Consider the following 286,731-nt stretch of genomic DNA (forward strand, 5'->3'; position numbering starts at 1 on the left):
TTGTGGCAAAACCAATTTAAAACTGTGCTCTGCAGGGAGAGGGGGAAGAGCTTGCGTGGACACTCGTATGTTCACCGAGACGCTTCTATTGACAGCACAAAACCAGGCTTCATATTTTGCTAAACAGTTAAAATTATCACGCTGAGTGGATTTGAAATGCTTAAGGAAATACTAAAGTAGTATCTTAATTACTTTCAGGTGAGAATGTGTCAGGTTTTTTTTTCAAAATGCAGAAAAAAGCAAATAGGAAAGGTGCAGTGAGTGCTCTCCAAAGAGAGCACTGGTCGGTGCTGCCTTCTGCTCCCTTGTAGCTCAAATTCAATAGATTTATTGAATTATTAAAACTCATTGCAAATTAAATAAAACTTTAACCACACGAGTCAAAGAAGTTTCAAAGAGGAACAATGCGATTTGAAAAAAAAATAACAATGAAAAAAACCCCCAAAACCAACAAACTAGTCAAGTTTGGTTTTTTCCTGTTAAATTTGCTTTTTTAAAGGAATGTTGTTAAAATTTAAAAATTAAAGTTAATCGGTATTTCTTCTATGAAAATATCCTACAAGAGCATTTGCACTGAATTAACAAGGTTAATTATTTTAATTAAAATAATAATTATATTAATTATTTAATATTAACCTTATTTTGTCAAGGGTTTTAGCAGGTCTCTACTCTGCAAAATTGAGGGGGAACTAATTCATGACTGTAGCTCTACTTCTGTGTCTGTGCATAACAGATAGAAGGGAATGCTAAAGATAAAAGTGTCGACTGAAACTGGGAAAATTCTTCAGTTTTCAGTGAATTGGGGTTTTATTTCCGTGCACAAAAGAAAGAGAACATTTTCCTTAGTTAAATTCCCTCTCTGTCATCATTTGTGTATTTTTGCATTTGGACTAGAATGCTTTGAAAACTTTCTGAGCCTGATTCAGTGGGGAGAAAATAATTATTCTGTGAAGGGGGAGATGCAGCGGGAAGTGGAACTTTGATATTTGGAAAGGCAAACAAGAGAAAAAAAAGAAACGAAGTAACAAGCGACGACAACAAAAAAAGCAAAAAACCCCAAAACAACCAAAAAACCAAAGCCAATGAGCTAACAAAAAGAAAGCTGAAAACCACTTCCAAGACTAAATGACAAATATCCCCCTCAAACCCAAATAAGCATGAAAAGATTTTTTAAAGAGAGATTGATTAAACTGCCCAAAATGTAGACGGGAGAGACTTCAAACTATTCAAATAAAAGGCATGGAATTCTGCACGGGGAGGAGGGGGACAGACCCTACAGTGCAATAACAGCCCTGAGGACATTTCCTGTCTTGGTCAGAGCATTTGGGATCATTAATGAGATGCCCAGAAACTGCAAAATTGCTGCCTGACTCCAAAAGGCCCTTCAGCACACAATGAACTTTGCTTTGCTTTCATCATGTGCCTGAAAGGCACGAGAAAGAGAGACCTGTAAAGTACAGACAGAGAAATAAAGCAAGGGTAAAGTGGATAAAAAAATCTTGAAAACAGGAAGAAATGAACCCATTTAGGAAAATAACAAACATAATAAAATGAACAATAAAAGTGTTTGTTCTCCAGTGGCTGCAGGTGCTATAAAATTGATACAAGTGCAGTGTGTAAAGCAGCTGTTGCTTGCTGAACTTGCACAGATTTATATAATATTAAGAATACTAGTGGAAGATCAGACAATTGGATGTGTGTAGTGTAGCATTATTTCTGTGATGTGCTATAGAGAGAAATCGCAGGGAGAGTTAGAAAAATATTTACAGTCTGATGTTCAAAAAGAGATATTATCACTCCTAAAATAAATAAAATCTAATATCTTTTAATCTTTTTGGAGTGATGAAAGCTTCAGGAAAATGAAGATTTGTTTCAATATTGTATCATGATTTTATTTACTGCACTTACGGGAATAAAATAATGTAGCTGTGGATTGGAACACTGCAAAAATACAGCTTAGGAAATATATGTTGTTAATGTTAAAATCACGTAATAAAGAGAGTGTAGGGATAATATAACATCTAAAATAATTTCAGGGAAAAGCTTGCATACAAGTAGGCTAAACGAAAAAGCAAAATTTGCAACAAGAAAAAACCCGAAGGGGCAGAAACACCAAACGGAATCGAAACAACTGAATCGCAGCCAGTGCTGCAAAACAAGGGTTTGAAATCAAACAGAAAACTGGAGCAAATAAATGCAGAAGAGCAAAAAGGTAAAAACATCAAAGTTCAGAGAGTTTTAAAATTTTACTGCTTCCCAGACCAGAAGAGGATCTGCGGGACCATTGGAGGTAAAGGAGGACAAATCTCTGCGGTGCTGCAGCAGGAAAGCGTGGTCGCTCCGGCGCAGGCAGCAGTGGGGAAGGTAAATGCCCTGGGAAGAGTTTAAAGGTTTGGGTCCTACCGAAGCAGAAGGCTGTTGTCCTGTTCATCAGGCCCTAAGGCCAACCAGGGCTCCCTTGTCCTGCTGATCCACAGAGGTCTGGGCAGAGCTCGGAGCGGGCTGTGCTCCTGCTGGACCGCGGCGCTCCTGCCTTTGTCTGAGCACAGGCACAGGCATCTACCAAAGTCTAACGAGGATGGACAGTCTATTCTACTTTGATTTCTGCTTTTTCTCAGTTCTTTTTTTTTTTTTCCTTCTCTCTTCACTGTCTCGTGGAAAAAAAAATCTAGTGGAAAGTTGACCCTCAGCCCCTCCTTTTTCCTCCCATTTGAAACCCGCCAGGACAGATCTGGTTGCGCCGTCTTCAGGCAGAGGTGATTTCAGCTGAGGTTTTCCTGCCACTCAGGTAGAACAAGATGGATAACAGGGGAGTGACTGAAATGACTTCGTGATAAAAACCCATCTGTTGTTCTCTTTGGGGCTCATTCCTGCACGTTTCCGTGTCTGACAGGGAAGATCACTATGAGTGCTGGGCATCTGCACAAGCAGCTCCTCAGCTGTTACCCAGGCAGGAGGACTGGGAGTTTTTCATTGATTAAATCCACTCCAATGAGAGAGTTTTGTGGAGTCAGCAGAGATAAAAAGCCAAAACATTGTGGAGGAGAGGCTTTTTTTTCTTGCTCTTGATAAAGGCACGTACAAGGACCGGCTGAGTTTACCAGAACGGGGCCATGATGACTGAAAATGTATCAAATGTCCCTTTAAAATTCCAAGGGTTTAATTATACATCATCAAGGTATATTAATACTTTTTGCTGGCCATTTTACAGCCATGTGTGTGTCGTGTGTGTCATGAGGGGGGTTTTTTATGTCTACTTGGGTAAGTTCTCTGTGAGGGGACAGATAAAAATCAGGAGTCATTAAGCTCTTTAGCCACTGACAGGACTGCTGGTGTTTGCAGCCTGGGGCACCAAAAGCTTCAGATTGGAAGAAAGAACAAATCAGCAATGGGTTTTTCAGAAGCTGAATGATCAAATTTGATTTAACAGACTCAGGAGTATTTTTATGATAAAAATTGATGGAGGCGTTGAGGCTCTGATGTGAAATAAAACTGCAGCCCCCTTGCATTTCTCTGTGTTAGTAATAAATCTATATTTTAATGCTGAGGGTCTCATTAGGACTATTCTAGGGTTGGAAAAATACCTCTTTTAAAGGTCTTTTTAATAACTTCCCCCCCCCCCCCCTCAGTCAGCCTCCAAACTGTGGCAGTTTAGTGAGAAAGATGATACTAAGGTAACACGAGCTGACTTTACAGGACTTGAAACACTGGTAAAAAACCTGGGGCCATGCCAATCGCTGCCTTGGAGCTGGAGTCACTCCTCATAACCCACAGATCAGAGAATTTTATAAATATCAAAAGTTGTTCATTTGGATTTTACTGCTTGAGGTTGAAGGCACTAACAGTTTATGACGTGCAGTATTTCTGAGTGCAGAACATCTGGAGATTTTTGTTCCTGCTAAAGGAAGTGCTTTTTCCAAAAAGCATCCAAAGTGTTAGCTTGGATCCTGGGACACAGAGTTCCTGCAGGAAGAAAATATGTGTCCAGCCACCAGAAATGTGGGGGGCAAAACGGGGCTTCTGTGAGTCACCTGAACATGCTTGAGGGGCAACGTTTGAGGGACCAGGTGGACATGAGGAAAAATACCCAAGTGATGCTCAGAGTAGCTCCTCAGAGAAGCTCTGAGAAAACACCCAGAGCAGCAGGAGGGACACAGGCTTGCCTGAACATAAGGAATTTCTGAGGCTCTTGGGAAATCAGATGTTTTCCCCTCGTTCTCTGCTTGTGCTGCTGCACTTTTGTTGGGTGACGGATATGAAGTATGGTAGAACTGCTTGAATTTTTAGGGAATTGGAATGTTAGTTGTTAAAATTGATATCTGTCCCATGAAAAACTTTAACAGCAACCAAAGTATCCATTTGAAAGAGTTTCAAGGACAAAATTTTATGTGCTGATATCTGCAGGGGAATCTACAGCATCAGGAATGCCCTTTCTTTTGAAAATGCTGTTCTCATTCCATTCCCAAAGTTCAAGTTCAAAATGTTACGATTTTTTAACATTTAAAATAAAAACTTAGTCTAAATTTCTAAAGTTCCCATAAAAGAAAAGCTATTTTTCAGACTATGCTGTTATCTGAATTAGGGCCAGATTCTACTTTTGCTTCTCTTCTAGCCTTGGGGCCCTGAATCTACATCTTGTTTTACTGCAGACATTTATGGGATGTAATTAATTTTCTCATTTAAAAAAGAAGGAAATCCTAGGGATTTTTTCTGTGCTGCTTTGAAAGGAAACTCAGCTGTCACTGTGGAGCATGGTTTGGGCTGTCAGACATGATGCAGGGAGCCTGGTTTGCACTCACTGTACCAGTCTTGTGAAAAATATGGGGTGGGAGCATGTTTGTGTCTCTCTTCTGGCTTTATCACAGCCAGTGTTTCATTTGCTCCCTGTTTGGCTCTTTTTATTTTCTATTCTCATGAACTTACAACAAAATCAATGGATTTTGCCTTTCCTTATTCACCCTCTTCTACAGTTGGCACATCTCAGATTTTCTTCCTCTTCTTCTGTACATGAACACATTCTTCTATGACATTTGCTTTCCCATATTTTTCAGTCTGTTTCCTTTCCTCTCTGATATGTTTTCAGACTCTTTCATTTATCCACCTATCTTTATCTGCCTTTCCTTTATCCACCTCATTTTTCTTAGTATCCCTACTTTTTGATCTCTCTCAATTCCCCCTGTTTTGCCAACCCCTTCATCTCCTCATAATTTTTCCTGGTTCCCTCACCATACTCTTCATCACTCTTTGTTCTCTGACTCTTTCCTGCCACCTCCTTCCTCAGCCTCCTCGGAATATATGGGGTCTGTTTGCATTCAGACAAGGATCAGTGTGTACCCATCATCTGCAAAGACCACTTGATAGTCTGTGGATTGTTACAGATCATGTTTTTTAATGGCCTTGTACCACTTTATAGAAAGATTTGGTGTCTTCTCTGTATATTTGAGACCTGACTCCTCTCAGCAACATCTCTTTGATTTTGAAGTCACGTTCATGTGACAGAAAGCAGCTGATCCATCCTTGTTTTGCTGCATTTGTTCAGTGAAAGAATGTAATTTATTAATATTGTATTAGTCATATTAATGAATTTATTAATTTTAATCTCTGTTGCAAATGCTTTTATCAGGAAACCATCGCTATTCTGAAAACTTTCCCAGCTTGGCTTAAGGTGTTTTTTCTAACATATAAATAGGAAAGTTAGAAACCCAGCTTAAACAGAAGTTGCTGTTATTTACAAGTCTGCCACAGGTTTTAGTAGGCAGGAGGTTCTCTCCCTCTGTGATGTGCCAATATTGGCAGGTGACCTCAATGTGTTCGCTGGAAGGGTGATCTGAAGGGACAGTTACAGATTTCACATGGTTGTGCTGCTCACTCCTAAGAGGAGAAATAACATCTGTCTTTGGGCAGCAAAACCAGTGTAATGGGAAACCCTCACAGAGCAAAATCAAATTTTCACATTTCCATGCTTTGAGGCTTGTTTATTTGTTTGTTTTTTGTTTAGTTTTGTTTTTGAATCCAGGCTGCTTCTCTCAGAAGAAAAAGCTCCAAAACCTCTGTACTTATCAATAGCTTGCTTTAATATTAAATGACAGCACTGTGCAATACTAAGTTATTAAGCATCTAGTCCTGAGCCATCCAATTATTCTGTGATGTAAATAAAACAAAACCAACATTAACTCAAAAGTAAAATTCACTGCAGTTGAGACAAGCAAAGCCAAAGAACTAGATGAAATTCATATCCACAATGGTAATTAGCTTGAAGTATCTTGGCATTATCTGAGGAGGATGTGGATAATGGGCTTCAATATCCCTAAAGATCTTTTGTTTCTTGAGACAATAAACCATTTATGCTTTAAAGCTGCTTCCAGTTTTCTCAATTAACCTCATCTGAGAAGGGCTATTGATCTGATAATTTACTTCTCAAAACATGTTAGTCAAGGCAGGATAAAAGCAACAAGGCCAAGGCGTGGAGGTAATCCAAGAGATGGATTTGTCCCAATGGCTTTCAGGAGTTACAGCCATTGTAGTGGAGATCAAACACACATCTGAAACAATTTAGTCTAAGCCAGGCATCATAAGGTACAAAACAAGCAGGCCAAAAATTGTTAATTTATGCAAGGTGGCTAGAGAAAGATAAAACCAAGGTATGTCCTCACACAGCAAAGCACCTGGTCACTTCGCTTGGGACCCAGGAGCAGTGCAGTCCTTATTTAAAGTACTTGTGTACAGAACAACAGAGTAGAAACACAGAATGTGCTGAGTTTGAAAAGACCCACAAGGATCACTAAGTCCAGCTCCTGGCCCTGCACAGGCCCATCCCCAAGAGTCACACCATGTCCCTGAGAGTATCATGCAAACACTCCTGGAGCTCTGGCAGCCTTGGGGCTGTGCCCACTGTCCTGGGGAGCCTGGTCAGTGCCCAACCAGCCTCTGGGGGAAGAACCTCTTTCTTTGTAACACCCAGCCTAATGCCCCCTGACACAGCTCCAGCCATTCCCTGGCTGCTGTCCCTGGTCCCCCCAGAGCAGAGCTCAGTCCCTGCCCCTCCTCTGCCCCTGCCCAGGAAGGTGGAACTGCAGTGAGGTCTCCCCTCAGTCCCTTCTCCAGCTGAACACACCAAGTGCCCTCAGTGTCCTCGCATGGCTTCAAATCAAGGCCCTTCCCATTTCCCTGTCCCTCCTTTGGACACTCTCTGATGGCTGAACATCTTCCTTATATTGTGGTGACCAAATCTGGCACTTCCCCTTGTTGAACTTCCCATGGCTGGTGATTCCCAGCCCTTGGATCTGTCCAGGTCTCTCTGCAGGCCCTCCCTGCCCTCGAAGAACTCAACAGCCCCTCCCAGTTTTGGGTCATCTGCAAACTTGCTCAGTGTCTCTTCCAGTGCTGTGTCCAAGTCATTGATGGAGATGTTGGAGAGCACAGGGCCCAGATGGAGCCCTGGGGAACCCCAGTAGTGACAGGTGCCAGCCTGATGTCACCCCAGTCACTGTCACCCTCTGTGCCCAACCCCTGAGCCAATTGCTCAGCCAGCACAGGGTGTGTTTATCCAGCTCTGGGCTGGACAATTTGTCCAGAAGGATCCTGGGAGAGACAGTAACAAAAGCTTTACTGAAATCCCAAAAGATCACATCAGCTGGCTTCCCTTGATCAACCAGGTGGGTCACCTTGTCATAGAAGAAAAGCAGGCTGGATAAGCAGGACTTTCCCCTCTTGAAGCCCTGCTGCCTGTGACCAATGACTGCCTTGTCTTTCAGGTGTTTTTCAATCCCTCCCAGAATAATCTTCTCCATAACTTTACCAGGCACTGAAGTGGCACTGGCAGGCCTGGAATATCTGGGGTCCCCCTTCTTGCCCTTCTTGAAAACTGGGACAGCATTCACCAGCTCCCAGTCAGCTGGGACCTCCTTGGATTCCCAAGACCACTCAAAAATCACCCAGAGAGGTTGTGCAATGACATCAGCAGCTCTTTGATGAATCCCACCAGGCCCCACGGATTTGTAGGATCCAACTTGAGCAGCTGGTCCCACAAAATTTGAGGGTCAACTGGGAGTTAATCATTCTCACAGTCATGGTCCTCCAGCTCAGGACACTGAGACTTTCTTGATCTGTCATGTGTGCTGAAGACAGAGGCAAGAATGGATGATGGACCAAGGGGGTCTCAGTGCCCTGAGAATCACCTCAAGTGCCCTGAATCAACTTAAGTCAGTGCCATGTCAGATCAGACATTTTCTTCATCAGAAACCTGGGAAAGCAAATATGGAACAGCTGGCAAAAAACAAAGACTTTGCAATAGAAGGAACCATCAGAATGGAAATTCACAGTTTTTACACCTAGTGTTTTAAAAAGGGAACAAATTAACTGTGTCAAGCAAGTTCTTATCTGTACATGAGCAAATGGATAATGGTAAACAAAAATAGAGTAAATGAGTGCCTGAAGCATCATGAGAGGATGAGGTTTGAACAGTACAATGAACCATGAAAGTTCCTTTGCAGAAAGGCTACCACCACTCACTGAGGTCTCTCATTCTCCTAACTATGAGATCCTGATCCCTCCTGAAAACAGATAACTTGGTTAAACAGGTTATAGCTGATCTAGTTCTTGCTTTTGCATAGGAGTAAATGTTGCAAATGTCCCAGAAATACCAGGTTGTGCACATCTGACTTTGCAAAAGTCAATGGAAGGCAGTTTAAGACCTTTACTATTTCAGTGGCACATCACTCACTGCTAGTTCTGGGGAGTTGCACTGCTATAAAATTAGCTTTTTTCTGTAATAGGTAATGGAGAAGATGGGCAGGTTTGGAGACCATTGAGAGAAACCTTAGCACTGAGAGAAGTGACACATGAGTGATTTAACTGAAACCAACCCAATTTATGCTTTTGAGTAAAACAAAGTGAATAGTTGCATTGAATTTTGGTATAATAATGCTACATCAGTTCAGGAGAATGTCTTACCTTTAGGCTCGAGAGATCTGGTGTTCAGTGGTTTCTCCTCAGATCTGTGAAATCAAAGCAATCTGTTTCACTGGAAGAAGTCAAAAGGAGTAAAATCCACATATGGTTGGTGCTGGGTTTACTTCTGGGTTTATGCAACATAAGAAAAACCCAACCTCTGACCCCCTGGTTGATATTCTACAGTCACTGTTACCACAGCTTCTCTCCTTACTTCCAATTGCTTGGAAATACATAATGTGAGTTGTCTTTCATTCTCATGATGATCTAAACTATTTTAGCCAGATTTGATCTTGTTTCTTTACCCACTGCCCTAATTTTGAGAACCTCGTGGCCAATATGAGACAGGACTTTGCTTTGCATTTTAAATGCTTTATATCTCAGAGAAGAGAAATAGAGAAAATATATTGATGATAGAGACCACAGAAAATGGCAGAGCTTTTGGAATGGAACAATACCAGGCAAAATATTTATTGAAAAAGTTAATCCAGAGCATCTCATGATGTTAATTTAATAATGGCAACCGCCCAGAAACTGTCAATCCCACCTTCTTTCTCTTCATGCTTAATCAGAAAGAGGTTAGCAGAAGGCTGAATGTTTCAAATTTGTGTAACAAGCTTATCTGACTTGATTCTGCTTTCATAGAAAAAAGTGGTAAAATTTTAAGGAATGTGTTCTTAGTTAAAAGCTTTTTCACTTGCTTGGGGAATAAAGACAGCAAGAGCAGAGCTTTAGGAATAATGAAGGGAAGAGAGAAGCAATAGGAACAGGAACTGAAAGGTGGCAGATGTACAATAATCATTGTCAGTAATGTTTTCAGGATTTCAAATTGTAAACGTTTTTAGGGAAGGAATTTCTTTACTCTGTGAATACCTGCTGTATTTCTGATCACTGCAAAACTAATCCATGGTGCATCATTATGGCTCAAAATTTCAAATATATGCACTATGTACATATGTATTCTCATATAAAATGAGGTTTTCTAAGTGCTTCAATACTTTATATTAAATTCTTATATCCTTTGAATTTAAATTACAAGCTCTAATGATAGTCATGATCAGCTCATTAAAAGAAAAATAACATTTCAATTAAATAACTAATTTACATCCGACATTCATAGTTTTTGTTAATTCCTGTTAAGGTCATAACATTTTTCACACCTTAGTGATTTACTGCACTGCGAGGGATGGATCTGAACATTAAACCTGAACATTAAACCAGGCTGTGCTGTTGGTATCTCAGAATCTCTGAAATCAATTTAGTTGATCTATTACACCTACTTTCTAACTAATCCCAGAAAAGAGTTTTAAGGACCCCACAATATTCAGTAATGCTTGCCATATTATTCAGTATTAGACAGATCTCAGTAGTGCTGATAGATGACTGGAGATAAATCTGTACATTTTTTTGTTGCAAAGCAGTTTGAAATGGAGGGGAAAAGGAATCCCCCACGAATTTTCATTTTTACTTTTCTACCATTTAAAAATTAGGCTCCAGGAAATGAAGATTAACCATCTGATTGCCCTACAAAAGTTATCAGAGACTGCCATCCTCCTTCAACAAATGGAGTGAAAGTTGTCAGAAACTTTTGGTAGAATTAAAGTGTAAAACTCGTTCAGTGTCCGTGCAAGAGCCGCAAAGCTGCGCGGCCGTGAAATGAGGCAGCACCGTTCAAAGAAAGAGTCGTTAAATCCTTCAAATACTCACAACTTCCACCTTCTTATTTTCTGTACAGGAAAGGCAGGGGCATCTGATCTCTGTTAATGCCATCGGCGTTTTCACAGTTTTCAGAATTTTATGTGTATCATAAAAACATCTCGTATAAATCTGAACACGTGATGACGGATGATGTTTATAAATAAGAGTTGCTGCTACAACAACAAAAAATTCTGGTAATGGTTTAAAATAACCCAATCTAACATCCAGTGAAATCTCTCAAGTAGAAACCCACATTTAACTCTCTACAATGAAAAAAACTACTTATTCTTCCCCTGTAATATAAGGAATTTGAGGCCAGTATGAGACAAAACTCTATAAGAAGTAAAAGTAGGTTTCATACAAAAAGATGTTTCTAAGCATTAACTGTCCAATTTCTAAAGGCAAATTTATAATTTAAAATGCAGAAAGGAATACTATCCTGCCCATAAGGAGATTTGCAGAAATTAATATTTCAATTTAATTTAAAATCATCTCCTTTTTAATATATTCAGGTTTTATTTCACAAAAACTGGTAAGTAGTTATTACCTTCATATTTCAACCACAGAGTGCTGCTATTTTTAAAGTAAATTATGTATATCTATTTAGGCCTACATATCAGCAGAATATTTAAACTATGGATTTCTCTGGCCCCTACATTTTCATTTTAACTTGCTAAACAATCCATATCCATATACAGTTCTCACTGGGGCTGCACCTTCCTAAATATTTAATTCTAATTTAGAACAACAGTGAAAAATATACATTTATTAATAACTTACGAATAACAGCAAAACATCCACTTAAATCACAAATAATTTACTCACTCCAGGCATGTTGCTGAGGAAACTCTACTTCCAGACAGACCTGCAAGTCACAGCTGAAGTGCTGTGCACTCAGTGGCAGTTCTGGCTTCTCTCATTGCCAGAAATCCCACTGCAAGCCAGGTGAAACTAATCCTACTAAATCCTTTCATTTATCTAGAGCTTCTTAGGTAACTCAGCTCTTCAGGTCTTTACATAGATTCATTTTTTCTTAAAACAAGCCACCGCAGCGAAGGAGGGACCCGAAGGGCTGCGGTGGCTCCTGGTCCTGCGGTGTGAGCCCAGGGGCAGAGGCACAGCAGGACGTGCTCATGTGTCTGGTTTAACTGCCTCAGAAATGAACCTCCAAATGCATTCACCACATACCTCTCTCACGGGCCTTCTGCTGGCTGTGCTTGGAATGTTCTGGTCCTGCTTCCTCGTCCCAGAAATAGGGGGGGAACCCTCAGTCAGTGAACGAGGGACATATGTGGTCTTGCTTATATTGAGCGTACAGGATGCGTTGGCAGGGGCTGTACTTTGGAAGGGTTATAATTTTTTCCTCCCTCGGTAATTTGAGGCCAAATGGGAATTATTCTGTCGGTTCATATGGGCCTTTATTACACAATAAAATTTATACATCAGGTAGGCAGGGCGTGGGAGACCTTCAGGCACACTGTGCATTTCTGGAGGGGGAAGCAACTTATAATTTAATTTTTCTCTGCGTGTTGTGTGTCTGTGTCTGTGACCTGTTGGCTCCTTGTTTTGTGCCTTTGGTAGTGGCAGCTACTAAAGGCTGAAAGCAAAGGCCCATCACACAGGAAGTCTATTGGTTCAGTACTTTCCTTTCATGGGTTATACATGGCCTGAGTTGGAAGGCACCTTAAAGATCATTTAGTTCCAAACCCTTGCCATGGGCTGGGACAACTATCCCAGGTTGCTCCAAGTCCCTTCCAACCTGGCCTTGGACATTTGCAGGGATGGAGCAGCCACAGCTTCTCTGGGCAACCTGTGCCAGGGCCTCCCCACCCTCACAGGGAAGGATTCCTTCCTGATCTCTAATCCAGCTCTACTCTCTGTCAGTTTGAAGCTGTTCCCCCTTGTCCTGTCACTCCAGGTCCTTGTAAATACCCTTTCTCCATCTTCTTGTTTGTTCCCCTCAGGCCCTGGTTAGGTCACCCCAAAGCCTCCTCAAAGGAGGTACCTTCTTCCTTGAAGGGCCAGAATATTTGGTCTAACGGGGGTTTTGGGTTTTAAGGAAACAAATAAAAAAAAAATCCCCCCAAAATAAATTAGGTTTCGCTAATCAGGCATTTCACCTCCTCCAGGGGCATGAGGCCTCGGGGCCTCCAGATCCACAGTCCTATTTCCACACCAGTAATGGTGGCAACAGTACCTCTGAGCATCCAAAATCAAGTCACTGTGTGCTTGTAGGACTGTAGAGAAAGCAAATACCTCTTGCTGGCTTCTTTGTCCTGCTGCCTCATTCAACCCTTGTCAGGAGGTTCTGACTTAGACCCCAGGCTCTTCTGCCAAGGAAGGTGTTGGCTTGTAGTAAAATGTGCAACTGAGGATTTGGGGCTGCTTCTCTTTTGACCCTTTCTACAGTTGGAACCTCCTCCTCTCCCAACAGAAGAGCATTTCCTTCCCTCCCAGCCCCAGGACACTCTCTGATCCTACAGGTGCCACAGCTCTGGTCCAGCAACTTGCTCAGGAAAGAGAGGAGAATGAATGGCTGGGGAAGGGGAGGAACAGGCTGGCACTGGCTCCTCTCTTCCCACTCCTGAGGTAGAGAAGGGACACACTGTGGGACTGTCATGGCCTGGAGACAGGAGACAGGGCAAGGACACAGCAGGGTCAGTATCGCAAAAGAGGATCTGACTTGGCCATACAGGGCCAGAGGGTGAGGCCTGAAGCTGCCCTAATGAATATTGTGGGGTTTGGTGCCCCGGTTGTAATGCATTGCTGCTGCTGGGGGTTGGTGTGTCATCCACCCTGACACTGTGTTGTGGGCTGGATGCTGCACAGTACCTGTGTCCTGAGTCAACACTGTGCCCGGGCATTTCTGACTTCAGGGACATGGCCAAAAGCCTCTCGTGTTGGGCAGCACGTGGAAGAGTTCACAGCATTTTGTGCAGTCTGACTCATACAATCACAGACTGGTTTGAATTGGAAGGGACCTTAACACCATCTCATTCCACCCCCTGCCACGGGCAGGGACACTTTCCACTAGCCCAGGTTGCTCCAAGCCCCGTCCAACCTGGCCTTGGACACTTCCAGGGATGGGACAGCCACAGCTTCTCTGGGCAACCTGTGCCAGGGCCTCCCCACCCTCCCAGGGAAGGATTTCTTCCCAATATCCATCTAACCCTGCTCTCAGTTTGAAGCCATTCTCCCTTGTCCTGTCACACCAAGCCCTTGTCCCAAGTCCCTCTCCAGCTCTCTTGGAGCCCATGCAGCACCAGAAGCCTGCAATAAAATCTCTCCAAAGCCTTTTCTTCTCCAGGCTGAAAAATCTCAATTCTCTCAGCATTTCCTCACAGGAGAGGTGCTCCAGCCCTCTGATCATGGTGTTCCACTCGTACAAACCATACTTACAGAAAAGAAAGGTGCAGATAACACTGCAAGAATTGTACTTTTCTTTGCCTCTGTCTTCTCCCTGGTCCTCATCCTCCATTGTGTGAGTCAAGGCCTGGGAGGAGAGGCTGCTTTTCACAGGGACCAAACGGGTCTTTATTGGTGAGCATCAAGGGGATGACACCAGGACAAGGAGAGAGGAAGAAGCCTTGAATTACAGGATCCAAACCATTTCCTGCTTCCCTGCTGCTTGGGGAGGACACTTTGGTGAAGTGAGTCCTGCTTCTGCAACACCTGCTTGACTGATGGTCCACCCACCTCTACTAATAGGGATATTTTTTAATTTCATCCTAATATTTCCTTCATTAAATCCTCTACATCAATGCAAAGCAAATAAAAGATCATTTATATATCTGACACAGAAAGCTGTTTAGGGAATTTGACAGTCACAACAAGAACTAAATACATTGCTTAAACTTGAAAATGGGCCAAATCAGGGCAGCTTTGATTGTTCAGAAGTGTTATCCTAAATCCAAATGAGCAGCCAGCTGACCAAGGCTAACATCTGTATATATATATATATTGATATCTATCTCAAAATTTTACTGTGTTTCCCACTTTCCAGCTCTAAATGTCCCCTGCTCAGTGTGTCACACTCTTGCCATGTTACCTCCTCCCATTATACATTTTAAATTCCACGATTCTTTAGAATATATGAATTTATAGCCCTCCCTTTTGTCCCCAAACCACTACATTTTGATGAATGAGCTATTCAGCTGTCTGATGAGTACCATATGATGAAATATTTATCACCTTCTCATGGTCATTGCATGAGATGCCAATAATTTGTTTTCTCTCAGCACTGGTATTTTGTGGTGCTTGTAGTAAATTATACATGGCAAGCTCCTGTCCCTTGCTCTATTTCTATTTACCTATCTAGTCTGAGATCTCAGGCCTGGGGTAGGTTCTTCTCTTGCACTTTCCTCTCTCAGCTCTGCCTTTCTCAAGCCTAAGGGTGTTTATTTGAATGGAATTTTTTATTAAGCAATGACTAAGCCTGAATAAGCATTGTACAGCTTTAAAAACCTTCTCCTTGTTTCCCCTGTCTGCAAAACTTGTGTGGATTTTCCCTTTTGCTGGGCTGGCAGCACTGCACAAGGACAGCTGTGCTTCTGCACAGCCCCAAACGTGCCACCCAGGGGCTGCCAGAGCCTGCTGGTGGATGCTGAGGATGGGGAGTGCAGCTCCATGTGTGAGCAATCTACTCCTGCCAGCTTTCCCGGGAAGGAAGAAAACAGAACAACTTAAAGCAGGCAAAATCATAAAGGTTGGAACCTTGGAAAGGGTGGTGAAAAGATGTTTGGGCATTATTTCAGTGAGAAGAAAGTTTTGGGGCAGTGCAGGCTCTCCTTGGATGAATGATCTTCAATAGCTGGAAGTGAGGCTTTCAGTAGATAAAAATATTCTTTATTACCTAGTTATGAAATTGTTTGGTAAGAACTTCTGTTGTAAGCTGCCAAGATGGAGAACCAAGGACCATTAATATTGATAATTTAAGGGTAATTCGTTTGGAAATGTACCCACAGAAAAGCATAATTTCATTTTAAAGGGAAACAATGTAATTTGTCTTTCTTTTCAGTATTTTCCCTGCTTCTTGTTCTCGTTTCAGTTTGTTTGGTTTGCTTCAGCCTGAGCCTGGCCTAACATATGGCTGACATACAGCCTTGCCAGAACCAACTGGAGCCATCCTCCCAAAACCTCTGATTATTCCAGCTTCCTATGACAGTGATTACACAGGAAATCTCCCCTAGGGAACTTTTTGTGTATTTACCAAACATCCCTCTTCAGTTGTATGGTAGAAGAAGATTAAGCTGAGAAAGGCAACGACATGTTTTTGTCACTGAGGCTGCTTTAAGCAATATATTTTTCCTAAAATATTATAATTCTGACTAAAGATAAGATAATATTATATATGATAGTCTCTCCTCTCTCTCAAGCTATATATTTTTCTACCATATCCTTTCATACAACACAGTTATGTTATCATTATTAGATTAATACTATTATTACTACTATATAATTACCGTATTATGACAAGAAGTAATAAAATTTAGCCCTGAGCACATGGGCATGTGAGACCAACTCTGAAACAAAAGATTAATTTGAATCAAGGAAAAAACATGTATTTTGCTCAGGATGGCCCAGTTAACTCCACATTCCCATTGAGATCTGCAAGAAGACTCTTACCTTTGAGTTTACTTCAAGAGTAAATAATCACATCTTTATGGACAGGAATCTGGAATTATGGCAAAGCCCAGTATTTCCTATCCTTTTTGAACAGTTTTTTCTTGTAGTATTTACCACCTTTGCCTTATTTTCTTCTTAAGTAGAGTGGTACCACTTAAATAAAAAATAATATCCTAATAAAATATATATCAGAAGAATTGTGCACCCTGTGAAGGCAGAGAAAACTTCAGTGTCTTGTCACATCCGTGATTTGTTTCAGGACCCAACATAGCCCCTGTTGTGGGTAGATAATTCTCCTCAATGCTGTAGAGAATAAATCTTATTGTCTGAATAATTTCTGCTCCCACAAGCCTGTGGTGTCAGGGTGTCAGTCCCAGTTGAGTTATCCTACTCTGCAATTGGGTACTGGACACTCAAAATGAGTTCTGCAAGGTGGAAGGGCATTGTCTGGGTGAAGACACAAGTGCACTCCTTTAAACAAGATGTTTGATGGGGACATGTGTGTTTGTGGAATCCATGCTCCAGAGTGCTCATTCAGGCTCTAATGGAATGTGTTATCAAGGAAGTTCCCCCATCCCTGGAAACATTCAAGGCCAGGTTGGACAGGGCTCTGAGCAACCTGGTCTGGTGAAGGTGTCTCTGCCCACAGCAGACAGTGGGACTGGATGAGCTTTGAAGGTGCTTTCCACCCAAAGCATTCCATGATTCCATGGTACTGCACATCAAGGCAGGATAATGCTGTGTGCAGAGGTGGCTTCTGCTGTTCTCCCTGCCCCGCCCCGCCCCAGCTGCTGAACATTTCCTTTGTCCAGATGAACACACTCCCAGCAGTCTCACGTGATCCTGGTGGAGACTGGGCCAGGAGGACTCCAGGGTCTTTCAGCTCAGCATCAGGAGTTAAGGTGTGTGTGTGAGGCACAGACCTGGCTGTGCGAGTCATGGTTCCAAACATCACACAGCACCATCAGAACCGAGGCAAATTCAATAACTGCTTAGCCCACAGCCTGCTCTAAGACAAAGGAACATGGATTGTTTCATCAGCTTAAGGAAGACTTAGAAGTTAGATGAGCATGTGGAAAGTCAGATGAGAAACTGATGTCCCGCAGTTCTGATTTTCCCTAAAACTGCTTTGCAGACACTGCTGCGCTCGTTCCAGCAGAGCCTGCTGAAGTTGAATGGAAGCACGACACTGCCAGATGGACAAACCAGCTGCATCTTGGAACAGGACAGTGTGTGAAGCACTGCAAAAGAGTTGTGTAGGGATGTAAATACTCCAAGCAGAGCGGCTGCACAGCCATCCTGCACCTTGCAGCCCTCTCCTCCCAGTGAAGCAAAGGCTTAGTGCTTACAGCTCCTCTCTCTTTACTGACCATATTCTCCTTTGCTTTATCCTGGGGGTGAAGAGCTTTTTTTTAAACTTTCCAACCATGTAGTAATTGTGCTTGCATCAGTATTCTCTCAATAATAACATATCCCATTCCTCTAGTCCAAGAGATGCCCTGCTAGTGGCTAAGAAACCTTTTTTCCTACAATCTTCCTGCCCCTGTGATAGCTTTGTCAGGGTGCTGAGGGATCCCCAGCCCCAGTGGCCCTGGGTAGTGGCTCTGGCTCATGCTCCCAGGTCTTCTCCAGCCCTGGAACTGGGGATGGACTGGGGGTCCTGTGACAGCTCTGTCCTGCCTGTCTCCCTGTCCTGTGTAGGTGTGGAAATGGTGGGGACACTGAAGACAGAAGCAGAAGAGCCCCAGTTTGGGGGAGCCCCACTCCAGTGGGGCTGTGGGTGTGCTGGGCCCAGGTGTGACTGTTGGGGTGCTCTCAGAGGGTGGCAGAGGATGCTGGTGTTACCTTGGCTGTTTGTACATCACCTGCATCACACGGTGCTGACACACCCTTTTTACCTCTGCAGGACACTAAATAAATGTGTCTCCCAGAAAAAGCAGGTACGAAATGCTCTCCTGAAATGTTCCCATATTTATGTCTCTTATTTGCCATCCAACTCTTCCAAACACCAGGGAGGCCAACATAAATGCCTTGTCTGGGCTTTAGCTAAACATCTTTCTCTCTGCCTCCTGAGTAAAAGACAACCAAGCCAGGGCTCTTTGAATGGGATGTGCTACCCCGACTTCCAGATGATTCCTAGGGTTGAAAATCTTATTTATAACTACTATCAGCTGCAAACTCTTATTTATAACCATGTCAGCTGTAAAGTCAACTTCATTGAATGAGAAGTTTTACATAAGAGAAATGGATGCTCGGTTTCTTTTGTGACTATGGAAAAAATGTTACTCATTGTCAAGATGATGCTTATATGGCTGGTGGCAGGTCCTCCCTCAGTGCTTTTTTGGGAACTGGGAAGAACAAAAGCGTCTGTAGATGCCACTCAGCTGTGGAGCACATTGTTTCCCTTTCTGTAAATAAATAGAAAAACTAAAATTAATATGCAGGGAGGCTTCACTGTTTTGCCGAGTGGATGAATTTAAAGCTACTGTTCTCCTCTTTTTGTTTAGGACAGGGTGCCTGTATTCCTGTCCAGAAAGTCTTGGACAGAATCTGGGAGTAACACAGAGGGAGTAGGAGTGAGTTGGAGTGATCAGAGGTGGGTTGGTGTGGGCAGGGCTGTGCCTGGTGTTGGGCATCTGAGCCACACTGCTGCTCCTGCTCCTGCTCCAGCAGGGCTGCTGGAGCCTCAGATATCCTGTTCCTGCCAGAGCTCCACAACAAACACACATGGGCAACACACAACCTCCTCATCCTGCTGGTGGGGCATGGCACAGGCCAGCTGCCTCCCTGGCTGCAGGCAGCCAGATGGAACCACAGCTACTGCGCCGAGGGGATTGCCAGCTCTGGGAGATCCCTGGAATTCCCTATTTCTCCAACATCTTTTCCTTATCTTCCCCCTGAATGAAATTGCTGTGCAAATACAGCCCCAAAGATCTGGAAAAAAGGAGAATTCATTACTTAGCAGAAGTTTCACTGGACCTGGTATTTTCACCAGAAGCTCTGATTTGTCTAGGTGGGGTTTTAACAGCACGAACTTAGTGTTCCCAGCTGGAATGCTCAGTCTGTTACATGCTTAGAAAATGCTGCAGCATTTTTATAATGCGCTAATCACTTACCTGCCTAAGAGACTCAGGTATTTTGGTTGTCTCATCCTGCTCAGAGAATAGACATATTTTACTACTCTTCCAGTTAGAGCAATTATGTTTAATTTTATACTTCAGTCAAACTGTTTGCTAAATAGCAAAGAAGTGAAAAAAGTAGGAAAAAAAGCTAAAAAAATATATGCCTTCTTAGGAATATGACTTGTATCAGGGTTATTTTTCTGTTGCCCAGAGAAGCTGTGGCTGCCCATCCCTGGAATTGCTCAAGCCACGTTGGACAGGGATTGGAGCAACAGGGTCTAGTGGAAGGTGCCCCACAAGCCTGATGGGGAACAGGATGTTTTATCTCGTGCTTCAGCAGCAGGGTTTGATATGGTACATTGTGCTCACCATCACCAAATCCTGTTTAAAGGCAAGGGTGAGAATTTTATTGCTCTGAAGACGAGAGATCAACCTCACAGTTTTCAGGTGAAGTTCCCTTCCTTTGACAAAGTGTCACAACTGAGTTGCAGGGACTGCCTTCTTATCTGGAGCTTTTAAAGCAGTAGGTGAAACATTTAGTGTCCAGTCTGAAGCTGCAGTCCTGATGGATGAATTCATATAACTAAATGCAGATGTCAACAACTAAGCTAATGAGCCCACTTTCACTGTCACAAGACAGAGAACTATGCATTTAGAGTGTCTTTTCCTCAAAGGAACTTGTGATACAGGTTGGATGATTCACCCCCTGGAATGTCTGTCTTTCTCCACGGGATAAAAAGATGCATTTGCAGGTGTCTAGGCTGATTTGCAAATAGAAAATAATATTGCAGAGACTCCTTGCAATGAATAATCAAGCAATTAACGGATGCAGAAAGTTTGGTTCTGACCAGCAAACATTTGGGGAAGGCTAAGTGAGTGTGTGTTCACTAGTGAAGCAACAGGGAACAAGACTAAGAGGAATTTTCTTTAGGTAGATATTGAACAATAAGAAGTTTTATTATAACATCTTATTCTCCAGGACACATCCAGTACAGATCCATTGTGTGCGTGGGCAGCTGGGCTTCTGGTCTTTCTGTGAAAATGATGAAACTTATAATAACTCAAACTTTGAACGTCTGACAATGCAGATAGTGAGTGAAGGGCAAAAACACTTGAAGATTGAGTCTCCAGATACAGAATAGTAGGTTTGTTGGAACACATTTAGTGAGCACACAGAAAGTGGAATTACCATGTTATTTCTTGATTCTGCAGGTTTCTAAGATCCAGAATAACATTTTCCATGATTTTTTAACTCTTCAAATGAAAACAATATTCATGTCTTTGGACCAAGGTTTAATTTGTCTTGGGTGATTAAAGATCTGAGTGCTTGAAAAGGGCAATGGAAGGAAAATACTTACCACGACTTCAGGCTGACTGTCTGTAGCAGCATCTGGTCTTGATATTCCCTCAGAACCAGGGTGGATAGATTCTGGTGTTTGAAATCCCTGCAGTAGGAAGGTCACATTCTCCTCCAGATGTTGCATCAAGGTCTTCTTTCAGTTCCTTTGCAGCTGGGAGGTGGCATCTCCTTTAAAAACTCATCACTTCGAAATGATGCAGTTTTTGAGTCTGAGGGAAGAGTTTCACAGTGAAAGTCTGATGAGTCCCTGAGCAATAATTAAGAATGGTCTTTGTTTTGGCACTTGTTTTTTTGAAAAGAGGTCAATGCTTTATTGTTGTTCACTTAAGAAGTGACACATTTTTTTTCTCATTTATCCTCCCTTAAAGGCTTGATTTTGTGAAACATTGCAGTGTTTTGTTCCCTCTGTTGGCCCATGAGGGTGTAGGTTTTCTTAAGGATGGGCAGAAGAACTGAGGCAAATACTGACTTACCATAAAAGGCATATAAAGCCCAGCACTATTTCTGTGCTCTGTATGTCCTAACTTGGACACAAGGATGTCGTGTAGTTGGTGTTCTCTGCTCTTCCCTCATCCACTAAAGTCAACTTCCACAACTCTGCTTAACAAACCTGAGTTTCTCTTAATAATTTAAGTGTGGCTATCAGAAATTATCCCAACAAAATTAGTATTAAATAGATCAAATTGTTACCATGATCTGGTGGCCAGCAGGTGAAACAGCAGTGAATGGGCAGGGAAGACAACCCCTGCTGACAGTGCAAGGTTCTGCTCCTGCCAGTTTTGGCTATTTAAAGGCGTCAGCAGTGGTGGATATGAAATCCTTCCCTGGGAGGGTGGGGAGGCCCTGGCACAGGCTGCCCAGAGAAGCTGTGGCTGCCCCTGGATCCCTGGAAGTGTCCAAGGCCAGGTTGGACGGGGCTTGGAGCAACCTGAGCTAGTGGAAGGTGTCCCTGCTCCTGGCAGGGGTGGAATGAGATGGGCTTTAAAATCCCTTCCAAACCAAACCATTCCATGACTTTGTGATTTTATATGTCACTGCTTTTGCTAGAGTTTTTGAGTTTTATATTGAGTTTTGCAGCTTTTTCCTCTGTCTCTTGTAAAAGGTAAAGACCACAGACCAACACTCAATTTTGGTTTTAGAATCTAGACAATGTTTATGCTGGCTGAAGGAGCATCACTGACACGCAGATCTTGTATGATTTGCTAGTGTAGCCTTATGTGGGGAGAGAAAGATGCTTACAAATTCCTATTCCAGCTCGAGTGTATTGATTTGGCAAGAACAGATAGCATTTTCAGACTCAGAAACATTATTTTAAATGGAAAAGAAAAACAGGAGGAGGACAGAAATGCCTTCCAGTGAGGCTGTTGGCACAGATCCCAGTGAGATGCCTACACAGGGCAGGCTGCACAACACTTCAAAGAACTTAAAAAACCTAACAACCAATTAGAGCAGCATCTGGACTAACTAGATTTCCAAATCACTGTGTTTGTCCTGCAGGAGTCCTCTCTTTCACTCCTCTCTCTAGATGGAGCTTGGTGTAAAACAGTCCAGGAAACCGATTAAAATATGTTTTCAGTTTGTTCTGGTCAATTATTCCGATTATTGAATTTTAATTGCATGCATATTGCCCCAGACTTCATGCCTTTGAGTTGCTGAGGTTCATAACTTTGGGATCGAGGAGTTCAACCTCCACCAAAGACCCTTAGAGGAAAGAAGAGAAGTAAATCTGTTGCTCAGCCCCACACAGGGTGAAGCCCTTGGAGCTCCAGCAGAGCCTTGGATGTGCACATGGAGCAGGCTTGGGAGCTGCCCTGCCCTGCCACCTCCTCCTGAGCCTCAGGTGCCCTCTGACAGCTCCTTTGTGCTTGGAGAAAATCATGCTGCTGGGACATATCCAAGCAGGACAGTGTTGCAGGAGCAAACTGGCTTTGCTGTTCGTGGTCTCTACCTCAAGGCAAACTGAACATATTTGTGCACAGTGTAATAAAGAAGGTGGAAATCAGGAGGATAACTGAAATTTGTGATGAAGGATGTCAGAGAGGAAAATTGCTCTAATCTCTTGGATAAACTTTGCTCAGATCTCTAAGGAATGAGCAGTACAGGGGAAATCCATCCTCTTACAAGTGTGGGAAGAGTTTAGGTACTCCCGGGACATAAATCCCAATAATTCTTGGAAAGAGATCAAAGGGTCCAAAGGAAAACAGGGACTAAAGAACACCTGAGCTTTGGCACAGGATTCAAGCTGGCTGTGTTTGTGTGGATTTAAATGGTGGAAAAAGAAAAAGCAAAGTTGGGCTCTGAATTTTTATAAGATCCGTAACAGAGATGGGATTTCAAGGTGGTCCCACAAAAGCCAGCATTCGTTTTTGTCACTTTGACCAGTTAGTAACACTTCTTTTCCTCAATGGCCTGCAGACAGACTATGATTTCCTCAGGCAGTCACTTCTCTGACTCCTGACTGACTTGCTGTGGTCCCATGTTTCAGTGCAACACGTTGTGTCTGGTAAATATTGGAAATATTAACTATTTGGAGAGGAAAAGGGGTTTTGACTTTTCTCTCAGTGCATGAAACCAACTCTCTTCAGATCCCAAAGCAAGAGCAGTGACAACAAAAGTGAATATCTGGAGACATTTGCCTGTGTTTGATTCAGAGACTGCCCAGAGGGACTGGGAGCTGCTGGTTGTGTATTCCTGCACTGCTGCAGCACTCAGCACACTTCCAGTATTTGCAGAATTTTCTTCTTCTTTGCACGGACACACCTTGATTATATGAAATAACAACTTGGGTTTAAGCCTAAACATTGAGAATTATCATTTTGCAAACTGACAGTTTGACAGGTTTCCCTGAATATAGAACAACCAGCTGAATATTTAAGAACAGTAAACATTGTCATTTAGAAATAACACCAAATTCACTCTATTGTGGCTCTTCTTTAAGTATTTATTGTGTAGATTTGTCTGAGAAGAAATAGCAAAATAATACACACACAAAAAAAGAAAGAATGAAAACGTTTCAGACCATTTAGACTTCTGGTGAAACAAAACCTATTGTTTTCTGCAGGAAATTATTGCTGAATTTAAGAAATTTAACTTCATAAATAATAAACATAGCAGGGGTGGAATAAATTAAATTCTAATAAGTTAAACTTATTAGAAGTTTAATTATTTAGTTAATTTAGTTTATTTATTTCTCTCCTTCTATTCCACTTATTTCTGAATAATAACTTTTAATATTAATAACTTATTAGAAATGTAATAACATTGGAAATTTAATAAGTTATTAAGCTTCTAATAAGTTATTAGAAGGTTTAAAATAAAGAATAATTATTAATTAATTAATAATAAAGCAAGATTGATAAACTTCAGGAGTAATGGAATAGCAGGGGAAATAAGCTTCTATGAGTTTAATAATATCTGACTACTAATATCTTCACTAAAGACTTGATTTTAATCAAATTTGAAACAATTATTTTCTTGCCAATGGAAAACCTTATAAAGTGGTTTGTGGGATCAAGACAGAACACAACGAAAGAATAATCCTGGATTGTTTATCCTGAGCTTGGGTTCACTAAGAGTCCCCTACTGTTTTGTGTGCTCAATGAAAGAGAAGCTCAAGGTTTTTTAAATATGCACTTTTAAAAACTGATATTTGGTTACGATTTCAAAGAGTGAAAATTTAACCTCTCAATCAGTTTTGTGGTAAATTCCAGGCTGGGTTGACTGATAAATAGAGGCTTGTCTGTGACACAGGAACCGAAAGAGAGAGAATTACAGTTCTCTGCTTCTCCTCACAGAGGGGAACCACAGGACTGATAAAGAAATGAAGCAGTTCTTTGAACTTCAAAAATGCTGCTGAAGTGAATTGCTGCTGAAGGCAAAATGTTTATAGACTGTTACATGAAGAGAAACGTGCTGGTGGATGGCAGCCAGGAACTGAGCACGGACCACAGTAGGACAACACCTGGAAATAACACAGTGCGGGGTCTCCCTGTGGAAGAAGGAGATTTTACTGTGTCTGTGCAAGGAATGTATCATTTGAAAACTGTATTCAGCAGCGTGGATGCTTTTGTTGACCGTTTTTCCACTGGCACATTTCCACGTCAACAAGCAAACCCCAAAATCCGTTGGGTTTTTTTTATTTGCCAGCGGCTTCTCCACTGCAAATTCTCAACTGCTGGGGATGAGCAAAGCTCATATAATTTATGAAGCCTTCTGTCTTAAAAACAAAACCTGAAAGGCTTTCTGGGTGGTTTATCTCTACAGAAAGAGCTCTCTCTTGGCTTTTGTGTTGTACACTTAGATGAGGCTCAGCAAAGGGGTTGAAATGAAATACTGGGAGCTGAAATGTGTGGGACTCGCCCAGCAACACCCCCCCACCCAAGGGACTGTGGGAGCTGTGATCTGGAGCACAGGTTGGATCTCAGGGAAAGGGTTCTTCCCCCAGAGGGTGGTTGGCACTGAACAGGCTCCCCAGGGCAGTGGAATTGTTGGGGTGTCTGTGCAGGGCTTGGGGGTGGGACTGGATGATCCTTGGGGGTCCCTCCCAACCCAGGAGATCCTATGGTTCTATAAAACTATGGTGTGGTGCAGATTTTTGGTTTACTGGGGTTTTGAGTAATTTTTTTGTTTCCCATCTTGAGTTGAAGTCTGACACACATTTTGCTAGAATAGGAATAGCCATTTACAAAAACATGCTTGCCAGGAGGAAAACTGCTCTGTGGTCCCACAGAGACACCCCTTCTGGTGCTGAGTAGTATGTGCTGAAATGTTCTCAGTCAAAAGAACCGGGAATTAAGTCATGAGTGTCAAAGGGAGCCCCTTTCATCCATTTGGCTTGTTTTCAGGTAATATATATGGTATATCCAAGGGATCTCTACTGACTGACACACCCAGTTCATCCATCTATATCCAGATAAGCCCCATAGTTTAATATCCTGAGTTAGACACACAACAGGGATTATATTCCAGCTGCCGATCTGAACTTCCCCTCTGTCATGGAGGGAATGAATGGGTGACAGGGGACAACTGGCCTGTGAAGGTTTGTGCATCTAGAAAAGAACTAATAAGAGGAAAAAAGCAGAAGTTCTGTTGGAAATAACACTGAGTCTTGAAACAAAGTCCTGGTGCTGGTAGCAGTTCACCCAGCACATCCTGGAGAGTTAAACCTGTGCCAGTGCTGGACAACTGCAGTTCAGGGATGTCTGTGCCTCTCCAGAGCTGCCCTGCTGGCTCTGACTGCTGGGGGTCCTCAAAGGAGCAGGAGAAAAGGGAAGGATCCATGAATGGATCCCAGGAATGGCATTCAGCATTCCTGTTGGGCTACACCATGAACTGGCAAGGAAGTTCAAACTGGAATCTGCCTCCTTTGTCCTCTGCCAATAACCACAGAACCTGTGCTTGCTTTTAATACAACCAGAGAGTCATTAATGTTGGAAAAGACCTCTAAGACCATTGAATCCAACTGTTAACAATATTGGCTCAATAGTATGTGGCTGGGGGATAAAAAGTTGTATTGCTTTAAAAATTTGCTAATTTGCTGAATTCAAATAAAAGTGGGATTTAGTGAAGCAAGCTGAGGGTTTGTGTCTGAACATCTGGCTGTAGATGTGACCACTATTGTGTCAGGGATCTGCAGGACTCTGTTCCACCCCTGTTGAAAATACCATGCCAGCAGAGGTCTGGTTTGTGTCAAAACAAACACTGGATATGCTGCTTCATATGAAACAGAGTTCAGCAAGAACAGTAATGAAATAGTTGGCTACAAAACCCCTTCTGTTCTCAGAACTAAAATGTGATGCACTTATAACAGAAAGGGCACTTTTTGTAAGGCATTGAAGTCTTATTTATATGTTTTAATATATTTTACTAAATCAGTTGCCTGGAAAAGGAGTTTAATTCTGGAATTCAATGAACGTTGAACAGTTGTTTCCTCTCTGCAATGTTGGTTGTTTTATAGGTACTTCACATGCACCTTCTTCAGTCATGTCTTCTGAGAACCAGTGTTACATGGATTTATTTGGATGGGAAATGGTTCCTCAGTTGGGATTATCCTTTTGTCTCTCTCTGGATTATTTTATCATTCACAACTGCAGGTAGAATTGCAAACACAGATGCATCACTGGTTAATGCAGTGGTGTCTGTCCTCTGCCTCCCTCTCCAGTATCTCCCTCAGTGTGTTAACTGCATTTTTTCCATGATAAGAATTGATTTGGAAAATCACTCTGACAACTCCTCTGCAAAGTGCTCATCAAGGAGTCATCAAGGAGTCATCAAGGACTCGGGCTTTTGCCTTCTGCATGTCTTTGCATTGTCGAAATTTATTGTCCAGGTTTTGTTGCAGGACCTCCTGATGCTTTCTGCATGGTTGGTCTGAATAACTGTGTCAAAAACTCTGTATTAAGGATCCTGGAAAAGAACTGGATACCATCTGGCAACTATGAGCATCCTGTGAGTCCTTTTGGACTTTTCTTTCTGGAAAACATCCATTCTTTCCTAGCCTTTAAGCAACTGTTGGTGCAAAACTAGCCTTGGACTTAATTCTTGTCCTGTGACAGCTCAATATGTTTAAGTGCCTTCATAAAGGCACTGCTGAAAGATGCATTTAAATAAAATAATAAATCTGTGGTGTATCAACAACAGATCTTATCTCTCCTGTTGATGCCTTAACATTTTTAGATCTCCAGGGCAAGAGCTCTCTCTGCTCTTATCTCAGTATTTGAGACTTTAATAACTTTATTATATTTTAATAAGTTATGTAAGACATTTAGTAAGTTTTTTTTTTCAGTGCAGTGCTGTGATGGGGTTTTTTGCTCCATAATCATTCCTCCTGTGTTTTGCTCCACAGGAATCCCGAGGGAAGTCACACATCCAGCTGCTCTGTAACTGAACTGTCTGACCAGCTGCTCCAGGGCAACATCCAGAGCTCCATGTCTCTGCCCCAAGAAGCTGTTCCTGGTGTCTAAAAATGATACCTCTGCCCTGTGTCCTGTGTGTGCCCCACTGCACACGGCAGACACGTCACCTCCGTTCCCATCCAAGCAAGAAATCTGGGCTCCCATCCTCAGAAATCGCCCTCTGTGGCTTTTTCGGTCAAAAGGTTTGTTTTAAGCAGTGCTCAGAAGCGGTTTCTCACAGGCTGTGAGACAGTTTATCATGTTACACTGACCCTTTTTTGTTCTGTTTCAACAGCTAAAATCAGGGGTGATTTCTGTGGTGTTGCTAAGGATGCATCTCACTGAGTTTGTCTTACACTCTAAACATTCAGACTATGGCCCATATGGACAGTCTTCTTCACTGCCAGTGGGAGGAAAACCAGCTTCTGAGCAGCTCACAGCCTGTTCAGAACAATCTCTTCTCTGCAAGTGCCTGGCCTGTGACAGCCAGAGGAGGATGCATTTCCTCAAGCAGAAATATCAAGACTAGGGACAAAACAGCAAACCTTTCTGTCTGTTCAGAGTGGGTATTTGCATCCTCATGTGCCCTTCTACCAGCGTCATGCACAGAAAATGTCCAGGACAAACAAACCGCGACTGCACTCCCCTTGTTCATGGCTGGGCACATTCCTGTGACCAGGATTGATCCAACAAGCAGTGGTGGAGCAGAGCTGGCTGTAGAGCTCAGCCACCAGCTAAAATCTGCTGAGTGTGTTTGAGTCTTTGTCTAGAGCATAGAATTAGCTTAGAATGGGAGAGGACTCCTGGACAGCTCAGGATAATCAGCCCTTTTCCGTGGTATGGATGCATTGAGGTCATCATGGTTGATCCTTGGTTTCACAGTGGTGTCAATGTGGACCAATTTAATTTAGGTAAAGATGCCAAACTACACCATGGCTAAACCAAAGGCCATTTTGTTACTCTGGCTTTGCTGTTTGGGGCAGATAAACTGTCAGTATTTAGAACTGAGAGGATTCCTCGTAGCAAAGCCCGGGAGGGACTCAAGGTGTGGTTTGAGCTGTTTGAATTTCTCTGCTGGATTAAACTGGGCACCTCTAAAGGTCTTCTTTAAAAATAAAGAAGAGAAAGCTCCTGTTTAACATCCTGGAGGCTCATCAAACCCCACAGCTGTCACTGTGCCCAAGATCTAATTTTAAATGGGCCAGGAGCAAAGTTGGGGGTTAGTGCAGACACTTTTAACTGTGTCCTTTGGGTACCTAATTTTTGTGAGGTGTAATGTTCTTGTCCTGCCAGCCCAGAATCACAGAATATTCTGAGCTGGAAGGGTCCCACAGTGATCATCCAGTCCAGCTCTTAAGTGAATGGCCCCTACACGGGATTGAACCCACGACCTTGGCATTTTTAGCACCAAGTTTTAACCAACTGAACTAAACTCAGGGTCATCAGTCACCAGCACATCTTCATTTTACTGAATAACAGCCCCCCAAATCATGAGTCTTGGAAGTTTTACTGGTGCACAAAACTGGGTTTGTGTTTTTAGCCACTGTCTTTCCTTCTCAAAAGGAGCTGCAGGCAGACCCTGTCCCTCAGTAACTGCTGGGATCAAGGCTTTGTGACCAGGTTAGCAGCAAACCCTTTTTGCAAGAATGCCTGTTTAAACTCATGAGAAAAGCAGACCGCAGTAGACATTCGAGAGAAACTTGTAATTCCTGTTGAACACCAAAACAAAAACCTAAAATTTTTCAGTGTCTTTGTCCCACAAATCCTTTCCTAGAATTATGAGAAATATAGGATTTATATTTCTCTGGGTAAAAAATGGAAAAAAAATCAATAATGTGGTAAGGCAAATTGCAGGAGGAATTTTGGCTCAATGAATCCATCCAGGCTTCCTTTTCTGCCTCAACTCTTCAACACTTCTGTTTAAGGTACACACAGAGTGAAAGAGCCAATGCAGAGCATTAAAGAAATGTTGAAAAGCACCATTTTCCCCAGCAGTGTGATGCTGGGATTTTGACATTGCCATCCCCTTCTTTTTTTCCAAGCCTGCCAGGGAATTTAGTCTCCACAAAATATAGTTTTCAGTGAATTTGAGTATTTGTTAAAGATGTTGCTGCAATATTTCCCCCCTAGTTCTTTCCCCAAAGCTTTAGACTGAAAAGTTTTAATGTCATATTTAAATAGAAGCACAGCTATTAATTTCCATGGGTTCCCAGATTCTGAGTCTGACAATTAATACATTTCTGTCTTCTTTTTTTTGGTCTTTTATTTTCACAGTTGGCAAACTTTACAGGCTTATTCTGCAGGTCTGCAAAAAATCTTGCTCCTGTTTTCAACGAATGCTATAGTGGATTCTTGGATAAAATAATTTGAACAGATTTTGCTCATTGGACTGTACTGGCAAAACCTTAAGCTTGTTCTTAAGTGTTCATCTGAAACAAGGACAAAATCCCAACTCTAGGTCAAACATTTGCCCTGCCTGATGGGATGGGGACAGGCCAAGTCAGGATGGGCTCGTGCCCACAAACAGGCTGGAAGCAAACCTAGATCAGGAAAAAATGTTTTCACTTGTTTCAACAATGAAATAATTAAAATGGCTTACAAATAATTTTTAGATTTATAACAACTGCTATATTTTACTAATTATGAATAAAAATCCTCGTTGAAGTGTCACACAACAGATTATTGCAGCCAATTATCCCCCTGGAGGATGCAAGGGCAAGCACACGAGTCAGGTTGTGCAGGACACGGACTGTGATTCACTCCTTGGATTTCCTGAGCTGAGCTCCCACGTGGAAAGCTCCGGCCACAACCCCCCTGGGGAGGACTGGCAGCACTGCAGCGAGAAGTCAAGGGAGTTGTGGGCTCAGAGTCTTAGAAAAAGGGATCTGGGAGATTCCAAAATGAAGCTCTTGCAGCACGTGGCCATTTGAAACACAAACCCCGTTACTGTAACAGAGGTGACTGTGCTAAACAGGTAAGGATTCATTTTTGAGTTATTAAAAACCAGTAGTATTTATTTAAGATTCTTTCTGAAGGAAATACATTTAAAGTTTCCATTTGGACAGGGAAGTGAGAATCCTTTCTGTCAGTACTTAGTTAAATGTCGGATTGGGGAGGTTTGTGACTTTGGTAAAATCTGTCCTGGAGGTTTTTTATGCATCAAGACTTTCTTTAATATGCTTTTTCTTTTTTTATCTAGTGACTGAAACATTTCTCTGCCAGCAAGGGCTTTATTTCTTCGGACTCACCGAAAATCTAAAATCCAACATTGCTAATCAGGCAAGGACAACTTGAATTGTAATTTGGTTGTTTTGGTTTTGAGTTTTTCCCCCCCAAGATGTATTATTCAACACACACACGTATTTTTATTTTGTTCACAAATCAATTTGATGTTTCAAACTTTGGCCAGATTTTCTAAAAAATAACAAAACCCAAGCAAAAATATGAGACGCTTTCAACAGCCACATAAAGCTCAGGTTTTTTTCTGCCCACAGAACACGGAAGGAGGAGGGACAATTTAATCTGAAAAAGCTCTCCTTTTAAGTGTAGCTTGTGTCTTTTCAGCATGAGGAATGTTGAAATGCACTGTGAAAAATCAATTTCATATATTAAAGGAAAATAAGGCATTTGAAACAGGAAACTAACAGCGTAAAACTTCTCTGGCATTTTGGAAACTGAAAGCAAGATTGAATAAGGAAAAAATTATTAGGTATATGGGAGTCAGAAAAGTAGATTAAAACAGTAGTAGATTAAACCAGTAGTAGATTAAAACAACTCAGTGGACTTTACATGAAACCTAAATTATACTTTAATTCTTTGGGGAAAAACTCTTCAACAAATCTTTAAATCAGAATGTTAAAAGTGTTATTTTAATAACTCAAAACTTCCTGTAAACAGCCAGTTGGCAGAGATCTGTATGTGTGTGCATACACTTTATGTGTATATATAATATGGGTATACATAAATAAATATATATATAAAAGTATATATACTTTGTGGATTATTACATTTTTAAGGATAAAGAGAACCATAATCACAATTTTCATGAGTGTGGTACTCGCTGAGTTTGGATTCTTTAAATAATCTCCTAGAACCAGACATTTTGGTCATGAAACAACATCAGCAGAGAACTGCTGTTTTCACGAGAGCTGGAATGGGTTTTGCATCAGATGTTTGTGGTAGTTATAGAGAAAACAGTCACTGAAACACTCCCAAAACTCATTCAGTGGATTTTCCCCCAAATATTAAAAACACCTGCTGTTATGGGGAGGATGTTTTGTTGATTGGGGGTTTGTATGGTTATTTTTTGATTTTGATATTTTTATCTTCTTGTAAATAAATCCTGAGGGCTTCAAATGCATTCCTGCACTTACCCTCCCAGGAAAAGCCCAATTTCTTAGCAGTAGGCTTGAAGGGAGTTCAGTTGGTGAACCCCAGTCACTTTTAAAAACAAGCTGTTATCTCCTGTTTTGTCATGTTCTAATTAAGTATCATTGAGAAAATGAAAAAAAAAAGGGAAGTCCGAAAAACCCCAAATACCTTTTTTATTAGAGCTTTAAAGAGGTGCGTTTTTGTATTTCGGGTTGCATTAGAGCTTGACTTTATTACCATCCCCTCCTGACATGAAATAAATAAAACTGGTGGTCCGTATATGTTCCATGTTGGAAACACTCCAGTCTCAGTGAGCACAAGATAAAACAGCAGATCATTTTTCCTTTAAAACTGGGAGTTAAACAGTGATTATAAATACTGGTAGGAAACCATCATTTTAAATTTGTTTCTACTTTGGCAGTTTAAGCAATGCCCATCAATCCAAGGGTCTTGGCAAATCAGCTCCTTGTATTTTAAACATATAAAAAATTCTACTCGGAAATTTTATGACTGAATAAAAGTTTAACTGAGAATGGCTCAGAAGGTAAAAAGCTACTACAAAAAAGGAAATATTCTACAAAAAACCAGCATGGATTTTAAATTAAAATATTCTGAGCATCGGTGCAGCATCAACCTGAGCTTTGTGTGACTTTGTATGGATAACAGAAATATATTTCTCCTCTTATTTGTGTGTATAATAATCACACACAATTTGGTGCATCATCTAAAACAAGTCAGGTTGTTATTTGGGAAAAAAAAATCCTACAAAAGATAAATTCCTGCAAACAGGAAATGTCACATCGAGATCTGTGGGTACAAACCTGTATCTGTGAAGACCTATTAAATATATTTTTAAAAGATGAGATTCCTTTTATACAGAGTGATTTCCAGGTATTGCAAGAAGAAATCCTTGGTGTTTCCAGCACCAATTCAAGATATAAGATATATATTGAGATATATGAACACCTCTCTTTATAGATGTCTCTAAATTATAAGTAATGACAGATATTTTCTGCAGCTTGTTCAGAGATGATTTAGCCATTAAAATAGTCAGCTTTCCTCCGAATATTGACTTCGAAATATGGCACACATGAATCATGTTCCTTCTAATCACACAATAACTTTGAGCCTTCACCAAAATCTCCTCTATGCTGGCAGCTGAAAAGGAAAATATAAAATCCAGAGCAAGACGAATTCTGGAATAACCAAGAAATGGGATCTTTTTTACAACCTGCAGCATCACTAAAGGATTGGGGAAAAAGAGGCAGGAATGGAAAGGAAGTGGGCAGGATTTGACCTGAAGAACAGACTCAGCTCTGTCCTACCTGAGCAGAGAGCAACTCCAAATCCCCCCTAATGCAGCTGGAGCAGCTGCTGCCTTTAAGAGCTACAGCCTCTCAGGAAATAAGAAATCTGGCAGCAGGTCCCCAAAAATGACACACGAGTGTAACATAAAAAGGAGGTGGAAAAAATCAAGACCAAAATAGTAAAGGTCAAATCCACACTGCCTCCCCCCAACCCACCAATCTTCCATCCCATTTCAGAAGCTTTTATTGCTGGTTTCCAAATGGAACCCACCTGAAAAGAAATGCACTGGGGTATAATCAGCTTGATTGTGTTCTCCTCCAGAGGTGGCATCGACTGCAGGGCTGTTCAGGTCTTCTTCCTGGTTGTAATTTGTGGGGAAATTCATGGGACACCTTGATTACTTTGTGGCCCAGTGAAAATCTAAGTAGAGACTTACTCTTCACAAAAACATCCAGGTGTTGCGCTGGGAGCAGTGGCATTCCTGGTGGTACCTGAACACAACCTGGCCCAGGCTCCTTCAGAGCTTTCCCTCCTTTGGGCTTTTGCCCAATTCTGTGATCATCAGGATCATCAGATCTGTTGGATTCTGATTCAGTCACGATGGATTCTCCCGTTCAGTCGCTCCAGCTGTGCCGGTCCCGCTCCAATGGGATCTGGGTTTGTAAAGCCATGGGAAGGCTGGAGCTGCTGTCACTGGGGGTCCCAATTCCTGCAGCCCTTCCCTTCCAGTCCTCAGCTCCAGCTCATGGCTGGTGTGGCTTGCCATTTCCCAGCCTCTGGCCCAGCTCTGCTCACCAGGACTGGACCAGCTGGTGCAAATCAAAGCTTGTCCTAATAGAGTCTTGGGCAAAGAATAAGAGAAATGTTATGGTTTCAGGCTATTTCTATCCATTCCAATTAGTCTGGCAATCAGAAGAGAATCATCCTCTAGCAAATATTTCTCACTGGTACTGGAAAGTTCCGCAACTGGACCAACTCAGCTTTCTCTTCCTTGCATTGACCACACAGCTCTTGTGTAAATGTTTAATATTAATGTGATTTCTTTGACATTCAGTATTTTTTTCCTGGCTACATTGTGTGATTTCAGACACCCTTGAAAGCTCTAGTCCCTTCTGCCCATCTTATTTTGGGAACAGTCTTTGCAAATTCTAATTTATCTGATACTGGACAGGTATAATCTAGGGGAGGGATACAGGTAAATATGTCAGAACAATTATAGGCAAAATTATTTAAAGAATTCACCTTTTGAGAGTAGGCTGCATAAGAATTTAATCTACAAACCTTTTCATTAACCAGCTCACTTAATCTGCTGATCCAGACTATTGTACAAAGCAATCTCTATTTTCTCTCATCTTTGTGAAGTCATGTTATGGCATAAACAACCTCCAATTCATCCGTGGGGAAACAATAGCTTAATCCCAGAATAAAAGGGGAGCACATCACGGATAAGACATGTGGAAATGGAATGTGAAATGCCATCTCAGGAGGTTTTCTAGGACCAGGGGAAGTAGCTAGTTTACTGACTGGCATACAGAAAGAAGAATTAACTCAAACCCACAAGGATGCAGCCTCCAGCTTTTCCTCCCTGCATCACTGCTTCCTCCAGGTTTGGAATGGAAAATCCACCATGGATTTTCTTTACTCATGGAACTCGTTCTGCTGCAGTCGATGCACGACACAAACCAATGGATATTCCCAGAATAATTTGGACATTTGCAAGGAACTGATTTGGTCTTAAGACAAACATCTCCTCCATGGATGTCAACGACAAGAAGTGGAGTTGTTGCAGTTGTTGTAAGGGATGGGAGCTCAGAATAAGGAACTATGCTGGGAAGGCTGTACACTGGAGGAGCTGTGGGTTGTACTGGTGACCCACCAGCAGCCTCACCTAAGAAGTTCCCTGCTCCTGTGCTGGGCAGTTCAAACAAAAGAGAACATAAATTTTAGCCCTTGACTAGCCTGATGCACCCCAGGACATTGGGAACCCAAGCAGGATGTGCTCTTCGAGGTCGTGCCCAGTTTTAATTTCCCCCTAAGTGGCATTTAAATCTTTCTTCCTGTGCCCCACCCTTCCTCTCTGCGTGTCACCAAGTCTCAACATTTTCCCCTGCAGTGCCATTGTCAGGAGGGTTTTTTGCACTTCTTTCTCTTCTGCTTTTCTTTATTAAAAAAAAAAAAAAAAGTCAGTAACATTTTCTGTGGACAAATCTGTGCTCTCTTCCTTGCCTCTCCAAGAAATTAAGAACCCTCCTAAAAACTGCTAAAATCCTGGCTCTGCTTGCACAGTCTGGCTGGGAACTGGATCATAGTGAGTCTCATCCCTGGTCTCCCGCTGGAGGTGGGCAGTTCCTGCTGACCTCTTACAGGGAGCGGTGATATTCCCACTGGGAGGACAAATGATGGAGGGGTTCTGCAGATCCAGCCTTGGTTATGGAAATCTGCACGAGTAGAGTCCTTTCTCACCACTATTTTAAGAGCCCTGGAGCTCACTGACCCCACAGTCTTTGCCAACCAAAGGTAGAGCAGAGGACCCTGGAGCTCGTGGTTGTGCTAAAGGAGGTGTTTGCAGCAGTGAAAAGGGCCTGTGGCCTCCACACCTTGAGCACAGTTGTGTGAAGGTGAGGCCCTGAGGGCGCTGCGGGGGTGGGCGGCGCTGTGTGACAGCCCTGGGCAGGCTCAGCTGGCACTCCAGGGGGTCAAAAACCAAGCAACCCAGTGGGGTATAAACTGGAACACTTTATTGAACGTGAGAGCACAATTTAAGGGTCTTGGGGGCAGGACACGTTAATGAGGAGGACGAGCTATGTTAATTAGGGAATTACACAAGTTTTCACTACTGTTGCCCAATGGGTTAGTATTTCTCTCAACCAAGGTTCCATAGGGAGGAAGAGGATTAAAGGGCTTAGACATGGTCTGCTACAATTATCTCAAGAGTCCTTTCTTGTTTCTGCTGCAGGAGCCAGGCCAAATCCACAAGGCTGAACTTTTGCAGGTCTTGTGAGAAGGGTCCAGCTCCTTCAGATCACGGGATTTTTGTCAGCCCTTGTTGCCCAAGGTTTATAGCTCAAGCTGATCAAATTCCTTTTTGCTGACAGCCGGGTCTGGGCCCCTTCACACTCCCACCCACGTGTCCTGACGTGGGGTTCTGGTGCCCCATTTAAGCTCAAGGCTGGTGGCTCCCTCCCTCCCTGAGCTGTGGGAGCACCGTCCTCCTGGATTGACCCTGGATGTTGCTGTGAGCAGCTGCTCTCCTGGATGGACCTTCTTGGAGGCAGGGCCCATCTCCTGCCTGGGCTTCAGGTGTGTTATAGTCCTTCTGCTCCCTGCTGGACTCCCCCTGAGTGGACCCTGGAGCTGGTTTGTTGCTCTCCTTGCCCAGCACTGATCCTGCCAGCAGCACCCAGCCCTGGCTGCCCTGTTTGCACCCAGTGGGACTGGGCCTTGCTGGTGAGGGCACAGCTTGAACTGGGGCCCCCCTTGGCCTCCGGCTTGTCCCCCTCCTGGGGAAGCCCCACTCTTACTGCTTCCTGATAGATCCTGTGGCAACCCCCTCATTTTGGTGTTCCAATGAATCCTTGCTGGCTTCCCAGTTCCAGGGTGTTACAGCTGCCCCCTGGCCCGTGTTTGGAGGGAGTGTGAGCCCCTGACAGCTGTGCTGGGACAGAGAACGAAAAGCAGGGATAAGATGGATGTTTTCTGAACAGTCACTGATCCTTGCCTTGGGACAGAGTCCCTGTGACGTGGAGCTGAAGGCCAAGGTGGCAGCCACAGCAGATGTTTTGTGCTGGTTTGAAGCTCATTCTCTCTAAGGGTTGCCCAGTTCATCTTTAGGTCATGCTGCTGTAAATGGAGCCAGAATTCCAACTGAGTGTCTCCTCAGACATGATAACATGATCAGAAGAGTCAGTTGGTCAGACTGTCCCTGCAAAAGGTCTCTAAGGTCCCTGTCACTGATCCCTTGCTGGATAAACACCCTCTCCCAGAGCTGAGCGTGCAGGAGAAGACACTCAGTCACAAATGAGTTGCTGAGTTAGTCCAGACCATTTCCCACAGTGGTTTCAAGCAGTTTGATTGTCTGGCCCATGGAGAGGTTTTGGCAGAGTCACAAGGACCCCCTGCCTCCAGGGAGGAAGAGAAGGAAGTCTGGGATGATCCTGCCTCAAGCTCTCCACGTCTGTATTGAGTGTGTAGATGCAGCATTTGCCTGAAGCTGATAAAGTAAAACTTAGGAAGGACACTTTTTCAAATAATGAAAGATGACTTGATTACATGACCTGAAAGAGGTGAAGGAAGGATATTGAAGAAATATGGGAGGTATCTAAGATATGGCCTGAGAACTGGATACTTGGAATTTTAGCAAAGGTAAGTACGATAAAGGGACTAAAGCATGAAAAAAACTTTAAAAACTCACAGCAAACAAACCCCAAGGCTTAAAACCCCCACCAAACACAGGAAGAAAACAAAGCTGACTGGCAAGAGAAGCACTACTCAACCCTAGACTATAGAGTAGAATTGCAGCCCCGACAGAAAGGCATTGTAAATACAGAGACAGTGTCCCCAGGCAGATAACAGTCAATGGGTCTGACTTAAAAATTATGATGGGAAACAACTGTCAGAATTAAAAATCCATAGGACAAAGCACAGATTAAATCTTAGAAAAAATAGTCTTTTCATAAAATGACTCTTGGCAGTGCAATGATTGATTAAGCTCAATGATTTATGTAGCTCTGCCCAGCTACATTTATGGTCCCAAGGCAATCTTTAGCTGTGCTGTTTTGGAGTTGTGTGCATCCCTAATTACATGGCAAACATTGTCCCACTCAGCTTTTAAAGATGGATATTTTATACATTCTGTACACTTTCAACATCCATCTCTTCCCGGCGCTCCGAACGTGACTTCAGCATCCTCGGAGGCTCCCCAGTGCTCAGCCCTGCTGCTGGGCCCCTCCCAGCACAGGCAAATTTGGCAATCACTCGTATCTTCTGTCCCACATGCCAGGAACTCAAAACCACACTAGGGGTGATGTCCTCGGGGAGTCTCGTATTCCTACAGCAGTGCAAGGGAGGAAAATATCGAGTCTCTTTGTCAGGCTTCTTATTTTCCTCATTTTGGCAAATTTTAAAAGCAATGGAGGTTTTTCTGTGAGAAAGCCAACGAGAATATGTCTCCACTCAACACAAATGTTATTTTATAACACTCACCACACACAAACAATTCCAATGCAAATCCCAGAGTTGTTGGTTCTCGCCTTTGGCCTCTCGGTGGCGCAGTCAAAAAGAAGCAGCAAATTTAGAGGCCTCATCTGAAAGACCCCCAAGTCTCCTCTATAGGAAGTCTTGTGAAAGGAAGAGGCTCTTCCAAAACGCTCTTTTAATCTCGTGCACTTTGGAGATCAACAGGTCAAAGCAGTGGTGGTTTTCCTTTTCCAAGCTGCTTTGGCCACACTATTTTATTTTGTTTATCCTGTGGGGAACACAAGAACAACTGGGAAATTCAGTGAAGGAAGAAGACTTGAATGACCTGCAGTTGCCTGTGGATGCCTGTAACTGATGCAGGAGTGAGGAGCTGAGAGGTATCTGGGCAATCTCCAGCAGATGAATTTGTTAACACAGGAATAACTCTACCCAGAATGAAAAGGTTAAGATAACTCTAAGAAGCTTCAGACTTTTCAAGATTACCTGCCCAAATTCCAGTCTAAAATTAATAACCAAAAAGAGACCGTGACTACTGAAAAACAGGTATTTTGACTTTGTGGAATGATGAGTTAAACTTCTTAATACTGAGGAAGAATGGTGAAAGAAGTGTAAAAGAATTTAATAAAAGAAAGCTTTGATTTGATTCTTATTTTTTGTCTGTTCCTGGTGGCTTGTTTTTCTGAATCAGAGCATCCATGGAGGGAAAAGTCCTCATAGGAAAGTGTTACCCAATGGGATTGTTAATGACCTAATGAATAGTTAATAGTAAAAATTACAAGAACAATCTGTAGACCTGACGGGAATCTGGTTTTACACTTTCAGATGAGTTAATGATAAGCTCTAATCCTTTTCTCTGCAGTAAAGATTCTTAATCTATCATCAAAATTGTTTGTCTTTTTAACATTTCACTCTAAGCCCAGGAGCTTTGCTGCTGCCCATTTTGAAGGAATGTGTGTTGATGTGAGCAGGGAACTGTTCTCAGACATTTTTACCTATAGTTAAAGCAGGGTAAAGGAAGATGAAGCAGAGTTACTACAGGCCAGTAAAAAACATCCACTCTTTTCAAAACAGCATTTGATACATTCAGCTGGGAGGAACTTGTTTTCAAAGTTGTCTGAAGAACTTAAACCTAAAGCTCTGAGACCTGATGAGACATCTTAGACACTTCTAAGTAGAAATGAGGTGCCTTGAGATGCCCATTTTCCTGAGAGATGTTTGAAAGATCTGTGATTTATTTCAGCATGAGAAGAAACATTCTAAATTTGTTAGGAATTTTAGTTCAATTACCTGGCTGGTGCTCCTAGAGGGTTTTTACCTGTGCTCTTGGCAGCATGATGAGGGGCAAGGCAATCCATGTGCCTGCCTGGAGGGAGGGGAGCAGTCCTGCCTCTGGAACAGTACAGCTTTTCCTGGTTCCAGTTTTAAATATTATAAGAACTGGAGCAGAATGCCAGGTTTTGTGGCAAAGTATTGAGCTGCAGGTGCAGGTGCACAGGTTTCCAGAGTGTTTCATAACTGAAGGTGTGACTGTCTAAGGCAAAAAAACAGTAAATGGGATAAATTGTACAGAAAGCATCCTGTGGAAAAGATGGTGAGTTCCCACTTTAGCAGAGCCAGGATTTCATTCTGAGCCTGACTTTGTACTTGTATTTAATTCACTTTTACTGTAGCATAAAGTGATGGTAACATTAAAAAAAAAACAAACAAACCTTGCATGATTCGAGACTTGTGTGTTCACTCTGTTCTTCCAAGCAGCACAAGAGAAGCTCTCTTGGGAAGGGAAGCAGGTTGTTTTCCAAGGATTCAAGACTGCACACAGTGCAAGGATGAGATATCAGAACCAACTGCTCTTCAGCCACAGCCCCTCTCTGTGTCTCTGCCATGATCACAGAACCACACGATGGTTTGGGTTGGAAGGGACCTTAAATCCCATCTTGTTCCACCTCTTGCCATGGGAAGGGAGAATTTTAATGTTCCTGATCTCATATTGCCTTTTGGGATCATGGCTATAGTGCCTGGGTAAATATTGTTGCATGAACAAGACTGATATTATTTTTTTTATAGTTAAAGCAATGAGACCCAGAGAAGCAGCAGGTCCTGATGGGAGGTGACAGCACGTGTGTTCAAACCAGGCAATCAGTGAGGAGTTTTTCAGTATTTTCAGTGTTTTTCAGTAAAGAAGCTCCTAATTGTGTGGAATCCCTGCCAACAGCTCCCTGTCAAAGAGGAAGGATGCCTGGAGGGTACTAAATGTGGAGCAGGAATCATGAATTTCTTAAAGATGGCTCAGGGGACCAATGGCCATGTGAGAGGTGTGGAGGACAAACCTGCTGTGGGCTCAGAGCCATCCCAGCCCCTGAGCCCACTGCATCCTGCTCCAGGGGAAAGGCAGGAATTCCACTGCAAAGAGGGAGCAGCTGGATGGTGTAGAACAAACGTGGGATAGACCTTCCTCTCCATGCAGTGCTCAGACCTTAGTGCAGTGACAGATCCAAAGCTGGACACTGAAGGGAGAAGAGCAGGGTGTGTGTCAAAGGGTGCAGGAGAGATTAGTGGGAGCTCTTTAAAACAGGAGATGGGGACCTAAAGAGCTGCACTCCTGTCTTTGGGGAGCTGGAAGCATTCAAAGGAATGAATCCTGGACCCCTGGTTATTATTGGGCTGCTGTAAAAGCAGAAAGGGTGGAACAACAGATAGAAATGTGAAAATACCACCTATAGCTGGTATTTCCCAGTCTATGAAAATATCAACTCTTCAGACTTTCAGAGAAGGGACAAGTTACTGTTGAGCTGATGCCAAAACAATTAAAAGCTCTGGCTCAGCAGTTAAGTCCTTTAAGCAAAAACATACGTATTACATCCTGCTAGGTGAGAAAGGAGCTTAACTGAGTGACCCAGAGAGCTCTGCCAAGGCAGCGCTGCTGCTTCTCACCCAGCAGCTTTAAAAACTCAATTAAATGCAGCTCCTGTGGTATCAAATGGCCAGAATGCCATGTAAGCTTCAAAAGCAAGAGCAGAAATAGGAATGAAAGGGGGAAAAATCATCTAGAGGAGCCCAAGTCCAGTGAAAGCACTGAAATATATTTAGGGTTGAAAGCTTCTGTTTGTGGTCTTTAAGAGCTGGAACAGGCTCCAAATTATAACCAGGTGGCATTTAAAACAACTTTAGTGGATGGCCTGGCCCCAGAAATTTGTCCATGTGTCTACCCTGAAGGTGTGCAGACGTAGGAACAGCATGGGGTGTGTTAGAAGGTCTGGGGCAGGCAGGAATAAATGGAAATAATGAACACAGCTAAAAAAAAAGGGAACTGTAAGGAAAAGGAATGGCCTTTGCTGCTATAACTCCCTGACACATTCCCCTGGGGAAGGATAGAAAAGGAGGGTGACAAAGAAGGGACAAAATAATGTAACCCTTTGGGGAGCATCAGATAAATAGCACAGGAATGGATCTGCAACAGGAGAAACACGAGCTCAGCGTGGAAATGGCCTGGGGGGGGTGGGGAGGATGAGACAAGTGTTCAGGAAATGTCCCACTTGATCCCTTGGTAGGGATCAGGATGAAAAATAGGGCAGGTGAGCCCAAGGCCTCCATCTCCTCAGCTCTGGAGTAGGGGTGTCCATCACCTGCTTTAGCAGAGCCTGTGGAGCAGAGAGTGCCCTGCAGGGACAGGGATTTCCAAGGTGACAGGGCAATGAAGAGCATCCTGGGCTAGGTCCTGCTGCCCTGAGACTACTGTGCCACCAGGACAATGCTGGGACCTGCCCACCCACCTCCAGATGTGGGGCTGCAGGAACAACTACAGAGCTTCAATCTTTTACCAGATGCTCAGCAAAATGCAAAGAAATTGGACCTACTGAAGTCCATATTGGCTTCAGGAGAGGAATTGGAACATTTTGTGCACAGCCTAATGCTGGGAGCGAGAGCAAGTCCTTCTGCCTCCAGCCTTTTGGGAGAAAATGAATTAATACTGGATTGTAGGAAATAAACATCCTGATCCTCTGTCCCAGAGAAAGTCAAAACATCTTTGGCCACAGTGGGAAGTGGGGAGCCCACCCCAGGGGCTTCTTAGGGCAAGGAATAGTTGTACAATGCCTGTAGGGATCCTGTTTGGCATGTCCTGGAAGCACCAGACAACCTCTTTTTGTGTATTAATAACTCCAATTACTTTTAATATAGGATTTGTATCAATGACTATTAATGAATTTTTAGGATTAAATGCTATTGTGCACCAAACAATAACAGTTGGAGCAAAAATAGAATAAATTGCCAGCAGTTCCTGACTGTCACAGAGGCTCAGTGGAGAAAACTCAGCAAAGGTTTTACTTGCCCTGCTCCTAAGTGGTGTTGCTACAGGTTTGTCTTTGCAAAGACAGCAGTAGGGCTTTACTGAGCTTCAGCAAGGGGCTCACAGTGCCCAACTGTGTTATCCCTGCATCATCTGGATGCAGGAAAAATCCTCAGCTGACTAAATCCATGTTTCATGTGTGGTTGAGGTTTCAGTTGTTCAAACAGAAGTTAAAAAGTGAATTAACCCAGTGTTAGCTACAGTTCTGGAAACAGGATTTGAAGTAAATTGGGAAAACATCTACCTGCTACAGACCAAAGTTTAATCCCTGGGTTAGATCTGGCTTTGCAGGGGCTCTTCTGGAAGCACCTCAGTACCTCAGAGCAGCCACGGGGTGTGAGCCCTGCCCGCTCAAAATGGGGTTTTCAGTACTGGTCTCTAAGCCCAGGGGCTTTGCTGCTTCCACTTTGAAGGCAAATGGGTCGATGGGGGCAGGGAACTGTTCTCAGACACTTTTAGCTGACACTGTAGTTAAAGCAGCATAAAGGAAGATGAAGCGGAGTTATTACGGGCCGGGAAAAAACACCCAAACTCTTTTCAAAAGAACGTTTGATACATTCAGCTGGGAGGAACTTGTTTTCAAATTTGTCTGAAGAATTCAAAGTCAAAAGCTTTCAGGTCTGATGAGGTGTCTTAGACACTTCTAAGTAGAAATGAGATGCCTTGAAATGTTCATTTTTCTGAAGGATATTGGAAAAATCTGTGATTTATTTCAGCATGAGAAGAAACATTCTAAATCTGTTAGGAATTTTATTTCAATTACCTGGCCAGTGCTCTTGGTCTGCACAAATCTTTAAACACCCAAACCTGGAATTCTTTGCAGAAACATCCCCACTGGCATCACAATATGATTCCTGGGAGGATCCCCAGGAGGCAGCACCGGCTGTGCTGGTGCAGACAGTGCTTGTGCCAACATGGGGTGAAGGTTTTGTGCCAGCCAGAAGGCCATGACTGAGGTCAGGTCTTGGGGTGCTGTTACTCAGATGCCTAGGGGAAGAGCAGCAGTAAAAATGAATTATTTGGGATGTGCTTTGCTTTGTTACAGCACCCAGACCCCTCAGAGAAGGGTGACATTCAAAGCCATGAATTGCAGCATGAATAGAAATGATGGGGCAGTATCTATATGTAGGTTGTGCCATACCTTAAGTTTATGGTATTTGTTTCTCCTTCCACTAGTTCTCAGCTTCTTTAAAAAAAAAAAACAAAACAAAGAAAACCCCCACAACTCTAAAACCCCCCACAAAGCCACAGTCCCATGCTGGCAAATAGTCCCACCTGTTTCCTGGCACAGTCCGAGCTGTTGACCTTTAACCCCTGTCCCAGAACCCCCCTTTGGTAACTGGTCTGTGGCTTGTTTCTGTGGGCTGCAGGATTAAGCAGAATTACACTGATGAAAAGGAACTGGGAATATGAAATGAAAGCCTTCCTGTTTCAAACTGCACAACGAGGTCCTCAGAAGAGCAAATAGTCCTGTCAATCTCAGGAGTCATCTGAGTAAGAACTAAGGTCATAATTTAAAACAGGGTGGCTGAACTACATCAGATCTAAACTTAAATGGCTTAAATTCAGTTTTGCTGCACGAATTCTCCCAGGATGGACTAGAAAGCTATGTACACAATTTTTATTTCCTCCCTCTTCTCAAGTTCTTACATGTGTAATTGGAGGCACATTTGCTAGATTTAAAACAATTTTTTGTTTCTGTTTGGCACATCAGGAAATTCTTAGCTAAAATTTCAACAAAAGCTGCCAAAAATTTACCCAGTTTCTTATTTAAATTAAACTGTTAGACCATACAGGCCATATGAGGCAGAACCACAACCTCAATGTCTAAATAGCCACAGACCTACGAGCCCTTGAGCATCCATGGATGGTTCCTCTCCTGCTTGTGGTGCTCCAGTGGTGTCCTGCCTCTCGAAGTCCGTTCCATCCACGTTAAAATGTGATAAGGAAAGTGATTATTTCTACTACAGGCCTTTGGAATCTGCCCTGGCTCAGTCCTGGATGAAGCACGTGGGAGGCAGGACCGACACGGCAGTGCTGCAGAGCCAACACACTTTGATTAAACCTTAACGAGCTCACTGGTCATTTTGGAGGTTGATTGTTTTCAGATTTGTAATGGGGCCACAAATCAGGTGGGAAGTAATGGAAATTGGGAACAGAAATGTCATTTCCATTACATCTCTCTCAGAAGAAGTGGCTGAGGCAGCAGAGGTACCTGATGGAAGGCTTGGAAAATGAGGTTGGAGATGCAGAGAGCAGGGGGGAGTAGGGGAAAGAAAAACCTTTGCAGCTGGGTTTCTCTCTCCCATCTTTGTTTCTAGGGACTCAGAAACTGTCTCTTCCCCTTCCTGGATGAGAATTCCTTAAGTTCTCTAATCTGCTGGGGTTTAAATTCTTTACAGAAAAAAAGGTATCTGGTCTTTCCTCATCATTTCTGTTTCCTTATTTCTTTCTCTTTTACACCATCCATTTTTCTTCTTTTTTCTTTCCTGTATAGACTTGGATTTCAAAAATCTGCACTTGCCAGAAGCAATAGAGCTGTGCAGAGATAATATATCAGTACACCTTGTTGTGGGCTCTCTGCCTTCCACAGAGGTTTTTGTGACTGGGGTCATTTCCAGGATTAGTTATTTTTCATCTATGATTGTTGTGATTGCAGAAGGTTTTGCTGTAGATCCATCTTGTCCCACAGCTAAAGATGGAAGAAACTCTTCCCTCTGAGGCCCTGGCACAGGTTGCCCACAGAAGCTGTGGCTGCCCCATCCCTGGAAGTGTCCAAGGCCAGGTTGGACGGGGCTTGGAGCAACCTGGGCTAGTGGGAGGTGTCCCTGCATTGTGTAGGGGGTTTGGAACTAGATGATCTTTAAGGTCCTTTCCAAAGCAAACCATTTTATGTGTTTCCAAGTGTTATATTCCAGCAAATAAGAATGAACTCTACTGCAGAGTTACTGCTGATCACTTAATTTTCATGTTTTTCCCCCATACACTGCAAGAATCAAAATGTGAGTGTTCTTGGTGCAGCCTTTCTCAAGCCATGGCAATTGCATTAAGAAAAGAGCAACTGGGAGGGATATTACATCATAAAGTATTTAATAAACGTGGAGGTAAGGTTGCTACATCCTTTGTTGATAAATCCAAGGTGTACAATATGCTGATTTAATTCTTTGCTAAGCTATAAACCTCACTGTTTTCATTCTTTTGTAATACAAAATTTAAAGGCCACACTGTGGGCAAATGTGTCTGCTTTGAAGAATGAGTGGGCAGTTAACAGCAAACCACTTCCATGTTTTGTTTGGGGGAACTTCAGGTGGTGCACAAGTCTTGCCTTTTTGATTTAGGTGCATGTTATTTTTGTTACATGCTCCTGTTCTCAATTCTCTGCATCAGGAACAGAAAATTCACTCTTTTCTCTGCAATACAGAGAACAAATTTACCTGAGTTGTTTTATGTCACCCATCTGAACAACCTGAGTGTGTTCAGTGCAGCATCTCTTCTGAAAAACTATCTGATCTACAGGATCTCCTGTGAAAATTCCAGACCACACATCAGCACCGGTGCAGCTGCAAAACCAGTCACCCAGGAGACACTGTGCACGGGGAGGTGAGGCCTTGTCCTTATCTGAAGAAATGGAAAAGGACAGAAGGGTCATCAGTAATTTGTAAATCCATAAAACAGGCTGCCCTGCCCTGGGCCAGGGCTTCAGCCAGCCCAGGCTTCATCACCATGGGGTCAGAGGAGCTCCATCCTGGCACCTGGAGAGGGCTCAGCTCCCAGAGCAGAATTACTCATCTTCTCAGTGTCTGTCCTCTTTCTGATAAATACGAATATTCTTGGTAGACTTGTGGCTCTCTGGCCTTTTTCTGGGCTGAAGCTCTCAACACAGTTTTATTTCATGTCTATGAATTCAAATCTCTATCATCAAGGTAAGGAAACACTGTCGGTTTGAAACCTGCTGCCTTCACTTGGTTGTACCTTCCCTTGATCTTCAATTAAATTGAACAGAATCATAGAATCACTAAGGTTGGAAAAGATCTCCAAGATCCTCACATTCAACGATTAACCCAGCTCTGTTTTCACCAAGTGCCACATCCATGTTTTTTGGACACCTCCACAGTTTCCCTTGGCAATGCCTGACCAGCTCCAACGGGACAGTTCCAGTGCCTGACCACCCCTTCAGGGAAGAAATTTTCCTTAATATCCAGCCTGAACCCCCCGGCTCCCCCTCCTGTCAGGGGGTTGCAGAGCCAGAATGTCCCCTGAGCCTCCTTTTCTCCAGGCTGAGTCCCCCCAGCTCCCTCAGCTGCTCCTGCTGCTCCAGCCCTTCCCAGCTCCATTCCCTTCCCTGGACATGTTCCACATACCTTGATTTTACCCAATAATAGGCAAAATCCTATGTAAGTCTGTCGTATTTTCACCTGTTCTCTAGTTTCTTCCTGGCATTAATTCATTAGCTGATCTTATCTTCACCTTTGCAGCTTTTATAACAAACATGTGAAGGACATTTCCACTAAGGAATTCTGGAAACTTCACTGTTTTCATCTTTTTCATGATTTGTTGGGCTACACATTCATATTTCTTTGAACACAAGGGAGTATTTTAGTCTGACGTATTGTTTTTGCAGATGGTTCTATTTTCAGGAAATCTCAATAAACAAGGCTTTGTTTAGGATTGCACCGAAGCAGGGAGTGTGGTTGGAACTGAAGAGAATAGAATGCAATTAAAGGAGGAACGAAAACTGAAGCTGTTTAGCTTTGTTTGAATCAAGTTTCATGTTTGGAACCATTTTGTCAAATCAGAACTTTTTAAATTGTTACAGAAACCTCACACAGACTTTTTGATTCCCTTATAAAGCATGTCTGGTAGAAGCAGAGATGGCACTGTCTGGAGAACCATCTTTCAACTACAAAGACATTTTATCTATTTTCAAAACTCAAAGCATGATCTGAGCATACTTCTGATCATAAGGGAAAAATTGTCCAGACATTCAATAGTTTTCTGTGATTTTTACAGAGTAGGTACCCAAATTTATAGCCCCTAATGGCACATGAAACTGTGGGATGGGCAGTTTTTTGTTGTAGTATTTGTGATCAATGATACAATTCTATTTGCAGTCCTAAATATTGAGAGGGAATGTGCTGAGTCCCACTTGTTTCTTTCCTCCATGAGAGATGATTAGGAACCTCAGGAGTTTCCCAAGTGTACCAATCTCAAGATGATGATCTTGTTTCCAGCCCAGTGTGTCAGACAGTGGTTTCTTTGCCCTTTGCTTTGGAGAGCCATTGACAAGCATTTGAACAACAGCACAGAGTAAATAGTGGGATGAAACCTCACAAGAAATAATGACATAATCCCAAGAATGGAGCTTTGCATGAGTGCTTGCAGGTGGGATAAACTATATCAAACAGCTCCAGGCAGAAGGGCTGTGCCTCACCTGCTCCTTGTGCTCTCCAAAACATGCCATCCCTCTTTCTGGCTTCCCCTCACTATATTTAGAGTTTCCATAAGAATGTGGGTTTCCATCTCCAAGATCTCCTTTTCAAGGTTGCATTTTTGGCAAAGAAAACCAATGCTGTTTGTCCAGGACAGATGTGTCTTCTTGTCCCATCTCCTGCCCTACACAAGGAGGTGTTGCCCTCATTCCTGTGCTTTAAAGCAATGCTGGGCCTTTCACTGCAACCTGGGATCCTCCTCAGTGCTGCAGATTATCATAAACATCATTTATATTGGTTTAAGTTATACAAAAGCTAAAAGAGGAGCAGAAAAAGAAAAAAAACCATGAAGCAAAAAGATAAACATGGAAGAATATAAGTCAAATCAGGCATATAAAAAATGGCTGAGGAAGATGTGACCTGACTGCATTTAGAAAAACTTCTTGTTGGGTAAAGGAGTGATATTTCTCCTAAATCCTTTTGGGATTGCTGAGTCTGCACAGCACAGACCAGCATTGCCATATCCAGGCACTTTCTCCCAGCATTCCCAAGAGATCCCCACAACTGGCCTGAAAAGGAAGGGACTTTCAAAGCCTTCTGTCCATTTTATGCACATTTTGTGTGTTGATCTTGAAGAGAAGCCCCTCAAATTTCCCTGGAGGTGCAGGGTGTGGGCTCAGGGGCTGCTCAGCCTGGGCAGCACAGCCCTGCCCTGGCTGTTTGTCTGAAATGCAGCAGCCTCCTACTAAATCACCTTCATGGCTCAAGGAAGCAACAAACCAGAGGAGAGATTTGGAACAGCACATTTTGTTTCCCTGATCACCGTGTTGCTCCCTCAGAGCGTGCTGCTCCCAAAATCCTTGTCCAGGTCCATTTGGCTGTGCTGATCCATTACATAAGCACATGACTCAGGTGTTTGATTTGCAGGAGGCTGCCAGGCATCTCCTCAAGGCTGCTGGGAATCCAGTCCTAACCCACTTGGACAGCCTCCCAGAGAGAGTCAACAGCAACGTGTACTTCAGGAATCCCAACCCAATGCCTAATCCCAGACCTCTGCAAAACTCAGCTGTTCTTTAATGAAGAAATAACTTTGGCAAGGTGAGCAAAAATAACTTTGGCAAGGTGAGCAAACTGCCACGGGGATGTCCAGCTGAGTGGCTTACCAGCTGCAGCTGTATGAACGTAGCTCCTGGGGCAGGAGTCATAGCTTGTCGCTGCTGATATTGTTGAACTGCTTTCAGTGTAATCTTGTCATCTCCCTTTCAGGACTGGTTCTCCCTGAAGCATTATTTTAAGCATCTGACTCTGGCTGGCAGGATATCCCATGCTGTGACACAGAGGTGCAGGGACTGCGTGTTCGCCTTCTTTACCCATCACAGCTCCTGCCTTTCTTTGTCCCTCATGAGAGTCCTCAGTCAAAGTCTGTCACTCTGCACGTACCACTGGCCAAACTGAAACACAGGATTTCTGCAGTTTAGTGGGTGTGCTCTAGTGAACAGGAGCTCAGCAGATGCAGCAACTTGCTGCCATCCCTAAAATGACTGGCGTGGAGTTTCCTGATTTCAGTGGATGTCTTTGTTATTCACAAAAGCACCTTCTGAAACTTCTCTCTATTGCAGAAGTGATAAAGGTGACAGAAAGATAAGGTGTTGAGGCAAAAGTAGGTAATGCTCCATTCCAGATCACACAGTGGGTGAGGTTGGAAGGGACTCCGGAGGAGCATCTGGTCCCATCCCCCTGGTCAAGCACATCCCAGAGCACGTGGCACAGGATTGTGTCCAGAGGGTTCTGGATATCTCCAGTGAGGAGACTCCACAGCCTCTCTGGGCAATCTGCCCCAGTGCACCATCACCTGCACAGCACAGACATTTTTCCTCTTTCAGGTGAAACTTCCTGGGCACCAGTTTTTGCCCGTGGCCTCTTGTCCCATTGCTGAGCACCATGAGGTCCATCCTCTGCCCCTTCCCTGCAGACCCTGACACACCCTGGGGAGGTTCCCTCTCAGTGTCTGCTCTGGAGGCTGAACAGCCCCAGCTCCCTCAGCCTTTCCTGCTCCCAGAGCTGCCATCCCTTCGGCATCTCCGCAGCCTGTGCCGGACCCGCTCCAGGAGCTCCGTGTGTGTCCTGTGCTGAGGAGCCCAGAGCTGGACACAGCCCCCAGATGTACCTCCCAGGGCTGAGCAGAGGGGCAGGATGCCCTCCCTGACCTTCTGGCAATGCCCTTCCTAATGCACCCCCAGATCCCTTTGGCTCCTTGGCACCGAGGGTACAATTTTGAGCACGCTGGCTCAAGATGAGCAGCCAAGGCCGATGTGGAGGGTTATTGCTCTTTGTGGTTCGCTGCTGTGATGGTTGTTACAGAACAAAAGAACCTGCTATTGCAGGTACCCTGTTTGAACTGATCCATTTACAACCAAACCTACACCAGGGAGCCTTGTGCTGATATGATCCAGCTGCTGGCAGAAACAGTGCTCTGGAAATAAGCCAATGTCTGCCTTTCAGTATTTCCAGTTTTCCTTGAACAGTTACATTTCCTTGTTTTCTGTAACGACTCCGAGTTGCACATAAACCTCATTAAAAGTACATAACAGATGTACCAAAGCTACAGCAAGAAGTTGTATTGTGAGGCCAAAGATGACGACAAAAGGAGTGAAAATGTTCCTCTGAAAAACACTTGATTTCATTACCAGCTAATGAATACCACTTGCTGGGAATTCTCAGATCTCCTGGAAAACGACACTGAGCTGCAATTTTTCATAGTGAGGTTTAAAAATGGATATTGGTGGCAAGTGTGTGGAAAGGAGCTACATTTTTCAGAAAACTTGCTATTGGTTTAAATTGTAGAAAGTGTTTGCTTCCTGCCTGCAAGTTAAAGTTCACTAGGGAAGTATATGATCAGGGTGTTATTTCTACTTTCAGGTTCGAGTTTCTCGCAACAAATGGCTTCAATCATCACTCTAAAAGAGGATTCTTGTTTTCTGATATTGAGAGACTTCGTTCTAGATTTTCCAGGGAGAATCCTTCGTTTTTGCCTGTTCAGAAAGAATATAACTGTTGGTGTGGATTTTCTTAATTTCACTGTTTAGTACAAAATCACAGCAATCACCTGAACTCTTTTAATGCCACTTTAAGTAGAACAGGCAGATAAATTGCCCCACTCTGGGATTTCTGCCTGTGGATCAGACCTGAATGAAACATAGGGATGAAAGCACAGGATGCATCCCCAAAGAGAAAATGGTTGGAATGACTTTACAGATTTGTTCCTACATCTCTTAGGGTAGGAATTGTCTTCCTACGTGCTTACAAAGCCATGAACATGAGGGAATCTATCTAATGAACTACCTTCTGGGTCACTCCACATGGATGCCACGTCAGGCACTTCCAAGTGGCCTGGTGGGCATCTGGTGTCCAGCAGGGTCAACCCTGTTCATCTCCATGTGGAGGAAAAGCTCCAGACTGTGCGTAAAAGAGAAAGATATGCAAGGGAAAGGCAGGAGTCAGGGACAAAAGAAATACAATTCTCGAAATTACCAGTGAGCCGATGAGCTAAACGTGACTTTAAGTGGGCTCTATTTATCTTTGCCCTGGTTTACTAATCCTTGCTGTTCACTGTGGTTTGCTTTAGTTGCTGCTGTGGCAATAATAAAGTCATAAATTTGGTCATGAAACAGAAGACGTCTTTTTCTCCCAGAAAAAGGGAGTGGTAACAATAGACGGGTGAACTGGATTTTCTCCCCTCATGGCAACAAAGTTAAGTAACTCTGGCACAACAGACAAGAGACTCGAAACAATTATTGCTGAAACCTTTCAACAAACAAGGGATTCCCAGCTCAGCCTGCACAGAAGGCACAGCAGGAGCTTCTGCCCCCTCAGAACCTCTTTCTGAGTGGGTCCTTGCTGGGTTGCCTGTTACCTTCTGCCCAGTGCTGGTGTTCCTGAGTTCCAGCACAAACCCACATTCACCTCGCCCATGAGAACTGTGGCATCAAGCCCAGAAAGTCACCAAGTTGTCTCCTCAAGGGGGGAAATTCAAACAGCAGGGAAGTGTCCAACATCAGGATCCCTGGGTTCTCCAGGCTGTGCTTTGGGAGCAGTGTGTAATCCAGAGCAGAACAACAGCCACAATGCCAGTGCTGGTGGTGGCAAAGCTGGGGAATGTGTGTTCCAAAGGCAATGGAACCCAAGTGAAATGGTCCAAGATGCTTTAGTGCACGGGGCTCCCAACTCTGGGCAGAGTTTTTCAGTGGAAAGAGGGTTGTGGAAAGGGATTTTATTTCTTCTGCACTGCTGCTCACAGGTCAGGGAGAAAAAGGCTAACAGCCATATGGACACCCCTCCTGGAATTCCTGAAAGCCAGGCTGGCCCTGAAGGGGCTTCTCTGGAGAAGAATCATCCATCATAGAATGAACAGCCTCTCCACTGGGCCAAAATGTGTCCCTTCACCAGGGGTGATTCAAACCAGTGTCCTGGACCAATTCATTTGAGTGTTTCAAGCAAAGGCCCTCTTCCTGCAGGGCTCTGGTTTGGCCTTGGCCATGGCTATTGCACCCTAATTTGGGAACTCAGCAAAAATGGAAGGTGCTCTCAAGGGGCACAGAGGCCTTTGAGTAGAGCAAACCTCCCAGGCTCTGAGAACAGCTTTTAGTAACTAAACAAAACTTGATCATTTTTAAGATGGAGACGGGGATGGATAAATATTCCCAGTGCTCGTATTCTTATGCTAAAACCTGACTGAAAGTTAAAGTCTATTGTGTGCAGTGGAAAATGCAGCCAAATCAGAGCATGATGTGGAGAGAAACAAAGCATTTGGATGTGAGTCAAAGATCCATAAATCTCCAGGCATGTTTCAGCTGCTTTCCCTATGTCTTTGGACGACTAGAAGTCAAGGTATTTGGAGAAAAGATGTGGTTGTCACTTCTGAAACTTGGGCTCTTAATTTCTGTTTTCTTTCTCACTCGGCTCAATGTAAACAAAAGTATCCTATACCATTGCAGATATTTACTTGTTAACAATTTCATGGCTTTTTTACTGTGAAAGAAATACTTGTGGAAAACCTCAAACAATTCTTTGGGAGTGCAGGATTTTCCAGACAGCTGCACTGGGAAGGCTGTGGTGCTCCTGGCAGACCAGGAGAAGGGTCCTTGGTTCCCCTTTCCACCATAAGCCTTATGTTCAAACCCAGAGCTGGGAAGCAATTTGTATTTAGTTTTGTGTTTGCAGTTCAAAGACAAACCCCACTAGATGGGTGGGCAGAAACCCTGGGCTATCTGAGCCTCTGCCCTTCCCTTTGCAGAGCACCCCATAGCACCAACAGGGCTGTCCTCTCCTCTGGTCCAGTTCCCACAAGGATATGACTGATTGATTGCTCTTTTTTTTCCTTTTTCTTTTTTTTTTTTTTTTTTTTTTTTAGAATGATCTCATTTGTGTTTTTCTCAATGGGTTTTTTTTTCCTTTGTGACTAGTAATCTGTTTTGTTTGGCTCGTTGTTGTAAGATAGAATATTTTCTCATCAACTGTCCATCACCTGCAGAGACTGAAGAGAGAAGAACCAGCCACTTGCCATGACCTTTGCTGGAAGGGGAGATCAGCTCCTGCTAGTCCAGGACCTGCCTACATCCCAGACAGTGCAGATGAGGGACAAGGATCATGGATGCTTGCTCTGTAGGGATTCAGGTTTCCCTCAAACATGGAACTGGGAACAATTTTGTGGTTTCCCTTCCATAAAACCCGCAGCCACAGAGCTGAGTGCACAGAACCTGCTGCTGTGAGAGCGTGTAAAGGTGAGAGAGGGAGGGAGACATGAGGCTGCCTTTGGCATTCCCACTCCCAGGAAGCTGCAGCTGGATCATACCCGCAATTACTGTGACCAGGATGTCATGCTCCCAGCTGCAGGGGCTGCCCACCACGAGCAGGGTGGAGATCCAGCACCTCCCAGGGCAAGCCAGATGCAGATGTGCTTATAAACCCTCACCACTCCCTGAGACAAAGCTCAACAGCTGCACTGGGGTGTTGGGTGCTAAGTTTGGTTCTGCCAGAGGTGCTCTTAGCAAAGCAAATACAGCCACGATCTCTCAGGAGATCTCAGGGGCTGGGATGAGATGAGCTTTAAGGTCCCTTCCACCCCAAACCACTCTGTGATTCCATGATCCTTCTTTGCTTTCATGCACAAGTACAGGCTGGGGTATAACCCCCCCAGATGTTTGGCTCCTGCAGGCTTTGTCTCTGTGGTGGCAACAGGCAATGGAATCACTGTCCATTCCCAAAGATCAGCTCGAGGTTCAGCAACTCTGCTGTGTCTGCATCAAATCGAGTGTTATTTCTCTTGTGCCAGATTTTAATGACAGCCATACCCTGCTGCAAACAGTCCTTGTGCCTTTGTTTTCATACTGCTCCTGAGAAACAGAAGCAGCATTCTGAGCCCAACATGTCTTTTTAAATTTCTTAGTATCTTGAAGACAGGTTGGCCTGAAATAAGGGCTTGGACAGCAATTTCATGAAGCTAACGAGCTAAAAATATTATTGTTTGTAGTGAAAGCCGAGTCTGATATTCATCTGAGACACATTTATCCTGTTTCACTGTGTAACTGAATCTTCTGGCTGTTCTACAAAGCTATTCTTCATATTTTCAGCACCTTCTCTGCCCCTCAGAATTCCTGGATAACTCAAAAAATTACGATTCATGTTTTGTTTAAACGACTGCCCGTTTGTCAGTTTGTTCTCAAGGAAGGCTGAGCACATGGTGAACCTGCTGTGGGGGCTGCACAGGAACAGACTCTGCTTAGGAACAGACTCTTCAACACATCAACTTCTACAGGGTTGAGGAAAGGGGATAAGGAAAAAAGAGAGAAGGAAAGGCCTGAGTGACCAGCGATATTCAAGTGAGAAATAATGGGAATTGGGCACTTAAGATCTTTACAGAGCCTGGGGCAAAATGAAATTTCAGTAGAACTGAGATCCTTCAATCCTGGCTTGAGCCCTGCCCAAGTTTTTCAGCAGTGAACTTCCCCAGTCACCCCTGTTGCTGCAGTCCAACCTCAGAGGGTCTCAGCATCCGCTGAGTCAGAGGGAATGAGAGAGATGGCCAGTGGGAAAAGCATTTTCCTTGGAGATCTGCAAACAACCACCTCTGCTTGGATGGTTTCAGTGTTTATGCAAGGCAGAGCAGCTTCAAAGGCAGCCAGAGAAGGCTCTGCTGTCCCTTTGCCCCATTGCTGGGGTGTGTGGGAGAAATGGGTGATGAGGATCAACTCTGTGCTCTGGGGAGAGAAATGAAATGGAGACCATTTGCTTTCCCACAGCCCAGAGCTCTGGCTTTGCAGGGGACAGAGCTGCTGTGTGGTCACACCATGCTGGGTGGTTCCAAGGCTCCTGCTCTGCTTCTGTGCTTTGTTGGGAGGCTGGACACATAACAGGGGGCTGAGGGTCCCACCAGATCCAGCCTGAGGTCATTTGCTTCATAAAAACATCACTGAATTCCAGAATGGTTTGGGTTGGAAGGGACCTTAAAAGGCCATCTAGTCCCAGCCCCTGCCATGGGCAGGGACGTCTTCCACCACACACAGGGCTCCAAGCCCTGTTCAGCCTGGCCTGGAACACTTCCAGGGGTGTTGTACAGAGAGTTGGCCAGGTTGGGATACAAAGCCCAGAAAGAAACGTGCTGCTCCTTTTCCATGAGGCACCTGAAGGCTTTTCAAGATGTTCTCAATGCCATCAACACCTCAGAGCCCCACTGTTTCCTTCTGGCTCCATGTCTCTAAAGGCCAAAGAGCCTTTGAGAGTCAGGATTTAGTCCCAGGAACTGTCACAGCTCTTGTGCAGCCCCAGCAAAAAGCTCTGATAAATCCTTTCCTTGCTTTCCATGGGCACCAACAGCCTCATAATGGCAGCATTCCTTGCTCCCAGGGCCAATTAGGGTGTTCTGTGAAGCAAAAGGTGTGTTTCCCCATGTGTTTGGGATGGTGCAGGCACACAGGGAGTCTGACAGTGATCAGCCATGACAGTGACTGCCAAAGCACTGGAACCTCACAAAACATGTGACTAATGAAAGAAACCATTTCTGTGTTACCCAAACCAGCTCCTTTGTAATTTACTGAATGGTTCTGATCTCACTCTGGGTTTTCTGCCATCATTAAGCCAAGATATTTGCTTTTAAATTTGCCAGATACACCAATCTTCATTGACTGAATGGTCTTCCCAAGGCTGTGAAGGGGGCACATCCAGCTTGCTTGTGTGATATCAGCATTTGAAAATAAGATCAAAGAATCAAACATTATTTTGGGCTATTTGATTCTTAAACAATTCACAGAATCTTAAACAATTCACAGTATCTTAAATAAATCAACATATAAACTATAGATTAATCTACATTATATTATTATATAATACATAAACATAATATAATTAATGTTACTATAATAAAAATAATAAATAATATATAATAAATAAATATAGTAATATATAATAAAATCATATCTATAAATTATATATAGATATATAAAGTAATATCCCAGTGGATCTTAAACAATTCACTGCCAGACTGATGAAAAAGTTCAGCAACTTGGGCCTAAAGTCCAGTGCTTAGAAATGTAGGTGATAGAAAGGTAAGAGAAACGTCTGCATTCACAGATCTGTGCCTGTGTGACAGGTTAGAAGTGGATCTGATTTTTACTTTTTCAATGACTTTGTTGGAATTCTGGAACCTTGATGCAATTTGGGTTTGTCAACACTAAAAACCTGCTGTTGATTCATATTTCCTATTATCCAACAGGTGTGTGTCAACTTCCAGTCAAGGGGCTGCAATTAGGAAATAATCCAAGTCATATGTCCACGTGTATCCACTTGCTTCCTGTATTTGCCTGATCACAACTTGTGACAGAAGGTGGCATTTCCACCAGATCTGGAAAAGGTTGTTTATGCTCTTGTATCATTCCTAGACTTACCTCTGACATTTTTATCCACATGCAACTTTCTGAAATATAGGCATGGAACAGAGTTTCCTGGAAACTAAGGCAGGATTTACTCTTTGTTTAAATAGATGCAATTAAAATGTTGTGTACACATGGTGGTGTTCTGGATCAAACCTATTGACAATGTTTCCAGAGTGAGATGTAATTAAAGAACTGCAACAATGCCTTAAATTCTTTTGATCTCAATTAACCTTCAAGAGCAGGAAAGTCTTAGGTGGAAAAAGTGATGTCTCTGAAAATGTGAGTCTTGCAGGTGGTTTCTGCACCTCTGTAACAGAAAAGGCTGATGGAGACAGGGAATGTTGATTATGTGAAAGGCAGAGTCCTGTGTGTGCAGGAGGAGCTGAACATGAACCACGTTCTTGACTTTCAGGACCAAACCTACTTTCACCTGCTCTTTCTCAGCCACATGTAGAGCTTGTCCAGGGTGTGTGTTCATTTTCCTGGCTTTTTTAACACACAAACATTTCCTCTCTTTCTCGTCTTCTTTTCCATCTGTATTGAAAATGATACTTTTCAAAGTTCTGTCTGCATATAACTCTATTCCCAAATGGATTTTTTCTGTGATTTTTGTCATGCAGTGCAATAGGAGGGACAGAGACAGCGACATTGTGTGTTTTAGGCCTCCAGGGAGCTCCCAGGTGTGTTTTAGGCCTCCAGGGAGCTCCCAGGTGGGCTCTGCACTGTGGCTGCCATAGCAGGGAGGCACAAATCTGGCTGTAAAAGCTACATGACAAGGGCTACAGTTCCTAACCCGAGCATTTCTCTCACCCTGGACAAAGTGTTCACCTTAAAGGACACTCTGTGGGGTTATCCAAGGAGAAAGTTCAGAACACTGAGCTGTGACAGAGGGAGTTGGGCTCTCTACACCCACAGGTTTTGGTGGATTTCGAGTACCTGGTTTGTTCAGTGACTGTTGAAAATGTCTGCAAACACCATGTTCAAAACAGGGAAGAGAGTGGGAGACAGCCAGGAGAAGAACAGGGTCCTGCCTTACCCCCTTCCTCTAAAACAGTGTTTGAACTTTCCTTTCCATGGAATGCACGTGCGGCTCCAACCCCAAACCTCTGCATCAGCTGTCGCTGGCAGATCCGAACGGAGAGCTGCCTAATCTCCCAGTGTTCCGGAAAAAACCCTGCTCTGAGCTCTACCACGAGCCCTGTGCCCCCTCTTATCCCCTTTCCAGAAGGGGTGCGGCAGAAGGGATATCCCCACCCCATCAGCCCTGCGGTTCTGTGCCCGTGCTGCGGGGAATCCGTGAGGAATGTCGGTCACGGTGGGTTTCCCTGGCGGGACCCTCGCTCCAGGTCCCGCGGGATGTCCTTTCCCGGGTCCCTTTCCCGGGATGTCCTGTCCCGAGATGTCCTTTCCCGGGGCCCTGTCCCGGGATGTCCTTCCCGGGATGTCCTTTCCCGGGATGTCCTTCCCGGATGTCCCTTCCCGGGATGTCCTTTCCGGGTCCCCTTTCCCGGGATCGGGGCCGTTCCCTCAGAATTCCTGAGCGCTCGCGCGCCCTCTGGCGGCGCTGGCGGGCACTGCGCGCCTTCCCTTGGGATTCCCCATGGAAGGGATGGATCGGGATCGGGAGCGCTCCGAGGGAGGACACCCGTCCCTCTGGCACTCCGGACTGTGCCCGTCTCTCCGCGGGCAGGGCCAGGGACCGTTGTGCTCGTGGCTCTTCCCATGCAGCCTCCTCACTGCACAATCCACAGGGATCACGGAATCCCGGAATGGTTTGGGCTGGAAGGGAACTCAAAGATCATTATCATTCCAACCCCCTGCCAGGGCAGGGAACACCTTCCACTAGCCCAGGTTGCTCCAAGCCCCGTCCAACCTGACCTTGGACACTTCCAGGATCCAGGGGCAGCCACAGCTTCTCTGGGCAACCTGTGCCAGGGCCTCACCACCTCATAGCCGAGAATTCCTTACCAATATCCCATCTAACCCTGCCCTGTGGCAGTGGGAAGCACTTCCCCTAGTCCTGTCCCTCCACCTCTTATCCCCAGTCCTTCTCCAGCTCTCTTGGAGCCCCTTTAGTCCCTGCAAGGGGCTCTCAGGTCTCTGGAGACCTTCTCTCTCCAGGTGAACCCCCCAGCTCTCCAGCCTGGCTCCAGAGCAGAGGGGCTCCAGCCCTTGGAGCATCTCCATGGCCTCCTTGGACTTGCTCCAGCAGCTCCATGTCTTACTCTGGGCCCCCAGAGCTGAAGGCAGCTCTGCATGGGGTCTCACAGGAGCAGAGTAGAGGGGGACAATCCCTCCCCTGTCCTGCTGCCCACTCTGCTCTGGAGCCAGCCTGGGACACCTGTGTTTTGGGGCTGTGGGTGCACATTGCCAGGTCATGTCCAGCTTTTGGTGCACCAGAATGGGAGTTTCGTGGGGACAGACTGGCAGATGAGCAGCACTTGAAGCAGCTCTGGAGATGGATTTGTGAGACAAGACTGCAGCTTGTGCTCCAGCATCTGTGCTCTGATTACTCAGGCCAACCAACCTTTCCATCCATAATAAATCTTGATATAACCATCCTTTTGTTAATCTCTGCATGGAGATCGTTGTCTGTGACACAAGGGGATGGATATTCGGTGGTTCAAGTGCAAGGGACATCCCAGCCCTCAGGACATGAAGTGGAGGGAAGAAAACAATCATTGTATTTCCTGATTTACAGTATTTGGGATTGGATCCAGAAGAGGTCAGAGAATAACCCAGTCCAGGAAGAAAACAGTATGAAGTGGGAGGGATGATCCCTTGTCTTGTTTCTCTTCCTGCAGACAGCCCACAGCCATGACTCCCAGGATCACCAACATGGGGAGGCGGCAAACAACCCTCAGGAGCTTAAAGAGATGCATCACTGCCAGTTGAGCAGTAGGGTTAGACCCCACTTAGGAGCAGAACCTTTTCTGCAGTAAAACACTTTCAGTAGCCCTTAAGAACTACGCTTTAGGACCAGTCCCCTCAGGACTATAGTTGGGAGAACCTCAGAAGCAGATTTATGGTTGATGACCAGAAATGCCGGCAAGGTGTGACCTAACATGTCCTTGCTCCAAGGAGGAAATACATCCCCAGCCACGGGGTGTGGCTCTCAGAGAAAGGGGCTTTATATACACACTATAGTGGCAGGTTTGGGGATTTAATCTCTGCTTGTGAAGAGGGCGAGTTCTCCTCCAGACCTGAGAAAGCATTGGGCAGAAATGCTTTGTGTGCAGGAACCAAAGGGAAAACAGGAACTACGAGATTTTGAGAGGGAAAAGCAAGGCAAGGATGGACTGGCAGGGGCTGTAGCCTCCCTAATTCCGGATTCCGAGAGCAGGAAGTAGATAACTGACTATAACTAGAGGTTTTCTCCTGTCAGGCCCCAGTCTTTGGCTTATTATTCTCTAGCTGTCAATTGTCATGAAGTTCAGCTTTGGGGCTCTAACTGTCACCCTTTTTTAGTGCTTCGTCTCTCTTTCTCCAAAACCCCCAAAGTGAGTATCTAATTTAAACCCATTTCTTGAAATGCATGAGGCTCAAACCTTCACTTGTGTGATTTTCATGTGACTGCAGCCCAGTGTAATATTCCCTTATTGTTTGGTTGTTGAGCGTGATTCTACTATTAATCTGGTTGGAGGAACAATGCAGGATCCTTTTAGTGCAAATGGATTTTGTATGTTAATTTGGGACTTCCAGTTCCTAATTAACACTTAATGCTGCTCTGGGGTTATTTCCATTTTTTTCTCTCAAAACACCTGGTGAACCTGCCTCCCGCCGAGTCGTGTAGATCTATTTTATCTTATTTTAATAACAGAAATCCAGAAATACAAAACCCAGCAGCATATGGAACAGCAGACAATGAGATGAATGGCGCACACCAGCATAAAGCACTGTGCTGTTTTTGTGAGTTGTGAAAAAGGAGTCAGGTTGGATTTGGAGGATGTGTTTGGAGTGATAAGGATTTCATCCTGGGGATAAAAGCACAGGGAAAGGCAGGAAGAAGAAAACTTGCTGAGCCTGCACGATGCTGGAGAACCTCAAAACCAGGCCTTTTGACCACGTGCTGCATCCCTTTGGGAAGAGCTTTCCCCACTGTAGGAACACGCTGATTAAAATGCAAATTTTGGATCTTTGAAAAGATGTGTTGTGGAAGCAAACCATGGGGAGGGTTTGAAACCCTTTCAGCTGTTCCTCTTCTGCACAGCCAGAGTTCCACCCCTCTGCCCCTCCCAGCTGGGCTCGGGCTGTGCAGGAGATGTCTGTCCTCACCCTGGGCTGTGCTGAGGTCCTGCAGGTCTGTCCAGTGCCTCCTCACAGGGCTCTTGCTTGTCTGGGCTGCTCTGCCAGAAAGTCTCCCTTTTCCAAACTACCATTTCTTCTCCAAACCTACTTCACCCATTCCCTGAGCTTCTCAGCAGCACAGATCGATTTGCTCAGTTTCCATCGTGGGTCCTCTTGCTGTTTCACTCTTTTTTGGTGGAAATGGGGCTACAATTCTCTCTTACAGATATTTAAACAGAGGGCGGTTAAATCTGTGTGAGGAGTTACACCCAGCTGTTGACACCTATTCTACAGCAATCTTTAGACTAAGCACTTTAAAATTAAATTATTCACTGAGAGCAGACTTCAGTGCTATGAATAGACTTAGCAAAAAACTAACTGATACAAAACTTAAAGCAAAATCTACTTTAAAACTCAATGTTTGTGCCTTGAAGAGTGAACCTCACTCTGAGCAGAAAGAGATGTTTGACCATCATCCAGCAGTGGTCAGAATGGAATCCTTCCTTTTGCTCCCAGAAAATCCTACAAACAGCAGAGAGGAACAGCCATGCACCATTCTATAACCTAATTTTGTGTATTAGCTACTTAAGATAGATGTGATGTCTTCAGGTTTTGGCACTGGGTGATGCTTCAGCACCACAGGGAGCTCTAGAACAGGGCTCAGAATTCAGCAAGGCAAATTCACCAGGTATTTGTCTGGAGGGCTGGGAATACTCAGAGGGAAGACACCACTCAAAGCCTCCACGGACTGTCTCCATGATTGTGATTTTTCCTGGGCCATTCCCCAAATTCAAGGTTGCATTTGAAGTTTATTTATCCAGGCTGTGATGCTCATCCCTGAACTTGGGTAACTGCACAGTCCTTCCAGTGCATCAAGCTTAAGGATTAGAGTTTAGTTACTGAAGCTAAAATCTGCTCGACATGCTGCTCATATGCCTCTGCCTTAATGTCACTTGTTGCTCACCAACATTGAAGAAGAGAAACCTTTTAATCTGGATGTTCTGCAAGCTCTTCAACCAGACTGGGCTTTCTCACAAAAACTCATGTAGGATTTTTTTTCCCAAATATCAAGTTTGGTCTCTGCCAAATGTAATTGGTAACAACTAATTATCAACTAATGCACCAGCACTCTTAATTTCTGGAATTCTTTAATTCACAAGGAGAGCACAGAAGAAAATAGAACAGGAAAGTTCTGCATCCTGAACAGTCTGTTAGCACAGGAGGGGGAAAAATTGATATAAGGTGATGCCCCAGGTGCCTTGATGTTGTGTGTCTGTAGCCAGGAGCTTCAAAGACAGTGTTTTGGTTCTATCTGGATCAGGTCATAAGTCCAGCACTTCTGGCAGCTCCCACCAGCTTTCCCTGAGGTTTTCCAAATATTGTGTATCATACAGACACTATGTTATGTGTTATTCACTGGGCAGCCCAGAGGGAGGGAATCTCAGGGGTTTGACCATGAATATCTCAGGGTATTGTCATCAGTAATACACATGGTCCCCAAGCATTACTGACAAAGAAAGGAGAGAAACTGCTCTGGAAGTGTTAACAGGATGGATGAGGCATTAGGGGAATTACCCAGCTCTGTTTGGTACTGCCAGGATCTGATGGGTCCAGAACTGGGCACCAAACTGCAGGACTATGGACATAAGGGACTGAGGTGCAGGAGACAGCAATGAAAATGAGAACAAAAGGTTGGAGGGGCTGGATTTGCAACTTTTGAAAAGAAAACTGTGGGGACAAGACAAAAAGGGCACAGTGGTATTCCAAAGGCCTGTGGGTTATCACACAGGGAACAGTGAGCTTGTGTGTCCTCAGGGACAACCACAACAGGCACTGGGTTAAGTCACAGCGAGAAAGGTGAAGAATTTTGTTGTCAGGCACTTGAAGAGGCTGCAGAGGGAATCTCTGTCCATGGTGTTTAAGAACAGTGCAGACACACAGAATTGGGGATGTACAAAAAAACCATTATAGTGTTTCAGGACAGGAGGTTGGGCTAAGTGAGCTCTGGGCAGTGAGGAGGGTGTTGGGGCAGTGCCACCACAGCCATCAGCAACCCCTGTGCTCTGGCTTCATGCCAAGGAAAAGTGTCCCAGTGTGAACAGTCTCATGTGACAGGGATAGCAAAGCAAACACCTGCAGCAAAAGAAGGAAGAAGAATTGGTGGGAGACCATTTTCAGTGTTACAGCAACACCCAACGTGTCTGCTCAGCTGATCAACAGCATCTGCTCTCTGCTGACAGTGACAGGACCCAGGGAATGGCTGGAGCTGTGTCAGGGCAGGGTCAGGGTGGATCTCAGGGAAAGGTTCTTCCCCAGAGGGTGGTTGGCACTGCAGGCTCCCCAGGGCAGTGGGCACAGCCCCAAGGCTGCCAGAGCTCCAGGAGGGTTTGGACAAGCTCTGAGGGACAGGGTGGGATTGTTGGGGTGTCTGTGCAGGGCCAGAGGCTGGATGGATAGTCCTTGTGGGTCCCTTCCAAGGAGAATTATTCTATAATTCTCTCTTTAAAGAGCAGCTGCCTGCAGTACCTGAAAATCCATGGAATCCCTGCAATATAACGGCAAGTGACAAAGGCACAAGAGGGGTAAATACCCAGGGAAAGGTGGTGGTAACGAGGCAAGAAAGAAAAGTAATCTCTTGAAGTTGGGCTTTGGGGGTTTAACAGAAAAATATTGTAGTAATCCTGGGAAAATTGTCCTGTCCTGGTGCCTGCTACGTCTCCAAACACGTGGCTTTGCTTGCGGAGTGTGCCCAGTGCCCTCATTACCAACTGAGGCAAGCGAGGAAAGTACATGAAAGGAAGGCCAAGGCTAGAAAAGATGGGCAGTTATTTCTTGTAGGGGAAGACAAAGGTAAATGATACAGTGTGCACAAACTCCCACAAGTTTACACCACGTAATGGGAAATGATGGCCTCCAAGAATCCAAATGGTTTGGAAATATTAAAATGTAAAACACCCTGTAACAATGTTTGGGCCGATGGCTCTGTCTGCTTTAACACTAAATCTTGCATGAAATGGATGACCTTTAAATTTCAGACTTGGTTGGGAGGCAGGATTTTAACACTTTGTGGTAAATAACTTTTGTTTTTAGTGCCGTATTTTTTTATCAGGAAGTGTTAGGGAAATGGAATGAGGAAGGTGTCCCTGCCCATGGCAGGGGGTTGAAACCAGATGATTTAAGGTGCCTTCCAACCCAAACCACTCTGTGATTCTGTAAGTAAGGGATTGGAGTATCTGACTGAGAAGCTGAGAGAGCCTGGGTTGCTAAACCTCGACAGAGGAGGCTCAAGGGATCATATCGATATGTACAGAGGGGCTAAACAAGACAGAGCCAGGCTCTTCTGGGTGACAGGAGAAGGGGTAGCAGACACAGGCTGAAATACAGGAAATTCTGCTTAAAAATAGAAAAACTTTTTATTGTGAAGATAGAAATCGCCCAAGGAGGTTGTGGTGTCCCCATCCTTGGAGATGCTCAAAACCCAGCAGAAGGTCCTGAGCAACCTGTTCCTGCTGCTCCTGTGAGCAAGGATGTTGGACCAGACACTTTCCAGAGTCCTTCCCTACACCCACAAGTCCTCAGGTCTGGGGAAAGAAGGAAGATCTGCTGTTGTAATGATGGACAAGGCAGTATTGCACTTCTCCCTTACTTTGATCAGAGCAACCACCCCTCCCCCCCTTGTGCCTCAGCCCTGCCGTTCTCTGGTACTTATTCCCCTTATCCCCTTCATGCCTTTTAGACAGCGCTGCAGAGAAAGTAGATCAAACAGTGAGAACTGCCAGGCCCAACAGGAAATGTTCACATGGGAACTCAAAATAGATTCAGCAACTGGATTGAAAACCATCGAGATGCATAAACCTCAAATACACCTGAAATTCCCACTGTAATTCACCTGCAGCCAAAAAGCACCAGCACCCTTTAAACAGCACTCCACCTCATCCTGGATTCACCAGGATTTATCCTGGGGAGCAGTAACAAAGCTAAACAAGGGATAAACACCTCCTGCCCTGTCCTTGGAACTGCTCACAGAGATCAGCCAGAGGCTGAGCAACCAACCTGTATCAGCCACAAGCTCATGCAGGTCACACTCTTTTCCAGCTGGTACCTGACATTGGAATGGGCTGCCCAGGGGGGGGTGGAGTCACTGTCCCTGGAGGTGTTTAAGGAAAGACTGGACATGGCACTCAGTGCCACGGTCTAGTTGACAAGGTGGTGTTGGGTCATAGGTGAACTTGATGATCTCAAAGGTCTTTCCAACATAATTCATTCTGTAATTCTGTGTTCAAGACTGGGGACAGGCTCCTTGCCCAGGAACTGACTGTGCCCCAGGAGCCACGATTTCACATTATTAGAAAGCAGAAGAATGCATGTCCTTATGTGCAAAAGAGCCCTTATGTTCTGAAAACAGGGCATTTACAATGGCACGTCCCATTAGAGACATCATGGGCTCACTTCAAGGATAAGGTGGAAATCTCTGCTCAGAACCAGGTCAGGAAAGCTCAGAAAGAGAGGGGAGACTTGCATGGGACCGACAACATCCAGCCCAAGTTGGTGAGAAAGAACAGTGGCACAGGGTCTAGTTGGAGGGCTGTCCCAGTGCTGTCCCCAGGGTTCAAGACTGGGCCCAGTACTGCTCATTAACTCGTTCAACAATGACTGGGATGAGGGGGTCGATGCCTCCTCAGCTGGTGACACAAGGCTGGAGGAGTGGTCGATCCCCCAGAGGGCTCAGCCCTTCAGAGGGACCTGGACAGGGGAGAGAGGGAGAAAGAACTGTCTGAAATTCAACCAGGGCAAATGCAGAGTCCTGCACCTGGGGAGGAACAACCCCAGACACCAGCACGGCCTGGGGTGACCTGGAGAGCAGCTGGGAGAAGGACCTTGGGGTCCTGGGGGACAACCAGCTGCTCCTGAGCCAGCAGTGAGCCCTGGGGCCAAGGAGCCAAAGGGATCTGGGGGTGCATTAGGAAGGGCATTCCAGGAAGGTCAGGGAGGGCATCCTGCCCTCTGCTCAGCCCTGGGAGGTACATCTGGAGGGCTGTGTCGCTCTGGGCTCCTCAGCACAGGACACACACGGAGCTCCTGGAGCGGGTCCGGCACAGGCTGCGGAGATGCCGAAGGGATGGAGCAGCTCTGGGAGCAGGAAAGGCTGAGGGAGCTGGGGCTGTTCAGCCTCCAGAGCAGACACTGAGAGGGAACCTCCCCAGGTGTGTCAGGGTCTGCAGGGAAGGGGCAGAGGATGGACCTCATGGTGCTCAGCAATGGGACAAGAGGCCACGGGCAAAAACTGGTGCCCAGGAAGTTTCACCTGAAGAGGAGGAAAAATGTCTGTGCTGTGCAGGTGATGGTGCACTGGGGCAGATTGCCCAAGAGGCTGTGGAGTCTCCTCACTGGAGATATTCCAGAACCCTCTGGACACAATCCTGTGCCACGTGCTCTGGGATGTGCTTGACCAGGGGGATGGGACCAGATGCTCCTCCGGAGTCCCTTCCAGCCTCACCCATTGTGTGATCTGGAATGGAGCATTACCTACTTTGCCTCAACACCTTATCTTTCTGTCACCTTTATCACTTCTGCAATAGAGAGAAGTTTCAGAAGGTGCTTTTGTGAATAACAAAGACATCCACTGAAATCAGGAAACTCCACACCAGTCATTTTGGGTACGGGAGCAAGTTGCTGCATCTGCTGAGCTCCTGTTCACTAGAGCACACCCACTAAACTGCAGAAATCCTGTGTTTCAGAGTTTGGCCAATGGTAAGTGCTTCCATCAGCGCTGCCTCCATACAATCCTAAACATCCACTGGACTGATTACATGACTAATGTGTCTGTTCTTGAATAGGCAGCAGTTACAAGCATTGAGGCCATGTTACGAGAACACAGCTGCTGGGCAGGGCACGTCTCCAGGATGGAGGACCAACCACCGCCTCCCTAAGATTGTGCTCCATGGCAAACCGGCCACTGGCTGCCACATGAAGAGGAGCCCCAAAGAGGAGATTACAAGAACCTCCATGAAACAACATCTCAACCTCGGCCACATTGATCATCATAACTGGTCTACTCTGGCCTCCAACCAGGAGACATGGAGACACACCATCTATAACGCTGCTGATTCTTTTAAGAACACAACAGGATCATTCTGATGAGGAAAAGACAATGCAGAAAAACTGTGTCTTTTCAATATTGCCTAAGGAAACTTTCCGCTGTGCCTTTTGCAACCGGACTTGTCTGCCTCGCATTGGTCTTTTCAGCCACCATCACGTTTGTAGCAAGCATGGATAGAATCCTTCTCAAAGCTTCGGTTCGCGAAGCCCAGCCATGATAACGAAGTGCAGAGTGACGCACTTTGGCTGAGGACTCTTCGATGAGGGACGACGAAAGGCAGGAGCTGTGATGGGTAAAGAAGGCGGAGCACGGCAGCCCCTGCGCCTCCGTGTCACAGCGTGGGATATCCTGCCGGCCACAGTCGCTCCCATTAACGCTCCGCGTTCCCTCCGAGCCTGACCCGCCCGGGGGCTCCGGGCCTGTTCGAGCGCGGCCCAAGGCCCCGACTCCGTCCCGCTCCGTCCCGCTCCGTCCCGCGTCCGTCACCCTCCGTCCCGCTCCGTCCCGCTCCGTCCCGCTCCGTCCCGCCTCCGTCCCGCTCGTACCCGCGCCCCTCAGCGCTCCGCCGATTTCCAGACCCAGCCCCGCGCCGTGCGCACGAGCGGGGCCCGCCCCGCACACACACACACTCACACTCGCGCACGCGCAGGCGCGGGCGGGGCGGGCGCGCGGCGCTGATGCAAGAGCGAGCACGGACTGACCCCCGCGGCCGACAGACAGACCGCCGACCGACAGACACACGACCGACCCAACCACCCCCGCCCTCCCTCACACCCCCCGGCCGCCGACATGTCCGGCGACGAGGTAAGAACCCGCCCGCACCGCCGGGGGAGCCGCGCCCGGGGCCTGCGCCGCGCCGGCGCCGCCGCCATGTGGGCGCCGGGCCTGAGGCCTGAGCGGGCGCGGCCTCCGCCCCGCGCGGGGCCGGGACGGGCCGGGGTCCCGCCGGGACGGGCGGAGGAACCGTGGCTGTGAGAAGGGGCCGCGGGTGCTGGGAAGGCCTGGAAGCTCCCCGGGTGCCGCCGGCGGCCGCCCCGTGCGGGGGGATGCCGGGGAGGGAGGCGGAGGGCCCCGCCAGCGCTTCCGTTGTGTGGGGGTGGTTCCGTGCCCTTCTGCCGGGTAGCCAGTTCACTTACCCCGGTCTGTGGAGCTTGAAAATCTTGGTCTATACCCAGGAGACACTAAATAGCCTCCCATCGTATAACGATAACTTCCGGCTTTCCGGGTCTGCTGGTGCTTGGCTCGGACACACTTCCAGGGAGCTGAGTTCGTTTGTCTTTGAAAATTCTTCAGGGTTGTAGGTGGCGTGCTGTTTGGCACCTTCATCGGCCGCATTTCCCTCGCTCATCGTGGGCGAAAAGACCCGTTTTACGTGTGTGAGGGTGATGGGTGACTGTGTGTCCTGGTGGTGCCCTGGCTGGACCCATGAGATGGATTCTCCATGAGATGGATTCTGCTCCTGGGTTTGTGTCATCTCTCTGGTGGTGTTCAGATACCTGCGTGCTTGTTTTCCTTCAGAGCAAAGTGAGCACCCAAGCCTTGGAGATAGGCAGGTCATAATTTGTCGTTTGTAATAAAGAAGAAAAATTACTAATACTTTAAAAGGAGCTGAGACTGGCTTACTCAGCTGCTTTAACTTCAGAATGAAAATGCTGCATTTCTGTGCCCCATGTGTCATTGGAGCTGCAGTTGTGATGGCTGGGCTGTACTACTGCACTCAGCATTCCTTGCATCAGGTGCTTCCTGACTCAGTGATCCCAGGACCATGGAGTTCATATGGAGTTTCCCTGCTTTGGGTTTAGTTTAAGTGCCAGCAAGACTATTTTTCTTGCCTAATGATTTTTTTTTTGCCATTGAGGTGATTCCTGCAATCTGTAGGACAGTGAAATTACCTCTGTGGGTTGCTTTATGTGTCAGAGTGACAGAAAGTAAAGATAATAGCAGGTAACACAGTTGAACCTGAAGAACTCAGTGACAATTCATGTACTCTGAGTGTGAGTCCATGTGCCCTCCCAACATCTGGTTGTTGGTAGCAGGATAGTTTGGTATTGATGGTAAGTTGGTGAAACTTTTTGAAGCCTGTAAAGTTAAGGAGAGTGAAGACACATCAAGACAAATTGGCACCTTGAGCTGGTGTAGATGGTACAAACTTTGTGGTATTGAACTGTAGCTTAACATTTTCAGAGCTGTGAACAAATGAAGCTCCCTGGTAGGAGCATCACTGGGTGCTGCCCAGAACTGTGGCACAGCAGGGGCAGCACAGGCCTGGTTTGTGAGGGAATCAGTCTGTTAACATCTGTTTTGGTTTATTAAAGATCTGCTATGTGTATAATCCCACTAGAGATCGGAAAGTTCTCTAGATCCTGTATTTTTGTGAAGCTCCAGGCAATAGTGTTAGAGATTGCTGTGTTTTGAGAAAATTTAGGTGCTGATTGGTCTTGATAATTTTGCATCTCATCATAGACATAAGTCAGTATAGTGTAAGGATTCCTGAGCTCACTTGATCAGGGCAGAGTTGCTGTTTGCTTCCCATGCCTGTGTTTTTTCAGATGAGGAAATGGGATTTATTCATGACTTCCATTAGAATCCCCAGCATTTGCCACTGTCACAGCAGTTCAGAGTAACCTTGGCTTCTGTCTTAACTGTTGCATTTGGACTACGACTCTTGATACTTTTTTTTCCCCTCTTTTCTTTCACTTGCTAATTTCTCTATGTTGGGGATTTTGACTGTAGGCATTTGAAATAAGGAGCAGGTACATGGAGCTGGATGTGAGAAGAACCATTTGGTCTGCAGAGGAGAAAACCCCATATGGGAATTCGGCTCTGAGAGCAGAAACAGGATGGGAACTTAAACCTTTTTGTACAGGAAGAGCACGGGTGTTTGGTGTGTTTGGACTGGGGGCTGCAGTTCCTTCAGTAAGAAACCTCTGACTTTCAACACTTAAATGGCATCATAACTAACAAAACATACTGAGTAGAGAAAGGAACAAAGAAAGTTCTGAAACATTCAGCTCAGAGAGCCCAGACATGGAGTGCCCTGGTTGTCAGGCCAGTTCATTTATATTGTGACTTGTTTAAGCCTGTGTGACCTAAGGCTCTGCTCTTGATGGACAAAACATTTCAGGCACAGGCCTCCTCTTCCTCCTCAGGTGGTGGGGTCTTACATCACTTTCCTGTGAGCAGGTGGCATGTTATGAGTAAGTCTTGGGTTTGCAGAAGCTTGGCTTGCCCTGGCTGGGGTGGCCCCTAGAGCAGTGCCCTGCCCAAGGCCAGTGCCTGTTTTTAGTGCTGGAAAGCCACTCTGCTGCATCCAGGAGTTGTCCTTGAGTGTTGACTGGAGTTAGTGTGGTTGAACTGTCGTCACAGCCTGCTCTCTGCACACAAGAGATCCTTTGGTGATTCAGAGTGAGAGGTGTCTTTCCCTTCACAAGGGAAGAGTGATTTGAGTTTCCTTCTAGAAACTCTTACATCTGATCTTATGTTTGCTTCACATGAGGAAATAAAACCTCTTCAGTCTTGCAAAGCATCTTCATGGAAATGAGTCAGGCATTGTGCCTGTTCCCAAAGCTGTGAACTCTGCTGCTGGAGCAGCTTTCCTTGTGTCCCAGCAGGCTGGGGAGGTTACAGACAGTGTAACCAGTTGGACATACTCTGTGATTTCTGTGCATTACAAGAGCATGATTCACAGCAGTGTCTGAGGAAGCATCAGAGGAAAGCCCTCTGGCAGAACTCTTAGAAGATCCTTCTAGCACAGTGTGTGCAACTAAAGACACACTTGAGCAGTGTGAAAGCCTCAGTGTGCCAAATATGTGGACACTTTTGGGATGCTGTGCTTCAGAAACCCCTGAGTGCAGTTTATTGCCTTTAACAGAGCCTTTATGAAACATGTACTTTGCAGAAAATTGGAAGAATATCACAAGAATGTCATGTGGAGGAGAATGAGAAGTGCAAGGAAAAAATGGTTTTGTGGGGAGAGGGAAGGCACCAGACTTACAGGGTGTACTGAAGTCAGAGACTGCTCTTTGGTGAAGTGCACCCTCACCTTCCTGAGTGAGGGTGTTCATGATGCTGAATTGTAACTGGGTGAGAACACTCTTCCATTACTAGATGAGAAGAACACTGGAGAAAGTCTCATTGAGTGTCTAAAATTGTTGTGTTAAATCCATACTCTGGTGTGACTGTATGGGCAGATGTGAGTAGCAGAACTGGCCAAAAGCTGATGTCACCTTGCACTGAGATGACAAAAGTAAGAAGCATTAATGTGTTACATTAATGTTTACATTAATTAATGGAAAACTGGAGAGCTGGTGTGTAACACACCTCAGGTTTGCAGATGATGAATAGGTTAAAAGTGAATCTCTGAGGTCAGTGCCTTCCTCACAGTCAGACAGGGGAATTAAGCTGCTTTGCTGGCTAAAGAGCTCATTAACAGCTTTTAATCCCTTGGTGTCTGAGGTTTCAGTCTCTCCCCCGGGGGGAGAGCTCAGACCTTTGCCATTTCATAGTGTTGGAGCTGAGGCAGGTCTGTGTCACCAGCCCCTTGTAGGTTGCCTCTAGTCCAGAGTGTCCTTGTCAGAGAGTTGTTGCCAGATCCTACCTTTAATAAATCTGGAAGTTATGTGTCTCCCAAGTGGAAGTGACTCCTGATCAGACTTGTGCTTCAGTCTTTTGTGATGCTGAGTGTGCACAGTCTTAGTGCAAACTGGAGTCCAGAATGGTATGAAATGGAGAAGGGGCTGGCAGCCGGGCTGTCAAAGAGTCACAGCTTTAATGGATTTCAGCTGAACTCAAAAGTAGATAACCCTGATAACTGGATGGCAGGAAACTTGGACTGCAGGAAAAGTAGCTGAAGCTGGAAACTGTCAAGCAGGTCTTCCCTTGCAACTGATAACAGTCGAGATTGAAGGCAAGGAACAGTTTGGGAAACTGAGGGGGTGGTGAGGGAAACTTCCAGGTGTTTCTAAATACGAAGTGACAGGTGATTATTGTGCAGCTAAGGAACTCTTTGACTTTTCCAGATGATTTTTGACCCTACTATGAGCAAGAAGAAGAAGAAAAAAGAAGAAGCCCTTATGCTGGATGAGGAAGGAGGAGGAGATACACAAACAGAGGAGACTCGCAATCAGAAACAAAGGAAGTTGACCAGAGCCAACAGAAGACAAAGACGTGGAAGCAGATGAAGAAGACAGCAGGAAGAAAGGTAAGATGAACTCTCCACGGTGGCATTTTGAGACTACAATCCCTGTCTCAAGAGTTTGGCATCCCAGGGTGTAATTCCAGAGCCCTGGTTTGTTCTCAGTGATCTCTGCTGCTGTTGGAGGGCACATTTCCCTCCTGCTTGAAGTCACATTCACAGGACATCCACCAGCTCCAGTGCTTATGTAATTTCCATTTTCCTGACTCAAACAGTCTTTTTGTGTGAGGCAATGAAAAGATTCTCTCCAAGAGAGTGAGGTGAAGTTTCACATGTTCCACATGCAGTAATTCCACAATTATGGTTCTTTTCATTGGAATGATTAAGCAATAGTGTGAATAAGAGAAACATGGTTTAAAAGGTTTCTAGTTTTTTTGATAAGTGTGAATGTGATAACTGGAGTGTTCTTTGGAATCTTTCAGGAAATAAGTGTGTGATTTTGTATATAAACTTACTTTTTAAATTGAGGCCAATGGCATTTCAAGATGACCTGATTGAGGGAATTCTGTTCACTTAAATCCAGTTTGTTGGTAAAATGGCTCCTGCTATAGACCAAAGAAACTATACCTTCCTCCTGCAGTTTTCTTATTTTTATCAAGCATCTGTAATGACAAAAGTGACTTAGTTTCTCCTTGTACAATAAAAAGAAAGATCAAACACTTAAAAATCAGAAGATGCGAGTTAGAAGATGCAGAAACTGAAACAGTACTGAGGTATTTGGGTCAGAGGGGAACAATCTCTTATAAACCTGGAGGATATCCATAGGGATCATTGCTCATGTCTTACTGAAATGTTTTAAAGATTCAGATATAAATCAGAAACTTTTAAGTTCTGAACTGTTTCTTCAGTTATACTGTTTTAATCAATCTTTGGGTTTTTTTAGATACAACAGATGACTTGGATGACTTAAACTTCTTCAATCAAAAGAAAAAGAAGAAAAAAACAAAAAAGATATTTGATATAGATGAAGCAGAAGAAGGTGTAAGGTTTGTTTACATAACTAGGCCATCCTGACTATGGTGAAAACTTTCTTGCTTTCTTTTCTTGGGCTTGGCAGTGCAGGAGTTGTTTCAAATCTGTTGTTGTGTTCATGCTGGAACTTTACATATCTTCACATGCAGCAGGTTCTGATGAACACGTTGCTCAAACCTGACTGCTCTGCACAATCAGCAGTAGTTCTGCAATCTGTAGTAAGGGCTGATTTGCCTCCAGGTTAATTGTCTTTTGGGGCTAGGGAAGTAAATGGATGTCAGAAGCCATGTACAGAACAGTTCTCTAAAGGCCAGCCCTGCAAATAAAGTGCACACACCTGCCAAGAGCTCTGTTTTCCCCTCTGGTGTTGTCTTTAGGAAGGATTGGCTCCTGTGCCATGTTCCAGAAGGTGTAGGAGATATTTTTACTCTTCTGGAGTTTTATTCCAAGGGGTGTTTTTGTATCACATGTCACTGGCAAGCCCAGAGAGGACAGAGAAATGTTATGCTACATGTAAACCTCCACTTCAGATTCTGCCCTTTGGGGAAGGAAATGTCCTTCTGATCTGCCCCAGACAGACAAAATACTTGCTCTGTGTTCTCCCCACGTGCAGAACTGTGGCAATAAGCTGGGCTAGCTGCAGGAAGCACAGCTTTGCCTGCTGGGGAGGGTGTTTAGTTGCCTTAAGCCCTCAAATGGCTGTTGCCTTTGAGTATAGCATGACCTTGTCCTTGAAGTCAGGCCAGAGGGTAAAATCTGGCCCTGCTTGTGGTAGGAGTGCAGGACTCTCTTCAACATCCTTAATTCCACTGTTCCCTGTTGAGCTCCAGGGCTGTGGTGGGTGTTACCAGTGTCCACCTCGAACAGGTGTGCCCCTCGTGGTGGTTGTGGTGCTGTGCAGTGGGGATGGGGTTAATGCTCTAACTGTAGTCCTGTTTCTTTGCAGGAATTGAAAATTGAAGGAGATGTGCCAGAGGCAGTAGAACCTGAAGATGACCTTGATATCATGCTGGGCAATAAAAAGAAGAAAAAGAAGAATGTGAAGTTTCCAGATGAAGATGAGACAATGGTAGAAGGATGAAGGTAGAAGTATAACCTAGCTCAGTGAGGTGCTGAAGGGAATGTAGTCCATCTGTAGGTGAATAAGTTCTGTTCAAGTGTCTTTTTTGTTCCAAAGTCACTTTATTACCTTTACTGTTATATTTATCAGAAAAACATCCTGTATGAATTTCCCATTAGTGCTGGTGGCCCTTGTAGACCAAACAGAGAAGACTTGAGTCCCCACCTTAGTGGAATCTTCTTGATGTCCCTTTTAGAAATGCTGTAAGCATGAAGTTAAACAATGTTTCTTTTTTTTTAATGAATCCCCAAAACCTTCCTTTACAGCATTTGAGGATGAAGACAGCAAAAAAGACGATGGAATTTCTTTTAGCCTTCAGTCAGGACCTGCATGGGCAGGCTCGGAAAGGGACTACACATATGATGAGGTAACGTTCCAAAGGCTTCTAAAAAACATTGTCCATGTTCATCTGTGTCAGTAGAGCCTTATTTTGCCTATTTTTAACCTAAAGGACTTGTATTCAGAGGGTCAGGAACAGAAAAAACAACAAAGCACGTGTTCTATCACAGTTAATTATCACATGGGGCAGTACTGGTGATAGCTCAGACACCTCTGCAGATGGGCTGGGGTGCTGGTAATTGTGAAGCAAACCCTGGGGGAAACAGTGCTTAGATTTTGCATTTATCAGAGCATTTGAAGTGTGTTAGTTCTGCATTTATCAGAGCATTTGAAGTGTGTTAGTTCTGCATTTATCAGAGCATTTGAAGTGTGTTAGTTCTGCATTATCAGAGCATTTGCAGCGTGTTCCAGAGCACGAGGAATGCTGGTGGACAAAGACAGCGTGATACTCACTGTGAATGCTGGTTCAGGTGTTTTTGGAAGTGAGGGGCTCACCTGAGAAATTCAAGCTGCTCATGGCTGTGAATCCCTTCTCTTGCAGCTGCTCAATAGAGTTTTTAACATCATGCGGGAAAAAAACCCGGACATGGTGGCTGGAGAAAAACGGAAATTTGTCATGAAGCCCCCCCCCAGGTTGTGAGAGTAGGGACCAAGAAAACATCTTTTGTCAACTTCACAGATATCTGCAAATTGTAAGTGTGCTCTTTGGATTTCCCAGGAATAGCAGATGGATTCTGTGCTCGTGGCTGGGGTGTTGAAGGGATGTTTTCTGGCAAATCAGAAATGAAGCTATTTTAGTCATTACCTCTGCATTTCTCTGGGAGAAGATATTTATGAAAATGATTTACTGAGATAATTTCTTATTTATACTTAAATTAGGACAGTGGCAGGGCTGCTACATGGGCCTCTTGGACTGAAACTTTGGGAGTTCATTGATCTTTATCAAGTCCAGTCACCAGTGATATTTATTTGCAAGTGTTGAGCGGGAGGGTGGGGAAAGTTCTTTCTAATTTGAGTTGACTACAAATACTGTTCTCTTGGTAAATGGTCTGCAGTCCAGTAATGTTTTCCCACTGTTTTCTGCAGTGCTTTCTATGTCTTAATTATGTCTTGTGAAGGCAATTCTGTTCTTTGTGAGCACTTCTGGGAATGCAGCTCTGATTGGTTCCATGTGTGTGCCAGAAAACAGTCCTGCTGAAATCCCACTGAGGATCTAGGCACTGTACTAAAGGGGATTTTTAATGGTAGCTACTAGCATTTTTTTCAGGGGATGGGAGAGTAAGAATGGAAAATCTCAAATAGAAAACTTATTTCAGTAGTTACTGTAATTGTGAGTTTGGTGTGGGGGGAATGGTGGAGGGTTTTTTTGTGTGGACTGGTCAGGTTTCTTGTGTCCTTGGCCACTGTCTTTGATGCAGACACTCTGGCACTGCCCCCTTTTAGACTTGAAAATTTTCCCCCTGTATAAATTCCAGATTTCTTGGAAGGGGGAAGGCTAAACATACTCTTCCTTTGTTTTTAGATTACATCGTCAGCCCAAACATCTCCTGGCATTTTGTTGGCAGAATTGGGTACAAGGTAAGGCTGCTGGGCTGTGTTTAGAGTGATACATAACAAATGCCCATTTGAATTGGGCTTTGGAGTCTCTTGTGCTCCAGATGACTTAAAAAATTAGAAACCAGAATGTGACAAAACATTCCATTACTACATTAGAATGTTTAGAAGATGATCTTATTACTCATATTACACCTTACTAGAGAGCTGTGTTAATTCTCAGCTCGAAGCTCTTCTGATTAGGAACCTTAACTGTGCTGAGGTTTGCTTTTGCTTGGGCAAAACTTCCTGCAGGATTTTAAATGCCTTCAGAATTCTGCATTTTTTTCCCCCAAAGCACCTCAGTCTTACTCTTCCCTTGAAGAACACACTGTTACCTCTCTCATGTTCATGACTTGTTTTAACACTTCACATCTTCTGCAAATCAACCCATTGATTTATTTTTTTTTCTTTTAAATTAGTGGCTCAATAGATGGTAACAACCAGCTTGTAATCAAAGGAAGATTCCAGCAAAAACAGATAGAAAATGTCTTGAGAAGATATATCAGTAAGTAGAACTCCCTTTGCCACTACAGATTTCTCTCAGGCCCGTGTGTGTGGGCACAGTGGACAGTCTGGGCTAAGCAACCACAACTTTGCTTTATGAAATATGGAATAATTTATGAAATAATTCAAATACTGGTGGCTCTGCCAGGGTTACAGTAACCACATATGTTATACCCTGTCATGCATTAAAGCATGCCAAGGAAAACAGTGAGAGCATTTGAGAACTGCTTGTTTTCATTTCTTGGCTGTGATGAGGACTATGGCAAACACCAGTAATTGTTAATTTTAAAGTCTGTTGTACACATTAATTAGCAGATGCAGTGTGTGTGTCACTGCTGGGCACAGGACTCATGTCCACATTGCATGTAACAAAATATTTAGTGCTGTGTCTGCCCCAGAGTTCCTGACACCTGGGAATGCTGCTTCAGCAGAGGAACTGAGGGAACAACAGTGGGAAGCTTTAACTGGTTATTATTTTGAAAATACCAGTGTCAGTGTGATGCCTTAGAACACATAAAGATTTTAGCACAGCTTTTTAGCACTTTAGAACTTTTAGCTAACCACCCTTTGTACCAAATTTTTGAAATATTGTTTAATATTTCTTGTCAAGGATTTCAATAGAGATTTTCAGCAGGGCAGAGAACGTCTTGTTTGTAGAGAATGTACCTAGAAAGGGCACATTGCTTGATATAACCCAGTCAAAACTACTCAGAGAGGACCCAGAGGCCTTGACATTGGTCCAAGCAGAGGATCATGATGAAGGTGGGAGGAAGGGGTGGTCTTTTTGAGACCCCTGACCCAACTCAGGAGGTGTTGCCTGAGGGAGGTCGCATGGGATGGACTGTTTGGGAACTGGCTGTAACCTGTGATGTGATGATTAAATATTATAAGCAACTAGTGTTCTAAAATTGTGAGGCCTCTGCTGTGTGGGGGGCAATATGTATGTTGTACCCTTAAAGAACTGCTCTTTAGCTTCCTATATTTAAAATTGTCCAGAGAATGGTTTCTTCAGTTTTAGGTAACAAGTGCATAATGTACCATATGAAACCTCATCTTTATTAACCTGGGAATGGGGGGGGCAATTTTTAGCTTTTCATTGTAAGCCCTTCTGAGTTAGCAGATGCATTTGAACAGTGTTTCAGGACAACTGTTTAAAGGCTGAAGAAGTGGTGACTTGTCTGCATTATCTTTTAAATGCTCTTTACCTTTCTATACTCAGAATTCCTTTAATTAAAGAACTGCTCTTTACCTTTCTATACTCAAAACTGTGCAGAGAATTTTTTCTTAGATTTTAGGTAACAAGTGCATAATGTGCCATATGAAACCTTGTCTTTATTAACCTGGGAACTGGGGGGCAACTTTTGGGTTTCCACAGTAAGCCCTTCTGAGTTAGCAGGTGCATTTTGACAGTGTTCTGGGCCTAAACTCTCAAGAAGTGATGACTTTATGAGCATGCTGTTTAACTGCCCCTGTGTTCCTCCCCTCAGAGGAGTATGTCACCTGCCACACGTGTCGCTCCCCGGACACCATCCTGCAGAAGGACACCAGGTTATACTTCCTGCAGTGCGAGACCTGCCACTCCCGCTGCTCCGTCGCCAGCATCAAAACAGGCTTCCAGGCTGTCACAGGCAAGAGAGCCCAGCTCCGTGCCAAAGCTAATTAGTCTGCTAATCACCACTGGATTGTGCACAGTGTTCTGGGGAGGTGGCACTGGACAGGTTTCCAGGAGCGGATTGACCGTTGCGATAAAACGAGATTGTAAAAACCGCGAGAAATTTGGCTTTTGGTTGGTTGGGCTGTGAAACCCTTGCAAGATGCAGATCCTCAAGCTGTTCACATACATTTGCTCATTGAATATATTTTACCAACTGTAAGGAACGTGATGGGAAAGGAGGTGCTTTTTAATCCGTTCAGACTTCTGTAAAAGACGAGATAAATTAAAGATACTATAACAGTGAGTGTCTTGGATTTGGATTCTTCCTTCAGTTTCCTCTCTCAACGCTGGTGGGAACGGTTGGTGTGTTGTTCTGCAGATCATGTCACTGAACTATGTCCAAGACCCAGAATGAAGATCAAGGTAGAGGTTATTTTGCTTTTCCCTAACAAGCTGATTTTTAGTTAGGCTGTCATTAAACAGAGAAACCAGTCCCAGAGTCACAGGGCTGTGCCAGCATGAGACCTGCTTGTGCTTTTACACCCTTGGGTGCACAGACAGGGACAGCAGGACTTGTTGGTACTGCTGCCTTAGGCAAAAAGTAGCTCTGAGAGACTTCAGACACCAGATTGATGCTGAATCTTAACACAGAATCAATAAACTGTACTGTAAGTTTTCATAGTGTCATAGTACTAAAGTTTGCAATTTCTAATAGAGAAATGTTTATATTTCTGAAGTCCTGCACTCTTCATCACTTTAAAATGAATCTAAATGCAGCAAAAAAAAGTAGGTCTAAATGTCATTGTGTGATGGCTGCAACCCAGTCTTCTATAAATCTTGAATTTACAGAAGATGCTGCCAAGTAATTTGAGTTCCAAATTAACACATTTTGCTTTGGGATCATCCTGAGCACTTCCCTCTGCTCACAGTCTGTCAGGAATCTCGAGGGGACACACTCAGTGCTGTCCCTGCTGGTCTTCCCAGTCAAGCACAAAGATGCACATGTGGAGTGAAGTCCCTCCTGGGGACCTCGAGGGGGCTCAGTTGTCACTTGATTGCCAAAGTGCCCCGGGGTGAGGGGAAGGTGTCACAGCACCCACCCTGCAGGTGAGCACAGCAGCCTCCTCCCCAGGGAAAGTGCTCATTCTGGATGCAATTCCTCCAAAATCAGGAACTTGAAAGGTTTGTACTAAGTTATAACCTTTGTTAATACAGAGCACAGCCTTGCTGGGAAGTCACTTGCTGTTGCAAACTTGACAGCACTGTAAGGCAAGAATCAAGGTTTTATGGTTGGTTTCTTAAAAAACATTTTGAATTTCAAATGAGCTATAACAATGTTGGATGTATCTTAAAGTGAATAAAGCCAGGATCAGTGCCTCTTGTAACATTATTGTTGTATTCTTGTTTCTTCCTCTTAGTTCTACTCCTGCTGGGAGTAACACTTTCTGGAGAAGTGCTAGTTGCCTTTTTGTTTTGGTGAATTGCTATTGGGACACACTAAAATAGCTGAAGAAAAATGATACTTTCTGTTTCTACTAACTGGGTCCTGGGTCAAATACCTTTAACATACTTAAAAACAAATACAGTGTGGCTGCTGTATTTTAGTGCATTAAATACAAAGTTTGATTTCAGTATGATTAGATCAACAAATCCAAGTTAATAAAGGAATAAATAATTGTTCAAACCTCTTACTTTTGAGCTCTTGCTTGCAAGGAGAGCTTTATAGGTGTATTTTATAGATGGATTTTGAGACTGTGTGAAATCCTGATGGCTAATGTTGGAGTGCAACATCTTGAGTGGAGGCTCTGGAATAACCTCAGTGATGCAGGAAAAGTCATTTCTAGGAGCAGATACCACTTGGGTTTCATTTTTTTTAGAAAAAACTTCTGTGTGTCCATTCCAAAAGTGGTGTATGAATACAAATGCATCTTGCTGCCTGTAAGGCTGATGTGAGCTTGGAGTGTGGAGGCAAAAAGATGAGTTTCTGCTTGGGTTGGCTCTGAGAAAGCAGCTTAAGGAGGGGGTTCTGAGGAGGGGGTGGCTGTGTTTGCCCCAGCTCTGCCTGCAGACATCTTTTGGGAGGCAGACAGAGCTGTGCTTCTCCATGGTTTTTTTTTCTCTGAGCTGGAAATTGGCTGTAAGGAGATGTGGGAGGCAGAATTTAGGTACTGGGGAGCAGGATGGAGTCCCTGTGTGAACAAAGGGCTGGGCTGGTTCTCTCCATGGCTTCTGCCCTGCCCAGCTCTCTTTCACCTTACCCAGTTAGTCTGAGCTCCTGTAGGTCTGTTCCAGCAGCAAAGGTGAAACACAGCTTCCAGCCAGGACAGAGAAATCTGAGTCTTGGCACTGGATTTCCTGGGAGAACTTAACAAAAGAAGTTGTGCTGTGGTCAGGCAGCCTGAAGTTTTGATACCCTTCAAAGAATAATCCCTTTATACCCCCCTTCTGCCAGTAAATGCTTTTGTCTCTGCTGTGGAGTCAGGGTTGTGACTCAGAGCATTGGGGGCCTTGCTCAGGGCACTGGAACAACCCAACCTCTCCTGGCCTGTTCAGCACAACCAGTGGGATCACCTGCCCTCATGTGCTTCTGTCCCGCTGAAATGACTGCTGGGTATCACCAGAATAAGGGAGAATGAGCTCTTTTGCTGGAAGCTTCTGGCCAGAGCAAGGATTTAAACAACTTCTATGACCAGAGCTGGTGTAAAGGAGGAGCAGTTTCTAAAATATTGCCATTGAGGGCGGGGCATTCCCGGTCATTCCCAGGCATTGTGTGTTGAGTCCTCCAGGCAGGGACACCACACCCCGAGATCCCTGGGTTGTGTCAGCCGGGGGGCAGCTTGTCAGGGAGGTTTGGGCACCTGGGAATGTGAGCAAGGAGAAGAAAAAGCAGATTTTCCAAGCTGCTGCAAACAGGACAGGGTTTGTCAGGAATTGCAGGGGGTGTTGTGCTGTAATCGGGTGAAAGTGCCTGTGCTGGTGTCTGGTGGGGGAGGGATAGAGATAGAAACAGCAGGAGAGCTCTGAAAGTCCAGAAAATAGGAAGTCGAGTGTGATTCTGACAGCTAAAGATCATTAGAATTTACCTGTTAATCTTTCCCATAACATTTCTCCAGCTCTCTGTTCTGCCCCTCTGCTCAGTTTTATCCTAGAGGTTTATTCCAGATCACTGGAAGAGCATCCAAGGAAGTGAGAGGCCAAGCTTTGAGACACAATTGAAAGCAGATGTTGAACAGAAAACAGCAGCTGCACAAGAACTACCAGTTCAGCTTCAGCCTGGACAGACAGCAAACTGCAAAGCCACATCAGCTTCCAAGAGAATTGTTTGCTTTTCTGTCTCTCAGTTGTTCTTGCCGTGGTGAAGGGCAGTGCTTGTTGTCTGTGGAGCAGATTACCTGGGTCAGAGACAGTGGGGAGGTATCAGGACAAGCCTGTCCCCCTGAAAGCCTTCCTTGCTTTTTCCAGCAGTGCCAAGGGGTCTGCAGAGGTTTGTATTCCCACAAAGTTTGTGGGGATCCAAACCTGGGCTTGGTTGGACCTGTCTGGCTCTGCCCTCATATACAGAGACATTTTGGCAGTTCCCCTGTGTCACAGCTCACTCTAGTTCCAGGGCTCTGTCCACCTTGGAAAGGCTCTTCTCGAGAGGCTCTAATTTGGGCTGAAAGGATTTTGGATGAACCATAAAATCCCATGGTAGGAAAGGGAGCACAGCTCCAGGTGTCCTTTCCCTCAGGTGCAGAGAGCTGAGGGAGCAGAAGGGTTGCTCTGAGCCTCATGATAGGAGGAAAGAAAAGGCTTTTTGAAAGAAGATATTACTTGAAATATCTTCCTCCTAAAGAGAAACATCTTTCCCCAAGACAAACAGTCTCAAGGGCTGTTGCTGATCTTTAACATGCACTATTCCATCTGTACAAGCCTTTGGATTGAAGGGACCTCACCCAGCTCCAGTTCCTTGGGTAAGAAATCTGGTGGGTTTAGCTTTTTGCTTATTTTAGCTGTTTTATTATTCATTATTATTAATTATTTCAGCTTTTTCATTATTTTAACTATTCCAAAGGTGAAGACAGGGAAGTGCCTCCAGAGGCAATTCAGCCAGTCTTAGTTTTTTCAGAAAGAGCTTGGGGAGACACTGCTTTTGCTGTAGGTGTGTAACCATAGATAAGCTCTATGCACATATTCACACAGGTGTCATACATATATACACTGTCCATTCTCATCTATTCTGTGTAAAACCATGGCTGAGCCTGTACTGTCAGTCTCTGTCCCTAGCCCGAGGGAGCAGCAGCAGTTCTTTATCCAGAAGGAGAAATTCCAGCTGGCCCTGGAAACAGGTTCTGATATACTGATAAAATCGGCTTTTCCTTGCAGGAAGAAAAATACTTTCTCCCTTCCCTTCTGCTTGTGTCTCTAAGACCAGACCCACTCCTTAATGTTCATCCTTTTTGCACACTGCAAACAAGGGCAGAATTCTGAGATAACACAGTCATCCCTTTCCATCTGGGTTAGGAGGCATTTTTCAGTGGAATACCCAGCAGAAATGTGTGGAACCTCCCTCCCTCTTCAGCCTCTTCATCGTCCTCAGTGGCTCTCTGGGCTCACAGAGGTTTTGGGGTTTGTAACAGGCAGCTTCCTTAATTCTCCATTCTACAGTAAAGCAAATTAGTTTTAAAACCTCTGTTTCTTCCCCCAGCCCTGCTTTGGGTAATTATCCCATTGTTTCCATGCATTTCTCTCTCCCATGTGGAAGCATTTCACTGGGGGTGGAGCAGGACCTTGTGATTGTCACCAGTGTCAGGTGACATGGCTGGATCACAGAATCCCAAAATGGTTTGGGTTGGAAAGGACCTTAAGGATCATCCAATTCCACCCCCTGCCATGGGCAGGGACACCTTCCACCAGCCCAGGTTGCTCCAAGCCCCATCCAACCTGGCCTTGGGCACTTCCAGGGATGGGGCAGCCACAGCTTCTCTGGGCAACCTGTGCCAGGGCCTCCCCACCCTCACAGGGAAGGATTTCTTCCCAGTATCCCATCTAACCCTGCCCTCTGGCAGTGGGAACCATTCCCCAGTGTCACAGAATCAGAGAATCAGCCGGGTTGGAAAAGACCTCTGAGATCATCAAGTCCAACCCTTGATCCAACCCCACTGTGGTTCCCAGCCCATGGCACTGATGCCACATCCAGTCTCACCTTAAACACCTCCAGGGATGGAGAATCCACCCCCTCCCTGGGCAGCCCATTCCAATGGCTGAGCACTCTCTCTGGAAAGAATTTCTTCCTAATGTCCAACCTAAACCTGCCCTGTGTCCTGTCACTCCAGGCCCACGTCCAAGGTAGGATCTCAGTGCTTCTAACATGGCTTTACAGTCCTCTGCTGATAATATTAATTTTCATTTTGAAAGGAAAAGGAAGATTTCTTGCCTTTGTTACAGGGAGAGCAGTCAGATGCGATCAGCTGTGAGAATTAGGCACAAAGGGCAAATAAAAAATTTCCAGTTACTTTTTGTTTTGTGGCCTGCCATGTCTCTGTCCTGCTCAGGGCCCTCACAGCCTGTTGCAGGCCTTGTGCCGTGTTTTTGTTTGGCACTAAAAGAACCTTTTTTTCCACCACACGTGTGAAAAAATTAAAATGGAGCTTGAAAACCACTTTTATTTGCTGCCTTGTCCCCGCACCTCCCAACACCCTCAGCCAGCAGAGGGAGGAGGAACTGCTTTCTCTGTTCTTCTGAAGGAGTGGGGTCCTCCTCTGGGGTCCTCCAGGGGTGCTGATTTAGGCTTTGGGCTGTGGGTGCTGTTGAGGTTTCCCTTTTGGTGAGAGGCTGTTTGGGGCTGGCTGGGGGGTCTCCAATGTGTTCTGTCCATGAGTGTTTATAATTCCAGGCCTTCTCCACTTTCCCAAATCCACTTCAGCTGTGTGCTGAAGGACATTGTTTCCCTCTCTGCTTTGTCCTGGCTGAGGGAGGTGCCCACCAAACCCTGCCCCTGACCAGCACAACCCTTGTGCCTGCACAGTGAGGAGTGTGCTGGGGCTTGGGAGCCTGTCTGCACCTCGGGGGGTGCTGAGGGCACACAGGTGCCTCCTGAGCTGGCCAAAAGCAAGGATGCTTTGGCCTTTGGGGATGAAACGGTTCTTCTGAGCAGCAGGAGGGGCCAAGCTGGAGCGCAGGGTGAGGGGAGGGGATGTCCCAGCTGAGCTGCCAGGCCTGTCCTCCTGACCCAGAATGGCTCGGGATCATCCAGCAGGAGGGAGCTCCAAGCAAACACTGGGAGTGTTGCACCACTGTGGCCCTGCCCCCCTCTCCTGCCCAGGCTGCCCCCCTGCATCCCGAGCCTGGCAGGGAAAATTATCCACCTGGAATGGCACCAAGGAGAAGGTGCTGAACCAGAGTGTTATAAAGGGTTTTCTTGCTGGACTGGAGCAGCACATCCACGGACTCCTGGCTGAGTCCTTTCAGCATCACTGCCCCTGCCCTGGGTGTGTTTTCCTGGTAGGGGATGGATGGACTCCACCAGGAGCCCTTGGGGTTCTCGACCACATATCCAAAGGTTTCTGAAACTTTCTTGAGAAGAAGAAAAAGATGGAACTAAATGTCCTGCAGATAACAGAAGGACAATGCAGGAGGGATATAACCACTGTCCCAGAGACAGCAACTGGCTCTTACAAATTCCCCAAAGAATGGTCCTGTTTCAGCTGCAGTAACTGAAGTGTTTCCAAAGCACTGATGGACTGGAACTGTGATGCTCATCACAGTTAATGGAAGTTATTAAGTCACTGGAGGCTTTTGTTGCATCTCTTGACTCAAACTGAACAATTACAGGCGTTCTGGCCCCACAGAGTGTTTTTCCATGTCCGGAAGCACATGAAAGGAGGATCTGGGAATGGGGTAACTCTGCTCTGTTGCTCTAATGAGTGCCCAGACCAGCATGTGAAAAACAGAGCACCAAAGCTTCCTGCACATCTGCTCATCCCAGCCAGAGCAGCACATCCAAGCCCAAAGTGTGTTGGCCACCCCAGACACTCCCTGTTTCCTTTGCTGAGGTGCAGGAATGGAAGTGGGGTTGGAGACTTTGGGTTTGTTTCCAACCAAGGCCATGCTGCTCTGGCCACAGGAGAGCAACAGTGGGACAACAAGCAGAGCAGCAAATGTGGGAAGCCCAGGAGAGGTCCAGGACACTTGGTAATGGGATCTTCCCTCTGTGGGGGGCTGGGGAAAGCCTTTAACAAAGGCTTTTTTTTTTCCCAGTTCACCCCATGGAAACTGTGTGTATGTTCAGTTCTGCTGCTCAGTTTATGTTGGTTGCTTTAATTCAGAATAGCCAGATGTTGAACTGACTGTTGCCTTGGGGGATGTTCTGGGGAGAATGGACTGGCCCAACCCTCGTCTTCCCACATCCCAGCAGGGCAGGGACGATTACAGGGAGTGACTCTGTGGGGACACTGCAGTGTCCCCTGTGCCCTGGCAGTGGGGACCTCTGTGCCACCCCTGCTCAGGGGAGGGGTGACACCTCCTGTCCCTCTCTTGAGGGACCAGTGGAGTCAGAAGGAAACTTTGCAGCTGATTCAAGGTCTGAAGGGGTGAAGGGGGCTGTGTGTGTCTCCCCTTTCCCACCCACTGCTGCACCCTCCCACCCCATGTGGATCACTGGCTGGTACAGAACCCAGTGAGCACCAAAACCCCAGGACTCATTTCACTGAGGCCTCACCTACAGCCAAGAGCAAAGTTAATGACCACACAGGGGGCTGCCTGGGAGCTTCCAAAGTCCCTTGCTCTCCCCTCAAAACAATTAGTAAAATCAAACCAGTTGTTCACTGGAGACCTCAGCCTTGCTCTAATGGCCTGGAGCTGGAGTGATCCAGCCCCAGCCTCCAGGCACTGCCCCACAGCCACTCTGACCTGGGTACTTGGCTCACAGAGCTAAGGTAGGGCTGATTTTCATCTTCTTTAGAGCCATTTTGACTTCCTTTTCTTGTTTGTTTGTTTGGGGTTTTTTTGTGTTTGTTTTTGTCTGTTTGGTTGGTTTTTTTGGGGTTTTTTGGGTTTTTTTTCTCCCTCCCCCATTTCCTCCTTCCCTGTTGCAAGGACATGCAACCACTAGTTGCTGCTGCTGCATTCCTCATCTTAAAGTGAACTGGTGACTGAGGCCAGGATGGATGGATGGATGGATGGATGGATGGATGGATGGATGGAACATCCTCAGACTCACCATGCTCTTGACCAGCTGCAGTAGCAGCTTTGCCCTCCAGTGCTGGGTGACAGCTCAGACCAGGCTCAGCAGAGAACCTTTTAGGACTCAAAATTAACTTTTCAAACGCACTGAAAGCCTGGCAGCACCTGGATTCCACCTGGGCTGGTGGAGGTGTCCCTGCCCATGGCAGGAGGTTGGAACAAGATGAGCTTTCAGGTCCCTTCCAACCCATTCTGGGATCCTCTGATTCTCCCCATGGTGGTCACTGGTCCCTGCTCTGGTGCCAACATTGTGCCTCAGGAGCAGTTATACTGTTGCCCTGTGCAAATGGGAACAGCAGCCAAATTTTTCCAGTCTGTTATGAGCTGGACCAGTGCAAAGTCCAGAGATTAAAGGCCTGGATTTGTCCCCTGCTCTCCTGCATCAAAGGAATTTCCAAGCCTCCAGGGGAAAAATCCCAGAGCCCTTGTGAACCCAGATGTTTTGCTCAGCCCAGTGGGATATACCTTGTGTAAGGGACAGCAAATCCTGTGGGCAGAGCTGAGGCTTAGAAAGGGAAAGACTTGTCTGAAGTAGAAGAAAACAGTGTGTGTGTGTGAGACAGAGAGAGAAGAGAGGGAAAGAAATTAGATTTCTTTCTTTTATTATACAGGATTGTATGTACAAGGTCACCTTTCTCCCAAACATCAGCATCACAGTCAGTTCATAGCAAAAACTGCAGCTCATCTCTCCAGGCCTAGAAAACAGCTCTACAAGGCTCAGCACAACAGTGGAGACTGGACAGGAACCGGCACAGGGAGGGGAAAGCTCTGTTATCCCTTTGATCCCTCACCAAACATTCCAAACTAAGAAATGCAAATCAAACCTTGTACTTCACTCCAGGGTGGCCCTGGGGGGGCTTGGAGTGTTGCCCCCAGGCCTGTTTTCCCCTTCCCCCTTCAGAGATGCCATGGATGAGGTTGGAGCACTTGGAAGGACCCGGAGCCATGCGTGGTGTGGGAGGGCCTGACCAAGGAGAGGGTGTGGACACCGGGCTGGAGTCAAAGCACTGGGGGGGGGGTGGGGGTGGTGTGTGTTTTGGAGGGCCAGGAGGTGGGCAGGACACGTCGGATCAGAATAAAGTGCTGCAGTGAGTTCCAGTCCCATCTAGCCCAGGAAAACCGGGTAAGCCCAGGAAGGAGGAAGGAGGAGGAGAAAGGCTGAGAGCTCTCGGGTGCTGTGGCATGAGGGGGTTCCCCTGAGGAGCCGCTGCAATGTGGGGAGCAGGGGAGGTGCCTGCACCCCCACGTGCACTGTGCTGGGAGCATTCCCTGTTCCCAGGGGCTGTCCCACTGCAGGGACCCCGCGGGCTGTGACGGAGCATGGCAGGAACAGGAGCTGCTGGAGCTCTCCTGACGTGCCAGGTCGGTGTGAGATGGGGCAGGAGGAGCTGTGGGCTCCCCAGGGAAGGGGCTGATGTCTCTGGCCCTGGGCTGCAGAAGTGGGTGCTCTCCATCCCTCGCAGGGAGCAGCTGGACCAAGCCAAGGGTCTCACCCTCAGCCCCCCTCACTCTGCAGACCCCTGCTCAGCCTTCACACGGTGCCTTCCCAGGGGACAACGAGGAGACCAAACCACTGAAGGTGACGTGGGCTTTGTTCCTCCTGCTTGGCATCACTTGCTTTCCTGCAGCTTCCTCTCCCCTTCCCTCTTCCAAGCAGCTTCCAGAGCACAGCACAAGCTCCAGCTCTGACTCCTTCCCACCTGGCAGTGCCTGTGGGCCCACGGCAGTTTGTGGGGCAGGAGAGCAGTGACAGGAGGTGACTGTTGTGGAGGGCAGCTCACCCCACACCCTCCTCCTCACCGGGATCCCCAGTGCAGGAACACAAACCATCCACACTGAGACAGTACTTTCCCCTCAGTCAGGAAATGCTCTGGCTCTCACCTCACATGGGGAAAAATGTCAGTGTTGGGCTGGGCTGAGTCCTCCCCACTCTCCTGCAAACCCCTCGGGCTCCCTGGGGACACCACTCTCCTGTTCTCCAGTCCGTGGTGGCTCTGGGCTGGGCAGGTTTGGCTCCTGCCTCCCCTGGCTGCAGAGCTCCCAATCCATTGCAGGGGCAGTGGGGATTCGCTGGGATGATGAGTTTTCCTTGTCTTTGCTTTACAGATGGATGGAAGATGTCGGGCGATGTTTCTCCTTTTGGATGCCAGGTAGAGATGACAGCAGCACTTCCATTCAGCTTGTCTTGCTCAATGTGCCAGGACGGGGTTTAGCCTCGTGCTTTCCTCACACAGTTGCTCACTGCTGTTCTGAGAGGGCTGCGAGGGGAGAAGGGGGAGGGACATCATTGTCCTTGAACCCCAGAGATTTGGCATTTAGGAAAGAGCATCTTCTGAAGCAGCAACCCCCCACCCCAGCGTGCCCAGAAGGAGAGCTCTTGCTCAGAATCAGCCTCCAAACAGCAGTGCAGGAGCTGTACCTGGTTACTGTAGTCTGGCATCCTCCACATCTGTGTAATGGCTGTTCTCCTGCAGGGAAAAGGGAACCAGAAACAGGAGATCACCACGTGGGTGTGTGTTTTGGAGGAGGAGAAGGTGGGCAGGACACATCAGATCTGAATAAAGTGCTGCCTGAGTTTCAGTCCTATCTGTCTCTGGAAAAACTGGATAAACCCAGGAAGGAGGAACAAAGAGGAGAAAGGCTGAGGGCTCTTGGGTCACACATCCCTCCTGCCCTGCCTGGGGTGCTGTGACACCTCTCATGTGGTGACCAGCTGGTGCCCTGGGGTGGGAGAGCAGTGCCAGGTTGCTCAGGGTGAGGGAGGAGCTACAAACCACATGTGCCATGGGCACCAGGTGCCATGGAGGTGGTTTCTGGCACACAGTAGTTCCAGGCAAAACCAAAAAATTTCCTCTGAGTCCTTATTTTGGGATGGCTCTGCCAAGCAGACCTGGGATGTGGGATTCCTTCCTGGGCTTTGAAGTGAGAGAATTCATAGAATCGTTTTGGTTGGAAAAGACTTCTAAGATCATCAAGTCCAACCATTAACCCAGCACCTCTGTGTTCACTTCCCTGGGCAGCTGTTCCAATGCCTGGCCACCCTTTCAAGGAAGAAATTTTCCCTGATATCCAATCTAAACCTCCCCCTGGTGTAGCCTCAGGCCGTTCCCTCTCCTCCTGTCCCTTGTTCCCTGGGAGCAGAGCCCGACCCCCCCCCCCCGGCTCCCCCCTCCTGTCAGGGGGTTGCAGAGCCAGAAGGTCCCCCCTGAGCCTCCTTTTCTCCAGGCTGAGCCCCCCCAGCTCCCTCAGCTGCCCCTCAGACTTGTGCTGATAAGCCAAAACTGCATTAACACAGCAGAAAATGTGACTATGAATCAACCACTTTATGCTGCACTTATCAAGTGTTTCCCACACCTAAATTCACTGCTCAGAGCTCAATATTTAACAAGTGCACTTGGATTGGTGGTCCAAAAAAATCCCTTTGGCTCTGAGGGGTGGGGGTGTTACAAGAGAAGAGTCAGAGGTCACTCACACAGATCTGATGGAGCAGAGCCAAAGGGGTTTTAGGGACCCGTGTGGGCACCATGTCCATGGACAGCAGATGGTGATGTGTGTGAGCCAAAGAGATGTGGGATAAAGGAGTCACTCCCCAGGAACTGGGAAGACTCCAGAGCTGTTCAGTGTTGTCAGGTCAGGAGCACACCCCAAAGGCTGGCTCTGGGGAGCTGCCTCTCAGTGCTTGAGACCCTCACACGACCTGCACACACTGACCTGCCCCAGGAGAGCACATGGGAGCCTGTCTGATGTTGGGAGGGAAATACTTCTGGTCTCAAAGCCACTTCAGGACCAGAGAGTTACAGAAAACAGAGATGGAAGGAAGCTGAAATAGTCATCCTGTTCATCTCTTAATGAAGACCAGCTCTTCCCAAACCAGTGCCAGCAGATGTCTGTTCACTGTTTTCTTATCCCAACATTGGCAGAGAAGTCCACATTTTTTGTTGACAGGCTGTGTGCTGCTTTATCATCATTAACATCAGCAAGTTACCACTTAATTCTCCCATCTGTTTCCCTTGATGTAATTCAAACCTGGCCTTCCTTATCCAACTGGCACAGAGCTTGTGCCTTTCTTCTTCCAGTACCTGCTATGATGTCTCCCCCTCATCAGCTCTCCCAGGATTTAGCAGCAGTGGAGGAAGACCCCGTTCAGCCCCCTCATCCATCCCGACTTAACAGGACAGAGCAGGACAGCACAAACCAGCTCTCCCAGGAAGTGTTTGGAGCTACAGGAGATCTTTGGCCATTAGGGGAATGCTGTGGGTGTGTTGTGAGGTCACCCCAGAGATGAGGGGTGAGGAATAAGAGAGGGATGCTGAGCTTCATCCTCACTTCTGCTGCCACCAGTGCCAGGGTGGGGAAGGAATGGACCTGTACCAGGGAACACTCAGGGCAGGTTCAGGGCCTGCCCCTGCCATGCCAGCCAATCCAGCTTCCCAGGGCTGTGGACAGCAGGGCAGTCCTTCCACCCCTATTGCCCTGACCTGGGTCTGGAGATGATCCTGTTCTCATAAAAGTCTTAATTTTGGATAAATGACAGTGCTGCCAGTGGTCACACAGTGCCCTGTATGGCACTGCCATACCCAAGCATGGAATGACAGCACAAGGGGCAATGGCTTCCCACTGCTAGAGGGCAGGGATAGATGGGCTATTGGGAAGAAATCCTTCCCTGGGAGGGTGGGGAGGCCCTGGCACAGGTTGCCCAGAGAAGCTGTGGCTGCCCCTGGATCCCTGGAAGTGTCCAAGGCCAGGTTGGACGGGGCTTGGAGCAACCTGGGCTGGTGGAAGGTGTCCCTGTCCGTGGCAGGGGGTGGAACTGGATGGGCTTTTAGGTCCTTCCAACTCCTGTGATTCCATGGATGTCTGGTCAGATGGAAGGGCACTGCAAATACACACAGTCAGGAAAGTGTAGTTAATTTACCACGGCCTGTCTTTGCCATGTGTTTAAATCTATCCAAGAATTACTTGGGAGCAGAGCAATTTGGTTTAAACAATTACTAGTTGTAAAATCAAAGAGAATGTGGTTTGAATTTCAAGAGCCAAGCATGTTTCTTCAGCATCTCCCCACGCATTTGCAAGGGCAGCAGAACAGTTGGGAGGAAAGAGCTGAGAACAATCGTGGGATTTAAAGACACCAATTTCCTTGGAGGAAGGGAAAACTACTCTTCCCGGGGATTTAGCAAGTTCCAGTAAAACTGTGGTCCACTATGAACTCCTTTGGCTGGGAGGAGGCATCATCCAAGCTCTCTTACCAGTTCATCTTCACACTCATCCCGTGCAAGACCTTCCTCCTCCCCCTCGTCCCCGTTGAGCGGCTCCTCCGTGTTGGCCTCGGCCTCCGACGCCGTGTCCTCCTGGGACACTTCACTTTTGCTGCTCTCAGCCTTCTTCCGAACCTCTGAGGGGGCAAAAGCACTGGGATCAGGGGCTGGGGGCACCACCAGAGCCTGGGCACACCAGTGCAGAGGGCTCCCAAATTCACTCGGTGGGTAAATAATGATCTCGGGGGTTTTCTGCAAAGGGAAGTTTTGCTGATTTTGAGGAAACTGTCCCAGAGACCTTGGAAAGAGCAGAGCAGGTTCTACATCACTCCAGGGAGTGTGGGAGCCAGATAGGATAGGATGGGATAGGCTGGGCTAGCCTAGGATAGGACAGAGAAGAGTAGAACAGAATAACAGAAAAAAAAAGCAAACTAAGAAAATACGAACCATATGACTAAAGAAAAAAAAAATCTCATCATTTTAAACCCCAAGTCCATAATTTGGGGAATTCTGATGTGTAATTATGGCTTGTGCTTCTACCCTGGATCCTGGGGGCTGACCCTTCACTGTTAGAGCCCAGAGGATGCTCTAAGTTGTGCTGCTCAGGGCTGGCCCTAAGACGCTCCCCCACAGCACTGACCTGCAGACAGCTTCTGTTCCTCTGCAATCTGCTCCAGCCGGCCCAGCAGAGCATCAATGTTGGACTTGATCTGTGTCAGCTCAGTTTTGATTGTTTGCAGCTCACTGCTCTTCACTTGGAGGGAGGAAGGGAGGAAAAAAAAAGGCCTTTAGTGCCCTGCAGAGCGCCCGCAGAGCCTGCCCTCACCCCCCAGCCCAAGGTTAAAGACATGGAGGAACCCCAACTGCTGAGCAGAGTGCAAACACAAGGAGGAACCCCACGCTGGAAACTGCTCCTCAGTCCCTACTGCCTGCTGGGGGCTGCAGGGGGCTGTATGCACCCAAAAAAGCCTGGGAATCTGCTGCCCAGGCAGCTTGTGAAGACTGACACCAGGCTTTGGCCCAAGCCTTCCCCAGCTGCTCAGGTTGTTGTTTCCAGATGTTTTGGGGTGCAGGCTTTCCCTGGGAGCACCCTGCCCATGGGTGGGTGCCTGGGGCCACGGGGTCCATGTGCACACCTATAGAATCTCAGAATCACAGAATCAACCAGGTTGGAAAAGACCTCCAAGATCATCAAGTCCAACCCTTGATCCAACCCCGCCGTGGTTCCCAGCCCATGGCACTGATGCCACATCCAGTCTCACCTTAAACACCTCCAGGGATGGTGAATCCACCCCCTCCCTGGGCAGCCCATTCCAATGGCTGAGCACTCTCTCTGGAAAGAATTTCTTCCTAATGTCCAACCTAAACCTCCCCTGGCACAGCTTAAGCTGTGCCCTCTTGTCCCACTGCTGGTTCCTGGCAGAAGAGCCCGACCCCCACCTGGCTCCCCCCTCCTGTCAGGGAGTTGCAGAGAGTCAGGAGGTCTCCCCTGAGCCTCCTCCTCTCCAGGCTGAGCCCCCCCAGCTCCCTCAGCCTCTCCTCACAGCGCTTGTGCTCCAGTCCCTTCCCCACCCTCGCTACTCTTCTCTGCACCTGCTCCAGCCCCTCCATGTCCTTCCTGAGCTGAGGGCCCAGAGCTGGACACAGCACTCCAGGGGTGGCCTCACCAGCGCTGAGTCCAGGGGCAGAATCCCTGCCCTGCTCCTGCTGCCACACTGTTCCTGAGCCAGGCCAGGATCCATTGGCCTTCTTGTCCCCCTGGGCACACTCTGGCTCCTGTTCAGCTCCCTGTCCATCCCCACTCCCAGCTCCCTTCCTGCCTGGCTGCTCTCCAGCCACTCTGTCCCCAGCCCGTGGGGCTGCCAGGGGTTGTTGTGGCCAAAGTGCAGGACCTGGCCCTTGGCATGGTTGATCCCCACCCCACTTGGGTACCATCCAGCCCCTCATCCCACACTCACACTTGAGCTTGGCCGAGCTGTTGGCGATGGCGGCCGACCTGGCAAAGAGTTTCACAGGCAGCGAGGCCTTCACGCGCCGCACCAAAGGGATGGTGACCCGGGGCCTCTTCACAGGGACCACCCTGGGCACTGGGGACACTCTGCCCCGGTACTCGAAGAGCCTGGAGTTGGGGGGAAGGATGGAGGGGGTGAAGCAGCCCTGCAGCACCCCTGGCCCTGCTCTGACACCCAGCTGGAGCCCAAGGGGTGCCGGTGAAGATCCCGGGCACAGCCCGGCCATCAGAGCCCACCCCGGGGCTGGGCTGGACCACTCTGCACCCACCTCCCTCCCCCACACTGCAGGGAAGGTCTTACCCCACAGAAACACCCCCGGGCTGACCCTGCCCCGCTCACCTGTCGTAGAAGTCGTCTCTGTAATAGTCGTAGTCGAAGTCGTAGCCACTGAGGAGACAGTGAGGGGAGCACAGGTTCAGTACTGCTGAGCATTCATTCCTACTGCTCCCCCACTGTCTGCTGAGCACCCCCAGGGCCATAAAGGATAAATAAATTGCTGCCTCTCCATAAGGACCCCTCTGTTCTTTCACCTGGCAGGACATGGACACTCGTCCTCCCAGCAGCAAGGGCTGCAGAGACCTGGACTGAGCCCAGGAGGAAGATTTGGGGGGGCTTATGGCACTGGAGAGAGGGGTGATGGCAGCAGAGTGTTAACCTGGTTCTCTCGAGATGGAGTGAGAAGATGTGCAGGGAAAGAAGTCAGGAAGAAGGGGATATTTATTAATTTAACATCTTTGCTTTCAAAGTTGTTTAAACCTCTCCTACCCCCAGCCAGACAATGCCCACAGCCTGTGCTCTTAAGCCTGAGCTGCATTTTAACCCGAAGTCAGAACCTTTCCCACTCCCTGGACACCCAGGAACTGGTTTTCCCTCCTGCTGCAGCTGTTTTTTCCCAAGGCAGCACAGACCAGGTGGTTTGAGCCACACTGGGAGCTGCCGTCCCACCTCCCCGCTGTGCTGAGGCTCAGTCAGCCTGGGCAGGTCAGGAGTGATGGTGACAGTCCCTTCTCTCTGCTCCCAACAAACAGAAGGGCTACTGCAGCCCCTGAAAACAAAGAGTCTGTCCTGCTTCCTGAAACTCCTTGAACTGGCTTATAAAATGGGATGGACAGAGGGAAGGATGAATACTCAGGTATGTAGCTGAGAGTAAATTTGGTGTCCAGCATCTAAAGCAGAAGTGACAAGAAGAATGTGTGGCTTGAAAGGCTGGTGGGAAGTGTGGTTTGGACCAGGAATTCCAGGCTGGACCCAAGAAGTCTGTCTTGTCTATGCTGGCACTGGGCTTCTCAGCCACTGCTGAGCTTCAGGTACTGGCTGATTTGTTAAATGTGATTTTTCCATGTTCCTTGGGTTCCCCAGACACCTGTGGCACATGTGGAGACTCACTCTGTGCCTCGGGGGGCCTTGAGCACAGTGTGGATGGTCGGAGGCACCGAGAGCTGGTGTGAGGGGTTAAGGACAAGGCATGTGCACCTACTGCCTCCTCTGGGCTTTGCTGCCAGCACCAGACCCTGCCAGGGACTTCTTATGGAACTGGACCTTCTCCCTGAGCAGCTGCTGCCCGTGGCATTCACGGCTGGGGGAGGGCAGACGTGACCATGGAGGTGTTATCACCACAACCCTTCCCAATCCAATTGAGTTTTTGAGGAAAACCAGACATTTTTGACAGCCTCATAGGTGAATTTCAAATTCTTTTCAATCTTGGTGCCCTCCCCTTCTGATCCAAGTCATAGCCAACATTTCTGCTGGGCTCAGAGGAATATCCTGCAGCCTCTGCCCCAACCACTGCACAATCTGTGTTTGTTTATTCCCTTTTCTGCATTGAAAGGGGAAGGTAATTCTCCTGCTGGAATAAACCAGATGGGCAGCATGGAACAAGATGGACCTTCATGAGGTTTCTGTGACTGGTAAACTGATTTTCTTTCTAATCTGGGATGAAACCTGGAGATACAGAAAATCTCCAAGAAAACAGCTCCCCTCAGCCTGCCAATCTATTCTGATCACCAAGGATGTTTGACTCCAGTCCTGCTTGAATCCAATAAACACAGAATACCATTAAAATAGGAAGTCATTTGAAAGGAAAATTGAACTAGGATGCTTCTACACTCTCAGATTCCCCCTCTTCAATTTTTTCCCCCTCAAATGAAATTTTTTCACTCAAATGAAATTGCTGCAATTTTGTAATATTTTCAATCCTGACAGTCTCTGGTGAGGTGTTTCTCCAGCAGTGCCTTGGAGCCAATGTTCTCTGTAGCCACAGGCAAGAGCAAACAGTGGCATCTCTCTGCAAGCAGTGTCTTTATTCCCAGCAAAAGCCCCTTCCACGGGGAGTGGCTCCTGTCAGGAAGTTCTCTGTGGCCTGGAGACCACAAGGCAGCTTTAGGGCATTAGTTCATAAACAGCACAAAGCTTGGGGATATTTGGCAAGATCCTGAAATGGCCACATTCCTTTCTCCTGACCCCATTCACGTTCCAGGGCTGAGCTTTTCCTCCAAGCCTTTGCTCCCCAGGGAAGCCCCATCCTGGTTGGGAAGCTCCAACCCCATCACAGGGGCACTGCCCCGCTGCAGCCAGCACTGTCCTGGGCACAGCCTGGCATCTGGGAACAAGGACTGAAGCCTTGAGCAGGGCAGACACCCTCCATCTCTCCATCACTTACCCTGCCCTGTGTTTGGGTACCTCCACCTCACTCCAGCACCAACAGGATAAATCCTGGCCTCAAATACCTGTAGATCCCACCTGGTGTGGATTGGAGAAGGATGGAGAAGCCTGAAAGCTCAGGTGAACTCCCCAGCCTTTTTCAAGACCAGTCAAACAGCAGTTTGCTGGATGAAGTGGCCAATGAACCCTGTAAATGTTATTCTGCTGTGTTATTCCCTTTTTCCATAGGGAATGTGTGACCAAAGAGGGCAGCCTTGCATTTTCCTGGTGGGAATCACTCCTGGCCCAGTTCTGCAGTGTGTTCACAGAGGCAGTGGAGGGGTCACCCCCTGCCTGGACTGCAAGGCAGGGCACCAAGAACATCTGTGGGTGCAAAGCACGAGGCTGGGAGGAACTGCTGTTCTGGCCCTGAATTTCTGTGGGACTGGAGACAATTCCACCTGCTTCAAAGGGAATTAGGGGCATAATTGTCCTGGGGAGCTGGTCCTGACTTCCCAAAACACTGATCCCAGCCTCTGGCAGTGATGCTTCAGTACCTGCTGAACATGGGACAGCCTTCAGGGAAGGCAGCAGGCTGGAACAAGGGAATAATAAGGGAATATGGGAATAATAAGGGAGTAATAAGGGAATAAGTCTGTGGCTGTCTGACCCTGCTATAACACCCCAGTCAGTCATGGCTCAACAGACAGTGCCAGGGAGGCAGTGCCTGGATGCTTTTAGCTGCACCTCTGGAATCAGGCTTTGAGCACAGGGCAGCTCTTCCAGTATCAACCCAGGAAAAAGGCTGGTAAAAGGGAGTGCTCTTGCACTGGTGATTTATGTGTGCCTGAAAATTCCACTGCACGTGGGATAAACCCTCCTGAGACTGACGGATCACTTCCCAGTGCCCTGCCAGGCCTGACTTTGTGCACAGGAACCATTTCTGCTGTTTTTCAATCCGTTGGTGACATTGCAGCCTTTAAAAATAAAGTTGGGACAACTGGAGGGAGAGGCTGGAAGGCTCCAAGTAACACCCTGCTTCCACCTCCTGCTGCATTGCTCCTGCTTTGTTTTCCTTTAGCAATTAAATAACATCTACTAACGACTCACAAAGGTTACAAATGCAACTGTTCAGAACAGGAGGGTGATTGTCTGTATGCGCTGCCCCTGTCCCACATTTGGGGGGCCAGCTCTGAGCAGGCAAATGTGCACTGGAGCATCTGGGCTTTAATTGCTGCCTGATGCCAATAATTATGAGGGACACATTCGTGCTCAGCTGCCACCCTCCCTGCCCATGGATGCACAGCCTCCATGAACACCTGCTGGATTTTCCTTGGAAAATCTGGTGTTGGCCAAAGAGTGAACCTGTGTAGCTGCTGTGAGATTCCTTCCTCCAGCAAACTGTGGGAAATTGGGGAGGAATGTGGCATTCCCAAGGTGCTGGGGCTGCTCTAAGCTGGGATGGCATGGACATCCCTTGCCAGTGCTGGCTCTGCTGGGCTGGGGCACCACTGCCCACTTCCCCTGTGCCCTGAGGCTGCTCTGAGCCCTGCCTGGGTGGATTTGGCCCTGAGGTGTCACTGCTCCCAGCACCACTGCCGGGACCTGGAGGAGTGTCTGGAGATGGGCTGACACCAGGGATTGCAGGGATTGTAACAGGGCCACGAGGGATTTAGATTCCAGTGAGCTGGAAGGGCACTGCCCACCTGCATCTGCTGCCTGTGACAATCAGTTTGTGCAAGTCACCACTTCAGAGACCCTTCCACGGGCCACTGAGCTGCTCCTGCAGTTCCTGGGTTGTCCTTGCTGTGCCTTTGGCTACAGAGCAGTGTCAGCACCAGCCCTGCAGGGTAGGGCAGGGATTTGAGCCCCCAAAGGGCACTGGCAGCCCCTGCTGCCTTGGGGCAGAGCCACCTTCCCTTCCCACCAGCTCACAGCAGGGTGGGTTCACTGGCACTACCCTGAACATGGCCCCAAATGCCCTGGGAGATCCTGTCCAGGTATTTGCTGTGCAGGCAAAAAAAAGTGTTTTTGCCAGAAGACAGATTTTGAGCCCCAGTGAGTGGCTCCCTGGGGACATGTCACACAGCTCATGTCCCAGCCATCCCCACGGGCTCAGGGCAGCACCTGCAGCCTGTGTTTGCTGGGGGTGGCCAGGGAGCCAGGCAGGAGCATCCAGGACACCTTCCATGTGCAAAAGGATGCTCTGGCAAGTGCCAGAGGCAGGGGGAGGGAGGCCCTGACATCCAAGAGAGTGGGGGAGAGCAGTGATGGCTTTATGGGAACTGAAGGTGCCTCTTGTGGAGAGACCTGAGAAAATTCTGATGGCAGGAGCCTGGGTTTATGTTTTACATCTTGGGTGTAGATGGGAGGCTACATCCCAAAGGATTTTTATTAAACACCTGGATACCCCTCTGGGCTGGTGCATCAGGTAAGACTGGCATTCCCTTTTTCCTTCCCCTTCCCCTTCCCCTTCCCCTTCCCTTCCCTTCCCTTCCCTTCCCCCCCTCTCACACAGACTTGGACTGAGGCAAAGCAAACTCCAACCTTTGGAAAACTCCCGTGCTGTGTTTAACCCAGCATTTCTATAAATTATGGTGCTGTGATTTTTTGAAGTCTAACATTTAGAAAAATGGACGGTGGTTCAGGAAGCTGTAATCACAGCCCTCTGCAAACCTGCATTCCCTGCTTTCTGGGAGACATTGGAAGCTCTGCTAGTCCAGATGGCAAAGTTTAAATCTGACAGCCAGTCTGGGATGAAATATTGCTGGTGCTCAGAGCAGTGCAGTTCTCTGGCCCATCTTTTAGCATATCCATATTTGTGGGAGGGAACAAATGTCTCTTGTTTGCTCTCTCTCTGCAGCCTGGAAATCTGAAATATTGGGCATTCCACAGACAGGGATTAGAGCTCCAGGCACGGATGAGCAGGGAATGAAATGCTCATTAGTGCAAGATGGATGGAGGGAGCTGATGTGTTATGGCCCAGCCCCACCTGAGCTGCACATGTGCTGTCCAAACAGCAGGATTTGTGTCATCTCTGTTTCCACCAGTGTGGGGAATGCACAGTCCCACTCCCCTCCAGTGGGAATCCAGAGGGCCACGTCCTGGTGAAGGTCCAAACTGGCCCAGGGTGAGAGGCAAAATCTGCCTGAAAGCTGCAGAGTCTCAGCTGTGACTTGTGGAAGGTCTCCATAGACCCCCCGGGGGGTGGTGGGAGGGCTCCAGGGGCTCAGGTGGGTCTGTCTGTGCCACAACAGTGTTGTCACCCCCACGGTTTGTCACTCCACAGCATGCCACACAGCTGAGTCTGAACTGTGGGTTCTCCTCAGCCCTCTCCCTTTTTTCTCCTTTTTGTAGAAAAATCTACAGTTCTCTCATGATTTCCATTTTTTACTACACCCCCCTATAATCCTGATACTCGTTTTAATCTTTCCTTCCCCACGTCACACCTTCTGCCTCCTGACTCAGCTCCCCAGTCTCCACACCACGGGACTGGCATCAAAACAACGAGAAGTTATAAATAAAACACATTTGGGGATCTTGTTACTTGGTTTTGGCTTCTTGAACCTGCAGGGTGCTCTTCAAACACCTTTTTAAGTTTCCCCTTCTGCAACCACAGAAGCAAAAACTTAATGGGCTTCTCCCCCACTCCCATGACTCCAGTCTGGGGCTTAAACAAAAATCTTCACTTCTTGTGAAAACTGTGGCGAAGTCTGTAGAGCTGAAGGCTCTTTTTGACATCTGTAACATGTTACATCCCTACAGACCTACTCCATGTCCCATCTGTCCCTTGCATTCCCTTGATCCCTTGGTCACTGTTCCTCAAACCAGGCTCCCTTGGGGCTTCCCCCGGACACCTCCTTGATTTGTCGCCTCAAGGGCTTCCAACTTTCTCCTTTTCTTCTCTTCCTTTCCCTGCCTTTTTTCTCTTGCCCATTTTTTGAGCATCTTTCCCTGAATTATCCCTGTTCCCTGCCCTCCCCCAACTCCCAGCACTGCTGTGCCTCCCTGGCTGGAGGCTCTGGGGCTGGAGGGGGGGGCTCCTCTTGGTGCCCCTCTTTCAAGGTCTCTGATGTGGTTAAAGCAGGTCCTGCCCACCCTTTCCAACCTGCATAGGTGGGACCCTGCCCAGGCAGAGTTGACCAACCCTGGGGCAGCCACTGCTGCCTCGTGCTGGTTCTCCTCCCTTCAGCCAAGCACTGAGGGCCCTGCAAAGGACCAGGAGCCCCGGGAGGAGACCTGGATGTCCCCAGGAGCTCGGGGTGGGGACCAGGGAGCTCAGGGCAGTGGTTGTGGGCAAAGACCAACCCGGAGACCTTGTTGAAGGGAGGTGATGCTGTGGAGACCTACCTGTACAAGGCAGAGGCTGCTCTCTTGAGCCCTTTGGGTCTGTTGGGTTTGGGTTCCCCGGCCATGTTGATATCTGCAAGGAAGGACACACAGCTGTGACACGGCCCTGCTCACCCTCACCCACCCCGACCACGGGGAGAGCCCCTGCCAGGGCTCCTCCACACCTCCCACCCCATCTCCACCTGCTTTTGGCACGGCTGGGGGCCTGCTGCACCTCCACAAGAAGGCAAATTCTTGCACTGGGAAAACCTCCTCCTTTCCTTTACAGAGCCAACGACCGGTCACTCTGAAGTCGAGGCCCTGCCCGTGCTCTAATCCACACACACGGATCCACAACAAGGTTCTGGGGAGAACTTGGTGCTGCTGTGACAAAGCACAGACAACATATAAACCTGCTGCCCATTGATAACTGCTGGCAATCCATCCCTGGCTCCTTCTGCAAGGACTAGGAAAGCTCAGCACGAGCCGGGAGGGCACTGCTGGGGGTTAGGCTGTGCTGAAAGCTGTGGGGGTGCAGCTCATCTCAGAGGAGCATCTGCCACCAGGGGAGGGGAGAATGAGCTCCTCTAATCCACTGAGGAAATTTCTCTCCTCGGCCTCAGAGCCAGACATTTTTGACATGAGAATAAACATGACAATAATTGGAGAGAGACATTTTACAAAGGTATGGAGTGATAGGACAAGGGGGGGTAGCTTCAAACTGAAAGAGGGCAGGTTCAGATTAGAGATTGGGAAGAAATTCTTTGCTGTGAGGGTAGTGAGGGACTTGGGTTGGAAGGGATCTTCTCTTAAAGCTCATCCAGTCCCACTCCCTGCCATGGGCAGAGACACCTTCCACTTGCTCCAAGCCCCGTCCAACCTGGCCTTGGACACTTCCAAGGATTCAGGGGCAGCCACAGCTTCTCTGGGCAACCTGTGCCAGGGCCTTCCCACCCTCCCAGAGAAGTGTTTCTTCAGTGATGCCTTGATTTCTGCCACCTGCAGCTTATGGGGCATCCAAACAGCTTTTAGCACATCAGGCCATTTAAACCTTTTTTTTTTTCTCCACTGTCTGGAGGCACTTTATGGAGAAATGTGGACAGGCTGGTCCACACACCATCAAATAAAGCACCTGCAAAGTGATCCAAAGGAACATTCTACTGACTTTGTTATTAACCAAGAAAATCACCTCCAGGAGCAGCAGGGAATTGCAGCACTGCTGGAATGGGCTGGGCAGGAGGAGCACAGTGGGACAGGGCTCTGGAGGAGCACAGACATGCTCCCACTGCCCAAATGCCTTGTGCAATTCCTCGGACTGCCTGTCAGGGTCTGCAAGAGCCCACTCCTGCTGGGGCTGGAGCTCAGTCTGTGTGTGAGGCTGTAGGACATGTTGAGGTGTCGCTCAGCTCTCACACCCAGTGTTCCTCTGGAACCTTCTCCTCACAGTGGGTGCTTTCCTTGCTGCGTCTGTCCCTCCATCCTCCCGTTCCCAGTGCTCAAGGGGGTGCAGGAGAGCTGAGCTGAATGCTGACAGGGCTGTCCATGGCCACAGGGCAGGGCCAGGGCCAACATCAGGCACACGATCCCCTTCCTGAGCCTGCAGAGCCACACAGTGCTGCTGGCAGGGCTGTTTGCTCTGAGGGAGAGAGGAATGAAGTCTTCCTTAGTGCATCCCAGAACCCTGCCCAGCCCCAGTTCCCTGGCTGTGACCCCTTTTTGCCGTCAGGGTGCATCCTGCCAGCTGCCCCTCGCTCCTCTGGTGAACTGGGGAGGTAATTCCAGCACAGGCTGATCAACACCTTCAGGGGAGAGGCAGTGAAAGCCCAGAGGTGGAGAAGGACAACAATTGCTGGTCCCCACTGCTGCAAAGAGCCCTGTGGAGCCTTCACAGCCACCTGCAACCAGAGCAGGGAAGTCATACTCTCAGCTCTGGTGGTGATGGGCACTCAGATCCCACAGGATTGCCCCGATAGTGAAAAAGGAGAGATAAGAGCTCAGCCTTCACATCACCCAGGACAGATTTTGCATCTCATTCCCTTTCTGGTTGCCTCCTCTGCCTCCCTGAATCCATCTACCCACCCAAAGGCAGTATGGATCCCTCCTGCTCATATCCAGGCACTTGTTCCCACAATAAATGGGGAGGTTGTGCTTTGTCCAGCCAGCATGGCAGGGTGAGGGGGTGGTGTGGGCCCAGCTTCCAGTGCAGAGCTCCCCACAGGAACGGCACCTGCCTCCTGCAGTGACTGGGGGGTCTGGGAGCATCTGGAGAAGGTACAGAGGTTGCCAGGACTTGCCTGGCAGAGCAGTCCATGTCCCAGCACAGGGGGGGCTGCAGCTGTGGTTTTGTGATGCTTTCAGTAACTTGTTGATCAATTAAAATGCAAGTTTGATTGCTTGCATATCTGGTGACAAAGGAAGAAGACTAAGGAAAACCAAAGAAGAAATGGCAGAACTGTTCCTAAGGCCCTCAGGCTGAGATGAGAGATGAGATGAGAGCCAGGAGGATCCTGCTTGCTCTGCTCATCCACCCTGGATGTGCTGGACATCGTCACCCCAGGGACACGAGCTGGCACTGGGGACAGGTGACCATGCACACCAACAAACTGCTGCCCCTGTGCAGGCTGGGGGTGCTTTGCCCCTACCCCAGGCCCTGGAGCCAGGCTGTCCCACTGTGTGGCCATGATCCCCCTGAGCTCCTGGCACACCAAAGGCAGCCTGGCAGGGCTGGGCTGCAGGTCTTCCACAGCTCATCCTGCTGAACTCACTGGCTGGGGCTGCCAGGGCACAAAGCTCATCCTCCTGCTGCCCACCTGGGCAGGGAAGTTTGACCATCACCTCAAAGGACCCCCAAATCCTGCCATGAACAGAAGCAGGGACAGTCTCTTCAGCCAGTCCCATCCTGTCCTCCACTCCATGTTCCTGCACGACCATCACTCCTCCTTTTAGGGGAAGACTTTCCACCTTGATTTTCAATCACATTGCTCAGCCCTTCTCTGCTGGGTTCCCCTGGAAGGGGAGTATCCTGGTGTTTACACTCCCCCAAGGACAGCAATGGGAAGCCTGCTGAGCTCTTTAGTGGCAAGAGTGGTCCATGAAGGGAAGGCAGATGAAAGGGAGCTGAATTTCCACCTTGTCCAGGACATGTACAGGACACCCAGCTCTAATACAGTCCCTTGCCTTGGAATGCCAGAGCTCTGGGACCAGCACTGAGAGGAGAAAGAGGTTCCTATCACGGAAAACTTTTCATCTCTCCAGCTAAACGGGCAAGTGCTGCCTGTCTCCTGTATCTCTGTGGAACATCACAAGGAGCTCCTTTTCTCCCCAAGGCCCTCTCCATCCTACCTACAGACTGCACATGTGGGCATCCCCTGGGCTGGGAGCATCCCTGGCACATGTGCTTGGTCTTGGCTGCAGCTCTGCTCTCTGGACCATTAGAGAAGTGAAAAGAAGTTTCTCCTCTCCAGATAAACCCCAGCTGGAGCAGCACATTGTTTCACAGATCAGCTCGAGCAGGAAGCTTCTCATTTCAGACTGCTGGGCCAGGAGCAGGGGGGGAATGGGCTGCAAATTGCTTTCCCTGGTGCCCAGTGCCCACTGCCTGCAGTAGCCTTGGAAATCACCATTTTTCATTAAAAATACTGTCTCCAGTTCCAATTCTCAGCTTGGAGCTGGTGACAAGAGCTTCTCAGCATGAGACACTTCAGAGCAATATGCAAACCAAGGCTGCAGCTGGGAGCAGCCCGGGGGGTTTGCTTGTTAGTTCTCATCCCACAACAGTGCAACGTGGGGGAAGTTCTCTCATTTAACATGGGCTGGCTAAAGTTAGGCTGAGCTGGGCTGAGTCAGACTATCACCTCCCCTGACAGGCTAAGGGTAAGGCCTGGTCCAGGAAGGGAATCATTGAATCATGGACTGGTTTGGGTTGGAAGGGACCTTAAAACTCATCCCATCCCACCCCCCTGCCATGGGCAGGCACACCTTCCACTAGCCCAGGTTGCTCCAAACCCCGTCCAACCTGGCCTTGGACACTTCCAGGGATCCAGGGGCAGCCACAGCTTCTCTGGGCAACCTGTGCCAGGGCCTCCCCACCCTCACAGGGAAGAATTTCTTCCTAATATCCCATCTAACCCTGCACTGTCAGTTTGAAGCCATTCCCCCTTGTCCTTTCTTTGATACCACACAATGTCTTTTCCCACCCATCAGTTCCAGGACAAGGACATGGGAAAATTCAGAACTGTGCTTTACTTTCTACAATCACAGTCCACACATCAGTTTTTGGGCCACAATGTCAAAGCCCTGAGGACACTGATGTGCCTGCTTGGCCATGAGCAGCTTCATTTCTGACCCCATTTCACATGGGAGCCTTTGGCCCCTGCCTGGGTGGTGGTGTTGGAGTGCTGGTCTCCAGCTCTGCCACAGCCATGGACCCTGCCGGCCCTGCCCCAGATCTGCCTTGTCACCACAGCCCTGCTCAGTCATGCCTGGGTCATCTGTGACCTGCTCACCATCACTGGACACCATCTGCACATCCATGTCCAAGCTTGGCCTGGGACTGGCCATCCCTTGACCACCCCCTGTGGAACTGTGCCACCACCGGTCTGGGTGAGTTACATCAAATCTCTACTGAATATTTATTTCCTTTTGCCAGCTTTAATATAATTGCCTCAGCAATTGCTTCAATATAGTGCACTGTCCTATCTTATCTTACTACTGGTAGTTTTAGCTTTTATATTGTGTAGTAAATGATTCCAATTAAGATCTTCTGTCTGTTCACTTGTAATGATAAATGATTCTTTTTATATAAATACTCTCATTTTGCCAATCATTAAAACCTGTGGGACAAAAGCGGTTCAGTCCCACCTCTATAATTCCTTAAATTCAAAATGTTGACATAACTCTGCAACTCCCTGACAGGAGGTTGTGGTCAGTGGGGGGTTGGTCTCTTCTCCCAGGAACCAGCAGTAGGACAAGAGGGCTCGTTCTGAAGCTGTGCCAGGGGAGGTTGGATATTAGGAAGAAATTTTTTACAGAGAGGGTAATCAGGCATCAGAATGGGCTGCCCAGGGAGGGGATGCAGTCAGCGTCCCTGGGGGTGTTGAAGGTGAGACTGGATGTGGCATCAGTGCCATGGTCTGGGTGACAATGTGGTGTTGGGTCAAAGGCTGGACTTGATGACCTCAGAGGTCTTTTCCCACGCAGTTGATTCTGTGCTAACCTGAGGCCGACACTGGATCCAGCCACACCCTGACTCCTCCCTGAGAAGCAGTTCAGAAAGCAGGGCAGTCCCTTCCGCCCCTCGTGGCTCAACAGCAGCCACAAAATGTTAACAAATTTTATCTACAGAACAACCAACCCACGCTGCCCCCAGGCACCCAAAGTGGTTTCAGGAGCTACTCACCCAGGGTCTGCCCGGCCAGGACGCGGCCGTTCTCGCCCAGCACGGCGGCGCGCGCGTGCCTCTCGTTGGAGTACTGCACGAAGGCGTAGCCCTTGTGCACGGAGCAGCCCACCACCCGCCCGTACTTGGAGAAGATGGTCTCCACATCCGACTTCTTCACCACGGCCGTGTTGAGGTTGCCGATGAACACCCGGGAGTTGATGGACTTGGGGTCATTCTTGTTCGTGATGTTGCTCGTCTGCACCTTCAATGACATCTTGGACGCCTGGAAGAAGGAATGGGGGGGTCAGGAGGGTGTGCCAAGGGCAGTGCCAGGGGCTCGCAGGAAGGGAGAGGGGACACATCTCTCAGTGAGCCTGGAGTGAGGGAACCAGCTCCTCGACTTTAGCTGGTCTTCAACTAGCAACAACTTCAACCAGCTCTTCAACTTCAACAACAGGAGGATCCCACCTCCAGGGGATCCCACCTTTGGGGGATCCCACCTCCAGGGGACCCCACCTCCAGGGAAACCCACCTTTGGGGGATCCCACCTCCAGGGGATCCCACCTCCAGGGGATCCCTCCTGCCAGGCAATCAGCACAGTCAGTTCTAAACTCTTGCTGGAAACCCACTGACGAGGCTGACACTTGGCTGATCCTGAGCAGGGCCAGGAATTGGACCCCAGTGGGTCCCTTCTGGCTCAGGGTAGTCTATGATTCTAAGGCTGTTTTTAGGGGAGAAAACAAGATTTAAATAAATTTTACATCTTTAATGGCGTTATACAAAAGCTTTTACCTCTCTATACCTGATTACCATTCAAAGAGCTGCTCTTTTTGAAGCAGTTTGCATTCAGCACCTTGGTTCATGCCCACTTTTCCAGCCTCTCTCTTCTGCCACCACCTCCCAGTACAGCCCAGCTCTCACCACACACAGGCATAGCCTTGTCCCCACAGGTCCCCTCCCCAGTACAGCCCAGCTCTCACCACACACAGGCACAGCCTTGTCCCCACAGGTCCCCTCTCACACCTGGAAGAGGACTCGAGTTTTCTGGATGCAAACAAAGAGATCTGAGCAGTGAAGCAGCCCCTGTGCTTCTGTGTGGCACCTGCACGGCACTGCCCGAGCTTTGAGCTGGGTTTTGTGCTTCAAACAGGAGGTGTCACTGTTAGCCTGGAAATCCCAGAGCCCTCAGCCAGATCGGCTGGGAGCCACTCCGACCCCCTCCCGTGGCTGCACAGCACTAGCCTCCAAGTTTCTTGCCTCCAGTGGCTCATGGGCAGCCCCTGAGAAGGGGCTTCCCCCCGAGGGCTGAGGACCAAGGGACACGACTGGAAGCTGTGTGAAATCAAAGCCAGGCTGGCTGCTCTAAGGCTGCCTGCTCCCCCTCCTGCAGCAAAACCCACAGCTGGCCAAAGAGATCAGCTTCATTTTCACCTTCCAGACACAGGGGGATGCTTTGGGAGCGCTGCTGTGCTGCAGATTTACTTGGGATCCAGGTAAGATGTTTTACGATGCATATTGAGGTGCTGCTCTTCCCCATTCCCTTCCAGCAGCACCCACAGGTGCTCCTACCACCAAGGGCAACACCACCAGGATGCCCACAACCTCTGGAGGTCCCCAAGCCTGGCACAGGGGATGCACTGCTACCACGGAGTGCCCTCCCTGGTGATCCCCAGCGTCTGCCCTGGCACTGGGGCAGAGCTACAGCCCTGCCTGGCTTTGGGGTTTTGGCTCTGTGGGCTCAAAGCCCAAGTCTGAGCAGCTTGGTCCGAGCTGGGGACAGTGGCAGCTGCCTGACTGGATGGGTGCAGCCCCTGTGGACTCTGTCACCCTGTGCCCAAGCCCTGGCAGGCTCTGCTTGCCCACAGCCCAGCCTGCCCGAGGCACTGACACCGAGCCAGTTAGTGCTGAGCCTAAACCAGAGTTACCTTTCCTACACTTCCCACCTGGCAGGTAGAGCCTGGGAAAAAGCCACAACATTCTGGGGTTGCATCCAAGACTTTCCAAAAACCCCTGTCCTCCTTCTTCCTTGTCCTCTCCTGCACAGACCTTCCCCACAGGATTTCTGTCTCCTCTTAAACCTGTCTGGGGGCAGAGCATCATCACACCCATTGCCAGGGCAGCCCCGTTTCGGCTCCTCGGGCGATGGATGTTGTTCCCCGGGATACCCAGCAGGGGCTGCTCCTGCCCACAGCCCCGTTTTGGCCGAGGGCAGCTGTACCCACACAGACAAGCAGCAGCGGGTCCGGGCTCAGCAGCACTTGCTCTGTATTCCCAGGATTTGAAACTTCAGCCCAGGACAGAGACGAGAGTCACCCACCCCACAGGCAGAGCCCACTTGGGGAGCCACAGGGTGCTGCAACAGCAACCCCACCACTGAGCTCTGCACAGCCCAGATCCATGAGCACACCTCCACCTTTTCCATCTGGGAGCGGGACACTCGATCCCTTTCATCCTTTAAAACCGTCCAGAGCACTGGAGACACTTGGCAAGTCTGAGCCTCTGTGTGAGGATGAGACTCCACAATAAATCTCATCTGGCTCCAACCCCTGAGACTCCATTAACCTGCCAGTGAGACTGGAAATAATCTTCCTGCTAAATCCAACCAGAAAAAGAGTTAGGCTTTGTCTGAGTTCTGGCTTGTTGCATCTTCCCTTTCATGCTTATGGATTAGAAGAGCCAGAGACTTTTGTTTTATTACTTTCAAAACAGTTCCTGGCAGACAGAGTGTTCCTAAAAACACTGGGAAAAAGAGCCAAAGGACAGGACTTTTAAATGAATTTAAGTGACTTCAACTCTCAGCCTTTGGCAAGTGGTGCCCAACTTCTTCAGGTTGCTCCAGCTTCCAAACCAGAAACTCGCCTTTTTTTAATGGTCTCTATTTTAATTTATTTTTGCAGCGCCATCTGGAAGAGATTCACAAAGGAAACCTCCCCATTCCTGGTGCAGATGGAGAGAAATGGAGGGGTTTTCCAGCAGTTTGGTCACTCTGGGTTGCCAGCTTGAGCCTCAAGGACAGAAATCCCAGCTGGAGGCTGCTCTGGCATGGCCAGTCCCCAGGGAATCTCCATCCTAGACATGATGGGACTGGCTGGGGCTGTGTGGGACCTTCAGAGAGCCTGCACACATGTGGGGCATCTGCAGCCAGGTAGCCTGGGTGGTCCTGCTACCCCAAGGACACACCAGACTTGCTGTGACCCCCTGGCTGTCCCTGCCCTGGGGATTCAGGGCTGTCACTCCACAGTGACCTCAGCACGTGGCTTTACACTTGGGCACTCCCAGAGCTTCCAGCTGTAGTTGCCTGTAACTTCTGTTTCAGAGCAAACCTGCCCTGGCACCTCTGTCACCCACCCCAGGCCATGCCCCATGGACACCCTTGGCCTCTCTTAGCTGCCTCCCCTCCAGATGATGCAGTCCCACTTTTCCATCCTTGCTTATCTGCCAGACTCTATGCCCGTCTCCCACCCATTTTGCTGTGTACCCATGGCCCTCCTTTCCCCCATTCCCAGTTCCTGGAGGAGCTGCCCTCACAACTGGCCTCTGGGCAGAGTATGAGCCCTTCTCCCTGCCCTTGGAGCCCACCATCCAGCTTGCACTGCTCTGGGAGCCACCCATCCAGGCTTGTATCCCATCTGGATGCCAGGATGCTGCAGGAGACCATGTCAAAAGCCTTCCTGAAGTTAGGGTAGTCACCAACCATGCCATGTCCTAGGCAAGTGTCAAGGCAACTTGCCATGTCAAGGCAACTAGGAATGCTACTTGGACACGAATAAATGAATGTATAAAGGGGTTCTTTACCTGTACCCCAGAAAACTTCAAGAACAGAGAACTGGGATTATCCCTGTTTTCTGCCAGGGAAACTGAGGCCCAGGCAGGAGAGGTCTGGGGTGGAGGGGTGTGTGCCACACACTTTGCCACTGAAAGCAAGGAGCTTGGTCAAATTTGGCCACACCATTTCCAGGTGTGGCCCAGCTGCAGGCAGGAGGAATGTTCTCTCTTCCTCAAAATTAAATCCAGTGTTCCAATCAAACACACCCCTGGGCTCTGCTTTCACACCCCACCACTGAAGAGCTTTACTGCTGCTCCCCCAAATCAGGGGACTTCCCAAGGACTGACCAGCCCAGGCAGGTGTTATCCACAACAGCCTGAAGCTCTGCCCAGCTGTTTGCAGCTGCACACTCCAGGTCCATCAGGGGCTGAGCTCCTGCAGCCTGTGTAGGAGGGTTGTGGGTCGAGCTGCCTCTGTGTGTGGGATAGAACAGGCTGGCTGGAGGATTCAGGTAGGATGGGGTAGGAAGGGGGGATAAAGGTGTGTTTCCCCCCAGATCTGGTGAGCTGTGTGTCCCCTCTCAGCGGGTGCAACATGAGCCAGCTCTGCAGCTGTCAATGGACAGGTTTGCTTTAAAAATTAAAGACCTGGGTGAAGCTGTTTCTCAGGGGGGCACGAAGGGACCAGATGGACCTTCAGCTGCAGAGGGATATCTCCTAAGGCATCTCCCAAGGCATCTCCCAGGTAAAACCTTGGCTGCCATGGAGGTGAGGGGGTGAAAGGGAACCTGCACCTCTCCAGGTTCCTGCTGTCCATCCCCACCTCCTTCTGGCTCCTGTGACCTTCCCACACGCTCCCTGCAGCTGGACCAGCAAGTGCTCTGCTTGTTCCCTGGGTGGTCTTGCTACCCCAGGGACACGCCAGCCCTGCTGTGACCCCCTGGCTGTCCCTGGGGGTTCAGGGATGTCACGTGGCAGTGACAGTGACTGTGCTGTCTCTCCTGTGCTGTCTCCTCTCCTCCCCACCTGGGATGCTCAGTCCCAACAATCCCATAAAGCCTTCGGCCCTAGAGGCTGCAGATGAGAGCAGTGACTCTCAGCCCTCATTGTAGGGAGGGGTGATGGGTTGGGTGCTCAGCACCCCCTCCCTGGGCACAGCCTTCCCTTGGAAGCCTCGGTGGCTCCGGGGCCGTGTCAGGACAGGGCAGGTCTGTGCAGGAGCTGTGCCTGGAGTTGCTGACGATGGGACGGGGCCACCAGATGGCAAAGCCAAGGTCAGGCAAGGTGAGGGCTGTGCTGCTGGGAAGGGCTTGGGAAGGAGCCAGTGGGAACCCGCCGCCTCTGCAGATGGGATGCTCTCCCAGGGCCATCTGCCCACACACTGCTGGCCCTGCACAGGCAGGGATTTGGCACGGAGGGCTGGGAAGGCCAAGGCTGGGGAGCTGAGGCTTCCAGCACAGCACTGCTCAGAGCTTTTGGGGTCTCCCAGCTAACAAGTGCTTGCCCAAGTCTCACTTTGCACCTTATAAACCCCTCAGTGCTCAAACACTCTGTGCAAAGGGCTCTTCTGCTGCTCGTGCAAGCCCAGCATTCCCTGGAGAAAACAGCCTCCCTTGTCTTCTCTGTCCCACTCATTTCTGGTTCCTCTCAGGCACAATAGTCATTTTACACCACTCCTTGGCCCCTGACTGTAAAAACTGGAGAAGGATATTTTAGTCATCACTGCTAACATTTCACACTCCCCCCCACTGCATTCCAGGGCACTCTGTGCTGTGTCCAGACTAAATCCAGCACAGCCACCACCATGGAGGCTCAGTGTCCCCTCCACAGCTCTCCAGCCATGGAACAGTGTCCTCCTGCAGCCACTAGAGCTTTGATATGCCATGCAAAAAGCAGAGAGCCTGAGCCAGAACATCTTGGTGATGTGTCTGGTTAAAACCACACACGGAGCAGAGACACCTATTCCTGGGTAGAGATGGACATTCTAACAACCATCACTGTCATCAGCTGGTGCATTTCCACAGCTGTCCTTTCACCTTTCAGCCCCCAACCCACAGCTGCAACGAGATGGATTGAGTTGGAAAAGAGAACAAGACAAAAGGCAACTAGGAATGGCACTTGAACATGAATAAATGAATGTACAAAGGGGTTCTTTCCCTGTAGGACCCCAGAGAACATCGAGGACAGAGTACTAGGATTATCCCTGTTTTCTGCAAGGGAAACTGAGGCTCAGACAGGAGAGGTCTGGGGTGGAGGGGTGTGTGCCACCAGCCTCACCAAGGGCCACAGACACATCACAGTTACACTTCCTGCTGCCAAATGCCCCCAAAGACATAAGGAGACTTAGGGATGAGATTGCCGGAAGTGAGCTGGTTGGTTCCTTCCTTCCTTCCTTCCTGGTTTGGTTTGGAAGGGACCCTAAAGCCCATCTCATTCCACCCCCTGCCATGGGCAGGGACACCTTCCACTAGCCCAGGTTGCTCCAAGCCCCGTCCAACCTGGCCTTGGACACTTCCAGGGATCCAGAGGCAGCCACAGCTTCTCTGGGCAACCTGTTTTCTGACTAAAACGGTCCCTTGAGCTGAAAAAAGGCAGTTTTAAAGAGAAACATGGCCAGCTGCAAGACAGAGAGACTCCCCTGATGGCACTGCACAGCCCCACCGAGAGCACAGAACTGCACATGAGCCCGGAATCACAGGCCCCAGCAGCTCCAGTGCCAATCATTTTCCCCCCAGAGAGCCCTGAGTAATTTGCTAGTGAGTCCCCAAACAGCAGAGCCAGGCTCTGAAGTGTTGGTTTAATAACCAACACAAACCCTGCAATCTTTCTAATAACATCTGAGTCCCCAAGTCCTGCACAGAAACCCGGAGGGCTCAGGAGAGCAGGAAGACCCTCTTCATTGCTGAGCTTCAATAAATAGAAGAAACTGGGAGGAAACCAGTTCTTGGCTTTTCTGGGGAGAACAGCTTCGATTCTACCAGAAAGAATTGTTAAAGGACCAGGAAGTTATTAAAAAAAGGGCACAGAGAAAGATGTCACAATTCTTAGACTGGTTCTGCAGCACCAGGGCTGTCTTTTGGGGAAATCTCTGCTATGCTGAGAGCTGCAGATGAGCTCAGCAAGAGCCAGACTAGCTGGGTCTGAAGCTGGGGGGTCCCTTTGCAAATCTTGTTCCCCCTGTAAAGTGCAACCAAGCACATCCCAGTGAGGGAGGATCCTCTCACTGCAGAGGGAGGGGGTCCTTGAGTGCTGTTTTGGGCTCTCCCCCCTCCCAGCAGACAAGGCTCTGGGAATTGTTCCAAACACTTCCCAGGGCTCCACCTTGCAGATCACAGAACTACCAGGGATGCAAAAGACCTCTAAGAACACCAAGTCCGACCATCAACCCAGCACCACCTCCATGCTCACCACTAAACCACATTCCAGGGGCTATTCCAACACTCCCAGTAATGGTGACTCCACCACTGCCCTGGGCAGCCTGTCCCAGTGCTCGACAACCCTTTCCAGGAGGAATTTTTTCCTAACATCCAATCTAAGCCTTTCCTGGCACTACTTGAGGCCATCAGGCTCCCATCTGGCTAAGCCCAGCCCTGCCCTGGTTCAGGTTCTGTCAGTGGCCATCACTCCCAGCCCCTGCAGAGGCTCCCCCTCTGAGCAGGCAGCTCAGGGAGCCCAGTTTCAGCCCGGCTTCCACCCCGTGTTTTCCTTGGAAGCATGAAATCCTGTTAACACCCGACCTGAAGGGAGACACCAGCACTGTCCCAGCTCTGGACAGCCCATAAGGACAGAGGTGGTGGTGCCCCTGCACCCCCTGGGAGAACATCCAGACATTCCTGCCTTTGTAAGCACCTGGAAACTCCTGGGACTGTTCCTGACTGCCCTCAATGCCTGCCCCACCGAGCACTCAGCTCCCAGTTTATGGGGTGAGTGAGGGGGGAGCTGCTCCCCACCCTGTTCCCTTCCCCTGCTCGGGTGGAGGCTGCACCATCCCACACACTCAGACTGTGTGTGAGCAGAATCAGCTCCCTCACAGACCTCCCTCAACTCTCCATCTTGCTGTGCAGAGTCTCCCTTTATTAATTTTTGACTAAAACAAGTCATTTTGAACTGGAGAAAACCTGCCAATCCTTTGAAAACCTGGCTCTGGTTTCAATTTCAGTGCAACTGAAATCCTTCATGAAGGAGCCATAAATAATCAATAGCTGTTGTAATAAGTATTTAATCAGCTGTTAAAGGTGCAATGGTCACAGAGTCTATCAGGTCAAGCACATAGTTTATAGCTGTGGCTCGTTACCATCTGTCCAACATATTATCCATGCCTGTAGAAGCTTAAAAATCTATTCATTAGAGCTTTAAATCCTTCCTAATAAGTGTGATAAAGGGATGACCTCAGCTGGACACTGAGATCCATCCAGGTAGCCCTTGGGGCAGCCCTGCTCCTCTCCCTGTGTGTCTCCACAGATCTGGGGCTCCCTCCAAATGCTGCACAGCTCATTGCTCAGGTGTGGGGTCCTGCTAGAGCTGCTCTCCTACACCACCTCTGCACGTAATGTGTTACCCCAAAGAGTTATGGAATGGTTTGTGTTGGAAGGGACCTTTAAAGATTGACTTGTTCCACCCCCTGCCATGGGCAGGGACACCTTCCACTAGCCCAAGTTGCTCCAAGCCCCATCCAACCTGGCCTTGGACACTTCCAGGGATGGGGAATCCACCATCTCCATCTGCTTGACAAGGCCAAAGCCTCTCTTTGGGCCACATCAGACCAACTGTGTCCCACCAGCAGAGCAATGGGACAGTGAGGAGCACCCCAAGTGCCCTGAGCCTCAGTCCTGCCCTGCAGCTCAGAGCAGAATTCCTTTGAAAACCAGAATGTCTGTCATCCTGATGAGGATGCTCATGCAGGTAGTAACCTTGGGGGGTTAAATTTGTGTCTCCACTCCCACACTAACAAAACTGCACCTAAAACATGGGAGTCCTGACAGGATACGAGGTCAAAAAAGAAATCCCACTGTCAGCACTGAGCTAGAAGCAAGAATTAAGGCATCTTCTGAGGCCTACAGGGATCAATCCCTGGGTTTCATCACCCTGTGAGAAGGAGCTCCTCAGCAGTTCCTTTACTGTCTACTTGAACATGGTCTCCCCATTCACACTGAACTCTTCTGCACTCTGCTTTTCCATGAAAACATATTTTAAATTAAGGCACTTTTCTCCTAAAAGCCCACCCCAACTAAGACTGTCCTCTGATTGCAGACTATGCAACAAGTAGAGTTTTCTGGAGTCTCTGCTTCTAATCACCCCAGAAATCTCTCGTGAATAGACCAACATTCTTTTTGACAGCAGCAAAATAAATTTTAAAGGTCAATTGAATCAGATAAGCCCAGTCTGGCAGCTCTTTCAGATGCAGAATTCCATGGATAACATTTAGGTTATGTTCGAGAACAGAAACAGAATTCTTTGGAGGAAAGAATATTTAAAAGAAAAAAAGAAAGGAAGAGAATGAAAAGGCAACAGCAATTAAATAGAATATCATCTGTATTCCCACTGGTGCAAAACCTGATGATTACCTACAGGGTGATGGACAATGCTACATGTATTAATCTAATTAAAAGCCTTTTTTACAGGCATCTGAAGCCAGCTCATTAGTGTGTTACTGAGATGCTCATTAATGGCTGGCCATGACTAATTTCTTGAGAATTATTCTTTAATTCTTTATCATTCCCAGCCTAACAGGAAAACGCAATGTTTCCATGCCCCCCCTCCCACTGGCACACAGTGGAGACAGGTTCTCATCAGCTGCCCATTGAGTTGATGTTCCTTAATGACCAACCTCCCCCTGCAGCCCAATTGTTGTTTTAGCAGCAAATGATTTATTTATGAGGAAAAACAAGTGAAGTTGCCGGGAACTTTCTTAGCTGTTAATGAACTGCCATTGTTCTGCTGCTTTCAGCATCCCCTGCTCACGGCAGGGAGGGGTGGGAGAGCAGGGCTCCCAGTCTGGCCACAGAGGAGCCTCGGGTCCCAGTCCATGAGCCCAGTGCTCTCCTCCTCATCCCAAACCTCTCTGGCCATGTCCAAGAGTCCTCCTGTGAGAAATACTCCTCTTTTAAATTTAGAAAGATCTCATAAACTCAGGGAACAAAGAAACAAAGAAGAATTTATTTGGTGCACCGGGTTTTTCCCTCACCGAGTTTCCAGGGAAAAGAACCTTTGGCCTTACATCTTATACATTTTATAGTTTCACAAAATCCCACTCTTTTTCAGATAAGTTTAATATATTCATTTTTGCCTAAAAAGGTTTCTTTTCTCTGAAAAGGGGCTTTCCTTTTATTCCGATTGGCTGCAAGGTGTCCCCTGTCAAAGATGATGGATCTTCCGTTGTTCTTAACCCAAAGAGAGAAAAGAACCCTTTTGTACAAAAATGGCCCCAAAAGATTTTTAAGAACTCTTGCATTTCCCTTATCTGGCCGAAAAAGACCCTGATACTCAAGTCCAGGTTTTTTTTGAACTTGGATATCTTACAACTTCATGATATGCCTATAAAAAACGTATTTTTATTTCTCATACTCCCAGGCTCCAGTGTTGGGCCATGTCCCACCTTACCTTGGGCACGACACAGGTTCCTGTGGGAAGGACACGTGGACCTCTTACCACGGGGCAACACTGAACTAGAGGGAAAACCTGGGCTCCAGGAGGGACCCCATTTCATGCTGCCAACCCACCACCAGTTGATTTAATCCCCTGCCAGGGCCACCCAGCTCCCAAAGAGGAGCTGCTGCAGGTGGAGCTCTGCTGACCCCATTCTGACTGAGCTCTGCTGGTGTCTCAAAGGATCACAGAATCACTGGGGTTGGACAGGACCTCTCAGAGCATGGAGTCCAACCACCAGCCTCATCTCCTAAGCTGAAGTCCTGCACTGTGATACCACGGCTTCTTTAACACCCCAGTGCTGCTGTTCCCAGCCAAACTGGTCCTGCTCCTCCCCCAGCCCTGCCTCTTCCAAGCCATGAGGGCTCTGCCTGGTTCTTCTGAGTAATGGAGCAGAAATCAGGATTTCTGTGTCACCACGTGCTTCCTGCCCCCGGGGATTTTAGCAAAGGCCCAACCACCAGGAGACTCAGTAAAGTCCTGAGCTGAGGATCCTGGGAGAGCACATCAAAGGGATCCCTGGGACCCAGACCAGACTGCTCCTCCAAAATGCTTGTCCATGTTTTCCAAACCACCTGACTGTCCTCTCACTTGCTAAAGGACTCCACATCATGGGTGTCACCAAAGCCAGACTTCCAGGGATTGGGCTGGTGGCAGCGGGAGCAGGACATGGGATGAGGAGCCTTAGGGAGCACAGGAAAGGGGAAGCTGCAGGTCCTTGGCATAGCAACCCTCAATTCTTCACCAGCTGAGGGGTTTGACATCCTCCTTTCCTCTCTCGGAGTTAATCATCAGCTGTTTGCCTCTCAAAATTATTTCAGACACATTCAGTAGGAGAATGACATCAATGATTAAGACACAAATCTCTGCAGAGCTGTTGGGATGTGGCTCCCACTTCACTTGAGGTGGGATTTTGCTGAATGCCACCTCTGAGGCTCCACCCTCTCCCCAAGGAAAGCACCTCAGATGGGGTGCAGCCTGCAGGGATGGGGGAGAGAGACCTGGAAAGCAGCTGAGCTGCTCCAGGTGCCAACTCAAGACCTATGCTGGCAGCCATTCCTTTTCCTTCTGGAAAACAACAAATCCTGCTCCCCATCTACTGCTCTGTGCCTCTCCAGCTCTCTGTGGATGCAGGGAGCAAAGAAAAGCCTGGCTTTGTGGAGGGCACAGCTGCTCCTGGGTGCTGTGCCACCCTCCAGACTGATGGTCTGGGGATTTCCCACCGATGTCAGCGGGCGCTGGGCCAAAGCCAGGGATGAAGGGGCGTCATCTGTGCTCTCATCCTCCATCAGTATCACCCTGTCAGTCGTGCATACCACGATGTGGGATGGCTCAGGACTGCCAGCACTCTTGGGACTCCTGTTTTCATCCCTTCACACCCTGGCAGGCCTTCTGGGGGACAGCATCACCCCTCCCTTCCCAGCGTTCAGCTCCCACGCCAGGGGCTAAAGACACAGGCCCCCTTTTTAACACAGTAAGATTAGTAGCCCATCACTGTTTGTTGATTATGGTCGTTCTTTTCTGTAAATGAAGTTTAAAAGTCATTAAAAGATTTGTCAGCTGTGACTTATGAACCCTTCTTGCCAGAGGGGAGTGAAGCAGTGACAAATCCCCTCCAGGGCCGTCTCATCTGTTATGTGTGAGGAGTTGCCACATTCCAATTGCCAGGGACCCTCTGAATTCCTAAATAAAAAGCAACTGAAATATCCCCACAGCTGCTGGAACCATCAGAGCTGGGGGGTCCCTGCCACGGCACCAGGCTGAGGGACTCAGGGACAACAGACACTTTGCATGTGGCTTTATCCATGTTCATTAAACCTTTGGGGAGGAGGAGCATCTCCTGCCTTCCCAAGCAGGAGACACAGCTGAAAGGGCTGCAGGAGCTGAGGGTGGGGTCAGGGGACATGACCAGCATCCTCCCTCCTGTGGAGGAGGAGGAGGAGGAGGATGAAGCCTGGAGAGCCCATTTGCCAGGAGAGCAGCTGGTGTTGTCCATGGCACCAGAGCCAGGGCCACCTCTGTCACCCCAGCCAGCAGCACTGCCACGGCCTGCTGGCTCTGCTCTGGGATGGGGGATGCTCCCCATGGATTATCCTGATGGAGGCATCCACTTAAAGTCAAATTATCCTGCCAGGGCAGGGGCCGGTGCTGGCCCCAAGCACTGCCTGGCTCCGTGAGGACCCTGCAACTCCTCACCCACACAGGCTGCCCGACCTCGCCCTTCCCATGGGATGCTGAACAGCTTCCCTGCACCAGGCAGGCACTCCTGCTGCTCCCACTCACACCAGGCTCCCAAACCCCACAGGGAAGCCAGGCTACCAGCCCTGAGCCGTGGCTGGGAGGTGGAAGCTCTGCAGGCCTCTGCAGCCCCCAGCCCCAGGGTGGGGGTCACAGCAGAGCGGGTGCCTGTCAGCAGCTCCCAGAGCTCTCCCAGCCCTGGGGAAGGGCACAGCCCACGTGTCAAACTGCCTGGGGGATGGCAGGGGACACTGGAGAGCTTCTTGTTAACACAACAGTTTATAAAATCAATTAGATCCCATTAAATGGCAATTTGGCCCTCATCACACAGCCTCCTCTGTGAGAGGGGTAATGGCCCATGGACATTTACTGCCTGTTTGGCCTTAATTTGTTGGGCCTGGTGGAGGGAGCACTCACAGTGGCAAACTTTGCTTTCCCAGACAACAAAATGTGTCACTTGAACCTTTGAGATGAGCTTCTCTCCAAACTTTCCCCTACCAGAGCCCACTGAGGTGCCCTGGAGGAGCCACACCACAGCAGGGCCGTGGCACTGCAGTCGTAGGGCTGCCACCATGGACCAGATGGCTGTGCCAGGAGCTCCCTGTGCTGCATCTGGCAGTGGCCAACACCCCACCACTGCCTGGAACACCAGCAGAGGTGACAAAGAACAGCCTTTGGGTCCCCTGTGTGTGCCTGACACCCTCATACCCAAAGGTGTATGATTATCCCTCACTGCCCATGCACAGGAAGCAGGGAGGCATTTATCCCATGTTCACCCTATTTTATCCTATTTAACCCCATCAAAACTGATCTTTTATCAGTAAAACTGGCTGCCTGGGACTGTGTCTCCCACCACTGATCCACAGACCTTTGAGTTCTCACCCAAGACGTTCAGCTCTGTTTGCTTTCCTGACTGCACAGGGTGTCTCTGACTGTCACCAGGAGCTGTGAGCAGGAACGGATCTGCCTGGAAACGGCTGCTCCACACTTATTCATTTTAACACTAGCAGTCATTGGAAAAGCAAAAGAAGAAGAATGATTTCATTTTCATAACCTTGAGTTCCCCCTGCCCTGCCTGGATGAGTTTGCCTCCGTTCTTTCCATCCCCCAGGAGGGCAGACACCAGGAAGGCTGCCCCTGCTCTAGAGCTCCATGCATGCTCAAAGCTTGGGCTCAGCTCTCAGATGGCCAGGGCTTGTTCCAGTGTGATGGATGATGATCCCCACAGGGAATCTCCTATTGACCCTCATGGATAAACCCTGAGCAGCCAACCCACACTGGCTCCCTCTGTGAGTGCTCATCTGCAGGTGCTAAATGAGCTGCCTGTGAACTGTGTCCTCCTGCTGCCCCTGGCCATAAATAACCAGGGGGCTCCTGGCATGGCTGTGCCCACAGCCCAGAGCCAGCACGGGCTCTCTGATGAGCTGGAACTGATGAAGTTAAATGGGGAATTTGAGGTGGTTTATGAAACTCTGTGGTTCACTGTGCTGGGGTTTCAGCTGTTCCCTCATCTTCCCCCTTGCCAGGGTGCTGGATGTGCATGGGAACACACAGTGATACACCCCCAGGTATGGCACCCACAAGCCCTTGTGACCCACTGAATGCTCTGGTGAGAGTCTGGCTCTGGAAGAGGCAAGGAGGCTTCATAATGTTAAGCATTTATATTTTATAAAGGAGTCTGAGACATGCCAACAGCTCCCTTCACCACGTGGTTATTGCTTAGGGACTCACTGCTGCACCACACCAACACTGGAGACAGAGAAAGCAAGGAAATTCCATTTTGAAGTGTTTTCCTAACCCCCCTTCACCCACAAGACTTCAATTTTGTTAGGTCACAGTGACAGCTCTTGGTTCTTTGCAGGTGGAGTCTGTAGTGGCAGCGGGGCAGCATTTGGCACTCCCATTTAATGACTGTACTGGGAACCCACTGGGGAGCGGGTGATGCTGTGAAACCTGTCTGGATTTTGCAAACCACAGCTCCCATGATGCCCGTGCAGTGGACAAGAGCAAAGGTCCCCCAACCACTTCAGAATCTTAAAAGCCCAGAATTATTTGGGTTGGGAAACCCCCTCTAAGATCACTGAGTCCAATCATTAACCCAACACTGCCAAGTGCACCACTAAACCACGTCCCTCAGACACGGTAGGAATAAAGAGAAAAGGGTGTTTATTTTAAAAATGCTCATTTTTTAAAAAACCAAACTCATGAAGAGTGCGAGGGAGGGAAAAAGCAGCTGCTGAGTTCATGGGTTGGCCAGAACTCTCTCCATCAGCTGCTGTGAGGCAGGGGATCTCCAGGAGCTTGGAGAAACCTCTGGATTTCTGGAAGAGGCCAGGTGGGTTCAGGAGAATCTTCACCACCTACTGAATATGTTGGCCCTCAGGGGTCTGCCTTGAGGGAACTGGTCCCCCACAGAGCCCCCCTGGCTGAGGATTCCCACCCATGGGAACATCCTGCAGCTCCACGAGCCCAGTGCCCTGTGGGAGCATTGGGATGGACCAGAGATGTGATGGGGAGAGAAGGATGCCTTGCTTTCTGCTACCTGCAGCTCATGGGGCACCACACCAGCTTTTAGCATATCAGGCCATCCAAAACATTTGTTTTCCAAAGGAAGAATTCCCAAAGTTGTGCTGATCTTCCTGGCTTTGCAGAGGTGTTTCCCACAGCACTCCTTGCCCAGAGGACCTCTGGCTCATGAGTGGGGAGGAATAAATATCCCTGCAGTCACTTCCTAAAAGTTATTTAATTTCTTGTCTCTGTGCCTCACGCGCATTTTGTCCCTGTGACTGGCTGCCAGTTTGGAAGCACAGCTGAAACTGGGAGGGCTCTCCATGAAAGGTGATGATCCTGGAAACCTCACCCTCTGGAGCACCTTACATGGGAACTCTGGGAGAAATCCTTCTTCTTTCACTATGATCTGCAACCCCCCTGTGCCACAGCCCACAGGAGCTGCTTTTTGGGTTCAAGACAAAGTCACGAAGATTTCATGGCTGTGAACCACCTGAAAAGCCACTGTAAATGCAAATGGTGCCAGTGGTACCTGCTGTAGACAAAATCTGTAAGACCACTAATGCCAGTCATCTCATGCACACCTTCAGTCAAGAGAGACCATTTCACAGTAAGATCCCAAGCTGGGTTTATAGAGATGGCAAGAATATCAATAATCTCAGACTCCTTTAAGATGTTTGACTTAGGGCACGTTTTCACTATGAAACCTGAACAGTAAAACATCAGCTTGGATGGAGACTTGGCTAAAGAGGGAGGTGTCCCTCCAGCAGCACCCAGACAGCCCCACCAGGGAGGCACCTGCTTTTGGGAAACAGAAGCTCTGGAAAAACCACCAGAACTTCTGAGCAGAAGCTCCATGACTGAGCCATGGATGAGACAATTCCTGCCCCCTTCACATTTCAGGTCTCCCCTTATGAGTTAGTTGTCCATCTGGGCAACACAACACCTCTGGAAGTTGCTCTGTTCTCTCTGCTGATCAGTTTAAGCCTCTGGGAAATGAAATGTGGCTGGAGGAGGAGGAGATGGGCAAAACCCAGCATTAAATAGGTCCAGATGTAGAAATTGCAGCCAAGCCCAAATTTGGTCATCTTGATGCTCCGCACAGATTGTGCCTCCAGTTTGTCACATGGAGTTTGTCACCTGCCAAGGGCAGCACAGCAGCATTGTCCCTGTCCCTGTCCCTGGTGCTGTGCAGTGAAGGAGGTGAATGGTCCATCCCAAATGTGCCGTGGTGAAAATGGGTAAAACTCCCAGAAGATGGGAGAGGAAAGGGTTTAGAAAGCTGGTTTGTTCTTAACCAGCTTTCAGTTCATGGAATCATTATCCCACCCTCTGGGAACTGCCCTGTTGTTGATCTCCCTCCCTCAGCTGGGTAAAGTGTCACCTCAGAGTCACCCAGAGCACGGAGCAGGAGGGCATTACACAGGAATTTGGTGAGATCCCCACACCTTTACAAAGCTCCCTGCTGCCTGAACCTCTCCTGACTAGGAAGATTAAAGGGATTAGAAGCTTATAAATGATGAGGCAGGAAAGTGAGGGGCTTTAGAAAATACCAAGGTCTTAATTTACAACGGGTGTTTAAAAACGAGGATTTTCTCCTACAGGAAAGTGGGAAAATTTTATCCTGAAGCAAGGTTATTTGACCAGTAAAATGCTTGGTCCATGCCATGTGAAAGTACTAATATATATTTTAGATGGTGCAGAGACAAAGCACCTCTCCTCTGCTCCTTTGTAAATGAGGTGAAGAGAGTGAATGGGGGTATCAGCGTGGCAGAGAACATGGTTTTATGAACACAACAAATAAAGCACTGCTAGAGTAAAGCTGGGAAGAACATTTCCAGATGAGTAGTTCATTGACTAAAAATTGTATTTTGGGGTAGGCTGAACACTACTCTCAAAGCATGCAAAAGGTCCCACTGGAGCTCCTGCAGAAGAAATAAAGTGCAGATATCTTATTTTCACAGACATATGGGCAGTGTTTTAGTTCAGCACTGGCAACTCCCTGCCAAGCTCTCTCCTTCCTTTCACCCTCACCCCCGTCCCTGGGAGGGTTCTGCTTTTCCCACATTAACTGGTATCTCGGGCCAGTTAAATATCCAGCCCTGGTTAAACCAAAATTTAACTGAGCCTGTAAAAAGCAGGTGGTAGAAAGAACTCTTGGAGACTTTCCAAAGTGGGGTTTACAAGTCAGGAATATGTTCTTCCCTCTCCATTCTCCCCAGGCACAGAGAAAGGAAGAGAAGGACTTGGTGGTGCTGCAGAGGCTGCAGGATCCTGGCCTTGGGGACCAGCTCCCAGAGATATCCCCCCTTGGTTCTGCAGGTTTCTCCTTGGCCCTGAGTGCAGCTCCTGCAGAGGGAGCAGCGATTCCCAGGGCAGCTGCTTTTCTATGCTGGCCATTTGCAGCCTGGATCTCTCCATCCTCAGTCCCTGCTGACTTGTGCAGCCCAAATAATCCTGTAAGCCCAGGAAGCACAGCAGTGTGTGTGTGCCTCCAGTGAAAGCTTCATCCTCACAGAATCTCCTGAGAGCTGGAGGAGACCCCCCAGGATCACCCAGCCCAACCCCTGGCCCTGCACAGACACCCCAACAATCCCACCCTGTCCCTCAGAGTGTTGTCCAAACACCCCTGGAGCTCTGGCAGCCTTGGGGCTGTGCCCACTGCCCTGGGGAGCCTGGTCAGTGCCAACCACCCTCTGGGGGAAGAACCTTTTCCTAAGATCCAACCTGACCCTGCTCTGACACAGCTCCAGCCATTCCCTGGGTCCTGTCCCTGCTCACAGGGAGCAGAGATCAGAGCTGCCCCTGATGAGCTCTGCCCTCAGTCTCCTCTTCTCCAGGCTGAACACATCAAGTGCCCTCAGCTGCTCCTCATACGGCCCCTCCAGACCCTTCACCATCTTTGTGGGTTTTGTAGAGACCATCTCCAAATGCCCCCCAACACTGCACACCCTGCAGCACTTCTGGAGACGCCCTCAGGCCCAGCACTAAAAGGGATTCACAGCAAGACCCCTCCCTGCAACCCTGCTGAGACAGTCTGGAACAGCCCCAACCCCTGGAGGCATCTGCTCTGCTTGTGCCTCATATGTCACAGAACCACAGAATGGGTTGGGTTGGAGGGGACCTTAAAGCCCATCCAGTTCCACCCCCTGCCATGGGCAGGGACACCTCCCACTAGCCCAGGTTGCTCCAAGCCCTGTCCAACCTGGCCTTGGACACTTCCAGGGATCCAGGGGCAGCCACAGCTTCTCTGGGCAACCTGTGCTATCCCTCACCACCCCACAGTGCAGAGGGTGGTCACTTCTGCCCAGGGTCCCAAGGGTGCTCCATTCAGCCCTGACACCTTCTGGAGGTGCAGAAGGGCTGCTTTGAGTTGCTGTGTCCACCATCCCCCATGAGCACCACCCCAGAGCACACCCAGCCTCCTTTGCACTGGACAGGACAAACCAAGATGGTCAGAGGGAGATTCCCACCCCCAGGGCTGAAGGGACTTTCCTACAGGTGACTCCTTGTCCCTCTCAGGTCACCAAGGCAGAGCAGCCACGTGCTGTTGGCACACACAGACAGGAGGATGCACTCCTGGGAGATGCCAAGTGCTTGGAAAGCAGGTTTGGGTGGATGAAGGGCTCTTCCCCTAACACAGGTACTTCCCTGAGCCATGGAACAGGTCGGTGCAACTGCACCTGGGCCAAGCCGGTGTCCCTGTGCCACAGGCAGAGCCCTGCAGTGATGGCACTGGGACCACCTACCACCCCTGGAGCTCCTCTGAATTACTGCAAGGGCTGGATCAGGAGGAGGAGGGGGGTGTAATGGCCAGGCAAAAAGCCATTTCAAGCGATCTTTGATGTGTCAGTCTGTAACCAACTTCTCTCTCACAGAGCAGAGCAGGACTGGGGTCACACTTCCCTTCTGCTCATAAAATCCACCCACAGCCCAGGTGCTTTGGTGCAGAGTGGGAAGCAAACATGAATCTAAAGGGAAAGAGCAAGTGAGAAGGGTCTCTATAATAAAAATGGTTGACAACCTGAGATGCACAAAAGTGTTTTTTAACTGATTCAGGAGTTTTGTTCCAATACAGACACAGCCAGATTTCCACCAGACAACATCAACATCCTCGACCTGGTCGATCCAATCTCTCCCTCCCCACACTGCTGACACAGCACTGAGTCTCCTGGGGCAATGGGCAGGTGTGTGATGTGCAATCCCACCAAGGAACACACCCCTGATGGTCCCTGACAGCTCCAACACCGGGAGCAGCAGCAGCAGCTAAAGCTCCCTCAGCACTCCAGAGCCCACAGTGGTGCTCCTGGCTCCAAGCTGGGACCAGCACAACCAGCCCACTGCAAACAGGTAACTCAGATTTTGTTTTAAAGTCTCCACAGGGGTGCAGAGAGGTGTAAATCCTGACAGACATGTTTATGGAGCTCAGCCTCCCCTGCAATGCCAGAAACCAGAACGAAAACAGGTCCATGCCAGAGGGTCTGAACTGGAGTATTAAACCTGTTAACCTACTTACACTTCAAAACCCCCATGCACAGTTAAATTAAGGCAGATTAGGGCTGTTAACGGAATTCAGTGGTTTCAGATGTTTCAATTAAATTCCAAAATCCCCCATGTAAAGCTGAGAAGGTGGCAGCAAGGATGCTCCACAGGGGTTTCCAGTTCCCAAAGCCTGACCATGATCAGAAGGTCTCTGGAGCCAAGACTGTCCCTTGGATCACTTGCACTGTGCCTTGCAGAGAGGGGCTGTACCTCCTAATGTGATCTGTGATTTACTCCTCCAGAAAAATCAATACTCACTGTAATCATTCCCTATCAGTGCTCCTGGTCTGGCTCTCCCTCATTACCCTCATTTTGGAGGTGGCAAGACTTTGCTGCTTTCTGTGAGTTGCTCCTGATTTATTCCTGAGGTTGTCACCAATTTATCAGCCATAATGTGCCCAGCAGGACCAGGGCAGTGACCAACTCCTGTGCTGGGCACTGATGAGGCCCCCCCTCAAATCCTGGGATCAGTTTTGGGCCCCTCATGACAAGAAAGACATTGAGGGGTTGGAGTGTCCAGGGAAGGGAATAGAGCTGGGAAGGGGCTGGAGCACCAGGAGCAGCTGAGGGAGCTGGGGGGGCTCAGCCTGGAGCAAAGGAGGCTCAGGGGGAACCTTCTGGCTCTGCAACCCCCTGACAGGAGGGGGGGGCTGGGGGGGTCGGGCTCTGCTGCCAGGGAACAAGGGACAGGAGGAGAGGACAGAGCCTCAAGCTGTGCCAGGGGAGGTTTAGGTCGGATTCAGGGGAAAATTTCTTGCCTGAACTGGTGGTCAGGCACTGGCACTGGCACAGCTGCCCAGGGCAGTGGTGGAGTCCCCATCTCTGGAGGTGTTCAGAAGACAAGTGGGGAAATGGTTTCAGGGTGGCATTGGCAGTGCTGGGGGAACAGTTGGACACGATAGTGTTAGAGGTCTTTTCCAAACTAAACAATTCTACCATTCTGCTGCTTTTCAAACACTCTCCAGCTGCCTCAGGAGCTGCTGGTGGCTCTGGGGAGCACGAGGGTTGAAGGCAGAGACCCTCCACCCTGGGTGCCAGAGGGGCAGCCCCTCCACCACACCACGAGTGACACCAACACGGGTGTCCCCATTCCAAGTGCTGGGTGGCACCCAGCACCCCTGGCTGAGCAGACAGAGTCCCCTGGGCCCTTGGGGGCAAGCACTGGGGGTGGCTCTTGTACCTCTCTGGTTCTAAACGTGCTCAGGGTTTGTGCACAGACTCCACTTGGGGTCAGCAGTGCTCAGCCTTGCCCAGCCTGGGGGAAGCTGGTGATTCAGAGAGGAGGCTGAAACCCTCCTGCTTTGGTTGCTCCCACAACCACGACAGAGTGACTTGACAGAGCACTTCTAAAACTTTCCAGGCTCTGGGTGAGATTTACAGAGCACTGGGAACAGGGGAGTATTTATTGTGGAGCAGTGACAGTGAGCCCAGAGCAGGCAGGACATGGGGAGGAAGCAGCACGATCCATCAGCGGGGAAGGGCAAGACAACTTATCTGTTTGCTGCATTTCCACTTACAGCCAAGAAAAATGAGCCATCATAACAGGAATTATGTGTGGCAGGGAAGGACAAACTGCTCTAATCAAATCAACAGCAGTTCAGATAACTCCTGGAAGAACCCTGTCAGGGGCACCCAGCTCCACTTGGAGGGTGACACTGGGCTGGGAGGATGCTCCTGGCAGGACAAGGAGGCACAGACACTGCACACCCTCCCCTCCTCCAGGATGGATAAATAAGTCCTCAGGAAGCAGGCAGTGCACCTCTGGAATACTGATTCCCTGGTGCTAATATTGTCTGGCTCCCTGCTACAAAGCCAAGGCAATTTGATTTAAGCCAAAACATAAATAAGACCTTCCCAACTGTGAGGTGAGGCAGAAGAGGATAGCGGGCAGGAATATGGAAGCAAGGAAAGCTAAAGCTAATAATGCAAGTAGCTGAGACTGACTGGCTCCCAGGAATGCCTGACATGACCCCTGAAGGCAGAGCTTTCATCTGGGTCTCCAGGGCTCTGTTATTTACCTGAGGTGTGAACCTCGGGGTCAGCAGCATCACCTTGAAGCTCCTCTCAAGTTTGCTGACTCCTGAGCAGCAAAGAAGTTCTTTCTGCTGCTGTGGTGGTACAGATCAAACTCCAGACCCAGAATGGTGTTTGCCCTCCAAATTCTGGGGCCTCCAAGATAAGAAGGACGTGGATCTGCTGGAGCAAGTCTAGAGGAGGCCACGAAGATGCTTTGAGAGCTGGAGCCCCTCTGCTCTGGGGACAGGTGGGAAAGTTTGGGTTGTTCAACATGGAGAAGAGAAGGCTCCAGGGAGACCTAAGAGCCCCAAGGAAAAAAAAAATACCCTCACTCCAGGAGAAACAGGGACATGAGAGCTTTAAAGTCCTGAGCAAGCACCTCTTTTCAGACCTTTGGCTGCAGGTCCTGCCCAAGGGAAGAACAAGCCTTGTTTTCCCCACAGAGGTCTTGCCAGAGCATCCCCTTCCCCAGCCAGGCAGCACTGGCTCTCCTCACAGCTCTCCCTGCTCCTGTGATGTATGACATCTGGGAACTCTCATATATCCACTGGGCAGGCTCATTTATACACTGTTTGAAAAATAGATGGTGTATGAAGTGCAATTTGGTGTTGTAGCAGAGCTCTGTCCCCCTTGGGGTGTCAGGGCATTTGATTAAAGCCCTTTTATGGGAAATCAATATTTTCCTCATTTTAACTTTCATTCTCAGACCTAAAAACTACTGAGATGGACTTGTAAGATGCTGCACTACATTCATGCACACACGGGTCTATTCATTAGGGGAGGAATCCCACAGCATTTCTTTTTCTTTCATAAGCACTGACAGAGGTAAAAAAGCAGTGAGGGGATCTCTCTCTAATGGGGCAGACACTGCCTGCAGCAGGGATGCTCTGTTTACTGCTGGATTAAAGAATCCCACTTAAAAAAACTGGCTCAGATCCTCCCAAGATCCCATCCAGAATCTTGGAGAAAACTATTCCAAGGCCAAAACAGACTAAAGCTTTGGATTATATGCAAGGGCAGCAGCTGCTCTGCTCAGGTGAGCCCCACCTGGAGCACTGTGTCCAGTCCTGGGGTCCTCAGCACAAGCAGGATGGGGACCTGTTGGAGTGAGTCCAGAGTAGCCCATGGAGATGCTCCAAGGGCTGGAGCCCCTCTGCTCTGGAGCCAGGCTGGGAGAGCTGGGGGGGTTCACCTGGAGAAGAGAAGGATCCAGGGAGACCTGAGAGCCCCTTCCAGAGCCTAAAGGGGCTCCAGGAGAGCTGGAGAGGGACTGGGGACAAGGGATGGAGGGACAGGACACAGGGAATGGCTTCCCACTGCCAGAGGGCAGGGATAGATGGGATATTGGGGAAGAAATTCTTGTCTGTGAGGGTGGGGAGGCCCTGGCACAGGTTGCCCAGAGAAGCTGTGGCTGCCCTGTCCCTGGAAGTGTCCAAGGCCAGGTTGGACAGGGCTTGGAGCAACCTGGGCTAGTGGGAGGTGTCCCTGCCCATGGCAGGGGTGGAACTGGATGAGCTTTAAGGTCCCTTCCAACCCAAATGATCCTGTGATTATCTGATCTGATTTCATACCTAGTGGAATGAAGTGAATAAAGCCCTCCCCTGAGACTCACAAGACACAGAACTGGCCCCCAGTGCCCTGGGAACCCCAGGGAGTCCCTCAGCAGCTCTGAGCTTTGGTTTGCCCACCTGTACAACGGGTTGGAGACACTGTTCTCCAGTGGGGTGGCCCCTGCAGACAGGCATCCCTCAGGTGCTGGAACAGCAGTGGGTTTGGGGCTTGGTTTTGGCACAGAGACCGTTCTCAGGCAGTGCTGGGCTCTCCCAAGGGCAGCACAACCTGCCTGTACCACCCTGGGCTGCTGCCCATCCCCACCCTGCAGCACCTACAGAGACCAAAGAGGCAGCAATAACAACAACAAAACAATATTTACCAATCCCTTCCCCCAATTCAGTTCTCCTGGAGGTTGCTTTGGCTCCTACGACCCGATCCATCAATGCTCAAACCACGGGAAGAGCCCGGGTGCTCCACACGGGAATGCACACACAGCCCCAGCACAGAGGGGAGATCCAGGGCCCACCCTCCACTGCACCACATCTCACAGCCACGTGGACTCCCCACAGGGCTTGGGTTGCTCCATGTGCTGGGATGTGTTTGACAGGACACCAAATCCAGCAGGGAAAAGCGAAGGTGGTAGTGAGAGTCTTTTTCCAGGACAAACTGAGGCCAGAAGAGACACTCTGACCAGAGCTGGACCATGTTTGAGTGTAATTACACAGTCACAGAATTACTTAGGTTGGAAAAGGCTTCTTAGATCATTGATTCCAACCATTCCCCAAGGCCACCACTAACCATGTCCCCAAGTGCCACATCCACATGTAAATTAGGATAAAATTAGGATAAAACCAATTTCCTTTCTACTTAACGCTGAGGAATGAGACGGACTTGTCCAGCACTGCTGCTTTTTGTAATTTTAAATTTAAAGTACCACATTCCAGCTGATTGTTGGTTATTGATTATGGTGCTTTTGGGAGCCACAATAAGGGATGTAAGGGCAAGGTGGCAAATGAGGCATAAGGAGAGGACAGATCCTGCCTCAGAGGGCTGAGTGTCCCCAGTCCAGCCCAGAGCTCCTCACTCTGTACCACCTCCACTGTGGACTCACTTGGTCCTGCTAAGACCAGAGTAAACTTTACTACCCTCTGTTCAAAGCAGTTCAGCCACCCAACCCACCAGCAGAGACAGCAATGGGACAACAGGACAAACTTCTCACCAAGCTGAAAGGAATAAAGTGACTGAGCTGGTAGAATGGACAGACAGAGTCCCAGCATCAGCTGGGGAGGGAAATTGTCCTGGTTGTTATTTTTTTTCTTTCTTTCTTTCAAAATAAAAAAAATTCATTAGCATTTAAATGAATCCATAAACATTTAATTAAAGGACTGAATATTTACTGCTTGCTCTCTGTGGGGTTAGGAAGCGGGAAGGGAAAGTTTGCAAACACTTCACAACTCTCCCATTGTTTATTCTTGGAAAAATGTCAGATGCTCAAAATATATCTGGAGTTCTGTGCCCAAGCACACATGGATAATGATGCTGCTTTGCAGTGGGATGTGCACGAGAAATGTCTCCATTTAGAGGAAATATAAGTGGGTTGGGGTTTTATGCAGGATGAGTGGGATCAGACACAGGGATTATTGAAGGGGACCCAGCTGGTTATCTGGGGACAATCTCCCTCTTGGTGAAAGCTGGCAGGGCTCAGATGGGTGTCAGCTGCTGGAGGCAGCCAACACCAGCCTGGATGTGATGTGATGCTCATCTGGGCTGTCTCATCTGCCACGGCACTTTGCTGAATCAGTCACACTCTCATAAAGCCCAAAAGAGAATTAATTTGTCTGGGTAAAGACATCCAGACAAGAAACTCAACACAAAACCAGGCACTGCTGTTCCAGGGAAGAGCAAAGAACACCCCCAAAGACACCCCTCAGGTCAAGCCTTCCCTTTGTGTCCATCTCCAGGGGGAAACACCTCCCTAACCCTGGGATGGCTCTGCAGTTCATAGCCCACATGGCCAAGGGTGGCTTGTCCTCCAGGAGCAGGGCCATCCATCCCCCTGACACCCCCCTGCCAGGCAGAACAACCCCCTGGTGCCTCCTGACCCTGCCCATGACCCCGTGGACCTGCAGAGCCCTTCATGCTCCTCCTGCCCCGATAATTTTCGGATTTGCCACTGAGGGATTTTCATCATTTTGAGAAGCTCAGACCCAGGAAGGGAACCCTGCTGCTTCCCAGCACAGGCAGGATTCACAGGCAGGGACAGGGGAAAGAAACTTTATGAGATTTATGTACTTTTTTTCTTTAGAAAGTGTCATTTTCTACCTCCTGACCTGGCTCCCAGCCTCACTTTTGCTCGTGCACCCCCAGGCACCCGGGGGGAGGATCAGTGGCAAGAGGCAGTGCCTGGGTTTGACTTCAGAGGTATTGGGAGTGAACACAAATGTGTTCCAGTGGAATGTGCCCATCAGGGTGCCCACAGCACTTGGAGCAGGCCCCTCATGCCGAGGGCATCCCTCGTGCCAGGGCAGCTCCTGCAGTGGCAGTGGGAGGTCAGGGGCAGTCAGGGGTGGGAAACCCAACACATGGCTCAAAGAGAACACCCATGTGACCCCATCCCCTCCTGCAGACACCCTCTGGGGCTGTGGGGGATGCTTCCCCACCCCAAGAACTATGGTGTCACAGTGTGGGGATCTCGGGGGGGGCTTTGGGGCTGTTTCTCACTGAGTGTGTAATGTGCTGGAGGGGGAGTCATGGCACAGCTGGGGCAGGGGGAGGTGAGACCTTCTGCTGTGCCCAGGAAAGAGCAAGTGTGACCCCACACCTGGACTAACTGTGACCCTACATCTGCACTAACTGTGACCCCGCATCTGCACTGTGACCCCATATCTGCACTGTGACTCCACACCTGCACTGTGACCCCACATCTGCACTGTGATCCCATATCTGCACTAACTGTGACCCCATATGTGCACTGTGACCCCATATCTGCACTAACTGTGACCCCACATCTGCACTGTGACCCCATATGTGCACTGTGACCCCATATCTGCACTAAATGTGACCCTATATCCGCACTGTGGCCCCACACTTGCATTAACTGTGACCCCACAGCTGCACTGGAGGGTCCCCAGGTACTGGGAGATGTGTCTCTCCAGGGTCTCTGTGGGTTTCCAGGAATCACCTCTCATCTCATATCTGCTGTATGGTGGTTCCTAGGACCCCATCCAACATTCCCACATTCCTTTTCCCTGTTCTCCTGGGTCAGGGATCCCTGAGGGTTGGTCAAAGCAGGTGCTCAGTTTATCTGACTGCTCTGTATCCTCTATTTCCAGAGCCCTTCTCCTTTCAGGAACAGGCCCACGTTATCCTCAGTTTTCCTTCTGTTATTGATGTATTTGAAAAAGCCCTTTTGTTGTCCTTGACTTCTTTAGCCAAGGACATCATCCTTGGCCTTGTGACAAGGATGAAATCCAGGACAGAAGGATGAGACTGGGACAGACTGACAAACCTGAGAGCTGCTCATGCTCCTGCACCTTAGATGTAAATTCCTCTAAGTTTCCTAAAAACGAGTGGCTGGGAAGAGATCATCTCTAAGAAGGTCTTAGTGACCCTCTTGGGTGAGACTCCAACATGAGCACAACCCTTTTTAGCCATCAGAGGAGCTACAAGAAGAAGTGGGAGGTTCTGAACACATCAGCTGCAGAAAACCTTTCAGCCCAAGTCCATTATCCAGGAGAAAATCCATGTCTCACTCAGACATTTCCTCCTGCCCAGACTCTCTGGTGCCTGGCGGGGTGTGAGGTCTGAACCTCCTCCTGCCATTACAGCACTCCCACTTCAGATCCACCAATATCAAGGAAGAGCTCAGCCCGTGCTGAAAACCTGGCACAATTCAGCTGAAAAGTCCAGGAACTGAGAGCAAAAGCTGCTCTACACGAGCTCCAGCTGCTCCAGCTGCACCTGGAACTCCAGGGCCTGCCCTGCACTTCCCAAAATCTCCAGTGCAGCAGGATTAGCCCCTAAGGAAACACCAGGAGAACCTCATTTGGTTTTATTCACCCTCTGGAAAACACTGCCAGGTGACAACACCCAGTTAAGGAATTACTACAGAAGTAGCAGGGTTTACAAACTACCAAAGGATTTCTAAACCTTGGGGTTTTCAGGATGAGTGAAAACCGTGGGGATGTGTTTTAGGCACCTTCTCCAAAGCTCCTTGTGACCTCAGGGTGAGCACAGCAGTGTGATTTGGGGTGAAATGTGGCATCCTGGGACACACAGGGTGTGACTAGAGGCAATTCCAGTTCTCCAAAGTCCAATCCTGCACAATTCAGCCTGTATGGAACCACTGGCCAAGTCTGACATCACCTGCTCGAGAACCCACCATCAGAAGGCACCTAAGAACAAGGTCTTTAAGTCTGCCAAGTCCAAGTAGGAAATGTAAATTTTTCCCCCAAAATTGGATCTTGTTGAAGAACCTCCTGAGTAAAAACCATCTTCTCTCTCTGAAGAGGGTGGGGAGGCCCTGGCACAGGTTGCCCAGAGAAGCTGTGGCTGCCCCTGGGTCCCTGGAAGTGTCCAAGGCCAGGTTGGATGGGGCTTGGAGCAACGTGGGCTGGTGGAAGGTGTCCCTGCCCATGGCAGGGGGTGGGAATGACCTGAGCTTTGAGGTCCCTTCCAGCCCAAACCATTCTATGATTCAAATTGGCCACACAAGAAAATGCTTTATTGAGCAAAGATGCTTCCAACACAAGGCCTGGACTGGGGGGGTTTGCTCTGAATGTCCTGAAATTTAATGTCTGTCCACTCAAAGCTTGATTTAAAACTGTCACTCAAATTTGCTTTCAAAAAATTCTCTTCTAAACATTTCTTTAATCTGGGGTTTACGGCCATAGCTTATTTTTCTCACGTTATATTTGGATAAAAGAAGATTTTAAAGCTACAAAATTCCACAAAAGATGGGATTCCACAAATTTGCCAAAACCTGTGATTTAAAGATGTCAAAATGATTGCTCCTAATTCTGGAAACTTCTGGAGTTCCTGAGAGGATAAACAGAGTTAAGATACACCTTCCACTCTCAGTCAGTGCCGTGTTTTTCGGAGCAGACACAATCCCAACAACATTACACCAGGTTTGTTAGGAAGATCATCACATTTCTTTTGATTAGGTGTCAGGAATAAACTGCAGATGAATGATGGGAGTTTTTTAATGAGTTCAAAGTCCATGAAATCATTTTCCTCCCTGGATCAGTTAGAATTTCAAAGCAAAATTCCTGTGGGACCAATTTACTGGGAGTGCAAAGAGGCTTTTGTTCTGCATTTCCCAGACACTCCACAGGCTGCCCGACCCTGTGTTTGCTCAGCTCTCATTTCCCTCACTCAGATAAGATGCTGAATGGCCCAGCTAAAAGCTCTGGGGAGCAGCTTTCTCCTGCTGCCTGATAATACAGATTTTGGAGCTATTGCTTACAAAGGAAAAAGATAAATGTCCTGCACTTCCCACTGACTCCTCAAACTACACCCAGGGATTTTTGCAGGCACGTTATGTAGAAAGAGCTGTTCAGTGTGGTCTGGATATAAAGAGCTCTTCCTCTTTAGATGGGATCATTGCTGGAATTCCCACAGGAAGGGGTCTGACTGAGCAGGTCACCCCACTGTGATATGGGACAGCACAGCACCCAAAGCACAGAGAGCACCCCCACGTTTCCAGGCCCTGTGTAAAGCAAATAATCCCAGGAAGGATGGCCAGAGAAGGGGGCCACAGGGACAGGATCCATGTGTACATCCATCCATCTCACTGGGTTTCAATGGGAACTCAGAGCTGCCGGGGCCTTCAGCCCCCCAGAACTCCAGCTGGAAACGACCAGCCAGCTTCAAAACCTCTTAGAGGAACAGGAGATCTCCTTCTAGCACCAACAACCACAGGAACATCCAAACTGCTGGTCCAGGTCAAAGTAAAGCTCCAGCCCAGCTGCCTGTGTGGCACACGGGGCAGGGCTGTGCAGGGTGACACCAAATGCATCCCATAATTTAACAGAGGACCTGAAGAAACACAGCTGAGGAACATTCCCATCCCTGCAAGTGTCCAAGGCCAGGTTGGATGGGCCCTGACCAATCTGGTCTAGTGGAAGTGTCCCTACCCATGGCAGGGGGTTGGATTTAGATGAGCTTTAAGGTCCCTTCCAACCCAAACCACCCTGTGGGGACATGAAACGTGGCAAAGAAGGTGGAAGAGGTGACTGCAGCCCTGAGCTCCCCTTTCTGCTGGCACTAAGCTTTTGGAGGGCCCTGGGCATCAGAATGCCCAGTCTCCAGACCATGGACCTGGACTTCAATTTAACCACCTACAGGTCCAGCTGCTGCTCTGCCATATAACCCATCTGGATCCCAAACAACACGGCATCATTTCTGCCAAATCCACTCCTGGCTCAGTAGGATGCTGTAAAAATTAGGACCTCCATTCTTCAGAAACTTCCCTGCATGTCAGCTCCTGCAACTTCCACAGTAAAACACAGCCCCAGACTCAGCCATAAAATAACATGTGGGCTCAAGTGCTGCTTGGTCCAAACCTCTCCTTGGTGGTCTGAATTCCCTGATTTCGGATTTTCCCTGTAAGGCTGAAGGCTGGAGCCCCCCAGGTGGAGAACAGAAGTGGTTGACACCTCCACAGCTGCTGTTTGCAGCCTGGAGTGTTTAAATTGGCATCAATTCCTGTGGTTTTAGCACAGCAGCTGGGCAGTGCCACCAGCTCAGCCTGTGGCCTAATTCTGGTCTCAGAATATTCTGTGATGAAGCATCTCACCAGCTTCAGAGCCCTCCAGTGGAACCAGTCAAAGTGACTCTTTGCTATAAGCTGACCCTTGCTATCCACAGGACAATCCTGGTGGTCCTTTTGGATCCTGATGGATGTTCTGCCTCATCCACCCCTGCCAGCAGCACCTCCCAAAGCTGCCCACGTGTGCTTTGCACCCAGCAAATGCACCATTCACCTGCACCATTACCCAAAGTACAGGCATTTGGGAAAACATTTCCACAACACTTCCATTAAAATCAAGACAGCCTTCATTTACTGCACTTTCCATATCTCCCAGAGAGTGAAAAACTCATGGAACCCAGAAAGTGAGCATATTTATGAACTCCACTTGATAAATACAGACTAACACACACTCACAATTTTATTGTAGTGATGCCAATCACTGGACTCGGGTCACTGAACACCCACCACATGGCTGTGATGGAATTCCAGCCCCTCTGATCCAGGCTGGCTCAAACTCCAGCTCCCAGCAGTGTGTGATGCTGGGAACTGCTGCCAGAGCCAAGGTGGGATCTCCAAGCTCATATCCTGCAGCCTCATAGCAGGAGCTGAGGAAGGAGCTGGAAACATTCCCTGTGAATATTGCTGTGGATTCCCAACTAATTCTCCTTCTCTGTGAGGCAGCACAGCTGCAGAAAGGAACCACAGAAAAATCACGGAATCTCCTGAGCTGGAAGGGACCCACAAGGATCATCCAGTCCAACTCCTGGCCCTGCACAGACACCCCAACAATCCCACCCTGTCCCTCAGAGCATTGTCCAAACCCTCCTGGAGCTCTGGCAGCCTTGGGGCCGTGCCCACTGCCCTGGGGAGCCTGGTCAGTGCCAACCACCCTCTGGGGGAAGAACCTTTCCCTGAGATCCAACCTGACCCTCCCTGGCACAGCTCCAGCTGTTCCCTGGGTGCTGTCCCTGGTCACCACAGGTCAGGTCCAACCCTGGGGAATGCTCTGCTCCACAACACGAAGAAGGGGCAGTTCAGAAGGTGCTGAGTACCCTGGTGCTGGTTTAGGCAATCAGTTAATTATTTGTTTAACTCTGAGCACAAGAGCAGCCTAATTAGATGCACAGGGACACCCCTCCAGCTTAAGTGTTTTGGTGGACCAGCTCCCTGATAGAAAGGATAGAGCCAGGGGCTCTGTGCAGAAGACAGAGAGATTTTGATTAAATTCTTCTGACAAAGAAGGAGAGAGGAAGAAATGTAGCCTTTATTTAATGCCCTCCTCAGTTTACAATTTCTATTCCTCATGCTGTGAGCCGTGGTCTGAAGGCAGAGAGGAGCAACGTGCATGGTCCCCAGCTCCCTCCTCCTCTGCCCACCACGCTGTGCTGCCAGGGAACTGCAAAAGGGATCAACCTTGTCCTGTCTTTTCAGTCAAAAAAGGAAAAAAATGGAAGGATTGTGTTCCCTCAAAGGAGGGACAAGCCTGTGTGACCCCGCCTGACTTTGGATGCCCCAAAGGACCAGAGAGCTGGTCCTTGAGCTGCTGCCTCCCAGGAGTAGCCCCTGCATCCCACTGAGCACGTCCAGCTGAGCTGAACCACCTCCTGATCCCCAGCAAACCTCCTCTGGAGCAATGCAAAGGACACAGGGCAGACACTGGGTGTGCAATGATGGGGTTTCTGCCCAATCTGGAGGTGCTGAATTTGCCCAGCAGGCAGGATGGCAAAGGGGCATTATCCCAATCTACCAGCAACCCCCAGCTTCTCCCTCCCAACCCTCCTCATATGAATAAACCCCCCAAAATCTCTGTCTCTTCCCAGTCACAATGACTTTATTTATCTTTCCTCAGCCTGCAGAGCTGCAAAGATTTCAGTAATGACCCCTCACCAGCACTGCTGCCAACCCTGCAGGGACTGCCCCAAAAACATGGGCCTTGCTGAAAGCCTCTGCAAACCCTGTGCCAAAAACCCCTCACTAATTCCCCAGAGATCACAGAATCATGGAATGGGTTGGATTGGAAGGGACCTTCAAGCTCATCTCATTCCAAGCCCCTGCCATGGGCAGGGACACCTTCCACCACTCCAGGTTTCTCCAAGCCCCGTCCAACCTGGCCTTGAAAATCAAGCTATGGAGACAAACATCCCAAACATCCAGTACCAACAGGAAAACACCCCAAAGCAGCAGAGGCCAAGGCACCCCAAAGGAGCAGGAAGTGTGGTGGGCACTGGGCTGTGGTGGTGGGGCAGGGATGTGCCACCTCCAGCCCTCGCTGCTGGCACAAGCTCTTGGCTGCGCTGGGAACTCCCAGCTCCACAGAATGGCAACTTCCTCCTGCATGTTCCCACCAGCATTTCCATGGCTTTTTTTACCAGCAGCTGGTTTGGAGGAGGTTTGGCTGCTGCCTGCTTTGAACACATTGTCACTGTGAGGGGTCAGTGCTGAACTGGGAACCCAGCTCTGCACATCAACACTTCCATGTTTCCCAAAATTTGTCTGCCCTGAATTCATCTGTCTCCCAGTTCTTCATTCATCCCAAGCCACTTTCTGCATCATTTCACCTTGTTGTGGTTTAACCCCAACTCAGCCCCAGGCAGCCGCTCACCTCCTTCCCTGGGTGGGATGTGGGGGAGAACTGAAGGGTAAAAGTGAGAAAACTGGGTTGGGATAAAGGCAGTTTAATAGGGAAAGCAAAAGCTGCACATGCAAGCAAAGCAAAACAAGGAATTCATTCCCCACTTCCCATGGGCAGGAAGGTTTCAGCCATCACAGAACTATCACAGAATCACAGAATGGGTTGGGTTGGAAGGGACCTGAAAGTCCATCTTGTTCCATCCCCCTGCCCCAGCTAGGGACACCTTCCATGGGCAGGGGCACCCTCCACTAGCCCAGGTTGCTCCAATCCCCGTTCAACCTGGCCTTGAACGCTTCCAGGACACCTCCAAGAAAGCAGGACCCCATCACATCTGATGGTCACTTGGGCAGACAAACACCATCACTCCAAATGTCACCACCATCCTTCTTCCCCCAGCACTACATGCTGAGCATGATCCATATGGTCTGGAACACCCATGGGGTCAGCTGGGATCAGCTGTCCTGGCTGTGTTCCCTCCCAGCTCCTTGTAGACCCCCAGCCCCCTTGCTGGGGTGAGGTGAGAAGCAGAAAAGCCCCTGATTGTGTGTCAGCCCTGCCCAGCAGTAACTCCAACATCCCTGGAACACCTACAGTTCCCAGCACTAATCCAAACCACAGCCCACTCCAGCTTCTGGGAGGAAAATGAACACTCTCCCAGCACAAAGCAGCACACATCCATCCCAGTGCATCCCAAAGTAGCACACATCCATCCCAGCGCATCCCAAAGCAGCACACATCCATCCCAGCCCATCCCAAAGCAGCACACATCCATCCCAGTGCATCCCAAAGCAGCACACATCCATCCCAGTGCATCCCAAAGCAGCACACATCCATCCCAGCCCATCCCAAAGCAGCACACATCCATCCCAGTGCATCCCAAAGCAGCACACATCCATCCCAGTGCATCCCAAAGCAGCACACATCCATCCCAGTGCATCCCAAAGCAGCACACATCCATCCCAGCCCATCCCAAAGCAGCACACATCCATCCCAGTGCATCCCAAAGCAGCACACATCCATCCCAGTGCATCCCAAAGCAGCACACATCCATCCCAGTGCATCCCAAAGCAGCACACATCTCCCCACTCATCCCTCCCAGAGCTCTGGAGGGGGTGAGTCCCCACGGGGGTCCTGCCTCACCACCCCCAGGGTCAGGACCAACATCCTGGGGGCAGAGCCGGCTCTGGGAACACCCAGAGGAGAATGTGGGATCTGCATCCAGGTCCTCCCTCAGCCACCAGCCTCATGTGCCACCCCAGGCAGGTATTTAACCTTTCCAGGGCCATCTATAAATGGAGCTAATGCAGCTGCCTCGTGTCCCTGCTAATTCATTAACCCTTGGTGACTGCAGGGCACTGCCACCCCTGCACAGGGACATCAGATCCTGCCCCAGGAGCTCAGCAAATGACAGCAAAGCCACAGCAGGGGCTGCTCAGTGCTTTGTTTTTTCTTTTATCTCGGCCACATTTCTGTGCAGGTTTGTTCCTTGCAGCACACTGGCACCACTGTCCCTTTTAATATGTCCTAAATTCTGGAACTGGGGGGAGAAGGACAGAAAGTGCCTGTTACCTTCAGAGAATAAAAAGGCTACTTTTGCACGGAGCACTAATGTTGTTCCCCTCCAAATCCATGTTTGAGCCTCTCTGCCCATGCACACACATGCACAGAGCTGCTCTCTGTGGTCTCTGCAATCCTCTGCCTACAAACAGGTCAGAAATATTCCTCACAAGCAAAGACAGCAAGGAGAGGTGCTGATTAGACCAAGAAACTAATAAAAAGAAACCTTTCACAAGTGACCAAGGCTGTGACTCAGAGGCAAAGCTAAGCTTTAGGATTATCCCACTTACAGCTTCAGAAGCAAATTCAATTAAATTACAGTCGACCCTGATTGCCACCTTGGCTGGGATGCAATGGGCATACCAAGGAGGGCTGGCTGAGACAAGTGGTGATCTGGGGAGAGCTGAGTGGGAAGGAAAAGTGTCCAGGGATGGGGGGATGTACCACCTGGAGCAGATACTGGAGCAGCTGGAACATACCAGTTGCAGGAGGCAATTCAAAGTACGGAATTACAAGGTAGAGAAGGCAAATCTAGAAAAACAAAAGCAGAAATTCATTCCTTTCCAAACAGAGGGTCAGACAGGGTTAGCAGCGAGTGGTCCCTGCAAGGTGGGCAGCACAGCCTGGCCTGGCATCCTGCAGGGACATCACACTTGAGCTGAGCAGCACTGGAGACTGGCCCTAAACACCCCCATGTCAGGCAGGTGAAAACACTGAAGCTTAAATTGTAGGTATGAAAAGCATGTTGGCCTCTGACAGAGGGCTCCTTGTTATGCAAATACATGAAATACTCTGTAAAATAAAATAAAAAAAAATATCAAACAACTGAAAACCCAACAGGCCACTGGAGCATTCCAGATAAAATTCCTGCTGGTTGTTAAGTGCTGCCTGCTAAGTGGACAGGCAGGTTTTATTAACCAACAACTGCTGCAGAAAACTCCAGTGACAACAGAGCTCCAGAGCTAAAATAAACCTCAGGGACTGTCCCCAGCCCATGTGGAAACACGAGGTTTGCAGCAGCCTGTTAACCTGGGGATGGAGGGGGAGGGACGTGCAGAAACTGGCTGGGCAAGCTGGAACTACACTGAGCTGAGACCAGCTCAGCTTAGCAGAGCTCTGCTCACCACCCAAGCCTTCAGATTCAGACTTTCAATCAAGTGCTTAATTAACAGAGCCAGGAAAGCAGGGTTCTGAAATTTAATGAGCCACTCAAGGCAGAGCTAAGTGCTTCAGATATCCAAGCTTTCAAGAAACACGAGAGAGTGATAAAAAAAAGTGAAGACTATGCAAATATAACTCCCCCTTTGGGTCGACTGTAAGGTTTGCTGCAAAGAAATGAGGATGCACCATCTCTGGAATGGCTCTGAGACAGGGACAGGAGTGTGTTTATGAAGGGGGTGATCCTCAGTGAGTTCAGGGTCCCACAGGTTCTCTGATTTCAAGAGGATGCCCCAGATTTCCACGGGCACTGCTGGAGTCTCCTGCAGTCCCCTGTCCTGGGCTCTTCACCAGCAGGAAAAGGCTCCTCTCAGGGGACCAGAGTAAGAGGAGCAGGGAAGGGGCCAACAGCTGTTGTGGAGACTTCAACAAAGGTTCAGAAAACTCAGTCACTCTGGGTGTGCCCTCTCCTCCCCTGCATGTTCTGATGGAGGAGCAGAAAGAAAAACGCCCCAGGAGAGCTGGAGGTGCCCTCAGTGCTGGTGGCCCTGGGGGCACAGGGGCTCTGGTGAGGATTTGGGTGAACACCTCCCCATGAGCTGCCCACCTGAACCCACCCCTGCCCCCCAGCACGGCCCCAGGACGTGCCAGGGAAAGGTGTCCCATCAGGAGAGCACCACAGAGGAGAAACCAACTTCAGATCCATGGCAATGCCCCCGGGCACTTGTCCTGACCCTGATCCCTGAGGGGTTGGAGAGTTTGGTGAGGCTGCAGCTCAGCCTGCTGAGAACTGCTCTGGGCAGACTGACCCTCCTCAGCTGGAGGCTGATGGGTGTGAGCACGTGATGGATCATAAAATGAATCCTAGAATGGTTTGGGTTTAAAGGGACCTTAAAGATCATCCCATCCCACCCCCTGCCATGGGCAGGGACACCTTCCACTAGCCCAGGTTGCTCCAAGCCCCATCCAGCCTGGCCTTGGACACTTCCAGGGATCCAGGGGCAGCCACAGCTTCTCTGGGCACCCTGGGCCAGGGCCTCCCCACCCTCACAGACAAGAATTTCTTCCCCAGTATCCCATCTAACCCTGCCCTTTGGCAGTGGAAGCCATTCCCTCTTGTCCTGTCCCTCCATCCCTTGTCCCCAGTCCCTCTCCAGTTCTCCTGGAGCCCCTTTAGGCCCTGGAAGGGGCTCTCAGGTCTCCCTGGAGCCTTCTCTTTTCCAGGCTGAACACCCCCAGCTCTCCCAGCCTGGCTCCAGAGGGGCTCCAGCCCTGGGAGCATCTCCATGGCCTCCTCTGGACCTGCTCACTGGAAGGTGAGGTCCAGGTCATGGTCAGACTCCACACTCAGGGCTTGAGGCTTGGCAGGACTTTTGCATTTGTGATTTGAAAACTGAAACACCCAATTCAACATCCAAATTCTACAGATAAAAAAAAAAAAAAGAAAGTACAGCATGGAGCCACAAAGATGATTCCAGGGTTGAAGAAAATGCTTGACAAAGAGAAAATTAAAGACTTTGTTCTGTTTAGGTTATCAAAAGGGATATGGGAAGGTGATGTGATTTCTCTGTGTAAGAACTTTCATGTGCAGACAATACCATATAGGAAAAAGCTCTTTAATCAAAAGGGTAAAGACAGACCAGGAATAAATGGCTGCAAGCTGAAACCCAACCAATTCAAATGAGATAAAGGGCACAGATTATAACAGGGAGATGATTAACCACTGGCACAAGTGTCAAGGGGGACAGGGGAGTCTGACTGTTGACATCTTAACTGTGTGTGTGTTTGAAAGAGACACTTTAATCACTCACAGGTTGCCAGGCTGAGCTGGGTTGGACTGTGAGGGAACACCAGGACGGTGGAGTGATGGTGATGGGCTGATCTCAACACCCCACAGACCCTCCGGGCTTCTTCTGAGGGAAATCCATCCCCAGGGAAACCTGCCCGTGGCTCAGAGCAGTGGTTGAACACTGCTGCACTCCTGGGAGATGCCAGCCTGCTGTGGGACCACAGCCTGGGGAATCCCAGCCTAGCCACATTCCCCTCCTCTGCCACCGGGCTCTCTGCAGAAGAGGCCATAAGAACCTGTCTGTGTAAAACTGCAGCACCAGATGAAAGGTTTTATTTGCTGCCTTAAATCACAACTCTGCTTTGTTTAATACTGCTCTGAATATAGAAGTCCAGACCTCAGCTCCATTATTTCCAGCATTTCACACCCAGGGAATGTATCCCAGCAATTCCTCCCGGTGATGGTTTTTAAGCACAGAGAGCAATTACACTCAACTGCTCTCATCAGCCCCGGTAATGAGCCTCGTGGACACAGTTTGCTGGCAGCAGCTGCTGCACATCACGTTATTGATCTGGGAGCTCCAGGGTGGGCAAACCCTCCTGCTGAAACACCAGTGTCTTCCTTGGATGGAGGAACTGAGTGAATCCCGTGGGAGCCCCTTCCCAACGCGGCTCCTCTCACTCCACAGACAAACTCCTGGTGGTCCCCAGCTGGAGGTCCAGGCAGGAACCCACTGAGGCCAGGGCATGGCCACCACCTGCTCCTGGAGCTCTCTGTCCAGCACAGAATGATGGAATCATTAAGGCTGGAAAACTCCTCTCCATCATCCCAGCACCACCACCGTGTTCCCCGTGTCCTCAAGTGCCACATCCACCTGTCCTTGGAGCACTTCAAGGGATGGTGACTCCACCACCTCCCTGGGCAGCCTGTTTCACTGCCTGGCAACCCTTTCCACGAAGAAATTTTAACTAATATCACAACTAAACCACCCCTGGTGCATCTTGATGCCATCAGCATCCCAGCCCTGGCTGAGATCCTGCACGTGGGTGCCACCCTCCACCCAGTGCTGTCCTGGGAGAACCACGGACTGATACTGGTGAGGGGCTCTGCACTCCCTGGGAGCCCCAGTTCAACCAGTGGGGAGTCTGTTCTGGGGGTTCTCTCCAGACCATTTCCAGGGGCAGTGCAGACCCAAGGGGTTATCTCTCAGGGGCTGAAGAAGCAAGGGAGGGTTTGCACATTCCCTGACCCCCAAGGACACACATCCATGAGGGTCTGTGAGTGGCTCTGGGGGGAACTGGGGAGCCCCACCCTCAGCTGGTGGGGGCACAGGGTGCCCTGCCCAGGGCTCCTCCTTGCAGAGGCTGTGCCCTGTCTCTGGAGTCCATTAATGGAGTCCCTGCTCCTCACTGCTCTAATAATATTTACCCACGGGCTGCCAAGTGCTTCTCGCAGAACAAATATTTGTGTGCTACACCCTGACAGTCCCGCTGAGAACACTGTCCTTGGGAGGTGGATCAATGGGGAGCTGAGTGTCTGAGGCTGCTCCTCGACAGCCACAGCCCCAGCAAAGGCCAGCAGGTCTTTTTTCCACAGGTGGGACAAGGGGGACATGCCTGGGACATGCCTGGGTACCCTCCTGGGGGGAACCTGAGCCTGCTCCTCCTGGCCACGTGGCTGGTCCTGAATGAAATGATGCTGCTGAGACTCCCTCAAATCCAGCCCTGAGCAGAGAGGACACAACTGAGGTCTAACAACTCCCTTCTGGAAAAGCCCAGCTCAAAGGGAGAGGCTTAAGCAAGTCCTTCTGTCGACACAATCCATGAAACCTCCCCGGCCAGGCTCTGCTCGGCTCCTCGAACCAGCAGACAGCAGGTTTTGGGCAGGTCTGCACTGAAAGCAGTTGTTCCCACTGTTGGGAAGTGCCAGAGGGCTCTGCTGGCAGCAGTGGAATCCACCCCTTTTCCCTGTGGCTGGGGGTGCTCCTGCCCACTCCTGCTGGTCCCAGCCCGGGGGTTGGAGCTGCCAGAGCTGCTGGATTTGGGCATCAGGGGCTGCCCCACATCAGGCTCCTGTCCTGCCACAGGGACAGGAAAGCCTGTGCTGGGATCCAGGGAAAACTCCAGCCCAGCCACCCCAGAGACAGAGCAATTCCTGCTGATTAGGAGGTGGATATACAGGGAATGGTCGAGGAGAAAGGCTGTGGGGACATGGGCTGGCACTGAGGATGGAGGGCAGAGGGTGAACTATCCTTTTAGGGAGGCAAGGCCAACATTTTCAGCATCTTAAGGAGGGCATTTAATAAGTGAGCTGCCAAAGTGCTGTGCCCTGGCTGTGTTTTATCCCAGCAAAGGCTGGAGATGGCGTTAAAGGACCCAAGTTTATTCAAGGACCCAAGTTTATTCCCCACAGGCCAATTTGTCACCCTTATCTCCAGCAGCCCACGCTGCTCTGGCAGGGCTTGAAAGCTAATTTTGCCCTTGAGGAAGAAGCCTGTGCTGTGAAAGGAGATGTGGCCAAATGAGATGCACGAGGGTTTGCAGGACTTTGGGAAGAGGGACACAGCACCCTGGGTTGGGATGAACAGCTGCCACATGGAGGGGGCTTTGCTGAGGAATCCTCCCACCTCTATTAGCAAATCACCACCTGCCTGGAGAGCAGCTGGAGAGGAAGGGGAAGGGGTTTTCGTGAAATATATGAAATAGGATGACAAAGCTCATACAAAAATGTATCAACCATGGCCCTTTTCTTGGATTAAAACTCCAAGTTACAATTCACTGCTTCTCAGTAAATGTTACAGCTTTCATTCCTTTATTTAAAATGTGACAGCTCCAAAATAAGTTCCTTTCTATGGCAATTGTCCCATCCTTGGAAGTGTCCAAGGCCAGGTTGGACGGGGCTTGAAGCAACCTGGGCTAGTGGAAGGTGTCCCTGCCCATGGCAAGGGGTGGAATAAGATGAGCTTTAAAGTCCCTATCAACCCAAACCACTCTGTGATTCTATGATTCTGTCCATTTGCACTGAAAATGTAATTTTTAACCTAAAAAACTTGAATGAAAACTCGCCCTTTTTATTTTTCTTCTGTAGAACTAACCCCCCAGTGTTATTGCTCTGGAGAGCTATGAAATCCATAAAAGGTGGCCTTCCCATCAAATTCTGGGATCATGGCATTATTGATATATCCCACCCCACAGGACTTCCCTGCAAAGAGACTCAAAAATGCTGATTATCTGGGACACTGGTCAGCAAACTGAAAAGTGATGGACTGTTTGCTGTGCTGCTTCCCATGATAAATAAATAAAAGTGCTGCTTTGCCCTTTATAGCATTGATTAGATCTGGGGAAAACAAAGAGGGGGAAAAAAAATCATGGGAGGAACATCTAGTTGTTCCTCAGTTAAATCTCAGCCTGGGGTGGAGGAATGACTGTGAATTCTGGTGTTTGCAAGGGGGTTGCAGTGGGATGGTGAAGGTTTAACATCTCCAGCTCGACACAAGCCAGGCTGGAGTCAGAGGCAAAGCTTTGTGTGAGTGTGGCTGCAGGGTCAGGGCTCAGTGTCTGTGGGGCAGTGGGTGATGCTCTGCCCCAGCCCCAGGGGCAGGAACAGCCTGAAGGAGCAGGAAAATGGGGCCCAAAGGGACAAAACTGTTCCACAGGCTGGCAGAACCACTGAGGGAGCAAAAGCATCCTGGTGTGGACCAGGAGCAATCTCCACCTCCATCACATGTGCCTCCTCTCTGCAGAGTGCCCGGTGGCCTCTCCCACGTTGGCCTTGGCACAGGACCCACCCAAAGAGATGTAACTTTGACCTTCCCACAGGTTGCCCAAGCTACAGGTTGCCCAGAGAAGCTGTGGCTGCCCCTGGATCCCTGGAAGTGTCCAAGGCCAAGTTGGCTTGGAGCAACCTGGGCTGGTGCAAGGTGTCCCTGCCTGTGCCAGGGGGTGGAACAAGATGAGCTTTAAGGTCCCTTCTTAGATCCATCCCTTGCCCTGCTCTTCCACCCATCCCCTCACCATCTCCCTCCTCCTCCTCAGTCATGGGAGATGATGACACCACACAGCCCTGATTTCCCCAAAGCCATCCTGTGCCAGATGCTGTGATCCATCACAAGAGCAAGAGCAGAGCCTTGCTTAGTCCAAATGTTGATCTTTAATCTCCAGAGGCTTCTGCCACCTGGAGTGTGCCTTCACTTCCAATTAATGGTGTTAATGAACCTGCCTGCACTAACAAGCTTCCAGAGGTGTTTTCCAAGGGCTTTGTCAGAATGTCACCAGCATCACATTCCCTTCCTGAGGGAAACTACTCTGGACAGCAGAGACCACTGCCCCGTGTTGAGGCACGTGCCTGTTTATTCCCTGGAGTTAGGGATATTCCATGGCATTCCATGCCTCTGGAGACCTCATCTGCTTCCTGCAGTGCCTTCAGTTGGTGCCCCAGCTTTGTTCTGTGTGCTGGCCTTCACCTCCCTCCACGGGGGCAGGAAACACAAGCTGCTTTAGTCAAAGACAGTTTGGATTTTCCTTCTTTGGGGGAAATCTATGCAAGGTGGGAAGGATCACTGCTTTCATTTACAGACCAAAGAGGCATCCTGGATAAGCAGGATCAGCCTTTCACCTCTATTTTTCAGGAGAGATTCCAGAATCACAGAATGGTTTGGGTTGGAAGAGACCTTAAAGCTCATCCAGTCCCACCCCCTGCCATGGGCAGGGACACCTTCCACTTGACCAGGTTGCTGCAAGCCCCGTCCAACCTGGCCTTGGACACTTCCAGGGATCCAGGGGCAGCCACAGCTTCTCTGGGCAACCTGTGCCAGGGCCTCCCCACCCTCACAGGGAAGAATTTCTCCCTAATATCCAATCTAACCCTCCCCTCTGCCAGCTTCAAGCCAGTAGATGAATCCCAAATTACTGTTTGCAGCCAGAAACTTCCTCTGACCCAGTGGGCTCGCCCCACATTCCAGAAGGGAATATGAAGTAGGGTCAAGCCAATTTAGCTTGGAAATACTCTTTCTTGTTGAGGTCTGAACCCCCAAACCTGTTCTGTCCCTCCCACCACAGCCCACCCACGTCAGCCAAGAGCAACCCCTGGACCAGGCTCCTTGTTAGTTTGAATTTTATGGAATATAGATCCGTTTCCTTCCCAGCCCTGCACTTTGCTGACTCAGAGGAAAGGGATCAGTAATGATCCCCCAGACAGCTGTATTTTTCTTACCTAAGTGCTCACAAATTGCATCCTACGACCAATTAAACAGACGGGCTCTCATTTTTTCACAACAAACATAATTTGTAATTCCAAAATGTCAATAAAGAGTCCTTCCTTCCTTTTTATATTCCACAGCATTTGCAACTCAGCTCAGTAATTCTGGAGTCAATAATTAAAAAAAGGGGCAATTAGGTTGTTAATTGGGAATTACCAAGTTACTCCATAGAACATATTCCATATTTATTCATTGCCTGCTCTGCCCTCACTGCTCTCACCACACTGAAAGCTGCTCCATCATCAGAGCTGGAGTTTTTAGAGCAACACATCCCTCCTTCCCAGCCTTTCATCTCAGCGGGGCTCCTGCCTATAAACACTGAGACAAGAGATGGATCTGCTACAGGGCAAAAGAATGATGAATCCTGGGGGGATGAGCAGTAACTGAGCTGTGTTTGCTGTTTGGAACAAGGTGGGGAAAAACCAGCCTGGTCCCTGTGGAGAATTATAGTGAGAAAAGGAGAAAGAATTTTCTGAAGATGCTGCAGTCCACCACAACCACAACAGTTTGATTTCATAAATTATACAGTTTGTTTCCTGCCTCCTGTTCTGAGTTATTTTTAGAACTGAAAAATTCAACAGAAAGCAGGTTCTTGGTCCTACAAATCCAGTGGTGGAGTTCCCAGCCCAAATGTCACTCCAGACATCCACGTATCCCTTCCACTGTGTGCCCTGGATGACCTGAGCCCCCAAGCCAGGCAGGCTCCCCAAACTCTGGGGGGGCTCAGGACCCCACACTGACCACGGCCACACTTGGCCATGGTTGGTCTCACACCAGGAAAGGGAGCAGATGCACATGGAAGAGGGCAGAGGAACAAGAACTGAGCACCTCCGTGGTGTGGGACTGGCAGCTCCCCAGTGTCCCCAGTTGTGCAGACACACCCCACTGGGGACAGCCCAGAACACTCCCCAGCCCTGCCCCCTCCTCCTGCCTCAGGGGCTGCCTCACAACCTGACATTTTGGGAAATGGGCTGCTTTTCTGTCGTTTTTTCCCCACACTAATATCCAAATTCCCCAGGGGGCATCCTGGATGTGCCAGACTGTGGATTCCAGCCCGGAGCTGTGTGCACACACACACACAGGCAGAGCACTCTGCTTCCCAGAGCTCTCCCCAGGAGGGATCCTCCTGCTATCAGGAGGGATATTTCTGATATCAGAGTGCTAATACAGCACAGCTTTACATGGATTGGCAGCTCCCCACCTGCAGTTTTAAGACTTCCATCAGCTGTCTCATCACACAAAGAGCACTGTCTCCATAAAAACCTAATACCTTGTGATTTTGCAAGTTTGATATTAATGCCAAGGATAAGAAGGAAATACAAGTCAGCTGAGTGCAGGCAGTGCCATCCCAGTTTGGTGATGCTGCTGCCTGAGAACAACTTCCCTGCACCAGCACAGCAGCCCTGGCACTGCAGCAGTGGACACAGATGGTGCAAAAGGTGAAGGCAAAGAAGCCCAAAACTTGCCTGAGGGGCAGGTGGACTCCTGCAGCACCAGAGAAATACTGCTGCAAATGAAAAGAGGGGAGGCAGAGCATGGGGACTGAGGGACAGGGCAGGTTCATCCACGAGGTCTCACTGAACTCATCAGAAGTGGTTTGTGGGGCAGCAGAAAGTGCCCTATTTTTGTAGCACGAGGCAATGTCAGCTCATGGTCACCACGAGGGAGGGGATTTTCCTCCTCTGCTCCCCTCTGGTGAGACCCCAACTGCAGTGCTGCCTCCAGCACTGGGATGCCCAACACAGGAGGACATGGAGAGTTAGAACAAGTGGCAAGGAGCAGTATCTTCATGGCAAGGAGACCATAAGGATGCTCCAAGGGCTGGAGCCTCTCTGCTCTGGAGCTGGGCTGGGAGAGCTGGGGGTGTTCACCTGGAGAAGAGAAGGATCCAGGGAGACCTGAGAGCCCCTTCCAGGGCCTAAAGGGGCTCCAGGAGAGCTGGAGAGGGACTGGGGACAAGGGATGGAGGGACAGGACAAGGGGAATGGCTTCCCACTGCCAGAGGGCAGGGTGAGATGGGGTAGTGGGAAGAAATTCTTGTCTGTGAGGGTGGGGAGGTCCTGGCACAGGTTGCCCAGAGAAGCTGTGGCTGCCCCTGGATCCCTGGAAGTGTCCAAGGCCAGGTTGGACAGGGTTTGGAGCAACCTGGGCTAGTGGAAGGTGTCCCTGCCCATGGCAGGGGGTGGCACTGGATGAGTTTTAATGTTCCTTCCAAGCCAAACCATTCCATGACTCTGTGATCACAGACTTCCTGCACCTCTTCAGCCCCCCCCCCCCCCCGCCCCGGGCAGGGCTGCTGCAGCTCCAGCCCCAACAGAGGCTTTCAGGGTGGAGGAACTTTGGGATCAGCCACCAGGGCTCTGGGTGGGCTCACAGGGAGGGCCAGAGGCAGGAGCTCCGTGTCCACTCCCCATCCTGCCTCCACAGACGATTCCCAGTGCAGACACCACCACACTGGACACTTCCCCTTGCCCTGCTGTGCCATGCCCCAAAGCAGGGCTGTCCCAGGAGGGGCTTCACCAGTGTGCAGGTAGAGCTGCCAGCAGGTTCCTGCAGCCTGGGGACATCCCTCTCGGGATGCCACCAGCAGGAGTCCTGAAGGAAGGACAGAAGGACAGCCAAAGGACAGCCAGGCAGCAGTGAGTGGCTGGCAGAGATTCCATGGATGCTGCTGAGAGATGGTGAAGGATTTTTATGCCACAGGTGGCTCCAAGATGGAGCTCCTGATCTCTGGATTACAACTTCCCAAGGAGACAGCTCTGGGGGAAAATGCTTATGAGGAAGAAATGCCACTGCTGCAACAAAAAGCTCAGGGAACCAGTTTCTGGGATCATTTCTCTTAGAAAAACAGTCCCATAAAGTGAGAGAACAGCTCTTAACTGAGTGCCAGGGACTTGGCTGCCAGCTCTGAGCAGGACAATCCCAATGGACTCATCCTGCAGGCTCACAGAATCATGGAATCATTAAGGTTGGAAGACCCCCAAGATCATCAAGTCCAACCACATCTACACACTTTTTAAACACCTCCAAGGATGGTGACTCTACTACTGTCCCAGGCAGGCTGTGCCAGTGCCTCACCACCCTTTCCATGAAGAAATTTTCCCAGTATTCGATCTAAACCTCCCCTGGCACAGCTGGAGACCGTTCCCTCTCCTCCTGTCCCTTGTTCCCTGGGAGCAGAGCCTGACCCCACCTCAGCTCCCCCCTCCTGTCAGGGGGTTGCAGAGCCAGAAGGTCCCCCCTGAGCCTCCTTTGCTCCAGGCTGAGCCCCCCCAGCTTCCTCAGCTGCTCCTGCTGCTCCAGCCCCTTCCCAGCTCTGTTCCCTTCCCTGGACACGCTCCTCATGCTGAAGGTGCCTACGAGCTGTACCCACAGGGTGAGGTGCCTGCAGGAATTCTCTCACTGCAGAACCTGAAAACCAAAAATCAGAGAAGAACCTGAATTTTACATTGCTCTTCGAACTTCCCAGCAGCTCCAATTACTGCTGCTCCATGTCCAGCTCCTCTCTGCACCACTGCACACAGGAGGCACCGCTCAGGCTTCCCCTCAGCTCACAGCACCAAGGCCCTGCAACAACAAGGTTTTTCCCCAAATCTCCTCTCAGAGGGTCCCAGCAGATTTTCCACAGCCGGGAAAGGCAACTGCAGCTTCCTCCACCCCCTCCCAGTGCATCCCTTCTGCCAGTCCATCAAGCCTTGACCCTCCAGGACCACAAACTCCATCGTTTATACTCTGCTTGGGAGCACGAGAAAGAAAAAGCCACTGAAAGGCTTGGCTGGTCCTTCCTAAAAACTCTCCATCCCTGATATGCTTTTTCCTCAAATCACAAAATAATATCACCTGCTTTTACAGCACTGAAAAATAAACATGTCACAAAGCAGCATCTCGGTGTGTTCCTGATTTCTGCCCAGCTCTGACTTCCAGCAATCCCTTAACGGTCCATTTTTGTTTACAAGGTACAAAGGAAAAGCTCCAGAGCAGCTTTGCACCCCCTGCAAATACAGATATTGGTGTTTATTTATAGCTCCTTGTTTGCACAGAGCCTGTGGAGAGGGGAAGAGATGTCATTCCCAGGGGAAGGCAGATGTATTGAATCAATCCCTACGTGGAGGGGCCTGGGGTGCTTCACAAAAGAACCACAATTCACAATAGAAGATAAATTATCTGAACAGATCCAAACACATCCTGGGCTGTCAGTTACTGTCTCAGAACAAACTTTACAAAAAATAAAGCAGAAGCCCTTTTTTTTAGGTCTAACAGCAAAGCACAGTTTTCTTCTGCAGTTTTCAGCTTTGCCCAAGTTGAATGACAAAGGGAGTCTCAATCTCAAGCCTCCTTGGCTGGATCACTGATGGACCAAATGGTCTCCACCATCTTTGAAAGTCTCCTTTGATAGCTGGGAAACAAAATCTCTTCTGCAAACTGCTGTCTCATGGAATCCTTGAATGGTTTGGGTTGGAAGAAACCTTAAGGATCATCCAGTTCCACCCCGTGCCATGGGCAGGGACACCTTCCACCAGCCCAGGTTCCTCCAAGCCCTGTCCAACCTGGCCTTGGACACTTCCAGGGATCCAGGGGCAGCCCCAGCTTCTCTGGGCAACCTGTGCCAGGGCCTCCCCACCCTCACAGGGAAGGATTCCTTCCCAATATCCCATCTAAATCCACGCTCCTCCAGCTTAAAGCCATTCCCTGCTCTCACACCGAGTTCCTCTTTTCTGGGTGAGTCCTGTGGAATTCAGGCAGCAGGAAAAGCAGAGTCCAGCCTTTGCAAGGCTGAGTCAATCAGAATTTCTTCCCAATATCCCATCTAACCCTGCCCTCCTTCAGCTTAAAGCCATTCCCCCTTGTCCTGTCACTCTGTGCCTTTGTAAAATGTAGGGGAGGGTAAAGATGGGAAGGATGAGGGGGCTGCTCCTGCAGGAACAAAGGATGTTTCTGCATGTGTGGGGAGAGGTAGAAGGAAGCTGGTCTACTTTTCCCATGCATTGATAAAAATTGTCAAAGATGGACAAGGAGAGCTTCTTAATTTGGAAAAAAAGGGTCAGCACCTCCCAGACACCTACAGATCTCCCTGACAGCATCAGGGAATGACCTACCTTGAGAGTTCATGGGGTGATCCTACCCACCACATCAAACCCAAAGGAGGGAGGGAGAATGGAAAATAGGGAGAACTAAAATGATAAAAGAATAAAAGATAATTAATAGAATAAAATCGAGTCCAACACGAGGCTGTGGCACTGAACTTGGGAGGTCTGCCTTTGGCTGGAGCTGAATTCCCAGGTTTCAGGGCCCATCCCACACCTCTGCTGAGTGCAGCAGCAGCTCCCCCAGGGCACAGACTGCTTCAGTGCCATAGTTCCCATATTTTATTCCCATGCCAAATCTCACCATTCCCACACCTCTCTGTGGAATTACAAGTGTTTATAACCAAGCACCAATTAAACCAACAACACTCAATTAGTTCCTCTGAACCTCTCTGAGATCTTCTAAGCTTTACAGGACCCAGGTAGTGCCCTTTGTGGTGATCACATCCCAAGGCTCTGGTACTCCAGGGATTTGGTGGCCTAGGAGTCAGGAGATGGAATCACAGAATCATGGAATATCCTGAGCTGGAAGGGACCCACAAGAATCACCCAGTCCAACTCCTGGCCCTGCACAGACACCCCAACAATCCCACCCTGTCCCTCAGAGCGTTGTCCAAACCCTCCTGGAGCTCTGGCAGCCTTGGGGCCGTGCCCACTGCCCTGGGGAGCCTGGTCAGTGCCAACCACCCTCTGGGGGAAGAACCTTGTCCTGAGAAAGGACAGGATATATCCAACCATGTCCTTTGCTAGAGACAGTTTCAAACTCCCCCTTTATACACCCTGGTCCTTCATCAGACATAACCAGCTCAGCTCCACAACATCCCATCAAAATGGAAATCCCATATACAAGCACGGTTTCATCCAGAGTATTTTTTAGCACCAACAGCTCAGAGAACTATGTAGATAATCCCAATTTTGAGTCACAGCAGGCCTTGTGCTGTGCCTGTTTTACAGGTAATAGCTCGAGTTCTTGCCTTGCTGTGTGTTCTTCAAAAACATGTGGTTCCCATCCTCCGACCCTCTCCCACTTTTGGGCTCAGCTGGCGAATCCCACGGACACAGATGACCAAACAACTTGTGTATCTGCAGAAATGTGCTTTCCCAGCCCATTGTGGTAATGGCAGGAACTGTCTGTCAGTAGAGGGACCATTTATGGGTGGTGAATAAGAGCTCTCAGTTCCTCACAGCCAGGGAGCAAAGCTGGAGGTTCCCTCTTGGTGTGAGCCTGAGCACACCCAACCCCAAGGAGCTGGGCTGTGGCAGGCACTGGGCAGCTGAAGGACAAAGAAAAGTTATTTATTCCCTCTTCCTTCCCACAGTTTCCTCACTATTTACATGTAAAAGCTTCAGAGCAGCAGGAGAGCTGGGCTGGGAGCAGCCAGGGCTCTGCAGGGCAGGTTCTGCTGCACGTTCCCATCTCCAGGATAAGGGCAGGACTAAAGGGCTGCTGAGAGCACAGACTGCACTCCTTGGTCAGAGCTGGAACTTGGTGGATTCTGTGACCCAGCAGGTCCATCCCTGCCCCTGAGAAGCTCAGCAGAGAAGCTACACCAGGTCATGGCCATGGAACCTCTTCCACTTGGAGGAGGTTCATTGGAAAAGGACCTTTTCCTTATCACAGCAATTACTCAGAGTTAATTTTGAGACACTTGGGGTGGAAGCCAAGCACCAGCAAGGGGGAGACCCAACAAGCAGCAATCCCAGCCCTGTTGGGCCAGGAATTACAAGGCAACAAAGTCACTAATGGGGGGAGGGAATTCATCCAAGCAGTTCTGAGGGGGAGGGAAGGGTAGGAGAGGATGGTGGAGAGCCCAGGGTGAAATCAAACTGGAGAAATCAATAACAGGAGAGGACTGAGGGGGGTGATGGGCCACAGGAAGAGATAAATTAAAGGCTTGCCCAGGTGTTATGATGGCAAGTGAGCAATAAATTAAATCAAAGAGGGCAACAGGGACGAGCAAGGCAGTGTGAAAAATTAATTAAAAGGAAGGGAGGCATAACCAAGGCATAAAACATGGGTGCTGCTGGAAAGATTAGAGGACCCAGGCAATGAAGAGGCTTTGGAAAGCGTAATAAGAGCCAGGGCAGAGGCTGTAAAGGCTGGGAGGGTCAGACAAACAACACAGATGCATTTTCAAGACTCCCGAGAAGTAAGAAACCATTGGAGAAGAAGGGAAGCATCTCACAGCCAGAGGCAGCATTGCCAGGGTGGGGGTGCTGACACACCAGGCTCCAATCCTTGGCTTTTGTGGCCAAAATGCAGCGAGATATTGACTCCCCCCTCCTTCCTGCCAGTGGTTCCCTTCACCCACATCTCCAGCCCTGTGCTGGTTTAAAAGTAAACTGGTGGGAGAGATGAACCCAACTCGAGGGAGATTACAAGTCAGAGTCACCATTTACTAAAAAAAAAAAACATTACCATAAATACAATGAGAGCAAACTGGTTTTAACCCCCAAAGACAGATGCACAACTCAGCCCCCTGGGACAGGAACGGCACAGTGTTCCTTGGCCCCTGTGCTGAGCACCACGTGGGACCTGCTGCAGGGTGGGGGGTTTTATCTGGGTGTCTTCCAGGTGTGTCTGCTGAGCCCCAGGGAAGGGGTGAGCAGGTCAGAGTGGAGCTGGCTGCCTCCAGGACTCCCCTCTGGCTCTCCAGAAGGAACCCACAGCCTGCAGCCTTCAGAAGGAACCCTGCAGCCTTCCCTGCAGGCATCTCCAGCTCCTACTGCCCAGGGACACCAGGGGGGTGGGATGAGACCAGCTTTAAGGTCCCTTCCAACCCAAAGCAATTCTGTGGTCCTGTGAAGTGATTCCACAAATATTTTCTGGCCCTTCAAGTCACAGGAGGGGAGAAAGAACGGGCCAAGTCTGGCTCACACCTGTCTTTAAAGCAGCTTTCTCTGAGATGAACAGGCTGCCTCAGTGCTAAGAGGATTATGAGCAGAGACACCTATGCCAGAGGAGGGAAGAAGGAATAATAAAAGCATTCAAAGCTATGACAAGGAAATGAAAAGAATGCAGCAAAATTTTGGGATGGAGCAGGAGGAGCACAAGCAAGATCAAGGCACGAGGAACAGATTCAGAGCCACCCAACCAGAAGAAGCACAAGGACTTTCACAGGTCCCAGGGGACACTGGTCAGGCAGGGAATGCTTGTAAGGGAAGCAGGACAAGAGGTAATGGATAATTAACAACACCAGAGAAAGCTCAGAGGCCCAAAAACCTCTCTCTGCCTCAACAAAGTTCTCTTTGGCTTCTGAGCAGGACTGTAGGTAGCCATGGGATGGTTCATGGCACCCCACAAGTAACAGGGAGCAGGTCCATTCCCATGGAAGCTGTAATGTAAAGAGAGGAAGAAAAGGGTGTATTTCTTATGGTTCTCTGCAACCCCCCTGACAGGAGGGTGGAGCCAGGGCCGGGTTGGTCTCTTTTCTCAGGTAACAAGGGCAAGAGGAAACAGCCTCAAATTGTGCCAGGGAAGGTTTAGGCTGGATCTTAGGGGAAATCTCTTCACTGAAAGGGTGGTCAGGAATTGGCACAGCTGCCCAGGGCACTGGTGGAGTCCCCATCCCTGGAAGTGTTCATAAAACATGTGGATGTGGCCCCTGGGGACAAGGGTTAGTGTGGATCTGTGCTGGTCCACAGTTGGTCTCGATGATCTTAAAGGTCCTTCCCAACCTTAATGATTCCATGATTCTTTGAGGAGATGACCCATGGGAGGTGAACAGGGAGCAGGCACCACGTCCTGGTTCCCAGCACGGCAAACCCAGGCTTTTAGGGAAAGATGTAGAGGAATGAAACAAGGTTTGATTATAAGGCTTTTCTCCAGGAAAAACAGGCAGGAGACCAAGGCTGTCATGGTCCCTGTTTGTCCCTGTCCTGTGAAGGGACTGGGAACAGCCCATGACCAAGTGCTTGCCTCAAAAAATCACAGGATCTCCTGAGCTGGAAGGGACCCACAGGATCATCCAGTCCAAGTCCTGGCCCTGCACAGACACCCCAACAATCTCCCCCTGTCCCTGAGAGTGTTGTCCAAACACTCCTGGAGCTCTGGCAGCCTTGGGGCTGTGCCCACTGCCCTGGGGAGTCTCTGCAGAGTTCACCTACCAGGTGATAGCTGGGGTCCCACACGGGTCCTCCAAGGTTACCCAGCACATCTCAAGGTCATCCTCACTGATCCACCAATCCTGCATTTTTAATTGAACCTCTACCCTCAGGAAGAAATGAAGAAGAAAGGATTTGAGCAGAACCCCCCTCCCCCCCCCCACCTCATGTTCCACAGGGTGTGTGGCATCATCCCACACCCTCTGGATGTCCCAGCACACAGGGGAAGGGATCCAGCCCATCCTCTGCAGGCAGCACAAGGGCCCTCACATTACACACATCTCTTGTCACAGCACAGCCTGTGAAAGGTCAGTGCCTCAAGAAGCAGCACATCTGATAATGAAATGCTGCAGAAAGGGGATGGTAAAATAAGCAACTTTTTGGCTCATTTCCTGAAATCTCCTGTTCAGGCCGAGCTGGAAGCAAATCTCGGGCCTGGATTTCTATGGATGAAGGAATGTGGCCATGTCTCTGTTTGTCTTCTCTGCATTTCTTGCTAACCCTTATTTCTCTCCTTAAAAAGCCAGTAACAAATCCATGCTCACATGTCACATCTGATGCATCTGCCAAGGTCAGAGCCATCAGATCCCATCAGGCACACGCCCATCCAGCCCTGCAAAGGGAGGCTGAGGGAAGATGTGCAAAGAGAGGTCTATTTTCGTATTTTCATTCTCAGGCTTCCCCTTGACTTCTGCTTTCTGACTCATGTTGCAGCTCCAGTGCTCAAGGATGCAGCCAGAAAGCAGGAGCTGGGTAGGGCAGGGCAGAGAGGAGGAGCAGCACTGAGGAGTCCCTTGTCTCCTTCCCAGTGTCTGAGCACCTCGTGGAGCAGTGTCTGCATGGGCACAACACCAGCTCAAGCTGGAGCAAAAGGACTGTTCTCTTTTGGGCTAAGAATTGAGAAACTGGGGAATTACACCTGGTTTAGTGCTGGGTTAACAGCTGGACTTGATCTGAGAGGGCTTTTCTAACCTTCATTATTCTGTGATTGTAAATCCAGGCCCAGCTCTTCAACACTGACTGGAGGCCTTTGATGGCTGAAGCCCAGCCAGCTGAGCAGGAAATCTGGGAAATTATGGAGGGAACTTGAACCTTGAGGCAGACACTGAAATGTGGCATTAAATCCTGTCCCCTGCCCTTTGCCTCCATTTAGTACTTCAGTGACTGGCTCTTGACAGGAGAGGCAGAAAACACCTTGCAAGTGATGGGGAGGACAAGACAAATGGTGAGGAGCTGGTGGTTCAGAAAGTGGTAAGAACCCATCCCCAGTCCCTCTGGTCATGAGCTTGTTTCTCTAAGGATTTAAGGTGATAAATACAACCTGCCCCACTCCCACCATGAGCATTCCTTGAGCTCCTTCCGAGCTCCCTCCAGGTGGGTTCCTGTTCAATGAACACGTGGGATGCTCCTGTGAGACACCATTAACACCCAGGGCAGCTCCAACCTTCCCTCTGCAGCAACTCAGAAACTTCTAAGGTTTCATTCTGCAAACGTTTTCAGCCCAAGTCTGAGCACAGGAATTATCCCTCCACCAAGGCAGAGGGAAGGGCTCATGCCATCATCTGCCAGCTGGTGTTTACACAAGCAGGTATTTGGGAAAAGATTTGACACTTTCCATTCACACACTGCCTTAATCTGAATTAAGCTTCGAGTCTTGAGAACCTCTGAGAAACAGATATTTCAAAAAGCAAATCCGGAAATGAAAAGATTAAAAAACCCACCCAAAATCCCCCAATCAGATAATTTAAATCGACGTCACGTGTCGAGAAGATCGAGATTTGCAGAAAACTGAGTGTTCATTATGAATGGCTTGCTCAGCTCTTAAGAGAATCAAACATTTTGGTTGATCACAGGAAGGCAGCTCAGCTCTAGAGATGAATTGTTGGCTCGGGAAGGTGTTATTAACCCATGGCTTTCTTTGAGTGTGTTTTGATTGAATTTATAGGTTTAAAATTACAACGTGCTGGAGTTTTCGTGATTTCTCAAGGTTTTACATCCCAAAGCAGGTGCAGTGCAATGCACAGGATCATGTCTGCTGTGTGAACACAGGGTTGATTTTGTGTTCAGCCTTGCTGACCTTAAATCACACCCAATACTCTGCTCTTCTCAGATACCAAGAGACACCTGAGTTACACAGCCTTTTGCTCCATCAGCAGGAAGGAAGGTCCTGAGCAGGAGGGTCTGGCCATGGCCTGTCCTGCATCCATCACTTGGCATTTTTCCTATTGCTTCAGCAGAGCAGCTGAGAGCTTCAGGCAATTAATTTGCTTATTTAAAGCCAGGTAACCACAGGGACAGAGCCATGAGGCTGTTAATGAAGGGTTAATTAGCATCTCCTCTTCCACTCACTCACCCAGTGCCCATCTCTGAAGGCTGCAGTGTGAAGAATGGCAGTTCAGTGGGTCAGGACTTGGCTCTCACTGGAAAACCTGATCCTAGCTCAGAACAAAACCTATTCCAGATGAACTAGATACTTGGGAACATCCTCCAGCCAACCACTCAGAGTGTTGCACATTCCATTAGATCACAGCCAGCACAGACATGGGCAATTCTTCCAGAGAGCTTAGAAAGGAGTCTGAACTGGCTCTTCGCATTTTTTCACAGTACATAAAGGTTGAGGAGCATTAGCTTTGGAGGGAATTTCTGTTTGTGTCCTCCACACCGTGACCTCTGATGGTTTCTGATGGTTCAGGACACCTGTGGAGCCTCTGGAATGAATTCCAGCCTGACAGTGAGACACGACCGAATTCCAACCAGAGAGTGAGACACATGAGCCAGCCCACTGCCCATTCTCTGCCTCTGAGGCACAGAGGGCAACTCAGTGCCACAGTTTGGCTGGTTTAGAGTGGATCCTGACCCCTGTGAGGTCCCTGTCCCACACCAGACGCTGCAGCCCCCGCCCAGCTCTGCCCCCGCCGGGCACCGACACCTGCGACCTCCCCCTGACCTGCCAGCTCCTCTAAATTAAGAACCTCTTACATCCTTCCTTGGCCCACGGGGTGCTAAGAAGGTCACCACAGATCGTGGCTTAAAGGGCCACCAAGTGCCACCCTAATCCTGGCAGGACAGGAACTGCTGGAGCTCATAAACCACCTGAGCAGGTGATTAGAGTCGGGATTTATTTGTGCTCAGACACGAGGATGGCCCCTCTGACACTGGGGTTCGTCTCAGACACACACAAAACTTCAGCCATCCGGTGTTTGTTGAGGATGCTCCATGTCCCCTCATTATGGGACACTTGCAACCCTGCACTGATGGACTCAGTAACAGGTATTTTCATGACCTTCCCCTCATTGCTGGAATAATGGGCATTTTCATCAGCCTTCCTCCTCTATTCTCAGTGTTCTTCTCCAGCTGCCTGAATGACAGATAATTCCACAGGTTTTTACTGCACCTCTCAAGAAATAGGGAGCCTCAACCTTTATCCTGTGTGCCACCAATAACTGGAGGGAGGAGTGAAAAATGAAAAAGCAAATAATCAACCAGCACAGCGTTCGGAGTTCAGGACTCCTGTGAAAGCGAAGAACTCACCAGATAAAAGACAGTTTCCTCCACTTTAGTAAATTCCTTGTACAAAAAGAAGGCTCCACAGTTTAAAGCACTGTTTCATGTGCCAGCAGCCAAAACAAAACTTTTCAAAGTTTCTGGCAGTGTCCTTTGTAAAAATGCTGTCAATAATAAATAAATCATGTATTTCTTCAACGCTGCTGAATCCCGTAATTTCATTTGCTGAGTTAAATCCTGGTCTAGGGAATTAGGGCACAGTAGTTGTCTTATTCATGCAGAAAAGGGTTTTTAGCCAGTTCATTTGTTTAACATATCTGCATGCCAGAAATTTTTTGTCCTACTTTGTGTCAAAATACTCCCATTACCAGCACGGGCAGATACACTAAGCTGGAGCAGGAAATGGTTCCAGACAAATCAGAAGCAAACCCAAGTTCCCTTTCTCCCTCAACTGCCTGATCTGGCTTTGGAAAAGTTCATGTGAATCTTTACACCTCTGCTATTTGGAGTTTCTTGGATTAGACTTCCAAATCAGTAAGAAGTGTAAAACTCCTGGATTACTGCACATGGTGTCTCCTGAGGTCCATCACACAGCAGCACAGCTCCTGCCTGTGTGAGGAGAGGTTTTACCTGATCACACTTATATTTTCTCCCTCTTATATAAGTTCCCAAGGAAAAAAACAATTGTGATACCAATTAAAACACCAGGACTGTAAAACCTGCTGAACCGGAAACTGAGGATTCCATCCTTGGAAGTGTCCAAGGCGAGGTTGGACGGGGCTTTGAACAACCTGGTCTGGTGGAAGGTGTCCCTGCCCATGGCAGGGGGTGGAACTGGATGGGCTTTAAGGTCCCTTTCAATCCAAACCATTTTGTTAATCTGTGATTCCTGTTTTTATCCATCTGCCTGGGAACTGGAAGGGAAAGTGCACTGTTGAAAATGTTACACCACTTCATCTTCATGCCTGAAATCTTCATTCTCCCTCTGCTAAAGCAAACCCCAGGTTTTATTTACCTGAAGTCCTGCTGCTCCATTCTCCCCAAAACAAAACTCCCACCAGAGCAGACAGAGAGTTCCCACCTCTGCCCCTCCTGGACCTCACTGCTCAGGGAGCACAGCAAGTTTCCAACAGCCACAGTCACTCTGGATCAGTATTTCCCAACACTCAGGTCATGCTGTCACTGGAGCTCATCCCTAAATCCTCTCCCACCCTTCCACAAAACCTCTTCTTCACAGAGGTGCTTTCAGCTCAGCCTACCTGGCAAACTGGGTCTGGGGGATGTCCAGGCTCGTGTCCTGACAGTGCCATGTCTGTTGGACCTGGGAGATGGCTCTCTTCCTAAATCATGGCCTGAGGACACTGCTGCACCCTTTGGGGATGGGCAACTCCTCTGTCCTGAGCAAAGCACCAACAAACCCCAGTGTGCTGATGTCCAAGGAGATCCCCTGAGCCTGCTCCTGCCACTCCCTGTGCCAGCACCTGCTCTGCTTGCCCTATGCACAGGCAGCACCAGGGCTTTGACCACGCTCTGGGCACCCTCTGTCCCCCCCAGCAGCTCCATGAGCTGTGTGCCCGCCCCAAGCACAGTGTTCCCTGTGGGAAGCACTTCCATCCAGCTGCTCCTTGCAACCCCTTGCTCTGGGACAGGCTCAGGGAAGTCAGGAGCAGAGTCCACCTCTAGACTGCTCTAGACACTCACATTCATCTTCACCACAGCAAACTGCAAAGGTGACTTTGAGAAGCAACACGACGACTCAGAAATGCAAACACACCGAAAGCCACCGTGTCCACAACGAGCCCAACCTGCCCTGCAGGGTGTAATTAAAGCAATCCTGTCTCTGTCACCAACAGCACTGAGGGCAATGGCAGGTTCTCAGCAAATCCAGCAACCTCTGACTCCTCGAAGGCTCCCAGCAGGATGAGCCCAGTGCCAGCAGGCTCAGCACCTTCCACCCCACGCTGGGACAAAGCCACTCGGGACAACTCATCACCTCAGGCAAGGTGTCTGTGCTGCCCCAAATCCCACTGCTGAGTCCCCCAGCCACAAAACTGGGAATTGCAGGGATCTCTCCCACCATTCCTCACATCTAAAAGTACATCAAGATCCATTTACTTACCGGGACTGGCTGGCACTTGGGGTTTGTCAGTCCTCCCGTCACCGCTCCGGGAGCAGGTGCACAGCCCCTCGACAGTCTCAGCCTCACCCTGCAAGAACCAGGACACAGAGGGATGGTAAGAGGATAATCCAGTACTTTCTAACCCTCAGCAGAGCAGGGAGTGTGGTGTTGGAAAGCAAAGCTGCTGGATGTCTGCAAAGATCAGAGCCGGGACTTTCCGAGCTAAGACTCTGAGCTGCTTAGCAGGGAGCTGGAAGGGAGCAGACAGAAGAGGTTGTGTTTGCAGGGCTGAGCACTGAGAGAGCTGCTGGGGGTGGTTCAGGGCAGCTTGGGCACCAGAAATCCCACAAAAACTGCTACCTCAGGTTAATGCTAGCAGAGAACACAGAAATGGGCCGATGGAGGCAGGAATTTTTGGTCACGATGGCTGGGATTCACACGGGGAAATGAGAGTTTCTTCAAACTGAAATATCCCACAGTAAAACTTTTTAGTGGTTTTATTTATTGTTTGGTTTTCTGTATGGAAAATGTGGCTTGAAACTGAAGGATTTGCTCTGGATTAGACAAACTTGAATTGAAATGTTCTGTTGATGGAATTGGGATTGTTCAGCCTGGAGAGGAGAAGGCTCTGGAGTGACCTTATTGTGGCCTTATTGTGGCTTATCGAGGCTCCAAGAGAGCTGGAGAGGGACTTTGGACAAGGGCCTGGAATGACAGGACAAAGGGGAATGGCTACAAGCTGAAGGAGGGCAGGGTTAGATGGGATATTGGGGAGAAACTCTACCCTGTGAGGGTGGGGAGGCCCTGGCACAGGTTGCCCAGAGCAGCTGTGGCTGCCCCATCCCTGGAAGTGCCCAAGGCCAGGTTGGACGGGGCTTGGAGCAACCCGGGCTGGTGGAAGGTGTCCCTGTCCATGGCAGGGGGGTGCAATTGATGATCTTTAAGGTCCCTTCCAACCCAAACCATTCCGAGATTATGATTCTATTCTATGACACTTGGATACATGGGCTGCCTGATCCCATGGGAGGGCAGGAAGGGCAGCCAGGGCTCCTGCAGGCACCACAAACGTGATGCTGAACAGTTATAGCTCCTCCCAGCCTGCCAGCAGAGACTCTCCAGACTGAGAGGCTCAATTCAGCCCCAGTTGTGCCACAGCACTGCAAAAGGTCAAACTGGAATGAAGCTTTTAATTAAAACTGAGGAAGTGCTAAAGAGACAGAGAAATGCAGCCCTGGGCTCCAGCCAACCCTGAGGTCACACAGATCTAGTGAGCCCATCAGAGATGACACAGTGGCTTCCACACTCCAGGGATAATCCCTCCTGCACAGGGGCCATGGAAAAGCCACCACAGTGACAGAGGTTAAAAGCAGGGGATGCTGCCATGGGGCCACGTTTCCTGTCATCCAAGAACCCAACAAAGCATTGGAGATGAACAACTTCCCAGTGCTGTTTCCTCAGTTCCCCTCCATTCCAATATATCCATCACTCATGTTTACTGAGCCTCTCCAGAGGTCTGGCAGCATTTCTCAGAAGTTCAGTTCAATGTGTGTGCAAAGTGCTGGAATCAGGGACTGCAGCAATGCTCTGGGAATGGGCCTTCAAGAAGGAGAGATATGGGAGAGGGGAGAGAGTAGTAGGGGAAACTGGAGGCCAAACCATGTCTGAGCAGAGCCCTGGACATCAAAACTCTCATAGATACACTAGGAAAGGGGAAAAGCAAATGGCTTGTGGCCTGATCTGGTGATACCTGCTGTAAATCTGAAGTTCTGATTTCCCATCTCCTCCCAAACTCACCCTGACACCTGGACAGAGACCAAAGTGCTCACCTGGCTCCTAAAGCCTTCTACTGCTGCAAAGAACAACCCAAAGCTGGTGGGCAGAGGGATATACAAGAGCATCAGAAGCTCTAAGTTCTGCTCTTGGCTCCACCTCTTTGAGACCAAGAACCAAATTCCTGCCTGTCTTTGTGTCCCTGAGGATGTTGTTAGACCCAGATGAGGTCACAAAGCTGGCTGATAACCCAAAGTGGAAGCAGTAAAGGAGCAGCACAGAAAAACTTCACCATTAGCAAGATCAAGGGAGCTGAAAAAGGATGTCCACCTCTGCTGCTCCATAATCCCTCTTTTCCCAAAGGTACAGCTACATGAAAGACCAAATTATCACAGAATCCCAGAATGGTTTGGGCTGGAAGGGACCTCAAAGCCCATCCAGTTCCACCCCCTGCCATGGGCAGGGACACCTTCCACTAGCCCAGGTTGCTCCAAGCCCCATCCAGCCTGGCCTTGGACACTTGCAGGGATGGGGCAGCCACAGCTTCTCTGGGCAACCTGTGCCAGGGCCTCCCCACCCTCACAGAGAAGGATTTCTTCCCAATATCCCATCCAAATCCACCCTCCCCAGCTTAAAGCCATTCCCTGCTCTTACACCAAGTTCCTCTTCACTGTGCAAGTCCTGTGGAATTCAGGCAGCAGGAAAAGCAGAGTCTGGCCTTTGCAGGGCTGAGTCAGTCAGCTGAGTGCCCTGTGCCCTGATTTTTCTAGAACCACTTCAACCCACGGTGCAAAAGTGAAGGAGAATGGATACAGGTCCTCTCCAAAATACAACATATTTAGAACCAAGTAACTGCACTAAAATGTGCTGGTTTATTTTCACTCTGGGCTCCCCAAGCTTTTCCCTTCTCTCCCCGAATGATAATGGGCGTAAAAATTAAATAGAAGTTCTCCAAGAAAAAGCAAAAGGCACTGAAGGGTCATAAATCACAGTCTGGATGGCATTCAGAGGGAGCTGGGGGAGGGAATAAAGAGTGAAGCAGTGTAGATACTGCCTAAGATATACCAGAGACCCTTAAACACCCAAGACTCGTCCTCAGGGCACTCCACACAAGGGGTAAGTTTTGGTGAAGCAGCAATGTGCCCAGCACAGCAGAGGGGTTGGTACATGCTGCCCACAGTCCCACAGGGCTCAGAACACAGGGAGTGTCCCCCCAGCACCACCCCTGCACCTCCAGCTCATGTGGGGATGAAGACCCTGATGAAAACACCCTCTGATTTCCCTAAAGCCACAGTTCTGTACTGATTGGTAACTGCTGAGGGCAGAAGAGCTGCAAACAGATGGTCTTTTTGAGGGGTTTCCAAGAAGTGCCCTTCTTGCTCATCCAAAGGGCCTGCAGGGATGGACCCATGGGACCAGGGCTGCCCCTCTCTCCCCTCAGGGCTATCTCACTGCCACCAGCAGTGGGATCAACTGGGGACTTGAGGAAGAGTAAAGAGGGACCAGCCCAGTGCTGGAGTGGGGATAGAGACACCTCTGAGCAGCAGCTCTCCTGGATGGGATGTTCCCTCACCTGATGACCTGGGATCCTGGCATCAGCATTCCACTCACCTGAAACACTCCCCAGGTAACCACACAAGCCCAATATTTTGGAAACACTACATATCAGCACCGATTTGCTGCTAATAAACAAGATCACCTGTAACTGTGCAGGCACCTTCTACTTCATTAAACCTAAAGATTTTGCTCTCCAGGGGTTTGCTCCTCAACAGGAGCAGGAAATGAAAAGACAGAGTGTGTAATTTAATTGGGGATGAAGCTCCATCTCTGCACTACCTGTCATAATTACGTGTCATTTAAAACAAGTGTGGAGCAGGTGTGGAATGGCACCAGCTCTGGATGTGCATAAAAAAGGGTGACAACAGCAGCATGTCCCAGATTGAATCAGATGGTGCCACTTAGAAACTCCTGTTCCCTTCAGGTTCTTCCTTCGTTTTCTCAAACTTCTCTGAGAAATTCAGTTTGGAAAGGGGTGAGAAGAAATGGCATCTCTGCAGAGCCAAGGGGGCTGAACAGAAGAGAAGGTTGTTTCAGCATCACGTGCTGAGGCCCAGCAATGGTCCCTGAGAAATGTGGGCAGGGCTGGGGTTGGCAACAAGGATGGGCCCAATGGAGGTCCATCAGCACAGCCACATGTGTTCAGGTGACAGAGGTGGCAGTGCTGAACCTGCTGCTCCTTCTTCTTCCTCTCTGGGTATCCCCCCTTTGCCTCCCTGTTCTGTCCAGGATAAGACATCCATGGGTTGGGTGCTTGCAGGTGAGTGCACCACTGTGGAAGTGAATCACAGAGTTAGAGAATAACCTTGGCTGGAAGGGACCCACCAGGATCATCCAGTCCAGCTCCTGGCCCTGCACACACACCCCAACAATCCCACCCTGTCCCTCAGAGCATTGTCCAAACCCTCCTGGAGCTCTGGCAGCCTCAGGGCTGTGCCCACTGCCCTGGGGAGCCTGGTCAGTGCCAACCACCCTCTGGGGGAAGAACCTTTTCCTGAGATCCAGCCTGAAGCTTCCCTGGCACAGCTCCAGCCATTCCTTCAGGTCCTGTTGCTGGTCAAGTGACCTCAAGGTGCTGATGTATGCCTTGGGAGCTGACTTGGGTAGGAGAGGGTTTCTGCTTTCCCTCATGTCTCCCAGCCCCTCTCTCCAAGCTCCAGCACCAGAAGAACAATGTGATAAATCACTTCCATCACGTTAATGTTGAGGGTTTCAGAGAGCAGAGGCAAAGAAGAGCAAGGAGAGCCTATGGATTGGTTGTGCTGCAAGGGAAAGAAGACCTGGACTTCACCTTTTGAGCTGCTGGGGAGAGTTCATGGAATTTAAGGCAGCTCAGTTGGCTCAAGCCTTCCCAAAACAGCTTCCACCACTGAGGCTTTGCCACCTGAAGAAGCTCAAACTCGGAATCCTCATGTGTCCCTCCGCGCTGAGAACTCCTCCAGCTCTCCATCTGGGCTGGGAGCTTGGACCTGCTCATGCAGACCCTCTCCTGCACAAAACCAGTGGGTGAATGGGACCTCTGGGAGAGACCAGCAGGAAACCCACAGAAACCAAACCATTTGACTTCAATCCCAAAGCAGAGTAGCTCAGCTGGGAGTGGGAACACTCTCAGGCACCTGCTCTGGCTGCTTGGTTGGGCTGAGTGACTGCAGGTTCCTCCTGGAAAACTGATGCCTGAAGTGTGAACCAGAGCAGAGATCTCTGCCCATCCTGCTTTTCCAGATGTTATCAGTAACATCCTGGATTTATTTAAATCTGGTTTTCTAACAGGTACCTTTTCTATGCCTCCTACCATGGGAGATAAAAGAGGAGGAACCCCGTTTAACTGATGGACTTTAATTAGTTGCCTGTTGCTGTCAAAGCCCTGCTCTCATATTCTGATGCAAATTCACACCCTTTCATTCTAAGCAATACCTCAGTTTGGCTTCAGTCTTCCAGTGATCCTTAAATGTCATGTTTCCTCCCCAGTGAATTAATATTCAGAGGATCACAGAATGGTTTGGGTCAGAAAGGACCTTAAGGATCATCTCATTCCAAGCCCCCGCCATAAGCAGGATATTCAGACCCTCTAATTGTCACTGATCTGCTCATCCTGCCTTGGGCTGGGTTTCTTCAGCCACTGAGCACATCAGATACTTTTCCTGACCAAACCTCTTGGCCAGGATGGTGCTCAGGGAACGCTCTGGGAACCAGCTCTGCTCCCATCTCCCTCCCACACCATCCCGCTCCAAAACCCACACAGCCCTGGGAACAAAACATGCCTTGCCCAAGGCAAACAGGCCCCAGCTTCTTCTGTCATGGAGACATGAAACCCTAAACCACGTCCCAGCCCAGGATGGCAGCAGGGACAGGTCACTCTTCCTGTTCCTCTTCAAGGGGCATGGACACAGCTCCCCATCGTCCCTAATTTTATATCGTGACGTCTCCATCTCCTGCCTGTCAATCCTCCTGCTGTCACAAGGTCACCAGGCCAGTTGGAAAGCAATTTTTCACACCCTTGCTAATCCAGAGGCACCTGGCTGCCTACTCCCACTGGGAAATGCTGACAACGAAACTAATTAGTGGGCAGCAGGACTTGGGGGGGGAGAGGTGCTGCAGACAGACAGCACTGGCCTTTAGGGTACCAGCCAAAAATTCCAGGGATTCAGGAGCGGTTCCTGGCACTTCCCTGCACTCCCTTCATGACCTTGGGCTTCAGCTCTGTGCTCACCTCCTCTCACTGAGGCTGATAACACTTCCCAAGGGTGGCCATGCAGACAAATTAATTCACGTTCAGAAAATAACCCATTATGATGGGCCCATTTGGAATAAAAATGGATGTGTTTTCCCTGCATCACTACTGGCTTCAGGGGAATGAAGCCAAGAATGGCTGTAATCTGGTCTGTACAGAGCCAAGCTCTTCACCAGACTTGTGCATTGGATATTCTCACAGTGTCTGGGCTGAGTAACTTGAGTGGCACAGGTTGCCCAGAGAAGCTGTGGCTGCCTCATTCCTGGAAATGTTCAAGGCCAGGTTGGACGGGGCTTGGAGCAACCTGGGCTAGTGGGAGGTGTCCCTGCCCATGGCAGGGGGTGGAGTGAGATGGTGTTTAAGGTCCCTTCCAGCCCAGCCCATCCTGTGGTTCCATGACATGCCCAGGGCCAGGGGATACTCCACAGCAGGAGGCAAGTCAGGAAGGGGTTAACTCCTCCTCAGCTGGTGCTGTTACCTGGATGGGTGAAATCCAGAGAGCAGTCCATGCACCATCGTTCATTTTGAGGAATTTAGGAATTGCAGAGTGCCTTCCCCACCCCAAACACGAGCACAGGCAGCCCCTGGGGCCCAGCTGCTTTCCCCCATCACTCCCCCAGCACTGACACTGCCTCCAAACATCCCAGCTCCTGGGAAGCTGGGATAACCCCAGCTTGGAAAGAGAATGAAAAACATCCCAACATCCCTGCCCAGCAATGTTTTCTCCCTTCTATAAAACACAAAGGGAGGCTCAGGAGCCAGGGCAGTGTCTGCTGAAGCCCAGCACACTGGGACACCTCGGTGGAAGGAAAGAAAAGCCCTGAGCTGCCCTGTCAGAACTTCAGCAGTGGAGATAATTGGTTTGTACACATTTCTCCCCACCCAATTATCAGCTCAGTTTAGTGTTTGATTTTACAGGACTCTGGTCCAGCAGACTTGCTGCTGTTCCTGCTTCCTCTCCCTCATTCCTGTGGATATCACCCAGTCCCTAAATCATTTTTAATGGCCCCTCTCCCCACATGCCCTCCCAGCTCATTCCAGCCCCATCAGCACAAGGAGGCTGCAGATAGGAAGGAGCTGACATTTCTCTTTTGAGTAATTTGCAGTGGATTTCTTGCCCGTTTGATGTAGTCATTTTGTTCTCTGCGCTGATGTGACATTAATTATTGTTAAATATTCTTATCTGTTACACACAGTTCTGTTTAGATAAAGGTCAGTGCGTGAACCCCTGACAGTGCTCGTTGCTGCCATGCTCCAAAGCCAATTTGTCATCCTCTCCCTTCAATACCTTCATCTTCGTTTCAGTCCATTTTCCCATTAATTCAGGCACAGCAGAGGGCCATTAAAAAATGCAAAATCTCTCAGCTGTTCATCTCGGCACTGGCACAGGGAATTAGGAGCTTGGGGAGCACCAGTTGCACAGGGAGAACAGGTAATAATGCCCAGGAAAATCCAGCAGCAGCCTCTTGTAAGGAGCTGTGTGGCTGCCCCCCAGAATATGCAACTATTTCTGCTTTAATGAAAGTCAGCTAAGCCTTGTCCAGCCCACAGTGCCTTCTCCCAGCCTGGTGTGCAGTGGGATAACAGCATCATCCAGAGGCCCTGGCACAGGGTGCCCAGAGAAGCTGTGGCTGCCCCATCCCTGCAAGTGTCCAAGGCCAGGTTGGACGGGGCTTGGAGCAACCTGGGCTAGTGGAAGGCATCCCTGCCCATGGCAGGGGTGGAATGAGAGGAGTTTTAAGGTCTCTTCCAACCCAAATCATGGTGGGATTTATGATTCTATGCTAAGCCCACACCACCCTCTCTTGGCAGAGGACAAGAAGGGCAAGCTCAAGCTGTCCTTACCAAACTTCCCAGCAGGGCAGCACAGGGCAGCCTGATCCATGTTCCCAAAGGCCTGGGGAGCAGCTGGATGCACAGAAGCCTGCTCACAGCGAATAGAACCTGCACCTGCACCTGCTCTGTCTTGCTTTTCCTCTCTCTGACTGCACAATTCCCACCCAACCACCCTGGCACATGCTTCCCATGTGAGGTGGGGATGGGGATACAGGGGCGTCTGCCTGGGACTGGCTCCAGCACCCCCGGTCCCTGCCTGCCCTGGGAGCCCTTGAGGAGCCAAAATAGCATCTCCACAGCATATCAGGAGCAGGGGTGTTGAGGTTTGCCAGCAGCCTGTGACCTTGGGTGGCCCTCCCCAGGAACAAGGTGGTCATACAATCTTCCAGGGACACACGTCAGCGTGGCGACAACAACGGGCCTTGGGACAGTCAGCCTGTCACAGGAGGGGCACAGACAACAGATCTCAGGACATCCAGCCTGTCACAGGAGGACACGGAGCTGCCACAATCCAGGAACAATCCCCAGCTCATCTTACACTGGGACAGAGACAGGGAGCGGGGCTGGCAGCCCCCAGGGCCTGAGCAAACCTGCTCTGCTGAAGCTTTTGTGCCCCCATCCAGCAAAGTGCTTCACTCCAAGCACACAAACAGCCCTAATGCCATCCAGGGAGCCCTTCAGACACTTCAGTCCACGCCTACAGGAGCACCTGAGTGAGGACTTCAGAGCAGACAGAGGGAGTAAGGGGGATGAAAAGGAGCTGAGCCCACAGCCCAAACGAGACAGAATCTCAGAATCACACAATCAGCCAGGTTGGAAAAGACCTCTGACATCATCAAGTCCAACCTTTGACCCAACACCACCTGGCCTACTAAACCATGGCACTAAGAGCCATATCCAGTCTCTTCTTAAACACCTCCAGGGATGGAGAATCCACCCCCTCCCTGGGCAGCCCAATCCAATGTCTGAGCACTCTCTCCGTAAAGAACTTCTTCCTAATGTCCAACCTAAACCTCCCCTGGCACAGCTGAAGACCCAGCCCTCTTGTCCCACTGCTGGTTCCTGGCAGAAGAGCCTGACCCCCACCTGGCTCCCCCCTCCTGTCAGGGAGTTGCAGAGAGTCAGGAGGTCTCCCCTGAGCCTCCTCCTCTCCAGGCTGAACCCCCCCAGCTCCCTCAGCCTCTCCTCACAGCACTTGTGCTCCAGTCCCTTCCCCAGCCTCGCTGCCCTAGACAGTGACAAGGACCAGGGTGGGGATGCTCAGAGTGGCAGGAGGCTCCCAAAGCAGGACTAGGTTAATACAAGGGCTCAGCTGGCTGGAAAGGTGGATTCTGCCACACGAGTAGAGAAGGATGCAAAGGTGGATTCAGCGTGACTGAAGTAGTGCACCATGAATCATGTGCTCTCTCCAGCACTTGGCAAATGGAAGAACATTTGATCCTTTATTCAAAGTGACATTTAATTTTGCATTGTGCTAAATCATTCTGTACTTCTGAATAAAAGAGAATAAACTCCCAAACTCATCCCCCTCTCAGTGAAACACAAAGAAATAGTGCATTGTGCTGAATGTAATCCGTAGGGTTTTTTTCCCTTCACTTACAGTCAAGGAATCGTTAAGGTTGGAAAGGACCTCTAAGATAATTGAGTCCAACCATTAACCCAGTACTGTCAAGGCCACCACTAAACCATGTCCCTAAGCACCTCATCCACATGTTTTTTAAGCACTTTCAGGGATGGTGATTCCACCACTGCCCTGGGTTGCCTTTTCCAGTGTTTGACCATCCTTTCTGGGAAGAAATCTTTCCTAACATCCAATCTAAACCTCCCCTGGCACAACTTGAAGCCATTTCTTCTTGTCCTGTTGCTTGAAAAAGGGACCAATCCCCACCTGGCTCCCCTGTCCTGTAAGGGAGTTGTAGAGAATGAGAATGTCCCCCCTGAGCCTCCTTTTCTCCACACTAAACAACCATTTTATTCATCCCAACCATAAATAAGCTCCAGGACAAATGGATATTCACATCCCAGGCCCTCAGCTCAGCCACCCTGCTGCCCTCCCCTTGCTAAACTGGGAGCAGGGAAGTGCGAGAGCTGGCTTCACACGTCTGCAGAGGTATGAGAAACACAGCCCCTCTCCAGGCTTGGGGACAGGGTGTCCTGCAGCTAAAAATACAGAGACAAGCCAAAAAGTCAAGGCTAGCAAGAGGCATTGGTGGGGTGCCCAAAAACAGAGCCTGTTTATTTCTGTGGCCAGTGCCCACCCAGCAGGAGAGGCTGCACACACGGTGCCTGCGTGACGGACACGCTCCTGCAGCTGCAGGAGTCCAATTCCTCACACACACACAGGGCTTCCCTCTGCCCTTCCCCCAGAGCAGCCTCACACCTTTCCTTCCTCTATTTTTAGCTGCTGCACAAAGCAGGGTAAGGTGCAGGAGCAGAGGGAAATGGAAATCACCACCCTGGTAAAGTCTCTCCCCTTCCACCACCACAGGGAGCTCAGGATCCAAGCACCAGCAGGGTCTGTGCTCAAACCTGCCCAGAGTTTGTGGGATCCAAGGTGGAAATATCTCCCAGAACTCCACCAGCAGCCTGAGCTGGGTGAGAGATGCCCAGTGCCTGGTGCAGAATTGGGCTGGTCTGTGCTCCCCACAGAGCTCCTACTGCACCTTCCCTGGGGCTCCTGCCCTGCCCCAGCCCTGGGCACCTGCAGGGGGGTTTGGGCTCTTCCTTCACGGTGTCACTGCTCAGGGCACCAATCTGGTGTAAATATTCAGCACTGCAAGCACCTCTGTATTTTGGGGGCTGATCTGGGTTCGGGAAGGGGGGTCTGGCATTGCTCAGTGGATGGTGAGGAACTGCATTGTGCATCACTTCTTTTTTCCATTTTGTATTATCATTATGATTATTATTTGCCATTATTACTGTATTTTACTTTATTTTCAATTATTAAACACCTTCCACTTGACCAGGCTACTCAGGATCCCATCCAACCTGGCCTTGGACACTTCCAGGGATGGGGCAGCCACAGCTTCTCTGGGCAACCTGTGCCAGAACTGGAGCTGTCAGAGCTCAGCTCTGCTCAGCCAGTGGAAACAGGAACAGTGACACCAAGGTGCAGCCACTCCAACACCACGGGAGCACCACGAGGAGCCTTTGGCACCAGGCACCAGGCACTTCCCACCCAGGGCTCCTCAATTCCACTTGCTTTCCTTCATTAACCACAATGGACTAACACCTGAGACCAGCACTGAGAGAAATCAATTATCTATCTATTTAACCTAGACCCCAGCTGTTATTCCCTCTGTCCCATGTTTGACTCCCCCCTGACATCTGACAGGAATTTGGGCAGGACAAACTTCTAAGGTAAGGAAAGGATAATGTCAGAGTTTCTCCTGCAAGTGGAGATTTCAGCATCAAACTGCTGCAAAAATATGAACAGAAAACTCCAGACCTTTAAGAGCAGCTGTTCCCTCTGTAACCTGCACTCAACATGGATTAAGGTCCATGTCCTGCTGTAAGAAACATCTCCTTGTGACAGGAATGCTGGTGGAGCTCTTGGTTAAGCAGGTACTTGATTTTCAAGGCCATGCTTTGAGCAACCTGCTCTAGTGGAAGGCGTCCCTGTCCATGGCAGGGGGGTTGGACTAGATCATCTGGAAGGTCCCTTCCAACCCAAACCATTCTGGGATTGCAGGCACTGCATTAGGGCTGAAAGGAAGGATCAGTTGAGCAGGACATGAGTCAGCAGAACCTGGTGAGCACCTGGCTCAGCCAGCAGGGCTGGAGGCAGCTGCCTGCTCACTGCAGGGGTTATGTGCTTTCATCTCACTGCTGATGGCAGAGGCACCTCATGGGAACAGAGGATCTGAGTTTTCCCCATCAGGCTTCCATCAGAGAGATGCTCTTGGCTCCAGCGCCAAAATCCAGAGAAGAAAAGATCTCTAATGTGGGATAATTAATTTTTTGTGCTACTCTGTTCTCATCAGATCAGGGAGAGCTGGTATGAAAGAGAAGGAAAGGAGCCTCTGCTGCTCTACCACCAGTCTAAGCTTTGACACAAAACCCACTAAATCCCAGTTCAGCAGCCACCTGGATGCTTTTGGTCGTGGTGCACAGAGCATGGTCTCTCCAAGCTCTGGCTGGTTGGGAGGGTCCTTTCTCATCCCCATCATCGCAGACACCTCTTGAGAACCTCCTTCCAAAGGAGCCAGTGTTCCCAGTGCAGCCACATGAGACTCCCCAGGAGCTGCCAGGGATGTCCACCCTGCCCAGCACTCCCCCAGCTCCAGAGAGGGGATATTAATCCTGCCCTGAGCTGGTGGTTTGTTGTACACAAGCAATTCCCTGCCTGTAATGAAATGGGTGTATCATCCCGATTAGGCACAGTCGTTCCATCCAGCCTTTAATTAGAGCTGTGTAATTAGAAATTCACTGAGTTATTTCACACAGTGGCAAACAAATACTGCTTGGATGGGGGTTTATGAGATGGTGACGGATTTCTCTGTAGCTCCCAGAGCTGACTGATAACCTGAAACAAATGGCATCTTCAGTTCTGGGGCCTTCACAAGGTGTGCAGAATGCTGAACATCAGGCCCATTTTGCATGGCTAAAAAGCAGAAATCAGGCGAGAAATGTGGAAAATATGACCAGTTCCAGGCAGTGTTTTTATCTCCTGCCAACCAGTGCAGTCAGGAGGCTGATGCTGCAGCCCCTGGTGCTGCCCTGGAGGCACCAGCCCCGAGCACCCAGCTGGGCTCAGGACCAGGAGATGGAATGGCCCCAACTCACCACCACAGTTGGGACACAGGAATGGGACATTCATATTCCAAATGCAGAGAGAGTCATTTGGAGAAATCCTAAAGGATCAGAAGGCTTTTACAAAAGGCCAGATGGGCAGAGGTGGGTGCAGACCCACAGGACTCAGATGGAGCTCCACTGCTGCACCAGCTGGGAAGCACCAACGGGAAGGATCAAGGAACTTCCTTGCCTGTTTTTGGCTATTTTATCCTAGAAATGAAATCTGAGAGGTGACAGAGGCTGCTTTCCACAGGGAAAGCATCGGGTCAGATGGAAAATCATCTGAACTAAAGGACAGACTGTCACACAGAGAAATCATGGAATGGTTTGGGTTGGAAGGAACTTTAAAGATCATCTCATTCCAGGCTCACTGCCAAAGGCAGGGATGTCACCCATGAGACCAGGTTGCTCCAAGCCCTGTCCAACCTGCCCTGCCCAGCTTGCCACCAGATGCTTTCACTCCAGCCAAGTGAGGCCACTGAAATCCAAAATTGTTTGAATTCACCCCAAGGCAGAAAAGCATTCTGTGGCACAGTGAGAGCAGAACCTGGACTCATCCCATGGCACTGCAGCTCCAAAATGCTTCCTGAGCTCCTCTTTCTGGGAGAGCTGCTGGCACAGCACTGGCACCAGGCACCTGTAATGGGCTGAGTGCTCTCTGCACCCAGGGGAAAACACACAAAGCATCCAGGAAAGCAAAGAGAAAATGCTCTCCTGGGAGACTTGAGCCTGAGCTGTTTCCATTAGACCATTTTTACAGATGGGGAAATGAAGCAGAGACAAGAAATGGCCCCCAGATGTGGAGTTATCTGCTGGTAAGTGGACAGCCAGCTTTACTATCAGATTTACACACTGCCTGACTACTCTGAGCAGTGTTTGCACCTTAAGTAACTACTCCCACTTAAGCAGGAACAGTGTAGCACAACCCTCAGGAAGCTCAGCTTAAGGCCAAGGTGGCCACCCAAGGGGATGATCCACACCTTCCCTGGGCTGGGAGAAGGGCCCAGAGCTTCTGAGAAGGCAAAACCTACCCTGGCTCAGCCCCAGCTGTGACGAGCTATGGCAGGATTTCAAAAAAAGCTGGAAGAGATAGAAAACAGCAGCTCTAAAAGTGGAGGTGACAACACTCCAAAAATCATGGCTTCTCCTGAAGAGTTTTTTCCATTAAACTGCTTCTCCAGCAGCAGCACTGACAGGTGGGAAAAGGGGGAACCAGTTCCACCACCAACTCACTCACAAGGATAAGAGCATTTGATTAAAGGAGGTCCTTAACAAACATCTGAAGGACCCTAAGACATGTTTGCAGTCACGTCTGGAGCTAATTCAAACAAGATGTGTAACTGCACACCCAGGTGAGAGTCACATTGTGTGGTTTGTTTTCTTCACCTTCCCCAGCTTTCCCTCAGGTACACGGTCCCTGCTGCTCGAATTTCTCCCAGACCTGTGGGTGGAATAAAACTTGTCCTGCCCACCTGCAGGGTGTTGGTGTGGAAGTGCTCCTGTGCTCATTCCAATCACAGCTCTGAGGGACTCTCAGGAACCCTCCAGCTCCTCAGGCCAATCCCAGACGAGCAGCACAGCTGGAATTTCAAACACTGCCTCGAGTGGAACAACTCTGAGAGCTCTTCACCAAAAGCACTTGATGAACAAGCCTGGGAGAAGACTCATGTCTGGAGCAGTGGCTGGTGCAGCACAGGAACCTGAATCCCTCAGGATCTACAGCAAATCTCCCAATGGGTAAGGAGAAATTCTGGTTTCTGAGGATGGTGGTCCTCTAACACTCCAAGAATGGGGGTAGAGTCGATGGACTTGGGACAGAAGTTCATTTTCACTTCATTTAAAAGCAGAACTCCTTCACTTTTAGTCCAAAACTCCTCATCAAAATGTAAGGTGACTGGTTTTGAATGGAGGAAAATGAAAATTAATTTGAAAGCCAACCAAATTACTGCTGAGAACCAGCCCCAGCAGAAATCTGAGATGGACCCTGAACTTGAACCTGCCACACCTTGGAATGAGTATGGACTCTCCATACTCAGACTTCCAAACCTCTACATTTTTAGGGTGTTCAGCTTCTCTTCTGCTCTCCTCTGGTATAAAGTATGGGTTCCAGGACTTCATCATGATGTCCTGATAATAGAACAAACATTAAAAAAAAAAAAATCCTGATCACAACCCAAAATTTAAACCGAAGAAATGGAATTTTCAAAGCAGACTTTTAAGTGGAACATTTTTTTCTGTTCAACACTTTTCCTGGCACATCTTTATTTTCCCAAACCTTTCCAAACTGATGAAAAAAAGCTATTCTATGAAAAAGATCTCCTCATTCAGGACCTCTTCTTACCTTGCAATGGTGAGTGAGCATTGATTTACCTAGAGGTGCTAAGTGGGTGGTGATTAGGAGAGAACAGCTTCTCACACTCTCTGGACATGCAGGCTCCCAACACAGCCCACAGGGCATGGAATGTCAGGGACAGGGCCACCAGAATAGGTCTGTCCCTGTCAAAAATCCTTGCCTGGCAAGGTCATCTTTTATTTATTGTTTTAGTGCACTCAGGAATTTTGTTTCCTTCGTTTTTTTCTTTATTTTTTTTTCTTTTTTTTAATTGCTGTGATGGAAACAAATTGTCCCAGATAATTCCCAGAGCTGCTGGGGAGCTCAGGGGGCTTCATCCCTCTCAGGTTTGTCCATGTCTTTTTCCCAGTCACAGGATCCAGAAGGATGGAGATGCTGAACATCATCCAAGTGGGATGAGCAAAGGGAATGTTGCCCTCTGGAATTACACTGTGGTGGGTGAGGAACCTCAGAGCTTTGGACATGCTCTAGGCATGTCTGGGAGCATTACTACACCCTAAGGACGGAAAGGGGAGAAGAGCTCAGAGGGAGGTTTTGGGAAGAAATCCTTGGAAAAATACCATTGGGACAGGGATAGAGAACCCTGATGAGGAGGAATCCCAGGGGTGAAGCAGGAGGCAGCCCCTGAGAACATGCTGGGAAACACCAGCCCAGCCAAGCTAGGACAACCAACCTACACCACCATTCCCAGCTCTCCCTCCAGTCCTAAAACACCTTCTTCAGCTTCTCCACTCAGAGACTGGATGAGGGATCTCCAAAGGTCCCCTCCCATCTGAACTGCTTCATTCTGTAGCTCAGCAGAAGTGTATTGGGGTGGCAGGACTTTCCTCCTGGCCATGGGATGCCTGAAGCTGGAACAGCTCTAGCCAGTATGTGGGGCAGCACTGTGCTGATCCCAGTGCCAAACTGGGGAGGGTCCAGTATGAATCAGCATCTGCTGAGAGCTTCAAGATCCCAGGCTCTGAGCAAACAGCCTCCCGAATTTTATATTTGAGATAGTCACCAATATTTTGCCTTTCCTGAAAGAACAGGTCTCATTTAGTCACTCCCCAGGCTGCAGAACAACAGGTAGGGAATTGGAGCAGTTTGGGGAGAAGTGGGAATGGCTTTGCTGAGGTGTAGTAACATCCCCTGCCTCCTGACCATCCTTCTGCTGAAAGTGGGGAGTGACAGAGCTCTGAAGGAAACCTCAGCCTTTCTTTCACCCCACCATGTGTGCTGGGTGTAACACAAGCCCTGCTGCAGGAATCACTGCAGGAATCACTGCAGGAATCAGTGCAGCCCCCCCTCCCCTGGCTCCTGCAACTCCAAACCTTCACAAAATCCCAAGCACGAGCTGCTTCCCAAGGCCCTCAGCTCCGTGTCACACGGTGCAGATGGGCAGGATTCAGGGCCCTGCTGTGACTCCTCCACTGCACAGAGACCCCAAACCCAGCCCTGCAGTGGGATGGTCCCACAGGTGACCCCTGTGGGTCACACTCTGGGGTCAGCAGAGCCCTGGGGCAGCTGAGCTGTCCCCTGTTGCTCAGCAGCCCCTGGCTGAGCCCTCCTGGCTCCCCTCACACTGGGCACACGTGGCTCCTCCTTGCCCAGACAGATGGAGGCAGGTGGGTGCAGAGGGAGTGGCCTGAGCACACCCCCAAATCTTTTGGGGAGGGTCCCCCTCAGGCAGCACTCCAACACGAGCTCCTCCCCTGTACCAAGGATCTCCCACCACTCTGAAGGATTTAACTCAGGTCCTGAGCTGCCAAAGCAGCTCCAAACACCCACCCCCAGCCACCAGAAGAGTCCCAGCACCTTCCTCCTTGCTCTGCCAACACCCCAGTTACCCCCAAACCCCCCTTTTTGGGCACCCCTGCTTTGCAGGCTCCTCCTCAGCACAAAACAAGGGATCACTGTGGTATCTCACACAGGGCTGAGGATGAGAGCTTGGATCCTGGAAATATTATCTGGGAGTGGGAAGGGAGAGGCAGCCCTGCAATGACAGCCCTGCTGTGTCCTTGCAGAGGAGGGGGTGCTATGGATTAACAGGAACAGGTCACCCCCTGATGGGTTCTCCTTCTGCAGCCAGCAGACATGGAACAGCAGCTCCATGGTGCCCTGGAACAATTCCCTCCTCCTCCTTGTCCTCCTGCCCACCCCTGCCTTGTCTTCAGGGAACCAAAGGGATGTTAAGCCCATGTCTGAGGGAATGGAAGAGTCACAGAAAGAAGGGGAGGTGTAACATGGTGGCAATTACCTCACAGAAAGGTAATTATCCTTAGGGTAATTACAGTAGGAAGGTACCTTCCAGGGCTGCACCCATGTCTGGCTCTGGTAATGGATCCTGCCAGCCAAAATCCCCTCTGGAATTACCCCTGCAGCAATGGGAAGACTCTCAGACTGTAGTCACATCCATTTTCCTGGGCAGTCCTGTCCCCAGAGAGAAAACCTGACCAGATCCAGTTCTGAGAGCTGTGCCCATCCTCCAACAGCCCCAGATAGCAGTGGGGTTTATATATCCCCCAAACAGGGCTCAGCACACACTGACCCACCCCACAGCCCCCAGACCAATGCCCTCATGACCAGCTCTGGGCCAGGATGCCAGTGGAGGAGATACAAGCACTTCCCTGATTTCAAAGAGCATCCTCCCTGGATTGATTTAGCCCAATTTGTCCTAAATTGATTTCCCATTCCCACTGGCTTCTTAAGGGAAGAGGAAAACAGATTGGAAGAGTATTTCTGATTCCTGCAGCCAAGCAGATCTGTGCTGGTTAGAAAATGGACAGGTCCTGTTGAGGCAGGAATATCAGTTTGAGATTCCTCCCTCTGTGTATGGAGAAGAGGCTTTCCTTCCCTGCCCCTGCTGTGCCCAGCACAGGAAGGACCTGGAGCTGCTGGAGTGACTCCAGATGAGCCCATGGAGATGCTCCAAGGGCTGGAGCCCCTCTGCTCTGGAGCCAGGCTGGGAGAGCTGGGGGGGTTCACCTGGAGAAGAGAAGGATCCAGGGAGACCTGAGAGCCCCTTCCAGGGCCTAAAGGGGCTCCAGGAGAGCTGGAGAGGGACTGGGGACGAGGGATGGAGTGACAGGACAAGAGGGAATGGCTTCCCACTGCCAGAGGGGAGAGTTAGATGGGATACTGGGGAGAAATTCTTCCCCGTGAGGGTGGGGAGGCCCTGGCACAGGTTGCCCAGAGAAGCTGTGGCTGCCCCTGGATCAATGGAAGTGTCCAAGGCCAGGTTGGACGGGGCTTGGAGCAACCTGGGCTGGTGGAAGGTGTCCCTGCCCGTGAGAGGGGGTGGCACCGGATGAGTTTTAATGTTCCTTCCAACCCAAACCATTCTGGGATTCCGTGATTCCCTTCCACTGTCAGGCCTGGCTTTTCAAAAACACCTGGGGAGTGCAGGTGATCCAACACCCTTGGAATTCATTCAGGTGCAAGTGAGACACAAGTCAGTGAGAAACTTGGGCTCTGCTGACAGTCTGGCTGTTAAACATATTAAATACACAGCATATTAAACACACAGCAAATCCCTTCACATTACACCTCTCATTCCAAGGCAGCTCAAACCCTTTGGCAGCTGACACTGCTGCCCTGTGCTCACCTGCAGAGCCACAGCTGGGCTGGGGGGTCACATCCCCCACAACAGCTGGGCAGAACCTCCCCCAGAATCACAGCAGAGGTGCCACCACCACACCATCCCCATCACCCCCCTGGTGTGTCCTGCTGCCTGTGTGGCCTTTCCTCTTGAAAAAACCAGTGTTATGTTCCATCAGGAACAAGCTGGCAGGAGATGTCGTGCCCAGCCAAGTTCCTCAACCCATCTGTTCACTGGGCACCAAGTCCCTTCTACAAAAACCCAGCCCTGCAGTTCAAGATTCTTTTCTGGGGTGTATGGGCAGCAGGAACAGCAATTATGGACATACAGCTATTCCCTACTCTAACAAACCCCAAACAAAATAAAGTCCAACACCTCTGGTGTTTCTATGGGGTATAAGTTTCATTTATTTTAAAGACGAAGCACGGAGACAATGAAAATATTAAAACCCATAGAACTGCTTCCCTCTTTTCTGGTTTAAATGCCAGTCACTGGCCACATTCAAGTCATACAATTCCAAATGTGGTTGTTCTTTGGCAGCAGTACCCACCCTTGCCATGTGGGCCTGCAAGATTGTTCTCTCTCATTCTACAAAATAACTTTTAGTCTTCATAAACTGTGGTGCCAGTTCAAAACTGGACAAAAATCCAAATGCATCAGCTCTGTGCTGGGCTGCTCCAGAGATTAACCAGTGTCAGAGAGCACAGAGGATGAACTGGTGGGCACTGCTGTGCCCCATCCTAGAGCCCAGGGCTCCCAAAAGCAGGAAAGAGCAGACAAAGGCTTCACACATTTCCTCTGTCTGCTGAACTACATCTCCTCTATGACCCAGAGAGGTCCACAGAGACCCTGCAGTATCCCAACACCCCAAAGTTTTCCTTATTTCTTCCCATTCATAGGAAAGATGCTTTCCACTTCACCTCTCTCAGAGGAAAAATGTTGCTAAATTTGCCCTGGACTCTAAAGATCATCCAATATGAAACATTCTTTTCACCCACACTGTGGCTGTAATGTCTCCTTAAAACCTGCAGTAGAGCAGAGGATTCCTGGGGATTTTTGTGCCAGTCAAACCTCCCTGTGATCTCTGCCTGTCTCCTCAGGGATGCAGAAAGGCTGTGGCAGTGTCAGGCACATCTGCACTGCTCCCACTCCACCCCATCAGCTCAGCAGCCTCCAATGAGGATTTTTCCACCAGGCCAGATATCAAGCTGTGCAGATGAGCGATTCCCTCACACCAGGAGCCTGCAGGTCCTCTGGGAGACCAGGAAAAGGCTTCCATGGGGCTCAGGCTGGTCCCTGATATCAGGCCCAGGATAATGGGGTGATGCTGAACAATGGAAGAATTGGTACCCAAGGCAGAGGTTCCTGGGACTGGCAATGCCACCTCCCTGGCTGCAGATGTAGATACCCAGTGCACAGCAAGAGGAGAAAGAGAAGATTTGGGGGGCAGAGGAGCCTGGCAGGGAGAGGGGAGGGAGCTGAGAGTGCAGGGAGAGCAGGAGCAGAGCACACACACTGCAGATCTCGGGGCCAGCCCTGCACACACAGGACAGGGGCTTTTCTGAGCAGCCCCCTAAAGCACCCACTGCACAAGGAGACACAGGGAACTGTGCTGACAGGCTTTGTCCCAGTGATCCAGCTGGTTTAGGGTGGATCTCAGGGAAAGGTTCTTCCCCCAGAGGGTGGTTGGCACTGACCAGGCTCCCCAGGGCAGTGGGCACAGCCCCAAGGCTGCCAGAGCTCCAGGAGGGTTTGGACAACGCTCTGAGGGACAGGGTGGGATTGCTGGGGTGTCTGTGCAGGGCCAGGAGCTGCACTCAGTGATCCTGATGGGTCCCTTCTAAATTAGCATATTCTATGGTTCTGTGACTGCAAGAGCACAGGCTCTCAATGTCGCAGCTCTCAAATCCACAGGTCTCCCTCCTTCCTCCTCTCCCAGCTCAGTGGTGGTGCCAAGCAGATCACCCCTGCAAGGTCCTTGAGCTCCGGCCCTTCATCTACCCCAAACGCTGGAAGCTCAGCTGCCTCACCCCCAGCCAGGCAGGATTCAGCTCCCAAACCTACAATCTTCCAATTCTCCTCATCTCTGAACAGTTTTAAAAGCAGGTCAGCACTTCAGACCATTAAATGTACCCACACTGTGCCTCACAAAGGGGTCAGAGCAAAGCCAGCACAGCCAGGAGCATCACACCTGCCTCCCCAGGATGCTGGTGTGGGGAATCCACCTGGGAATCTCTCCAGAAAGAAATCCACCTCTCATTTTACCTCATGGCGAAGGGATCCAACTCAAATCTTGCCTCCAGCAGCACAATACCTTGTTTCCATCCAACTCAGCCAGGCACCCCACATTCACAGAGAGCAGGGAAGAAACAAAGCAAAGGACATGTTCCTGCAAGCTGCATGTTCCCATGTGTTCCTACAAGACTCCCTGGTCTCTGGAGGGTGAAGTGCCCGAGGAAATGGTTTGGAGGCTTGAAGGAGGCACTGAAAGGAACCTCCAAGCAAGAGACACTACCCAAGCACCTGGAATTCCATAAGGAGTCTGAGGACTCCACTCACAGCCACTGGTCCTTGCAGATGTGAATCCCTCTGCAGAAGCAGAACCTCTAAGCAATGATGGTTCCTTTCTACAGGTACTTTCTAAGATGAAAAATGTGGAATAGCTCTAGACAGTGCTTGGGGCAGCACTGTGCTTATCCCAGTCCCAAACAGGGGAGGGTCCAGTATGAATTAACATCTGGGAGCTCCAAGATCCCAGGCTCTGAGCAAACAGCCTCCCAGATTTTGTATTTGAGATAGTCACCAACATGTTGCCTGTCCTGAAAGAGCAGGTTTGATGTAGTCTCTCCTCAGCCACAAGCAGCTCTGTGTATAAAGACATCACTCACTTTGGTCCCAAAGTTCTTGCCCAATATCCAGCTGCTTTTCCACAATCCAGTGCTGGACTGTGCCCTGGAGGACAGCAAAGCCCAGCCCTCCCCCAGCTTCCTCAAAATACACCAAATTAATTGGGCTTCTGAATTTATGAGGTTAGAGCCAATTAGCTCCATTTGACCCAGATGCTTTAAGCAAGATTTTTCTAATACACTGGAGCTCGTTATCACACAAATCCATCTTGGTGCCAGGTAAAAAATGATCTGTCTCAGAGCAGGTGTGACCTGTGACCCTCTGGGATGAATTTTCATCCTTTCTGGGGGTGCCAACGTGCTCAGCACAAAGAGCCAAGGAGGAGAGCCCAGCCTTGTGTTTGCAGCTCCTCCAGCCAGGAACAACCTGTGTGCCTGCACTGATTGTAGATTAAATAAATGTACAGACACCCAGCACCTCTTCCCATCCCACCTGCTCCTGGCCCAGGACACAGCCTGAGTTTAATGATGCCCTTTGCACACTGAGACCCCGAGCAGGGGCTGTTAAATCTGTGCATGTTAAACCCAGCAATAGACCAAAATTCCTTTTCTGGACACATTTAATCTGCAGAAAGAAAGGCCAGGTTGGATGGGGCTCGGAGCAATGTGGGATAGTGGAAGGTGTCCCTGCCTGTGGCAGGGGGAGGAATGAGATGGGCTTTAAGTTTCCTTCCAACTCAAATCATTCTCTGATTCTATGAAAGAAATAGTCCTGCTCTGTCCATTTGCACTGGAAGAGTGAAACAACTGCACCTGAATGATGCAAACCAGAGCTGCAGCACCCAAATGTGCAGCAACCTCAGCAACTAAGGTTTCACAAAAATGAAGGAATCCTCAACAAAACTTTCCATTCTCCTCAAGGAAAATGTGCTGTTAGAGGAGTTTTCTTCTAATGAGAAATGTGAAAGCAAAAAAGGGTTTGATCTTTTTTTTTCTTTGAAGCAGCATTTCAAAGCATCAAAACAAACATCAAAACAACCCCCATTTTTACATGTCGTTTTATTGACACTCCCAGCAACATGAATGATGCTGCAAAACCCCTCAGAGTGAAGAGGAAAACACCAAATTCTCCCAATTTGTTTTTATTTTGCGAGTACAACTTTCAGTCTGTCAGATGTTCTTGTCAAGGTGTCAGACACTGAAGCATTAGAATCTCTTACAGATCATTTCCCACTTCCAGGAGCCCCCCACAGCCAGCAAGGGAGGGCTGCTCATCACACCTTCCCCCAGCACAGCTCAGGGCACTGCTCTGTGCTAGGGAAGGCCAGGGAGACGCTTCCAAAGGGATCCAGAAGAGATGAGAAAAAAGGTCCACCTCTACAGCAGAGGACATTCAGCCTCCAAATTCCTCACTGCAGGTCCAGACAGTTTGGTTCCTTAATGGCTGGGACACCAGAAGCCCCATTGCTGGATTATATCAAGGAGGTGTCACAGGGAGAGGATCACAGAATGATTTATGTTGGAAAGGACCTCCAGGATCATTCCCCCAGCTCTGCCAAGGCCATCACTAACCCCTGTCCCCAAGTGCCACATCTACACATCTTCAAATCCCTCCAGGGATGGGGACTCCACCACTGCCCTGGGCAGCTGTGCCGGGGCCTGGCCACCCTTTCAGGGAAGAAATGTTCCCTAATATCCAATTTAAACATCCCCTGGCACAACTTGAGGCCGTCTCCTCGTCGTGTCACCTGTTCCCTGGGAGAAGAGCCCGACCCTCCCCTGGCAGGGAGTGGCAGAGCCCTGGAGCCCCACAAGGTGCCACATCACTCCATCCCACTCCCCTGGCAGCTGGGAGCAGGGATAACCCCTAATGACAGGGCCTGGGGGCTGGAGATCCCCTCTTGGGGCTTCCCACATCACCCCACGGCTGGGAGGATCTTGTGTCCTCCCTATAACTGGACTGGGGGAACCTCTCTTCAGGATCCCTTTGGAAGCATCTCCCTGCCCTTTCCTAGCACAGAGCAGTGCCCTGAGCTGTGCTGGGGGAAGGTGTGATGAGCAGCCCTCCCCTGCTGGCTTCAGTGTCTGACACCTTGACAAGAACATCTGACAGACTGAAAGTTGTACTCGCAAAATAAAAACAAATTGGGAGAATTTGGAGCAGGGCAGCCCCTCAGCTCCCCACCCCAGTAGCACCCACCCCGTGGGTCCTCACTGGGGTGCTGCCTCTGTGTGTCCCCACAGCAGCCACACAAGAACCCTGCAAGTGTCCAAGGCCAAGCTGGATGGGGCTTGGAGCAGCCTGGGCTGGTGGAAGGAGTGTCCCTGCCCATGGCAGGGGGTGGGATGAGATCAGCTTTAAGGTCCCTTCCAACCCAAACCCATTCTGTGATTTATAACTCAAAGGTACAACTCCTGCAGGGCTGAAATGGCTTTTCCCCCTCTCACTAAACATAAAGACAAGACAGATCACAACAAATGCAGTCACTGAATAAGCACTCAGTCCTCAGAAGTGTTATGTAATCAACCATGAACCCCTCCTGCCTACCTCTGATTGAAAAAATGGATTTTATTTTAGTCATCTTTCCCTGACATTCCTTCATTATCACCACCAGGCCTAAGGAATACAATTAAAGCTAAAAGTCTCTTAATTTCTTTCCCTTCTGAACAGGTTCCATTTATTCTTTTTTTTTAAAGCCCTTTAAGAGAACAGTGACTGAAGTCACAACTTGCACAAACAGAACTGGATAGGCAGGAACAAACCCCCAGCCCGAGGAGCCATTCCTGCAGGATTCCCAAACACACACCTCAAAGAGCAGGGAAACGGAGCTGGTTTGTGCACAAAGCTACAAAAAATAAAAGTTAAATGCTGTACTGGGCCAAGATGAAAGCAAATTCACAGGGGAATGGTTCTTTCTGCCTCTCTGAGTTTCAGCAGGCTGAGGTACTTCCCAGGAGCCACTAATCAGCCTAATTGGGAGGGGAGGGCTGGGGCACAGCAGCTGCTCAGCAAACTTTGGCATGATCTTTCAGGAAGTCCCAATTTTCCCTGCTGCCTTGGATTCACTGTGTCTCCATGGATTCTGCTGTCCTCTGCTTTGTTTTCTTTCCTCCCTTCCTCCTCCTCATCTCTCTCTCTACTCATTTAATCACAACCCACAGGTCTGGCTACCAAAAAAAGAGCCTTCAGAAGCCCATTGTGCTCTGCCCTGAGTAAAGCAGCAGGACAGCACATTGTGCATCCCCAGGGGGCTCCTCCATGGCCCAGGGAATGGGGGACACAGGGCAGGGTTAGATGGGATACTGGAAGGAATTGTTCCCTGGGAGGGTGGGAGGCCCTGGCACAGGTTGCCCAGAGAAGCTGTGGCTGCCCCATCCCTGGAAGTGTCCAAGGCCAGGTTGGATGGGGCTTGGAGCATCCTGGGCTAGTGGAAGGTGTCCCTGCCCGTGAGAGGGGGTGGAACTGGATGAGCTTTAAGGTCCCTTCCAACCCAAACCATTCCGGGATTCCATGATCATCAGGGCCCAATGTCCTCCTTTTACCACCTCTGGACAAGGTCATGTTGGCTTCTGGTGATCGGGATGAACTCAAAACAGCTCAGGCTGGGAAACACCAGGCTGGGCTCACGTGGTAGAACACCCTCAGGAATTGTTTCCCAAGGTTTCACATGGGCCATGGAACAGATGGGCAAAGCTCCCTGGCAAGGATCACAGAATATCCTGAGCTGGAAGGGACCCCCAAGGATCACCCAGTCCAACTCCTGGCCCTGCACAGACACCCCAACAATCCCACCCTGTCCCTCAGAGCATTGTCCAAACCCTCCTGGAGCTCTGGCAGCCTTGGGGCCGTGCCCACTGCCCTGGGGAGCCTGGTCAGTGCCAACCACCCTCTGGGGGAAGGACCTTTCCCTGAGATCCACCCTAAAGGCAGAGTGTTCCAGAGCTCAGTCCCTCCCTGGCTGGGTTCCAGCTCCACACGTGCCTGTGGACACTGCTCAGGAATTACACACTTCATCTTCTGTCATCTTCCCCCCCCCCAGAGGAAGCAGGGCTCTAAATTGAATTATCACAAAGAAATCAATTTCAGATCAAACCTCTGTGAAATTATAATTGCTTTAATGATCTGCAGGCTGGAATAGACAGGGCCCAGGGAAAGCATCACACACTCTCCCTCTTCAGTTCACAAAGCTCCTCTAGGAATCAGCCTTTTGTTCACAGGGAGCATTAGTGTTTTCTAATTATGTATTAATTTAATCTACTATTAATTTTCAATTATTGTTATTACACAGGAACTTCTTTTTTCCCAAATGTGACTGCTGTGGAAGATGCTGAATTCCAAACAGCTCTGTGGTGAGCTGACAGGCAGCAGCTTAGCCTTTAAAAAGGGAAAAAAAAACCACCTTCAACAACTGATTTTGATGAAGACATTCCAAGCAAACAAAAATATATTAAAAAAAAAGACACACACAAAACCTTTCTGACTCATCTGAAAATGCTCCCAGCAGCCTGTTTAGCCTAAAGGCTTAAATCACTCAGGTACAGCGTGTCTGTGGAGATTTTCATTAGAACTGACATTTTGACAACTGCAAAAAAACTCTACAACAACCCCACTCACAACATGATGGGCAGTTTAAAAATAATTATCAACCACAGGGCAAAGACACCCATGGAAATGAAGTTTCACCAAGCTCCCTCCTCCCTAAAGATGAGGGTGAACATGACTTTAAAGAAAATAATCAACTATTCTTCCTTGATTAATTGGAGATGCCAAAATAGCTCTGGATTTTCAGCATCAGCAGGAGCAGAAGGGACATGGCTTTGAGCAGAGCTGGGCTGGATGGACACACAAGTGTCTGTGAATGTGCAGGGATTTAATTCTTGGATTTCACATTCCACAGACTCTGCTCCTCGGGAAGCTGCTGGTGCTGAGTGTGGCCCTTTTCCCTATGGAAAATATCCAAGGTGCCCCAGGGAAGAGGAGGCACCTGGAGAACTCAGCACATGTCAAACCCCATGGGTTTGGTTGGTCCTGCCTTTCCCAGGGATGCTGGGGGATGAGGCTTCCAAAGGGGAATGCAGAATTCCTGCTCCTGGACTTGGGGCCAACCTGCACTGGCTTGGCAGACGATCCTCAAATTTTCCATCAACAGCCAGACTCGCATCCAAGAACTAGTGAGAGGCATTCCAAAGGCTTCAACAGCTTTGGAGCAGAGGGACTGACACCCTTCCAGTGCATTCAAAACAAGGAATTAAATAATCCTGTGAAATAAAGGCTCGGGAAGCGCCGCTGCCTCTGCTGGTCCAACAGTGGGCAGGGTGGGACCATCCCAGCAGAGACCAAGGAGCCCAGAGGGACAAGCAGAGCTCCTGCACGTGAGTCCTGCCAGGGTTGGGCTGCACAGACCCCATGGAAAAGCTGCCCCACAGCCCTGGGTGCCCACCTTGGCACATCATCTCTGAGCTCCCTCTGCTGTCACAGAGCTGGGACCGGGGAGGTGACAAAACTGGTAACCCCACAAATTTGGGGCACATGGAGCACCCCAGAAGTCTGGAGCTATCCAAGGAAATTCCCCTGAAATACATGGGCTGACACTGCAGGGAAACCTTTGGACAAGCCTGCAGAGGAGGAAGAACAGGAGAAACACGGATTTGTTTGTAACAATAACAAAGCACTAAGGCTGCTTCACGAGGTCAAGAAGGTTTCTTTTGAGCTGTGTAGTCCAGATCTGCTGTCTGCCAATATCCTTGCCCCACAAAAGCCCTATTTATCACAGAGCTCCATTCTCCTACTACTGTATATCAAAGCAGTGCAGTGAAACCAGAATTACTCCCAGTTCATCCCAGGACATCAGCAAGCCAAGTTCACCTCATCAGCTGTAAAAGCGTTTTGGTAGGAAAAAGCCACCCAGTGAATAACATCATGTCATTCCAAGGAAATCCCTTGTTCTGTGTAACACCCCTGGCTCCCCACAGCGGCATGACCCGACAGCAGCCAGGGTGGGCTCTGCCAGGACAGGGCAGGAGCCCCCTGGGGATGGGCACAGGGCTCCCCAGCTTCTAAAACACACCCAGGGCAAGGGGAAGGGCAGTGCAGGTGATCACAGCCTGCCCACAGTGTAGGAAGGGGATGGAGAGAGCAGAGTCCCCCCAGAACACCAGGAGGGCTTGTCCAGCCACTCCAGCACATCAGGGACAGATAAGGGACACATGTGGCCTGGAGACTGCTCTGCCAGAGCAAAGAGATGCCACCATAAAGATCAGGAACATAGCAAGTTTTGAAGACAAACTGGACTGTCAGAGAGACAAAGGCAACAACTCAGGACATCTTTAAAAACTAGGACCTTCCAGCATCTTCCAGGGCCTAAAGGGGCTCCAAAAGAGCTGGAGAGGGAGTTTGGATAAGGGATGGAGGGACAGGACGAGGGGCAATGAATTTCCATGGAAAGAAGGTAGGTTTGGATTAGATATCAGGGAAAAATTCTTCCCTGGGAGGGTGGGGAGGCCCTGGCACAGGTTGCCCAGAGAAGCTGTAGCTGCCCCATCCCTGGAAGTGTCCAAGGCCAGGCTGGATGGGGCTTGGAGCAACCTGGGCTAGTGGAAGGTGTCCCTGCCCATGGCAGGCGGTGGGATGAGATGAGCTTTAAGGTCCCTTCCAAGCCAAACCATCCTGTGATCCTCTCATGGCACAGCCAAATCCAGTTGGGAGCAGGGATATATGAAATGTGAAACGACACTTCACACCAAAGCACAGACACACATTGGTCCTACAGAGTCCATGGCTGAGGATGCACCTCCACCACACCCCAAAGCTCCTCAAACTCTAGGGAGGAATTTTTTTAATATCTCCCACAGTCATTTTCCCTGTGCTGCCTTTCCAGGATCATTGCTGTAGCAGCAAACGATGATATAGAAATTAAAAAGCACTCACAAGAGAGGAGCCATAAGGAACTTCAAGGATTTCTTAGGCTTTTGGGGCCTAACCCAGAATATAATTAAAAAAGGAGAAATTCCCAGGCCCTCACGAGGTGCAAAGGTGCAGCACAGCATTCCAAGATTTGGCAGTGTTTATTATTGGGTTCTTGACCCTTGGGGCTCCCAAGGTCAAGCAACATGAAATCTTGAGGTTTTTGAGGGTTTTTCCCCCCTCCCAAGCCTGCTGCTGGCCCATCCTGCTGGAACAGCTGCAAGAATAAATCCTGAAAACAACATCCCTGGAGGAGTTCAGGCAGCAAAAGGTAAGAGAGGATAGAAAACTGCAACACTCAAAAAAATAACACAGAATTTGAAATCATGAGACCGCTTGGTATTTGGGGGAAATTTATCTTGGGACAGAAAAGGGTAACAAAACCCAGCAAGAATGTTATGATGTGTCTATGGAGAGGAGAAGCTTAATGGAAGATATTTTAGTCAGGGAGTACCACAGGTAGGAAAAATGTTTTTTTGATCCAACTTTTTAGCTGGTTGTGCCAATTTATCACCTCAAAGAGTATGAAATCCCACCCAAGGGAAATGTGAAATAGTGACAGGATGGTCCAGATGTGCAGAGCTCCTGCTGAAGGATCACCCCTGACTTCTGAGCCCTCCTCAGTTCACACCACTCAGCCACCATGGAACCATCACATGAAACTATCATGTTTCTCCCCCTTCTCAAGGCATAAAATGTGACTTTTTCCACCTCCTGAGCCCCTTTCCAGTGAGGATGGGGTGCCACACACAGCCACCAGCACTGACAGCTCCAGCCTGGGCTGGGGGAGCTCCTTTCTGTCCCTGCAACACAGTTAAATAGAAAGTTTGGTCAAATTGCTCAGGGTGGTGGGTTGTTTTGCCTTCCTTCAAACCAAGTAACTCCTGCTAATCTGCAGCTAAATCCCACCATCCCAGAGGCACTGCTGACATCAGCCAGGAAATAATTCCCATTCCAAAGGACAAATCAGATCCCACTGACAACATCCAGTGTCACATTCTAATCTGAAGGAGTCTCAGGCTCTGCTGAACAGACAGGACACACCTTGTTTGGAGCATTATTTCAAGGCTGGCCACATCTGAGCTGCCCACAGAGGCCCAGGCTGGGTTTCCCAGCGTCATGTTTTATACATGGCCCAGCACTGCAGCTCCTGGAGCTTTGAAGAGTTATTGTTTATGAATGTGGGATTTTAATAAACTGCAGCAAGCAGGGGATGCAGGATTTCCAGCTCTTGTGGCATTCCCAGATGGCTGAAGATCAAAATAATCTGTGTGTGCACGGAGGCAAATCAAAGCCCAGCAGAGGGGGTGGCAGGGCAACATCACTGCCCACCCTGCACCAGGGACCAGCTTCTGGTCTTTTCATTACAGGATATTCTGTGATTCTGAGTTGGAAAGGACCTCCAAGGATCATCCAGTCCAAGCCCCGGCCCTGCACAGACACCCCAACAATCCCACCCTGTCCCTCAGAGCATTGTCCAAACCCTCCTGGAGCTCTGGCAGCCTTGGGGCCGTGCCCACTGCCCTGGGGAGCCTGGGCAGTGCCAGCCACCCTCTGGGGGAAGAACCTTTCCCTGAGATCCACCCTGACCCTGCCCTGACACAGCTCCAGCCATTCCCTGGGTCCTGTCCCTGCTCACAGAGACAGAGATTGGAGCTGCCCCTCCACTGCCCCTCAGGAGGGAGCTGTGGACAGTGTGAGGTCTCCCCTCAGTCTCCTCCTCTCCAGGGTGAACAGACTCAGTGTTTTTAACACTACAAGTTAACAGGGACAACCTCACTGAAGTGCTGGATTTGCCAAGGTGCCTCCTGAGCTCTGCCCATGAAGGTTTGCTCCTGGATCAGCACACCAGGGATGATTTCAGATCCAGTGGAAAAGCTCTCCAGGTAGGCAGAGTGTGGAGCCCAAACAGAGCTTCAGGGGCACTTTCATCCTAGTTCCCACCCAGCCTTGCCTGATTTGAACCAGGACCATGTGGACAGAAAATAACCGCAGAAGGTTAATAAATTCCTTCCTGGAGGCACTCAGGGTGGCTGGCAGGGGCAGAGACACAGTTTGGTAGACTTTTGACAGTCCTGGAACCTCTGTGGCCCTTGTGGCTCTTCCTGAGATGTCACACTTGTTTGTCATGGGAATTATTCCAACAGCTCAAGTAGAGGACTGATTTAATGCTGGTTGTAAGGAGGGAGAGAACAAACAGGCTGCTGGGAGGAGCTTCCTAGTCCTGCTGAATGCACAGGCCCACTGAAAATCCTCTTGGCCTTCAGACTTTCAGGAGGAAAACCTCCCCAAAGCACCTGAACTCAGCCCATCTTCTCCCATCTAACTCTGAGTTTACATCAAATCAATAAAGGCTTGACAAAGCCTGAGAGGCTCAGCCAGGCACTGCCCTGAAGCACAGACTTCACCCAGACCTTTCTCAGAGGGACTCACTGCCATAAAAATGTTCAAGATCACTTGTTTTGACCAAAACAGTCCTTTCACTTCTGATGTAAATGCAGCATTCTTCCTCCCTCCCTCCCTTATTTATTCTCCAAAAATAAGGAGTTTATACACTGGTTTTAAAATCATATCAGGAACAAACTGTAAAATACTTGAATAACTGTCTTTGCTTCACAAACAGAAAAGCTGAGAGACACCCAACAGCTCAGGGGAGCCCAGTTCTGAGCTCACCACAACCCAGAGCATGGCACATTTGTGCCCTGCTCTGCCCTCTGTTTTAAACCACTCCTGTCCTCCTCCAGCTCCACTCACCTTCTGCCCAAAAGCAGCTGAACAGATTTCCCAGTGGGATTCCTGACTCACCAGCACATTTTCCTTTTAAAGGTCAAAACAAATATGTTGTGACAACAGGGATTTTCATTAGTTTCCTCTTAGTTTCAGTTGATCAGCAGGGATTTAAGGGATTGGTTGCACTCTGGAGCTTCCCTAACAAGGCACTGTTCATCTTATTTAGGAAGAAGGGAAGGAGCAGCCATGGGAAACATCTCATCTCTGGATTTCCTGCTGAGCACAGCAACAGAGCAATTAGCAAGGTGGTCTCTCCAGCAGAAGGATCTGTACTGAGGTGTCCTCACACTCTCCCTTCACACATTTATACACTGAGAACCAGGATTCCAGCTGGAATTCTCACAGAATAGGACAGACAATTGCCAATTATTCCAATTTCCCCTCAAGTGCCCCAGCACTGCTCTTTTCCATGTAACTTTGTGCAGCTCTATAAAGCCCAGAGTCCACTTCCTCCCCCTGGAAACCTGCTACAGCCCATTCCCAGACCAGTGCTCCTAAATCCATGGATCAGTCAGAGCCAAATCAGCCTTGGAGGCTCCACCTACTACGATTTACTGCTCAGATCACCAGGATCTGCTCATTGCTGAGAGATCCCAAAGTGCTGGATACTCATCCTGCTGCTTCAGCCCAGAACTTCCCATCCCATCTCAAGTCTCCTGGGAGGCTGGTAGTGCTCCTGGACAATCATCCCTTTGCTGAAGGAAGAGCTCTGGGTGATGTCCATCTGCAGATGCTGACCATTTGCTAAAGGAGGAGGTGGCAGGTGGAGCCCTTCTTTCATTTCAAAGATTCCTAACAGACTTTTAGAGCAAGCAGAGAAGTTTTAATACTAGAAATATCTCTCACCCTGCATTGGGTTGCATAAGGACATCCATATATCCATCTTATCTGCTCTGATCCCCCTCTGTCACTGCTTCAAACATGGTGAATTCCAAGGTCACCTCAGCTAAGGAAAAATAAAGCAGTTCCCTCCAGCTTTAAAATAAACCCCAGATCCTCTGTTTATCTGCTTCTAATGGATGCTTAGGGACCCATTTTCAAGTTTTGCCTCCACAAAGCTCCTTCTGTGAGAAACAAAGTTCTCACATCAGCACAGAACTTCAGGACTGGAGACAAAGAAACTCCCCAGCATGTAGAATCCAGGCAGACTGGTTTAGGTGCCCAACTTCATGGGCTGGAGTCAAACCAAGGAGATTAGAGGACCCTGAGGAGTGGGTAATTAGCAGGAACCATTCCTTTGATCCCCACTAGTTTCAGCCCAGTAGAGCATCTTCCACAGGACCAAACACATCTGGATCTGAGGCCACATCCATGGAGCAAAGGGAGGCAGCTGCTTTAAAAGGTGTGAGATCAGGTCCCTAAATGGCTTCTGGGCAAGACAGATTGTCTGTTCCCAGCTCATTTTATCCTCCACCACTACCAGAGTCAGAAGAGGTCAAGGAATACCAGAACAGGATTGGCTGGGGGGGAGGAAAGGGGAGGGAGAACTATTTGCATATTAAGACATAACAGCAACAGAAACACAGGCTTGAGAGATTAGGAAACAGGCTTTTTAGTCAGAGCAAAGCAAGAGGCAGCTGCTGGAAGAAGGGCAGGGAAGCATTTAGTATTTCCAGCTGCAAGACTAATCTGATCTGACACTGCATCAACCCCGGGTACACGGCTCAGATAAATCTTTCACCAATAAAGCTCATTGTGACAAACCTGGAGCACATGATGAAGCCAACAAACTTCACCTGCACACGCAGCCCCCCGGGGGTCTTCCCTCAGGACATTCCTGCTGCAGCCAGCCTGTGAATTTTGTGATCCTCCCTCGCTGGCTGCGCAGAGGAAACGCTGTCAAGTTGAGTCTTTGTAAAGAAGCAACTCCACATGTGACCTACATAGAGTGCACAGATGTGAGGAGCCTCACACACCGCTCCACAGAGCAGGGGGTTTAATGCAAAAAACATGGAACACCACCTGCTTTGCCTGGGAACGTGCAGGAACAAGAGGTAGCTGTGCCCAGGAGTGCTGCACCAGGATCCAGGGAGGACTTGGAGCTGCACATCCATCTTTTTGTTTAAATACCCCTCCCAAGGCTGCCCAGAGAGGTTGTGGACACTCCAACCCCTGGAAGTGTTCAAGGCTGGACAGCAACCTGGCCCAAGGTGGAACAAGATGGTCTTTAAGGCCCCTTCCAACCCAAACTATGATCTTCCAGACTAAGACACAGCTTTTGTTATCGAGACTGAAAGGCCTGTAACCTTAGGGAGGAGTGTGAAGGACTGACATCTGTCCCACCACCAGCACCACTGCAAACAGCCTCATTTCAAACAAGCTGCACACTCCTGCAGCATCCAGGTAACCTGCCAAAAGCCCAGGTCCATTTGGGCAAGTTGGGGTTGGTCTCTTCTCCCAGGTAACAAGTGACAGGATAAAAGGAAACGGCCCCAAGTTGCACCAGGAGGGGTTTAGGTTGGATGCTGGGGAAAATTTCTTCCCTTGAAAGGGTGGTCAGGCTCAGGAACAGGCTGCCCAGGGCAGTGGTGGAGTCACCATCCCTGGAAGTGCTCAAAAAACACGTGGATGTGGCACCTGAGGACACGGGTTAGTGGTGAACACGATGGCTAGACTGGATGATCTTAAAGGTCTTTTGCAACCTCAATGACTGTGATTCTGGGGGTCTGTTGCCATAAGAGAACCCCACAGTTTAACCCTGAGATGAAAAAAAGCAGGAAAATGAGTAGATGCAGCAACAGGAAACAAAATCCAGGCGCTCCAGGAAGGTGCTCAGAGAAGGGTCATCTCCTCCCAGGCCAACACTAAGCCTCGAAAAAACGGCTGCTATGTCCCTGCTCCGAGGTGAGGATCACATGCCAGGCATTCCCCAGAGGCCAGTCCCTCTGGGAACATCAGCTGTGACAGGGTAAAGCCCCCAGGAATGGGATGGGAAGGCAGCAGGCTGGGCTCAGGCACCCCCACCCTGTCCCCCACCTCAGCTGCAGGTCAGGGCTCTGCAGGCAGGTCTGGGGGGAGGAGAGAGCTCAGGGAACCAACGTCAGAGAATGGGAACCGGGAGCTGGGGGACCTGGCCTTGTTCCCAACTCTGCTGCTGCCCAAGGTCAGGCCCAGTCACATGCCCTCCTACCTGTTATATATTTAGAGCTGAAACTCCAGAGCCACGACTGCTGCTCACCAGCTGTGAGCTCAGAGCTCCAACACCATCCCACTGCAAGGAAAAGTGGCAGGACAGGATAGAAAGTCCTCCAGATTGTTCATAGTTGTTAAAAAATAGATGACTTTTTTTCAGGGAGAGAATGAAAAGCAGGGTGGGAAGACTCCTGGTCACCTTTACCCTAACTAGAAAACTTCCAACAAACAAAATTCAAGGGATAAACAAGAACTCAGGGAAATGATAACAGTCCCAAGGCTGCCAGAGCTCCAGCAGGGCTTGGACAATGCTCTGAGGGACAGGGTGTGATTATTGGGGTGTCTGTGCAGGGCCAGGAGTTGGACTGGATGATCCTGATGAGTCCATTCCAGCTCAGGGTATTTTATATTTCTAATTGACTAAATTAATTGGTCTGTATCAATTTTATCACATAGTCCACTTGCCAGAGATTCCCCTTGCTCACGACTGTGAGGCTCTGAAAGGGAAATAAAAAGTTGACCAACTTCAGGGTAAGAAAAAAAACCCTCCAACCTTCTTGCTTGATTTGATCTGGAGGTTTATAAAGCAGCCCCCAGCTGCACAAATCCTTGCCCCCTGCATTTGGGGAGCAGCACCTTGGCAAGCATCAGCCTGTTTGTTACTGACAGGGACAGCAGTCCAGCATGGGCACAGGGCATCAGCTTCCAAAGGCATCAGCTTCCAAAGGCACTTGCTTTTAGCAGCCACTCCATGGGTCTAAAGGCTGCTTCCCATCAGGGCACAAAGCTTTCTCACTGTCACATCACTGCAGGTTGTGCAGATGCTCAGTAAATCCAAATTTACTATATTTATCAGGTATTGCTGGGCTGCTTTGTCCAAGTGCATTTTGCCTCAGGACATGGCACCTCCACAGCCTGAGCAGCCTCTTAAAGTGTGGTTCAGCCTCTTTTTTGGGACCTGGGGAGAAAAGGCTTTGTGTAAACATGCAATATTTACTCCTCAACATGCTGTAGTTTGGTAACTCAGCTGTGCAGACTTGGGGCAAGCCATAAATTACCCACACGACTGAGTGGGTAAAAGCCTTTGACTTGCTGAACCAGAATCCCAGGCATCAATAATGTCTCAACAAAATATAGATGTTTATGCTACATATATTGTTAAATCTACTTATTCTGAGGTCACAAACACTGACCTCCCCCCTCAAACCAGCATCTGAAAAGGCACAAACCATCAGCATGCAGAACTGGTGAGAGGGAATCTGCAAATTGAACTGCAGGAGGAGACTGGAATTAGATGAGCTTTAAGGTCCCTTCCACCCCAAACCAGTGTGGGATTCTATGATATGAAAAGTGATACCAAAAGCAATGAGTGCAGAGGCCAGCCTGGATCACAAATGCACAGCTCAGGCTGCTGCATCCCCCTTCACTGAGCACAGCTCTGCATCCCAAGCTCTCCAGGACCTCTTCTCACCAGGATTTGGGAACATGCACCGGGAACAAGGATCACTGTGCACCTAAATAACTAATCAGTGATGTGCTGCCTTCCAGGTCAGCTTGGGAAAGGGGTCAGTGGGAGCTGCCACCACCAAAGTGTCCCCAAAAAAGACATCTGTACATAAAGCACCACCAGAAACACGCTACATATGATTTATTAAACCTTCCTTCCTGCTCAGCTCTAGCTTTTCTGTGCTGAATTAGCCACCTCTGCTGTCTTCTGCTTGTTTTACACAGAATAAATGTTCTGCTCTTACAGGGTATTTTTTCCCCGGATCTCAGTGCTCAGATAGGAAAGGAAGAACGAGATCCAGTGCCAGGCATCACCTCCCCTCTGGCATCACCACAGACCCCTCCCAGCCCTTCCCCAGGGAGCAGCAAGAGCAAAGATACCCCCGGGGCAATAAAGGGAGAGAAAGTCATTTTTAACCAGGATCCTGCTCCCCAATTGGAGCACTGGGTAGACTCTGCCTCGGCATTAAGTCTCACTTTGGCTTTTCCCTTTCCTGGAATCCCTGCTGCTGAGGGAGCAAACATGGGAGCAGCTGATTTCTACTTGGGCTGGAAGAGCTTTAATTCTCCCAGACCATACACACAGCCCGTCCATTTAGGAGAAGAGAGGTAATTTAAAATATCTTTTCTAATGTCTGCTGGCAGAACACAGATGAAGGACTGTCAGAGATGATCAATATTTAAGCGCATCTTCAAAGCGATTTGGGGGAGCTGCTGAAGACAAAGAGGCAATTGGGGCCCAGGAGCCAGAGGAAAAGCTGAGGGAGAAACTGCCTTTTTTTTTTCCAAGGCAAACAGAAGACAAGTGATGGCTCAGTTCAGAGAGGCTGAGCTCGCTCCCCTCCTCACACGGGCAGGGCCAGAGCCCAAGTTTAATCTCTCCCTCACGACAACTTTAATTAAAAGCATCTAAGCCCTTCCTGCCTGTTTCCTGCCATGAGGTGTGGTTGTGCTCACAGGAGGTATTAACAAAGCCCTGTTTATTGCCGTGCCCTCCCTGGAATTGCTGTTTGAGCTGCAGTCAAAGGGCTGGGGAGCTCCTCTGCAGGAGAGCACTTGGCTCCTCATCAGGGGGAAAACACACAAAGCCCACCTTTGATGTGGAGTCACTCCTCGGGTGCTGAAAATGCTCCACAGCATCACCTTCACAGCACATCCTTCCAGGGGAGTTTACCATGGGATGTTTTTCTTGGTCATCACCTGTGGGTGCCAAGATGCCACCGGGGTAAAAGATGGGCACTGGCTACAGGAGAAGAGCTGGAGCAAGGATTTTTCAGTAGTTCTGTAGTGGGGAGGTCTGTCCTGGACTTGGGTACCAGGCTCAGGGAGAACATGAGACCCTCTGGGGTCCCCAGCACAGGAAGGACATGGAGCTCTTGGAGCAAGTCCAGATGAGCCCATGGAGATGCTCCAAGGGCTGGAGCCCCTCTGCTCTGGAGCCAGGCTGGGAGAGCTGGGGGGGTTCACCTGGAGAAGAGAAGGATCCAGGGAGACCTGAGAGCCCCTTCCAGGCTCCAGGAGAGCTGGAGAGGGACTGAGGACAAGGGATGGAGGGACAGCACAAGGGGGAAGTGCTTCCCACTGCCAGAGAGGAGAGTTAGATGGGATATTGGGGAGAAATTCTTTCCTGTGAGGGTGGTGAGGCCCTGGCACAGGTTGCCCAGAGAAGCTGTGGCTGCCCCTGGATCCCTGGAAGTGTCCAAGGCCAGGTTGGACGGGGCTTGGAGCAACCTGGGCTAGTGAAAGGTGTCCCTGCCCATGGCAGGGGGTGGGATGGGATGAGCTTTACGGTCCCTCCCAAACCCAAAGAGGTTTTACTCACCTCGTGAAATGTGTGTTGCACAGTGAACTTTGGAGTAAAAGTTAAAAAATATAAATAATAAAAAAAATAACCTTAACTTACTAGAGAAGCTCAAGAAGATTTTTGCAGAGGTTGTAGCTCCTACCACTCCAGAAAGAGTTTCAGGAGCTGTAAGAGCTCCAAGCATTGCAGGTTGCTGCAGTACCAACAGTCACAAGCAATACCTGTTTTACAAGCAGATTCAGCTCCAGGGACAGAAACCAGGACCTGCTGAACCACCAAGTGCTGTCCTTGAGCAGAAACACACCCAGCCAGGCCAGGCAGCACCACCAGCTCTGTGATGTCTGCCCCACAGCAACCACAGAAGCGTTTCTACATTTGAAAAAACACAAGTATGTTTGAGCAGCAGCCACCCAGCTACACCAGGGCCACATCTCAGGCCAGAAGAATCACCTTGAAGTCCTGGCAAGTCCAGGAGCAGCTGAAGGGCAGGTGAAAGGCACCACAAACACTGAGGACACTCACAGAGCCGACTGTCACACCACAGCCACAGCAGCAGCTGTCACCATGAAGCCCCATGTGGTTGAGGTCCAAATCTCTTCACTGGAGCACCAAATTACTCCTATTTCTTCAAGACTGGGCTTCAGCCACAAGTTAAGTTCGAGCACTTTGTGCCTGTGCAGGAGAGCTGACAGAGCCAGTGCTCCCCCCGTCCTGCTAAAGGAACCGTTTCACCCAGAATTGCTCCCTAGACAGTTTTCCAAAAAACAGTTTGCTAAAGACAGAAGGAAAGCACAAGATTCAGACTAATAAAGACATCAAGAGCCCGGGTGGGGAAGATCTGCAACCACCTTCTCTGTCCCCCTCGTGCCCTTTGCCAGCCTAGTCCTGAGCTCAGAATTCACACATTAAAATGAGCGACAGCGATTCCAGATGAGTCTCCAATGCCACCATTCCCACAACACCTTCTCCTGCAGAAACTGGCTCTGCTACTTCCATGTTTAAGTGCCAGCAGGCAGACCCCCAGCTGAAGGATGTCCTCCCTCCAGGGAAGGTGGGACACAGCAGGAGCCACTTAATCCTGCCACAGCAGGAGCAGGAGCTGCACTGCCTCACTTATTGCTCCTGCTCATACATTTAACCTGCCCATTCTTATTCTGCTTGTAGGAGCAATCAGAAAATGAGTTCACATTTATCCCCACTGTGGCTGTGTTTGTTGGAATTGAAGCTGCTTGCAAAAGCATCAGATAAAGCTATGGCTCTTCTCAGCATCTTTTGTTTGGTACCATCACTCAGCACACGGAGGTGATGCTGCAGACATCACCTGGGAACCACTGAATTCACACAGACACAGCCCCCGGGGGTTCAGCTATTTACCTCAGTCTTGTTAGGGGGAAAAAAAACCAAAAAACAACCTGGCATTGTGTTTTCTATTTTAAAACCAGACTTTTTGGAACAAATAAAAAAAAAGGACAGTTGGGCAACATCACCAGCCAAGTCTGTGGATGTTCAGTGAAGGAAATCCTCTGCTGCAGGTGCAGAGATGCTGCTGGCACAGAGCTGGGCATCCTGCTGGGCACATCCTGCTGTGCAGCTCCCGCAGCAGAGGAGAAGCAAGAGCTCAGAAGGCCTTAAATCAATCAGGGACCTGCCCTGCAAAGGCAAGGCCAAGTCTTGCCTCGGAGGCTCCTCCCCGGCACAACTTGCTCTACATCAGGATTTGGCTGCAACGCATTTTCCTCAAGACTTTCTTTAAAAAAAAATAAAATATCACGATTGTGAGGTGCCAGTGTGAGACCTGCAGGACCCACCTGCTTGGAAAGCAGCTCAGCAGGTCCCCCTCTCAGTAAGAGAGGGTCCCTCCACTCTTCCACCTCCTCATGTTGGACAATACAGGCAGCAGAACAAACAGCATTGTTTGTGTGCAACAGTGTTAGACATGAGCCAAAAACATGACTCACACTGCCCTTATAGCCCTTCCCAGGTTATCCAGGGCCATGCCAGGATAAGGAGGCAGCTGGTTCTCGGGGTGAGATGAGCCCCAGGGACACCTCCTGCCCAGGTGGCACAGCCCTGGGCACTGAGCAGCCAGCACTGCTTTAGGGTGGTCACATTTTAACACGGTCAGATTTTAAGACAAAAACTATTCTCATTTTATTCAAGACAAGGAAGTCTTTATAGCACTCCCAGGATTTCACCTCTCTAACAAGGAGGACCTCGCTGGGAGCTCACACCAGCACAGACTGCAGGCAACACCCTTCTTCACATCCATGCTCCAGCATCATCTGCTCCATCCTGCACAACATCTGCCAGCTCGGGCTCTGCAGAACCAGCTCCTCTTGTTTGCCCACAGCCCGGCAAGCCCAGGATACTCCTCCTGATCGTTTTAAGCTGCAAGAAACATGAGAAGCCCCAAGAAAAGCTTTAGATTCACTCTGTGCATGCGGGCTTGTCTCCTTGCAAGCCAAGGATTGCCTGAGACATGTCAAAGGAAACAGCCTTTGCTCATGGTTACAAGCCTTGGCTTTGATAGTTCCAGCATCTTAAATCTTAAAACCAGAACATAGACCAATGTTAATTCTGCAGAACACCCACCTAAGTCAATCTCTGCCCTGGTGTCACCTCAATTCTGCCTTTTATAAAGCACACACAATTAATTTTATATTGGAGATGGGGCCACCTGACCTTCTAATTAAACACACACTTTCAGGTTAGACCCTGCTGTGTGATGGTACTCACTTGGATTAAACAGGTACACCAGGACTGGGGGCAAAAATAAAAATAGCCCCAGTTCTCACAGCACAGGGGAAGGAAGAGCATTCTGTGCACAACAGCAAAATCAACTTAATCACAAATGACAACTTCTGAAAGCCTTTACTTTGGATTCATCCTTGGCATTTTTCTAGGCCAGCTTGAAAACAAAAGCTTTGTCCTCTTAAAATGCAATTGCCTGAGGCACCTCTAAAAAAAGTGACATAACTCAGGTTTGAAAAATGCCTCCTGGGTTTCAGATCCTCCTAAGAGCCTCTTTACTATTCAGCTTGATTCAGATTACCCAGATCAGCAGGAACTCTGCAGATTTAGCCCCAGCTACCAGCACAGGTATAAAAAGCACACATTTAGGATTATTTTTTAAAACTGTATGATTAAGGCTCTACAGTTATATAAAAAAAACCTTGTTGTTGATCTGAATGGTTCCTCCCTCCCTTTTCTCCAGCAGGTTTATAAACACTCTCTGATGACAGTTTATTCTGAATTTCACTCTGTTCAGCTTGTTCAGATATTTTTTTCTAGCTTGTTTTTCTTGCTGGGTGTTTTCAACCTTTCCATCACAAACCTCAAGCTGTGAGAAGAATGAGTGACTTGTTTTGGAATCAAAACTTGAGCCTAAAATTTGATTCTTATTTCTTCTCCCCTCCACAAACCTACTTTATTTCAGTAAATCTGCAAGCAGTGACTTGTGCTTCTGCAAATCCAGGAGCACAGCCCTGTGCCAGGCAAGGCAGTGACTTAATGGGAGGGGGCAAGGAAGGAAAAGCTGCAATTCTCCCAGACAGACACAGCTCCTTCCAGTGCCTGTAATTAACACCTTGGATAACTCCACAGCACCTTCAGCATATCACTGATTTTTATAGCCATAAGCCATTTTCTTTGGGCAGCTGCAAGTTTACTTCTAGGTCTGAAAACTCCTTATTCAGCCACCAATAAAGAACTCAAATCAAAAGAAGTTCTGCTGCTTTTATTGAATAATTTGGGACAAGGAGAGCTGAAAGCTCTCTCAGTGATGGGAACATGTTAAGAGTCTTCTTTTTCTGAATGATCAAGTCACATCACATAAACTGTTCTCTGTCAAGAGCTTTAATCCTCCCTTTTCAATCCCTAAATAAAACATCCTCCCAAAACTCGCTGTCTGTTATCTGCCTTTTCTAAAGGAAGTGGTTCTTAAGAGACCCACCTTCATCTGCTTTGCCATTCCCCTGAAATCTGTCAAGATAATACTGGAGATGGAAGTAAAACCCCAGCAATGCTCCAGGGCACAGTGAACTGAAGGAGTGTGGCTGCACACCCAGCCCTCCTAGAGGAAGGTTTCACACACGGCCAAGTGCTCCCTGAGAACAACAGTCACAAAAAGGCTTCCAGGAACAGTTGTCACCAAGGGTCACACTGCTGTGGCTTAACTTGGGGTTTTGCTCATGGCACAGGCTCTTTACCTCCCCAAAACCAGCAGTTCTTCCCTTTACACCCCATCAGTGCAGGCTCCTCATCCCGGAGCTCTGCTTTCCTTGGAAACCAACCCCCTTCCCTGTCCTTTAGAAGAAAATCATGTAAAGGGCCCAAATCCCAACAAAGTGCAGAATAAAGCACAGGGCAAAACGAAAGGGAAAGCACTATCTCCCCCCTAACTGCTAAAGGGAGACCAAGAGTGGAGGCTCCTGCGGAAGAGCACAGCCCTTCTCCTCACAGCAGGGACAACCAGGAGGGTCCTGTGACACAGTCCACCCCTTCCACACCGTGACAGCTCCTCTGATGACACAGCCAAAGAAAACAGGATCCGCCTGGGTGCTGAGATCCACAGCAAATGCCAGGCTGAAGGCTCGTGCTGCGCCTGCCAGCTCGGGGAGAGCCAGCAGCGCTGCCACCCCGGGTCCCTCAGTGCCCGGCCAGCGCTGGCACCAGCCACTGCTCACCCTGGTATTTACTGGCAGGGGAAAGACAACTATTTCCTTAATATGAAATAAGAGGGTCTTGTTTTTTCTGGCCTTAAAAGTAAGCCCAAGTCAGTTGTGCTGCTGTTGACTTCAGCCTCCTCAAAATGCCAAGCTCCCGGAGACCCGAGCGGCGACTGGAGCGTGGGAAGGCCCTGGAGCCACAGCTCAGCGTGGGCTGGTTCCCAGCTCAGCCCCACAGCCCAGCCCAGCCTTGCCCCACACCAAAAGCATCCAAAAATTATCCTCAGAAGTGGTGGAGTCACCATTCCTAGAGGGATTTAAAAGATGTGCAGATATGGCACTTGGGAATACGGGTTAGTGGTGGGCTTGGCAGTGCTGGGGGAATGACTGGACGTGGTGATCTTGGAGGACTTTTCCAAACCTAGTGATTCCAGGGCTCTGTGCTGAAGCACTGCAGCAACCAGGGTCGTTCCTGCAGGTGGGCTCTTGCTCTTCAGGAGCAAGTCAGAAAAACAAAGGTGCTCATCCACGCTGTTCTCCATCCCGGCAGTTTGTGTCCCAGCCTTCTGGGCTGTCTAACAAGAGGAATCAGTCGTTGGACACCCTCCTAAAGGCACAGCCAAATCTGACTCTTTCACATCTACCAAAGCCGTTCTGGCAGAGCCAGGACTAGACCTAGAGTTTCACACATCACCTCAAATCCCAGAATCATTTAGGTTTGCAAAAAACCTGCCAGACCATCAAGTCCAACCTCTGACAGAGTGCCCCCATGCTCACTAAGCCGCACCGCCCAGTGCCACATCCACTCGTTTTAAACAATTCCAGGGATGGTGACTCCCGGGAGAGCCTGTTCCCAAACACGGGTACCGACGGAAACCAGCAGCCTGAACATAATCCCGACAGGGAAGGCTCCGCAGGCTCCAGCACCGCTCGCAGGCTCCGCACGGACCCGCGGGGAGCGGCGCTCAGCCCGGGCACCCCCCGCGCCGCTCGGGCTCGACATTCCGCCCGGTTCATCGCAGAGACCCGGAGCATCTCCGGGTGGCAGGAGACACAAAGTAAGTCTCGATCGCGGACATCCCTCCCCGGCACCGCCGCCACCAGCGTGCGGGAGCCGCGGGGCTCAGCCCCGGCGCCGCCCCCCGCAGGACGGGACCCACCGGCAGCCGCTCCCACGCCTTCCCCGTCCCGCGGGCGCCGGCATCCCCACGCTCCTTCCCGCATCCCGCTAAATGCGGGTCACGATGGGGGGAAAACCGAGCCGAACGCTAGAAAACCAGCGGAGGAAGAGAAAACCGAAAATCAAAATTAATTACTAACGCGGCGGTAATTCGCTGGCGGAGGGAGGGGGGACCCGCGCTGCCAGCGGGACCGCACGGCGAGGAGCGCGGGGGAGCACCGGGGGAAGGGGCAGAGCACTCACCGGGCGGGTCGGTGCCGGGATGCGGGGCGGGTGATGCGGGGCTGCGGTGCGGGGACGCCTCGCGGAGCGGACAGAGAGCCCGTCCCGTCCCGCGTCGCCCGCGGGAGCCGCCGGCTCAGTGCCGCGCACCGCCCCGCGCCGCGGCTCCTTCCCGCCGACCGTACCACGGCCCCGCGCCGGGGGGGACGCGGGGCGAGGGGGGAGAACACCGGGCAGGCCCCGCCCGCCCGCCGTGCCCCCGCGGCGCGGCCCGCACCGAGCGGGCTTTGCGGGGCCGGGCGGAGCCGGGCGGCGCCGCCGGGGCTCGGCCGGGGGCAACGCCGCGAGTGCCGCGGGTGCCGATCCCTCCCGCTCGGCGGGCGGAGCGGTGGAAGAGTCCAGAGCGGGGCGGGGCCGGGCGGGGCCGGGGGCGCGGGGATGCTCCGGGCGGCGGGTCCCGCTGCGGGTCCCGGTGCGGGACTGACGGCGGGGCCGGGGGCCAGGAACGGCGGGGTCCAGTCCCGCGGCGCACCCCGGAGCTGCAGAGCAGCCGTTCGCACCGGCGCCGCTCGCGTTTTCCCTACCCCCGGTTCGCCGGAGCCGCAGCCGAAGTTCGCCTCCGCAGCGTCCCCGCGGAGCGCGGAGCCGAGCGGAGAGTCCAGCCCGAGCCGAGCGGAGAGTCCAGCCCGAGCCGAGCGGAGAGTCCAGCCCGAGCCGAGCGGAGGGTCCAGCCCGAGCCGAGCGGAGGGTCCAGCCCGAGCCGAGCGGAGGGTCCAGCCCGAGCCGAGCGGAGGGTCCAGCCCCGGTGCTCTCGGTAACAGAGCGATCCTCAGCTCGGCTGCTCCATTCTGCGCCCGCTCCTCCGCACTCACCGGGAAGAGACCGATTCTCTTGGGAATCTGATGTTTCCTGACCAAAATGAACGCGCAGCATTTCGTCATTCCATAAAGGCGTGGGAAGCCCGCGCTAAGAGCGCTGGCACCGGGGGGCCGGGCACACGCCGAGGGGTTCAGGGAGTAGCGCGGGCACGGCATCAGTTGGAGGTGGCACACGGGTTCCAGAAGCTCCCGCGGGGCGGTCCCGGCTCACGGGAATGGTGTTCGGGTCACCGAGACATTTACTGCTAATAATTTTGTGCAACCGCTGTCTGCGGTGTGTCAGTGAAGAGCAGGAGCCCAGCACCAGGAGTGACCCATCACAGTGTGCACAGGGTCATAAAATCATAGAACCACAGGATCACAGGATCAGTAAGGTTGGAAAAGCCCTCTAATATCATTGAGTCAAACTGTTCCCCCCCACTAAGCCATGTCCCCAAGCTCCACATCCACACACCTTTTAAATCCCTCCAGGGATGGTGACTCCAGCACTGCCCTGGGCAGCTGTGCCAACACTGGACAACCCTTCTCATGAAGAATTTTTTTTCAGGTTACAACAATTCTGGGATGAAAACCACAGCAGAGATGATCAGCTGACAATCGAGGCAGAGACAAATCCCCCTTGAAGTTTTCCCCACTGATCCCAACCAAACTATGATTAGTTTAAGTGCTCAGGTACACAAAACTGCCCAGCCTGGTGGTTGTTCCTGGTGAGACTGGTGGGAGTGATGAGGTGCTCAGAAGATACCTCTGAAGGTTGGGTTGGTCACTAGTAGGAGACTCCTTAGTGAGGTGAACTCTCTTGCCAACATCAAGACAGACCTGACTGTCTGTGGGCTGGAGGCAAGATCTCTGGGCACCGACCAGCATGAAGAATTAAGTGCGTTTTTCAGTTTAATTTTTCTTGGGCAACTCATGGATTCCCACTGGCAGGGCAGGATTAGAGGGGATACTGGGAAGAAATCCTTCCCTGTGAGGGTGGGGAGGCCCTGGCACAGGGTGCCCAGAGAAGCTGTAGCTGCCCCATCCCTGGAAGTGTCCAAGGCCAGGTTGGACGGGGCTTGGAGCAACCTGGGCTAGTGGGAGGTGTCCCTGCCCATGGCAGGGGATGGAATGAGATGAGCTTTAAGGTCCCTTCCAGCCCAAACCATTCCATGATTCTGTGATATCCCTTCCAATCTTCAGCTTTCACCTGCAAAGAGGGCTTCCCATGGAAGGGTTGAGAGCCACAGCAGCTTCCCAGAGGAATGCATTGTTTTTTCATGAAATCCAAATACCCCAGTCTGACATGGGATGTTGTGCTGCCTCTCTCCTCAGAGAACAATGTCCACCTCAGGTTTGGCTTCCCATGAAAGATTCCCCCTCAGAGTGAGGGGAGACAGGGCATCACAGCAGTTCAGTTCAGGGTAGCAAAGTGCATATCCTGGGCCAGGCAGTCTCCTGGTTCCCTTCCAGAAGGAGTATCAAGGGCCTCCAAATTCTAATTCCTGTGGAGCTGTGCTACAGCATTTCAGAGTCATTTAGTGGTGTTTTTCCAGTGTTGGGACATTCAGAGCTTTCACCAAAATTCTCCACCCACCAAAGCCCCAGGAATGTCTATAAATGTGTGCAACAGCAGGTGCTTCTCTTATTAGTCCAGAATTCAGTTTCCATCAAACCCTGATTATCTTTAAAGTCCTATTTATTATTGCTTAAAAATCACTTGAAAGTCTATGGTTGGGAAGCAATACAAAAGCATCTTTCATTATTCATTAAGGACAAGCGATGGAGGGCTTTGGGAAGGGAATAAAAAGTACACAGACTTTTCTGCATTTAAAACAATTATTTCTTATTAATAACCCTGCAGAAAGGTGCCCCGTGGAGATGTGCAGTTTGGGTGTTTTGAAGTTAAGCCTCTTGATCACAAAGGGAATTTTTCTTCCCCTGTGACACCCCTCAGCAGAGATGCTGGGAAATGTTTTGTCATTTTTATTTTTAAAAAATGTTTAGATGTTTATTTTGGGGGGTGTCCCCTTCATGAGATGGAAAATAACACCCTGATAGTGGTGGAGACCAAGGCCTGTCATGAGAATAAAAAGCTGCAGCTATGGAGCAAACCTGCAGCGTATTTGGGAAGGGGGTTGGGGAGCCACGAGATCCCTGGAGAGCTCAGGTTGGAAGGGACCCTGAGGGTCCCATTTTGAGGTGCATTTTGTCCTTCTCAGGTCGTTGCTATGGATATCAGGGCAGGTCTCAGGAAAAACTCCTGAGGAGTTTTCCCATTGGAAGGGGAGGTCTTGCCCCTCATCACTGGCATCCAGGTAGAGTCCAACCCACCCCTAATCTCCCTGGAGCCCGGGTATCCAGCCAGTCCTTCACAGCTTTACAGAGCCACCCCTCTGGACTGTGATGTCCTGACTGGAATGCCAGGATGCTGTGGGAGCCAAAGCCCTTCCCAGCACCAAGGAATGTGGGGTGGTGTGGGATTCCGGGTAAGGAACCACCAATGATGCTTCTTGTCCACCTCCATCACCAGGACAATGTTCATTGTCCACCTCATCACAGGAAAGGGTGGGTGGGAGCTCCAGCCTGCAGAGCTGAGGATGTCCATGGTGTGTGTGCCCTGGACAGCAGTCACAGGCTGCTCCTGAGGCTGGAGGATTACTCAGAGCAATTTTGTCCTGGTTCCAGTGGTGAGAAAGGGCTCCAGGGCACGGCCCAGCTCCTCTGGCTGTGCCTTCCCATAGGATCTGTCCCTCCAGACATGAGAAGGTGTCCTTGAGGCTGCAGGCTGGGAAGTTCAGCCGGCCCTGGAGGAAGCCAAGAGGTGGCTGTGCACAGCTGCCTGCAGAGTCTGCCCTCACCGACACCACTGCCAGGGAAGGAGGCACTGGGAACCCACTGGAGCATCTGTGTGGTGGAGAGCTGGTCCTGGGGTCCCACTGCTGCAGAGCCTGTCCCTGCCTCAGCTTCCCTCAGCTTGTCCTCTCCCCACGCCCTCCTCCCCTGGCCTCCCTTCTTGGAGCAATGGGACAGGCCAGGCTGGAAAGGAAGTCTGGGGGAACTCGGGGCCGTGTGAGGATTGAGGGTGCCAACCTGTCTGGAAAAGGGGTGTGTGGGGATCTGCCAGGCTTGGAGGGTCTGCAGGGGAAGCCCACAAGGAGTGGGTGAGGGCACTTGGCTGGTTCAGCTGGAGAAGAGGAGGCTGAGGTCAGACCTCACTGGGGGCTGCAGCTTCCTAAGAGAGGCAGAAGAGGGGCAGCTCCAATCTCTGCTCTCTGGGAGCAGTGACAGGACCCAGGGAATGGCTGGAGCTGTGTCAGGGCAGGGTCAGGTTGAATCTCAGGGAAAGGTTCTTCCCCCAAAGGGCGGTTGGGCACTGCCCAGGCTCCCCAGGGCAGTGGGCACAGCCCCAAGGCTGCCAGAGCTCCAGGAGGGTTTGGACAATGCTCTGAGGGACAGGGTGGGATTGTTGGGGTGTCTGTGCAGGGCCAGGAGTTGGACTGGATGATCCCTGTGGGTCCCTTCCAGCTCAGCATACCCTATTCTGTGATTCTGTGAGAGCAGGGCCAAAGGCAGAGCCCCCTGCTTGGGGAGCTCTCTGGGGCCATGTGCTCCCAGGGCTCCTCCAAGGGATCCCTGCCTGCTGAAACATCCCAAAGACAGCAAATCCTCCTGTGACCCCCTTTCCTGGCTCCTGATTTGATAGTGGGACCCTGTGAAGGAGATGACAGGTCCTTTTTATTGGCCTGTTTGTCCAGGACATTGCATGTGTGGCTGTGAATCCTTCAGACATTTAACCCTCTCACCCTTCTCTCCCCATCACCCTGATTCCAGTCTTAAACATTTGATTTTTGTGCTGAGAGATAGAGAAATGCCGGTGGGTTTCTTTCTTCCTTTTATTTTTCTCTCTGTTTTTAATGAATTTTTCATTTTTTTTTCCACTGGTACAGAAAGAATAACAAGGAAGCAACAGTGTCAACACAGAATTTTCTCCAAAGTCACAGCATGGCCAATCTGCAGCAGCAATAACAGATTTTATGAATCCCTCTGAGGAGAATCATCAATGAAGGGGGTGGGGGAGCATCTCAAAGGCTCTGAACTTATTTGTGCTTTCCACACCACGAAGCCCTGTTGTAAGGAGCTGGTTAAAGAACAAGGGGGGGAAAAAGAGCATTCTGTAAGAGCAGATTTCTGATAGCAGAGGAACAAGAAACACGCAGGTGCTTTGTGAGGTTTGAAGGAAATGAGTTGCCTAAAAAGGCCGATTTCTCCTGCCTGCTGTGGGAGATGGGCAGGATGCTGCTGGGGGGAGCACAGCTGGGCTGCACATGGGGTGGAATTGGAGTGGATTTGCTGTCCTGCCAGACTCCTGCTCCAGTAATGGGTCTGCTTCCCAGTGTGAGAGCAAGGTTCTCTTTTGATATTTGTTGTTCTTTCCAGGAGGTGTTAACACCAATTTCTGAGCTCAGTGGGATGACAGAGCCGGGTGAGCAGCACTGACCTTGGATCTCACCTCTCTCAGATTTCTTTTCCTGCCCTCTCTCAAAGTCAGACTAAAAGCAATAAAGGGATGTTGGAGGGGGGGAGCCAGGGCTCATCCACGTTAAAGGAGAAAAGCTCAGAGGACATGATCCCGGAAGGCAGATGCTTGTAAGGTGGCCGTGCTGGATCCACACCACTGTTGTCTCAGGAAGGGTTTCCTGCTGCTTCCCTGAGTGCAGAGACACCTGTTAGGGAATCTTGGAATCATGGAACAGAATATCCTGTGCTGGAAGGAACCCACCAGGATCATCCAGTCCAACTCCTGGCCCTGCACAGACACCCCAACAATCCCACCCTGTCCCTCAGAGCGTTGTCCAAATGCTCCTTGAGCTCTGGCAGCTCTGGGGCCGTGCCCACTGCCTTGTGTGTATCCAGGTGCCATTTCTTCCAGAAAATACACACTACGTGCAGCTGCAGATGGGCTGAAAAAAACCCCTCTGCTTATTTTCTGCTGCTGTTAAAGTGAGGAAATCAAAGATTAACTTTTAAACACTCCCTCCCACCTTAACAGGATAGACAGCAACTCACAGTCTGTGAGGGAGCACAAAGGGGATTCTCTGCAATAAGAAAGAAAAACAATTAAAATTATGGTGAAGGGGAAGCAAATAAAGAATATTACTTCCAGGGATCACTCAAAATGAACCTCTTTGTCTCAGCTGTGGTGGTTAAGCAGCCCTGGCACAGGTTGCCCACAGAAGCTGTGGCTGCCCCATCCCTGGAAGTGTCCAAGGCCAGGTTGGATGGGGCTTGGAGCAACCTGGGCTAGTGGGAGGTGTCCCTGCCCATGGCAGGGTTGATGAGATGAGCTTTAAGGTCCCTTCCAACCCAAACCATTCCATGATTCTGTGATTTTCTTCCTGTAAAGTTGCTTTTTGGCCCAGAAACACTGCCCAGCTCCAGCAGTGCCACTGTTTATCAGCTCCCAGGTGAAGGTGGCTGCTTTAAATGACTGTCCTGAGGGAAGGGAGCAGAACTGCTGATCCCACCGGGCAACACCTGCCCATGGAGCTCCTCCTTGCTCAGATAGTGCCTGGGCACAAGCACCAATAAATCTGCTGCTCTCTGGGTATCAACAGCATTTCCCAGATCGACATTTCCTCTGTTTGGTTCGAGTGCTTGACAAATGAAGGGAGCACGAGAACAATAAAGACTAAATCTTATCTTAATAGTCTTTCATTATTAACTGTCTCCAGGTTTATTCATCACTCAGGGAGGGACAGAGTGAGCCAGACAGCACTGGTGTGAACCCAGGGAAAGCTTCTGACTTTCCCAAGCTCTCTGATTTCCACCAGTGACATCTGGCCCTGTGGTTTGTTTCTCTTTCAATTCTGACTATGAGGAAACACTGCCCACATGCTGCCCCCACTGTCTGATGGCTCTGGGCCTTCAGGTCCTTCTCCTGTCCATGGATCCCCCTGGGATGGCATCCCCGTGGTGCGGCAGAGGCAGGGACCAGCCTCTTCCCTCTGTGCTGCTCCAGGGAGCAGTGGGAGCACTGCTGCTGGCCAGGGAGCAGCTGGGAAAGAAGAACATTGAAAAGCTGGGTAATCCTATTCCCCATCAGCTTCTTACTGCCACTGCCATGCTCCAGGAAGGGAATGTGGATGTGCCTGATGGATGGTCACAGCACTCCACTGCCTTCCTGTACCATCAGACCTGCCCAGTGAAACCTGATGTTTCAAAGGATTTGTTTCCCAAAAAAGCCACTGTCCTGCTCACTGGCAGCTCCCAAACGGATCCAGCACCGTGGGAGGTGCTGAGGAGCGGGGGAAGGACCAAACATCCACCTGAATGGAAATGAGGAATGTGGGGGGCAGGGGAGGGGGAGAAAGGGATGTCCCAGCACAGGCAGGTGCCAAAGCTGCCCAGCAATCCTGCTGTGCTGCCACAGCCTCTGCTGAGGGCCTGCAAACAGCAGCAAAAGGAGAGAAATCCCAAGTGGTTTGGGAAGTTTAAGATCAATCCCTTTGCAAACCCAGCTCCCAAACCACGCAGTGTTTCTGCCGCTGGAATTGTGGGATCGTTTGTCCAGACAGATCTTAATTTGTGTGTCCTTTAGCACTTCTCCCTAAAAAACCCCAAAAGGACAGTTTCTGCTGAAGTTCTCATCCTAGAATTCTCCCTCCTAGCTGGACCACATCCCCAGCCCTGCTGTCAGTGGGTGCCCAGCTGAAATCCCACTGAAATGCTTTAATTAAAACGGACATTAAGAGCTCACTTGTTCAAGCCAAAGAACATTAGGAGGAATTTAAATGAAGAGATTTTTAAATCTGTGACATTTGTTCTAATGAGAAAACACTTTCTAATTCTGAGTGTCTCCTAATTCAAAACAGATTGGAAAGACTGCAAGTGAAAACAATTTTTTTCCTCCCCAAAACACGTCCTGCAATTAGTAGACCCAACAGGCAAATAACATCTGTCTTTTCTCTGCAGATTCCACATCAGCTTGGAAGCAGGAGGTGAAAAGCAGCACGAGGATGTACCCACACAAGTCTACATTTTGCTTTAGGACAGGTAACAAACTCATGGAAATCAGCCTCACATCAACACCAGCATTTGGGGGGGAACCAATACAGAAGGTGCAGGATGGTCCTGATCCCTCTAATGAAAGGGATATTGCTGCTGCCACGGGCTGGGTGCTGGGGAGGGACAGGGAAGCACCGTGTGTGCAACAGAGGGAAAACACCCATGCAGTGACTCGCTGGAGTTTTCATCTGAAAACACTGAGATAACAAAATGTAAAATAACAGCAGAAAGAAAAGTGTGAAGCCTCAAATGAGAGTAACTTGGAGACCAAGCAAACCATTTCAGGGGGGTTTTAGGCAGATGTTAGAGAGGTGAAATACAATCCCTCCTTTTGGTCTTCTGTTTTAGGTTGGAAGAGAAGACAAGAAAACTGCAGGCTCCTTAATTTTCTATGTTCCACAAATTAAAGTCCTGCACAGTGACCTGCCTCTTTTGTTTGGGAATACTAACCCCAGCAGGAAACAGTAAGGCAGGAAACCTGCTGGGTTCTTCTACAACATTCTGGAAGTCCCAGTCATCCATGGTCCTTGAGGACTTTGTCCTTTTCCCAAGGTAGAACAGGCTTGACTGGACCAGCAGAAATCCTTACAATGTCAGCAGCCCATCAGTTCTCCCTCTCTTCCTGCTGGGACAGCTCATCCTGAGCTCTCCTCTATAACCACAGCAGTGGGGACCAGACCTGGCTGGGTGGGAGCAGCACCTGCCCTGCTCCTCCTCCTCCTCCTCCTCACTGCTCTGCTCCATGTCCCATGAGCAGAGGCAGAGCAGGATTGTCCTCCCTGGGCCAGCAGGGGATTCATCAATAAGGACACAGGGTTCTGGTCCAGCCTGAATCCACCTTCCCACCTCCTGCAGACTGGGCAGAAGTTGTTTCCAGAGCTAAAATTCACCTCTCTAATGGGACAGACAAAAGAATCTGGATAGAAAATCCCAAATTGTGAAGTCTGGATGGGGATGTTTGTGGCACATGTCCATCTTCAGCTCGATGCACAATGTTACCTGCCTTAACAAAGAATGTGGCTACACAAAATCCTGTTGAAGCACCCAGAGCTCCCTGGTTGCTGTTGTGGAGTGGATGCTGGTGCCAGTGGATCCAGATGGACTGTGTTTGCTTTGCTCCTTGCTGCTCACTGTAAACACAGGAGCAGAAACGACAGCACTGTTCCCACAAACACCTACATTTAATTTGTATCAGTAACTCTGTTAGAGTGTCTTTGAATTCATCCCACTGAGTGCTCACTTCAGAAACATGAAACACTCTGCCTATGAGTCCAATTAAAACAACTTGGGCTTTAAAACCTGGGTATTTGTAGCCACTTTCTTGAAAGAATAATCCTGTGTTGGCATAAATGGATATAAATCGATGAAGATCAAGGGCCTGGCACCCAGTCATGCTCACTGACAACCCAGCTTAGATGTGACTCAGTAAATCATCTCAGACACTGTGGAAACACTCAGAACTGTTCTGAAATGTGTGCAAGCACACAGACAGAAAATGCAGCCCTTATTTCAGGGGAATTAATTTGCTGGAAACGTGGAGCTCCTCAGGTTTTGGGTGAAGAATCTGCAAACAGGAAGCATTTAAAGGAATTCACCAGTTTTGAAAAAGGATCTCTTAATCCTGACTGTCCCATCTGCATCTTCAGGCAGCTCTGCTGCTGCTCTAATCTTTCCTCCTCCTCCTCCTCCTCCTCTGACTCTTTGTCACTGTGGGTGACCCACCATGAATAAAAGATTAGGATGTGCCAGATTCAAATGAAACCTTTGCTGGAGGGGTCATTGCTCCAGCTCCCGAGCTGCAGGACAGGAGAGCTGCAGAACCCAAAGGGTTCAGCTCCAGGTGCACCTGGAGTCACCTCCTGCTCCAGGGTGAGAAGATAAGGCTTCATCTTTGAGACCCAACAGGGCCAAGGCAATGCAGGGAAGGCTGTCAGTTTGAGGTCTGTTTTCAGAGAGATATCAGGAAATCCACAGGAAGAGAGATGAAGGCTAGAGATGATGGATGAAAGCTCAAATGGTGGCCAAAGGAAAAAAAAATGAAGGATCTAAACTTTGAATGACATGGTCCATTCTGCTCCAAGCCTGCATCTGAAGGCCTGGAAGGGGTCAGGTTGTGCCAAAGTGGTGCTGGGCAGATCCTCTCCCTGGATGCCTGGAACACTGCAATGGGATTTTGCTCAGTTGTTGCCATTTTGAGGACCTGTGCAGGGTTAAACTTGTTCAGCTTCAAGGGGGCAGTGAAGGGGAAGGTGCTGATCTCCTCTCTCTGGTGGTAGGACGTGTGGCAGTGGAATGAAGCTGCATCAGGGGAACTTCAAATTGGACATTAGGAAGTGGTCCTTGCCCCAGAGGGTGGTCAGGCACTGGAACAGGTTCCCCAGGTCACAGCTGCCATAGTTCAAGGAGCACCCAGACAAGGCTCTTAATCATGTAGTTTAGTTGTAGGTAGTCCTGTAAGGAGAGTGGTGTTATGGTCTTCATGGGTCAGTCCCCTCCAGCTGGAGATAATCTGGGATTCTCTCAAATTTCCCTCCCTGAAAGCATCTGAGTGAGAAATTTGCCTCAAGGGGAAGGTGTTGAGGGGAGCTCTTGAGGCACCATTCTGGCCACTCCTCCTGATGGTTAATCTCACTTTTTAAACATGTGCCAGCGATTGTTCAGCCTCTCTCTGCTGCACTGCAGGGGCCTCCAAGAGCACTGCTGTCTGCTCAGAGAGCACTGCTCCTCACAGCCAGGTGCCTCTTGGGCCTGGACACATCCCAGACTGACAGACCATCACAGCCCCCACCTTATGGCACTTCTCCCACCCTAAAGTCATTTCTGAGGCTCTTCTCCATCCACACTCTCCCCTCTGCCAGCCTTTTACACCCCAGGCTTGGTGCTGGGTTAAGAGTTGCACACGAGCTGAACCCACCCTGGCTGCTCCCCTGTTGGAACACCCAGGGATCACACTGGGAGTAGGCAAGAACTGATTTGGATTTGGAGCAAACTGATTTCTTATCAGCTGGAGGTCCAATTCACCACTCCTGCTGCTGTCTGATGCTTCTCTCTGGAAGCAGCTGTACAGAAACCACCGGGACAGCTCAGGGGCTGTGGTGGCACTCAAAGCAAACAGGGATGGCAGAACTAGGTCTGCTGGAGGAAGACAGAAATCAAATTCACCTTCCAGCACTCACTGCAAGTGAGGCTGATCTGCATTTCTTATACCAAGCAAAGGCTCCAGCTCAGATGCTAATTTTATCTTGCTGGCTTTGTAGCGTCCTTGATCTTCAAGAGAATTCAAAATAACATGGAGCAAATGTATAACTAAGTCATTTTAAAGAAGTAACTGCAAAGTGCATAACTCTGCTCAAGGGGAAACAGCTTCTGTGCTAAACACAGAGTATGAAATCAGATCATGCTGGGAGAATGAACAAATGGGCTCTTTACTCCTCGTCCTCACCACGGGGCTGTTGGGGCAGACCAGGGAGCTCTGTCTCCATCTGCACTGCAAACCCACCCCGAGGGGATGCGCAGGAAGGTCAAACCCTCCCACCCTGCACTCCCAATGCCTTGTGACAGTGTGATTTGATCCCTTTGCTGAGCAGAGACAGGGAGATGGCCTTCATGGACATCAGGACACTGTGCCAAACAGCAGACACAGCTGTTGGAAGATGCCCCTCTTCACCTGAGTGCAAACACCCAGTGCTGGGCAGGGAGGGCTGCTCCTTTCTCCCAGAGCAGGCAGACACCCCTGGGATAGTCCCAGCAACCCCAGGAGGAGAGGAGTGGGGAAGCAGACAGCGTGTGCCTGCCTGGCTGAGGGCACTTGTACTGGGAGGGGCAGCACAAGCCCAGGAGAGATGGGTTTGAGTGCCTGAAGCCCTGCCAAGCTGTCAGCAGCCCCACGATCAAAGCCGGGGCTCCTCTCCCCCTGCAGAGCTCCAGCTGAGGCAGGAGTTTAGCAGGAGCTTCAGGGCTTGCTGCTCTGGTCCCAGGGGCAGGATCAAACTGTGCTGAACTGGCTATCTGGGTACCTCTGCTGCAATGGCCTCCAAGGCTTTCTTGGAAACAGTGTGGGCTGGTGGAGCTGACCCTGCCAGAGAGCAGGCAGAGGTCAGCTCAGGGCAGGGGCCTTCCTTGTCCCTCAGTGCAGGAAGAAGTGAGGGCTCAGACACCACTCAGACACCACTTCCCTGCCACCAAGGAATACTGAACTATTCCCTGTGGAAAGCAAGGGCTTGCTTCCAGGCTGCTCTCCATGTTATTAGCCTGATTATCCTCACCCCAAATGTGAGGTTACAGGTGAGTTGGTGAAGAGCCTGGTTTGCCAACCAGCAGTTTCAAACCCCTTCCCAGGAGCAGCCACAGCTCTCCCAGGGTCATACTCAAATTATTTTCTTGGTCTATACCAGGCTGGTAGGGAGAAAAAAGGAGAACTCTCAATGGAACAAGGAATCTTTCTTGTCTTGCACTGGTTCCAAACTCAAGAGAAGTCCCTCCTTTCCAGGTGAGAGGTGTAGAAGTGCTGGGAGCAAGGGGCAGAAAGGAGGTGACTCAAACAGCTCTGCCCCACTGAACACCACCCATTTAAATTCCTTAAATTCCTCCTCGCTCTGGTCAGACAGACCTGGGCAGGAAAATGCCTTTTTGCATCTGTGCAGCCACAGGGGTCCAGGCCAAGAGAGCTGGGGTCCATCACAGCCTCAGAGAAACCACAGCAGGGTGGGGGACAGGCTCCAGAGACCTCTTCTGGAGGGAGGTCAGAGGAGAAGACACAGCCATTCTTCTCACCACCCTCCCTATTCACCTCCATGCTTATTTTCAAGGCACAGGGTAGGATTCTTGGGGTGCCCTGTGCAGGGCCAGGAGTTGGACTCCATCATCCTTTCCAACTCAGGAGGTTCTGTGAGGTTATTTGACCATTGTTCTCCCTGCTCAGCCAGCACTGAGGTCTCACAGCCCCACCACATGTCCCTGCCCGGGCACACCCAGAGAGCTGGGGCCTTGGGAAGATGGATACCAGGAAGGATTTAACCTCATGGCACCACAACCTAATCCCCCATCCCTGCAGAGCTGAGGTGCAGCTGGAAACATCTGTGTCACGAGTGGAACCAGGACATTCACCAGGGAGTTCACACTCTGCTCCCTGCCTCTGGTTTTTTCCTCTGGATGGAAATAAGTGAGGTGAAAAAAAAAAAAAAAACAACAAACTAAAAAGGCTGGAGAAGCTGCTGAATTAAAAATAGGAAATGAGCTGAGGTGTTTGTTTCCTGTGCTTGGATTTAATACTCCTTGGGATAAAGTACTGGGAAGGAGATACTCCATTCCTGAGCTCCCCGTGCCTTCCCCCCTGCTCTGCTCTGGAATGTGCTCTCCTGGAAGCCCTGTGGGGTGGGACCCTGCAGGCAAATGCTGAAGGTGAACGATGGGAGCTGCTGAACTCTCTTCCTTGAGCACACTTGGACTCAAATCCCTTTCTCCACCCTCTCAGTGCTTAAGTATTTCCCTTATTTTCAGAGCAGGTGCTCGTTCCGGTTCTTAATGAACCTCCTGCTCCCTTGTAAACAAGCCCTTTATTAGCTCCACGAGCCTGCCTTGGTTTCTATTTATACCTTTCCCATGTCAATATTTGAAAGCACACTCCCCTACACTGCGTTCTTGCTCTGTGCCCCTTTCCATCCCTGCTGCCTCTCGCCCACCTCTTCTTTCTCTCCCGGGTTTATCCGTGCTGATAAAAATCAACCCCAGATTTTACGTTTCCTTTTAAATAACTGGGAACTTCCTTTTCTAATGTCCATTGAAAGGAGATCTCCATATCCCTGGAGAGGTGTAATCCCTGGTGTGAACTAAAAATTGAGGGGAAGTGAACACCTAAATCCTCCAGGCAGATTTGTGAATGCCTGCTGTCCACCTGGCTTTGGAGGAAGCTCCACACCTGCTTATTTACTGGACTTATGGGGATGGAGCACCTCTCCCATGGGGAAAGCCTGAGAGAATTGGGATTATTTGGCCTGGAGAAGAGAAGGGGCTGGGGTGACCTAATTGTGGCCTTTTGGTGCCTTAAGGGGCTCCGAGAGAGCTGGAAAGAGGATTTGGATGAGGGCATGGAATGACAGGACAAGGGGGAATGACAAGGACTTCCCACTGCCAGAGGGCAGGGAGAGATGGGATATTGGGAAGAAATCCTTCCCTGAGAGGGTGGGGAGGCCCTGGCACGAGTTGCCCACAGAAGCTGTGGCTGCCCCATCCCTGGAAGTGTCCAAGGCCAGGTTGGACAGGGCTTGGAGCAACCTGGGCTGGTGGAAGGTGTCCCTGCCCATGGCAGGGGGTGGGACTGGATGGGCTTTAAGGTCCATTCCAACCTTCTGCCCCTTGTATTTTAAATTACCATCTTACTAGTATTAGGAATTAATGTTCTAGTGTTTAAACATCTGAAAACAGGGTGTTGTTTCCCCTCTCCCAGCTGTATCCAGGGACAAGACTTCAGCTCCTTTACCACAAGTGCTGGGAATGGCTTTGTAATGTAAATAGGCACTTATGGTATTTTTAACAAGCACCTGCTTTATCCTGCTGCCTAATGAGAGCTGGACAGAAATGCAGTGAAAGTAGAGGAAGGTAACATTGCCATTTAAGCTAATTAACAGCAAATTAAATTAAACTGACACACACATATATTCTGAGCTCCTGCATCTAACAGGAGGGAATGCTGCGGAGATTTCATTATTCACATTCCCCATCACCTGCTTTATTTTCCCAGCACATTCCTACCCAATTACCTGGGGAAGGAAAAGGGAGAAAGATACTAAAGCCAATAAGATAATTCTCATTTACATAAAAATTTTTCTGCATTGTGTTTAATAGTCTGCAAGTAACTGTAGAAGAATATATAGTCCATTCTTTAAAAAGCTCCAATGCACTAATTGAAATTAAATTACATGGAACCCAGTGTCTGCCTTCTGCTCATTGGGAGATAATATGCAAGCCACAGTTTTATGTGTTATTATTAATATTGATGGATGAAGTGCTGGAGTCACCACAGAGCCCCTTCCCAGATGTGATTCCCTTTCCTTCAGCTGTAGGTGAGCCTAAAATGATGGGTTTTTCCCCATTAAAATGCCTCATTTGCTGCAGCCAGGCCTGGGATCCTTCAGCATTCAGGAGAGCCAGCACTGCAGGTAGTGGGGTCTATTTGCAGCATTAACACTGGGTAATGCAACTGCCTCCTTTTTTCATGTTACTTTGCATATCTTACAGCTCAATTAATCTGTCAGGGTGATGCTTCCATCACAAACAAGATTTAGGGGAATTTAATGCTAAATTGGCAGGCCTGCAAGGCACAGGCTGATGTTCCCTGTTAGAGGCAAAACATCAGGACCTGCTTCCCTGACTTCCCAGCCCATCCCAGGAGCTGCTGGGGTGGGAGCTGGGCTCTTGCTGGGATTCAGGCTGTGTGGAGCTCACTCCTCACCTCCTCTCCGGGCTGTTAACAAGGGAGCCAATTAGTGCCAGTTGTGATGGGAGCACTTTTTCCACCAGGAGCTGGATTGAAACCTTTAATTCATTTTGCGCAGGCAGAGGCACACAAAATGTTCAAGCGTGGATAAAATCCACACATTCAGAGGGTTTAGAGCATCCCCATGGATTTTGTTCTTTGTTTCAGACTTGAAGCTTTCATTAAAAATAAGTGAAGGGGGGAAAAAAAAAAGAGAGGGGGGGAAAGGAAAGGTTTCTTGGCCTTTTGATGGTGAAACTAATTTTCTTCATCTAAACTAGTACCAAGCCTTCCTGAGCTATTTGTGCTGAAATGAGCTTTCTCCCCTTAGTGATCTGGGACCATGGAATAAGGAGTTGCCAGAGCTGGCCATCAGTCCTTGCTGCTGCTGGCACCAGTGACAGCCTGGCAGGTCCTGCTGGTGCCTCCTGACATTTCCCAGCACGAGGTAGATGGACCAAGGAGCTCCTTGCTGTTGTCTTCCATCTCTTTAAGAGGTCTTTAGGATTGTCTTTCATTTCTTTAAGATCCAGAGGGAACAAGGTGGGGATGAAGAGCCCCTCCATGGCTGTCTCTGTCCCAGGGGGCCCAGCTGCACCCCGAGCTCTCAGTAGGTGAATCTGTCACAGTAGGTTCTGCCAAGGGGTGCCTGGTCCTCAATTCCATTACATTCCGATGTGGGAAGGACATTTTGTGCTTCTCTGCGTTGATGCTGCCTTTTGCTTGGACCTCTGCAGGGTTAAAGATAAGACAAACTGTGTCTTCTCCCCCAGGGCTCCTCCAGGACCTGTTTCCTGAGATGTCTCATGGCTGGAGATGGATCTCTCTCACCTGGAGATGAACTTTTGCTCCTGGCTGATGCAGGAGGAAGTCCCCTGAGACTGCACAGAGCTGTCCCAGAGGATGGTTTATCCCACCCACACCTGAGCAGTCCTGCCACTGGTCCAGCAGCAGCAACAGCATCTCCTGGTGCCAAGCACGGGGCTCAGGGACTGGCAGGAGGTGCCTTGCCCACCTCCCATCCCAGGGCTTGGGAGCATCACCTCTCACTTGAAGAAGGCTGGACCTAGTTTAGATCACTGAGTCCTGCTCTAAAGACTAAAGATCTCCTGGAGGGATGAAATTTCCTTTCAAGGCACTGATCAAACCCTGCTCACACACTGGCAGGAGGGTATCATTCTCCACCAAGGTAAAAGGGAATGCAGACTCCCCCCTGTGCTTCGGATGAGTCATCAGGAAAATGTTCCTGAAACCTCCTGTCAAAGAGACTTTACATTAAAGGCAGCACCAGAAAGCAGAAAATGTTTTTCTCAGGACATACATTAAGTCCTTCAGCTAATTAATCCATGCATTTACAAAAGAAATGCTTGACAACACACACAGTTCAGCTGAGTTCAATAAATGAAAGAAAATATCAGATTGGGAAACCCACACAACTCCTCTGGTCTGGAACAGATCTCCTTAGCAGCAAATCCCAGAAAGAAACTTCTCTGGTTTTCCCCTCAAGTGAAATCCTCTGTCTCAAACGCTGTTTTTCTCTCAGCCCACTGAGCTTGAGAGGGTGAAAACCCTGTGTAAGGACTCCAGGTTCTGCACCACTGCTTTAATAGGAATGCACTTGGGAAAGACCATCACCCAGTGCAGTTCCTGGTGGAGAGGGAGAATATTGGAGTGCAGAGAAGTGCAGAACTTCTTCCTCAAACACACAACAGGGCTTGGGTTCCTTACTGGTACCTTGTGAGCCTGCCTTGTTTGTAGTTCTCCAGGTCTTCTGCTTTCCCCCTTTTTTAAAATAAGGGCTGTATTCCCCTTTTTCCAGCTGTTGGGAGCTTCTCCTGACTGCCACAGTTTTCCAGCTATGATGGATGTTGGATTAGCAACTGTGCCTGCCAGTCCTGCCAGTGGCTCCTTGGAGGAGCTGATCCTTGGGTTCAAACTGAAAGAGGGGAAGTTTAGTTTAGATAGAAGGAGGAAATCCTTCCCTGTGAGGGTGGGGAGGCCCTGGCACAGGTTGCCCAGAGAAGCTGTGGCTGCCCCTGGGTCCCTGGAAGTGTCCAAGGCCAGGTTGGACGGGGCTTGGAGCAACCTGGGATGGTGGAAGGTGCCCCTGCACATGCAGGGGGTGGGATGGGATGATCTTTAAGGTCCCTTCCAACCCAAACCATTCCATCTCAGACCCTCACCAGGGGTTCTCAGGTACCTGCTGACCCAGCACAAGGGGGATGCAGCACTGCTGAGGGGTTCCCTGAGGGCCAGCTCAGTGCCTTGGGTGTTCCCACCAGCTTCTCATGGCTTTGGGGGCAATAGCACAAGGTTCTGAGCAGGGCTGAGCTCCTTCTGCTTGGGAGGAACTCCTGGAGGAGCTCATGGGTTGGAGGCACTGCAGTCACTGGAGCTGATGCCTCTCCAAAGAGAAGGCAGGTGGTGTGGGAGTGGCTCCTTTAACTGCCCCAGTCTCCAAGGAAAAGCAGACCCATGGGAAAGGACAGGGAGAGGGTTGGGAAGTGTGGTGTGAAATGACACCGAGGGTTTCTGCACCAGGCACTGGCATACAGCCAGTGCCACAGCCAGGAGAACATCCCAGCATGGCCAGGGGCTGTGCCAGCTCAGCCAGTGCTCCTGGAAACACTGGTGGGCTCCACACTGAGTAAAGCCTCCCACTGTACAGGCATCCCTAGGAACGGGGAGAAAGGGGTGAGCTGTCGTGTTCTGAGGCAGACTGAGCTCAGGATAACACCACCATGGGAGCAAATTGACACTGAGCTTGGAGGAGAAGGAAGAAAGAGAGGCTCTAACAGGCTGGAGATTTAAGAAATGTCAGCAGTCACAAGTGTAATTCCAGAGCTCAGACTCCATGGGGTGAACAGAGCTGCTCCTCACCTTCTGTACCAAGCATGATTGTGCCCTGTCTAATTCATTTCCAGAGCGGAATTTGGAGTCAAACAGTATTAATTGCTTGTTCCCTGGTTTTATGGGGCTCCTGTAGGTCTAATAATTCAGTTTATAGCTGTGTAATGCAACTGTCAGTGAACAAGGCTATTCACAGAGTTCTGGCTTGGCTGTCTGGGGTTTAAAAGCTGCCCAGCCATGAGGACAGTGGGAAGGATTCCCCCCCGGGGGGGTTCCTCCTCCCCCATCAGCACCCTGAGCTCCCTGGCAGTGTTTCACCTCCCAGCACTCACATCTGAACCACGGGAACACAGCTCCAGGCTGGATCCTGGTGGGATCCACAGGGAAATGCAGTGCCTGGCCATCAAACAGCCTGTGAGAGGGTCCCTGCTTTTGTGCCACACAAACCAGTGCTGGCCCTGCCACATCCATGTCAGCAGGGTTTCATTGCAGGGAACCCATCAGATGGCCAGTGGGAGTGAAAAAATCCCAGGTATCACCATGTTATGTCCATGCTTACAGGTCCCAGCTCTCGGGACAGCATTCCTATATGACTGGGTCCCCATGGAGCACCCAGTAAAGAAGGAAAAGGAAAGTCTTACACTAATAACTGCTCAAATTCAGCACTGACACCACTCTGGGTTTTGAAGCTACTGAATCTTTCCTTTTTAGCTTCCCAGAAACACAGAGTCACATACAACATTTGCTTGAGAAAACACTGACTTCCCATTCTCAGCAGCAGAGTAAACATGGCAAAGATGAATTGGAGAAGATACCAATCAGCTGCTGAATGGATTTAAGAAGGAATTAATCCAGTCTTGTAATTTCTGTGCTCAGAAACGCCCCAGCAAAGGCCCCTGGAGGTGCTGGCCAGCACAGACCCCCTGTGTGGTGGGGGCAGTGTGACCACCTGGGGCCAGGGGAAGCAGCTCTGGGGCATCCTGAGGTCTCAGGCAGTTCCAGAGATCAGGAGTCAGTGCTGGCAGGGCTCTGGCTGGGCAGGTCTGTGCTTTAACACACAAAGCTCATTTCACCTTTCTTGTCCAGTTTGGGCAGAGCACTGGGAGCCAGGAGCATCTGAATGGTCTGAGGGCTGCTAAGATCTGTCATGTCACCTCTACATAAAGACCTCAACAGATGGGGACAGAGAGGATCTCAAATTGTTCCATGTAGCTTAATTATTTCATAATACCATCTTTAATACATCTGAGAAGCTTGGAAGGACTCCTTTCATGCCTAATTGCAAGGCTTTCTGAGAAAGTAATCACCACTCAGAGGTATTTTCCAAGGATTTTTCTGCCTTTTGCCTTTGTAACATCAGTCAAGCAAACCACTGTTGAGCAGCCTCTGTAGTCTGGCTCCCTTTTTAACCTCTCCTGTAAAACCTTCGGGTATTATTATCCTCTCCCTATTAGTTCATGTCTTATGAGCACAGATGCTTATTTGGGGCTTGCATTAGTGCACTCCCCAAACAAAGAGGAGACATGAAAGGAGCAAAGAGAGCAGTCAAGTTGAAAGTCTCTTGGAAGGGCTTGGAAGTTCTTTGTTCCCAAAGGAGAAGGAGCCTTTCCTGTGCCTTCAGCTGGAGGGGAGGAGCAGGCAGGGCTCCAGCCACAGGTGAGGAGTCTCTGCAAACAGCTCCAGCTCATGTCAGGGGGGGAAAAAAGGCTCCCTCAGGGGGTGTGTTTGAACACTTTATCCCCGGGCTGCAGCACTACAAAGATTCAGGCCGAGCAGAGGCATTTTCAGCACGTCAGTCCCTCCTCCTGGTCACAGTGAGGTCAGTGGGACACCCCCACACAGCCCCTGCCTGCCCTGCACCCACAGCAGCCCTGCCCTCCCCACACCACCCCAGCCACGGCAAGAACAGGCTCCCCTGCCCTGGAGGCACAGGCAGAGGCACGGGCAGAGCAGAACGAGGAGAAGGATCAGGAGGAACCTCGGGCATGTTGTGGGAGCGTCCCCTTGGTCAGCCGGGACGTGATGTCCTCCATCCCTCATTCCAGAGTGGATCCACAGACCTCCTGGGAGTAAACACACAGCAACTGTGACCTTTTGAAGCGATCTTCCACTGAGAAATAGTTCTCTCTGATCACACGACCGTGAATTGTTTCAGAATAAACACATTGCCTGGTGGGCAGTGGGAGTCGGACACAGCGGCTCCAGTGCTTTGCTCCAGCTGTTCCTGTGGTACTGATCCCAGAGACACCCTTGGTGTGGGGCCCAGGCCCTCTTTAAAAAGAACTGAAGGGGACAGGGCTACTGTATCTTACATTTCTAGTGTTCCAAGGGACATTTATTCCCCTCCCAACCAACCCACTTTATCTGCATTGTCTCTGGAAAGTCAGCTGGCTCCTTGAAGTGTTTGATGATCCCTCCTCAAAGTATTTCAAGGGGCACCACTCCAGCTGAGCCAGAAATACCCAAAGAGCTTCTCCCAACCCCTGAGCTGTTTGTTCACAGCTCTCGGCTCTGCAGAGTGACCTGGGGATGATGTTCACTCGTGGCACCATCAGGTGTGTCACGGGTTACTGCAAACAAACCACACTCTCCACCACACATGGACCATCAGTCCTTGTTGGGTTACCAGATGAAAGAGGTGAACAGAGTCAGTGCATCCCAGGAAGCACCAAAATCATGGAGGGTGACACTGCTTTTGCCTCAGTCCCTGGATGGGGACCTGAAGAAGTGAAAGGTGGTTCTGCCCCCATGGGAGGGTCTCCCTGATAAACTCTGTCTGAAGCTCCCACCCTGCCCACAACACTCCCTACCTCTGGAAGAGTGGTGATGGTGGGGATTTCCTTGGGGTGAGATGGGGAGGAAGCACCAGGAATCATGGCCAGCCCCTGATAACCCTTGTACATTTAAAATCCAACGTTAGAGTAATAAGTCAGGCATCACTTTTCCAGCTACATCTTGTTCTGTCATTCTGGAAAGATAAGCAGCAATTCAAAAAACCCCCAGGAATTCTAAGGATGACAAACACACCGGCAATGGTCCTTGCACAAGCCCCAGGGAAGTTTGCTCTCTTCTCACACAGCATCAGCCTCCCATGCTGCTACAGGACAGAGATTGTCAGCACATTTAAATTTCCCTTTGATCCAGCAAACAGACACCAGATCTGCTGCACAAGGTGTCTGTGTGCTCGTCTGCCACACAAACCCCACAGCTGGCACCTGCAGGAACTCTGAAACCTCCCACAGAAACACAGTGGGAGATCCTTTAGGCTCTTACAGACACGGGCTCAGAAAGGCAAGTCCTCTGAGAAGTGTCCTGAAGGGAATAAACACAGGGCCAAGCCCTCTGAGATGTGTCCTGAAGGGAATAAACACAGGGCCAAGCCCTCTGAGATGTGTCCTGAAGGGAATAAACACAGGTCCACGGAATTTCAATGTGATGAGGGTGTGTTAATACTCTTTCCATTCTCCATCCCCACTTAATTAGGTTTTCTGGCTGTGAGATCACTGCTCAGGCCAGGAGGACCATCCCTGGGGGCAGTCATTGCCATCATGCTCCACGCTGCTCATTCCCTGGGCTTTCCAAGTGCTGCTGCTCTAAAACCCTGAGGGAGTTTCTGTTTAAGATTTCTCATTTCTTGTTTACCTGTTCATTCGAGCTTGGGGAGGAGACAGATTCTTCTCATCTGTGCTGTGAATAGGAAGCAAACCAAGGTTTCCCCAGGTCTCCATCCACAAGGAATGGTGCCAGTGTCAGCTTCAAAGACCTTAAGACTTCCCAGTTGTTCAGGAGAAGCTTCCCATATTCACAAGGAAAACTCTCCTGGCATGCTCCTGTTGGTTTTGCCGGGATCACCTTGACACTCACACATTGTCCAGGAGTTGAAACAACAGCAGGGAGCAGAATTACACATAAGGGAATGAACAGGGTGTTGTTATGCAATAAATCAAAGCATTCAGTCATGAGGCCAGAAATATTTGCATCAGAGGGAGCTCGGAATAGAAGTGAAGCATCAAAGATTTTGGCCACTGGAGTACTACAAAGATCCACCAGCCCTGCTGTTTTCACAGCTGATTTTCACAGCCAGGTCTCAGTATCTTTGTGGTGACTCTGAAGGCAAAGCACGTTACACGGACTCTGTTCATACAAGTCCTTGAAGGGCTTTGCCTGGCTCAGCTCCAGGAGACAAGACCCACCAGATCTGGTTTTGGAGAACACACAGTTGAGCAATATCTGTGCAAAGCTCTCCACTTATATTAGTGTCATCCTCCACCTCGATAATAACTAAAAATAAAGTGCTGCAATAATCAACTAGATTGACTAAGACAGATGCTGCTTTTAACATGTGTACTGTAATTAACTTACACAGGGCTAGAAAGCTCCATCTCAGCCTCTTCCCACAGTGGAGGAAGTTTGGCTTTCTAATAATAGGAGCTGGTAACACATGTTGAATTATAAAGTAATGAAAGTTGGTTTTGGCAGGAACAATCCTGGTTTGTCGTGCTTCCATTTAATCTCCAAGCCTGACAGGCACTCTGCTCCCAGCTGCTGCTCCTGCAGCTCCTTCTGAGTGTCTTTTCTCTGGCATAAGGTAGGGCACAAACCCTTCACAGGGGAGAGGGGATGGCTGTCCCTGCCTGGCCTCCTGGTGATGCATGTGCTGACTGGCTCTCACGTGCCATATGGTTTGCACACACCAGTCAGCACCACACACACACACACACACAGAGCACATTGTGTGTGCACACCCACACACAGCCTGGCCCAGCTCCGAGCTCTGAGCTTCCCTTGGAGTGGCCTCAGCCTGAACTCTCACATTTGGGATGGCACAGCACTGTGTGAGCAGCAGATAAAAGATGCTTCAGTGCCCTCTCCCCCTCTCCAGCCTGCACATGGGCAATGCTGGGCAATGTGCTCCCACTGCCTTCTGCTGCTGCTGACAGACATCCAGTATGCTGGGACACAGCCTGGGCTGTAAATGTTAGTTAGCACCTTCTGGGTCATAACTTTCATAAAAAATTCTCCCCTAGTCCCAGTTTTCAGATCCTGATTCCAACCAGTCTCAGTGCCCTTCTTGGAACCTGCTGTCTTGGGATCATCGCTGGTATCAGCAGCTTCCTCCTGCATGCCTGACCTTCTCCCTTCCTCCACAGCTCCTCAGCTGCTCTCTCCTTCCTTCCTTGGCCAGATCACCCCTTTTGGCAGGGATCTAACGGGAATGCAGTTCAGGCAGCCTGGCTTGCTGGCTCTGATCTCCCCAGCCCAGCCAACGTCCACAGGAACTCGGTGACAGGAGGGGCTTCTGTGTGTTCTAGAACCCCAGAACCCACCCTGGATGTTCATTTTGGTTGACAGACCATGTCCCCAGTCTTCTTGCTAGGTTAAGAAGCCCATCATGCCCTCACATCTCCAGCTTTGCCAGGTCAAGGTGCCCCCTCCACACACCCCAGTGAGTGCAGAGCATGTGAGGGAACCCAGAAACTGTCCCACTTCATCTCACCACTCCGTGCCAGCCTGACCAGCAAGAACTGACCCTCATTCTTCTTTACTTTTGCTGCCTTTCCCTGGGCTCTGAGGTTTGCAGAGCAATTTATCCTTGCCTGACTCCTCCCTCCACCCATGGAAAAGCCACCCCCACACTGATGTCTGAGAGATGATGCACTGAGAGAGAGCTGCTCTTTCTCAGAGGGGCATCTCCAGGACAGAAAAGGTGATGGGCCAGGGCTGCAGTTGGTCAGATCCAGTCAAAGAGGCATTTTTCATTTCTTTTCCCCTAGTTTTTATCTCATTAGGATGCCAGAGGAAAGGTTTGCAGCCATGTCCACATCATGTAGCATTGATCTGGCTTCCATCTGCCTCCTCTGACTCCTGGGGAGGTGAAGAGAGCTCAGGATCCACCAGGCATGGTGGACAAAGGTAGGGAGGAGATTCTCTGCCTGCTCCAATGAAGATTTAACAAGTTCAGCCCTGAATTTTGTGTAACACTTGGCCTATCTCTCACCACTCACTATTTATTTACTCTGTTTGGCTCCCCACCAGAGGAGTGCCTGGAGCTGTGCTGCAACTCCAATGGGGAGAAGCAGCACTCATGGGGAGTGGGGTGGTCAAGCAACTGCAGAAAAAGGCAAGGAAAGCAGGAAACTGTCCCCACAGCACCATGAACAGCAGAGAGGTTCCATTTCAGGTCACGTTTCAACCCAAATGTTGCGTTTCAAAGCCTGATGCTTTGACTCCTGCTTGGCACACCCATAATTAACTCCAAATTCTGGTACTTGGCTTAGGGGAGATAATGAAATGTTGACAAAAGTCATGTTTCATGGCCAAGAAGTCTCCTATTACAGAAAGTACAGTGTGCTGGACACCTCTGGCATCCCTTGAGGCACTCCAGCACCTGCCTCAGGCAGCAAGGTACCAGCATGTATCGTACACACATGATTTTCCAAGGTTTATATTTCACTTAAATCAAAAGTTTGCTTCTAAACATGCAAAGACTTCTCAGATAGACACATGTAATGCAAATGCAACTCTCCCAGTTCTTTTTCAATGCAGAGGAGAAGAACTCCTCAGTTTCCTCAGCTTTGTGCCTTTGGACTGAGGATTAACCATAACCAACTTCCAGCTCTCCCAAAGGAAAGTTAGATCCATCAAATAAAAGGTGAGATGGAAACATGTAGCAGAGGCTCTGTCTCCTGAAGGTTTGCAAGTGGTTCCAGGTAGGAAACACTGCCCTGAACATCTCAGTGATTTCCAGGAGAGAATGCAAATACAATCCACACACAGGGACTGCCTGGGAAAATGGCCAATGTAACGTTTACCCATCTAGTTCTTGGTTGAACTCGATGATCTGAGAGGTCTTTTCTGATCTTAATCATTCTCTGACTGACCCTTTAGCACAAGCCACTGCTTTTCCCCTCATGCTTCTCACTGCTGGTTAGCAAGGGCAGCAGGAGTGCAGCAGCTGACCAGGACAGTGCTGTAGTTGGAGAATTTTGAGCTCAGTGAGAGATCCCCCTCCAGTGACACTACTCTGCTTGGACCAGGATTTTTCTGGGATGAGCCAATCTGGGAAGGAACTTCATTGCCAGAGAGAGAACACAGTCCTGAACAAGCAGGGACAGGTCAGAGCTCCCAGGCCATGGGAAGGAAGGTGCAGCAGCCTGGGAAGGGAGGTGCAAAAGTTAGTGATGGGGCAAGAGAGTAGGACGTGGGGTGTGTTTTGGGGAACAGAACCATTAGAGATGACAAAATAACCTGTTGGGGACAGAACCTTTAGAGATGATAAAATACCCTGTTGGGGACAGAACCTGGACAAGGAGAGGTTGTTCTCCATGGAGTCCCACATTCCAGAAGCTGGGCCCTCACTGAGTGCTCTGGTGGAAGATGCAGCCCCAGGCACTTGCCAGCACTGAGAAATGTCAATCTTCTTGACAGCAAGCCCTGCTGCTGCCATGAGACCTCCAGCCCAGAGTGCAGAGCAGAGCACAGCCACACCAGCACTCCCTGCTCCCTTCTCACCGGGTACAGCCCCAAACCCTGAACACTGGTTTGCAACAGAATTACCCTTTATTGCAAGATTACAGCAGCTCTGGCTGCCTTTTCTGTGGTGCTCAGTTCTCCAAATGCAGTCAAAGCCACTCTCAGCCAGTCTCACTTACGAAAAGTCGAGCAAACCTGCGAGTTTGACACAAAACGTGAGCCTTAAAGCATCAAAGGTTCTCTTGGAGGGTTGGTGAACTTTAGCAATGCCTTTGATGAAAATGGTCTGAGTTTCAAGTGTGTAATGAAACCCCAAATCATTCAAGTTTCACATGGTTGCAAATATTTCTCACAGTTCTGATCAAAGGTGTATTCAGCAGGGGAGAAGCTTTGATTTTGCAGTACAGGGGACGTGCTGAAATTTTCAAAGCCAGGCCTTGGGATTTAGCTGAGCAGTTCTTCTTGGAAGCAGTGCAGCTAAACTTAGCAACGCTTAAGGGAAGGAATGCCAAGATGCCATGTTTGGATTATTCCTGTTACCCCTAGCCCCCTTCCCAGGGGGAAGCTTTAATCCCCCCAGTGATGTCCAGGAGACTGCACGGTTCTGCAGCACGTTTGGGTTCCAGAGCTGCCCTCCCTACACATTTATTTCCAATACTCTTCCCTGACTTCTCTCTCCTGGCTGCTGACATTGCTGCTCTGTAGTGCAGCACTTCAGAGGGAAAGCCTGAGTGCTTTGGGGAGGAGGCATTAATGCTGCAGGACTGGCTGCTGACCCACATTCCAGCAGCCAGGCACTGGGAAGGCTTCCCTGGATCCCACCACCCTGTGTCTCCCTGGCCAGCACCACCCTAGGTAGAACAGGAAAGCAGCCTCATCTTTCTATGTGCTCAGCGAGGAGACCCAAATCCCCCCGGAGCCAGAGGCAAATGTAAATGTCTGGGTTTAATACCACTGCCTTGCTGTGAAGTCTTCATTTGTGACAACCATTTCCATAGCAACAGACTGATCTCGCTTGCAGGACTGTGGTCCCCTTGGAAGAGCAGGTGGAAGGAGGGAACAGAGAAAGCACAAAATGCTGTGGAGAAGCAGATACAAGTATTTGACACAGAATCACAGAATGTGCTGAGTTGGAAGGGACCTACAAGGATCATCCAGTCCAACCCTCAGCCCTGCACAGGCTCATCCCCAAGAGCCCCACCCTGTGTCCCAGAGGACCATCCAAACCCTCCTGGAGCTCTGGCAGCCTTGGGGCTGTGCCCACTGCCCTGGGGAGCCTGGGCAGTGCCCAACCAGCCTCTGGGGGAAGAACCTTTGGCTGAGATCCAACCTGAGCCTGCCCTGACACAGCTCCAGCCATTCCCTGGGTGCTGTCCCTGGTCCCCCCAGAGCAGAGCTCAGTCCCTGCCCCTCCTCTGCCCCTGCCCAGGCAGTTGGAACTGCACTGAGGTCTCCCCTCAGTCTCCTCTTCTCCAGCTGAACACACCAAGTGCCCTCAGTGTCCTCACACGCCTTCAAATCAAGGCCCTTCCCCATCCTCATTGCCTCCTTTGGACACTCTCTGATGGCTCAATCCCTTCCTTCCATTGTGTCCCCCCAAACTGCCCCAATGTTGAGGTGAGGCCTCCCCAGGGCAGAGCAGGGCAGGACAATCCCCTCCCTGACGCCCCCAGGACAGGGTTGTCCCTCCTGGCTGCCAGGGCACACTGTCACCAGCGCCAGGCTCCAGCAGGGCAGAGCTCCCAAAGGAAAAGAATTTTCCAGGAATCCACCTCGATGTGCCCGGGGATGGCGCAGAGATCCCAAGGCTGTGACACCTTCCCTGTCTAAAGGGACACCTTGGAGGCAGAGGAGCACCTCTGGGTGCTGCAGCCCCCAGTTCAGGGTGTGCAGGGCAGGGGATGAGGCACACACAGTCAGTGGGTGGGAGCTCTGATCCCAGCCATTTGCTCTATCCCCAGATCACCTCGTGGCCTATTTCTGTCCTCCCGAGGCAGCACCAGTAACACTGACCCAGGAGACCGAGCTGGAATTAGGCACAGACTAAATAATGTTTAGGCGCCGCCTTTCACCGGCAGTAACTTGGCACTGCGGGAAGGCAAAGCTTTGTCATGCTGAGAGACACAACTCTGCTCCACCAGAGATACGCTGCACACGCTGCTTTGCCTGGGAACAACCCATTTTACGGGCAGCCTGGCGTGATACCACTGCTCATTCCCACATCCAGCTCCCAATCAGTGCAAATAATGTGCAGGAGCATTACAGAGCCATCGAGTGCTGCCCCGGGGGCAGGAACGGTGTCTGCTCACAAAGGGCCAGAGCAGCCAAGGACTTTTTTAGGCAGCAGCAAGTTTTTCTGACTAATGTGTTTCTTTGACTAATGTGGTTTTTTGCTTCTTGCTAATTTTGTTGTTTTCCCTGAGATATTACAGTAAGTGGCCTGGTAGCCCCTTGTGATTCCATCAACTAAATCACATCGCAGCAATTTAACAGCAGAGGTGGCACCTTTGGCTGGCACATCTCACTTTAATGTGTCCACGGGCTTTTGTGCAGACAGCCCTGCAAAGGCAAGGCAGATTTTTGCCCTCCAACCTGCCTAACTCCCTATTTAGTTATTTTTATTGTCCAAATAAGAGGCTACTCTAATAACAGGTTCAAAGACTGGAAGCTCAAAGGGGAGAGAAGATCCAGAAAACTTTAGTAGCTTTAGTATTAACTGACTTAGCCCTTCACCAAAACCCATCATTCCTGAAATTAAGCCTCATACAGACCTCGGTGCTTCCTGAGGGACTGACAGATCTGTTGAGGAGGGTTTTTTTTGCACAGATTCCCTGGAGCCCTGGATGATTTCATTGCTGAAGGCACCACCATTGTGAGAATTGGAACTATTTCCTTTACTAAACCCAGTGAAGGATGCCCCAGGAAGACACAGCGAGTTCTTATGTTTTAGCGTGACTTTGTGGGTTCAGATGTTCATCAATAATTCAGCTTTGTTCTTACTACAGAACCATCGGCCTACTTTAACCATCCCCTTGCTGCTCATATACCCCACCCCATCACTCCCACATCAGAAAGTTGAGGAAAAAATAAACAAAAAAACCCCCAAACCAAGCCCCCCAAACCCTGTAAGCTTTATTACAGCCCCTTCACAAAGCTTAAAGGTATAGAAGTACTTCCTAGCCAGCTCAAACCACACTAAATTCCCCATCTCCAACCAATATCCTGAGCAAAAACCATCTCTCTCATCACATCAGCACACTCACAAGAATTTTAGGAGCCAACCTTTTATCCCTCAGGAGGGCAAACACTCCACTGCCTGATTTGCTGAATTGGGTATTTTCTCCCCCTTCATGCAAACGAGCAGTTAATTATTTACAAGCCTGTCTGTAATGTTCTAGTTTACACGCTGGAATTTACATGATTTATTAAACAAAATGGCATTTAAAAAGAAATCATGTCACAGATATGTCATCCTTAAAGGAGACTGAACATTTTTTTTTCTGAAGAAGTAAATAAATTGAGAAATTGCTGCAAATGCCTTCTTTTGTTTGCAGCCATTTACAGCTGAAACCATCTCCCTCCTCCCTTCGTTCACAGCTTTGGTGAAGTCTCATTAGCTGACTAACCTTTGTGAGGATGGTGGTGTGGAAGCAGGAACTGCTTCATGAGGAAGATTATACATTAATCATGGATTCCCAAAGGACTGTCTTAAAAATCTGGGAAGGTCAGCTTTAACTCTGTGTTCATTAGACGCCCAGAGAACACAACAGAGAAATTTAAAGTGGATTTAACCCTTGCAAGGTTTTTTTTTTAAAGTTTTTTAACCCAAGCCTGCGGGTTTTTTTCTGCTGTGAAAATCTGATTTTGTCTGACAAAACATTTGATAGCGATTGTCGTGGATTGTTTGGCTAAAAAGCTTTACAAATGGAGAAAAAGCGACTTTATTTTCCCATTTCAGTTTTATTTTTCTCGTAACAATATCCCATTTAGAAGGAAAGTGCTGCTGCATATTCCTGAGCGTTATTCATTACAGAAACAGAGTGTGCTGCTGCAGAGCCTGGCTAATTCCTGCCTGGCCATTCCTCCATGCTTGGAGCTGGACCTCAGCTTGGAGCTTGGAGCTTGGAGCTCAGTCAGAGCCTCCAGACGCAATTAGCTGAGCTGGGTCTCCCTTAAGTGGAGAGAAACCCTCATGCATTTAAGGCTGAGTCAAAATGATTGAAGCTGAACTTCAAACAATAAACATATCCATCATTTTCCCTTCATTGGATCCCATGTATATCAATCATGATCTTCACAACCACCACAGAAGCTCCGTTCCCACACTTCCCACTGCTCCAAGTATCAGTGTCCTTGCACTTGGCACAGGCGACCTGCACTCTCTAACTCATCTTTTGTCAGCTCAAATGCCTTCTAATTTCCCTTTTTTGACAAGCAGGAGTGATCCATAACTGCTAAAACAGTAGGTTCAATTGTTATTGCAGGAAATGATGCAACTGAACAGAAGTTGCCCTGTAAAAATCTGTAAATAACAGGAATGTGGCCATGAGTAAAATATTCAGATAGAAATAAAGTTCACTTTCGGGCAGTGGCAGTACTTAAATCACTGAGCCAGGTTACTGAGAGATGGATATGGAGGCTTTTGAACTGAGGTCCAGTGTCCTTTTGAAACACTCAGTTCTGCTGCCAGTCAGTGGCTTTGGTGTGGAAATCCCGGGGTGAACTTTGGGTTATCGGGAAGATCAGGCTCAATAATCGTCCTGCTCTACTCTGGCCTTACAATCCCTGGGCAGCTGAAGCAGAGACTCTGAGGAGGAGTTTTTTAACACTGACACTGCTGTCTCCCTTCCTTTGCAGAGCTGAGCTCTGGAAACACTCAGCACAGCAGCTCCAGTGTCTGTGGGAAACACTGAGCAAGATTATTGGAAAATATTGCCTCTCATCATGCAGGGGGTGTGATCAGTGAAGTGGGTTATTTGGACCCACTTCTGAGAGCAGAGGTGTGCTCCCAGCCCTCGTGGGGCTGCATTTCCACTGGATTTTGGGCAAGCTGGAACTAGTGTAACTGATGGAGGGACTCCAGGCTTTTGTGGGTCTGAATGAAGTGAGACTCCAACTTTGGGGGCTGCAGAAACTGAGCCACGTTTTCCTCTAGTCTTGCAATCCAGGAGAAAGATGTGTGCACAATCCCAGATGAAGACATCCATCTAAAGTGAGACTGGAGCACTTCCCCAGATTGATGAGATAAAGCTGGGACTAAACCTACTCTTAGGTGTCTGTTGAACCCAGTCAGTGATGGGCCCAAGAGCTCCCACAGCATCAGAGGATGCACAGACAGTGCCACAGATGTGATGTGGGAAAGACAAACTTTCCTGACATGAGTCCCTTCTGGATTGTGACATGGAGTGCTCCACCTGCCCCTGCTCCCTGTTTAATGAATGTTCTCTGAACAAAAGGCTGAGCAAATCATTATTAGATAAGGCAAGAAAATTATCTCAAGACACAGTAATTTTCTTCCTCTGCTTGTGAGGCTGGAGTTAAACCTTTGATAAAGAGGATAACAGCAGGAGTAGTCTGGATTTCCACTGTGTGCCTCAGCTATGACCAAAATGCACCATCCCCTCAAGAAAACAGGAGCCTGGCATCTTGGGCACAGTCAGTTCTTAGCTGGGCACCAGGGGTGTCAGGCAGATCAGGATTTGTAATGGGGGGAAAGCTGAGAGCACCACAACATGCTCAGTGACTGCAGTGATAGGGCAAGGAGTAATGGGGCCAAATTGAAAGAGGAAATTTAGGTGAGATGTTAGGAAGAAATTCTTTGCTGTAAGGGTGGTGAGACACTGGCACAGGTTGCCCAAGGAGATGGTGGATGCCCCAACCCTGGCAGTGTTCAGAGCCAGGTTGGAAAAGGCCTTGATCAACGTGGTCTGCTGGAAGGTGTCCCTGCCCATGGCAGGGGGGGTTAGGACTAGATGATCTTTAGGGTCCCTTCCAACCCTTAATATTCTATGATTCTAGGAATGGCTGAGCACTCGAAAAATGATCTGCAGTCAGCAAACACTCTGCAGAGTCACAGAGAGCTTTTCCACCAACCCCAGTGGGTACTGGGTTAGATTTTTTGGGGTTTGACTCAGATGGTTACTGCAGTATCCTTCAGGAGGAGCTCTGTGGGCTCAAACCCTTGGCTACCTGGACAAGGACTGAGCAGAGATGGGAAAGCTGAGAAGTTCCTGCTCAGTCTCAGTGCTCTGAGCCCAGCCCTGCTGAGGGTTTGCTCATTTTGTGCCCGTGTGTTTGCCTTACAAAGGTGGCACCACCCCTCGTTGGCAGTGATTTATCCTCCTCCTCGATGGGCAGCCAAAGGAGCCTCCTCAGACAGGTTTTCTGTGGGCTTTGCTCGTCAGACCCTGCCTGCAGCATCCTGGAAGGAAAATTCTCTGAGAGGTGAGGATGAAAGTTCCTCACACAAGGAACCTGGAAGGGCCACCAGAGTCCCCAGGACACGCAGGGCCAGGCATGTGGCCTTATGAGCAGCTTGTCTAGAGCGTGTATTCCTCTGGGATGCCCTCACAAACCAGGGCTGCCCAGCTTTGGACATCTCACTGGAGCAGCTCTCGCTTCAGAGAGAGCACTGAGGTGGCAGAGGGAGAGATAAAAGCAGTTGGTTTGGACTCCAGCTTCTGTCTTGGAGCTGAATTCTCCTTGTCTGTGCAACCTTGGCTTGATTTTACACAGGGCACCTCTCATCTGCTTCAAACATGAGATTAGGCAAAGCATTCAAAACTGGTGACAACCACCAAAAATCCCCTCAACCACTGAATAACAAGCCCAGGCCTTCACAGGGGGGAATCAATCCCTGTTAGTATTCTGTGCAATGCAAGAGAAGCAATTCTCCCCAGCTCTGCCTTAAATGCCACTGTATGTCACACTTTGCAGAAGCTGAGAGTTCCATTTTCAGCACATTGATCTCCAATTCAGTCAATGGCTTTGAGCAAGTGCACCTGTCCAATGCACAGAGCAGAGCTGAGCTCCCCAGCCTGCAGCAGGTGTGCATGGAAAGGTCTGGAAATGCTCCTGGAGTTGTAGGAGCTCCCATTGTGCTGCACACACAAGTGGCATCACTGAGCTCTGGGACAAAAGGGGGGTTTCACTTTGGTCCTTAAGGAGATCCTTCCTGGAGGAGCAAACAGAGGTCCTGTCCAGCAGGAGCTGGACAGGACAGGACAGGACAGCTGCTCCCTGTTGCACTGCCAGCCTGCCCACTTCACCCTCAGAGCCAGGCTGGGCAGCCCAAGGGCAGTGGAGAGGAATTCTGTGAGGAGCCAGTGGAATTACTTGGAGGGGGCTGAGGGTAAAAGGCTGGAGGCTGGATGAGGTGCTCTGCTGGAAGGCCAGCTCCTGGCAGGGCCATCTTTAAAGATCCTCTGTGGACTGGAATCCTGTCTCATCCTTCAGGGAACAGCTGTCAGACCTCAGGAGATCAGAACTGACAGAGGAAGGAAGACAATTCCTGCCCCTGGAGGTGCCCAAGGCTCTCAGGCCTTTCCAGCTGGGTTGCAGTGGTGAGACAAGGGAATGCCAATGAGGAGCTCTGGAGAACTCACCACCCTCCTCCCCTCAGAGCCAGGGGCACAGTGAGGAGTGGGATGTACAAGTGGACAAGGGGTCCCAGTGCTCTGCAGCACCCACTGGTGTCCTGCCAGGCATCGGGGGATTCCTGCTCTCAAGGTTGATCAGACTGGGAGATTTTGCCACTTGGAAGGCCCTGAAACAGCTCCAGTGTGAGGGGGAACAGCTCTTGGACATCTCCTGGGAGGTGTGACCAGCCTGTGGGACAAGGAGGCAGGTCCTGCTCACGTGCTCAGGGAACAGCAGATCTCCAGCTTTGGGGTCAGGAAGGAGTTTTCCCCTGGGACAGATTAACACTGACCCCCAGGTGTTTTTGCCTTCCTCTGCAGCATCACCACTGCTCAGGGCTCCCCTGGTCCCTTTGGGCATGTGCTCATAGAGGAGCTGGAGAGCATCCCTGGGGTTCTTTTCCTCTGCAGAATTGAGCACAGCCCCCTGCCAGGGTTCCTTTGGGACACGTTGGGTTGGTGCCTGCTGCTCATACTTGGTGCCTGCTCTTGTGCCCCACATCTGGGAACAGGGGAGGCTTTCTTTGCCCCTCCTTTCTTTGCCCTTTTTGCAAAACCAAGCTCTGCTGTGCAGGAAGTGCATGGCCAGGAAAGGCTGTAAGATCCAGGGACAACAGAGTCTGGAGTACCTTGGACTGTGCATCCCTGGGACAAAGAGTCACCTTTGTCCTTTCTGAGGTGAACATTTAGACAGGCTGGCTGCTGCAGCCTTCCCTCAGAAGAAAACTGCCTGAACACACATCCATGGGCAGACAGGACAAGGAGGAAGAGTTTTAAAGAAAAGGCAAAGAGATTTAGATTGGATGTTAGGAAGGAGTTCTTGGCTGTGAGGGTGGGGAGGCCCAGAGAAGCTGTGGCTGCCCCTGGATCCCTGGAAGTGTCCAAGGCCAGGTTGGATGGGGCTTGGAGCAACCTGGGCTAGTGGAAGGTGTCCCTGCTCATGGCAGGGGGTGGAATGAGATGATTTTCCTTCCAATCTAAACCATTCCACTTTTCCTGCCTGGCTACCCCCCTACTTTGTCAGGATGTCTTTGCCCAGGGATGATGAACTAAAGTTTATCATCTGTCCACAGCAGACACACACAGACCCTCTTCTCACTCAGATTGTGCAGAGGTGACAGATGGAGAACATTCCCATATGGGATATTGTTAATTATTGGGGTCAGCTGAGATTATTAACAATGTTTGCTCAGAGACAGGCTGGGCAAGTACTGAGGTCCATTTTGGGCTCAGGAGACCTTTCCCAGTGAGGCTCCTTTGTGGGAAAACAGAAACACAGAGAGCAAAAGAATTTGCCCATCTGGCTCCTCAGGCAGAGCAGGAAAACAGGTGATTCTTGAAAAAGGGGCTTATGGGGACAAGTGAAATGTCTGATGAGAAAGCTGCTTTCCCTCCTCCACTGGACACACTGGGAAGGACACACAGCAGGTAGAAAACAGAGTGCAGGAGTTGCACGAAGTTCTCCAGCTTCATTTGGGATGGCTGAGGTTTAGTAAACATGCTTTTATCCCCTTCGTTCATATGCCACTGATCTGTGATGGGTTGTATTTATCAAGCTCCTTTGACAGTCCCTTCTGATCTTTGACCATCAATCTCTCTCCTTTTAGCTGCTGTGGGTTGTCCCCATTTTTTAGGAGCAGCCTGCCAGAGGAATGAGCCCTGCAGGGATTTGTCACTTCCCTGCACACGCCCCTCTGAGGTTCTGCTCTATCTTTAATCTCTGTGAGGCTCTTGGGTACAAATCCCCCTCCTGGAGGGTGAACCCCCCTCTGTGGAGTGCTCCCCTTGGATCTGTTCAGTTCCTGCTCATATGGGGCCTAAGTGGTGAAGTGGTTTTCATGGTTCAGGGAGACTCCAGGGCAGTGAGTTTTCTGTGGTGGTGTCCTGGGAATCCCAGAGCAGGGAATGGCTTTTTTCCTGGTTTCAGAACAAATATGCTCAGAGTTTCAGGCCCAGCCCAGCACTGTGCCAAGGAAAACAAAGAAAGGAACAACCTGTAGGTTTCCAACACCCAGGAGAAGCTACACAGAGCAGGACTCCATAAGAGCTTGTTGGATTAGATGTAGCCCAAAAATGCCTGTGCTGCTGATGTGGCCTGAACCAAAACTGCTGGGAAGGTGACATCCAGCCTGCCAAGTCCTTCCAGGTCAATGGGGACTTGGCCTTGTTCCAGCTCTGGGATTGCTGCTTCCTTAGCACAGTTTTGCTCCATAGGCATCTTCTCACCCCTGCATCCCACCCTCTGAGCCCTCTGCACTGACACTGCTGCATGGCAGTAAGGGATGGGTTGAGAAGCACGGGGATTTTTTTACTAAATATGGATGGAAAGTACTCTGACACATTTGTTTTGTTCTCACCTACCTGCCTTCAGCAAAAACCCAGCTCAACAAACCCAGTTTCTCTCTATGTTGTGGACAACGCTCTGAGGGACAGGGTGGGATTGTTGGGGTGTCCTGGGCAGGGCCAGGAGCTGGACTGGATGATCCTGGTGGGTCCCTTCCAGCTCAGGATATTCCATGATTCTGTGATTTTTGAGAAACTTCAGGGCAAACAGTAAATAAACAAGTGCAACTTCCCCAGTGGGGATTAAACCTAAGAACTTCAATCTTTCCAGCCTGTTCTTGGGACCATGACAGGGACAGCTCTGTCCCTCTCAGTGGCTGCTTTGTTGTCCTTCTCCCCATGCTCTGGGATGTTGTAGGGAACTTTTGAGGCAGGTTTGAGCTCTCTGCCTTGGCACTAGTGCCGATGACAAGCCTGAGCAGCCCTGAACAGCTCACAAGCCAAGCCCAAGGTTGAAAGCCCAGGGAAAATTCAGAGTGACAAATGAAAATATTACAAAATAGGAGCTGGAAGTGATTTCCTCCTTTTCTGACCTATTGTTAATGCAGTTGTAGGGGAAATGGCAAACTCCACTGCTCTGATCTTGGCTTGTAACAAGCTCTCCAGCACCTCTGCAAGGAATTTTATTTTAGCTTGATGGGTTTTAGAATTTAATTTTCAGTGGTTAAGAATTTGTGACCCTCCAGCTCACCTGAGCTCATGGAACTCAAAAGCCTTGGCTGCTTCTCCTAACCACACAGAAGAATACTTCCCCAAATTTCACTTGTAAGTTTTAAATCTGAATATCTGGGGTATAAAGCAAATGAAGTACTGGTGATTGTGAAACAATTCTGCATATTCCCAGAGCTGGGCTTTGGAGCTTTCCCACCCAGTTTCCAATCAGTTGTGGAAAGTGGGGTTTTGTTTGCATCAAAGTTTGGCTAAAGTAGAAATATCCTGAACACTCAGAGTTCTGCTGCATCTCCTTGGCAGCAAGATCCCACTGCTGGATCCTGTTGGATTTTCTTTTCAAACCAGGCAGGAGCAGGTGGATTCCATCATCCCATGGACAGACAAAGTGACTGGACAGGCTTTGAAGAGCACAGGGGGCTCTTGTCTTAGGCAGAACTGGACTGAAGGAGAGGGGTGATAGCTCTGATTTTATTGGGTTTAGACCAAGTTTTCCCTGGCCACACTGTGCTCCCCAGGGTGTGTCCCAGCACGGGCAGCTCTGGGTTTGCCATCCTGTCCCCTCCCAGGAGGTGTCACGTGCAGTTTGAGGCAGTGGAGACACAGGGGTGAGGGACCCCATTCATTGGGCCAGAACCACCAGGAACTGCCCATTTCCCTTTGGAAAGAGTTTGTCTGCCAGGGGAGGGTGGCACACAGCCTGGAGGAGACTCCACAGACCCAGCTGAGCCCAGAGCCCCTCTGGATGAGGATGAGGAGCTGCCTGGCAGAGACCCTGTGGCCACCATGTGCTGGATCTATTTACAGATCCGTATTTCCGTCTCCTCTCCTGCTGAGCCTTGCCTGCTTCATGGATCCCAACTGCTCTGGAATGAAAGGTGGCAGTGGTGCTGACAAAGCCCTCTGGCAGCTCTGGGGAAGAATCACAGAATGTGTTGAGTTGGAGGGGACCCACAAGGATCATCGAGTCCAACTCCTGGCCCTGCACAGGACCCTCCCCAGGAGTCCCCTGTGCCTGAGAACATCATCCAAACCCTCCTGGAGCTCTGGCAGCCTTGAGGCTGTGCCCACTGCCCTGGGGAGCCTGGTCAGTGCCAACCACCCTCTGGGTGAAGGATCTTTTTCTAATATCCAACCTGACCCTGCCCTGACACAAGTTCAGGCCGTTCCCTGGGTGCTGTCCCTGGTCACAGAGAGCAGAGATCAGGGTCTGCCCCTCCTTGTCTCCTCACAGGGAAGTTGTAACTACAATGAGGAGAAGGAGGTAGCTGTGGGAGTCCATGCCCAGCCCCAGCACAGGGTCTGCTGCCCAGGCTGCAGCAGGAGAGGGCAGGGCAGGGCAGGACTTGTCCTCAGTGTGTGCTGAGCTCAGGCAGGCTGGGACCAAGAGCCTGCTTCTCAGTGCTGCAATCAGAGAGAACCAGCTGCTTCTTTAAACTGCAGGATCCCTCTCCATGCCATCCCCACTAACATGAAAATGGCTTTATAACAGGTGTCTGAAGCTTTTAAATATTTACTGGCCAGGTTTGAAGTTTGGTTTTCTTCCTCTAACGTAGTTGTCTGGACCTTAAGCACATACCAGGTGCTTCTGGAACAGGACAGGCAATCCCTGCTCTCACCCTCCTCTGGGGCAGGCAAGGCAAGGAGCAGAGCCCAGACCAAAAGCCCCCCAAGCCCAATGTTAAAACTCCTCCATTTGCCTGACAAATAAACAGGACCCCAAAACAATGACAAAGCCACTGTGTTGGCACCGAGGTGGGATGTGCTGCAGGGTGGGTTTGGCTTGGGGCATGCTAATCCAGGACTGGAAAACAGGCAGAAAAACCCAGGGCTGAAAAATCTGCAGTAAACCCCAGGACTGACAAACCTGCAGTACAATCCAGGACGGAAAAAATCTTCAGAAAAACCCAGGACTGGCAAACCTGCAGCCCAATTACTGCAGCTGCACCACGGAGTGATGGGGAGCTTGGGAGAGGGACTGATGAGCAGCTAATGAGCAGCCTGGCAGCTCCCCATCAAAGGCCTGCTGGAAGCTCGTTGGAGACCCCCAAGGTGGTACAGGAGGAGAATGTGCCAACTGGGAAAAGTCCAAATATGGCATTAAAATCCAGCAGGAGCTGAGTGAAAGCTTGTGCTCGGCACGTGGGTAAAGCAGCTTCCTTGTGACAGGTATGTGAGCACTGCCACGTTCTCCAAAGGGCTGTATTTGTGTTATAGGGAGCACAAGGAATAGATTAAATGTATATTTAGGAGAGTCATTTTAGACTTGGGGATGCTGGGTGGCTGGAGGCACCTTTTGTTCCAGGCAGTGGAGGAAGCTGCCAATAAAATCAGCCTCTTGGGGCTTGATTATTGAGGAAGAGTAGAGAGAAAGAGAGAATAGGTAAGAGCTGCACGTAAAAAGCAGGTACAGAGGTGGGAGGTGATTTGGGAGGAGCTGCTGAGAAGCACAGTGGGGAGATGGGCAGGGGCTGAAGAGGACTTTGGAGAGAGAAGTTCCCAATGCACATGGAGCTGGAGCCATTAATCAGGCAGTTATCTCTGCTGTCTAGTAAACAGCTGATAATCACCATCTCCATCCCTCTGTCCTGGAGGTCCATGAGAGCCCAGGCAGCTTCCTCCTGCTCCTCGTTATAGCTCAGCTGAAGGACTTGCTGTGGGGCTGAACATCCAAATCCTGCTGATTAAATGTGGGAGAAATCAGTGCTGCTGAACTGTAGGATATTTTTTTTTCCTTCTCAGCTTTTAATTTTTATGAGAATCCACAAGCTGAGGGGCATTTGTAAGTTGGCAAAGCGAAGATCTCAGGAGTTGGGCACTGTCTGCACCTCCCAGATTCGCCCCTCTGGTTATGAATGATGCAATTCATTTTAATGAGCTGTGCAGGCAAGAGCTGACCTGCACCTGCCTGTGCTGCCTCCTGCCAGCACAGCTCCTGCAGGGCTTTGGTTATCAGCTATTTTCTATCAGCTGTTTTCAGGAGGTTGCCTGGCTGATTAACTGAGAGCCCACATCCCTGTCCTTGACTGACAACTATTTCAGCATGTGTTTGGGAATTGTGTCCCAAAGGAGGTCTAGATTGGAGCCCCAGGGGACATGAGCAACTTAATGTTCTCCAGGGTGAGTAGAATAGTTGGTATCTAGTTATTCAAGAGCTGATTGAGGAGTATCTGTCACCACAACCTGTGTCACAGCAGCCTGCCCAGCACAGGAGTTTGGTCCCTGCCCCAAACTGCTGATGCTCTCTCTTAATCAGCTCTAATTTCTTCCTTCCAACCCTTCCAGTGTAATGATCCTGCTGCACAGGTTCTTTTCCTCCCCAGTGACCTCAGAGAAGCCTTTGATGGTGTGTGATCTCAGAGGGACACAGAGCAGTGTCAGGGACTTTGCAGGGTGTCACCAGAGGCTGCTGAAGTGACAACATGAATCCCACGCCAGTCACAGGCTGCTGTACTTTGATGATGGGGGGAGTTGCAGTGCCTTGGAAGTAAAACTCCCAGTGACTGACATATTTTGCTTCAGCTGCCAGAGTAATAAGTTATTTCAGTGCCAAACCCGAGGTGTAATTATTGCTAATGGTGTCGTGTAGACTTGCTGCTTGTACTGCTTGGCAAAAAGGTGGTTTCAGTAAATACAGGAAACTAAAACCAATTAATAATAAAAAGGATGACTTCTGCAAGTGTGTGCCTGAATGGAGTGAGGAGATGTGTGTGAACACTTATTCCAATCAAAATAACACGTTTTCCAGCATTTTCTGATCCTTTCTGGCCATTTCTCATCAGCATTCATAGAAGGGAATCTTGTTTGTGAGAAGTTCTGGGAGAAAAGGAGCATTTGAATATTAATAGGAATTACAAGAAGTGACATGCAAGTGTACGAGTAAAAGCTGGAGGAGAAGCACTCAGGTGCCCAGCATGTGATCTTGGTGGATTTGGCACAGTTTTGCAATGTCTCCAGTTACAAAAGTGGGTGCAAATGTAGTCTCAGTTGACTGAAAAAGCTCTGTGAGCAATAAATAGCTGATATTCAAACTGAATGAACTCTGAGGAAATCCTTGGCTTAGATGGCTTTTGCCTACAACATTCAGTTAATGAGTAAATAAATTAATAAATTAATATATTTATTACGTTTTTGGGGTAGGCAGTGGGAAAAAAAACACCTACTGACTCCAACAGTGCCAGTTTTCACCTTAAACTCTTCAAGCAAAACTTGTGAACTCAGTTTGTGAACAAAATAGAGCCAAATTTCTTAGTCCTGTGACTGAACAACTGTGCAGAATTTTATGCTGGGGCCGGGGACTGCTGCATCTGCTGCTTTAGTAGAAAATGAACCAAATAGGGCAAAGCAATGACTCTGAATGGAGATATATGTATTAATAGAAGTATAAAAATCAACTGGTTAGAATTCTGGATTGTTTTCCTGGTTTGCATACAGATCTCAGATGGTCTGATGCCAAGGTGTTACAATCTCTGTTTCTTCCCCCCCTCCCTCTCCCAGAGTCGGTGGGGTGATTATCCCAACACTGACTGAGCTGCTCTTGGTGTTTGTATTATTAATCTCTGTGTTCTTAATCCTTTTGCCTCCAGTTTCAGTCAGTCTTGCACATGGTTGCTCCTGAGTTTCTAATGAAGTCTGAATTAAAGATGAATTTTTAGTGAGATCTCTGGGCTGCTCTCTAGTTCTTTTATCTTTTTGCTTATCACAGAATCATGGAATGGTTTGGGTTGGAAGGGACCTTAAAGATCATCTCATTCCACCCCCTGCCATGGGCAGGGATACCTTCCACTAGCCCAGATTGCTCCAAGCCCCATCCAACCTGGCCTTGGACACTTCCAGGGATCCAGGGGCAGCCACAGCTTCTCTGGGCAACTTTGTTTGCTTTTTAACTGATGCTTATCCTTGATCTGTTTTCCTTGTTTTGAATAATGAAGTATTTTAAAGAAGTGCTGGTCCCCATTCACCAACCTGTGAAAGGACAAAAAGTTACTTTAATGGTGTGTAAGTTCACAGGAACATTTGCTTGACTCCAAAAGCTGTGGTTTGTAGGTCCTCTTCTCTACAGCACCTTGGGAAAGAGAAGCAGGATGAGGGACAGCCAAATTAAATTTTAAATGATGAGACTGGTTTAAATTTTTAAGTGGTTAGACTGCTGCCACCTTTTGGTACAAAATTATGGAGAGCTTTTGCCACACTGACTTGGGGAAAAAACCCTCTTCAGTGAACAGAGATCACCTGGACACAGCCTGCTCAGCAAGAACGTTACCGATGGAGCTGCTTCTCTGGCTCCTTTGTGCTCTGCTTCCTTCTCTCAGTTCCCTGTTTGCCTGCTGTTCTCCCAAGCAGGTTTTCCAGCACTGTTTGTCGTGCCTGGATCCGTGATGGATGCAGCCCCGAAGTGCTCAGAGCATCCCCAGCCTTGGGAAAGGCCGCTCGGCTGCTCCCCTGAGGAGGAGCAGTGCTTTAAATCAAAGCCATGGAGCAGCTGAGCAGGCTGGAGAAAATTGCTTGACATAGAAAAATGAGTTGTGTCGAAGTGCAGCTTGTCTGGTGGCACTCTGGAGCAGGGCTGGGGACTGAGCTGCTTTATCAGCCTGTCTGGGAGCCTGGTTATACACAATTAAGCCTGAGACGCTGCTCCTTCCTCAGTGCAGGAACAGAGGGAGATAAAGTGACAGTGTATCCTATTGGTGTGTGGTTTTCCTTCCTGCCACTCTCTGTTTAAATGCTTCTGATGAAAATTTCATGCAGTTTAACCCCTAGGAGAAGGCAGACACTCTACAGACAACAGGAAATCCTTCTCAGTGGGGTTTTTTTGCACTGTTGAAATGACACGGGATCAAAATGGAGATCTCACTTCCTCTCAGAAGTAAATTTCTGGGAAAAATGCCATCTAGAAACACTCCAAAAATAACTTCTCAGACTTTAGGGTGGGAGGTCAACACTGAAGTATAAGCAGAGATTATAGAATCACAGAATGGTTGGGGTTGGAAGGGACCTTAAAGCCCATCCAGTCCCACCTCTGCCATGGGCAGGGACACCTTCCACTAGCCCAGGTTGCTCCAAGCCCCGTCCAACCTGGCCTTGGACACTCCCAAGGCTCCAGGGGCAGCCACAGCTTCTCTGGGCACCCTGTGCCAGGGCCTCCCCACCCTCCCAGGGAAGGATTTCTTCCCAACAGCCCATCTAACCCTGCCCTCTGGCAGTGGGAAGCCATTGCCCCTTGTCCTGTCCCTCCATGTAAATACTCTCTCTCCATCTATCTTGCACTCTCCCTGTGTTTAATCCCTGATTACTGGATCCTATAGGAACAGAGGCAGCTCCTGGTTCAGGACATGGCTGATGTCCCCACAGAGCCCCTGTGCAGCACCAGGCAAGGATTCATGCCAGGGTTGATCCTCCATGGAAAAATTGCCTTGGGAGTTGTGCTGGGTCAGTGGCTCTCCCTGGCCACAGAGGTGCTGGGAGCAGGACCTGCAGGTAACTAGTGGTGCCTAAAGGATTTTAACAACCATTCCCAGGCTTGGTAATGACAGTAATATTTTATAAAGAGACAAAGCTACCCTTTTCCTTACTCTGTAGGCTCCAGCTTATAACTGAGAGTTAAATAGCTCTATAATTCTACTTTACAATACATTCAAGATCTGTTTTTACAACCTTGAGTAGCACTTTCTCACAGGAGTAGATTCCTTGACTTTAAAGACATCAGCCACATAAACAAAGATGCAGAATCTAGTCTTGTCCAGGCAGAATGTAGTTATTGGATGGATACAGTAATTATTATTATTTCTGTCCCTGTTATGAAGTCGGTGTGATTGCCTCTGTCCCAGGGTAGAAGTAACCTGGGCTAGTGGAAGGTGTCCCTGCCCATGGCAGGGGGTGGAATGAGATGATATTTGAGGTCCCTTCCAACCCAAACCATTCTAGAATTCTGTGATTTCATAGTGAATAACTGTCATTCTGTGATTTTATAGTGAATAACTGAGAAGAAGCTACAAAGGAAACTTAGGAATATGCAAAATACAAGATGTCAAGATCTGACATTCTTCATTGCTTATAAGAAGACATCTAATAACTCACAAGTGAATGTAAATGTCATATCACTCCTAAAACATTATGCATTCTCTATCAACCAGAATAATGACTGATTATAAATGTTCCAGCGCACGAAACACCAACAAAACAAAAGAGAAGCATGAAATTAAATTAAGGAAATAAAGCAGAAAATAATAATAATGCTGCTCTCCCTGGCTTTATTAACACTTCCCACGTGGAAGGGTCTCAGAGCTCTGTGGGCTCCACGCAGGTCTGACCTCACAGCCGGAAATGCTCTCACATCACTCACAGGTGGCTGCTGGCACAGGGCAGGGTTGCTCTAATTCTTTGTGGGGTTGCCATGAGGCAGACCTCAAATTCTGGGGAAAATGAAATGCTTTCTGAAGGTTTCTTTGCAGTTGCAAGTGCTGGAAAATGAGTGTTGGCAGCAGCAGCATTTTTAAATCACAGGACTCCAGGAGATGAGTGCTGCAGTACCTCCTGTGGAGTGTCCTAATGGGGGGTGTTCCCTTTCCTTAACATTTCACAGCTCCTCTGCAAGACTAGAGGGAAAAGGGAACAACCTAACTTCTTAGGTTTGCTTATTTCTGCCTTTGTATATTCTGTGGTCAATCTTCTTTAAACACTTTTGTCTCTGCCGTGCCTGAAATGCCCATGGTATCATTTTTACCCTTCCTTTTTCTGCCCACTTCTAGTTTTCTCTGGGGATTTGGGTAGAAGGTACAGTTGCTGTTGTTATTTGTCTTATTTGGGATTACTTACTCAAATGCTAAATTGGTGGGGTTTCGTTTGAATATTGAAAATTATTCATCTGTAAAATGTCTTAATACACATCTGGAACCTACGAAAAAAAGGTGGGTCTAAAAACCATTCTTCAGAAGCTCAGATTACAGTACATAGTGGGGCTATTCCCTTTCCCACACTCTTGGTGAGCTGTGCTCCTTTATAAAAGTAACAAAGCCAAGTGGTACTTCGGAAAAATGCTCTAGGAATCACATAAAGGCAAATTCAGAGACTACACAGAGGCATCATAACCCATCTCCTCCTGCCACGTGGTGGGATTCTGGTACCAAACTGCAGGTTGCCTTTAAAAACCTTTTTTCCCTTGCCATACATTTGAAGATGAATATTTCTTTCAGGGCAGAAGAAACTGGGCTAAGCTGGCTTCAGGGACAGAGGAAGGTGAGCATTATACACATGTTTCAGCAAAAACCACCCAGTGCTTTACACTGCCCATCTGCTCCCGGAGCCTGGCTCCTCAGGGTCCTTTAGTTACCAGAAGCACTCCTGGGCAGACATCTCATGAAAAATGAACAGAGCAGTTCCCTCACGTCAGCACTTCCTGCAGAGGGGCTCTCACATGGGTTGTGTAATGCAGTTGCCAGACAAACAGTGAGTCAGAGCTTGGAAAGGGCAGAGCTGTCCCCAGGTAGGTTTGCAGCAGCTCCCAGGCCCGGTGGCATTTGGATACACATGGTGTGTTTGCTGGGGAGGGGATGGGGGGATTGTGCAAGCCTGGCTTGGCCTGAGACTCCTCCCTGATGGTGGGAAACTCCACAGAGCATAAATCAACCTGGTCCTGGACTGGCTTCTTCAATAACATTTGCTTCCAACCCTGCATGTTGTTTGCGTGCCAAGGTTCTTCCTCCCCGATGCTCTTCTCCCATTTCTGGGCCTGTCACCATCAGAAGACATTTCCTTCTATCCTGCTCTTGCCCTGTAAGGTTACCTCTTCCTTCTTGGCTCTTTTCTTCTTCTAGATCCATGAAACCCACTGTCCTAGACTCCTCCTTCAAGAGAGGAGGCTGCATCTTCACTGCACTCCCCTAACACCAGGTGAGAGGCCAACTTCTGGCCTCTCCAAGTGTCCAGGGATGCTCCCCAGGGCCTGGCTGTGCCAAGCTCCTTGGCTTCTTGTCCCCGAGCAGGAAGAGGAGAGACACAGGTGGGAGGGGGAGAGGAAAAGCATTGCAAAATTCCTGCTGGCAAGCCAGAATCCAGAGGAGAAGCGCTGAAAGGAAAGGCTTGGAGATCAGAGCAGCCAGCAAAAGCCTTGCAAGTGTCCTGTGACCATGAGAATCTGTATTTTGGGATCCTGACCCGAGTTTTATGAAGGAAACAATGACTAATTGTGACATGATGCTGTCTGAGCACAAAAGCTGGGTGGGAAATCTATTTCCAAGCCTCAGCTGTTGTGTTCTGTGCTCCTGCAAAGCCCCTCCCTCCTCACCCAGGGTCTCTGCAGCAGCACCGGGAGCACGGCGTTGTTTGAAATCCATGGAAATCTGTGCCCAGAACTGGGGTTTTTAGTGATGATTTCCTGGCAAAGGGACAATTTTTGGGAGCTCATGCCCTTGCTTGGGAAACCCACGTGGAGACTGATTTCATCCCCCACGAAATCCATCTGTAGCATGTCAGAATCACCCCCAAATTGTGTGTTCCTGCATTCTGTGAAGTCATGTAGGATTTTAACATCGTTTATGTAGAACATTATTATTGTCATTTATTAATTTCTCCTCTTTTTCTCTGCCACGAGACGAGGAGCCCAGTGATTAAATTCAGAGCATCCTGCCTCCAATCCATTCTTCTCCTCCTTCTATTTTGGTCCCCTCTCAGCTGTTTGCTCAGACTGATCCCAGGCCATGGGCACAGTTTGTGTCATCATTTCACACAGGGCCTGGTGAGTCACAGTCCTGCTCCCAGGACGTGTTTGCAGCAGGAACATTTGCAGGGGGAGATTTGCCACCTTTGCCCCCAAAGTGACCAGCCCCACCTAATGCTGATGCACACAGATGTCTGTGCACGCAGTGCTGAACTCATGGCAAGGGGCATTTTAGTTTTACCCGAGAGCTGGTGCTGATATAAACTCCCAGCACGGATTATGACTTTAATAAACCAACCTCATTTCTCCAGAAGAAGCCCTGCAACAGCATCTTGACCTTGTTTCTTCTCTTTGCCTCACTCAGGGAGCATTTTCAGAATTCCCTGTTTGTACCTGCTGGTAACACGTTCTAACTAATGAACAAACCTTCTGTGGAAACTCCTGAGCAGACAACAGAAATCACAATATCAACTAAATCATTGCAAAGGAAACAGTTAGTGCACCAAATAAAGTGAATGCACTTTGTTGTTGCCTCATAAAAAAATGCTTATTTGCTCCCAGCAAAGTACAGTATATGCAGATATAAATATTAGATACCTATTTAAAGAGCCTTACGGGAAAAGGGACCAACGTGCAAATTAACTCTGGGCTGTAAATTCGGGGCCAGAGGTTGGCAGAGCACTCACTGTACACTAATATTTATTGAAGATGATACTTTGCTGTTATAGACAGTGAACTGAGTGACCTGACCTCAATTCCTCATCCTGATGCTGGTCAAGCCCTTTAGAAAGAAACAGAAAATTGTATTGATTATGCGAAATGTTCATAAAACATGTTTTTATGAGGGAGACCTGGGTGCACTAAACCAGCAGGCTGATGGGATGAGGTTGTAAAGTGAAGCACAAGAAGGATGAGGGGTGGTTTGGAGCTGGGATGGCAGCACTGTGACTCCTGGGAGCTGGAGTTCAGGGCTCCCATGGTCTTTTCTCCTGCAGGTCGACGTTCTCCACCAGCTGGTGTCCATCAGGGACTGGCACAGGACAGGGATGGTGTGCTGGCATGTTGACAGGGCAGATGGGATGCCCTGGATTGTGGTGTCTTCCACACCTCTGCCCCAGGAGGTATCGTGGTATCATTCAGAAGTGCAAAAGAAGCTTCTGGTTTCTCCCCCTGGAGAAGAACCTGTCCGTGGAAGTGCGTGTGGGCCCTGCAGTGCCAGTGCCCAGGGACAAGCAGAAGTGCCAGTCCAAGTGCCCATACTCTGAGGGAAAAGGAAAGAGGTCTGTCCTTTCCTTTGCTGTGCCTGTTGGAGGGAATCCCTCAGGAGCTGGGGAGCAGGGAAGGACAATGCTGATGGTGTGTGTCACTGGGGGGAATGGACAGACCTGTCTCCTGCAGTGACACAGCTGCAGTGGGTGCTTTGGCGGCTGTGGCTGTCCCTGACTGGGTTATAGTGGTTTATCTCGAGTCTGTTGTGCTGCTTCACTTCAGTCAGGACCTAATTTTCGTGGGGAACTGGAGCAGATTTCCTCCAACATTCCTCGTGGTAAACACCAGCTTAGGACATCTTGTTGCTGTCCATAACTTCCAGTTACCAGGAGGGAAGCTGAGGCACACAAGGGTGGCATGAATTGCTCGGGGCATTCAGTGACATCAACACAGCTCCCACATGGTGAACATGCCCTTGACCAGGGCTCCATTCCCTGTGCCCAGGGCTCAGCAAAGAGCTGGGCTGTGCTGGCAAACTGTGAGTGTCACAGCATAGCAATGGACAGTCCTTCAAGTGATAAAACAACAATGTACACCTGGATGCTGATTTTTGGGCAGTTCAATGGCCAGACTGTCAGTTCTGCACGTTGCAGTTCATCTGATGCTTCTTTGGGTTTTTTTCCCTTATATGTCTCATGGCCTTTAATGAGGAGAACACTTTGCTTCTTCTACTCTGCCCTGGTGAGACCCCACCTGCAGCTCAGGGGTCTCCAGTACAGGCAGGACGTGGAGCTGCTGGAGCAAGTCCAGAGGAAACCATGGAGATGCTCCAAGGGCTGGAGCCCCTCTGCTCTGGAGCCAGGCTGGGAGAGCTGGGGGGGTTCACCTGGAGAAGAGAAGGCTTCAAGGAGAGCTGAGAGCCCCTTCCAGGGCCTAAAGGGGCTCCAGGAGAGCTGGGGAGGGACTGGGGACAAGAGATGGTGGGACAGGACAAGGAGAAATGGTTTCAAACTGACAAAGAGTAGGTTTAGGTTGAATATTTATCTGCTTGTTAGATATTAATCTACCTGTGAGGGTGGGGAGGCCCTGGTACAGGTTGCCCAGGGAAGCTGTGGCTGCCCCTGGATCCCTGGAAGTGTCCAAGGCCAGGCTGGACAGGGCTTGGAGCAACCTGGGCTAGTGGAAGGTGTCCCTGCCTATGGCAGGGGGTGGAACAAGATGAGCTTTAAGGCCCCTTTCCAATCCAAACCTTCTTTGACTCTGTAATTCCATGAAAGGCGAATTTCCCCTGATGTTGAACTGATGCTCTTGAGGCCACAGCCCAGGGGGGTGGAAACACTGGAGCTTTTCAGGCCTGGTTTTACTGTGAGTCTCCACTCATTCTGCCCCTACTCCCTGTCCCTTAAGATCTCATCCTCTGACACCTCCAGCACTGTCCATCCTGGAGCTGTTGGCAAACTGAGAGGCTGCTCATTGCTGCTGGGAGCCTTTGGACCAGGTGGGAAGAGTCCCAGGCCTTGCCTCAAAGGAAGCAGGGCTCAGGTTTGTTGGCTTTTCCCTTCTTCTTGATCCTGGAAAACTGTAGCTCTTGTTTGAAAACTCTGGGAGTTGAGGAGAGCAGCACAGTAAGAGCTGTGCTAAAGGTTAGGACAGGAGTGTTGAGCTTTCTGTGCTTGGACTCAAGCCTGGAAATTGCCTCCTGGCTACATGGGTCATTACCAGAGGGAGGCCCATTATGGAGATCTTCATGATTCTATGGCATAAAAAGATAAGGAAGTTCTGATAAGATTTTCTCTGCCCTCCAGTGCAGAGGTTTCCTTGCAAAACTGCTCTTAGGTAGGACAACATCAGATGAAACAAGAGTATCATCGAAAGAAAAGAGAAAATTTCACTTTAAAAGATAATTTTAAAAAGCACCTGCTTAGCTTTGTGAGTAATTCTGGGAAGCAGAATTCCATGCCACAAATCATACTGGATACAGTCCTTTTCAGTAGCACTTCCTGAGAATCTCCTGTCAGATTTTGGTGATCACAGCAGCCCCACTGCCCTCACCTGAGGCTGTGGATGAGTTACACCCCTGGCAGCTGTTGAAAAAACTTGAGGTCTTCCAAAATATAAAGCTTTTATCCTTGGAAAAGCAGGTCTGAAATGGCACATCTGAGAATCCAGATCCAGGGTGAGGGCAGGTGATGGAAGGTTGATGCAGTAAGTTATGGAGGGGGATCTCCATCACTTTTTTCCCCCAGAGGTCTCCTCTGCTTGTCCCTGTGTGCTGGCCTTGGCAGCAGGATCCCAGCCTGCATCCAGCAGGAACCTGCTGGAGGGGATTCTTGTGCTGCTTCTGTCTCCCCTGTTTGCAGGTCTGAGAATGCAGCTTGAACCAAGACAAAATGCCTTTAATTGTGCTTTTGTGAAGCCCTTTGAGATGGGTAAATTAGCTTTAATCTTCAGCTGCTAGAAGGGCTTTTGCGTGGATCAGGTGGAAAAAGTTCCCTTAAATAAGTAGGATAAAGGGAAAAACAAGGGTGATGGAGGATAGTAATACTTGTGATATCAAAGAGATACAAACAATCAATCCTCAGTGCAAGGCCAGGGTAAGGAGAGCTTTCTAAACATGGAGGTGATGGAGGGAGTGAGACAAAACCTCAGTGCAAAACCTGAAATGATAACTGCAAAGACAATTACTTTTGATAATTGTTTGAATATATTTCTGCTTTTTCTATGAGACAGTGCAAAATAATGGCAAAACTTCTTTATCATGGGCAGGTGGATTGTCCTTCCCTGGCTCTTTCCTGGGCGTTGATGTTTGCATCCTCACTGCTCCCACCTGCCTGAGCACAGATGAGCTGCTGCTTTACCTCCTCCTTGGTTGCTTAAGTTCTTTTTCCTCTTTCTTGTCTCAGGGCCTGCAAATTGGCCCAGCAAAGTGTGTGTGTTGATGTCACTGGTGTTTTAATTAATCCTCCTGGTTGCTGGAAGATAAATGGATCTGAGGCAAAGGCCTTGGCTCCCACAAACAGGCAGCTCAGTGTAGGGAGGATGGAGAGGATGGGGCTGTGCTGGGGATCTCTGGATAGAGGGATGGTGTAGATCAAGACAGGATATGGAAAAAGCAAGTTCTTTTCCTGAGAAAATGCTGGAGATTGTACAGTTTGGATGGGCAATCCTGCAGGAGCTGAAGATTTTTAAGGACTTCCAGAAGTACTTCAAGAAGGAGCCTCTGAAGGGCTGTTTTATTTTTCAGTGTGCCTGGATGAAGGCAAAGCCCTACATGGTACCATCATCTTTCCAAGCAGAATGAAATCAGATGGAATTCTTGTATCAAATGGAAATGTATACATGGGAAATAGTCATCAGACAGTGGTCATGAGGGAATTTTTAAAGAAATCAGATTGAATTTGGCTTTAATAACGATTTCTTTCACCTTGGTTTTACCTGACCAAGACTAAAAGTTTCTTTCTTCCCACCTTAGCATCAAATAATCACCTTTTTTTTTTTTCAGGAAAATGCTGATTAGCAAAGAAGGTGGGAAATGGTCTCATGTGTAGACTGTAGATTAGCTACACAGATAAAAATATTTTCAGGCTAAGAACATTGTGCTTTAGTTGAGAAATGCCTGCTTAGTGATCTCACTTAGTGAGTGCTCCATAGCAATTCCTGTGAAACAGCAGTAAAGGCTTGTTTGTGAAAGCCTTGGCTCCTATTCAGCTCTGCAAATGAGCATGAGATCAGTGGAGCAAGGGATGTTATTTCTCCCAGCTTGGTGTGCTCACCCCTGCCACAGGTTCAGATCCTTTTAATTAAGGTGCTTATGTTGTGCTGAGGGAAGGGGAGGTTGTTTGCAGGACAGAAAAAATTGATTAACAATAAAAAAAATCAGGTTATCAAGTTGCTGAGAAAGATAGGCTAAATCACAAGCTTCTTCTTGAAGCGTCTGCAGATCAGGATTGGGGATGTTCATGAACTTGGATCTTAACTTTTGTATTAAGGAAGCTAATGAGGCTTGGCTGTAACAGCTGGAAAGGGCAACACTTGGGGTCATGTTATAGGTGAACTGACTCCAGCTGGGGCACGTGGCTCTTATTGGAAAAACTGGAACCCCCTGAGGAGCCCTGAGCTCTCACACAGGTGTCTGGTCTCAGTTCTGCTCAGCAAGGCCCAAGGACACCAGTGAACACGTGCCTTTGGAGCAGCACACCAATGAGCCTGTGTGCTGTGCTCCTGGACAGGCAGCTCAGCATTTCAGCTCTGCTTGTAGTAAACCTCCAGCCAATTAAACCAACATCAGGTTTTTAATTGCCTCGGTTAAGCTGGTGCAGCCCTTGGTGTGCACGCTCATAAATCAATTTAAATGCAAGTTGTAGGAAAATTTACATTAAAGCGGCACTTCAGCAGAGTTCCTTTTAAACAAAAACAAGAGGGAACAATTCTCAGTGACCCTTTGCAGCCTCCCTGGGACGTGGCACATCCCTCCAGCACGGGCTGTTGTGCTGTGGAGCTGCTGCAGGGGCTGGATGTGGAACCAGGAGCACGGAGCTGCCCTGCAGGGAAGGCAGCTGGAAGCACTGGGGTGCTGCTGAGCCCCAGAGGAGCAGGGATGAGCCCTGGATGCCTGGGGAGAGCTCAGGGAGAGGAGCTGTTTGCAGGGTTGGGAAGGGGTCCTGCCCAAAGCTGCCTCAGCAGTGGAACAGGAGCTGCCACGGGGCTGTTGGGCTGTGCCCCAAAGCACCCCGGGGTGTCCCACCTTGTTCTAAGGTGCTGATCCCTGATCATGCCACAGCCAGCTGCACATCACCTTGCTTCCCCAAATCCTGGTGCTTTCACCTCAAGGCTCTTGTCAGCCCAGCTTTGATTCAGTGATTTTATACTCATGAGATTTTCTGGATGGAAAGGGGGAAAACAAGCCTTTCTTCTCTGCCACACTCCATTCACTTAAACCTTCCTGCTTGGAGTTTCCCTCCCAGTCCCCTCAGCCCTCCTACTCTGCCGACTGTGGGACTTCTTCTGCTTCTTGGGGAGAGAAGCAAATGCTCCAACATTCAGAGTAAAGCTGTGACTAGTCCTGGGAGGGAGGAAAAAGGACTTGTTTGCTCCTTCTCCCACCTGCAGAAACTCCATGTGCCAAAAACTGTGTTGGGTGCTGTGAGTGGAACAGCCTCCCCAAACCCCACAGTTCTCACACTTACTCCAGTTATTAATTTAGTTTTCAGGATTTTTTTTTTTTTCAGCTGGGAAGAATAAACACAGCCACAACAACTTATTAAACCTTAAAGCTGTGGTTGCAGTGCCACACTGCTCTCACTCTTCCCCTCTGCCCATGTCCCAGGGCCTGGCAGAGCCTGGCACAGCCCTGCTGGCAGGGGCAGGGAGAAGGCAAGAGCAAGAGGAGCCTGTGAAAGGCTTCCTTGTGCTCACTCTCGTTCACAGAGCGAAGAAGTGTGGGAGAGGAAATTTTATCCTGTATACCTACAGAAATTTCTCAGGGCAAACTTCTGTGTAGGAACTGCTCAGCAGTGAGGAATTTTAATTAATAACTTGCAGCACTGCAGTTTATTATTTTATAGGTATTTTATTTGCCAACAGCTTTTTTTTTTTTTGTCTGTTAATCCCAGTTACATAAATAATAACTGCAGGAAAGGACATCAAGAACACAGCAATCTTCCATTCACTGAGGTTTCCAGGGCTGGAATTCCTACAGCTGTGAAGCAGCTGCAGTGTCTCCTTAATTCCTGTGATGCTCAACTATGGGATCAGGTAATGATCATTTAATAATGCATTTTTAATACCTGGCTCTGATGATATCAAAATGGCATCCATCTGTTCTGGAGAGCACATCCTGGGCTGTGGAGCTGCCACACAAAGGAGTTCCCACAAAGGAGCAGAGCTGTTGTAAGAGCTGCTGTAGGTGAGGTACAACCATGGGGATGGTTGGAGTAGCACAGCCTGTGCACCACCGCTGGGAACTTGCCTGTGTGAGTTGTTGCCTGTTAGGAGCTGAGGAAAAAAACCTCTGGAGCAGTTAATTGGGGATGAGATAAGAAAAGGGTTTAATTTGTGCCTAGGCACAAGGATCACAGGACGTGTGCGCCGGCCGTGTTCAGATGTTACAGTTTATAATAGTGTCTGTCCAATCCCAGGTGTTTCCACCCTGTAGCTTTTGCCCTGGTCCACCCCCAGCCCACCCCCTGGAAATTAGGTCTGGGGTGTTTTTTGAGACCACCTCTTCATCCCCTTCATCTTCTTCAGAGCACAGAGGGTACATGGTCACCTAGTTCTTGAGTGTACTTTTGCGGTTCAGGCCAGGATTAGATGTCCTCAAACAGAAGAGGCCTGCCTTGACAAAAGACTAAACATTTTCTACTGGAATTCAGGGGTAGGATTGATATGGGGAACATAGAATGGGGTGATGGGGTAGAGGAATGTATAAACTATTGTGCTAAATGGTGAGGGATATAATATAGCTACTTCTAAAATCTATTTCTACTATAATTACATATAAAGCTTATAAAAATTAGCAAAATCAAAAAAACTAAAAGGGTCTTTAAGGCACCAGAGTGATCCCAGAGCAAACTCCCTTGGAACACCCATGTTGGAGGGGCCAGGCTGGATAACCAAGGGGAATTCAGTTCTGCACATTGAGTGCTTTGATTGAGAGCCGCTGCCTTGAGGGTGACCTGGGTGTTGGAACACACTGAGCATCCTGGAGGTGGGAGAGGAGATATTGCAGATTTGCCAGATTTTCTCAGTTGGATTTTGGGTGGAAGCTGGTGAGTGAGGATGACTGGAGGAGGGTGCCAGCCCCATCAGCTGTGTTAGCCAGCAGGAGCAGGAAGGGAGAGCTACAACAGAAACCTCAGCAAGAAAATGAGGAGGATTAACTCATTACTGCCTCCTGACTCAGTTTGAAACTTCTCTTCATTCACTGTCACTTCATTCTCCATCCAGCTTTTCCCTTCTGTTTTCAGACACATATTCGAAGGGTGGGGCTGTACCTGCACTTAGGGAAGGGGGAAAGCTCCACTCATGTGAGCACAGCAAATATTTGCCAAAACGGGAGTGGAGCTTGACTTGTGCTGGTCCAGAAGGAAAGGAAGAAGAGGCATCTTAAAGAAAACGGAGCCTCTGGATTGCAGGAGGTCCTTGTTGCACACAGAAACCCATGTGAGGAGCCTGCAAGTGAAGGGGACACTGTACAGAGCTGTAACTCAAGGGCTTTATCACAAAGCCATCAAACAACTATCTTTTATATTGATATAATATTTGTACATTTTTTTTCTTCCCTTCTTCCCCCTTCCTCTTAATTGGATGTCAGCCACGTGGCAAGGTTATTGTGTTAGACAAGCTGGGAAATGACAATGACAGCATTATAATTAAGTGCCAGGACATGCAGCCAACACAATTACCATGCTGTTATTACACTGGATGATGTGCTAAGGAAGCTCATAAAAACGCTGTAAAGAATATAAATCACGGGACATGTATCCAATCGGGGAAGAAAATGTCTCCCCTTTTGCTAATGCCCAACCAGTGCTAGATAACCCCAATGAAAGAGATGTTTCCTTGCACTGACAGTGTTCCTACTTTCAAATGGCTCTGGTAACAAGCAGGGTTTTTTGGGTTTTTTTTTGGTTTTTGGTTTTTTTTTTCAGCTTCAGAGCAATGCTTCTTTTTTTCCCCCTCAGCTTCAGGGCAGTGCTTCTTTTTTCTTTTTTTTCAGCTTCAGGTGTGATGCTGCAAATCTCAGCAGTTTTTAAGCTGGTACTTCCCTCTCTCTTTTCAGCCACTGCCTCCCTTTGTAGTTGCACCATTGCCATGTCTGGCCAAATCTTTCTAGTTTTATTGGTTCTGTGCAGGCACTGTCACTGCTGGCAGTGCTGTCCTGTCCTGCTGATTTTCTTGGTTGTCTTCTTGATAAAGTAGTTAAACCAAAGGCTGAATTCTTCTCACTGAAGGCAGAAGACCCAGGGAATTCCTGTGAAAAATGCCACTTACACAAAACACTGATTAATAGCATTTACCTCCATGGCCTATTTTTAATCTTTTCTCCTTCAGCTGAATTTGAAATTTGTGCTTGTCAACATCTACCTCAAGCCAAGACATTTTCTGTTCAGAAGAGAAGCTGATCTGTTAGTCAGGTCCTTGCCCTTTCAGACCTTTGGGCTGGAGTTGAACTTCTCTAAAAAAGCAAACTCCCCAAAGCAGGAGCTCTGATGCTTCTGTAGCCAGAGGCTGTTCTGCTGAAGCTTTGCCACATTGCTGTTTTGATAATATTTTTGCTTCAAATCATCTTCTCCTCAGAAAGCTGCCACTCTGATATCTTCAGAAAAATGACAACCCCTTTTTTTTTTTTTCATCTTTTAATTGGCATGGCTTGCTGCTGTACTGCACAAAGCTCAAATTTCAAATGGTCAAATTTTATCAGTTTGAAAAACCCAGCACTTTGAAATGAAGCATAAAAGAAGTTAAATTGTCTCCACTGCCTGTTTTGATGTTTGATCTAAACATTCTGGTAATTTGAACGATTTGGGGATATTTAGGGGTTTGAATCCTAGACTAATGTGCTTAATTCACAGCCCTTGAACTGCTTGTGGTACCTCAGATCTGCTCCCTGCACCTCCAATACCTTGATTCCTTTCAAGGCTGATCAAGGAGAGCTTCAGTCTGAGTGAATAAATGTCCAGACCACTGATGGTTCCCTGACTCTGCAAATACCCTCTTGAGCAGCACCATGGGATCAGGTCCTGAGACCTTCCTGCTGGACTTTCATCTCATTTAACTGGAATAAAAGCAAAGAAAGGGGTTTTCTGCCAAGACTGTGTTGGTGCAAATTTTGAAATATGGAGCCGGTGAGTTTGATTTACTGTCCCAGTGGCTGGTAATTAGTGTGGCTATTTGCAAACATTGCGCTGCCTAATGTCCCCTCCTGGGACTCCCAGCAGTTTAATCTCACCCTGACACTGGCAGCTCCCCTTGCTCTCAAGTTCCCTGAGGTGTGTTTTGGGAGCTTGGACTGAGCAGGCCCACGGAGACAGAGCAGGAATGTCCTCAAGGAACATTCCTCAAGGAATGCCCCAGGGACACAGTGGGGTCTGTGAAAAGGGGTTTCTGGAAGGTGTTGGTAGGTCCCTTTGTGACAAAGCCTTTGCCAAAGGCCACTGGTCGGGCCATGTTGTCTCTGACTGGGTTTGTCATTCTGTATATCCCCATCACATGCAGCCTCACATAAGGGTGAGAACTCCAGAGCTGACAGGGCTTTATTATTGCTTTTTATTATTTTAAACTTACTCTTCTACAGCAGGCAGGATGAGAGGCTGCTGCCTGGCATTTCAGTGGATTCCTTTATTTGATATTTTAAAGCACAATGAAGAGGCTGATGCACTGACTGGCAGCTGCAGGCAGCATCTTACTCATCAGAAGACGGGAATATTTTAGGGGAGTTGCTTGTTCAGCACCAATTTCCTGCTGGGACACCCGAGTCTGTGAGGAACAAAATGGATCTGCCTGTGCTGGGAAGGATCTGCAGGTGTCTCCTGGAGGTGCAGGGCTTTGGGCATGAGGGGACAGTCACTCCTGTAGGGGTGGAACGAGGTGATCTTGAAGGTCCCTTCCAACCCAAACCATTCTGGGATTCTGTGATACAGCCATGGATTGGTTGTTTTTTTGTTTAAATTTCCATCCTGCCCTCCACACATGGAAGGGAACGGGTGGGACAGAGGAGCCAGGGATTGTCTGAGCACAGAGCTGCAGCCAGAGATGCCTCAGGCACATAAACCCTTCCTGCAGCCCCCAGTGCTGCTCCCAGGAGGACTGGAGACCAAAATATCCCTGGGTCTCCAGGACACATTCCAAGGGAGTTACGTGAAATACAACCTTTGGAGGGGTGTCATTGTCCCTGTTCATCTCTCTACAGAACTTCTTCTCTTTTAATGTCCCATCCCTTGGAAATGGGATCAAGTACAAATTTTCTCTTTATCTTCTTGACTTTCTAGTTGCCTTAAGTTGCATTTTGATTTTCGTTTTTTCTTCTTGACTTTTCTTCTTTGACTCCTTAGTTGTCTTAGTTGCATTTTGATTTCGTATTTGCAAATTCTACATTGCTTTTTTTTTTTATGCTAACTTTTTTATGATTTCTGGACACTGAGTGTAGGCAGATGCTATGTGGGATCCTTTCCCTTGGATAGGAGCTCATATATATATGTATAATTTTTCATATATATTTCCTCAATTAGCCCATGTAACAAAGCAGAACTGATGTGCTCAGATGATGCCTCTTGATCTGGGAGCATCAAGGTGCTGAGCTCGCCCTCCTGCCTGCTGTCTGTGCCACACAGCAAGGAACAAAGTGAGCACTGATGAAAGCAAGGAAAATCCTGGAGTTTTATTCAAACAGGCTGTTTGAAAGCTTGCCTTAAATATTTCCTGTTGGGGTAAGGGTGGGAAATGTCTAGAGGGAAGTGGCAGGGACTTGGCATATGTGGCAGCTGACCTTATTTTCAACATGTCAGTGACCCCAGAAACTTTAAGCATGAGAGACAAGGGATTTTGGGAAGAATTGTGGTGTCCAAGGAGCAGACTCTGCCTTGGAAAGGTTCAGGAGGTTTTCTGCCTTCACATTTCCTGCCCTCAGCTGAGTCTGAAAAAGTCTGTGTTCCCCTAATTGTCCTGTCAACAAATGCAGAATTGACAGTGAGACAGGAGGTGGCAGTGGGATTCAGTGCCTGTGTTTGCCAACCAAAGGGGACTCAGGGTGTCAAACCTCAGAGCTGAGTCGTTTTGGAGAGGAAGAAGCAGCAGAGAGTGATGGAAAGCTGAACCTCGATGTAGCTCGAGTTTTACATCCAGGCCCCTGCTCTGGTTTCAGTGTGGAATCAGAAAACCATGGCTGAGATTTGAGCCTTTTTCTTCTCTCTTCTTTTTTTACCCACAAAGATTCAGAAAAACAGCACGGAGTTTATCTCACTGACTGCACTAATGAGCTGCAAAACTGGATCCAGGGGAGAGAAAGATCAGCAAAAGGGGCTGCCTCTGTACCTTCCCTGGGATTCCTGCTGCTCAGGGACAGTAGGGGAGCTCCCAGGGTCTGGTACAGCTGCATAGGCAGAGGCAGGAGCCCTGGAATGCAGGAATGGCTTCCTGAGATGTGGGAGCTCTTTGACTGTCCTTCATGAGAACCTCAGAGGAGATGGGAAGGACTTGGAGAAGCAGAGAAGACATGTTTGAGGGAGGAAATAGTAAGGGATGGACAGTAAGGCTGTCCTTCTGTGGGCTGGAAGGCAGGGAGATGGTGCAAGGTGGACCACAGAGACCAACTCAGTGCTATCCTCCAAAGGGAGGGACAGCTGGAATGGCAGGAAGGTCTGAATAATTCCTGGTGGTGTTCAGGAGGTAAATCAAAGGGTGCTGCTGTAGGACATCTGCTGTGCAGTTCCCTCCTCCATGGCCCAGCACATGTTGGATTTTCCTGAGCAGGAGGCAGCTCTGCCCAAGTGGTGTGACCTGGATGTTTGCAAGTCTGCCATTGTCCTCCAGTTAAAGATTTGTACTGGGAAATAACAAATCTGAGCTCAGTCAGCTGTGGATTTTGGGTCAGACACTGGAACTGATGTCCCACCTTCCTGCTCACACACACACACAGTCCCTCCTGCTTGCTTCATCTCTCCTCAATATGTGCAATATGAGCCACATGTGGTCAGTGGCCATGCAGAACTCATGCAGAGGTGGCTGGGGGGAGTAGATTAAAATGTGACAGCTCTGTGATATCGGGGGGACCTGGAAGGCTGGTTCCCTTTGCCTCCCTCACGTTTAGAAAATCAGTGAGCAGCAAACACAGCCCAATTTGCCCAGGACCAGGACGTGGATATGTCCCAGAGTCTGCTCTCAAAGAAATGACCTACTAAAAATAGCTGTGCTGAAGAGCAAGTGAACACCAGCATTGCACAACCTGCCTCCGGGGGTGGTAACTGTGGGTTGCTGACCTTGGAGACCAAAGTGTTTGTGTGTTCTACCTGTGTGGGAGAGCAGTGAGAGGCAGGATGGTCTTGGCTTCCAAAATTAGGGCTTTAGCTTTCATTTGGATATATGGATAACCCTCTCTGCAACTGTTCTACCCTCTCTCACAACTCAGCAGGACAAGAAGGGATCTCGGTGATCCCATGGGAGCTCTGGAAGGAGCTCTGATTTGTCTGTGTTGGATCCAGGAGATGTGTCAGACTGGGGGGAAGGAGCAGCATTTGCAGGTGTTCCTGTTTCCTTAGTGTAGGTAATTCTAGGGTTTGTTGGCATCTGACAAGATGAAGCTGGGCTTTGCTAGAAAATGGGGAGACTTGACTTGAAAAGTTGGGCAGTGGGATTTGTTTGGCTTTTTCCTGTTTAGTTCTGCATCTGAAATGGCTCCCGTTGTGTCACCAGAAATAAAGGCTTCTCTAGACTGGAGTTCTTGTGCTTTTAGGGATGGAAACTTCTGCAGCTGTCGCCGAGTGTTCAAAAGAAGCAAATCCGAGACAGATCTTCCTTGATTCTTTTTTCATGGCTCTGCTCAGCACTTTCTCCTTCATCTCCCGAGAGCAGATGTGCAGAGAGGCAAGGTCAAGAAGTGCTGTCCTTCAATCCTTCCCCAGCCACCAGCTCCCTGTGCTGCTCTCCGTGGGTGATGTGCTGGGGGTGTGATGGGACAGATGTCACATCATCACCAGTCCTTGCACTGATCTCCTCTGGAGCAGCTGAGCGTGATCTGAATGTCATTTGTGCAACAGAAGAATAACACTCTGATTTCTTGGTATTTTAAGGAGCTTGTAGCATGTCCTGGACTTGTCTGGTGTGCTGTAGGTGCTGAGATAATTGTGACTCCCCCCTTGATGAGTTCCCACCCTGCGCTGGCTCCTCTGTGCTCTGTTCCTCGCTCAGGATGTCTCCTGGCATCTCTGTCCCCTCATTTGCAGTCCTGGGCAGTCGGTGAGGGTGTCTGTGGAGATGCCTGGATGTCAATAAACTGCCTTGGTGATGGAGCACAGAACTGGCAGCAAATAAACAGAGCCCAGGGAGGCTCTGCAGAGCAGATCACTCACCTCTCTCCTCTGCCAGGCCTGAGTCTGGCCTGGGCTTTCAATCCAGCCCTCTCCTAAATGACTTGCAGACCAACACAGAATGAGAACTGCTTGGAAAGTTTAAAAAAAGGGACAAGCAGCTACTCTGTACATCCCATTTTAGCTTTCCCTGTTCTTAAAACCAAACAATGCAATTCTGAAAGCAAATGTTTTTGGATGGAGGTGCACAGAGCACAGTGGAACTAAGCAAACCTGAAGGGCTGATTTTCTCACAGATAATTTGCTTAATGGTTGTATCTAAAGGCTCAGGACTGATATAAGAATGCAACTTTAAAAGCTGCCTTGCAAATTAATATAACCAATGAAGGAACAGGAGAACTGCCAGGCTGAATCAGACCCTTCTTGCTGAGGTTTATGTTGTGATTTAAAACTAAAATTAAAAGTAGTTTCTTCTTTAGAGCAGAATATAAGAACTTAATGGAAGCAGGTAAGGAAGGACTCGCCCACACGTTCTATCTTCCCTATCTTTAACAATTATCATTTAGTTTCAGCCCTGATGTACAAAGATGAATCCCCCTTCCACGGTGCTGTTGGTGGAACTGATACCTCTAAGTACTCTTTCTATGAAAGGAAACATCAGGATTGCTTTCAAATCATCAGGTTTCTCCTGTCTTGGGGAGTGTTGGTTGTGCTCGAGCTCACTGGGGACGAGATATGGAAACAGAGGCTCTGGATGCCTTTTGCATCCTTTAGAATTCCCACCTTTGACTTCTTGGACTGCTCCCTTTTCTGTATGTTATCCAGCAGAACTCCTTAATTTTCCTAATGTTCTCTTACCCACCCATTCCTTACTTTAGACCAAAATATTTGCATTTAAATCTCTTGTGTCTCTTTTTGAGCAACAACCTTGTTCATTTTAGTTCCCCTTTATAAGCATTTCCAACCTCTTTTATTGTCCTCGGAATCCTGCCCCTGTTTTGAGCCAGGATGACCATGACTATTAACTGAGACCTCTATGTGTCTGAAGACAGGGCAGGTTCCTTGCTCCAACTGATTCTGCTGCCTTGGCTCAGCTCTGGGAAAGCCAATGGCTGAAGGAGCGTGACAGGAATGTTGTGGGTTCTTGGGTGCATTCCCTGAGGATGTTGGGTCCTGCTGTCCTGCTCCAGGAGGGAAGGAGGCCTTGGAGTCCCCAGAGATGCCTTTGCTGCTCTTTTTGCTGTGAGAGTCTGCTCTGGCTCCTTCTGCTGTGCATCTGATTGATGCACCTTATTAAATCACTCCCTGTTTCCTCTTTTCCCTGAGAGGGCTCCTTGCTCTCCTGGGAATACACTTTCCTTCCTGGACTTCATGTAGATGGATTTCTTTCACCATCCCAATCCCATTTCTGCATTGAGCTCTAGTTTCTCCTGGCTATTCAGCTGGGAAATAGCAGGAGAGGAGTGGAAGAAGACCAGCAGCAGATTCATTTTGAACCCAGAGCTGGAAGAGATGAAGCCGTTAAGCTCTGCTTCATTAAAGTTTTTGAAGTTTGCTGCTTTGAAAGGAGCCTCTGTGAAAGCCAAGAGAGAGTTGCAGCCCTTTGCAGAAGGGTTGGATGACTCAGGAGCTTTCCTGTCACTCTGTGCCTTGGAAAGCATCAGGACTTACCTTCAGAGCTGGGTTTTCAGGATGGCTGAGCTTGGAAGGGGTATGTTATACCTTCCTCAGGACCAAGCTTTTACATGGTGGTTGTAAAAGCCTTTTGTCTCTGCCTTCTAATGTCCCTTTCCCTGACCTACAGCAAGGCCTGTGCTGGCAGTGGCTTGGCTTTGCTCTGCCCTCTGGATCCCTTTCCCCACCCACGACGTGGGGCGGCCCAGTTCTAGTTCCGTTTCCATCTGAAGAACCATTCCGACGTCTTGAAGGACGGGGAAAGGGAACTCCAGGGGTTTTCTCAGGGTTTTCTTCTGTCCCTGAGGCTGGAGGGGAGAGGTGCCCTCCCCTACCCCCACGCACGTGGTCCCATGGCAGGCACAGAGACAGCACACCGGGCGTGGAGAGGAGGCAAGAGAGAGTTTATTGTTGGGGATGTTACATTTATAGGGTTCAGGAGGATTCACAGAGTAACCAATTAGAAGACTCAAGGGGCTTACAGGAACACCCAATCACAGGAAGGGGTTAACAAAGGCCGATGGGAAACACCTCAGGACACCTTCCCAGGACATTCCTGCATGGATAACATTACCGTGGGGGGTGTTGGGAAGAAGAAGCATGTGTTTGCAAAGACCACCAAAAGCCATTTTAAGACACATTTAAACAACAGATTTCCCATATAATGCAGATTTACTGCCACACTGCCCTGTTAAAACCTGGGGGACTCTGCCTGTCCTACAAAGAGAAAATCATTGAGTCCACCGTCAGCAAATTTGCAGATACCAACTTAGGAGGGAGTGTTGATCTGCTGGAAGGCAGGAGGGCTCTGCAGAGGGACCTGGACAGGCTGGATCCATGGGCTGATTCCAACAGGATGAGGTTCAACCAGGCCAAGGGCCGGGTCCTGCACTTTGGACACAACAACCCCCTGCAGTTCTACAGGCTGGGACAGAGGGGCTGGAGAGCAGCCAGGCAGGAAGGGAGCTGGGAGTGGGGATGGACAGGGAGCTGAACAGGAGCCAGAGTGTGCCCAGGGGGACAAGAGGGCCAATGGATCCTGGGCTGGCTCAGGAACAGTGTGGCAGCAGGAGCAGGGCAGGGATTCTGCCCCTGGACTCAGCACTGGTGAGGCCACCCCTGGAGTGCTGTGTCCAGCTCTGGGCCCTCAGCTCAGGAAGGACATGGAGGGGCTGGAGCAGGTGCAGAGAAGAGCAGCGAGGGTGGGGAAGGGAGTGGAGCACAAGTGCTGTGAGGAGAGGCTGAGGGAGCTGGGGGGGCTCAGCCTGGAGAGGAGGAGGCTCAGGGGAGACCTCCTGACTCTCTGCAACTCCCTGACAGGAGGGGGGAGCCAGGTGGGGGTTGGGCTCTTCTGCCAGGAACCAGCAGTGGGATAAGAGGGCTGGGTCTTCAGCTGTGCCAGGGGAGGTTTGGGTTGGATGTTAGGAAGAAATTCTTTACAGAGATTGGAATGGGCTGCCCAGGGAGGGGGTGGATTCTCCATCCCTGGAGGTGTTTAAGGTGAGACTGGATGTGGCATCAGTGCCATGGGCTGGGAAACACAGCGGGGTTGGATCAAGGGTTGGACTTGATCTCAGAGGTCTTTTCCAACCTGGTTGATTCTGTGATTCTCAGTGATTCTGTAAAACAGGAGAGCCTGAAGGATTGAGCATCGTTGTTCTGCCTTGCTGAGCCTTGTGGAGTGGTGGAGTTGGTGTGGGATGTTGGCTGGGGATGGTTCTGGAGGAACACAACATTCCCTGGTTGCAGAGTCCCTGTGTGAGACACGAGCAAGGCTGCAGGGAAGTGGGAGGTAGACTTGGGAATTCCACTTTTTTCTAAGTGTTTCTGTAAGTAAAAACCACCCACCCATTCTCTGGGTGCCCACAAACACTTCTCTGACCAGCTGTGCCCTCAGGGGCTCTGATGGTCTCATCTCCAAGGGAGGACTGGGAAAGGGTGAGGGCAAGGCCAGGCTGGACAGGGCTTGGAACAACCTGGGCTAGTGGAAGGTGTCCTTGCCCAAGGCAGGAGGTGGAACAAGATGAGCTTTAAAATCCTTTCCAACCCAAACCATTCTGTGATTTGCTGTTTCTAAGTGTTAAATTCTTCTGAAAACCCTCCGAAGCCACTCTTTTATTTGCATTTCTGCTGAGATCCTGGAATTTTAACTCTGTGGCCCAAATCTGGAGTATTTTAGATGGAGACAAGCAGAATGTATCCTTCCCTTGCCTTCCTGACAGCACACATTTCCAACTGGAGCAGACACAGTACTTTTGTTCTGCCACTGCCTGTCAAATGTAAGAATGTTTTTCGAACCACTTTAGAAAAAAATCAAACTGTTTAATCCAGAAAAGCTTGAAACAAAATATCCACCTCCCTTGGCTTTTTCTTCAGGACCAGTTGCTGCTGCAGTGCAAGTCCATGTAGGTCTGATTATTTTAAACCAGAATGTTTGGTGAGAATATTATTCCTTCCCAAATAATACCCTTTTTTATTTTGCTTTCATCTCTTGGTGATAAGCCCACACTGACATGCATTGCAGGCTATTGATTCTTCACTGAGATACTCTCAGTTCTTCACTGAGATACTTTATTCACTGTGATATTTACTCACTGTGAAAGAAATCAAAGAACTTGTAAAGAGATCTTATGATGACACCGAGCAGCCACGTCACTGTGGTGCTGCACCTCTGGTTCCAAATTGGTTCTGCTCAGCAGTTTTCCATGTTATCACCTCATCTACCTCTTGGTACCTCTTAGCCAAAAAACATGAGATGTTAAAGTAAAACTTGTAATATACCATTGGACTGTAGAGATAACTCATAGATACACCATCATGTCTGGTTTTGTAGGAATGATTTAGCCCAAGCTGGGAACTCCTGAGGCTTCCTCAGTTGCATCTTTTTCTTCTGCAAAAGAGGCAAGTCCAAGGCTCCCTCACTGTTTGTTTGAGAGTCTAAACAAACCCCATGAAGTGTTCAACCCTCTAGTTTAATAACTGAGATATGTTTGCATCTTGTAAACAAGATTTAATATTCATTAAAAAAAAAAAAATCTCTTTAGTGCTGAACTCACAGTCCATTAAAGTATCAAGTCTTGTCTTGTTTCCATAGTTCAAAGCCTTGGACATCCTGACTCTGAGACTCCCCCAGAGCTACTGTAAATTGGGACAGGACATTCCCCTCCTGAGTTCAACACTTATTATTTCACTGATTTTTTTTTTAACCTGTTGCTGTGTTGGGAAGCAGCAAAGCCAAGTGTTTTCTCTCCATTTCATAGCTCCCTCGGGACTCTGATCAACCTGCTGCTCGTTCCTTTTCTAAGGTAAATTCATGATTTTGTTCTCTTTGTGTAGGAGGAGGAGAAAAACCCTCCCCATCTCTGCTCTGGGAATCTGTGCCAGGCTGGTGGAGCTGGGCTGTGGGGCTGGGAGGGAACACGGCGGGTCCTGGCAGGGGGAAGGTGCTGGTTTGCACTGGGACATTGCACTGCTTAGTGAAACCTGCTGCCCACTCCATCCACCCAATTCCTGTGGCCACAGAGCCAAAATAAAAAGATGTTAAAGTAAAACGTGTAAAATACCATTGCACTGTAGAAATAACACACATTTACACCATTAGATGATTGATTTTAAAGCTGCCTCTCAAACAGGACTCTCCCCTGGGCAGCCCCATCCAGACTAAAGCTCTGACATCCCTTGAGCTCCTCTGAGCAGGGGGAGGAATCCACGCTGTGGATTTATCTTTCTAAAATCAGATTTGAAGCCCTGAGGAAGCAGGGCTGGGGTTCTGCACCATTTGTGTGGTTCAAATCCCAGCACACTCTCCCCAGGTCTGTGCCCTTTCTCAAGTGCTCCTGTTGATCTCCTGTATCCTACACACAAGGCAGGGGGTGGGGGGAGAGGCCACCACACCCTGCAGATGTCTGGGCTTTCTGCTTTGTTAGGCTGTTAAATTTACACCCATTATTGTAACATGCAAATTCCTCAGCCAAGAGGAGAAGGAATTGCACATTTCTTTTCTTTTTCATAATCATCTTTGCTAGTCATAGGGCAGTTGGAATAATGTGTTCTCTTTCAAATGAAAACAAAGGCATAAAAATAGATCTTCAGAGCCCGGAACAGTGGCAAGATCTTTAAATAAATCCCCTCAGAATACTCTATTTTCAAATTTGTTGCTTCGAATAGATTCACCACCTCGCCTTCTCTCCAAAAGATGTTTTTATCTGATCCAAAACTAAAGGACATTTAGTCAGAAAAGCTTTAATGATGCTTTTCTAACAACTGACTTATACCTTGGCCAAAATCAAGTGTCTCTATGTGCCTAGGTACCTTCACTTTTCTTTGCAGTTTTCACTGCTGTAGTTGTCTTCATTCCTGGCCACTGCTGTTAAATTGCTGCTGCATTTCCCTGCAGAAAAGGCTGCACTTTGTCGATATAGGAAGTGATTCCAAATAATCCATTGTCCACAGCAGCAGCTATTTTTCTTTAGGGAAAGCCCCTGAGCTGGAATGTGCAGCTTAACAAACAAATAAAACAGTGCCAGACTCACTCGTGGGTGAAAGAGAGGGGAAATCTCAGGACTTAATTGGTGTAATGAAATTATTATATTGCCCAGGCAATGTCCATCATCTCATCCTCTCACAGTGTGGGTGGGGGTCACTGGAGCAAGCAGAATGCCTGCTGTCCACCTCAGGCTGGTTATCCTCATGGTTGGCACAGAGGAAAGCAAATATCCTTGGGGTGCAGCCTTTGGGAAGGCAAATCCATCAGGGAGCTCACAGCCTGAAAAGCTGGTGCCTGAGCTGCACAAAGCTGCATCCTTGGGTCACCATTAAGCCCCCTGGTGACCCAAATGTCTGTCTCAATCCCAGCAAATGAGCTTCTTTCCCTCCTCTCTGTGGCTAATGGATTACCAAGAACATGGCAGAACCTGGCCAAGTCTTCTCTGCAATTCTTCTCTGCTCAAGGAAAATCCTGGATGTGAGCAATGGAACAGGTCAGGGAACTAAGAGCATTGCCAGGTTGGCAGCTCCAGTTTCACACTCCAGCAGATTGTTGTTGCCATTCCAGCACCTCCAGCATCGGGATGGCTCGAGCAGGAATGCTGGAACTTGGCAAATCCAGCTTTGGGGTTCTGGCTTTTCTGCAAACTCACTCTGTAAATTTTGGCACCGTGCTTAATTTCCCTGAGCATGGTCCAAAACCTGGGGAAGTCAAGGAGAGCCTTTCCTGGAGCTTAAATATGCTTTAAACAGGCTCTTTATGACTCTGTTTCTACTCTATAAAGTGGGAAATGTGCTGTCTCTCATATGTTGGTTGTAAACTCTGCATGACAGGGTTTGTTCCTGACTGGGAGCACAACAGAGCCCTGATTTGGGTTGGCACTCTGTAATTTGAGGGTGAATGTAAACCATGATCACCCCACAGATACAGGAACTCAGCTGGGTGACAAGCACCATCCTCCCAAATTTGATGCTGCTCATGTGTGGGAATAAGTAAAGCAGATTCCCACTGTCTGGGAAAACAAGGCAGGCAAAATTAAAAACAGGAGAAAGGGGTCAGGAACTTGTGTTCTTTATGGCTGTGGTTGGGCTCTGCTCACAGACTCTGCCAAATCCCCAGGAACGGTCATGTCCATGCAAACATTTCCCTTTTCCAGGTTTCTTTATATTTTGTGGAAATAGAAGTGCTAACAGGGCCCTCTTCACGTTCCCCAAGCCCTGCCCTGTGCTACTTGTCTGAAGAGCTCAGTTCCCAGGGATTTTGGTTTGTGGTGTGTGGGCTGTGCTCCCACTGGGACCCAGGAGTGCAGCCCAGGGGTGGGAAAGGTTCAACCCCTGTCCAGCCAAACCATGGCCACTAATTACCCAGCAGATCATGTGTCTGAACTGAAGGGCTTCGGCGGCTCATCCTGACCCACTGCAAAAACAAAACCACCCCAAGAGGGTCATAGTTAGTCTGGGGGTTGCACTGGTAGGGGAAGAACAAAGGTATTATTGTAGAATCATAGAATCCCAGAATGGTTTGGGTTGGAAGGGACCTTAAAGATCATCTCATTCCACCCCCTGCCATGGGCAGGGACACCTTCCACTAGCCCAGGTTGCTCCAAGCCCCATCCAACCTGGCCTGGGACACTTCCAGGGATGGGGCAGCCACAGCTTCTCTGGGCAACCTCTGACAGAGCCTCCCCACCCTCACATTAAAGAATTTCCTCCTAACATCTGATCTAAATCTCTCCTCTTTTAGTTTAAAACTGTCCCCCCTTGTCCCATCACTCTCTGCCCATACACAAAGTTGCTCTCCCTCTTTTTTTAAGACCCCTTCCAGTACTGGAAGGCCTCAAAGGGATCTCCCCAGAGCCTCCTCCTCTCCATGAATATAGAAAGCAGGATTCCTTCAGGCGCCTCCTGGTCTGTGAAAGGCTTTTTCCTCCTCGGGAGCGTGGCAGAGCTCAGCTCAGCACCCTTCATGTCACAGCTGGTTCTTTTCTGCTCCACAGCCCTTCCCGTCAGGTCAAGACAAAGCTGGGGCTCTTTGCTCCTCTGCCTGGAACTGGGCAGCAACTCTTGTCTCTCCACAGTCAAAACATCTCCTCACACCTCCTGCACAGCCTGGTGAGCTGAGCCCAGAGCTCTGCTGTGCATTCCTGCACGGAAATGTCAGCCAAGAGATCCTCATTCCCAGCAAGCCACAAGGCTGGGGACATCAGCTGAGAGCCAAGTGTGTCACAATGCACGTCTCCTTCTCACATAAACTGTCCCCAAGGCCTAAGGAGGCAGTTCCATGGCCACTCTGCTCCCAGGGGGAGGCTACAGCTGGAGCTGAGCTGGTGCTGGTGCCCCAGGCTGCTGGGATGGACTTTCATTGGTCACAGATGGATTTGGGGCCAGATGCTGGAAATAGTGGTGTTATCTGGGATAGAGTGGGAAGACAGGAGTAGCTCTGGGATGTATTTAGGGTGGTTTGGTTATTTTGGGTGGTAGATTTTGGGTTCTTTAGTGGCCAAGGAGGGCGTGGGACTGGAGTAGGGTGTAGCTTAGGGCTCTGGAGTCCTCAGTCTCTGAGATGGAGGCTCAGGGAGGAGCTGGGATGGAGGGGCGTGGGGAGTTAAAGCTTGTGGGCAGCACAAGACCAGGTTTTGAGGGGGCTTTGACCAACCTGATCTAGTGGTGGCATCCTTGTCCATGGCAGAGGGGGCAGCTGATCTCTAAGGTCCCTTCCAACCCCAACCACGCTGTGACCCATCAAAGGAAGGACACCACGGCACACTGTGGTCCCAGTGTTGGACCAGGATTCAGCCTGAAGGCAAGGGCAGCTTTCCCTGTGCTCTGTTTTCCTTCTGGAAATCAGGTAGCTCTGTGTATTCTGGGCTCCAGGGTTGTTCCTGAGCAGGGACAGGCTCTGCAATGGTGACAGAGACACAGAGAGGACATGAAGTCTAGTGGTCTCCTGCCTTTAACCACCAGAGTCCTCAGGTCACCACGTGGCTGAGACAAGAACAGGCAGGTTTCTCCCAGCTTCCACGAGCTTTGCTCATTTAAAAAGTGCCCATGGAAACATTTCTCATGGAAAGTCTTTCTGGCATATTTTAGTGGAGAAGGAGTGAGTGTCTTTAGCGTAAGTGGTGCTCTAGAAATCTCTTCCCTGCTTGGTGGGTAATTGTTGTATTTCCTCTCTGCACTGTGATGTAAAGAGGGGAAATAAAGTCTCATTGTGAGCCCTTTATTACACAGTGAAAGACAAGTCCACACCCACAGCATTCAGCATAAATCTGAACTCTCCAGTGAATATTATAATTCAGGTGGCTTTTGCTCTTGCAACCCTGTTCTTGAGGTCAAACCTAAGGTTGTACAACTTTCAGTGGCTCCTCAAAAATGTAGATTTAGGATTCTTTTTGCTCATTGGCAATTTTTATTCCTTCAGCACTGCCCTAAGTTTCATTAACCTGGAGTTAAGCTGAGGTTATGCTGTTGGATGAGCATAACAAAATGCACTGCCTTGGCTAAGGAACATATTTCTTTCCTGGTGCTTTAAGAGGTCCATAAAGCTGTGGTTAAATGATGTCTAAGCTTAGCTGTCCTGCAGCGTTTTGCTGAGAGCAGAATCCAAAGCTTGCTGGGACCTTTTCTTTAATACTCCACTGTCACAACAAGGTGCAGAATCACCAGACATAGCAACTCTGCTTATTTTAAGGCAGCAACAGCTGAGGTGCCGGTAGCCCCGTTGCTTGTAACACGATGCTCCTGTAAGTAGCAGCCCGATTCACTCCGAGGGCTGGGGAATGTGTTGGGGTGTGCTCAGGGAGCAGCTGGCAGGGCAGGGAGGGCTGGGAAATGCAGAGCCAGCACTGAGCTGGCCTGGGCTGGGGCCTTGGGAAGGCACGAGCTGTGCAGAGTTTGTCAAAGTGAAACAGCTGCAGGCAAGAGATGGAAAAAAAAGGAGAAAGAAAGATGGGGGGGGAAAAGAGAAAGGAAAGTGAGCCAATGAGAGAGGCAGCATTGAGCTCTGTGAGCAGTGACAGGAGCAGGGAATGGCTGGAGCTGTGTCAGGGCAGGGTCAGGGTGGATCTCAGCAAAAGGTTCTTCCCCCAGAGGGTGGTTGGCACTGACCAGGCTCCCCAGGGCAGTGGGCACAGCCCCAAGGCTGCCAGAGCTCCAGGAGGGTTTGGACAACGCTCTGAGGGACAGGGTGGGATTGTTGGGGTGTCTGTGCAGGGCCAGGAGCTGGATGGATGATCTTTGTGGGTCCCTTCCAGCTCATGACATTCTGTGATCTTTTGTCCAATGCAGTGGATACTCGTGGCTGTTCAGTGCAGAGGCTCCATTGGGTTTGTGGCACAGCAGCAAGACAAATCCTTCCTTTTTATTGTGGTGTTTTGTCGCTGAAGTGTTTCAGCTTCCTTGGGATTTACTGGGAGGAAAATGTTCCCCTTGGACCAGGCCTGTCCCTGCTGTGCTGCATGACCAAGTCTCAGCTCTGGGTCCCCACGTTGGAGGGGACACAGTCAGGGAAAGGAATTGCTCCTGTCCCAGTCAGGGCAACAGACTTTTCCAAGGAACTTGAGCACAGTGGTTGAGTGGCCATAAAAAATCCCTACTGCCTTTCTGTATGAACTGCCAGACAAGGCAACAGCCTGAAATTTGGGATTGGAGAGGCTGGGGATTAACACCAGGGGCTCAGGCTCGTGCAGCCAGAAAACTTAAGCAAGACTTTCTCTTGGAAGAGAACAGAGTGGTTGTTATTGAGGCTGGGAATGCAGAGCTTGTTGCTGTGGTGTTATTTTAATACAGGTTGTGTAACTTTACCTTGTTCTGAACTCCCAAACCTTCCTGGCTGGTAACAGGAACCCTGCCACAGCACAAGCCTTGAAGCAAGAAGCTTTGGAAACTTCCCAGGAAGGCTGGTGAATCAAAGATGTGCAGCTTAATATAGAGACTGAACAGGGAGCAAACCAGCAAGGTCTTAGATGCAGAGTCCACATGAAGTCACAATATTACTGTGTATTACTCAAAAGAGGCAGCTGAGTAAGGATTTCTTAAATTGGCAAAGAAATTTCTTAAATGGCAAAGAGAGGAGTCAGGCAGTGATTCCCATAGGAATGATTTGTTCAGTCAAGGGCTGCACCTCATCAGGCCAAGTCCCCATGGTGCTGTTTATTGGAGACAGTCCCTGCCCAGGGAGTGAATACCCAAAAGCTGTGTCCCATGGGAAGGGGATGTGAAGGGGTAGGAAAGGACAGTGACTTCTGCATGGCCACACACAGAAAAGTGGCAGAGCAAGGCAGGAAACTAGAGGGGACTTCCCACCATGGGGCTGTCCCAGAGGGGGTGAGCCAGGGGCAAGGATGGGGAGGGCAAAAGGGGAGGTCCCCTTCTGCTGCCTGGTTTGTACTTGGGCAAACACATGTGCCCACCTTAGTTGCAATGCTGGCACCTCATTGCTGTGCTTGGAGCAAAGCCTTCTACTCCCTCAGGAATTTCCAGTGGAGACCTGCTTCACCAAACACAGAATCCCACAATCAACCAGGTTGGGAAAGACCTCTGAGATCATCAAGTCCAACCTCTGACCCAACACCACCTTGTCACCCAGCCCATGGCACTGATGCCACATCCAGTCTCACCTTAAACACCTCCAGGGATGGAGAATCCACCCCCTCCCTGGGCAGCCCATTCCAATGGCTGAGCACTCTCTCTGGAAAGAATTTCTTCCTAATGTCCAACCTAAACCTCCCCTGGCACAGCTCAAGCTGTGCCCTCTTGTCCCACTGCTGGTTCCTGGGAGAAGAGTCCGACCCCCACCTGGCTCCCCCCTCCTGTCAGGGAGTTGCAGAGAGTGAGGAGGTCTCCCCTGAGCCTCCTCCTCTCCAGGCTGAGCCCCCCCAGCTCCCTCAGCCTCTCCTCACAGCACTTGTGCTCCAGTCCCTTCCCCAGCCTCGTTGCCCTTCTCTGGACACAATTCTTTGGACATGCCCAAATCTCCTTTCAGCAGAGCCAACAAACCATTTGCAAGTGTCTTTTCGTCCCAGGAGTGATTCCTTCCAGTCTCTGTGACAGCTCTAAGTGATTTAAACTGAGCAATAGGTGTTATCCACACAGGAACTTTGAAATGACAGTTATTTTGCAGGATGTGAGAGGGCTCTGCCACTGCAGGTCATGGTCATTGCTGCCAAAACTGTTCAAACTCAGGACCTTGTTACCAAACATGTGCTCCCTGGGACAGGTCACTCTTTTCTCTACATTTGCTGCTTTCACATGGCTTAAGATGGGAGGCTTGAAAGAAACATCTTTTTCAAGTAAGTCTCCTCCTGGAATACTTAACTCAGCCACTAAATAGAAGAAAACTCACTCCATGGAAAAGGACTTTGTGTTGCCCCTGTAAATCTTTCATCTAATGCCCTCCAAGTGCTCGAGGAGAGATATCAAGGCATGATCTTTTATGAGAGCATTACAGAGATCAAGAGGTATAAATGTCAGCTCATCCACAGCTCCGTGTCCCTTCACTGAGCTGCTGGTCCAGCAGGCAGGGAAGAATGGAATTTTTTCTTTTCTGCCCTCCACAAGGATCTGTTCCTGTGGAAAACAAACTGCTCCTCTCGAGTGGGGCAGGATCAGCCCCCAGAGCTGCTGGTTTGGTGTGTCCAAATCATGCCTGGGTATCCCCTGATGGAAGGGAGCCCAGTTCACAATCTGGACTTGACAATAGGAAGATAAAAAGAAAGAACAGGTCTGACCTTTCCAAAAGATGAGGGATAAGTCCTTGTGTGTGTGTTCTGTCAGTCTGCCCTGAGCTGCTCTTGCAGGATGCTGTGGTTGTCACTGTCCCTGGAGGTGGTTAAGGACAGACTGGATGTGGCACTGGTCTGGCTGACATGGTGGTGTTGGACTAAATAGGTTGGACATAGGTTGGACTAAATGACCTCAGAGGCCTTTTCCAACCTCCTCCATTCTGTGATTCTGTAGTTCCTCCAAAGCCAGCAATCCTTGCCTTGCACACTAAAATGTCACCTGCCCACAGACACAGCCCTGGATGGTGGGATCTGCCTGTGTTCCCTCTAAACTCCTGCAGGGGAGGATCTTCTCACAGGACTCACTCCTGTGCAAGGCAGAAACCAGCCACAGGTCTGAGTGGCTTCAAGATCTCGGAGAGCAACTCCCAACACCATAATTCCTTTTTCTGGAACATACTATGCTGCTTCTGCTTTTGGAAAGCCAGTGTGAGCCCTGCACCTCACCTGAAGCAGGTGAGCAGGGGCTGGACCTTGTTTGGAGCAATGTGCTGGTTGCTGGAAACACTCCATGCTGAGGACAGGAGGAGCCGGCATCTTGTGGCTGGATGCTCTGGGGTCTGCAAGCACCTGTTTCCAGGTGTAAGAAATAGGATCCTGAAGCACATTTCCTAATTTTCCCATTTTGATGTAGGTTAAGCAGAGGCTCAGGAGGTCACATTTTGATTATAGCATTAATGCACTTCAGGAGAGACAGTTCCCTTTCAGTAGGAGTGAATCATCCTGTTGCCACACTGTTGTATTTCGAGGACTATCACTGTCCAGCACGTTTTTCTTCAGTAATGCCACTTCATGGTTAGAAAGTCTCAATTTCAAGTCACATGTGTAAACATTGTGCTGGTCATTTATCTAGGTTACAATTTGTAAAGATGACAAGTAATTTAAATAGTGTATGTAACACAGAAATCCTAGTACTGATTTAGTAGCCTTATTATTACCCTGTCAGTAAAATTAATGCCCTATTTTGCACAAAACATCCATTCAGTCTTCCTATCTGCAGCAGCAGAGAGGTTGGGATATGGGCTGAGGTGTCCTCAGAGGTGTGTTGTGTCCCAGCACTGTCACTGCTGCCAGCAGAACAGGCTTTTTCCAGGATTGTCCTGCATTAAAAACAGCACATCCCAATTCCCAGCTTAGAAGGACAGCACCAGAGTGACAGACAGACCTAAGTGTGAATCCACAGGCACAATTCACCCAGCAATTGGCTCCTTTCCGACAAAAAGGGTGGAATTCTTTTTTTGGTTTGACTAGAGGAGCCTAAAGGAAAAGCACAGGAAGTAAAATTTCAGGAACAAGCTCTGCAAAACCACGTTCTGTTTTACAACAAGAGGGAGGGGGATCCTCTCCCACGTTTGCCCCCTTTTCTGAGCCGTGTTTTCCAGCAAATGCAGTCAGTTATAAGTTGGCAGGGAGCAGGAGGGGTGGGCTGTTCCCAGGGGAACACAAGGCAGGAGTGGGGAACGGGAAGGCAGGAGTGGTGTCCTGCTGCAGTCCCTGGGGCCTGGCCAAGAGCAGTGGGGCCAGACCCCTCCTGGCCTCACCTCCAAGTCTGGGTCAGCAAGACCCAAGGTTAGGCCAGGCTGGGGCCAAAGACAAGGGCTGGAGCAGAGTGAGGGGCTCCAAGAAGGGCCCTCCCAGCTCTTTCCCAACAGCCTGACACCTGGATACAGCTGCACCTATGTCAGAGCTGGCTTTGAGAACAAGCAGCCAGACACAGAGTCCCAGGCTCACAGAATCACAGACTCATTCAGGTTGGAAAAGACCTCCAAGATCATCAAATCCAACCTGTGCCCCATCCCCACCTTGTCCCCCAGCCCAGAGCACTCAGTGCCACGGCCAGTCATTCCTGGGACACCTCCAGGGATGGGGACTCCAAACCTGCTTGGGTAACCCCTTCCAATGCCTGACAACCCTTTCCATGAAGAAATTCCTCCTGAATGCTGTCCCCACCTTGTGGGGTGCCTTATCAGAGATGACTTTTGAAATCTTTTAGTCGGTATTCCTTTTTTTCCATACACTGGAGAGGCTGAGAAAAAATTAAGGGAGGCACAAGGGAAATGTGCAACCTGAGAGACTCCTCAGCTTCCATTTCTCTCTGCCTCCTTTGAGGGAGAGTGGATGTCCCATGAAGAGTTGTCTGGGAGGATGCACAGGGGATAATGGCTGTAAATATTCTCTTGTGTGATGGCAGGAACCTGTGGGAGGGAAAATGAACTGTCAGCTTGAGAGGGGAAAGAACAAAGCCGTTAATTAGAGCATCAAAACAGGCTCAGGACTGCTGCCCCATGGAATGGCTGCCAGCAAGGTGTGGCTTTTCCAGGGATCTCTGAGGGCAGCAGAGCCTTTCAGCAGATCCCCTTGGTCTTTGGATTGGCCCCTCAGCAGAGCCTTGTGCTGGGGGGACAGACAAAGAGCCCTCAGAGTGAAGTTGGACCCTCATAACATTGTTTGTGCTTCCTCAAAAGTGAGGATACATTTGAGATTCCAAGGCATTCCTGGAGAGGTGTCCACCTAAACTGGACATGATGGTATGGGCCAAAAGGAAAATGAAACACTGCAGAAGAACCAACTATTAAAGCAGTTTAACTGGTGAGATAACCAGATATTTATCTTTTTGAAGTTTTTCATGGCAAACAAAGGAAAACTGAACCAGCTTGATCTGCTTTGCCATCTCTCTTTACACGCAAATGTTGACGAAGGCTCCCTTAATCACATGTGGTTTTTTTTGTAAAGCAATTTATTTTGCCATTTCTGTTTGGTTACCTGCAGGTTTCTGAACCTTTTGTATAGACTTGGGTGAAGCTGTTCAGCCCCTGGAGTTGTGAAGCACCACAGAGGTTGACCATGAATATGTGGGATGTACATTCTTGGAGGGTTTCAGAACACAGCACTGAATGACCTGATCTAACCCTGAAGTTGTCTGCTTTGAACATTTCTGTGATTCCAAATTCTCTGTGCTACCACAAGACTAGAAAAGAGATGTTTTATTAAAAGCCGAAATGTTTATTGAGTCTCTTAAATCTGCACAGTCAAGAAAGGAGAAATGGTTTCTTTTTATTTATAATACAATTCTGAGATTTCAGGACTGATCTGATGAGGACTTTGATGTCTTCTCTGCCTTCTACTTTTTTTTTTTAAGTGATAAGGGCCTTGAAAACTAAAAAACCCTAGAAATTATTAGTTAAAAAACCAAGCAAAGTCCACTCCTGGTGGCTTTTCCTTTTGGTTCTCAGAAGCTTGTGTTGAAATTCCAAGCTGCTCTGGAAGCTGCCTAGAAGGAGACACCCCAGGAGCTCAGTTGTCTGTGTGGGAGAGGAGAGAGGGAGGCATTTAAGGATATGGAAAGTGAGTCAGGGAAGAGCAAAGTTACTCACGAGTCAAATCGAGTTAATTCTGAGTGGATCCACCACTGGGGTTTTACCTGGGCCAGCTCCAGCAGAGGGAAAAATGCAGTGGTGTGGCTGTGCTGCCTCCAGAGCTGTGCTCTGCTCTGCTCAGGCATCACCTCCCCTGCCCAGGGGTGCAAGATATGGGCCATAAAGTGCTTTTTGGCAAGAACTGAGACTTCCTAAAATGCTGCAGGGGTGAAGCTGTGCAGGGCACGGTGTCACTGAGCTCTCCTGGCCTGGCAGTGCCCTCCCCTTGGAGGGCAGAGGGGCCTCTGTCCCAGCACAGGGCTGGAGGAGTTCAATAACTGCTGCAGGATGTGCTGGAGAAAGGCACATGCAGTGGGAATCACTGGAAAGAGGAGGTTTATGGTTTGATGCATCAGGAAGGGGTCATTTCCCAGTGAAGAAAGACACATCTGAGTATGGAATTTGGAGTGATGCTGTTAGTGTGGGATGGTGAGATGATTAACTACACAGTTAGCATATGAAATACACAATTAATATATCAAATATATTAAATATATGAAATGAATGGGGGTTCTCCTTATGCTTAGCATGAAAATGGAATAATTAAAAAGAATTAAAGAAAAAAAAGTGAGATGTAGAAAAGAAACCAACCAGCAAGCTGGAAAATCCAGAGCTTAACACAACTGGGATGCTGCACAAGAGTAAGGAGAAATGCAGTTTCTGGACTCCCTGTTTCCAGAGGGTCTCACCTCTCTCCATGAGGAATTCTTTGCAGCTGTACTCGATGCCCTGCTGCCTGGGTGAAGGAACCTGGATGGAATCCCACCTGTGGTGTTGGTGGGAGTGGGGAAAGCTGGCAGTTGTAGGAGGGCACACTGGAACGTGCTGTTAATTCTGGTGAATGAGCAGAAGCAGAGCATGGAAAAGCTGAAATGATCCATATCCTTGACTGTGAGCTGGGTGACAATGGAAGGAATACAGAAAAAAGTTGTAGGGAGAGCCTGGATGATTTTTTCACACACAGAGTCCTAGAGTGGTTCAGGTTGGAAGGGACCACAGTGGGGCATCTGGTGCCACCTCCCTGCTCCAGCAGGGTCATCCCAGAGCACATGGATTGTGTCCAGACAGCTCTGGAATGTCCACAGTGAGGGAGACTCCACAGCCTCTCTGGTCTCTGTTCCAATGCTCAGGAACAGGAACAAAATTCTTCCTCATGTTCAGGTGGAACTTCCTGGGCATCATTTTCTGCCCTTTGCCTCTTGTTCTGTCAGTTGGGACCACCAAGAAGAGCCTTTCAGAGAAAGGGAAACAGGCCACTCCAAATCCCATGGGTGTTCCCTAGGAACTCCCATTAGTGCCAGTGGATCCCCATCAGCACAATCTCCTGCCAGGTACAAACCATTACCTTTCTTTTTGGCAAGATCTGCACCTATTGAGGAAGGTTCACTACACCAGACCCAGGAGCTGCCACTGTGGGTCCCTGGAGGACAGGGGCATGGTTATGGATTATCCTGGTTAAATACAGCAGCTGTACAGGGAGAGATGGGCAGAGATGATCAGCTCCCTCAGTGTGCTCTTTGGTTGCTGTGCTGCACAACAAGGACTCCTGAAATGCATGGCAACACAGAAGAGGATATTTTCAAAGGTCCTCACTCTGCACAGCACTCTGCCCATCCCTCTTTTAACCAGCAGTGCCACTAATAGTAATAAATGTGCCTATTTTCCTTCTCCAGCTTGTTAAACTTGTGCTTTGCTGCTGCACATCAGAGATAACTCAGCACTGGAGCTCCTGGTAAAGCTGGAGAGCTGGGCCCAGAGGAGAGGGAAGGAAAGGTTGGTGGAGGGGCATCCAGCAGCTGAAGCAGAAAAAATGTGCCTTTATAAATCCTTCATTCCCTACATCTTCCCAGAAACATTTCTCAGCTGCTTCCTTATGGAAAATTAAACTCTGCTCTGGCAAGAAAATATACTCATGTAACTTCTGTGCTTCAAGACAGTCTCACTCTGTCATTTATTTGGAACAGCAGGGCTTGTCATGGCTTCTTTTCTTAGTTTGCCTTGTCTGGGAGCAAAATTAAACTGAGGAAAGCATCTCTCATCCTATCTGAAGATGTAGCCTGAAGGGTACAAGGGTGGAGAAACATCAGAAAATTAGTTTGGAGCTTCTGAGGCCATCAGGTCTCGTTAGGAGGAGCAGTGCTGAGGGCTCCTCTGCCACTGAGGCTGGTTGAGAGCCATCCACGGGCTGGCCCTGGGTCTGTGCCAGGTCCCTGCACCCCATCCCTTCCCATGGGTCTGCTGGGGCAGGGCTGACTGTGCCCGTGTTTGAAATACTCAGAGGAGACTGGGATCACAGAATCATGGAATATCCTGAGCTGGAAGGGACCCACA

The 286,731-nt window shown here is 49.1% G+C and overlaps 2 protein-coding genes and 1 long non-coding RNA gene across 3 annotated transcripts; 2 read left to right on the forward strand and 1 right to left on the reverse strand.

Annotated features, from left to right (window-relative positions):
* Positions 1-68,279: 68,279 nt before the first annotated feature.
* EIF2S2 (eukaryotic translation initiation factor 2 subunit beta) lies at positions 68,280-80,376 on the forward strand. The gene is given in 13 exon segments (XM_032704706.1): positions 68,280-68,414; positions 72,629-72,750; positions 72,752-72,810; positions 73,688-73,789; positions 74,721-74,848; positions 74,850-74,859; positions 75,163-75,263; positions 75,777-75,857; positions 75,860-75,927; positions 76,758-76,789; positions 76,792-76,813; positions 77,251-77,336; positions 78,823-80,376. Coding segments are annotated over 13 exon segments (1,002 nt in total). The 5' UTR covers positions 68,280-68,399; the 3' UTR covers positions 78,999-80,376.
* Positions 80,377-87,797: 7,421 nt separating this feature from the next.
* On the reverse strand, positions 87,798-207,898 carry RALY (RALY heterogeneous nuclear ribonucleoprotein). The gene is made up of 10 exons (XM_032704708.1): positions 207,808-207,898; positions 164,055-164,142; positions 106,847-107,111; positions 101,470-101,542; positions 94,819-94,866; positions 94,426-94,586; positions 93,108-93,221; positions 92,459-92,604; positions 89,632-89,680; positions 87,798-89,470 (listed from the first exon to the last, which is right to left on the reverse strand). Exons 3-9 carry the CDS (start codon positions 107,100-107,102, stop codon positions 89,636-89,638), a joined length of 843 nt encoding a protein of 280 aa, XP_032560599.1. The 5' UTR covers positions 107,103-107,111; positions 164,055-164,142; positions 207,808-207,898; the 3' UTR covers positions 87,798-89,470; positions 89,632-89,635.
* Positions 106,092-109,457, forward strand: LOC116795222. The gene is made up of 3 exons (XR_004359994.1): positions 106,092-106,224; positions 106,366-106,368; positions 109,447-109,457. It is a non-coding gene; the product is annotated as an uncharacterized LOC116795222 (long non-coding RNA).
* Positions 207,899-286,731: the final 78,833 nt, after the last annotated feature.

This window comes from Chiroxiphia lanceolata, chromosome 17 (genome assembly GCF_009829145.1).
Source record: "Chiroxiphia lanceolata isolate bChiLan1 chromosome 17, bChiLan1.pri, whole genome shotgun sequence".
In the NCBI taxonomy this organism is placed as follows: Eukaryota; Metazoa; Chordata; class Aves; order Passeriformes; family Pipridae; genus Chiroxiphia; species Chiroxiphia lanceolata.

Coding starts and splice junctions, on each gene's coding strand:
- RALY (XM_032704708.1), bottom strand. CDS start 107,102: ATGTCATTGAAGGTGCAGACGAGCAACATCACGAACAAGAATGACCCC. Junction 92,605..93,107: donor GGAACAGAAGCTGTCTGCAG/GTCAGTGCTGTG, acceptor TTGCCCCCTCAG/AGGTTCGGAAGAAGGCTGAG. Junction 89,681..92,458: donor ATGAGTGTGAAGATGAACTG/GTAAGAGAGCTT, acceptor TTTTCCCTGCAG/GAGAACAGCCATTACACAGA.